At 48.1% G+C, this 227328-nt stretch overlaps 10 protein-coding genes and 1 non-coding gene across 63 annotated transcripts; 8 read left to right on the plus strand and 3 right to left on the minus strand.

The window, feature by feature from the left end:
- The first annotated feature begins 3054 nt into the window (after window positions 1-3054).
- Window positions 3055-11930, plus strand: TNFRSF6B (TNF receptor superfamily member 6b). Of its 9 annotated transcripts, none has more exons than XM_030010472.1 (5): window positions 3055-3073; window positions 4617-4693; window positions 5248-5626; window positions 7842-8039; window positions 11004-11930. In XM_030010472.1, the coding sequence occupies exons 2-5, from the start codon at window positions 4652-4654 to the stop codon at window positions 11279-11281; spliced, it is 897 nt and encodes a 298-aa protein (XP_029866332.1). In that variant the 5' UTR covers window positions 3055-3073; window positions 4617-4651; the 3' UTR covers window positions 11282-11930. The 9 variants fall into 9 exon arrangements, with proteins under 9 accessions (XP_029866332.1, XP_029866331.1, XP_029866328.1 ...); XM_030010471.2 differs by lacking the exon at window positions 3055-3073 and adding an exon at window positions 3388-3410; XM_030010468.2 differs by lacking the exon at window positions 3055-3073 and adding an exon at window positions 3814-3834 and having other exon boundaries at window positions 4516-4693.
- Window positions 11931-15050: 3120 nt separating this feature from the next.
- LOC115339455 lies at window positions 15051-22486 on the plus strand. The gene is made up of 4 exons (XM_041122120.1): window positions 15051-15179; window positions 15258-15815; window positions 16467-16568; window positions 22232-22486. The coding sequence occupies exons 1-4, from the start codon at window positions 15051-15053 to the stop codon at window positions 22298-22300; spliced, it is 858 nt and encodes a 285-aa protein (XP_040978054.1). The 3' UTR covers window positions 22301-22486.
- A 2363-nt stretch (window positions 22487-24849) lies between these two features.
- On the minus strand, window positions 24850-37731 carry ARFRP1 (ADP ribosylation factor related protein 1). 3 transcript variants are annotated; one of them, XM_030009775.2, is made up of 8 exons: window positions 37625-37731; window positions 36072-36171; window positions 35594-35681; window positions 35025-35107; window positions 34460-34541; window positions 33894-33964; window positions 27323-27423; window positions 24850-25750 (listed from the first exon to the last, which is right to left on the minus strand). In XM_030009775.2, the coding sequence occupies exons 2-8, from the start codon at window positions 36162-36164 to the stop codon at window positions 25663-25665; spliced, it is 606 nt and encodes a 201-aa protein (XP_029865635.1). In that variant the 5' UTR covers window positions 36165-36171; window positions 37625-37731; the 3' UTR covers window positions 24850-25662. The 3 variants fall into 3 exon arrangements, with proteins under 3 accessions (XP_029865635.1, XP_029865634.1, XP_040978496.1); XM_030009774.2 differs by having other exon boundaries at window positions 37559-37711; XM_041122562.1 differs by lacking the exon at window positions 36072-36171 and having other exon boundaries at window positions 37559-37712.
- A 169-nt stretch (window positions 37732-37900) lies between these two features.
- Window positions 37901-45949, plus strand: ZGPAT (zinc finger CCCH-type and G-patch domain containing). The gene is made up of 6 exons (XM_030009725.2): window positions 37901-38984; window positions 39752-39885; window positions 40666-40824; window positions 41886-42017; window positions 42832-43249; window positions 43712-45949. Exons 1-6 carry the CDS (start codon window positions 38341-38343, stop codon window positions 43848-43850), a joined length of 1626 nt encoding a protein of 541 aa, XP_029865585.1. The 5' UTR covers window positions 37901-38340; the 3' UTR covers window positions 43851-45949.
- Window positions 45950-46095: 146 nt separating this feature from the next.
- Window positions 46096-53428, plus strand: LIME1 (Lck interacting transmembrane adaptor 1). Its single transcript, XM_041122602.1, has 6 exons — window positions 46096-46426; window positions 50864-51016; window positions 51578-51629; window positions 51730-51817; window positions 52018-52445; window positions 52826-53428. The coding sequence occupies exons 2-6, from the start codon at window positions 50901-50903 to the stop codon at window positions 53228-53230; spliced, it is 1089 nt and encodes a 362-aa protein (XP_040978536.1). The 5' UTR covers window positions 46096-46426; window positions 50864-50900; the 3' UTR covers window positions 53231-53428.
- Window positions 53429-59018: 5590 nt separating this feature from the next.
- SLC2A4RG (SLC2A4 regulator) lies at window positions 59019-64277 on the plus strand. Its single transcript, XM_030008060.2, is given in 9 exon segments — window positions 59019-59194; window positions 61286-61467; window positions 62504-62613; window positions 62702-62946; window positions 63218-63318; window positions 63432-63651; window positions 63653-63697; window positions 63849-63928; window positions 64042-64277. Coding segments are annotated over 9 exon segments (1203 nt in total). The 5' UTR covers window positions 59019-59086; the 3' UTR covers window positions 64154-64277.
- A 1736-nt stretch (window positions 64278-66013) lies between these two features.
- Window positions 66014-126910, minus strand: ZBTB46 (zinc finger and BTB domain containing 46). Of its 11 annotated transcripts, none has more exons than XR_003922578.2 (12): window positions 126774-126908; window positions 126019-126199; window positions 119349-119476; window positions 117403-117542; window positions 108677-109646; window positions 90827-91108; window positions 84850-85022; window positions 83600-83651; window positions 83193-83504; window positions 76585-76760; window positions 70624-71293; window positions 66014-70272 (listed from the first exon to the last, which is right to left on the minus strand). XR_003922578.2 is itself a non-coding variant. In XM_030008053.2 (11 exons), exons 4-11 carry the CDS (start codon window positions 117454-117456, stop codon window positions 70907-70909), a joined length of 2406 nt encoding a protein of 801 aa, XP_029863913.1. In that variant the 5' UTR covers window positions 117457-117542; window positions 119349-119476; window positions 126019-126199; window positions 126774-126908; the 3' UTR covers window positions 66014-70906. The 11 variants fall into 11 exon arrangements, 8 of the variants coding, with proteins under 8 accessions (XP_029863913.1, XP_029863916.1, XP_029863915.1 ...); XR_003922577.2 differs by having other exon boundaries at window positions 66014-67334; window positions 70125-71293; XM_030008053.2 differs by having other exon boundaries at window positions 66014-71293.
- Window positions 126911-152260: 25350 nt separating this feature from the next.
- TPD52L2 (TPD52 like 2) lies at window positions 152261-168902 on the plus strand. Of its 27 annotated transcripts, none has more exons than XM_030010634.1 (11): window positions 152261-152383; window positions 152864-153009; window positions 154154-154302; window positions 155132-155191; window positions 156710-156769; window positions 160937-161038; window positions 162020-162058; window positions 165055-165081; window positions 165485-165526; window positions 166815-166863; window positions 167078-168902. In XM_030010634.1, exons 1-11 carry the CDS (start codon window positions 152365-152367, stop codon window positions 167171-167173), a joined length of 789 nt encoding a protein of 262 aa, XP_029866494.1. In that variant the 5' UTR covers window positions 152261-152364; the 3' UTR covers window positions 167174-168902. The 27 variants fall into 27 exon arrangements, with proteins under 27 accessions (XP_029866494.1, XP_040978006.1, XP_029866501.1 ...); XM_030010639.2 differs by having other exon boundaries at window positions 152263-152383; window positions 152891-153009; XM_030010633.2 differs by lacking the exon at window positions 152261-152383 and adding an exon at window positions 152615-152795 and having other exon boundaries at window positions 152891-153009.
- Window positions 168903-172852: 3950 nt separating this feature from the next.
- Window positions 172853-172924, plus strand: TRNAE-CUC. The gene has a single exon. It is a non-coding gene; the product is annotated as a tRNA-Glu (tRNA).
- A 204-nt stretch (window positions 172925-173128) lies between these two features.
- DNAJC5 (DnaJ heat shock protein family (Hsp40) member C5) lies at window positions 173129-210813 on the plus strand. 6 transcript variants are annotated; one of them, XM_030010661.1, is made up of 7 exons: window positions 173129-173341; window positions 185124-185198; window positions 191329-191396; window positions 197160-197296; window positions 200761-200974; window positions 202661-202832; window positions 203598-210813. In XM_030010661.1, exons 4-7 carry the CDS (start codon window positions 197190-197192, stop codon window positions 203699-203701), a joined length of 597 nt encoding a protein of 198 aa, XP_029866521.1. In that variant the 5' UTR covers window positions 173129-173341; window positions 185124-185198; window positions 191329-191396; window positions 197160-197189; the 3' UTR covers window positions 203702-210813. The 6 variants fall into 6 exon arrangements, with proteins under 6 accessions (XP_029866521.1, XP_029866526.1, XP_029866524.1 ...); XM_030010663.1 differs by lacking the exon at window positions 173129-173341 and adding an exon at window positions 175770-175788; XM_030010662.2 differs by lacking the exon at window positions 173129-173341 and adding an exon at window positions 183640-184033.
- Window positions 210814-214990: 4177 nt separating this feature from the next.
- Window positions 214991-222241, minus strand: LOC115339221 (corticoliberin-like). 2 transcript variants are annotated; one of them, XM_030008873.2, is made up of 4 exons: window positions 221959-222241; window positions 217036-217168; window positions 216177-216265; window positions 214991-215636 (listed from the first exon to the last, which is right to left on the minus strand). In XM_030008873.2, the coding sequence occupies exons 2-4, from the start codon at window positions 217115-217117 to the stop codon at window positions 215220-215222; spliced, it is 588 nt and encodes a 195-aa protein (XP_029864733.2). In that variant the 5' UTR covers window positions 217118-217168; window positions 221959-222241; the 3' UTR covers window positions 214991-215219. The 2 variants fall into 2 exon arrangements, with proteins under 2 accessions (XP_029864733.2, XP_040978251.1); XM_041122317.1 differs by lacking the exon at window positions 216177-216265 and having other exon boundaries at window positions 221959-222237.
- Between the last annotated feature and the right edge of the window lie 5087 nt (window positions 222242-227328).

Genomic DNA, 227328 nt, shown 5'->3' on the forward strand with positions numbered 1-227328 from the left:
TGATGTGGTATTTCACTCTCTGAATATCAATCTGACGATTTTTTGTCATTGTTTAATTCAGGACAAAATTAATTGATGATGCTACACTGCGGTATGGTGAGGAGCTGCATGCTTAGAGTTTCGTGGCATATTAGGTCCGTCCCAGCTCTTATTGTGACTAGGATACTGGACTGCCATGAGGTGCCATCCAGGAGATGCCACCTACGTTCGCTTCATACATCTTGTGGGTTCCTTCGTCAGGTGTTCTTAGCAGGCAGCACAGGAAAGGGTGTTAATGAGGTTTGGCGGTTTTCTTTCAATCAAAGCAGAATACCGAGGGAGACAGGGAAGAAATGAAGCTGTTCAGATTACTTTTGAGTAATCCTTTTACAAATGTCATGGTATTGACTGTTCATCACTTCAAACCGACTCCCAAGCTTGCAAAAGGCTGGATGACCTGATTTTTATTGCAACTTCTTGGAAAAGTCTAGATGTGTCAGCAAGAGGGCTGATAACAGGCTAAAGAACCATGTGAAAACCACGGTAGGAAAACTGAGATCAGCGTTCTGCCTACCAGAAAAGGAAACGTGCTGCTGTTGCACTAGGAGGGCTTCTCCAAAATGCCAGGCTGTTCTCGGCCGGGGTGAGCCTCGGGCAAAAGACATCTTGCTTAAACTTTCCGGCTGGGTAAGCTGCAGTGCAGGGCTTCGCGCTTGATTCAGACTAGGGGCGAGTTTCACCCAAAAGAAATACCCTCGAGAGGATGTGCCTCAGTCCCAGGGGAGTGCTGGAAGATTAACTGATACTTTTAATTACTGAGATGATGCATACTGATGAAGCAAAGCCCTAGCAGCCCTTGGCTCAGGGATTATGTCAAAAGGTGTTACAAATCATCAGGATTACTTTGGGGAGCTGCAAGTGACTGAGATAAACAGCAGTAGAATTAAAATCTATTTTAGAGTGGCCTGTGAGAATCAGCCCATCGCCTGTTCTGTGTAGAGCGCAAATACCTGTGGCCCTGGCTGTGCCCTCCGCTTACTCAGCAGCGCTCTCAGACCAAAACATTGAGCCCCTTCGATTCCAGCTAGAGTCAGAGTTTTTTCTTTAACCACGATGGGTAGAAACTGATCTTACTGGAAGGAGCTTTGGATTCCTTCTGACCATCGGGGTTTACTTCCAGGTAGCAGAAAACTGGGTTTGATTTTCTTTCTTTGTAAATCGTGTGTTTAGCTCTTGTAGGTTTGATCTTTAACAGTGTTAAGAATAAAGTCCAAGAGATTCACCATCCGCAGATCCACTGACTGACAGCTGGAGGGGAAAGGCTCATTCTGGTGTTGTGGAAGGCAAATGCTCAAATGTTAATTCTCTGTAACAATATGCAAAATAATTTGGCTGCTGGCTCTTGAGGAGAAAAACCTCCACGTCCTCTCACCTTCTCACTATGGCTCCTTCACGTTTCCAGAGACTTTGCATTTGCTTTTTTGAGTGCCTGATCTGGTTTTGACTATTCGTGAATGCCCGTCCAGACAGTCTCTTTGAGAATGAGATGCTGCCTCCTCCTCCTCGGGGGTTGCTGGAGGATGAGGGGAGGCTGTCGGGGACGAGCTCTCCGTTCCTCCTTCCCCACCCACAAGTGCCCACGCGTCTGCTCTAGGTACAGCACAGGTTGCTCTTCAGGACACCTTCTAGATAGTGTCTGGGTGTAAACAGGGTGTTCGTGCCTGGGCTGTATGCGTGGGATAATATTAACGTAAGAGATGTGACGATACACGGAGGAAACAAGTGTGAAAAGAGTATTTGGGAACACTGAGTGTTGAGACGTGAGGACATAAGGAGCCCAGTTCTCGCAGAAGAAAGATACTGCTCTGTAGGATTGCAGTTCAGACCCACAGCTTGGTCATACATGTAACAACTCTGAAAATGTAAAGAACACCACGGATTGGGGTGTTGGGACTCCCAACGCAGAACAGAGAACAAACTTTCCCAAACTAAATTTTTCTGCGATGCTGTATTTGGTGTTTGATACTTATAACTGCTCGCGTGATGGGGCAGAGGACATACATGGGAACGGGAGATACTTGAGAAAAATATAAATTGTGACAGCTGCCAGAGAAGCTTATTTAGAGGATGTTGGGCTGGCTTATAAAAACAGCCTATATTCCTTGTGGACAGCTGCATTCCCAAGTGGAATTCCTTTGTTGGCCCCCAAACAATGGTGGGAAATGTGTTCAGAGCCCCAGCGTGGGGCAGGCGAGGGTACCGAGTGCTGCTGTTTTCCGAGGCGGCGGTTGGTGTCCTCTTCGTCAGCGGTCTTCAGAGCAGACAGCAAAGCCTGACCTGAGAGCAGCGAGGCTATAAACAGCAGTTCCACAGAAAATGACTTGTGGGAGGATATTTTAGGCCCTTCAGTGTCTCCACATGGCGATGCTTGAGAAGTTGTGCATATTAAGCAAGTGTGTTTATGGATTAGCTACTGTTTTCAGACTGCTCTCTTACATGCTTTTCTTCTGCGCAAGCAAGGCTTCGCTGGGTGATCGTTGTTATCCCTATTTTATCCTGAGAGATGGTACTGGTGGTGGTGCTTTACTGGTATAAAACCTACCAACTGGGTTTTTTCCTAGTCATAAGCCTGTTCAACGTGCCAAGCCAGGGATGGCAGAGCCCTGCCGGAGGCAAGGGGGTGGCTGGGGGTCCTGTGAGCTGTGCCGGTGGGAGAGGGCACGAGGAGTTTGTGACCCAGGAACCGGCAGCGTTTATGTGACGGGCAGCGGCAGCAGCCCAGCGTGCAGATCACAGCACGCTCTCTTGCTCTTTTCACAGATGTGGATGGCAAGCCGTGACATTAACAGGGGTGTAGTACAAAAATTATCAGATTTCCCAGCTGAATGCTCTGTGCGTTAGGATGTGATTTGTATGTAGGTGTGTTTTCTTCTCTTCCATTGATTGGAGAGTTTAAAAACAAGAAAAAAGCTAAACTTTTTTCTCAGCTCGCTATTTGGAATTGGTTGCAGCTTTCCCATTCTTCTCTGCCTCATTGCACTGTTGCTGATAGGAGAGATGGTGTCGGGGAGGAAATGAAAAAGCAGGTTTTCAGGTACAGAAGACGCTGTGCTCTTCATGGGCTCGGTAAGGAGCTCTCCTGCTTTTACACCAAAGAGTAGGTAAATTCTGTGCTTTTTCTCCTTCCCCCTGTGACTGCGGTGGGGGAGGGACCAGAGCAGCTACAGCTGGAACGGAGGGACGGCGAGCTCTCCACCGTGTGCCTTTCTAGCACGTAAAGCACTTTGCAGAGGTGGCCGTGGATTTTTTTTACCTTCAGAGGGAACCTGGTGAGCCGGGGCAGGAGGACAAAATCTGATGTATTTAAGCAGGGGCAGTGCAGAGAGAGCAGACACCGGTAAACGCAATCCTGTGTGGCTCTGCTAAGCACTGTACATTTAAGGCTAAGTTCAGTTCCCCCTGAACTCCTTGGGGTCCAAGACTTACGGCAAAGTGTCACCTGTAAGATATTTAAATGCTGACCTCCTCAGCTGCTGGGTGCTGTTAGCCCATAAAGGTGTTTTAGTGTTACAGTTGGAGTTAGTGTCATCCTCACTGCTCCGCAAAGGAGAAGGTTGAAGCTCTGAGCCGGCTTCAGAAATGCATTACCCGACCACTAAAAACCTGCGCTGTTTTAGCAGGGTTAGTGCCCTCGCAGCGTGCGGGAGACTGGACGGGGGTTGGCACATCTCGGGGGGGGGGTCAACAGCGAGAGACAAGTGCTCTTGGGAAGTTATTTAGCATTTACAGCCAGGGAAGGGAAGCGCTCGCAGGGGCATTTCCCTGCCTTTCCCCCCCGCCTTTGCCTCCTCGCAGGTAAAAACTCTCTCTTGCCCCCCAGAGTTCCGCTGCTTTACGTGCAAAAAGCAGGAACGGGAGGGAGAAAGGAGGTCGGGGAGGAGCGAGCGCTGGGGCTCTGCGGGGCTGGACGGGAAAGCGGAGCCGGTGCCCGCCGCGGCGGCAGCCCGGGAGGAGGCGATGGGGGGGCCGGGCGCGCCGGGATGCCGCCGGCCGCTTGCGCAAAAGGGGTCTTTCCCAGGGGCTGGGGCTTATAAAGGTGCTGCCCGGCCAGGGGAGAGGCGCGGTGCGGTGCGGTAAGGGTCGGGGATGCGGGCAGGGTGGGGGGGAGCCGCTCCCGAGGGATGGGATGGGATGGGATGGGATGGGGAGGGAGGCCTCGGCTTCTGCTCCACCATCTCGCCCCCTTCTGCCCCCTCCTTGGCCGCAGCTGCTGCTGTGGGTCCCGCCCGGGCTGGGGGGTGATTTTCCTCCCCCACCCCCCCCCGAAAGCTTACTCATATCGGGGCGATGGGTGCGTCAGGAGCACGGTCGGTCGCAGCCTTCCACCGGTAAACCGGTGCTATAAGAGTCTGCTGCTGTCCCCGGGCTGGGGAGAACCGGCATCTCCCTTGGAGGAAGGACTGTCTGAAAAGCAAAGGGGAAAACTCAGCTTTTCCTAACAGTCCTTACCCGCTTCTCTCTCTCTCTGCTCTAAAGCCGGACAGCCGGATCGGCACTGCTGCTACAGAGGAACTCTAACCCAGCCGCTGTCCTCAGAGCCAGCGCCAGCCTCTGAGGAACTCTCTCTGTCTCCCCAGGTTTGTGATCGCAGCGCTCGGAAGCCCTCGGTGCTATGTTATCCTGCCACATGCCAAATTTAAGGCATCCATCCAAGGTAAGGTACCATCTGCTCTTAAGGTTGGGTACGTGTGCTTTTAAAGGAAAGATAAACAAGACTTGGGGATTCTCCAGTCCTATACTGAGGTTCTGGGTTTCCAAAACAGTTTAGAGTTCCTATGGAGCACGCTATGCATTTGCTAGTTTAGAGAACTTCCCTTCTGTTTCCTGATCTGCAAAGTTCTTACCCCAAATGGTGGGGAACTGACTGCAGTGAAAAGAAGAGGAGGATGTGCTGGACCTGCTTTCAGTACTGAAAGAGGGAAATAGGGTTGCGAAGGCACCACAAAGTGGGTTTGAGAAGCGTCGATTGGGAAGGATGCTTTGTCACCCTGGATGGCAAGCGGAGGGTGATGGGGAGGCACGTGGGGGGCAGCGCCTGGTCCCCGGTACCACCATTGCTTCACCCCTGGGGCTGGGGAGAGCATGAAGTGGGAAAATAATTTCTTGCATCTACAACAGTAACGAATTCTGTAACGCAGCAGCCCTGTTTGCTGCTTCTGCCTCTGCGAGAGGACGAGCTAAGGGCTCTTTGTGCTGTCCTTGCTGTAGTGGATGTTTGCCCCTCTCCTCCTTTTCCTGGCTGAGCTCGACTGCAGCGCCCAACCCACTTACCAATGGAAAGATGCTGTGACGAACGAGAAGCTCACCTGCCAGCAGTGCCCGCCGGGGACCTTCGTGGCACAGCACTGCACCAGGGACAGACAGACGGTGTGCGAACCCTGCCCGGATTTGCACTACACGCAGTACTGGAACTACCTGGAGAAGTGCCGGTACTGTAACGTCATCTGCGAGGAGAAGCAGGTGGAGGTGCAGCAGTGCAATTCCACTCACAACCGTGTCTGTCAGTGCCGGGAGGGCTACTACTCGGAGATGGAGTTCTGCATCAGGCACTCCAAGTGCCCACCAGGCTCCGGCGTAGAGAAACCAGGTAAGTACCCTAGCCAGGTGGCTGCGGCAGGGGTCTGCGTGCTCCTGAGGCTCTTGTCGCATCCCGAAATCTCCGCTGGAGCTAAAAATCACAGAGAAACACAGCGGCCAATGATTGCCCATAGCCTGACCTACTCCCTTTTTACTCACCAGCGCAGTGCCAGCCTTGCTGGTGTGTGAAACTGCTCCTGGCTTCTTTTCCAGGGAGTGGTTGGTCTGGTTTTTCCCCAGCTTTTGCTTTGAAAGCCTTTTAAATCCCCCAACACCATGCTTAGGTGGGACATGCCAGTCCTGGTTACCCGCTTCACCTGCCGCAACAGGCAGAACCTGTTGATTCACCCAGAGATTTACCCATTCCTGGCGCAGCAGCTCGCCCTGCCCGGGCTCTCGGCAGGTGGAAGGGTCTGAGGGGCTCCTGCTTCTCTGCCAGCTCCCTTCTCCTTGCAGTCAGGTAGCCAGAGCACTAATTATCTGGACTGAAACAGACTGCTAATGATGCAAGGACACATTCACCAGCATGAATGTGTGTAGCTCTGGGGCTGAGTTTTGTGGGTTTTATTGAGCAACTGGGAGAGGGTGTATTCAAAACATGAAATGGCTGCATGGACAGGTTCCAAAACTATTAAATCAGCCTTGTTTCGATTCATGAGTCCGAGACTTTGTCCCCTGGTGAGACGTAAGTCACGAAAGATTTTAGGGGCATTGTTTTTGCATTGTTTTCCCATTGTTTCCCCAGCGCAAATTCGCCTGGTCCCTTAGTTGCCCCCATTTGTACACGTGCATACTTTCTAAAAATACAAATTGCCTATGAGCTGGTTTCCCTCTCACTCTCCCTTGAATCACCAAGGACTGGGCTCTGTCTGGAAACCACAGCTGGGTATAATAAAACAGCGTGGGCAGCATCAGCAAAAACAGCATTATCTTGCTTCATGCTTTGAAGCGTGGAGGCTTTTGAAGTCCTTCCATGCACGGCACAGAAAAGCTCCAGGCTCACAGGCCAGAGGAGAAATACCTGTTGTCTTTAGCTGATGCTTATGGCTGAGGTTCGGGGTTTAATTTTTCTATAGGATGTGACTGTTAGAAAATGCGGTTAATGCACCAAAAGCTGAACTAGGTCTCTAAGCAATGCGGGGAAGCCCTTTGAAAGTAAACATCAAATTTGGCTGGAGAGCTGGCTGTAGGACTGAGGAGCCATGCGAGCAAGCTGGGACATTTGAGGAGAAGCTCATTTTTTGTTGTTATTATTTATTTTTTATAAATGGCTTCTTGTGCGGGGAATGATGGCACCCCAGAGACCTGAACCCCACAGCAAGGACCGAGCATCCAGCGTGGGTGGGCAGAGCCCCGGGGTTGTCAGCGCTTGTGGCTGGATGGGGACGATGTCCGCGGCTGCAGGGCTGGAGGCAGACCTCGCTGGCTTTCGGGTTGGATGGGTCCTTCGATCCGTGTGCGGAATCTCTGGGGATGCGGGCTTTTTTTGGCTTTCCCATTTGCAAATACTGACTCAGGTGTTGGGGTTATCGGCTGGGCTGGCTAGGACTTCTCCTGGTAAAGCCAAAGCTATGGCCTGAAGTGGGTTGCAACAAGGCAGAAACCTTGTTCTTAACTACATATATGAAGAGGAGATGAAAAGGGGTGTGAAATTTGCTGCCATCAGGGCCATTCCCTCTTCTCCCAAGGAACGTGCAAGACACCCTGGTGCAATCTTGCTCACGTGGCACCATCCCTGTGAAACGGCGGTGGGTCTGGCCCGGAGCCTGGGTGGGAAACTGCAGCGCTGCAGAAGCGAGCAGAGCTTTCACCTTCTCGGCAACTTTTACTTTCACTTGGCCAGGAGCCTCCTGACTCTGCTGTGAATCAAAGGGCTGGTTTGGCACTCAGCTTACCCATCGTCCCAGCTGGCGTCTGCCGCCCAGGACGGGGCCCTTTTCAGTAGCAGATGAGATCTCCTCTTGTGGCTGGAGGCTGGTGACAATTCATCAGCACGTGCCAAACGCTTCGGCCTGGGACATGACTGGGGAACTGCTGTTTGCCCTACAAGAGGACACGAGATGCCCAGGGGAGCTGCAAGCAATGATCATTTCCAAAACGTCACCCTGGTGCTCGAATGGTGTCTGGCACTCTTTGCTCTGCCGGCATCGTCCCCAGCTCCTGCCCCTGCTCCTTTGCCAGCTTATCACCCCAGGCTAAGGGTCCCCTTGCCTCCCCACGTGCAGGTACCCCCTTCGAGAACACCCAGTGCCGCGCCTGCCCTCGTGGCTTCTTCTCTTCCTCCAACTCCAGCACCAAACCGTGCCAGCCGCACCAAGACTGCGAGCAGCAGGGGAAGGTGACCAACGTGCAGGGCAACCAGTACCACGACACGCTCTGCACCTCCTGCACACTGGGGAGAAGCAACAGCACGCAGGGACCAGGTGAGCTGCCGTGGCTCTGCGGGCTGCGGGGGGGACGCCGGGACCACGATGCTGCCGGGGCGAGAGTGAACTTGCTGGTGACTTTTTCCTACTTAGATGGAAAATGAGGTGAAGCAGCTTGTAAATGTAGGAAGTGATCTGTAATTAATAGTAATTATGGATAAAATATAGACTGTCTGCCTTTCTTCCCCTCCAGGGTCGGTCCCATAGGGCAAAGGCAGGGTGCAGGGCTTAAGCAACAGCCTCTGCTCAGCCAGAGCCCGTGCAGGCTCCTTGCTCAGCGAGAACAAAGAGCTGGCAGTGAAATCCTGCCCGTTCTTACCGGGGACTGTGATAAGGGGTTGCTGGGACACGAGGACAGTTTTGGCAGCTGTTCGGCTGTACCTGATTGATAGCTCGCGGTGATAACTGGTGGCTGGCGGTCATGTAAACAGACGCGGTGTGAAGGGCTGTGCCACCCAGCTCGGGTCCTGGCGCGCCTCCTGCGCTCGCTTCTCCCGGGCTTTCAGCCTGTTTTCCAGGAAGCTTTTATTGTGGCCGCAACCTTGTCTCGTGCAGGTTAAACGGAGCAGAGTCCATGGTTCGTTGGAGCTGAGCGTAGGGTGGCTTTTGACCCGTTAGGTGAAAAAGTAGAGACGTGGTGTCAACTGTGTCACCGCGGTGGTGCAAACGTAGCGCTGAGCCTCAGTGGAGGCTGAAGGTTGGGCAGGAGCCACCAGCAGGCACGGATCATAGAATACCAGGTTGGAAGGGACCTCGAGGATCATCTGGTCCGACCTTTCTTGGCAAAAGCAGAGGGCAAAGGAGCGGAGGAGAGCAATGGGCTGGCTCTGGGGGTGCTTTGTAACGTGCACCCCATCAAGTTAGGGCATGAGAAAGGGACTGAAAACCATCTCAAGGGCCTGATGTCAGTCGAGGTGAGGCAGGCAGCCGTTTCAAACCACCCGCTCTGCCCTGAGCATCCAGCCAAGATACATGGGAGACAAATTCAACGTGACTGATCTGGGTGGTAGTAAACCTGCACCCTTAAACTTCCAAAAAAAAAAAAAAAAAAAAAATCAATCATAGAGCTATAGAACAGCCCAGGCTGGAAGGGACTTTGAAAGTTCTTCTGGTGCAACCTTTCATGGGAAAGGGAGCCTGGATAAGAATATCCAGCACCATGTCCAGCCACATCCTGAAAACCTCCAGCGATAGGGACTCCACCGCATCCCTGCAGAGGTTGTTCCAGTATAAAAAAAAGTCTTTCTTCCATCAAGATAAAGCTTGATAGAAGAGCTTCAAAGAAATCTTCTCCTCCGCGGTGACGGAGCAAGGAGACTGATCGCCCCAGCAGCACGTGAGAGAAGCTCTTGCCTTTCCATCCTCTCCTGGCACTGCCAACGCAGGGCATTTCTCCTTACGAAGCCTGACTCATGCCACAAGCTCCTTGCCAGGAGCGTGATCCCGCCGGAGAGAGGAGATGGAAAGCTCTGTCATCAGCGGGATGCGGTCCCAGGGATGGGGGGGGGGGGTGGTCAGGTGAGGGCTGCGTCAGCAGCACATGTGCTGCCGCTTGTTAGGCAACGGCACCCGCGGCCAGACCGGCCTTTCAGCTATTTATAGAGCTAGAGGATGCCCGTGAGCAATGGGAACCGAGGAGTATTTTTAACTCTGGTTCATCATGATTTCACTCTGGAGGCACACGGGCACCTGCCTTCCTCCCTGCTGCAACGGCAGTCGCAATTCAATATAAACCCTGAGTTTGCAGGAGAGGCAGAGTCTGGGCAAGGGAGCTCGACCCACCCCGCTATCACCAGCGAAACCGTTCTCAGTTTACAATGGCACAAAACTGGGCTAGTCTCTCCCTGATTGAGTAATCATTTGTCTTCGGTCTCTTGAAAGTTCGTTCTGATTTCGTTCCTTACACTGGACAAGCTCCAGTGGTGCTTTAGCCAGCTGGGACTGGGTCTGTCCCAAAGCCCCAATCTGGGCTGCACTTGGGGCTGGTCCTGTCCCAAGATGTAAAAAATCTGCATGGGAGAACAGAAACTTTCAGGAAAAATAACATGTGTAAATACTTACTGCAGTTACTTCAGATTCCTCTGGAGTTTCACTCTTTCCCTATTCCATGGCAGGGAGGAGCATGGAAAAGGTATATTTACTTTTTTCAAAATTACAGGAACTTTTACACATTGTTTTCTAACTGCCCTGTATATGATGGGCTGCTGCTGGGAAATCCAGCCTGTGGCGAGGGCCGGGCTCAGCCTTCCAGGACAATTAGCTAGCAGAGATGGGCCTTGGCCAGTTAATGATGCAGTATTTGGTGCTTTTCTCCTTCTTCCTTCTAACCTCATTTTTTCTACTTGCAAAATGCTTATTCTGACCCGCATGTTCCACCACCCGCGTGCCAGCAGCACGAGCCGGCTGCCCTCCCTCTTGCCCCTTTGATTTAGGCAAAGGATGAGCCTGCTGCAAGCCAGATGCTGCTGCATCCTCGGGCAGGGACCCGCGCCCTGCCTGGGCACCCGCGTGCGTGGGCAGAGGCGGGCAGGCGGTCCCCAGCTCGCGTTCATGGATGTACGTGGCCGTGTGAGCTAAAATACCCTCTCGAATCTGGAAGATGGGTTGTGAGACGCAGATGTCCTGGCAGGGCTCGCTGGGCTGGGACCCCTGGTCCGAGCCGCGGCTGGAGAGCGGAGCCCAGGTGAGGACAACGTCACAGAATCATAGAATGGTTTGGGTTGGAAGGGACCTTTCAAGGTCATCTAATCCAACCCCCCCCTGCCATGAGCAGGGACAGCTTCCACTAGATCAGGTTGCTCAGGGCCCCATCCAACCTGACCTGGAATGTTTCCAGGGTTGGGGCATCAACCATCTCTCTGGGCAGATGTCCCACCGAGAGGCTCGGTAGGGCTGTGACCTGCTCTCCCCGTGTCCCACAGTCCCCTTCCCTTTAACCTCCGGGTGTTTTTCTCCCACCAGCTCTAGGAGATGACGACTGCGAGCAAGCCATGATAGACTTTGTGGCGTACCAGAACATCCCCATCAGAAAGCTGAAGCGCCTGCAGCAAATCCTGGAGGGTTCGCCGAGGAAGCAGGCGCTGGGGACCAGGGCGGCCATGCAGGAGAAGTTCAGGGCTTTCCTCATCCACCTCAAAGAGGGGCACTACGAGGTCACCAAGGAGCTGCTGGACGCGCTGCGAGCTGCCAAGCTCCACTCCGTCGAGGAGAAGGTCCGCGAGCGCTTCCTCCTGTCCTGAGAACACGAACTGAACTTTACGGGTGGTTTTTGGTTTGATTTTTCTTCTGTGGCTTCGTTAATTTATTAATCTTCCCAAACCTAACTTGAAATGCAGCACTAGAGATGAGTGATGGGTCAGAGTTAAACCGTGCTGTGGCAGCTGCAGCGGGTCCCGCTCTGCGTGCGGCTGCAACGCTGCTTCCAGGATGGGATGCTGTGAGCGGCAACATCCCTGCGCCCGCAGCCGGTGCAGCTCCTGGGGGCTCCCTGGGTGCTGGCCCCTGATTTTTCCAGCACTCAGCAAGCGTCAATATTTTATCAGAAGAGAAACATGTGGCCAGGGTTGTTTTTTCTGGGGAAGAACCCAGCTCCCCCTCTTTAGAAAACTGGCTTTGTTTTAAACTGCGTGGTTTTGGTTTTGTTGGGGTGTTTTTTCAGTTATTTAACAGTATTCCCCACAGAGGATTCACTTGCATTTGTTTGTCATGCTTTGTTTTGGGAAAGGAGTTTAATGCTGAGACTGGTCTCAGTCTCAGTACCAGTAACTGCTGTCACTGGTACAGCCAGCTTTAAATTTATTTCTAAACTACCTGTTTTTATACTGTGTGTGGGATGTTTTCTAGAGAAAGAAACCGAAGAAGTTATTTTTATTATACAATTCTCTGTCACTAGAGTCCTTTCCTAGTCTTATTTGGAGGAGAGAGGTGGTGTTGCGAGTCCCAGACCATCCTCTTCTGACTCCGCTTACCCTTGCTCGCTTTTTGCCCGTGCTTCACCCCAAGATCACACGACATCAGCCATCCACACGACACAACAGCCCACCAAAACCAGCCTCCGTGAGCCACGGCAAGGCTGCACGGGGGATGTAGCCTGTCTGCATTGGGATTTGCCACCGGTGCGGCCAGGGCGAAGCTCACATCCCTTGGGTGAACCCAACCTTGTCACCTTGAGCCCCAGGTCTGTCCCCAGAGTCAACCAGACCCTGTGGCGTGCGAAGAGGCACTTAATCAGTCAAGAGCTGTGTCTTGGGGCATTTATGCTGACTGCAGGCGGGGTTTTTTTTTTAAGCTTTGCAGATGTCACTTAGGGAAGTCAACAAGGATGACCCTCTCAGGCATCTTTCAGCCTGTAGCAATGACGACACACAGCCTACATGTTCTGCCTTGAATGAGTTTGACTTTTTTATAGCTCTTTTTTAGCTGAGTTGTTGCCAGGAATAGTTTGTGGTTCAAAAGATGAATATTTTCCTGCAGCTAGGAGCTGTCAAAAGCCCTCTGAAACATGTGCTATGTGGAAGCGTCCCCACACTTCCCCCACGGGAGGAAGGCTGACATAACCGAGCACACGAGGGGATTTTAACCTCCCCTTGCTGCCCGCAGACACGTCCCGGGCTCTTCCTGCTGCAACAACAAGTTTTTCACCCATGGCAGGCTGGATGAACGGGGCTGGTGCTGGGGGCAGCGCTTGCTTTTTTGCGGCTCCTCGTAGCTCCGGAGTCCCTGGGTGTCTGCTCGCATCTGCCTGGTGCTGCAGACTGGCAACTGGGGACCCCAGACTGGCAACTGGGGATCCCAGACTGGCAACCAGCTCACCCTGGTTTTGGGCTCTGGGGATGAAGAAGTTCAGTGATCCTGACATTACCCTGGGTCAGTTCAGCCAGAGACAAAGAGAAGCAAACGGCTGAAACGCAGCAGAGGGGACCCCTCGCTCGCACCGCTGCATTGAGCCAGGACTGATCCTGGCAATCCCCTCGCAGCTTTGTCGAGCCTGGCCTTGAAATCCTACAAAAGAGGCTGTGCAAGGGACCGTAGCTCCCCTTTCCAATGCTCAGTTATCACCACGTCTAATCTCTGCCCCGCTGAGCTGCTTTATTCCAGTGGGCTGCAGCTCAGTCCCCAAGCGTGACTTACTCCGAGTCCCTCGGCTGTAGCGAAGTGCCGATGGCACGGTCCAAGAGCAGCTAGGGCAGGAGACGAGGAGGGTTTCCATCAGAGTCCCGTGAGAAATGAAGCGCTGCTGCAGCGCGGTGCTTTTCTCCGAGGCAGAGGGCAAGGCAGGACACCCGGCGCTGATGGGTTGAAGGCTGGAGCAGCCGGAGCCTCCGGTATTGGCCACGGCTCCTCGAGGGATTCCTGTCCTGCTGCATTGCAGTTAGTCCTGACTCAGCACTAAGGATTCAGCGTCCTTGGTCTAACAGAAAACAGGAGTTGGAGGGTGGTTAGTGTAGGAACTGCCTCCGGTTCTTTGCCCACACCACTCTGGCTTCTTCAAATATGTATTTACCATGAGAGATGGGGGGGGTGAGGGAAAGAAAATTAGAATATTATTGGTGAGAAGCTGGTAATCATTATCTTGGATGCTGGTTTAGTCGGGTGATTTTTCCAGAAAAAGAGGTGCCTTTTCTGCATACTTTTTAGGATACAAGACCTCAGTCCTGAGATGGAAGTGCCCATGGGGCACTGTGGCTGAGCTCGGTGTCTTGGGACACCTCGTGTTGTCCTTGGGGCTTGTTGCCCTTCTCACCAACAAGGCAAAATCCGGGGTGCGGGCTGGAGGCTTCCATCCGCTGCGCAGCGAGCCAGAAGGCAGCCAGCTCGGGTCCCCGGGCTCCCGGTTTAGGTCCCACCGCTGTGACTCCGAGGGGTCAAACACCCTTACGTGTAGGTGGTGCAGGAGAGAGGAGAGCCGCACGGCTTCTTCCCGTCCTCGTCTCCCGAGAAACGTTGCCTTGCTGAGCGCCCGTGGCCCTCCCAGCACTGAGCATGGGTCAACCTCAGCTTGCTGGAGCGGACCTCCAGCTTGCTGGAGCAGGAGAGGATGGTTGAATAACTGGGGATCGCCCAGCCCATGTCGGATGGGCTCTGCACCGCCAGGTTCCCTCGGCCATCGGTCGGCCAGCGCAACCAGGACCGAGGGTCCGGGGAAGGCAGGTGATGCCCCGCGCCATCCGGCAGCTCCCCAGCATGACTTCCATATCTTCCAAGATATCTCGTGAGCACCCACGCGTTGTTTTGCTCTGCCGAGGTGGTTTTGACCTGCCGGTGGCTCGCTCTGTGTTTGGGTGTTGGTGTCTTACAACCCAGCACAGGCAGGTTGGAGCGTCCCTTTGGGAGCTTTCCAGGCAGGCAACGGTTTGGGCACCGGTGCCGTTTGCAGGCGGTTTATCGGCAGCGCTAGACCCCTCCCCACTCTCCCGGCTGCTGTAGTCCGCAGTCTTCCCCGAGCCGGGTCCCCTCGTGCCAAGTTAGTTGGAATTTCTGCAGAGTGAAGTTTCTCCTCACACGGGCTCACGGATAACGTGACAGTGGGGAACTGGGGGATTGATGGTAAGTTTAATTAGTTGAAAAGGTGAAATAACTTAAGAGGATGAAAACCCCATTTGGTTTCCACTGAAGTTTCCAAAGCCCAGAGAGAGAAGAGGAACAGTTGGCAGCATGAGCTTTTTCCTGATCATTTAAATGACTGCTTTCCTTGTAAGCTGTGGCTAAGGACAAGCACATGGTAACATTTAAAGATGGATGTAGCTCCCTCCTAGGAATGACTCAGATATTTAGTCCACAGAAGACAATTTCCCCAAACACTATGAACACTACATAAAAACCCCAAGCCCACACTGTTCTCCGAGTCGGGCTTCCCTATCACCTGATGGCTGTTAAATACTTAAAACAAAAAAAACCCCACAAACCCAACAGTTTAAATAAATTGCTGAGGCACGGCCACGTGTTATGTCTGTGCCACGGGCTGACTCCGATGCCTCTCGCTGCGGCGAGGTGTGGCAATGACTCAGGATGGCAGCGGCTCCTCAAACCCACGAAACCGCCGTCGGCAGGAGCCGACTTGCTCGCCGCGAGAGCGGTTCGGACACGTTACGCTTTAACGCAACGAGGGCACCATGTGCGCTGGCCCAGCGCCGGAGGGTTTGAAAAGGGGTTAGGTAAATGATTAACGTTAGTTTAAGGAGTCAGTGGGAGTTTTTCTAGTGAGGTCATACGTAGCTGGCTCACGCCTCGACGTCGCAAGCGCGGAGAGCCGGGATTGCTAGAGGAAACCGAGGGGGAATTTTTCGAGGGGTGCAGAGGGGATGTGACCGGTGCAGACTTGTAATCCTGCTTGTCGAAACAGACTCCAGCCACCCTTGGCCCTGGGGTGGCAACCGAGTCACAAGACAGGTAAATTTACTCTTCTGCCTGCAGATTTCCCCATGGTTTTGTTTTGGTGGAGGCGATTCTTCGCTCTCTGCCCTCCTGTGTCGCTCAGCGGTTGATGGTGGACTGAGCCCTGCAGACCCTGTGGGAGAGGGCTCGGGAAGTGCTAACACAGACCGAACTCGTTTGAATTTGCCCATCGCTATTCCAAAGAGGTGCCGATTTGATCTTCTTTTGAAGCGTGCATCTTTTTTTCTTCTGATTGTAGGGTGCCCTGTGTTGCGCGCCCAGGCTTTCCCTGCTGAGACTCGTCCCTCGCTGCTGCACGTGCTATTCCTGCAGCGACCCGACGATGGGACCGAGCTCCTGCTGCGGGTGGAGAGTGCCGGCCGTGCCGGGGAAGCAGAGGTGAGACTGACAAAGTCAATCGTGTCCAAGAGCAGGAGCAGAGAGATAGCCGAAGCGTGCAGGGCAAACCAACCTGTGCTCAGCTCAGGGGTATCTATCTGAACTGGGGCGCCAGAGAATGCGACCTGAGGGGGGGGACCCCGACTCGGGCCGTGATGCTCGGGACAAAGCCATTGCCACCCGGTATCGCAGCACTGGTGGTGCTGCCGGGCCAGACGCAGACCTGCCGCGACGCAGCACCAGCTTTCGCTCACCCTGCTATTACTTTCCAGTCGTCCCTTGCTGCAGCTCTTCGTACGCATTTCTTTCTGCCTGAACCTCCCGTGGCTTTCAGGGGGTGAATTCTCAAAACAAGCAGGAGAAGCAGAAGAAGTTGCACCCCTGTTTTTTTGCAGAAAACGGTTACTGGGGTGCGCTGACCTGCTCCACGTCACCGGCGAGCACGCTGACTGCACCGGGGCGTTGAGCTCGGCCGCTCTGCCTGCAGCGGGTCTCCTCTCGCAGCACCGCGGCCGGGCTCCGGTACCACCAGCCTTGGCCACACGTGTGGGACCAGTGAGATGCTTTTCTCCCACGGGGTCTCGCTTCATTCCCCTGCCCTCGTTACTTCCCCTCCTCGGTTTATAATTTCTGTTCCCCTCTGTGTTCAAGGAGCTGCCTGAGAGTGGGATGTCTCAAAGAGCAAGCAAGAGGCGGCACAGCAGATGTGACCCGTTCCCAGCCTGGGCCGGTCGGACACAGGGGAACCGAGGGGTCAGGACCAGGCAGCCCCGCGGCGGGTCGGTGTTGGTTCGGCATGCCAGGTGAGGAGATGGACCGAGGGCTCTTGGGTGAGCGTGGCTCATAACCATTGATCTGCAGCTGGCCAGAGCTGGGTGAAACTCTGCCTCCTAATCTCTTCTCCTCATATTTCTTTTAATGACATGAGAATTTTTGCCTTGTGTCGACCAAAACCAGACTGACAAATCCTTTTAATGAAAATATGAAAACCTCAATGAAAAACAGTAATGAAAAGACAACAGTTTGGTTTCTCAGTATTATTCCTATTAAAGAAACTCAAACACTTTGGCAGCCCGACAACCCTATGAGCGTTGCCGAAGGGTCCCCGCTTCAGAGCCGCGTCCGATCTCGGGGTGCTGGAGGGTCGCTCCCCCCCACTCCTTCCCTCACTGCCCAGCTGCCTGCGTGGGTCCCCTAAGGGCCCTCCTCCCCCCTTGTAAAACATGATGAGCTTTCTAGGGTCCACATTTCAAAGGTGTTCGGAGGTCTTTGCGGTAAGCATGTGCCAATAAAGCAAACTATTGCTGCCTGCCGCTGAGTAAGGCGAGAACAGGGGCCAGTACGTTTCATCCACGATCTCCCTAAGTAGATTCAGTTATTTAGTACCCAGAAGACTTGTTCAGACAGTGCTGTAGCACTGAGTCAATAGTTAAAAAGGGAGCTAAAGAAATACTAGCGTGAAATTGTCTTTTTTAACAAAACCTTGTGGCGGTTACAGAGCACAACACTAGTTTTCACTTTTATTTCCAGTGTTTGCTTCCAAGCAAGTGTTGGGAGGAGAACAGTTATCCTTTATAGAAAAGCTTGCTTTTGCTCTGAGAGGCTTAAAAGGTCACTTACAGGAATTCATCCAGCAACCAGGGTCACAACTGAAGCAGATTTCTTCTATTTGTTCAGCCCTTGTTTGGCTCGCCCAAATTTGCTCTCCAGGTACTTAGCCTATAATGCTTAGGTCTGGGCACTGCCTCCTCTTAGCTTGAACAAAATTAGAATTTATTAATAAACCTTCTAATGCCCTTTTGCTTACATTAGTTTTCTGGGAAACATGGTCAGGAAGCTTGCAATGACTACAGCTATACTACCCTTACACAACACCCTCACTGTTGAGAACCGCAAGCACTTTATGTACTATTATCTGGGTCAGCATAAACCAGGAGTCTTCCCAAAGCAACTCTGCTTACCCTTTAAAAACAATGGCATTTTCCATCTTACACAATGTTTAGGGAGAAGGCTGGAACAGTCTGCTGTGCCTAAATGACTAAGCAGTATTGTAAATCAGAGACCTCCTATTGCTATATGTATGAGGGGGAGGATGGAGGCCGCGGTCGTTGCGTGTGCTGTCCCTTATTGCTGCTCACCCAGGGAAGAGCCTCAGGCAGCCGAAGCACGAGGTGCCAGCAGTGTCCCATGCTCGGTTTGGGGCTTTCCCAGCTGCTCTGAACATAGCAGAGCTCCAGCTGTGCCGTGACCTAGCTGTAACACAGGGGAGTGGAGCCGGCAGACTTGATCGTTTTTCTATGGAAGTGCAGGGAATGATGACGTTGCAGCTATCGCTATGAAGAAATGAGGTCAGCGAGGCTGTGCGTTGGGCAGTCTGGGTGCTGGTGCTGAGTCTCGGGCATGGGGACTTAGGGGCATTTTTGACTATGAAGCATAAGGGACTAGCTAAAGGTTTGGAGAGCTCAGATCGGCTTCGGGGATATGCTCTGATGTGCTTGTTCAGCCTCAGTCAGATTATAGAGTTTCCCTGATGCTGGTTTCTATTTCTGTCTCTGTACTTCCTTCTGTAATACTGGAGATTGGTGGGTGATTTTTTCTGGACTTCTCTCAGTCTTCCCAGAAGTTAAGACAAGGCCTATTTAGTTGGGAAACTTGGAAGATAAGAATAGGAGTGTACATTCCCCACTTCGTGACTCTGAACCTGAAAGAACAAATCAGCTCTGGCAAGATCAAACCCAAGTTCTTCTTTCACCCAGTTTCGTGTGTCGTGCACTGACATGACGTCACGCAGGAACAACCTAGCCTGTGATTCAGCAATTCTGCTTTACAGAGAGCCCCTGCCCTTTGATACAACAGTCGTACTCACGGGGAACCGTTTAATAGGTCTTTCACAGCCTGTGGCATAGACTATCCTGTGATCCTGCCGCTTCTCGTGGCATGGAGATGAGCTGTCAAAATTTCCACCACACTGAGGATGTGGGTGCAGACTTAGGAGAGCTTAATCCTTGCAGAGGACAGGGCTGGGTGGGATCAGCTGCTTCCCCCTTCCACAGGTGGCCAGCTGCCTTTTTGCTCCCACTGCTTTCATCTCCAGGGCAAAGAGCTTCTGCTAAAAGCGTGGTGTTCAATATACGTGGGTATTACGCATAGGGTCAAATGTAAAAATAAGCTTTGTTTGTGTCAGAGGAGCAAAGTCTTTCAAGAGGGCAGGATAACCCTCGGTATCTCACAGGTCATGTTGGTCCCCTGATAGAAAAGCACATCTGAATGAGCAGTGGGCTTCGGTCACAGAACGGGGGCACCCAGCAAAATCTCGGAGTGAAATACGGGGGCCGCCTGTGTATTCATTCTGTTCAAAGGGCTAGGCAGTGAGGAGGTGCTATTTGCAGTACCAGTTTCTGGGAACAATGAATTCCTTATTCCGCTTTATGACTGTCTTATAGAACCGTTTTTTCTTTTTCTGGGAGTGTGACTCAAAAAAAAAATTGCTAAAGGAAATCTACAGATGAGATGGTATGAGGCTATTTGACTTCTGAGAACTAGCAGAGGAGTTCCTGGCTATCAGCTGAACTGGAATACAAACAGAAACAACTCTGTAAGTGTCTGCTTCAGGAAAGCATTTAAGGATACACTTAATTTTACTCCAAATTTAGTTTCTCCTCAGAGCAGTGCTTATGGTTTATACTGGATACAGACATCTTAAGGCTGCACTGGATCAGAGGTCTGAATTAGCTCCTCCAAACATTCAGCGTGACATCCATTCAGCTGAAGGATGTACACTTCAAATGACGATGCTTTTACTAAATAATGCTGTGCTTGTTGTACGCCGGCAGCTGCTGGGCAATTCCCTAGCAGAGCAGCAGTGAGTGCAACAGCTGCGCGTAGCCGCTTGCTTGTGCTTCACGTCGCAGGCGCAGCTGGCAGCAGATGATTCTGTCTGTGAGGAACCAGGGTTTAAGCAGATGGGTTTAAGCGCCGGAGTCCTCCGTGGTGTGTGCTTGCTTCTGTCATGGCCACAATGGCAGGGAGCAGTTGAGAGAGGACTGGGTGACGGAAGTGTAAGCAGTGCATTTGTGGATCGTAGAAAGACAGTACCATCTATGGACATGCACAAAAAAACCATTATTACTCATGAGTTAATAGTGTTAGTAAAGATTCATCCAGCAAGGAATTTGTTTCAAGGAAAAGACACTTCATCCTGTGAGTTCCTAAGCGAATACATCTACTGCCTCATCTTCACAACTGCTTTTGATAGCATGTGACAACATGATTGCGGGAAAGGTGAGACTGCTGCAAAGACATCCTCAAAAAAGTATCCGGGGAATGTGGTATTCAAAGACACTGCTAACAACAGCGAACTTTGGAAATGTGTTTGGAATCAGCAGCTTTAAGGAAAGACAGTGCAATCGAGAAGGAATGAGGCAATTCCTGCCTCCAGAAAGTGTTTTTATGTGTTTAAAACTAAATGTCAGGCAGAATTCCACAACTGAGTTATTCACTGCAAATGTTCCTCCTCTTCTTGTTTCCACCTGACAAGCACGTAGTTTATGGAAGGAATTTAGGTAATTTTTTTTCCCAGTGATGTTGCATACCAGGCTGTCCAAGTCTCTGCCAGTCCTCAGTCATTTTCCTACCTGAGGTTCTGATTGCTTTTAGTACTGCTTTGTTTGTTTCTTTCAGCAGAAAATTTGATCAGCACTCCCTTCTGAGGTAATGGGTGTCATGGGTGAAGGCTTGTGATCAGACTGAAGTTGTGCAGATGAAGTTGTATGAGAGCAGGCGCTACTCATAGCTGGGACTATATTGTTGTGACATGGTTTTGGATATAAAAAAGCCTAAGCGTGCGTAGAGAAACTAACGGAAAGCCCCCAGGAGTTGTCATGGAAGCTGGTATCAGAGGAGCAGCAAAACAACTCTTTAAGGGATTTCAGAAGCACAAGAAACAAAACCAAAGGGCAATGTTTCAGGAAATGCCTGAGGTCCAGCAAACAAAATAGTGTTAGACACCAGGAATGTTTCATGTGGGATTTCCAACTTGTATAAAATTGCAGTGTGGAAAAAAAAAAAAAAAAAAGCAGCACCTGCTCTAGTTTCTCTGGCATCCTTTGTCCCAATGAGAGCTCGGGAGAGGGCAAAGGCTCTGCCCCCCTCTCCACTGCCTCTTATCTCCCTGGAGACAGGTTTGAGCCAAATTTTAATAGAAAACTGTGCCAAAAGGGATTTTTGAGAGGGCATCCAGCCGTGGCAGGGTCAGTTCAGCCTGTTTTTCTTGATTGCCCAAATTGCTTTTGGGAAATCTACAGACAAACACTTAGGAATAATTTCTTTCAGTCTCTGAAAATGGAACCAAGATGGAAGGCAAACTCAGTCTGCGGTGCTTTTTTTGGGAAACGCTGAGGACCATAAGCAGACCTGCAAGCAGCAGCAGAACCCACTTTCCTTTATGCATGGACACGGCTGTCTCTGGCTGCAGGTCAGTTACCATCAGATTTTTTTTTTTAATTCAAAGGGATAATGGTCAAGACCAGTGACAGTACCACTCTTTTTGCCTTTCTTAGCAGACACCTCTAGAAGTTCCCTCCTTGAACTAATACCACTTGCCAGCAGAGAAGTCCCGGGATACTGAAGGTTACCGTCAAGTACTTTAATCCAGGTTTTTAGCTGAGGGCTGTTGTAACCTTACATTTTCCAAACCCACAGTGGTACCTCATAGTTAGTTATTCACGACCACACACTTCTGGAAATCATGACTAACCCAACAGTCTCATGCCCTAAACATCATCATCAAGCTAAAATATCATAACTGAGGAGAAGCAAACTTCCAGGCTTGCAGTAAAGAAGTGCCCTTTTACTTGAGATTATCTGTAACATGTAAAGGCAGATCTTTACCTTAAATGAACTGATGGATATGCTGGATGCGTTGGTATAGAAATGATGTTATAGGATGCATCAGCAGTACAAAAGTAGGATCATAAGAAGAGACTAAAAATAGCTTGATTAGGAATAAAACAACCCTACAGTACTGGAAGGGATATTAAGTCCACTTCTTTTTATTATAGGCTGATTTCAGTTTAGCAGAGAGTAGGAAGGATGGCCGGGGGCATATATATATCCCACACCTGTCTTCTGCTTGCTTTTTCACCTTGCCCTAAAACAGATGGTACTGACCAGAGCTTTAAATAAGACGTTGGACTTAGCGCAAAGCTGTGTCTGATTTGTCCCGCTATTTCCCCTGGTTCTGTGGGACGGGATGTCATGGCGAGTGGGATAAGATCTGACATCAGCATCACTGAGAAGCAGACCATCAGGCCATTACAGCAAGGCTAACACATCACCGTTGCCTTACACTAGGATGGGATGGGATTAGGTAGTACCAGCATAAAGTGCTATAACTCAATTATTCTGTCTTTCTGTAGTTCCAAATGAAGATGAAATTGCCACCACATGGACAGCACTGTGATTCATACAGTATTCAAAAGCATTAGAAGGGAGTTTTGTTTTTTTAAGGAATGCTCTTGCCTCCCGCTGCTAGCAGCTAATAAATGTTTGTATAGCAGGGAAATTCCAGATGGGTGAGAGAAAGTTAATCTTCTGCCAATGTTCAAATAAGGTAAGCAGAATAACTACCATGATTATTAGACACTTAGCTTTATCTCAGTGTAAAGCATACTAAGGGAAAAAGCGATTACTGAGTGCAAACGATGAATCTGTTTCACCTTGGGAAGATAAAGTAGCTCTTCAGAGAAATAACTTGCTGTAAATAGGCATGGGCAAAACAGGTCCATCTCAAATGTATCAAAAATCTGAAAAACTGATTACATTTGAACTACTCAGAAACATCCTCACTTTGGTTGGATTTCTTGCAGTGGGGTCACTTGCAATGCAAAAGCATTTTAAATAAAAGTCTGTGCTTCCTGTAAGGACTTAAATAAAGCACAAGTCCAAAAAAATGGTAAGTTATTGATTAAATTACTCATCAAAATATAAAAAACTTATCAGCTACCAGCATATGATCTTAGACTATCCCAGTGCGATTTTTTTTTTAGCGGCACTTATGCATTGACTGCCATCCCTTTTCAGAATGCTATTCCATGTCAATTTGGTCGTATGCCATTGGTCTGTACTAAGGCATCATTAGCAGACTAGACCTGCTTATAGACTGAAGCTGCAATAAAACCAACTGAAGGAGGAAGTCATCAGTGTCCTTGTGTAGCCATTTATGACCATATAGAGCAGATGCAACCAAAAACCCCAGCTGACTTAGCAGCATTCCATCGTCTTTGTGCTTCATGTAAAGTAACTGCACATAGTACATGATCAGTGAGACCCAAGTCCAGGTTGTGCTTGCACAGCAAGATCTTTATCTTCCACCTGACAGCTGATCAAGCTGAATTCCTGCATTGCAGTCATGCTGCAGCATGGAGGACACACCAAAGCAATTCAACGGTTGGGTTGACTGTTTACCTGCTGGGCTTCCCCAGCACTCAGGAAATCTTTTGACAGTATCAGGTAAGTGCACTTTATCTGTAATGGTGGAAAACCCAGACTGCGAAGCTCGCTCTTAAAACAGACTTTAGGAGCCAAGCAGCTGCATCTGTGTGCCCCATCAAGTAACTCCTCTTACGACTCTAGAAGCTAACTCTGAATGATAACCAACTTTTCACTGCTGGTTTCAGAGAAATCCTCCCTGATTTTTTGTGGACATCAGAGCATGCTCATACTTACGTATCGCAGCTGATGCATCCTTCTGGGTGAAAGACTCTCCCACTCTTGAGAACTTGGAATTCTGAAGTCAAAATGTTTGCTTTAATTTGAGACCACCTGCTACTATTGTATCACAAAGCAGTCTTTGTGTCTAGAAACATGTGAGAACAGCTATGGCCTCAAGCTCAAACCTGTTTTTTCCTCCCTGGTCTCCTAGGGAATAGGGAGAGATCTGAGAAGAGTATGTGGAAAGTTTGGAAAACCCCTTGTGTCCCATTAAACAGACATTTCAAGTTACTTGACTAAAGTGTTTTGTCTCTCAGCAAGGCACTTCTGTCTACCAGTCACTGTTTCACATCTTCAGTTTAATTGTTAGCACCAATCCTGCCAATCAAAACAAGAACCAGGACCATAGAGATACCTTGAAAATACTCAGGCTTTCAGAGATGGCTAAGTGAGAGAGATTTCCCTTATAATCAATGGCCATTGGGTATCCAATACTTTTGTACACTTGAAACTCTCAGCCCTACATCACATGCAGCACCTAGAGAATGTGGAACTTCCTACAGGAGGTAAGTGATCTTCAAGGATCCTCTATATTCACAGGTCACTAGGTCTAAAGGAGCCTAATGAGATCTGTGGTATCTGAGTTAGATCTATTGCAGTTTAATTCTTCTGGGATATGGCCTTGACATTGGCACCATTCAAATTCAAAAACTTGGGTACTGTGTTATACAACCTTTTCTAACAAAAGCAAGTAATTGAAAGGGATCTCATATCTTATCTGACAGTTTTCCTAGCCTTATCCTATCCTAGTGTTACTGAGAAGTAAGATTCTGCTTTCCAGTATGCAATTATTTCAGCTGCCCTCACGCTTTGACCCAAATGTGAAGGAATGAATTATGTTCTCACATTAAAAAAAAAAAAAATCTGCAACGAGTTGCATACAGAAAATTTAGCAGAAAGTTCTTTGACAGATGCCAAATAACACATCTTTAAACAAATAGCACTGTGTAACTTGCTCAAATAGAGCTTGAATAATATCCCCTTAGTTGTGTGAGCAAACAGCACAGAATGGTCACCAGTGCCAGGAGCAACTAAAACGTGCAAAGAGCAACACCCACTGCCAAACCACTGTAAAATACATGTAAAAAAGAGATATTCAGAGAAATGTTAGCGATACATCAGCAGAATTACTAGCTGGGTAGGCTACATAAGAAGTGAGTGCTATTTGACTTTGCAAGCTGGCTTTCTGTTCTTTATTACATTTCAAAAAACTAGAGGGCTAAGTACCGTTTTTTCTGAACATCAGTTGTTTCAGCAAGAGAAGTTCAAAGAAGTAGGAAGCTTTATTGCATACTGATTTCTCCCTGCCTAGAGGTTCAGCTTTCGGCCTAGAAAGATCACAGAGAGGGCCTCAATTCATTCCAGTTACAGAAGATACCAATTATTCTTACAATTAAAGAGAATGCACAAAAAAGATTGGCAGTCAAAGCAAGGCAGTGCTTCTGGAGTTCATGTCCTATTAAGAATACCCATTTTAAACAGTATACCATTGTGCAGTTGCTGGCTTCCATATCTGCATTTACCACAGGTAAAAGTTACAAATCAACGTGCTGACTGAAAATTGAGTTATAATCAACGCTGTCTCTCCCCATTATACAAACAGCAGCATATCAGGGCCAGTAACACCACCTATAGTAACCATGGGGCTGGAGCAGCAAGGTATCTTCTCGGTTAGAAGGGACAGCCATTCCCCAGGCTCTCCCTCCCCTTTCATTTTCACCTACACGGTTCCTTCAGGAGTTCCTTCATGTCACTGGCCTCTAGCCTCTTAGACTAACAAATCAAGAATCACAAAGTAATACAGTAGAAAATTAAGTCCTTTGCATCTGCAACAATGTGTAGATTGCCACTCTGTCTATGCTCTCAGGCCAACAGCTTAATACTTAATGTAAGAGATTCCCACCCCCCACCCAGTTGGAATCCTTTGCTCAAGTTTTTTAGACACAGAAAGAGAATGTTTGTCTCCAAACTTAGGAAAGAATCAGGTGTAATAGGAATCCAGTGGACCACCTTCTTAAAAGGGAACACAAAACTGTGTGGAAAGAGACTGTCTGCTCCTTGGCTGGCTTGCAATTTCTTACGTGATGTCCTTCTTTCTTGGGGGCCGGTGAATATTCCTCACCACGCATTTCACCATCCATTCAATTCCCTCGTTCACTCCTTTGCTAAGGAAATAAGACAAGTAGACAAGATTAAAAAAAAAACAAAAAAAAACATCCAAGAACAAAACTATGGCTCACGTAGTCCCTAACTGAGCCCTTACAAGAGCAAGTGAAGAGTTCTGCCCTGCAGTTATTTATTGGCATTACCATGTTAGTTTCTCATACACACAAGCAACGGTGATCTGATTTCTTTTAACTCAGTATGTAAACTCCATCCTTTATTTTTCTGGTGTCTGTACTAGTCTACATCCAATTTAGTTAGTCATCAACTCTGTGGAAACCTTGGGATGAACAAGCATCAAACAAAAACCACCTGACAGCTGGTTTGAGGTTATTTTGCTACAAGCCTCAGGCTAGTTGTATCAGATCTTCCAATCCTGGCTCCAGCTTGCTGTAATCATCTGTGCTGGGGCTGCCAAGCAAGTCACCAACTCACTAGTCTGCACAGCTTCCCAGCCAGGACTTCCACAATTTATTTATTTTTTTTTTAGTGCAAACTCAAACTGAAATTTTGAAAGGAAATTCCACACAGATCAAAACTAGAAGTGTTTGTACAAAACCCACAACAATTGAAAAGGTTGCATTTCATAAGATTATTATCTAATACTTCTCTTCCAGTCAGTGCTTAACCATTGTTCTTGTTATTGTGGTCATTCATCTGCTTAATGGCATTTGATTCTTAGCAATGCAGACAAGAGATTTTTCTCATGGTTTAAGCAGCTTTTCTTATCCTTTGCAGGAGCTTGTATAAGACAGATTTCTTGCTAGATTAAAAGAAAAAAAAGAAGAAATCTCAAAGCTCTGGATTCAGCACAGGCAGTAATTCAGAGAGGAGTATTTCTAGCCATCTGGAACAGTACTTTTGACTTATGCCAAATAGCACTTTTTACCCAAAGAACTGAAAGCATAACCAAAGTATTGCAAGACTCAATGTGCAATAGTAATACTAAGATCCCAAGAATCTAGTGGGTTGGTCAAGGTCACGGCATGCAGCTCTGTGGCATGCAGCTGCATAGGTCTGAAGAAGAATCAGTCTCCCAAATTTTGGTCTGTTGTAGTCACAGTGTCTTAAACCACAGGCATCCCCAGTGTAATATAACAATCTCCAAGAGTGTTCTTATCTATATAACAAAACACGTCTGCATGCCAAAAAATATGAAAGCAAGAGCATAATTACTCCACCAACAATGGAACACCACTCATTTCTCTGGCAGTGTCATAAACAGCTATATTTTCAACTGACTTCTTACATAAAAGCCAGGAGCTGCAGCAAGCCAATGATGAAGATAATTGTGTATGGAGAAGGGATGATAAAGGACAAGAATCAACAGCTCTGTGTGACTTCAAGTCCTGTTGCTCTCAGCCAGTAGTACATTTTCATTGTGTTTCATCGGCAGGATTTACAGATGAAGTTACTGACCTGGCGCAAGTCCAAAGTTCACAAACAAGTATCTGTCACTGCTGGGAAGGAAGCAGCTCCCTTTTAGGGGTTACTAAATTCTATAGTACTGCTCTGCTTGTGTGACACCCTGCAGCAGTTCAGTTAACCAAAACGCCATCCATTCTCATACTTACCCAGTAAGAGCAGAGCAGGCTTGTGTCAGGCAGTCTCTCTTCCCAATTTTGTTAATGCAGTCACTAAATGCTGTCTTGATGTCAGGTATTGACAGACAAGTCTGCAAGGGAAACCAAAGAAGAGCTTGCTTTCTATGCTACAAGAGATGGTGACCTTCTTCCAAAATGAATCCTACCACATCCACAGTTCTGCTTCGGGCATGATGGCACAACGCTGTTAGGTTAAACCCCCTCACCCACTAACACAGCAAATTCATTTCTTTACATTCCAAAAAAAATTAACATATTCTTTTTTCACCAAAGAGAATGCTATTTTCAGACAGTATACACACACTGCCACACCTCCCTGATCCACAAGATGTACGCTTCTAAGCAAATAAAGTGATGAACATAAGTACAACCTGCACACCCTTGGGATACTCCTTCCAACCTGCCACAACCATCAAACACAGGTTCTGTCTACCAGAACACTACAAAAGCGCATCTATTTACAAAGCCTTTTGAAACTGTATACCTGCCAGAATCCCAGACAAGTCAGTTCCTGTAGCTGACTCTTTGCCAATGGCCTGGATGATGTCTCCCTGTATGCACACTCTCAGAAAATGGCTTGGAAGTGATTGTTCCTAAATTCTCAGCACATTCCTTGACGTTAAAGGCATGGCCAACCTGGACTTGTTGGTTTGCATTTTGCATGCAGGAGAAAATGCTGACAGCACTGAGTGCAGCATGTTTTCTGATGCCCAGTGTCACCTTGCTCTTGATCACCATCAGGTCTTGCACTTCTGTAAGGCTGCTAGGAGATTGCTGGGAAGTGGTTTTCAAATACACAAATGCATAAGCCCCCCAGTAAACCAGTGGATTACTTTCCTGACATAAATCACAGTGTTACCACAGAAATTTTCCTCTTAGAGTTACAAACACAACAAAAGCAAACCTGCCCTACTGAAGTCTAGACTTGCACCTTCCTCCCTGAACACAGGAAGCACGAACAAGAAGAATCACCAGCCTTTAAATCCTTTTCTGATCTCAGTGCTCACTTTTTCCTCAGAAAGCCTTGGACAAGCCATTTAAGCACCTTAGCTGGCCACAAGCCCAGCTTTCTTCCTCTCTCTGCAAAGACATTTTGAACCTTCAGTGAGGCTCAAGCACATGTTTTGGGCAAGTGTTTACTCAAATGCCAAATCAGACCCTTGTGAGTCTTGAGGATTAGTCCAAGCGTATGTACACTTTGAAAGAACAGACTACCTGCAAACAGGAATTCAGTCTTCTACAAGTCTGGGCCTTGACTTAGCAGAAAGATGGAAATTCTTGATACCAGCTATCCATTTTGCAAAATACTGGTTCTGGAGAAATTAAACATCGGAAACTACTGTGGGGATGACCATGAGACAAATAAGCAGTTTTCAGTCCTTATAAATAAGAAGGGTTCTTAAGAAATGGCTTGAAAGGAGTTTAATGACACCCGATTCACCCAGTGCCCTTGAATTCAGACTTGTGATTTTCCACTGTGAAGGGCCTAGAATCCATTAGTTGTGCAACTTTGATGACTGTACTTTCTTATGACCTAAGTTGCATTTCAAACTTGCAGTTTCAATCAATGAGCTGGAAACTGTATCCAGAAGTGTTACTAACTTCATTGCACCAAATTTCTGCCAAATAAAAACCCTGCAATTCATAAAGATGAGCTGTCATCCACAGGATAAACAGTTAAATAACTTTTAAAAAAATCAAGTACTAACTTTAGAGGGAGTCAGACTGGACTTGGGAGTTGGAAGTCATACCAGTAGGTCTGGAAGACAGGCAAGAGATTACCACCAAACAACCACTCTCTACAAGTTTGTAAAAGATGCTACTTTAGTTTTGGTATGACATTCACCACCAAATATGAAAGGCAGGTCCAACTTGCCTCTTGATTTAAGCCAAAGCTCTAGACAAGTCAAGTACCCAACAACTGGGAAGGACGAAGAGCTGCATGTCAGTAATCTGAGCTATTTTTCATGTCATTACTTTTTTTCAGTAAATGAGACTTGGCAGCAGGAAAGTTAAATCCCAAGGCAGCTGAAACTGAGCAAACGTTTCTTGAAATACACTTTCAGCTTACCACAGCTTAATATCATATTATAATAATTTCTCCTTTTCTGAATGATGATACATTTTTAAAACTTTTTAAAATAAAACTGAGAAAAAGTGTTCAAGGTAGGAAGTAACAGCGCAGACCACAGTCATGCTGTCCTTTATTTCTACTTGCACAGGCCTGTGCGAAGCAATCAGGCAATGGACTTCCCAAAAGCTGTCAGCAGATCAGGACACCTGCACATATCTAGTGGCACAGAGAATCCACCTCCTTCACCTTGCCCATCTTTGAGGCCTTTGAGAAACCCACTTTTCCCAGTGCAGTTTACAACTGCTGTAGTCATTTTTTCCCCCAGCTTAATCCATTATAATCACTTCCCTTTCTCACCCTGTGGTATAATCGTGGCCTGCCCTAACTTCCACAAAGCTGTCCAGCCATTGCTCTCCATAGAAATCTGCATCAGAAAGAGTTTTGCTTCTGAGGAGACTTTGCACCATTTACATTGTTTACAGTAGGACATCACTGCACCACAACACTACACTTATTTTGAGGAACATCTTTTCCCCCTTGGGATGAAGTACTGTAACACAGCAGAGGGGATAACACCACTGAACTATCAATTCAGAGAAGCCTTGTTTTAGTGTTCAAGGGGAAGCCGTGAACTGGAATCATGTCTTACAGTAGAGGATGAGGCAGATTACCCATCACTTCAACTAGGAGCATTTGAGCTTCTCGTGCTTGGAGAAAATGTCAGCTGCGGCTTCTGAGTTCCCCTCTTTTCCACCTCCCTATCTACATTACAAAATATTTGTTTACAGATGTGTTTTGTTTCTCAACTGAAACCACATAAACCAAGAGCAAACTAGGGAAGCTAGATTTGTGATCACATAAACAGTGTAACATTACAATAATAAAATCCACAGATGACCTTTCTGGAGTGATGTTATCTACCATACGTTTCAGAGGAAACTCACACAACTTGACGAATCATATTTCTATCTCAACTTCCCCAAAAGAATGCACTGTGAACCACCTTTTCATGAAGGCTTTTCACCGCATAGTCTAGCCAGGACTGACCTGCCTCCACAACCAAATTCCTTTTATGAACGGTTCAGAACGGCATTACCCAAATTAAGACTCAGGAACGGTACACCTAGAAATATATCAAGCAGCAAGGCTCCATTTCTGGAGCCACCTATAGAAAAGCATGAATGGCTGTTTTAGGCAAAAAAGAGTTGCATTGTAGAGTCTTTATCCATTCGCCAAATCCAATGCAGGAAAGACGATGCTGCTGCTTGGTCTCATATCAGGATAAAACCTGAAGTATAGGCTCTTCAGCCACCTCAGGAGTAATCAGTCAGCAGAATGGAACTATAATAGAAACACCAGAAAGGTGGATAGCCTAAGTAAAACTATTTAATAAAAAGTCTAACCAACCTGACCTATGTTCTGGGCTATCTTTTTTTTACAAGCTTATTTTAAATTAAAACTTAAGCTTGTTTAAATTAACACAAGCTTATTTAAATGAAAAATAATTTTACAGGGAAGCTGCGGTATTTCTTAAGTTGGAAATTAGAATGGCCATCATGCAGAAGGCCTATTTCCTAACAACTGTGTGGAAAACAGATAACACTGAGTCTTCAAATATATGCTGCTACTCACCATGACCCCTCTCATTTTCCAAAGACACTAGGAGGCTTTCCAACATTCTGGAGATTTCAAATTAGATTTCCAAAATTTATCTTAAGATTAGGAAGACAAAACTTCCTCCCAAAGACATCATACAATACCCAGTTATTTTCATATGCTATTTTTTCAGCTCAGTTTTTCTAGTATTTTTAATAGCATTCCAAAATGAGCCATTCTATTCTCAAGTTTCAACAGTTTGTTGTAAATCTTGGAAATATATACCTTTTATAAACCTTTAAACAGCTGCATTCACATCAAAACAGCAAATATAAATTCTTATTTTGCAGCTTTTTCTGCAGTAAACAGTAGGTAAGCCAAACTGCCTATATTTTCAAAAGTGGCATTCTGACTTGAAAGGGAGTCCACATGAATTATTATATATTAGACATTTATTTCCCCTACAAAGCAATAGTTCCTTTAAGAAACAAAACAAACTCCCTCCCACAACACACATTTGACCCAATCTTTTAATTAATTACAAAATGACCAGTTTTTGAAGCCCCTGCTAAACACAGAGCATTCTCCTGGTACAAAAAAAAATAAAAAAAAAAATCATATACAGTATTGTCACAATACTAGAATTGGTTTTGCAGTCTATGATTGTATTTCGTCTCCTGATATGGCCAAACACCACCCATGCTTGGCAGCGCTGAGCGGATGCAATTTACCCTAGAGTAGTGGTGCCTATTAACGGCGGAATTCTTTTCTACAAGTAATTTAGCATCAGGGCCAAAAATTCTTAGTTTATGCAATTTCAGGCATTTCAGGCATTGAGTCAGAACTTTTGTTAGCTTATTGTGAGGAATGTAAACTTTGGGGGAAAAAAAAAAAGAAGATCTGTGCCAGATGTACTACTTCTGATATCTTTCACCGCAAGCCTTCTGCTGGCCTTTAAAGATGTAATCATTATGAATTATCTCTCATCTGCAAACACCAGCAAGGTTAAGATACCACTTATCCTCCTTTACCATGATCCACATAAATGACAGAGGGATGCCAGTGAGAATTCCCCACTACAATTATATGTCTGGGGATCCAGAGTAGAAAAATCTCTACCAATGATAATCCTGTAATGTTCAATTTTCTTCCAGAAGTCTTCAAGTCTGCTAGATCAGTGGAAGAGAAACAGGCCTTGTAGTTTTCTAAACCTTGCTTAAATGAACCTGAATAATTACTGAAAAATAAGCTATAGTCCCTTTAATGTTTTGTTAATAGCATGATGTCTCTTTGCTCTGTGTCCATATCCAAGACCAAACTCTAGGACTAGACTTCCAAATATACAATTTAGGTATTTCTTAAAAACAGGTATACCTCCAGTCGGTATAGGTTTGCTAATCTCTTGTCACAGTTCTACAACTGCATAAAGGCATTAAATCTGTGGGCTGGTCTTGGACCCTCCAGAAGATGCAAGGAGTCAGTCATAGTTTTTATGTTTAAAGCCTGTTCCAAATACCTCTTTCTAGTCATATGAAGAAGTCCACTTGTTCAATCATTTTTCTTTAGCCTGGCTAGGGTGCCAGAAGAGCTGGCGTTTGCAGTATGCCCATAACAAAATATCCACAAGGAAAATCGGAACAGCTTTCCAGGTCACTGCATAAAGTTTATTTCTCAATAGCTAAAGGCAAGAGCACAGACTGCTCCCTGCTGTAAAGCTGTAGTGTTGCATGGAAACATGAAAGTTAATATTCTGGTTTCCACACAGAAAAGACAGTGAATTTCCCCACATACCAGAGATCACAGAAAAGTCAGGACCATAAATCAGGAGTTCTGTCTCAATCTCATGCTGCCTTTAACTACATTTCTTTTATTTCTATGACTAGATAATCTTATGGTCATCCAAAAATACCTGTTGTGTTGTACACATGAAATGTAACCAAATCCTCCTTTAAAGCCAAAGTGATTTCTGTGGAAGTCTCAAGTATTTCCCACAAGTACACTCACTGAGATAGGTGTAAAGTCCAGGGGAAGAAGCTGGGAAGTATTTGCATACTTTGAAACAGATACCCAACACAGCTGCCAGGGCTGGTACTGCAAATTCTACTGAAAGTCTCTGGCTCCATCTAGAGATTAATCACCCGAACTGCAGTACTGGAATTCCAGGTACAATGCATGGAAAGGAGGAAAACATGGAAAATACCACGACCGCCTTAGGCATTCTCTTCCCTTTTTTCCCTGCCGGGGGAGATGAGGACTGCCCTGGATGCATCACCTAAACAGTCACACCGTAGTGCCCACTAACTTGTCAAATACAAGAGTTTTGCAGTTCTAGATATGCTAGAAAGAATTCAAATTATACTATCAAGAAAAAGCATTCCTTGCAATTCACTGCTATCATTGATGGAATGCTCTAGGACAAACAGAATGTTTCATTGACTAGATCTTACCCAGTTATGGGAAAAGGATGATATTGCTTCACATATATCTGTTGTGCTATTCCCATGTAACAGTAAGGCAGTTTAAACAAAGTGCACTAAACATTTTTTTTTCTGAATAAACAGGAAAAAACAGTATCAAGATACCAAGTCACAGTACAAGAAAGACGCACCATAGCTATGTAGTCTGTTCTGTTTACATAAAAAGTTGAAAACAGCTGAGCTGGACGTGCCTGTAGTAAGCTCATTTATGCCACTGGAAAAGGGTTGGAGGAGAAAGGAAAAAAATTAAAAATAATTCAAAGCAATTATTTCCAGCAGTGGGAAAGCGTGATAGGATCAGTCCAAGAATGTGAAACAAATTTAACATGAACGCAGAGCTCACCTTTCCAGGGCTTATTTGCTCACTTAAGAAGTAAATCTGCAATAATCTTACCTCTACATCCTGCTTGTTAGCTAACACCAGAATGGGAACCCCTTCCAGAGCTTCGCTGGTAATCATCTTCTCTATAAAGCACAGAAACAAAACCAGAGGTTTAGCCAGTTCTGGAAGAAAAAGTTGTGCAAATGCCTGACACAGACTATCTGGACATAGGGGATGAAGCAAGAGGCTCCTTCTTGCATTACAGTTTCATTTGATACAACCTTTCAGGTCCATTTTCTTCACAGGACTTTTTTCCAGATCAAACTCCAAACTTCATTGTGATCAACAAGCACATTACTGAGAATTAATGAGGTGATAAATACAGAATAAGGAATAAAAATTTCAGTATCATCAGGATAAGCACAGAAAGAGATTCAAGGTCATTACAGGCAACAAAAGTGAGTCCTGTGCTACACACAAGACAGACTTCAACAAAAAAGTGCAAAAGCACTACAGATGTGTCATCAACAGGCCGCACAACTTACTTCAAGGACACAGGAACAGACATGACAGTAATGAGAGAACCATGCCACAATACATCATGAAATCACAGTACAGGTAAAACACAAGGTACTCACCAAAAGCTCTTTTAGATTCTGAGAGCCTCTCCTCATCAGTGGAGTCAATAACATAGATCACTCCATGAGATTCAGCATAATACTGCGAGGATAACACAGATATTAGTGTATCTACCCACTAGGACCATTTCTTCCTCTTCCTGATTTTTTTTTTTTTTTAAATTTGGTAAAATTTTGATATACTTGGAAAAGATCAACCAGTTAGAGCCAGCTGTTTCTACAGTATGTGGCTGGAGAGAAGAATGGTGGCACACAGAATGCGTTGCCTGTTCTGTTTGCAGGCTTACTGAATACAACAGGTGAAAAAGCTTATCTGTCCCCCCAAAAAGCTTATCTCTACTGGCATAACCCTCAGATAATTACCAGGGTCGGTAACTGCTGTCTGTAAACGATAATGCAAATCATTATCTTTGCTAATCTTGCACAGATATAGTTCAGTCTCTGGACAACTGCTGATGCTAAATACTAGGGTTACCAATAAGCCTGTATGATTACTAAATGATCATACTGCTTCAGTTCTAAAAGAGACAAAAGTATTTCCAAGAGAAAAAAAAAAGTCTCCAACCTTGTCCCAAAGAGACTGCAGTTCCTCCTGCCCACCAAGATCCCAGAACATTAGCCGAGTTTTGCCAACATCAATAGTACCAACTAGAAGGAAAGAAGAAAAGACAATCCAAAGAAAACTAAAGGTGTTCTCTAAAGCACAAACACCTGCACACCCCCCTAAGAAATCTGGGGTAGAACAGTCTTCTAGAGGAACAAATCACATGCAGTGGCTACTTTTAACAACAGAACAATATCTTTGCAAAGAGTGACCACTAATATCAGATAGAGTCATGTCAGTGCAAATAATACCAGAATCAGGCCAACGAATGAACTCCAGTGAAATTTAGTTTAAACTCTGAGCATAGCACTGAAATGGGATACTTGTTTTTTTAAGACTTCAGGGGTTTTGCCTCATAAGCTAAGAAAGCTTATTTTATTCTCTTACAAAAAGACATGGGGAGTTGGGAGATACGATCTCTACTTCCAGGAACTATTTTGCCCTTGTCAATTCTTAAATATTTCAAACAAGAACCAGTTGTTGTCTAACTGTGCAGGAAAGCTGAAAAAATTCCAAACATATTTACTTACTGTTTAAGCCTACAGTGGTTGTGATTTTGGACAAACTCATCCCTTTGTAGTTCTTGTTAAATCGAGTTTTGGTTTGTTCAAGGAAGGTCTGAAAAGGAACAAGAAAAAGTATTTACTCTCAAATATTTTACTGACTGGGGTAATCCTAACCCAAACCTGCCTTTTCATTTCTGCAGAATCCTGCTCCAACAGATACTGTCCTACCTAACCTTGGAACAAACCACTCTTCTTGTTCCCTATTTTAGCAAGGAAAGAAGGGATCTCAGGTGATTACGGGATTACCAAAGCCTCAGCTACATCCCTGAAAGCTTATGCTAAATTTAAGTAAGAGGGAAAAGTTGATTTTTTGGTGTGACATCACTAAAATAACTCACAATACAGCCGAAGAAAGACTGACCCGTCTGTTGGAACTTTTATCTTTGGAGGACGTTTAGAATTGCACGTGTCCTCCACGCAATTGGTAATAAACAGCACTTACGGTTTTACCAGCATTGTCCAAACCAAGGATCAAGACGCAGTACTCATCCCTCTGGAACATGTATTTATAGAGCCCAGACAGGAGAGTATACATCCTGCTCCTGCAACAAGTACCAGGAAATCATTAACAAACAGGTCATTTTCAAAAGTCTCATTCCACAACACAAGTTTTTCCCTAACACCAGATAAATGAATGACGTTATTCCTTTATGAGTAACTCACATTTAGGCAATCCCAGGACAAAGCACAGATCCCAGGGAGATCATGCAAATAGCTCAAGATCAAATTTTCAAATGCATACAAGTGGGGGATGATCTTCCAAAGAGCTTAACCTCTGTTTCTGCACGTAGTGCCCAGCATCCACTGCAAACTCAACCCTCATTTCAAAACTATCCTGTCTGTTTTGGGGCTTAAAGGAGAGCTAAAGAAGAGCTTGAACGTCTTCTGTGGTACATGTAAGACCCACAGAAAGTGAAGTCAACTTCATACAAATACAGAGAATAGGTATTTTAAGCAAGAATGTGGAGGCCAGTCCCCCCTTTCTTGTTCCTAATCCATGTTAACAGTATCATGGGATCTTTAATGGTTGAACTGGGTGCAGTGTATCTTAAAGGAGCACAAAAACCCCTACTTATCTTAATTTATGTCTTATCCACCAACAGTCTTCTGTTATGGTATCCACCATATAAGTATTTTGTCATCTTACAATGCCACGAAGACAAGACAAGTAAGTTAACTAGCCAAAAAGCACAAGACTAAGAATCAAAGTGACACCAACACTTGCAGAAGCCCGCATGTTTTTTGTTCTTGGATTTGCACAAGGCAGAGTAGATCTAAGATGCAGGAAGTATTGCTACCAACTGCTACAGCTGACTCACATAACATTGCAACCACTCTCCTGTTTAAACACAGACAAAGGGAACCGCAAGGCAAAGACTTTGAGAGGCAACTGCCTTTGAGCAAGCGTGCAGATAAATAATCACTTTGAAGTCAAACAACATTGCCTAAAGGGAAAAAAAAAAAAAGGAAAAAAACCAAGGTGTTCCAGACCAGAAGTAAGGCTGGGGTACTCAGAGTGACGACAGGGCACCTCAGGGTGCAGGGGCCTTATTTACCCCCCACATGTACCCGCCGAGCGAGGGGGGACACTTCATCTCCAGCTGTGCAAGAGGGGCAGGCTCACGCCGCCCCCCGGGAAGGCAGCGAGGCCGCAGGCTGGGGACAAACCCCCCCCTCTCCGGCCCGCTCCCCTTTCGGGCCAACAAACGACCCTAGGCGTGCCCAGCTACCGGCCCGCTCCCCCTAGATGCGGGAAATTGCGTCCCCCTCCTCCTTTCCCTGTCACAGCCTGACAGGGCAGAAGGGACAAACCGACCCTCACCGCCATTTCCCTCCTCACGGCCCGGGGCCGGGGCCAGGGCCAGGTCCCGGGCCGGCGGCCCTTCGCAGGCCCTCCTCCAAACCCAGCCGTGCCTTGCGAGCACCCACCGCTGCTCTTGCCGTCTCCCGAGCGCGGAAGGCGAAGGACAGTACCCAAAACCCGCGGCCCCTCACCGGGAACCGGAGATACCTCCCGCCACACAGCTGCTTTAACGCTTCCCATCGGCGCCGGCCGCCGGCGCCGTCCCTCGCTCGGCACTCTGGGAAACGTAGTTCTCGCGCCGCTGCGGGGGCCGTGCGGGAGCTGCTGTGCGGACTACAACTCCCAGAATGCTTAGCGCCGCGGACGGCCAGGAGGCGCCGAGTGCGCAAGCGCAGTGGGGGGAGGCGGGCTCGCTGCTGAGTGGCGTAAGGCGTAGGCTAAAGAAGCCGGAAGTGGGCGTGCTGGGGGAGCCGGAAGTTGGCGGGGTGTCATGGCGGCGGTACAGTAGGGGAAGGGGGAGCCGAGGGGTGAGTGGGGAGGCCGAGTCAGGGTCAGGTCGGGGAGTTGCTGCTAGCCCCGCGGCGGAGGGGTCGCGCCGCGATCGCCCGGGCTGCGGGCGGAGCGGTGCTGTGCCGTGCGTGGGCCCGGTGGGCTCGAGCGGGCGCCGTGGCGGGGGAGGGCAGGGACCGGCCTCTCCTCGGACTCTCTCATCGCCTTTCGCCGCCTGTTTGCTGCGGGAGCACCGGCCTGGTTACTTCCGAGGGAAGAAGCGGGACGGCGGGGTAGATGGTAGCTTCTGCGGACAAGGGCTTGTTATCCAAAAAGTTGCTCATCTTAAGTAAACTCTTCAAATATGTTCTGAGTTCCTGGAAAGGACGCTGTTAAACACACCTTTATTTTGCTGATAATGGATGAAGAGAGTCTGGAAGCAGCCATTCAGACCTATAATGCCCAGCTGCAGCAAGTGGAGCTGGCTTTAGGGGCAGGCCTGGACCCATCGCAGCAGTCGGACTTGATTCAGTTGCAGGAAGATTTAAAGCAGCTGATAGAGCTGACTGAATCCAGCCTGGTGTCAGTGAAAAAGAGCAAACTTCTGGCTACTTTAGATACAAATGCCTCCTCCTCCTCCTCCTCCCCGGTAGGTCTTCTGGAGCAGGACACCAACCCAGACAGTTCTGCCCAAGATGAGGAGTACGCTGCTTTTAAGGAAGCCATTGCTGAGCTCGGAACCGATGAGAAGCCTTCAGCTAATGACAATGGGATATCATCAAAGAGAGATGAAGAAACTGATGACAAAAGTGAATCAAAGTACAGTGAAGAGGAAGAGGAGTCTGACAGAGAGGAGGAGGAATTGAGTGGGATGAAGGTTAAAGCCCCCTACTACAGTTCTTGGGGCACCCTGGAGTACCATAATGCCATGATTGTGGGGACAGAGGACTTAGAAGACGGCAGTGCAGGAGTCAGAGTGCTGTACCTCTATCCAACTCACAAGTCTCTGAAGCCGTGCCCGTTCTTCTTGGATGACAAATGCAGATTTAAAGAGAACTGTCGGTAAAAACGAAAAAGGGGTGGGAGGGGGCTTTTGTCCTTCCTGTCGCTAACGGCCTTGTCGTTCAAAGGGGTAAACCTCCTCTGAAAGTACTGTGTTTGGCTTTTTTACCCAATGAAATTTTGCCTTTTTGTTTATGTTTTTAAAATGTGTTACAGTAAGCAGTGGCATCGGTTTGGCTGTTTTCTTTAGGTAATGCAGAGATGAAGTGGAAAATCCCATGGGAAGGCTGGAGAGATTTTACATAATCAGTCAACTGGCTAAATTAATAACCAATTAAGTATTGTAAAATAAAACACCAAAGCTTGTCTGTTGATAGTGCATACGTTCCAGTTGCACGGAGAGGTTGTAGAGTCTCTGTCTTTGCAGATCTTCAGAACTTAACTAGATAAAGTCTTGAGCAACCTGATCGGTCTTTGAAGTTGGTTGTGCTTTGAGCAGGAGGTTGGACTAGAGACCTGTGTGTCTGAGTGATCCTCTTTATCTCAAAGGACCCGTGAACTTTGTTACTGGATGTGTCACTAGCAAGGAGAGCTTAATTCTCTGGGGTGGGATGCGTTCTTTGTTACGTGACATAAATAATATGTTTAAGATGAAAAATGAATATCTTATGTAATTGAAATAATGCATGATAGAACTTCTGTAATTACTGGTAAAGATTCATCACCACTGACGACTCATTTGCATTTCCTTTAAGGAGGGAAGGAATTTTTATTTAAAGCCTGCTCAAATGAGGTAGAGATAATTCCTCTTCTGCCTTCCCTGGCAGGTTTTCGCACGGTCAGGTGGTCTCTGTGGAGGAGCTTCAGCCATTTCAGGAGCCCAATCTGAGCACGCTGGAGGTGGGCTCAGCCTGCCTGGCGAAACACAGCGATGGAATATGGTACACTGCAAAAATAACTGGTGAGTCGTGTTTCAGTGCACTGCCAGGATTCTGTGTGGAAGATGAAGGCTGATGCTTAAGTGAATGTAAAACTTGACTATTTTGGTTGATGATAGAAAAACATTAACTATGTAGCTGCAGCCCTAAACTGAAAATCTCGACATAGCTGAGAAAACGGTCTGAATTTTGTCAGGATTGGGAAGGGAATAGGCTAGGAAACAGGAGGGCATTATACAAAAAGAAGACATAAAGAGCAGGAATGTGGAAAGGAAATGACTACGTGGTCATTAACTGCACCAGAAGGGAAGAGGCAGGTATTGCAGGAATTGACATGCGTATTAGGTTAGAATTGCAATAATCTGCTCTTGTTTAAACAAAAGCTGGGGGAGCTGCCCCTGCCCATCAGCTGCTGATACAGGCTTCCCTATGTCCTGCGATGGGTGAGGGTTTAGTCTCTCTTTCCATCTTTCTTTGACAATTATTAGGTCAGAGGGGAGTAAGTCTAACTTCTCTTTAATTCCATTTCTCAGCAGCCCATCTTTCTTCATTCTTAGAAATAAACATTTAAGTATTCAACACAGGCATTGTGGAAATAGCTTTTCATTGCAGTGGGTGCTTCTCCCTCCCAGACAGAAAACTAAAGCACAAAGAAGAAACAGAATTTTTTAAAACATGTGTTCCTTGGGCCTTCCCCCTCTCCCATGTCGTTCCACTGGAGCTAACTCTGTTTTAGAAAGCCCTCTGCCAGTTGCATATTGGAGGCTTACTTGAACTCTTGTTCCTTGCTTTTCCTTCTGTAGACATCGACAGTGGTTACTACACTGTGAAGTTTGATTCCCTGCTGCTCAAGGAAGCTGTTGTGGAAGGAGATAGTGTCATTCCCCCACTGCGAAGTGAAGATGGTGCTGAATCTGCCGAGTCTGATGAAGACAGTGTTGATGATTCTGGTTATGCTAAAGGTGAGAAAGTGGGGACGGCGTGAGCAAAAGCAGTCTAGGTTTGCCTTTCTCCGGGACCTACTGAGTTACTCTCCTGGAGCTTTCATTCTAAGTGTCTCACCTCTGATGAAAGAGTAGCTAATCTCTTTATATGTTGCTGAAAGATAGAAAACAGTAATTAGCTATTATGTTACAATTGCAAACTAAAATCTTTGGTTTATGCAAATTACTGGGCTAATGAAGGTTGGAGGTTTCCATGGGAACTTCCAACACGTGAAAGAACAGGGTGTGATATTTTAGAGCTCCAAGCTCAGAGTTCCAAGCTCTGAGTCGATTTCTTATGTGGCTGGCTGAGTTGAGCTAATAAGTGAATCAGGAGACTTCCTCATCTCGGGGAACTCCATGTAGCTCCATGACACAAGAGTACGAGACTCCGGTAATTGTGTGGTTTTGGTCCTTCCAGTGCCTCGATGAGGTCGCAGGAAGAGCCATGCCCTGTTTTACTATTGAGAGCTGGCACAGAGAGAGCCCAAGTGACTTCTCTGAGATTACACGGACAGCGCTGTCCCTGTGCTGGTGCCACAGTTACGTCACAGGGACAAAGTTGTGGTCCTAGAGCTCTTTAGTTTAGCCTAATAGAGATTATTGGATCCTAATAACACAAAATTAGCATTGTAGCCTAGGGGGAGCCTCATACCAGAGACATGAGCTGGAGGCACAGAGTAAGTATTACATGCCACTGTGCCAAATTTTACTTTGATGGTGTATGTCAGTCTGTATGATCATCCTAGAAGGAAGGAAAGGAAGCACTTCTGGATGATTCTGCCTGGAACTATGAGGTGGTATGTGCATTACATGAAGTGAGATCTCTCATTCAGGTAACTCACTGTACAGCCTTCATAAAAGGTGACTGCTCAGTAGGAACCAAGTAAGGCTGGACGAACTGCTGAATGATTCTAGGGTGAGGGAAGTACATTGTACTGCTTTGTGAAGGCTTTTCATGCTGGGTGGATGCCCCAGATGAAGGTTTGCATAGCAGCTTTGCTTCTGTGTTTCGCTGATTCTTCTCTTCTGTGCCACAGTGATAGACTCAGGAGTTCCAGAGAATGGGGAATGGACTCCCGCATGCAGTTCCTCTTTTGGTGGCTGGGAAGCCCATACTCGTGGCATTGGCTCCAAACTGCTTGTTCAGATGGGATACGAGTTTGGAAAAGGTAAGAGGAGAAGGCGGTCCTGGTGCTGTGAGAGCATGACTGCCTTGATGGATCTTAAAGCTAGTGAAGAAAAACAAGATTTTGGATTAAGCTAAAACTTTTCTCTGCTGAAGGCCCTGTTAGATAAGGTTCAAGCTATGTGATGAATCACAGCTGTGTTCGAAGGCAAAAAGGGATAACTTACTTAATCGAAGTGCAGGCATATGTGTGCACCAGCCCCTGTGTGGTAATAGCAAAAATTGGAGGCATTTGGAACCATGGTCAAGTTCCTGATTAAAGCCGTGAGAACTGTTGTATGAGATGTTCAAAGGCTTTAGGTACAAGGGAACTGATCTACGAAGCTTCTGATGTCTGTGTTAAAGCATCTCCTGACTCTAGACACAGACTTCAAAGCCTGCTGAACTAGCTTCTCACTACACAAATTGTATTGAGCCTTGGGGGCTTTAGGAGGGCAGTCTGCTACTTGCATTTGTCTCTAGTTCTCCCAGAGGAACCAAACCAGTTTTAAGAAGAAGCTGGCTTGAGAAGCTGAGAATGTGAGGCTGAACCTAGTTTCACAGAAACCAGCCTCACGGGTGGCCTTGGCCTTTTTGTCACATATCTTGTGCTGCAGAAGGCTCCTGTCGTAGCATCTGCATCCATCATGCTGCGGCCTTTGCTGCTCCCCTTGACTTGGATGGTAGTTACGGCTTTTTGTACCTCAAAAGCCTGTTTACTTGTTCTAAGCTTGCAGTTGTCAGTGTGAGCTTGTGGTGGGAGGTGACTTGAGAGGGGATGTCCTCGCTCGCAGTAATCGCTTGGTGTCTCTCCTCAGGGTTAGGGAAGAATTCTGAGGGCCGAGTGGAGCCGGTGCAGGCTGTGGTACTTCCTCGAGGGAAGTCCCTCGACCAGTGTGCTGAGGTGCTTCAGAAGAAGAAACAGGGGAAGCTAGACCCAGGCAAATCGAGGAAATGCCGAGCAAAGGGAAACAGCTCTGGACAGTCCCCTGCGGGCAGCCGTAAGCCTCCCCGCAACGTGTTTGACTTTTTGAATGAGAAATTGCGAGGGAAGACCACTGCGGAGAAGGCTGGAGGGATGGCACTGCCAGAGAGGAACAGCAAAGAGATCTACCATGCTAGCAAGAGCACCAAGAAGGCCCTGAGTGTCCGCCTCTTCCAGACAATGGAGAAGATTGAACAAACGCAGCGGGATATCAGAGGAATCCAGCAGGCCCTGGCACGCAACATTGGACGGTAGGAAAACATTCTCTTTGGGACCGCAGGATGAACTGAGAATTCGTGGCACTTCTGGGATGGGGTGGGCTTGAAATGAGGTGTAGGAGGAACAAGTGAAACATACCTGGATGAGACCTAAGGGGAAGGGGAGGAGAGAGACCTTAGCGTGTGCTTCAGAGCTGCTTGGACACTGGCAGGTGTGTCTGGGGTCTTTTGGCTGGAATTCAGCTGTGACGAAGAGAGGAGCTCTCTGAGGAAAGGTACTGGAGTCCTTTCCTTCTCATGCCCATCTCTGCGGTGTTGTTGTTGAGCATCACAGGAGGACATTTTCTAGCCCCGATTGTGCTGAGCATCAGGTTCTTCCTGGCTTTCAGCAGGTCACTTGTGCTAATCCCGCAGGAAAGGGCAAACCCTCCTGGGATGATGACATGCCTTTGATGACATGCAGGATGACGTTGCCATAATGCTTTTTGCTTTCAGGCACAGCATTGCTACAGCTCAGCTGGAGGAGAAGCTGGCTAATGCACACAAACAGCTGGGGCAGCTGCAGGCCCAGGAAGCCAGTCTGCAGCGGGAGCAGAAGAAAGCAGACACGCATAAGAAAATGACTGAGTTCTAGTCTCTGAGAAAGGTGTTTGACTGCAGTGATTGTCCTTCTAGCCAGCCCCCTGGTGCTTGTGGCCTCAGAGCCTGGGTGAGCCATCCTGCTCCTCTGGGCTTCAGGCTGCCCAGCCTGAAAACTGGGCTGAAAAGCAGCAGTTTCTAAAACTAGATGCTTCTGAGCTCTGCTGGGAGGGGGAGGAGTACACATCCGTCCAGCCCTGAAAGCCTTCAGTAAGCCTGAGCCTTGTATAAGGACTAGCTACAAGAAATACGATTCTCTGCTCTCTTGCACACTTCTTTGCTCTGTTATCACTACGGTAGCTCCTCCATCCAGAGTCTGTAGCTACTCGGGGGATAACATTGCTGGCTACGAACCAGCTGAGGAGGGGCTTTGAAAGCCCCACATCCTGCCATCAACTGTGGCTTGTGTTTGCAGCCAACCGACGAACACAAGTGGAGGCAGGGTCCCGAGCACATTCCGGCGAAGCAGAAAAAGCTTGTGCTGGGTGAAAACAGCAAAGGCAAATTGCTTCAACTGCTCTCTACCTTCTGGTGTTTGCTATGGGATTTATCTGAGAACTGAGGTTTTTTGGGAGCAGTTCCTTGTAGCCCTAGTGTAATGAATAGACAGAAAGCTGGCAGCTTGGAGGTGGGTACTAGTGGCCTCAAGCATCAGATTTCATCACTTTGACTGTAAGAGTATCCCTAGGACGTGCTATAGCCTAACTCATTGACTTGGCATGGAAAGCTGCGTGGTTCCACAAGTAGAGTGCCAAAGCTGGGGGAATAAGACAGCAGAGTAACGGATTCTCAAACCACCTAGCTAGGAACAGCTCCGCAGGGAACCCTGTGATTTTTTGGCATCGTTACTTGAGTTTTTCTGTCCTAGGTGGCTCGCTGAACACGTGTCCTTTTATTAAAAAACCTCAGGACCCAGATCCAGGTTGGACTGGGCCCCAGATGAGCACAAAGATCAGGAGGTCTGTATGTGCCCAGCATGCAGCCCTGTCTGTGGGAGAGCTTCAGGCTATGCTGCAAGCAGGCCAAGCAAGCGAAGTGCCCTTCCCTGCAGCGTGGAGAGTCTTTGGACAGGAAGGTTGTCTTCTCCCCTAGGTTATATTCTGCGTTGGCGGCAGCCAGTCCTTGCCCAAGAGGAGATGGTGGTTTCACCAGATTCTGTTTCTGGTGGAACTTGTGCATTGTAACTGCTTTTTAAAAAAAAAAAATTGTTTGCAATTTCATGCCAGTATCTTAAGGGCACATTTTTTTCTTAATTTAAGAAATTGATTTCCTTTTATGCTGTGAGTCATTTTTCTAATGAAAAGTTTTGCTCCTTTAGTACCACCTTTTTTTATCTGTTCCTAAGAAACTTATAAAGCTGTCAGCCTGGTCAGGGCTGCACCTACTTGTAGGGTCAGGCTGCCAAACTAACCAGAAAATCTAAGGCTGAAGGAGATACGATCAGAGTTGTTCAAGTCATGTGGGATTTAGCGTTGCTGCAGACACACCTCAGAAAACACAGAGCAACAGCAAAAGTAAACAAGACGCACGTCTTCAGGAAACCTGTTAGAGTGACTCTTTTCTCTTGGAAAGCACTTGGATCCTGCTGTGATGGGCACCGTGTAGATGTGCAAGGTGGCGTGGGCTGCCTCGAGCACTTCAACATCCATCGGTTTCTAACTAAATTGGCCGTACTATCTTCATTGTTCTGAATTTGTGTTCTCCACGCACTGGGCTTAACTCGAGGGTTTAACAATGGTTGCTCAGTGCCCTTCCCTCACAAATGACTGTTTGTTCCCCACACTGAAATGTTGAGTGGTGACAAGGATTAATGTGCCCAGCTTAGCATGGGTGCTCGCTGAAGTGGCCCATGACTGGTGAGCCAAGCTGGGCAGAGAAATTTCTTGGGTTTGTTTTGTGCTCTGACACTATATAACATCATCGTCTCCTCTTTAAGAATTGGGTGTATTAGCCCTGTGTCTCAGCTAAGGTGTATTTTGACCCTTCCTTTGGATTTCCACAGCCTTACTTGTCAGACTCCTATTCGAATGGCTGCTCCCTCCCACCTAAGACAGTTCACGTCCCTGGTGAATAAAGTTGGTTTTTATTTTTTTTCCCCTCTGTCCTTGTAAGGCGTTGTTCATTTGCAAGGTAATGATGATCTGTGGCGACCCATTCTTTCCTTATATTCCCCTGCGGATAGAGAGCTGGCACCAAAACCAGCTCGGTGGGAAGTGGAGCGCGGCAGAGGGTGCTCTTATGTGCCGGGTGCCTGCAGAGCCCGTCTGCAGCGCTGCTCGCAGCCAAGGCGGGGAGAAACCCAGCCTACCATTGGGTGAAGCAACCACCTCTGCAGGCCAGGAAGCGAGCTGTGGTGTGTGCTGCATGGTATCTGCTCAGAGCTGTCTGCTCTAGAAGGAGCTAAAGAGAAGCAGGAGAGCTCAGATCGAGATGTTTGAAATGTTCGGAAACCCCTAACGAGGAGTAACTCTCTGGTATAAAAGGAACAAAATTCTCCAGGTTGGCTGGCAAGGAAGAGAGCATGATCGGATTCCCACTCTTCACACTCACCGGCTTTTGAGTTTCTGCTGAGTAAGTGGTGTTTGCTTTCTTGCCTGGCGAACTCGGGTATCCACAACTACACCAGGGGCTGAAAAATACTTAAAAAAACCCTGATCTATATAGAAATTCCAGCGTTGTCGGAGATGCCGTTGCAGCTAGCTAGACTGGACAGGCAGGATTCCTACTCGTAACACTGCAGTGGGGAAGCATCGGCTGGGTTAAACTTTCAGTCGGCTGCGAGCTTTGTGCCGCTTAATGCTTTGTGCTCTGCAAGCATCTGGGCTTACAAAGGAAGAAAAGGTGCTTGAGCTTGGCAATGCTGCTGGGGTCCCGTGGCTTGAATCTAGAGGTTGAGCAGGAACCGATTACTTTCTTGGGGAAGGAATTGTTGAGTTCAGAGGTGTGTGGCATTCTTCTTTTTTTCAACAGAAAAATTTCCAGTTGTCTTGTGGGGAGGGGGACTAGAGTTTTTGCTTGTGTGTGGAACAGCTCTTGGGGAACGGCTGAGCTCCTGGCTGCAGGTGAGAAGGCTTGAGAGAGTGTGATCGTTGAAATGCTGTCCTTTGTAAACCTGAAATTATGTAAAACTACTGAATTTGTGGCAAGAAAACCACTGTGGTAGGCAGGTGATTCTCGAGAAAACATGTTTCTCCTTAAGACGCCCATCCTGTATTTTGGAATCCGGCTTCCCGTAACTGCAGGACCGAGGTCTCCGCTGGTGTCTTGCTGTGGCTCAGCTCTGCAGAAAATCTCTCTAGCAGGTTCTCGACTTCTGCTTGAAAGTGCATTTCTCTGCCCAAGTGAGTGCATTTCCAGCAGTCACGGAAGGGCGGGAAGAGAGAAAAATGCTGAAATGATGTCAGCTTCGACCAAAGCCACACGGTGTGAGCAGGCAGGTCGCTTACCTTAAGGTGTAAGACTATATTGTCGCAAAAGCCACTCTGGCATATGAGTAACGATCAGGACTGTAATTAGAAGCATGCATCCAAGTTTTGTGACATTTGGGTCTGGCGTGTAGAAATATAGTTGGCCCTTTCTAAATGAAACGCCTCCACAGGAGTTTGACCGTGAAATCTCTCCCCCCCCACTGCAGAAATGCGAGTGAAGTGGGTGAGATCTCGTGCCTGCTCCATGTTTGAAATAGTCTTAAGATGTACTAATTGCATCCCATGGTCTAGGGCAGATTCAATGTTGTTGACTAATTGTTACGGGGCTTTCGCTCTTCATAATTGAAAAGAAAAAAAAGACCTACTTCTGCTTCTTGGGACTTTTTTTCAGTGCAACTCCCCAGGGTACCCAAGCTGTGTTTGCTGCAGCCGTGTTCGCAATCACTGATGGAAATCAGCTTGTAATGTTTGCCCTGGTTTCTTGCAAATACGCTTTTAGTAGTTTCATAGGCTTTCTTCTTGTCACCCTGTACCAAACACTGTGTGCGGTTTTATCTGGGTAGATGAATCAGAGGCCAAGCAAAATCAGCAGCAGCAGCAGCACTTAATTTTACAGTAAATTTAATCTTGTTTTCATGAAGCCCAGCTGAGAAACTTGTGCCTTTTGTAGGAGTCACAAGTAACAAACCAACTGCATTTATCGTGCCTGTGCTCAGGTATCACAAAAGGGAGTTATTCCCTCCTCGGTGGGCTGTGGGTGCGCATCGCACGTATGCAACGGCTGTGACTGCTCTCGTGTTCAAAGCCATCTTGGCTTGTGGAGCCAGCATGTTATGAAATGCTGTCTGCTGAGTCTCCTGCCCCGCAGAATAGCCCCAGGACTGGGAGATCAATAACTTTATTGGCAGGGAATTCAGGTGTACATTGCGGAAGGTCTGTTTGAGACTTTCTGCCTTGCAAACCTGCTTAGTCCTACCTGAGCGGCTTCGGTCAGGCACTGGGTTTTCCTCTCAAATTTGTACTTTTGGGAGAACCAGCGTGTTGTCCCAAGAAGTGGTTTCTTCCAGTGACTGCTGAGTGTGCACTGGGCATTTTTATAGGTCAGAAATCCAGGAGCAACCACCGACCTCCTGCACAACAGAAAGTAGGTCAGAAGAATTTCTCTGTGTTAATTTTGACTTAGGAAGCCTCTGCCTTCCCTCTTCAATCTTAAAAATTCAGGGATGGAAAATCCACCCGCTGTGGGATGAGTTGCCCTGTGTGTGCCTGCCTCAGCGTGGTAAAAGCTCGCACTTTGATTCCGACATAACACCAGCTCACAGCCGTCGTACCTCATTATAATTTTGTCTGCTAAACCTCAGAGCCTGCTCAGTTCTACCCTGAACGAAGTTGCTTCTGCAGCCTGCGATCCTGTCGCTCTAATGAGCTAAACAAGTTCAGCGAGGACTGTCTAAAGCAACTGCCCGTGTTGCAGGTAATCCGTCTAATTAATGTATGCTCAGACAGAAAAGTAGTGTTGTCTAATTAAAATGTCGTTGGAGAGGGAACAGCCTTCCCTTCCCAGCTCTGATCTAAGCCAGTCTGTCCAGCCCGGTTAGTCCCTAAAACCTCCGTGTCTCACTTTCTGCGTTGAAATAATTGCTCTCCAGGGGTTAAGGCTTCAGTCAGGGAACTTTCCAAAGGCGTGGGAAGTTGTCAGATAAAAAGGTGCTACAAGTGGGCAGAGACTTGCCGGTTATTGGGGTAAAGATGCAGCGGAGATGCTGCCGTGTGACGCGGGGCGCAGGGCAGAGGGGAGCGAGATCGGTCCCTCGATGGGCACAGACGTCCCCGCTCGCCGTGGGGCTGGGGCTGCTGTAGCACCCGAGATTCGCGCGAGGCAGGGCGGTTTCTCATCGGCGCTCATCTGATCTTTGTCATCCGGATTAAGATATGTAAGAGGGTGAGTAAGAGGCGCTCGGCGGGCCCCACGGGATCTCTGTGTCCCCAGCTGCGTCGGTGGAAGCTGTCCTGCTCCGCTGTGCCAGCCCTGTCCCGCCTGGGGACTCTGCTGCAGGCCAAGTCTGGATCAGTGACTGGCTTCTTCGAGCCATGCCTTACTCCGGTGCTGGGAACTGCCTCGGTCTCCCTTCGGACCAGGCATTTTCGGGATGCGGGCATGCGCTTCTCTAGTAGCACACCAGCCTTTTTGGGGAGCAGGGCGTGCACAGAGCTGGGCTTGGGCAGAGCTGGGGGCAGCAGCCGCCGTCTCGACATCGGCGCAGGTGAAGTGGTGTCAGCTTTTGCTTTGGGCTTTGCAGCGCGCTGACGGCCGAGCAGGGACAGGGACGATGGGACGGGGCGTCACCAAGAGCCCCCCTGGGAAAGGAGTGGGATCCCGACGGGCTGGGGAGCATCCGCAATTTGTGTCGGGCTCCCCGGCGCCTTCATGCCTCTGCACCGCTTGCTCTGGCCTTGCCGCTGCCGTGGTTTGCAGGGAAGGACCGTTTTTTCTTGAATAAGGCGCAGAGAAGAGGGCTGGGTTTGGGCAAGGCATGGCTTTTTCTTTAGGCAAAGGAAAGCGGTCAAAAGGTCAGGCATTTTCTGCTCTCGTGTCACAGCACAGAGCGGCTGCAGAACCGGGGTTGTGGTGGGGGGGTCCGTGTATGCCGCGCTGCCTGTGCCGAAGAGCCGACCTGGCTGGGATGGTGCTTGGTTGTGATCCCGCAGCTCCTGGCTGAAGCGCGGATCGTGCCGGGATGCTGCAGGGAGCGACTCGGGTTCCCACGAGAGCAGAAATATCGCTGTGGGGTTTGCAAGGCTGGGGCCGGGCTCGGCCGCCCGGGAACTCGCCGTGCACGGCGCTGCAAATGGGGAGATGCCGGCGATGCCGGCGGCACCGTCGCTCCCACCCAGGATTTTCTCCCCCGTAACTCCGCAGGTCGCATGGCACAGGTGGACGGGGCCAAATCCCACGGGGCTCAGAGGGGGAGAGGGCGAGACCCGCTGTGGAAGGAGGGTGTCCCGGTGCATGCCGGCATGCCCAGGGTGCGAGGAGGGAGAGGCGGCTGTGAGGATGAAGCTCACCCCGTTTCCGGGAAGCTGACTCATTTGTTTCCCCGTCCTGTCTGGGCCACCCCACGACCCGGGGCTGTGTCCCAGTGTCCCCAAAAAACACACTGGCACTTTTGGGATGTCTCCAGAGGGTTTTCAGGGCCCCCGGGCGTCTCCTTTTCAACATCCCGGTGGCAACTTGGGAGCTTGAATCCTGTTGGGTTTGTTGGGTTTGGGGTTTTTTAAAAGGAACCAAAACCTGAAGTTATTCCCTGGGGGTGGCAAAGCATCCGCTGCTGGGCGTCCGCACCAGGCTGGGCAGGGCGTTGGAGGCAGCGCGGCAGCCCTGGGGAGGGCAGGAGCCGGCCAGAAAATTGGGCTCTTGGTGCACGTCCCCCTCCAGAGCACCCGGAGAGACCCCCTTCCCCGGGGGGGGGCTGCGCTGCAGAGGCCGTGGCGAGCCCTGGGGGGCCACGGAACACCATCTTGTGCCATGGTGAGCCCAGCAGCGCCCGGCTGCACCCCGACTCGTGTTTTCTCTCCCCAGAGCTTGACCCCGCAGCGGTGTCGGAAGCGGCTCCCCCATGGCTGCAGCCGGCGGCGAGGGGCCGGCACGGACCCCGCTCCTGCCGGCCGGTGCTGTGCTGGCCCTGCTCGGCGTCCTGGTCTACCTGGGCGCCCTGTGCGCTGCCTGCAGACGGTACGTGCTGCCCCTCTGCTTTGCCTCCTGGTGCTGGGAACGGGGCTGGGGACCCTTCGGTGGCATTTGGTGGCTGAACGTGGAGACCCCACGTGTGCCTGTCCTGAGCTGGGACCGCTGGGATCTGCTGCTCTGTTCACCCTGAACCCCCAGCTGCAGCCCCAGTACAACTCTGCCTGGCCTAATCCTGCACCCCTGTGCCTCGCTGCCTTCCCCCCCCCCCGCCACCGCTGCACCCCCTGCACCCAAAAGCCTTGCAGGAGCAGCCTGGAGAGGGCTGAGCTGCAAGCGGGATGGGCGGGATGGGTGATGCCAGGGGTGATGCCAGCGGTGTCCGGCACGGCTCAGTGGGGTGCAGGATGCAATCGAGACCTCCCCAGCCGGCGCGGACCCTGCTGCGGGGCTGGCGAAGGAGCAGGGTTGGGGATTTGGGGGACTGCTGCTGCTCCGGCGAGGGGCACGTGGCGATGCCCACCGTGGCCACGTCGGCGTCCTGGGGCACCGGCTCCTTGCCCCCGGCTTGGCCGCCTGCCTCGGGCTCAGCTCCGCTTCTCCCCGCAGCAAGGGCAGGAAGAAGAAAGTCCCTCCGGATGGGGTGAAGCTGGTGGACGAGGTAAGGGCACGCTGGGGGGGGGCAGGATCCGCCGCGGGGGAGCTCTGGGCACCCCAAGTCCCAGCCAGGAGCCTGACGGTGTGCGTTCCCCCCGTTGCAGTCCCTGCTCAGACAGACGCAGCTGCGGTCGCTCAGCAAATCCGACACGAAGCTGCACGAGCTGTACCGGGTGAAGGCCAGGGACGACAGTGAGTGGCCATCGAGCCGGGGGAGCCGACGGGGGCCGGTGACCCTTGATGGGTGCCCGTAGTCCCCGCACCGTCCGCCGAGCGCATCGCGGCAATGCCACGGTGCCCGCGCGGTGCCGGCGCAGGGGTTGGTGCCGGCGCAGGGGTTGGTGCTTGCTGCGTTCCCGGTGTCCCCTCCATCTCCTCTCTTCTCCCCGCAGCCCAGCGGCCGGCCAGCCTGGATTTCCCCTGCCCCACGGCCCCCGCGGCCAGCGCCGATTCTCTGCACAGCCCCGGCATCAGCGTCCTCCTGCACCGTGAGCTGCCCCGGATCCCCGTCCCCGACCCCCCGGCTGCCTCCCCGTCCCCCGACCAGACCTACTCCAACCTGCTCTTCGCCCCGCTGCAGAAGCCGGTGCCGGACACGGTCTATGAGTGCCTGGCGGTGGGAGGGGAGGATGCCCTGGTGCCCTCCGTGCCCGCTGGCACCCAGTTGCCCCCTCCGCGTGCCGGGCACGGGGCGGCCGATTACGCCTGTGTCCGCAAAGTGAAGAAGACGGTGCCCGGGGTGGTGCAGGATGGGGCCGTGGCGGGGCCTCCCAGAGCATTGCAGTGCTGGGATGGCACGGGTGATGCTCCCCGGGCGAAGGTACGGCTCTGGGGGGGTGGCAGGGATGGGGCACGGGGCTGGTGTTGCGCTGGCTGGCTGGGGCAAGTGGGGGGCCATGTGATGCCCTGCGTCCTTGTAATGCCAATGTTTGGAGCAGGGTGTGAATTAGGCTATTGCATTTCCAGCGGAGCTTTGGGGGGGGGCAGGATGAAACCGAGACCCCGAGGGCAGACGATGCCCACGGTGCTGCTCTCTGTGCCTTGCAGAAGGCTCGCCGGGTTGTGCAAAAAGCAGGATCCCCCATGGTTAATCTGCTGCCAGGATCCTCCTGGGGGCTGTGGGAAGCCGGGGGGGCACGGGTGTGGGGATACCTTGCGGTGGGCAGGGATTGCCCCCGAACGCCCACCTTCCTTTTGCAGCTGGAAGAGATGTACTCGACAGTATGCAAAGCCACCAAGAAGAAAACCCAAGTCCCCGCATCGTCCCCGAGGGCCGAGAGGGAGGTGGGTGCTGGGTGGCCGCCCCCCCGCCGGGAGGAGGGTGCCCCGGCCGGGTGCTGGTCCTCGGCAGCCCAAGGCCCCCCCGACCCCTGCTACGAGTCCATCAACGACAGAGCCTGGACTGCTCAGGGCCGCAGCCCCGAGCCGGACTACGAGGCCGTGGACGTTAACTGGAAGAAGGCGGCAAAACGGGACAAACCGGGGAAGCCCTGTGGCCCCGAAAACCTGTATGAAAGCGTCGGCGACATTTGGGCGGCGGAGTCCCGGCGAGCATCCACCAGGACGGCGGCCAACGGGCTGGAGGTGTACATCACCAACCTATAGCATCCCCCCCCCCAGGGAGCGGGGTCCTCGCCGCAGGGTGGTCCCACCCCAGTCGGATGCTGTCGGGGAGGGGGGATCCCCTGGGACCGGCTTTCCACGGGGTTGAGCCTTGCAGGGGTGGGTGCCAGCTGGGGCGGCTGCATTCTGTATATATGTTATGTTACTTTTCTTTAAGCCTCCTTGTCCCGGCTCAACCCACCCGGTGCCAGCAGGTTGATGTTGGGATGCCCCGAGATGGGCAGTTTGTGGGTGCTGGGTGCCACGTGGGAGCCCGGTGGGACAGGGCTGGTGCTGCCACCAAGGTGGGAACCGGGTTGGGACCGGTTGTGTTTTGGGGTGGGTGGTGGCAGGGCTGTGGGCCAGTCCCGGGGCCCTGGGCTGCAGGATCAGGCCCCTCATCAGTGGGGTTATGCCATGAGCGAGGGTCTCCATCCTCCTCCCTCTGCCCGGGGGAGAGCAGGGCCCTGTCCAGCTCCCGGGATGCATGGAGCAGCTTCGCTCCCATCACTGAATGTCCCCGGTTATGGGGACCAGGGGCCAGCCCCATGCCTTGGTGCAAGGGAGAGCGAGGCGACCGCCCGTCCTCCATCACCCACTCCCACCCTTTGGACACGTGCAAGGGTGCCTCCACGAGCAGCCGTCTCCCAAACACCATTAAAAGGCTGAGAGGGGTTTATCCTTGTCAGGAGAAAACACTCTTAAACTGGATCTAAAACCCTGGTGCTGGTGCTCGGTGCTGCTGCTGCAGCAACACGGCGGTGCCGGCGCTGGGAGAGTGGCTTTGGGTGCAGCGTAACCGTGAGCGGACGCACCCGTGTTGCACGGATGGTTTTGCACCTCCGAGATGGGGATGCGCAGCCGCCGCCAAGAGCTGCTGAAATGAGGTGGGCCATCCCGGCGCAGGGATTCACCGTGGCTGTGCCTAAAACCGCGGCTCGGGGGCTCTGCGTGGGGTCAGGGTCCGAGCTGGCGAGTGTTTGCACAGCGTTTGCTGCCTGCTCGCCTCCGTGTCGCTCCCGCAGGTGCTGCAGCCTCAACGGGTGCCAAAAAAACGCTCAGGAGAGCTGGACGCGCACCCGGAGCCCTCGGACCCTGGGGCTCAAACTTTTCCTCCTCTCCTCCCCACGGGGAGTTTGGCATCCCTGCCCCACGGGATGCCCGGTGTCCCCCGGGAGATGCGCCTGGAGGATGAACTCTGAAGGTGCTGGGACAGGGGTCCTGCACCGATGGCGGCCCCGGTTTGACTGCAGCCCCTCTGGATGTAGCACAGCCGCTTCGCGTGGTCCGGCCGGAGGCTGCCCGACCTCACGGCACGCTGGCCCGGTGCTTGCTGGAGCCGGCGGGGACCCGCGGCAGCAGAGCCGCCGTGCCGTGCCGTGCCGTGCCGCGCGGCAGGCAGGAAGCCACGCGCCTTCCTTCGGCAGCTTTGCCCCTACATCACAGCAGGCGAAGAGATTAAAAACGAAAACAAGGCGCTCAGCAAAACCCGCTGCAGGCTGAAGACGTTAAAGCTGGGAGGCAGCTTCAGGCGCTCATGCCGCTTCGTCAGCCCCACGCTCGATGCCAAACCACAGCCGCTCGAGATAGAGGAGTCGGCCCCGGCAGCTGCTCCCATCCCCCTGCGAGATAAGGGCCCCGATAGAAAACGGCGTGGGGCGGCTGGCGCCGATGCTGCCGTGCTCTTCCTGCTGCCAGCCGCTCCGCGCCGGCATGTGGGCTGCCCCCGGCCGCATCCTTCCCCTGCTCCCTTTCTCCATCATCCCATCCCGCAGCTCTCCAGGGCTGGGTCCCTCCTGCACCACCCGAATCCCCTGGGAGCTGCGGTTGGGCTGCACCGGCCCCGCGCGGGAGCATCACCTCTTAGCATCGTTCCCGGAGCAAGATGGGCCCTGCGCTGCCCGCGGGGTCAGGATGGTGCTGGCGCTGCCCGCGGGGTCGGGATGTGGGTACCACTGTGCCGATTCCCCCGGGAAAGGCAGGCTCGGCTCGGCAGGGAGCTGCACCCAGGCCAGGGAAAGCTTCTGCTCGCGCTGAGCTGGGGGTGGCCAAAGCATCTCCCAAACCTGCAACAGCAGCAGCAGCAAAAGCCCCGTGTGCAGGACCAACCGCTTGCCCGTAATTCCCACGGGGCTCGGCAGAGCCGGATTCACATTTAAATACAAGAGCAACTGCCGAGTCCTTGGGGTGATGGAAAATGTGCCTGGAGCCCCAGCTGGAGGTTCAAAAACTGGGTGGCAAATGAAGGATCCATCCCAAAACATCGCTTGGAGTCTCGTGGTCTGGCCGGGAAGGTCGAGGTCAGCATCCGACCGAGGGGAGCAGGTAGGGCTGGGAGCACCCTCCTCATCCCTGAGGACAGCCGGGTGCGGGGGGCCCTGGGGGCTGCCCATCACGGTGCTGCACTCTGTAGGGGGTTGCACGGTGCTGCAGGAGGTATTGCACGCCGCATGGTGATACACACCGCATGGTGATAACACGCCGCATGGTGATACACGCCGCATGGTGATAACACGCCGCACGGTGCTGCACGCCGTAAGGATCTGCACCCTGCGTGGCTCCGCAGCCCGTGTGACGGCTCTGCGTGCTGTACGGCTGCACGCAGCGTATGGCTCTGCACCCAAACCAGCTTCACACCTCTAGAGCTCCGCACGCCGTACGGCTCCGGACCCCGTACAGCCCCGTACCCCACGCAGCTTCACACCCCAAATGGCCCCTGCGGCTCTGTACCCCACCAGCAGGCAGCTCAGGAGAGTACAGGCAGCGCGGGCAAGGCCCTGGCTCCCTCTGCAACCCCACCTGGGAGAGGGAATCCGGGTACCACGGGGGCATTTCCCAGGGATGCCAGTGCCGGAATGCCACCCCGCAGAGCCACCCTTCCCGGGGAAAGGTGTTCTGGCTGGCGGCACCGGAGCCCTTGTGCAACGGGCAGGCGATGCTCGCGGGAATTGCACAATACCGAAGCTGCCGGAGCCGCCAGCTCAGCGTTTCGGCCGGCGTTAACGATTAAACCAGAGCGGGGGGTGGCCGGTGGAACCACCACCCGGGTCCCGCTGCGGCAGAGCCCGGGCTGGTTATCATAATTCCGGGAGGAGAGGCGTCTTGTCTCCCGCCAGCGCTGCGGAGCTCCGTCATTAACTCCTCCGGGGCTGTGCTAACGAGGGCCGCGGGGCCAGAGCCCACCGGGGCCGGGACAGAGCTGCGGGATGGGGACGAAGGCTCCTCCAGCCGTGTTCCTCCTCCTGTGCTTCCCATCGTGGCTCCGCCGGGGATGCTCCCGATCCCCGCTGGCCCTGGCACCGCCGGGGCAGGTTTGGGGCCCCGCGGGCACCCCGGTTCCTGGGGGGGACGCTGCCCTTCGCCTGGCTGCTCCCCCCCCTTTCTGTGGCGTGCAAGGGGACCCCGCGGGTGGCCGTGCCGGGGTGACCCCCGGTCCCTTGGCCGCGGTACGTGGGGGCTTTCCCGGTTTGCCGGTTTTTTTCACGCCTACGGAAGCACCCGGGCACGGCGCAAGGCAGAGGTGACACCACCAGCCACCCCCGAGGGCGGGGGACGACGCGTGGCCACGCGTCCCGAGACCCCTGCCCCTTCGCCACGCTGGGGGCATCGCCCCCCCCCCAGGCAGGGGATCCCCGGGACCCCGGCCCCAGCACCCCCTGATGTGTGGGAAACACCGGCGTCGGCCAGCCCAGGGCTGCGGGGGGACGGCCGGGGTGGGATGGCCGGGGGGGGGGACAGGACAGGCAGGGGGGGACAGGCAGGGGCCACCGGCCAGGACAGCCGCTCGGACTCTGTCCTGGCCTTCAGGCTGCGGGTTGGTAAATCAAAGAGCAGCAGGGCCCGGGCGGCCCCACGCCGGCACCCGGCGCCCGCGGCACCGCAGGGTTTGGGGCAGGCGAGGAGCAGAGCGTGGGTGGGCGCCAGCCCCGGCTCCCCGAGCACCCCACGTACCCCATGCACCCGCGGCACCCTGTGGACCCCAGTACCCCATGCACCCCAGTACCCCACGCACCCTACAGCACCCCAGTACCCCATGCACCCCAGTACCCCACGCACCCTACAGCACCCCAGTACCCCATGCACCCTACAGCACCCCAGTACCCCATGCACCCCAGTACCCCATGCACCCGGGGCATCCTGTGGACCCCAGTACCCCATGCACCCCAGTACCCCATGCACCCTACAGCACCCCAGTACCCCCTGCACCCCACGTACCCCCTGCACCCCACACACCCTGAGCACGCCATGCACCCTATGAACCCCAGTACCCCACGCACCCTGGTACCCCATGCACCCGGGGCACCCTATGAACTCCAGTACCCCACGCACCCCACGTACCACATGCACCCTGCAGCACCCCAGTACCCCATGCACCCCACAGCACCCCAGTACCCCATGCACCCCACACAGCCTGAGCACCCCATGCACCCTATGAACCCCAGTACCCCATGCACCCTGGTACCCCACGCACCCTACAGCACCCCAGTACCTCATGCACCCCACGCACCCCAGTATCCCATGCACCCCGGTACCCCATGCACCCTACAGCACCCCAGTATCCCATGCACCCCGGTACCCCATGCACCCTACAGCACCCCAGTATCCCATGCACCCCGGTACCCCATGCACCCTACAGCACCCCAGTATCCCATGCACCCCATGCACCCTACAGCACCCCAGTACCTCATCCACCCCATGCACCCCAGTATCCCATGCACCCCATGCACCCTACAGCACCCCAGTACCCCATGCACCCCACGTACCCCACACCCAGCCCTGCCACTCCAGGTGGCTTTTGGCAGCGTTTCCTCGGGTGCGCAGGACTGACCCAACCCCTGCCGGTTTGGGGACCCCTTTCCTGCTGGGAATTGCCCTCCCATCCCAAAAATCCAGCCACACACCCCCCCCCCAAGCAGAAAGACACTGTAACTTTCGGGGGAGCCCTATAACTTCCAGTGGGTCTAAAACTTCGGGAGGAATTTGGGGGCGGGGACCCCTGTAGGTTTTGGGGAGTGTAACTTTGGGGGGAGCCCTGCAACTTTTGGAGAACCCCTAGAACTTACCGGAAGCCCTAGAATTTGGAGGGGGGGGTGGGTCATAACTTTTGGGGGAACCCCACAAGTTCCAAGGCTCTAAGTTTCCACCCTGTCGGTAGGAGCCGTAGGAGTTCGGGGGGGGGGGGGGGAGCGTCCTTCGAGCTGGCGGGACCCCCGCGCTTTGGGGGGAGAACCTTTAATTCCGCCTAATAATAATAAAATCGGAACTTTTGGGGGACGCGCTGCAACTTTCGGGGACCACCCCCTGACTTTGGGGGGGGGGGGGGGGGTGACTTTACCGGGGCCGCCCGTTACTGTGAGAGTCCCAAAATTAACGGGGGGGGGGGGGGAACACGAAATGCCGGTTTAAGGGGGGGGGGGGGGTTTTTTTTTTGGGGGGGGGGGTCCCGGGCAGCGCGCGGGGCGGCGGGAGGGCGGGGCGCGCGAAGATGGCCGCTGCCGGCGGGGGCGTGTCGCGGCGGGGCTTGGGAGGGGTGGTGGTGGTGGGGGGCGTGTCGCGTCGGGGAGGGGCGGGGCGGGGCGTGCCGCGGCGCGTCAAGTGACAGCCGGGATCAACCAATGACGAAACGGAGGAGAGCGGCGCTCGTCTTCCAACCCGGGTAAGCTGACCAATGGTGGTTGGGAGTGGAGGAGGTGGGAGGGGAGCGGGGTGGGAGGTTGGGAGGGGGGGGGGAAGTGGATGGGGGGGGGAAGGGGGTGTGGCCTGGCCGGCGCCGATACCGGGCCGCGCGCGCGGCGGAGCGCGCTCCCCCGCCGGGCCCGGCCGCGGCCGCCGCCGCCGCCGCCGTTGCCGTTTTCCCTCATGGACCCCCCTCGCCCGCCCACGGTTTTATTAGCAGCCGCCCGCCGCCGCCGCCGCGATCCTCCACCGCCTCCTCCTCCCGAACCCGGCGGCGGCGACGCCCCGAAGGTACCGGGGGTGGTGAACCGGGAGAAGAGAGTGGGGGGGGGAAGGAGGGAGGGAGGGAGGGAGGGAGGAGGGTTTGGGGGTGGAGTGGGGGGGGGGGGGGGGGGAAGAACCGGGGGAGGGGGGGGGGGCGGTGACAGCTGACAGCGGCCCGCCCGAAACTTTCCCCGCCGCTAAAATGGCGCCGCTCGGGGACAAACTTTGGGGGGGGGGGGGGGGGAGGCGGCGGGGCGCGGGGGGGGGGGGTACCCCCCCCCCCCGCGCCCCGCCGCCTCCCCCCCCCCCCCCCGGTGGGTTTTGTAGCGGGCTGGTTCTTCTCCCCCTAAAGGATCAGCGCCCGGATCCCGGTAAATCCCAGGGGAGGGGGATTCCCAAGCCTGGGGATGGGGGGGGTGGGGGGGGGAGTCTAGCTTGGGATCTATCCCCCCCCCCCGCGACCGACTCTGGTGGGTCAAGAGCTAAGGAGATCCTGGCTGGATTCCCCCCCCCCCCCAACCCCCAGCTGCAAGCCTGGCTTGGTTTTTTTTGGCTAAGGTGGTGGTGGTGGGGGGGATCCTGCTGGATCCTGGGGGGGGGGGGGATCCACTCACTGGGCTCGCCTTCCGTGGTCCCAGTTCCGTAAGGGTCCGTGGGGGGATCTGTCAGCAGCGAGGGATCTGCTCCGTCTTGGTGCTGGTGTGGATATTCCTCCCTTGGAGCGGCCCGCTCGGCTCCCTGGAGCGTGATCCCTGTTGGATTCCAGCCTTGGGGAAATCCACTGAGGAGCTGCCCGGAGAGGGATCCGCTCGGCCCACCCACGGGTGCTGCTGTGGGAGGGCAGCCCTGCCTTGGTCCCTGCTCGGCAGAGCTGGGGCGGCGGGGGGGGGATTCCTGTTGGATCCCGGCTCTGCTCCCGAGGATCCGCTCGGGATCTGCCTGGAAAGGGATCTGCCTTGTGCCGGTGCGTGGGCAGGCGGCACCGCTGTCCCGGAGCAACCCAGTCTGCTTCTGCAGAGCTCAGGGGGATCCCTGCGGGATCCCAGCCCGACTCCGGCGGGATCTGCTTGTGATCTGCCTGGAGAGGGATCTGCTCGGTGCTGCCGCACAGCCAGAGGACAGTGATCTCTTGGAGCTGACCTCGTCTGCTCCCCGCTCTGCAGCGGTCCAGGGGGATCCCAGCTGGATCCCGACCCTTTGGGATCTTCCAGGAATCTGCCCCGGAGGGATCCGCTTGGTGCTGACAGTGGGCCAATGGACGCGGCTGTCTTGAAGCAGCCCTGAGGCGCGCACCGAGTGGGCTCCTTCCTTTGCGAGGCTCGGGGTTGATCCCAGCTGGATCTGAGCCCGGGGTGATCCGCCCAGGCATGGCTCGTAGAGGGATCCACCTGGTGACCGAACTTGGCCGGCGAATGCCGCTGACCTGGGTCAGCCCCGCGGGAAGGGCTGCTCCCCGCTTCTTGGGGGATCCCCGCGGGGCCCCGGCCCCAGGGAGATCCCCTGGGATCCGCCTGGAGCGGGATCCACTTGGTGCCGGCGCTCAGTCCGTGGGTGCTGCTCTCTCCGAATGGGCTGGCAGGGCCAAGCCTGCTCCCTGCTCCGCAGAGCTCTGTGGGGATCCCCGCTGGATCCCGGGTGATCTGCTCGGAGAGGGATCCGCTTGGTGCTGGCACGTGGCACGTGGGTGCTGCCACCTTGGAGCCGCCCTGCAGGAGGGCGTCAGGTCTTCTCTCCTGGCTCTGCGGAGATCCCAGGTGGATCCCCACTGCGGCCCTGCGGATCCGCCCGGGGAGGGATCCACCAGCTACCGATGCTCAGCCAGCGGGTGACAGCGCTGGGAGCAACCTCGCAGGAGGATGCTGGCTGCTCTCGCCTCTGCGGAGCACCGGGGGGGGATCCCTGCTGGATCCCAGCCCCGACCTGGTGGGATCCACCTGGGATCTACCCCAGAGGGACCCACCGAGTGGCTGGCAGGGTCCTGCCGCAGCCCCGCCTGGAAGCGCCGCGCCGGCTCCCCTGGGCCGCCGAGCCCTCCCCGCCGAAGTCGGGGAGATCCCGGCGGGATCCGGTGCTCCGGGGAATCCCTTGCTGACGACCGACCCGCCGTCTCTCCCGCAGGCTCCTCTCCCCTGCGGCGGCCGGGGGCCGCCGGCGGGAGCCGAGGGCTGGCTGCCACATCTCGGGGAGCCGCTGCCGCGCCGGGAGCCGGCCAGCCGGGAAGCGATGCTGCGGGTGCTGGACGCCGGGCTGGAGCGATGCCTGGCGCTGCATTCGGCGTACATCCCCGTACCCCGGCACAGGTAGGACCACGACGGCGGCGGGGTGAGCAACGGTGACGGCCACCACCCTGCCAAAACCTCCTGCTGACACCGGCTTCACCGCGGGAAGCTGGGATTTTTTTTTTTTTTTTTTTTTTTTTTTTTTTTTCCCCGCTTGGCTGCAAGAGGAGGACTTTGGCCGCTCGGCCGCAGCGCCGGGGTCTCTGGCTGTGACCGGCTGTCCCGTGTACGGCGGCACCGAGGGCTCTGCCCGGCCGTGGCCCCGCCGGGTGATGAAGCAAGGTGCCATAGATGAGCCCTCGAGCGGTTGCGGTGCTCAGCGCCGGCGAGGCTTGCCTCGCCGGCGCTGAGCACCGCAACCGCTCGAGGGCTTAGAGAGCATTGCCACTCTCCAGCGCCGTATTTATCCATCCCCACGGCACGAGAGGTTTGCAAAATGGCTTCTGTTGCTCTTGACCTCTCGCTTTTTTTTTTTTTTAATTTAATTTTTTTTTTATAGGGTTGGTTTTTTTTGGTGTTTTTTTTTTTTTTTTTTTTTTTCCACTTCAGGAAGTTGTTTGGTCCCAGCTGAGCAAACCCCGTGTTTCTCGGCACTCGCGGCAGGATGCAGGTGCCGGTACCCTCCGGCGCGGCGCTGCCCGCGGACGTGTAGGGTTCCCCCCCCCCCCCCCGGAGTGGTAAACAGCGGCGTTTTGGCTAGCTGCCTGTACTGCTGCCTGCGCCGCTGCCTGCACTGCTGCCCAGCGGGGTTTCCAGTCTGGCTGCTGGGATGATGCCTGGGTTGGCCTGGCATCTCAGGGTGCTGCAGGGGACGGGGCACCCATGGGTGGTCTTTGCATGTGGTGATGCCCCCCAGCACGGTGTGGTCACCCTGTGCCACCCATGTGTGTTGTCCCCCCCGCCAAGCCACCCCTGGGGTGGGTGCAGACCCGACCGCGGTGGGTTGGGGGAGTCCCGGCACCTCAGTGGGTGACGGAGAGGGATGAAGGGTCCCGGGGAGGGGGGGGGGACTTCGTCCATCCTCACCACAGGCCCCCCACTTTGCTCTCGCTTGCAGGAAGCTCTCGGGCAAGGCGGGCATCGACGAGGTGATGGCGGCCACGGTGCTCACCAGCCTCTCCACCAGCCCACTGGTGCTCGGTCACCCGCCTGCCACCCCCGCCCCAGGTAAGAGCGTGCCCCCTGTCCCCCCCCCCCGTCCCCACCCCTGGACACGTGTCCCACGGCAGGACCTGACCTTCCTCCTCCTCGCCAGAGCCCGGCGGTGAGGTCTGGAAGGAGGCACCCGCCATGTCCTCCAGCTGCAGCAGCAGCAGCAACACCAGCGGGGACTGGAGCTGGGACCCCCCCAGCGACCGCTCCACCCCCTCCACCCCATCGCCCCCGCTCTCCAGCCACGTCCCCAGCACTTTCCTGCCCGCCCCGCTGCCGGACGAGGGCCCCGACGAGCCCGACGGCACCCACTTCGTCTTCGGAGAGCCCGTGCCGCGGAAGAGGAAGGTGGGATGAAGTTGGAGGTGGTGATGGGGACGAGGTTGGAGACGGTGGGGGCTAGTGAGGATGGGGATGAGGAGGAGGATGAGGTGAGGGATGGGGATGACGGTGGGGATGAGGTTGGGGATGGGGATGAGGTTGGGCATGACAATGGGGATGATGGTGGGGTTGGAGACGAAGATGGGGATGATGATGATGGAGATGGGGATGGGAACGATGCTGGGGATGACGCTGGGGACAGGGCTGGGGCTGCCAGCCTGACGTCTCCCTCCTGCAGAACTCCACCAAGGTGATGTTCAAGTGCTTGTGGAAGAGCTGCGGCAAAGTCCTCAGCAGCTCCTCAGGGATGCAGAAGCACATCCGAACTGTGCACCTTGGGTAAGCGCCCGGGGTCCCCCGGGACACCCCCAGACCTCTCCCCCGGCGCCCCCGGCGGGGTCCTGCCATGGAGGGGAGAGAGCCGCCCCAGCCGGACCCTGCTCTCCCCGCAGCCGGAAAGCCGACCTCGAGCAGAGCGACGGCGAGGAGGACTTCTACTACACGGAGCTGGACGTGGACGTGGACTCGCTGACGGACGGGCTCTCCAGCCTGACGCCCGTCTCCCCCACCTCCTCGGTGCCGCCCGCCTTCCCCGGCCCCGAGGCGCAGGGTCCGGTGCCGCCGGCGTTGCCTAGCCCCGACCTGGCGTTGGCCTCCCCCCGCAGCCCCCCGGCCCCCCCCGGGCCTCTGCCACGTCCACACCGACCACGCGTACCAGGTGAGGCGGGGGGGGACGGGTATGGATGATGGGGATGGAGGGGCTGCTGCCGCGCTCCCCTCCCCATCACCGTCACCCTCCGGCCCCACCAGCCGCTCGGCGCCGGCGTTGCAGCCAAGCTCTGACGCGGGGCCGTCTCCTCTCTTGACAGGGCTGCCCGGCCCCCCCGCGGCCACCGGTGCCCCCCACCGTGCCCGCCCCACCGCCACCCAAGCCCCCTGCCATCCCCAGGTGAGCCAGCACCATCCGTCCCCCTACCCCGTCCCCTCGTGTCCGTGCGTGTCGTGCGTGTCTGTCCCCCCCCCACCCCTGCACAGCCCGTGACGTGTCCCCTCTGCCCGCAGGAGGCCGCGGGGGGAGGCCAAGAAGTGCCGCAAGGTGTACGGCATGGAGAACCGGGAGATGTGGTGCACGGCGTGCCGCTGGAAGAAGGCCTGCCAACGCTTCCTCGACTGACGCCGGTGCCGCCGGTGCCGCGGCCCTCCCTCCTTCTTGCACATTTTGCACTCGAGGTGCCTTCGCGCCCCCCCCCCCCCCCCCCCGCCGCCGCCCCGGGGCCCCCCCGGACTCAGGGAACGGCCCCCCCAAAAGCTTTATGCACACAGCCCCCCCCCCCCCCCCCCCCCAAACCCCACCGCCACGGAGCTTGTCCTAACCTTCCCCCCCCCCCCCCCTTTTTTTCCCCTTTGAAAATAAGCTAAATCTATCCCCCCCCTCCCCATCCCTTGCCGGCACCGCGGCGGGGGCTGGCGGGGGGGGGGGTTTGGCTGCTCCTGGCCCCCCCCCCCCCCTCCCCATGCCAGGTTGGGGACCCCCCCTTCCCGGGGCTGGGGGCTGCCCATCGCTCAAATAAGCTGTGCCTGCGGCCGGTGGGGGCTTGGAAAAGGGGGGGGGTGTCCGTTCCTGCCCCCCACCTGCTCCCGGGGGGCACCCCCAGTGCCCAGGGCAGAGGTGGGCGCCTGCCCCCCCCCCCCCTTACCCCCCCCCCAGGGGGTTTTTACTCTTTGTATCGTCGTTTCTCTCTATTTTTCGTATCGGGGGAGCAGCCGCTCCCGCCGGGGCGATGCTCCGGGAAGTGCCTGCAGGAACGCGCCCATTTGCACTAAGCCAAACTGCACAAAGAGGTTTCTTTTTTTTTCTTTTTTTTTTCTTTTTTTTTTTTTTTTCCTTTGTGTGTTTTTATTTTTTAAATAAAATATATGAAAATTCGTATTTTTAAATACTCTCTCCCAGGGCCTGAGAGCACACCGGCCGCGGCACTGCGGCAGCGTGATGCCTCCGGCCCTGGGGGGTTTTTAAGGGGCTTTATTCCCTTCAAAACCCTTTTTTTTCCCCCCCAAACCCTTTCTCCCCTCTCATCCCCATCACTCACCTGCCTGGGCAGCGGCTCAGGACTCGGTTTTGGCCGGGCCACACCGCCCCTCTCCTCTCCCTGCACCCCTCCCCATGCAAGGATGGGTGGGATGGGGACAGGGATGGGTGCGTGGCACTGCCACCCTGCCCGGCCTCGCACCCGGGGCTGTGCCGGGGCAGGTCCCCCCCACCTTGCAGGAGGGTTCCCTTCGCATCAGGGACCCCCCCCCTTTGCAGGGTATCCCCCCCCATCGCAGGGGGTCAGACCGCTTCGGCCCCATGGGCTGGCGCGGTGCTGGGCCTCCCCCTTGTCCCCGACGCGGCGCCGACGGGGATTTGATGTGTCAGATCCAGAAGAAAAAAAAAAAAAAATAAATATTTGGATTCTTTTTTTTTTTTTTTTTAATTATCATTGTTCTTTACTTACTTTTAAGACGGGCTCTGCGCTGCAGGGTGGGCAGCCCCAGACCTGGTGCTGTCGTCCCCCCCACCTTGCGTCCCCCTTCCCCCGGGGACGGCATCCCCCCATGCATCCTCCTGGGTGTTGTGCAAAAGGGGTTATTTTAATTTCAAATAAAGCCCTAAAAATAAGGAAATTGCCACCAACACTTACACACCGGAGGGCTGGGGGCTGGGGGGAATGAGCCGCAGGCGCTCGTTTGGGATGGGCATGGGAAAGAGAAAGGAAAAGGCAAAGGCAGCATCGCCCCCAGCCCAGGGGCGAGCCGGGCTCCCCGTGGGGGTGAAGGGGAATTTTGGGGAGCGGGGACCCCCCAGCAGCCCCATCTCAGCACCCAGGAGCGTGGGGGGTGCACGGCCCTGCAGCATCGCAGGGCTGCAGCTGGGTGGTGCCCGTGGCCCCCGGACGGCACCGTCATCGCCCCATCTGTACGTGTCCAACGAGGAGAAAAAAAAATAATACATTTTAAAACAAAAAACAAACCCGAAAACCAAGACAAAATGTTAGCAGCAATTTCCCAATTTATTGAAACTGATTGATTTTTGCAAGTATGTCTAAGCTAAATCCCATCACAAAGTAATTATAATCAAGAGGCACGCCTCCGGCATGCCCAGGCAGACGAGAAACCGGGAGATCAACTAGAAAATAAGGTCATATTTACCTGAACTACATTTACAGAAAATCAGTACAACACAGCCATGTTCTCCCACTGACTTCTGGTTACTAAAATCTCCTCAACCTCCCCAAAATATTAAACACATCTTCAATACAAACACAGGTTTATAATAATTAATATAAAGTCAGTATAATATAGAATATTCCCAGCAAAAAAAATAATCAACAATCTTCAAACGCTGTCCTTTTTTTTTTTTTTTTTTTTTGTTTAGCTTTATTTTTGTAGACAGGTTTAAAGCACGTTGAAAAATAAATATATATGAAAGCATACACACAGCACTCTTACTATGCAGAACTAAAAAAAAAAAAAAAGGCAGAAATTCAAAACACAATATAGAATCTAAAAAATAAAAAGAACCATTAAGTATGGCTTTCTTAGGAGTTGCACATGTCACAGAATGAGCTAAAATAAGATTATTTTTCATAATATTGCAAAAAATTCCAGTTTTTGCATTATTTTCATGGAGTTTCTTTCCTAAAGGGCGATGTGCAAAATGGGAAGCGTCGAGGCGGGGGGTGCTCGGGGGGCTCAGCCCCAGTGGGAATCGGGACTCCGTCGGGGGCACGAACCGAGCCTCCATCCAAGTCATCGATCCCAAAACACACGCACCAAACCCCAAAGCAACGCGGCTTTCGCTTTGGAAAAGCGGAGTATTTAAAGGCATGAGTCGAGAGAAGAAATAAAACAGGACCTAACACTAGAGCGGGTTTCCTTTCGTACGAAAAATATTCCTTTTGTAGTCCAAACCACTGATTTTTAATTAAAAAAAAGAAAAAAAAAAAAGGAAAAGGACAGTCACTTCGCAAACCTTCATTAGACGCATCCCCCTCTCGCCTCCCCACAAAGTCACTCTGTAGCTGCGAGGCTTGAGGGTGACCTTAAAATATACAAAACTGGGTGATTTTTAAGTTTTAAATAAAATTTTTGAAAATGAATTGACAGAAGGCCATGCAAGAACCTCATTTGTCTTCACTGTTCAAGATATTCTCCAAATGCAATACCAGACCAAGGCCCACCTCGTGCGTGATTCGGTGTATTCCTCGGGGACTTTTTCGGGAGGGCAAGGGCAGGACGATGCTGTTTGCACCCTGTTCTGCGCGAGATGGTCGCAAAGCACGGCTTGAAATGCTCTTTGTACTCCTGGCACACTTTAATATTTAAAAAAAAAAAAAAAAGAGGATAATAAAGAAATTCAGGGAGGGACATCTACAAGTATGCCTGAATACTTAAAAAAATTAGTCGCAAGTTATTGAGACCAAGTGTATCAATTTTTTTACCTATAAGGGAGTTATTTTTTTGAAACTAAATCTGTATATATACACACACACACACACACATATATATATATATATTTAGAAAAAATTAAAAAAAGGGAACCTCAGTGAGGTATACAAAGCCCTGAAGGGAAATACAAAGATGAGATGCTAGAGGTTACTTGAGCTAGCGCTGGATAGAACAGGCAGAATTACTGGGGTTTTGTTTAAATCTCAAAGAGCAGAAGAAGTTTGCATAGGCAGTAGATCCAAGACGCACCCAGACAGGAGCCCGAGGGGTCCGGTTGCGTGGAGCGACTGATGAAGTTTTATAAAGTTTCGCCATTAAAAAAAGCCCAAATTCCTTTTTCGAACCCAAGCCTCACGAAGCGCCCGCTGGAGCATGGAAGTTTAAAGACTAATTCCTGCATTTCCAAATGTGCACACCTCCATCAAAACAAAGCACTTAAAATGTACATCAGGTGTTAGAATGATTTTATTTGGTATATATAGTGTATGTTAGTAATATAGAAGCATGTGCTAGATTATAATGGTAACATTGTAAAAGTTAGCTTTTATGTGGATTTTCTGTTTTTCTCTCCTTTTTTTTTTTTTTTTTTTTTGATTTATTTTCTGCATCCTCGGCTCAAAGAGCTTCAAAGTGGCACTACTAGGAAACACTTCTGAAAGCCACCTGGCTTACTGCCCACCCTTTAAAAAAAAAAAAAAAAAAAAAAAAAGGAAAGAAAAAGAAATATAAAATATTTCCAAAGGAATTGCAAAGTAAAGCTAAGCACCCCATAACTCCGATTACAAAAATCGAGTCACCCAAGGGTGAGGGCAGGGAGGAGCGAGGAAGAGGAGGACTCGGAGCAACATCTCCTGCTCCTCCTCGGAAGGTACAACAGCGGATGCACACACCAGCATCGGAGGAGATGGGTGAGACGGAATGTCACAGAAACCGAGGGGGTTTGAACGGTTTGGGTTTTAAAACTGTTTTAAATAAGATTTTTACATATAAAAAGCAAAGCTACAGATATCTTTTAAGTACTGTATGTATTTGTCTACATGTAACAGGTGAGGCTGCAAGTTCAGGACCTCAGACACCCCTTACCCCCCCTCCATATTTACAGGATAAATGACAATAAATACAGAGCCCGCACTCCGAGAGGCAAAAGTCAGGGTAACAAAACAGTGACCTCGCTCTGGGACCCCCCCCCCAACCTCTACAACTGCTGGAAAAAAAGTATACAGAGGTCCAATTGTAAAATACTGGGTTTGTTTACGTCTTTTTAAATACAGTAGGAGGGCTTTACAAGAAGCTAAAATGCAAAATCAGATTTTTACAGTTTAACAGAAATGTTTCTGCATGACCCTACCGCTCTATTCTTTAAGTATTTAAAGAGGGTTATCTATTCTCACTGGCTAAAAGCAACAAGTCCCACTTAACTCCTTCAACCCTAAGGATCAGCAGCAGCAGAGACGGTGCTTACGTGGCCTCACCAAACCAAACCAGAGGATTTTAGGAAAGACCCATGTTTCCCAATCACTGACGTGCACTAAAACTGATAGACCAGGAGCCTGGGAGCTGCTGGAGGCTCCCAGTGAAGGCAATCGTCAGCGTGAACCAGGATGATGCACGCAGAGAGAAGGCGGCAAACTTTTGCAAGGAACTGAGGAGCAGAGAAAGGAATTGAACGCCATAAACCCAGGATGCGACATAAATCGGGGAATGAATAAAGAACCAGCTACTGCAGGCGCCAGGATCGAGGCTCCCACTGCGCTCCACCAAATCCTGGCACCGAGTGGCTTAAATCCTTCAAGATTATTTGCTTTACAGGGGTTTATTGTACAATATACTTTTTATTTCCTTTGCTGGGTGGAACCACGCTTTTCGTTAAGGACCACCAGACCTGCAAGAACGCTCTCCACCCTGCAGGGATCGCCTGTCCCACCACAGGAGGAAAATAGCACCTTTAGTCATTTGGCTTTCTGGTAACGGGTTGTCTTTGTGGCAAGTTTCAAGATACCATCGTCACAGACATTGTATAAAATTGCTCCACGGCAAGGAAAGAGTGAGGTCTTCAGCTTTTTTTTTTTTTTAATTATTATTTAAAAAAGCACCAGAAGCAAAGAGGTGAAGGGTAAAACAAGCTGCTTCTTCAGGAACAAGACACTTCCAACGCACTTTGTTGCTGTTGTCATTTAGGTGGAGCTGGAAGAAGGCAACAGTGGCCGATATGAACAAGGAGAATCCAACTACCTGGAGCAGCCCCACAGAGTCTGTTAGGAGATGCTGGGAGAGAAACCTCGTTCTTATTTTAAAGAAGAAAAAGGTTTATTTGAAAACTTACATGGAACCAGCGCAGCTAAAGCTGAAGGTTTTTGTCATTAATTAAGTAGGTGTTATGCCTACCAGCGACAAATAAAAATTTTGAGATTGGCAAGGAAGAACAACGTACCCAGGTGAAATCCTGGCCCCACCAAAGTCTACGGGATGGGAGCAGCAAGATTTCCATCCAGTTGGGATCTCCTCACCTTGGCTTCTTGCATTTCCCAGTTCATCCTGCACTTTGCTAAATGCCTCATTTTTGCTACGGTTTGCATATATCTACGAAAAAGGCAGCTGAGCAAAGGGAGAAGAGTGAAGATATTTGCAGAGAAGAATGACAGGTAGAGAATTACCTGTGTCCTTCAGAGCAAAGGGTGCTTCTGGAAGCACCAGCACGCATTTCAGGGACCACGGATAACCAAGGCTGGAAGACGGGACGTGGGTAAGATGCCAGTAGGTCATAATCTTTCTCTGATGGTGATTCTTTTGGAAGCTAAGAAGCTAAGAAAAGAATTCGTAAGGCTGTAATCTGACTTGCCTGTTGATCTATTTGGCTCCGTAAAAAATAATAAAAACTCTTTAAATAACTTTGCAAAAGGCCTGTATCATCAAGGGAAGCCCTCCAACACACACATCGATTTGCTTTCACAACGTTAGCTTGTAATTCCACTGCTGCTGGGATTTTAGCACACAGACAAGGTGTTAAAAAAGAAACAAACAACCACCACCAAAAAAAACCCGCTTCAGACACAAAAATCTCCCCGGTGTTCGGTTCAGGGTGGGAAGGGCACGAGGACGCATGCTTCACCCAGCCTCCCCATCGCGCAGCGCTCACACCTGCAGAAACTCTACCTCACGTGCATGCAACCTGGCTGGCTCGGCCGGAGGGGCGGCCGCAGTCGGGGGTGTTCATGAAGGGAGAAGGGGGAAGGCGAAGTCAGTCGCGTCGCTGGAAGCGACATTGCTAAGACAGTATCTGAGTGGAACAGAGAAGGACTTGTTTAGAAAACACAAGAGTTATTTTGCACACATGGACGACAACAAGGCTACTTAGTTTTTCCAACATACTCCTTCCTCCCCCACCCTCCCTCCCCCTACAAACAACAGAGCGAAACAAAAACCAAAAAAAAAATCCCTAAGAAATCCAGGTAAAATCCTTGTCGTTCTCCCCAGAGTTGTCCTGCTCCTGCGGAGAGTCGACATCTTTGTCATCATCCAAAATCACGTCATCTTGTGACATTCCCACGTCATCCTTCCACTTGATGTCATCGTCATCTCCCATCTCCTCGTCTCCTTCCACTTTGATGTCATCTGGGTCTTCCATGTACTGGCCTTCCCCGGGGTAGCACTCGTCTGGAGACCCTTCTCCTCCGTTGTGGTCCAGGTGACCAGCTATGCCTCGACCAGAGCAATCGGCACAAACTCCGTGGCGGCGAGAGCCATGCTTAATCCCCACGCTGGCCGCAGACATGAACACTCGGTTGCACACTTTGCAGACGTATTTTTTATCTTTGCTGTGGACCTGGAAAAGGAGAACGACCAGAAAAGTTAATACCGAGGGAGACGGATCGAGAGCCGCAGGGAAGGACAGGCTCCCCTGTCCTTCTGCAAAGGCAAAACCACCGCAGCCCACGACTGCAACCTGAGGTCGTCACCGGCTTTCATCGTGAACTCAAACCCACCGCGATTAATTCAACCCTGTAATGGTGTCATGCAATGGAAAATCCTTTTGAGACTGCCTTTTCATCATCAAACTAGTAGTTCTGAGAGGAGCTTTTATCACTCCATTTTTTTCCTCCCCTTTTTGTTTTTCTGGGGTGCAATAGTTGCATTATACCACCACCACCACCAGGAAAATTTTAAAAAGGAAAAAAATCCCACCAGCCCCAAGCACTGGTTCTCCACAGACCAGAGCAGAGCAACCCATGATCAGATCATGTTAATTTAGTGGTTTCTCTCCTGATCCCACTACTGCCAAGAAGCGAAGAGTTGGAGCCCCGTTAATGCACCCTGTATCTCTAAAAAAATGCAGCCTAATGCACTTCTAACCTTATTTCTGACTACTTTGGTGGCTGAAAAATGGTTTGTCACAAATGTTTCTGTTCTGTAAATCATGCTGCATTTTATGTCTGAGAATAACAGGCATACAGAGCTATCACTCTTACAGAATAAGCGGTAAGTGGGAAAATGCTCTGCGGGATACCAGAAATCACTTCAAGATTCAAACTTCACTACACAATGAGCAAAATTACATACTTTGAGAAGCACAAACCCACCTAATCAAGGGTAAAATCTGTTGCTGGCTACTTTTGCCATGTGTGGAAGGCAAGGAGCTTGCTCAAAACGTTCACCTGCTCCTCTCCCAAAGGAAACGGCCAACCGGTGCAGTGAGAACTCCTGAATTCCGCCACGAGGAGCCTCATCAGGTACTTTCATTTACATATATATACAAAAAGATACATAAAATACATATATATACACACCTATATTTTCATTTTATTTATATATAGAATAGTTCAGTTGTAATGGACCTACAACAACCATCTAGTCCAACTGCCCGACTTCTTCAGGGCTGACCAGTGTATGTTATACCTACATATTTTTTCTTATATATTTTTTTTTCTTTATTTTTTTATATATTAACGCCACAGCAGGACAGGCCAGGAGCTCGCCTTGGCCAGTGCCCTGTCGCTGGCACTGATCAGCAGGAGACACTTTGGGAATCGGTGTAGAAGCAGAGGAGGCTCCACCATGTACTACACTGTTCAGTGGCTAGTGATTTGGGGTCATCCTGAGCAAGCCCAGATCATCAGCTACCAGAGCCTCTGGGCATGTATTGTCAGTGCCTAATCCTGGTTTTAGCTCATTTATTCTTTTCACACTCACAACAGCCTGTAGGAAAGGTTTTAAACATGCCTTACATTGAAAAGTCCTTCCTTTTATTTTCAATCAGTTGCCTGGCGAGGCCAGTTCCCCGCTCCTGCCCCAGCACAGGATCACCTGCTCTCACAACCGGATTGTCCATAACCCTGCGCTCATTGCTGATCTGGAATACCCAGCCGAGCTAAAGGTATTTGGGAAGAGGACAAATTGACCCATCTTACCCCCTCAGCCCCCGCTACCGCAGGACACTCGCTCAGGCTTTGTATTGCAGTGGTCCCGACTGCGTTCAAAGCCTGCGAGCTCTTCTGATCTGCTCTGGCTTCAGGCTTCCCTTGCTCTGAGCTAGTCCTCGCGGTGTATTCTTCAACTGCGTCAAGCAAAGTCATTGTATTTTTTTATTTTTTTTTTTAAACTACATGTAAGCTTTTTTAAAAGCAATTGGACAGGGCTGGTCAGAGTCGTCCAACAGGATCTATAGGCATCAGTCATTTGTAACTGTTAGAAGAATGATTTTCAGGCATCAAAAGATGAATAGGATTACAGAAGGTCGTCGAGGGTGCAGAATAAGGGCTAAAAGAGCCATACAAAAAAGAAATTATAAAACAGGTACTAAAACGATGCGTAATTGAAATATCTGTTAAAAAAAACTGATCACCTCTTTCCCTCTCTTCCAGTGCTGACAGTTTAGTCAGCATATTCAAATGAACCATATTACTGGATGGAGCTGAGCAGAAATTAATCCTATTTTCCTTATAGCGAAACTAGTAAGTATTAAACACAGAAACGCCGTTTGGCCCTCAGTATCTGAAAATGCCATTAGAAAGACCACGTTCTGACTAAATACCCATATTCCAAGGCAGAGAGGGGAAAACATTGTGCTGACAACACCCTAAATTTCTGAAAAAAAAATTTTAAAAAAGGGAAAGTTCTTAGAAACAAAATGATGGAGGCAACCAGCTGGCACGACAAGGTGTTCCCTGCTGCAAAACTAGTAACAGATCTTGAAATCTGCCTGCTTGCAGCAGGACTGAGCTCACTGCTTGGATCTGCCTCCGGAACACCAGAACCCCAACGACACCCCAAGGAAATAACGAAGGGACATCTCGGGGAGCAGGCAGTCCCCCGAGCAGATGGCTGGGCACTCATCCGAATGGACACACACGCACGAAAGGAAGCGGTAGTAGATGGTGGGGTTTTGAACACCATAGCAACTCATCACGCAAGCCCCTTGATCACCCCGGTGCAAGGGGCCGGGGCTAACCGCCTGCCCGGTACAAGCAGCACCGCCGTTCGGCAAGCTGTGCCGCACCGAAACGCCGGCATCTGCTGCGAGCGGACAACTGGCTTCCAGCTGAGTGGGCAGCAGCTCTTCCCAGGAAAAGGAACACGCTTTTGCAACAGCAGCAGGGACGGAGCAAGCTGCAGAGGCGGTGTAATGCCTGCAATAATAACCAAGTTCTCTACGGATTTAAAAAAATAATTAAAAAAAAAAACAAAAAACCAACTTTTTAAAAAAGCTACCGCAAGGAAGTAGAAGCTCTGTATGCAAACAAAGCTGCTCTTTCCCATCTAAATTTATCCTGCCAGTTTTAAGCAGTTTGCAGTCACTTGCGATGCTGCGACAGACCAGGTAAGAAAGTTCAGTATAAATAGAATCACAAGGAGACAAGTCACTTCAAACTAGAACCAAGAAACTTTTGGTTAAGTTTTTTTAAGCTGAAAACCTGGAGGGTATTACAGGGGTAGTGCTTCCTTCTGGACACAGCCTGTTCACTGCAACGGGGCGAGAAACCTTGGTTTATGGTCTGCCGCCACACAGAAGTATCACTTGAGATGCAAAGATTTTTTGGAAAGAAAATCTTGTTTGTACTTTAATGTTCCAATTCAAAGAAAACAAGCGTTTCTATTCTATTTGAATTTTATATAAAAGACTATAAAAATATGCTTTTTAATCTGAGTTAAACAAACTAAAATAGCCTCTTCTGTCTTTGGTTATCAGTTGAGAAACAGACAGAAACAAGGTTTTTGGTGTGTTAAATCTACTTCCTTTTCCTACATGTTATTTTTATAACGCACATTTTTATTTGATGCACACCAGCATTCATCTTTACAGATTTACCTGAGAGTTGACAATTAAGCCCCAAAACATCAGACGCACCGGAAATAAGATGACAAGACAAGCAAAGCGTATGAATCCAGCAGTTAACCTTGCCACAAGCACTTCAGACAGCCTGCTCTACCGCTTTTGTAAATGAAGATCACGGTGTCATTTGCATTTAAGAAAATATACCTTTTCATAGCTTCATTTCAAAAGAAACTTCAGAAAAATACTGAAACTGGAATTTTTCTGGGGCCTTACCACAGTACCAAAAAAACACCAAACCCCTGTCCTTTTTTCTTTAGTGCATCCATTCCAAGATACCTCGGAGTCATTTATGGCTCTTTGGAAATGAAAACAAATCGGTATTGTCAGGGTTGCACTTTTTTCAGGAACTGGCAATAAAAATTTGTAATCCAGCTGGTATTTTCAAAACTAGCTTCGTTCCTGACATAAAAGAAGTCAGAGAGAGATTCAGACAGACATACATCCTCTCCTGTATGTGTTCACAAATAGCTGATCTCACCTCCCTGGGTGTATAACAGAACTCGAACTTCAGACTCAACAGAATCAAGTCACTCACCTAGAATGATTCCAGCAGCAAAACAATGAGACCTAAAATTAATTTGCAGATCACCTCAGTTTCAGTCCTGGAGGGTATAGGATATATATATTTTTTCCTGCCTTCCCCATGGTATGTAAAAATATGCCGATTCTCATTAATATCAAAATTTACAGAGCAAGAAAAGGAATTGTAAATTCTGTTACACTTGAACCACGCTGCATTACTGCTATTAAATTGCCTTTGCAAGAAGGTATGCAAGGGGACGCACGTGCTTGCAGGACTAGGATGAAGGAATTAAAGTTCTTTGTGGCTTTTTGAGAATTATAACCAGGAAAACATTAATTCCTCTAAGCACACCTCCTCCAGTAAGATATTCTTTACATTCAAAATTTACTAGATAATAAAAATATGATATATAGAGATAATATAAATATGGAAAAAGTTATTTAAATGACCTCAACAAATCAATTCGTAGTCACTGAAACTGTCAACACTCTTGTGATTATTTTTTTTTATATCTCACTGTATTAGAACCTCACAGCTACCATCCCCAGTATTTTGAAAAAAAATTCAAATTTTCTCTACAAGCTTAATTAGAGGGGCACCAGAGCTTGCTGGCATGCAATAATTATGTAGAAACTATTTGCTCTTCCACAATATCACCTCTACACCAAGCTTTGAGAAACCACTTTAAGATAGCAAATTAATTCTCCCCTGCAAAAAAAGCAAAGTTTGGCTTAAAATTTTGTTTCTGAAGAAGTTGTGAAAAGCCAGACAATGGCACCAGCCATCCTCCTTGTCGGTTTTGAGCAGCCATCTTTAATAAAGCATAACATTATTTCTGATAAGTAATCGCTGCCAGACCCGAGTAGCTTTGCCTCGAATTCTTCTTGCTGAGCGACTTTTGTTTTAAAGCCTTCTGCACCGAGTCATTCAACCTATTAAAAAAAAATATTTCCTTTTCCATCCTGAAGACAGCATTAGCTATTCTACCTCCCGTCCTGAATGCTCAGGCTCTCCCTGGCAGTCAGGGTTGCATGGGAAGGAGAAGGCTGCGCTGGAGAGCAGGTGGACGTTAGCTCTGGAGGAACAGGCAATGAGACATGGGGCCTTTGAAAGGCGGGGAAAAAAAGGTACTGGAGAAGTCTTCAGAGGAGCCGCAGAGGGGAAAACAAAATACAGACCGAAATCAGATGAAGCTCCCGTTATCTTTAACCTGAACAAATGGGCTCTTTCCACCCAAGGCCCGCAGCAGCAGCACTCTTACCAAGGTGTGCCGCTTCATGTGCTCCCGGCGGGTGAACTTCTTCCCACAGATCTCACAGGGATAGGGTCTTTCTCCCGTGTGGGATCGCATGTGTCTCTTCAGGATGCACTGATGCATGGCTGAAAAACTGCAGTACGGGCACTTGAATTTCTTCCTGATGACTGTGAACTCGTTGACTGTAAGAGAGCAAGCAAAACACGCAGATTACTTTCAGAACGTCTCAAAAAGGTCAGTCTTCTCATTTACTATTTCACTATTAAATTAGTTCACTGTGAAATCACTCTCACCTCTTAACCGTCTACAATTTTTTTTTAATCCTTACACTATATTATTGCACTTGGATTATTAAAGCTAAGAACTGCAAGTACCTTCATCAGAGAAGCTTTTGAGCAAGCCACCACATGAACATTTAGCAACAGTCTGTAACACACATTGCCTAACGCTTGCTAAATGGCAAATAAAGAGGGCTGACAATCTGCTATGATTCTGATTTATTGTAACAAATCAGCCTAAATATCAAGATCTAAAATTCTAACACTATTATTTGGAAGAAGTAGCTAGCCGTGAACAGAAGACCGCAAATATAACACCCTGCCAGTGCCATGCGCTTTAGTTTTATTTATGGGGTGATGCAAGAACATCATCACACACTCCAGGAGTATTTCTGTGAAGGTGCAGAGACTAAGGATTACCCAGAAGAAAGAGGACAGTTAGAACAAACACACTCTACGTTATCCAACTCTCCACTAGTATTACCATTGCGACATGGATACAGAAATACAAAAGGATGCATAATGTTGAATTACAGCATAACCCTTGCAAGCCTCCTTACAACTGTATATAGCCCTTGATGGACCTTTTTTCTGTCCCTCCCAATTGTATTTTGCTGAACTAGAAAAGGGATGAATTCTTTGAAGCCGTTCTGACACTGTCGATTCTGTTCTTCTTGTCATCTCCTCAGAAGCGCACTGAAAGCGGACCCAGGGGACGCGTACAGTATCGACAGCCCAAGGGTCTAATTTGCCAGAAGAATGCACACAGCAGCAGCGTTGGTATTTCCTTCTCCAAACAAAGTGAAAGTGCAGCATGCAAAATACAGCAGGTGAAAACAGAGTATTTGTTACTCCCTGAGGACATCCACCCACTGTAAGTTTGGAAGTGACTGTCCACGTGGATATGATTTTAAATCTCCGCCTTCTAATAATTCTATTGCTTTCCATTAGTATGTTAATTTTCACCCACTTTGCTTCTAATTATTGTTATTTCTCAAAGCAATATATTGTTTACATAACAACGAGGGAAAGAAAGCAAGCAAGTTCTAGTTAATCACCTTAAGTACACTATCGCGTATGTAAATGGCTCTTGGTAAATGAAAACAGTCTACGTAGGAAGGCTAAGGGAATAAGGGAAATACCAGACCTACTATACGGCTGCTAACATACTGAGTACTTTGCAATATTTTTAGATGCTTATTGAAATGTTATCTCCTATGTGCCCTATGAGCTGAATATGCAGTGCATGCCTTTAGTATACCACCAATAATGCCCTGGGAGTTACACTGTACACCGGAAAACAGCTACTTAAAAATGGCCTTTTTTAAGAAAGTCAGTAGGCCAATGTACTCTGTGCCGTTTAAAGCCCAATTTGTGGGCTTTTTTTTTTTTCCTTCTGTTTTTAAAATTTACTTTGTCTTGTATTTCCAATACAGGTAAAAACAATGTGAAAAGTAACTACATTTGTCATTCATGTAAAAGTGCAAACTACATGACACTATTAAGAAGCATCTTTAAATAAGGTAACACCACTCTTCGTAATCAGTTCAACACAAGCTCATCTTAGAAGTAGTATTCTAAGAAGTTTTTTATTGTCCTAATGCAGACTAAAAGCATGGTTCAAGATCTTAAAAGCTGCCATGATACGAGTTTTGTCTTAGCATTTGTTTTGACTACTTGGAATTAAACAAATCCTCCACACAGGTAACTTTGAGGAAAAAACAACTCCTTTGATTAGCAGTTTGAATTGGATCTAATATTCTTACAGTATTGTCTTGTGCTCCTAACTTGCTGCTTTGGGCTGCTCAGCAACTGTGGTGGTCCATCCTACAGGTGCTTTTTTTTGGTGGTTTGGTGGGGTGTTTTTCAGCACATTTGTAAAGCTGTCAAGAGAATTTTCTAGCCCAAGGAGAAGGGAAAAAGAAAAAAAAAAAAAAAAGCCTACTCACCTGGGCCATGGCTGCAATACTGACGACAGGGAAAGTGAACACTAAAGAATATTTTATTCACCCGTCAGTAAAGATTACTCACTGAGATGAGGCAGCATTTTGAAGGGCTGGTTTCACGTGACTATGCACTTGCAGTGCTCTGGGAACCTCCCAGAGGAGATACTTTGATGTGGCCTGATGCCCAGCGCCTTGTGCAAGCTCTTGTTGATAACCTAACAACCCAGCCCTTCTCCTACTCCATACCCATCTTCTGATTTACAAGATACTTTTTTTTTTTTTTAACTATTAGAATATGAAAACTCTTTCTCTACTACAGGAAAAGTATTTTTTGCTTTATCTTCTTCTTTGGATTTGACACCCCCTTGTCTATATGATCAGAGGCAAGGAACCCACTTCCTTCTACAGCAAGTATCAATTTTATGACACAAAGCTATTTATGATAAATACGTTTCTGGTCTGATCTTGTAACTGCTCGATTATTAGCGATAGGCCACACAAACACTTATATTCCCCAGGATCACTGTAAACCTATTACTATGGAGTCTAGACAAGGTAAGCAAGCTATAAGCTGATCAAGGGAAGTCAAGAGGGGACACGTAACCCTCCTTCCTCCAGTCCAAGGCCATGTCCAGTACTACTCAACAACACAAACATGCTACATGTATAGACCACAGCTAGCAGGACAAGCTGCTCGGCAAGTCAGGTTTAACCACTCACTCTGGAAAAAATTGACATGGAGATCCTGACAGCAACCAGATCCCAAGATTATGAAGCAAAAGTGCTTTGGAGAAGAAAACACCACAAAATCCCTTATTTCCTATATTGCCAGATTGTACCTGATCCTGTCATTTCCTAAATGAGCAGATGCCTCCTCTCATTTACTGTCCGTACCTGTCCCTTCACTTTATGGCTGAGCTACTGTAGAAGCTGAAAAGGCAACTCCAAAAGTTAGGTGCACAACCTGCACCATTGGCACGCTACTTTCACACACAAATAGCCACGTTTCCAACACATGAATGTATTTCCAACAACATATTTGTAACACTTTCTGATTTCAAGATCCCTCATGTTTACTTTTGCCCGCACTCAGCTTAAGTCACTCGAGAATAACATTTTCAAGCTTCTAGTACGCTTATACTTAAAAATAGTCACAGAACACTTTTTGCAACTATAGTTTTATTGAAAACTATTTTTTCACCAAATAGCCATATATTTAGTTCTTGTATCTACAAAAGTAAACACCTGAAAAACAACAGCATTGTTAGAAAAATAACTGTATTGCGGAGTTAACATTTTCACAGTACTGTTAAATATATGCACCCACCAAGTACATATATTTAATGAACAACATACCAACTTTGGTATGAGTATAATCTTTTGTCTAAATGACAATATTTTATAGAGCTTACGTACAGCAGCACTGAGGTCCTAAGAAATAATCTTTAACAAGATCATCACGACCGTTAACAGCAGTGCCGTAGATAACTAGCTACTGGACACAACTACAGGAAGAACAGCACCAAGAACTGAAGAACGTAATACAAACAGTGCAATAGTAAAAATCTATGTCCTTAACTTCACTAAAGTATTTACAGAAGATGTGCATTTTTAAAACCAACACAATAATGGTTGGAAAAAAGCCTTTGGTATCGTCATCTCAAGTAACTTTACTTATTTCACTGAGGCTGCTAAATGAAATAGGCTCCTACATCCCTGACTTGAGAGAAGGAAAAGCACTAGTGATATACTGCCCGATAGAGCTGCTTTGTATTAACTCTGTAAACCCGTATGTAGTTAATCATCACTGAAATACTACACTCATTTGGCTATTACGAAGAATTCACAGACTTTAAGAGAATTCTTGTCCACTTAATCCTCATTGTGTTTAAGGTTATAAATAGCAAGGTGCAATTTAACTGTCAAGCTTATACTTCCCATCATCTTCCCATGCCACTTTCTAACACAAAAATCCTGCTTTTAAAAAGTTTTCTACACGAACTCCGTAAGCCTCTGCTATGTTATACCCTATGGTTAACATTTTAAAAAAACTACTCCTGATCCTGAAGGAAAACACTGGAAATTCTCAGTGTGAAGTCAGGGAAGTAGTCTGATGTACAGGCCAAGTAAAGTACTACTTAAACCTCTATTAGAGAGGATCAGTTGACCTGACTATAGAAAAAGAGAGTTCCATGTTGAATTAAATTCTCAAATATGAGAAAAAATGAACAACCATGAAACATCATTAACTGTTATCATGTCAACGAAGCCTTTTAGAATTTGCTGAAATTACTTTTGCTAGCATCTTACTTTTCCAATACAGACAAATCCTACCATGCTGCTCCCAAATTTCCAGATTAGACTCATTTTGGTCACAACTTCCTCTTCTGGCTCAGCCTTCTCCTTCCTCACTTGCTGGTTATTTAAGAGCAAAATAAATTATAAGGCAGTTAAACTGACATCTGTAACAAGGGAAGCTGACAGACTAAACTATACACATTCACAGACAACTGTGATCCACAATGCCAAAGATGTCAATGGGAACAAGAGCAAAAAAGACAGAGATGATTTTGCAAAAAAAAAAAAAAAAAAAATTTTTAAAAATGATTGAAATATGGTGTACTACACCGATTATATAGGACCATATTCTCAACTCTGACCGCACCTTTCCCAAACGAAGAGTAAGAACTCAGCCAAGCAGGGAAACTCCAGCTTCCTAACCCTCAGAAACCCAGCCCCAACGCGGCACAGAGCCGTCTCCCTGAAGCTCGGACTCACAGCAGGAATGGGCAGAGCAGTGCTGCACCAGAATATATCTGTTCCCTCTCTGCGAGGGCAAGGGCAGCAGGAACGGGATGATCTCTCTCATCTAGCTTTCCACAGGCAACAGCTTTGCAAGAAACTCTCGCCTGGAGACCTCCAGGCTGCTCAAGTCCACTTTGTGCACGACCAAACATTTCTCATTTTTGTCTCCCTGAGATACAACAGTATTATGAGAAAGAACTTTTCTGAAGAACTCTAAAGATCATTTGTAGAACTTGCTTTCATCTCCTCAGCAGTCTCTCTCGCACATTAAGGAAAGCAACCCTACAACCCTAAACCTCAAGCTGCTGACAAGCTGTGTTGTACGCAGAGCAGCTGGGAAGTGCTACGCTTAATTATGCTACTTCTATTTCACAGTTACTATGATCTGGTTTTGAATGTAAATATATAGCAAGAGACAGAAATATTTAATCTTTTAAAAAAATAAATGAATTTCATATAATAAAATAGGAATTACAGTAAGACTGCTATCCTCCAGTAACAACCATTACTGATTTTGTATGTGCACCCTAAGTTACAATTAAATCTTCTATGTAAAGCCTCCTCTCCTCCGTTTGAACAACATACATTCAGTCTGGCTAAGTTAAATACACCATATGAAACAAACGAGTCAGAAAAATTTACAGAATACCTGAAGACCACAGCCATACTCCAGTGTATTTTTTAAAAAGTCCTAAAAGTACTCAAACATAATACCAATAAAATATACAAGCCTTGCAACAACTTTCAGGCCCAAATAATATACCCTGTTGTACATATGAACAAGCAGCATGTTTTTCTCCTTTCAGTGACATAGAAAACCAGACTTTATAAACAGCTTACAGGGCTGAGCAACCCAGTGCTTTCACAGCTCCTAATCTCAAGCTGAAAAACCCTGAAATGCCTGAATTGTCTAATGGACAGAGCACTAGACCAGAACTCAGAAGACTGAATTCTATTATTAATTCTATTGCTAACACGCTCAACAAGCTGAGGTATGTTATTTTCCCAGAGAATACAAGGAAAACATCACCATTTCTTTTATAAAGCACTTTGAGATCTACTGATAAAAAAAAAGTTTAAGGTAGTATAAGCACACAGTATGATCACACCAATAAGATAGCCAAAGTGCCCATAACATGGACTGACAAAAATTATCTTTGCACAAAAATTGCACCGTGGCTGCAGTTACACAATATCTGGAACCAGCACATTATCAACCTGATCAGCTTTGGGGAAGTTACTCTATTACATTACACCTGCGATACGTTTATTTGCAGCACGAGAACAATGGAACAATTTGCTTTTCCTAGTTTAAAAGAAGTGTCTCATATTCGCAACAGTAGCTACGCATCCTCAAGATCCTCGTTTTGTCCTACACTGTCCAAAAGCTCCAACCCGCCCAGCTGGGCAGAGCCCAGGTAACACGCTTTCACGTGGTTAGTGAGGTTCTTCTGTGTACCAAAGCCCTTGCCACAGAAGAGACAGACAAAAGTACGCTCGTTCGAGTGCACAGACATAAGATGCCGGTTTAAGTCTGTCTTGTCTCGAAACAGCTTGGCACAGTTAGGACATCGCATCTTCTTACAGTTGAAGTGGATGGTCTTTTCGTGCCGATCCATGTTTGATTTCAGAGTGAAGCTCGCGGGGCATTTGGAGCACTGGAAGCGGGCGAGATGGCCAGGAGGCACGCTGTCAGCAAGGCCAGGCCGGGAGCAGTCAACCAAGTCGAACGGGAGAAGCACGGAGAAAGCGTGCTCATGGATGTGCTCCTTCAGCTCTTCAGCACGCTGGAAAACCCTCCTGCAGAAACCACAGGTCAGCCTCTTGGCTAGGGCTGAATCCAGGAACAGGCCATCAGTGGTTATGTCCATGTCTTCAGATCTCGAGAAACTTGTATCTAAAATAGAAATACACATACACACGTACAAATCAGTGTCTTCTAGTATAAAAGAATGATAGTTTAAAAAAATATATATTTTTCTCTCTACTTACCTGAATCAGAGTTATCAAACTGCCAAAGTGCTAAAAATCCATCATAAGTGGCCTGCAAATGAAAAGCAGACTTAAGTTAAGGCAAGCATTTACGAGAACACATCTTTGTAGTTAGTGCTCAGACTCCGATCTTAACATTGCTTTCACCCCTTCTTTAAGTGAGGCTCACTATTTGACTTGGCAACCCTATTTGCCTTTACAAAGCTTTCACTGTCAAAGCAGCTAAGTTAACTGGGCCATATTTTGCAAGATTGGGTGTTTTGAAGACAGTAATCAACATGCCTATTTAAGGTCCTGGGTAACTACTCAGTTTCCAGTCTCACTAAGCATCTGTAGCTCCCACTCAGGCCAATGGGAAACACTGGATAGAAAATTTCTAGCAGATACAACAGAACTGGAAAATTTTCCCTTAGCCCTACATAGCTACTTTTTTTTTTTCCACATAGAAAAGCCCATAGAAAACAAACACCTTCTGCGTATTTCCCTTTATGCAACGCGCTCTGGCACTGCTGATCCAAATTACAAATAAAAGCTGATTTTTTTTTTTTTTTTTTTTCATAAACCATTTGCAATATGCCAGCGTGCGGCAGATGGCAACCCTCTATGAGGCAGAGGCATGATGCAGCCTGGGCAGGTCTGCTGGAGACTGGGCAAGCGGCTACCAGCCGTTCTGAGCAGCTCACTTTGCTCTAAGGTGGCTGCAAAGGAAAATCTGTGTTTCCGCCCATTTGTTTAATGAAACTAATGTATCATTCAAAAATATTAAGAAATGCCACAGAAAGCTATGGATTTTATGTCAAACTCCTGTAATACAGAAAGCCAGCCTGCTTCTATCTGAATTTAGACAGTTACAAAGAAACCCAAATGCAAAATGCCAGAAATGGGCAATGGATAGCCGGGGTCTCAGCTACCTTTATGCCGTAATTATATTCTTGTATGTAATGTTTTGCAAACAAAGGGATTTACAATAAAAAGGGCATGTATACTTAAAAAAAAAAATAATAGTTTTTTGAATGCAAATGCTGTTGAGGTAAGGCAGAAAAGCTAAAATTAGGACACCACCAGCCCTGACCTCAACAGACTTCTAGTTTGAAAATAACCTGTATTTAAAAAAAAAAAAAAAAAAAAAAAAGCTAACAGAGCAAAGTATGAGGTATTACGGTCTTTCAAGGTACTCCTAACTGGGGAAAATTTCATTAAACAGATACCTTTGCATTTAAATTTCTTTGCATTTTTCCCCACGATCTTACCTGGGTTGAGGAAGGCACCTCTCCTTTTATCATGGTTTCTGGTGACATTTCACCAGAAGAGCAGATCTCAGGGGGGCTCTGAGTGGCAAGGTGTGATGAAGGCAGCGGGGGAGATGGTGCTTCCACTTTGCCATCACATTCGCCCCTTGAACGATTCAAGTTGGTGCCAGGCCCTGGGGAACACAGGAAACGAATCTCACCCACGTGAACTAGCACCAGCTGGTGGTTTTAAAAAAGGCCTTTGCAAAGGCAGCGCACCAGCACTCGCAGCTTATCTTCTGTCAGTGGGAGGGAATGCAGCAGGACAGTGATGCCAGGCTTTTTTTGTTTGTTTTTTTAAAACTAGCCTCCCCACCCAAAATGCCTCGTCTGCGCGTGATGTATGTAGTGGAGTTACATCGCATGGCACGGTCACTAAAGAGTCCGTCGGGAGAAAGAAGCACAGTGCAGCACAAATATCCAGAGCAATCACATTTCTGAGAGACACCTCTTGGAGAAGCACCATTTCAAACACGTACATTTCAATCTTCAAGTAACGTACACACAAACTTTATTCTAATACTAGCTTTCTTGAAAATTTACGTCAAAGCTTCAGATCTCCAGATTTGACCACGCTGTTTTATTTAATATAGTACTGTCAGTCCTTGATCTCAAAGTGCTTTACAAAAGATGGGAAAAAGTATTCTTTTAATTCTATAGTTAGCAAGCATAGAAGTTCAAATATTTGTACAAAACTATTCAATTATACCTAACAGTCGTTACATTCTAAAAATCTACCGTAAGTTCAAAAGGAGAACATTATTTGTCCGGCCAAAGCAGAACCGTACCCTCTTGACTACACTGTAGCAACAGCCAAATGGTAAACAATATTCCAGAAACTGCACTGATAATCAATGACAAATCTACGTACAAATAAAGACTGTGTAATCAAGATCAGCGTACATTACAAGTTGTTAAACGAACTGTAACAAACACCTTGACTGAATATTGGAATGACATATTGAACAGGTCATTATTTTTGAAAAGCAAGCAGGTGAAATCAGAAGCAAATAAGGCATAAAAGTAAACAAATTCATATTGAAAGCACTCTATGCCCTAAAGGCTTTTTTATTTCTAACACAAAAGAGTCTGATTGAAACCTTTACAGATATAAAACACACACTCTTTAATGCAGCTACAAATAACAAGTCAAAGTTTATACTATGTCCGAACACAATACACTGTGATCTGGGTCACAACAAAGCATTTGAGTGAAACCGCACAAAGGTTTCTAAATGCGAACAATCCCAAACTTAACTTTTTATCAGCTATCAAAGGAAATTCTGCTCTTGTGCCACAAGCTGGGTGTTTGATTTACCTTCCTCCGCTTTGATCGCAGACTAAAGTCTTTCACAACTTAGTTAACTCTATTCAAGTGTGATAACAATACTTCAAGTTTTCATTCTAGTGGTGCTCATCTATTGCTGTTACAATTTAAAGGCAGGACAACAAAATGCTAAAACCCCGTAAATTCAGGATAGGAAAAAATGGGGGAAAAAGCAAATTCATCAGTATTTCCCATTAGAAACTGTTACCAGGAATCCAGCTCTCCAGGTCCATAGCAGAATTCCTGCCTAGACATCCACACATTCCTTTTTTTCCCCTGAACATCCCAAACTGGTTCAAACTGCCCTGTTTCCATTGAAGCTACACACTGTGACCACGGACAACTTAGAGGCATCTCCGGGTTAAAGCAAAAGTTAAGGCTACTGAATGAGCAGTGAAATAGAGTAAGGAGAAACAATAAACTCAATCGTCCAACACGAGCCACAAAGATGTACAACACAACAAAGTACAAAGATGATTTTTAGAACAATAATTAATATTTATTTGGTTTCCACAACTGCAAGTAACACAAGACGACAAACCCACAGAAACAGCCCATACTTTGTACACGAGAACGTGAACAGCACCTCAATTTACGTTTTGTCCCACTCTGACTAGTACTGTGAGAAACCCTTTTCCTTCCTAAATTTGTATTGGAATGAATTTAATGAAAAGTATTTTAACTTCCAAATCAGAAATCAAAAGCACCTTCCTTCAGTCAGCTTTGCATATGAAAGATGATGCACTGGTTTAGCAGTATTTATATGAATATAGTATTCTCTGACAGCTGGACAGTAAACTATTGTGGAAAAGAGAAAGGCAAAGGTTATTATATCTCATTTAAAATTGCATCCATTCTCCCCTAGATCTTCGTTTACCATGTACAAAAATTCCACGCTAAACTGAATACCTTTAACTCCCTCTTGGGAAAGTCGACCACTATGTAAAATGTATTCCTTTAAAATCCAGTGCAAGTATAAATTATTGGCTCCAATGAACCACTAACTAAAAATAACGTATTAGCTGGTTTGCCCAAAAGAAAAGGGCTCTGTGTACCATGTAATCACTTGGACAGCAAGCTTCATAGGAATTGCTTCTATAAACAGTTTCAGTTGCAACAGGGTAAACAGGAAAAGCCAAACTTAGACATATAAAAAAGTATGCAATGTACTATTCTGAAAACATGGAATAGTCGCCCTTTAAGGCAGTCAGTCACCCCCAAATCTGAAAGTTTTCTGACTTTCTTTTTCTTTAATGAGAAAACAAGGATGTAAATTAACCAACTCATTTTCTAATGAATATTAAAATTCTCATTCTCTTGATTATACTTGGCAAAACCAGCTAAAAACAGTCAACTAAAGCCTCTGAGACTTTTGGAGATGTGGTGTAACCGTACGGAACTGCTACCAAAGTTCAGTATCGTAAATGAAATAAGACACGCATTATTAAACCAAGGAGCTCAGTAGAACAGCGCTGCCGAAACTGGAAATCAGTGAAGAATAACCTGCTTTTACAGACAAACCACGAAAACACGAAAAAGACGAGGAAAACTGAACCTCTTATAACGTTTTATCTGGAAGACATCCCCAACAACAAACTCTGCAGGTTCACTAACTAACGGATCCCAAGACAACCTCAGTGTTACCCATGAATAACTCACATGTACTTTTTTTCTGCAAAACCCACATGTTCTTTAGGTTTCTGACAAGCATATAACAATGTCAATCTTGATCATACACCATGAATGTCATAAATTCTCAGAGCCCTTCAGCTGCAGGTCATCTGGCAACTGTGTAACCCAAATGGCAAGGTATTTAAATTTTCCCTTCTGATTTTAAAGTAGTTTGAACTGGTTAACTTCAGAAATGCTGTACTTATGTTTGACTACATCATAGTGATACAACACCCCCCACACATCCCGGGCTTCATTTTCCATCAGCTCAATGTCAAGTAATTTCACACCTCGTACGATTGTTGCAATACACAATGAATTAGGAAAAAAGAACGCAGGGTAAAATGAACTATATGGAAGAAAAAATTAAACCTTGTAATGTATGCAGTAACTTGGAGAGTAATATTCCCTTTAGAAACAGCTTACCAGAATTTTAAGTATGTATAATATACTCTTTGGATCTGTCCACCTCCATTAAGTCTTTTCCTCCAGAAAAGAAAAATAAACGTGAACACTGCTCCTTGAGTCAGTTACTTACTGTAGTGCTTCATAAGAGAATACAAAGACAATCCAGTGATAGCAGTTATTAAAAACACACTTCGCATTTTTTAAACTTGAGAGACTGATCACTTAAAATTCTTGAAATTAGTGTGTTTCCTTTTCAAATCAGACAGATGAAAACTGCACTGGTTTTGGTTTAAAAAAAAATAATTAAAAAAAAAGTTTTTCACTGTGCTCCTGCCTACTCCCCCTGCCTTTATTTTTTTTTTTTTTTTTTTTTTAATATAACCCAGGACTTGAAATGACTCAACATCCTCAAATTGTGTTTGAAGAAAAATGTGAAAAACACCTACAAAGCTAGCACCAACCTAGATTGTGCTTTTAGATCTCCAGAATCGTCTTACCACTTGCTTTACTGTCCTTTTATACACTGAAAATTCTCATTAAACTTGATGTCCTATTGTATTCAGTAACGACCACTTAAAAGCAAGCGAGTCTTATATCAGAACATCTTTTTCAAGTGATTAAAATAAATCGTTACCTATGAATCTGAATAAGATGAAAGAAAAATACGTTCTTTAACTCCCTGCTTCTGTAAAAATCCTCTTACCAGGCCACAGCCACATCCACCTACTGGTGTGAGAGCTACAGACCAAGCGAGCAGTCTTCTTTTTGTCTTATGCAATTCACTTTGCTTCCATAAAGATGAGATAATTGAAGCTTAGCTGAATGAAATTCAAGTAATAGTGAGAGGACTGGAAAACAGGGACCTCAAATACAGGCTGGAAGGACCTCCTGAGTCATCCCAACCCTCAATGAGCTATCATTTCCCCCCTTTTCTAAATGTATCAATCTTTACTTTAAACCCAGTTGGTCTTCTGCCTACACCATGCCTGTTCCCGAACTCCACTTCTCAGCTGGGCAGGCAATCTCTAATTTCTAGCCCAAATTTCTCACTGCCTTATACTCATTTGTCTTTACACCAAGTGGTCCTTCAGCTTTTAAGTAAAATCTAAAATCCTCCAACCAAGAGAAGGATGATGGATAGAGGGCAGGCCCATCATTATTACAGTTTATCATGACAGAAGATGAAACTGCTGATTTCACCTGTCACGAGTCACAGATCCGAACACGCGGTGCATAAATCACCCTCGCAGCCGTGCATCGATCGACGCTCCCACCCGTCCCGGTGCCAGCTGAGGGCACTCTTCTCACTGCACGCAAGCCTGGCGATTGAACTGCCGCACAGGATCTTTGCTATTTCATTGCAACGAAGGGATTTGCAACCCAGGAGCCTAGTTTGAACCACCTAAATCTGATTTAATTGGAGATCATTCAGTAAGCTAACTACTGTGGAAGAAACAAGAATATTGCATTAGCAACTCCCCCAAACATTTAAGCTACAGAATAAGGTAAAAAAATTTTACTTTTTCTCTCTAAACTTTGAAAGATTTTTTTAAAGTAATTTTACTCTTCAGATATGAGAAGCGAAAAGAGATACTAAGACTGACATTATGTTGTGCAGTTACTTCCCTTTATCATACAACTGAAGTGACCATTAGAAGTTATCTATCTTTTGCCATTGAGGAAAGTAAAAATAAAATAAAATAATAGATATCTTAAGTGAACTTTTCGTTCCATTTAATTGGTAAATTTTCTCAGTATAGATTAAAATAAACCTTTTCTGCCGGAAACTAACACGTAGTACTCAGAAAGCCACTGCTTGCTCTATTTTATGTCACAAATTATATCCCTGTCTTCTGAGAGTATTATTAAAATACAGCATTAATAATTTTTCTTTCTTTGTGCACTACAGAATCAAACTATTTTACGATTGCAATGAAGAAAATACAAACGTATGCTGAAAAATAAGCTGTCCACACATAATGGTACCCATCAGCTGTCTCCAACAGATCATCAGTAGAAAAACATTCGTTTCCATGCACGAGTATAACAAAACAATCAAGAGCTGCTCATTACTTAGAGAGAGGTCTAAAAGTAAACAGCAAGAAATAAAGATCAAACGATCTACAAAATCACAACTGTTTCAACAGACACAGGAGCAACAGTCAAGCCTTTCAACATTAGTCAATTTCAGATTCAAAACCTTTGGAGCTACCTCTTTTACCACAAGGACTCAAACGCTTTGTATGTTGTCTGTAAGTACCATTTTGCAAACAAGCAAAACAGATATTTGAGGACAAGCACTACATACATATGCACTAAATACTTTCTTCCATGGCTTCAGCAGTTAACATTAAAGCTGGATCAGTACCAGACACAGGTTTCCAAATTTTATGGAAAGCGGGATTAAGCAGGACTTGAAACTGGATATAAACGTATCAGTAGTAATAAATGAGACAGTGACCTCTATTTTCTTCTCGCTAAAGATTTCACTTAAAGTGTCAGTAAACAAAAAATATAAAAACACAAACTTACGAGAGAGAGAATGCGTGCCTTTGGGTAAGTACTCAAACAGCAGAGAACTATCCTCTCCCAGCATGTCGGCTTTCAGAGACAGCAAACTGTTCTTACTCATGAGAGCTGCCCGCAGGTTGGCGACGGTGGCAGCCTGGAGCGCATCCTCCTTCTCCGGAGTCAGGGGCTGGGAGATGTAGCTGGCTTCCCCACCGACGAGGGCTTCGTCGACGTTTGCGTACGGGTCCGATCGCTCCACTCTGCTGTCAGAGCTGCTGGGCTCTGTTACTGTCACATCAGCACCTGCGTGACGAAAGAAGCCGTCAGAGACGCCAACAAATTCCTGAGATGTGGCACACTGACCACGCGTGCCTGTCTAACCATGGGTCCAAATAACGGAGAACCGGGAACTTATCACCACCTATTTTGGCCTTATTGGCACTTTTCACGTGAGGGTTGTTTCTCACCTCCCCTCTTCCAAAAGTCTGAAGATGAACTTGGCCATTCAGAGGCTTGATAGAAAGCGCACCCACCCCACAGCTGGGGGTTTCTGTTCTTCCAGCCTGCACCCATCTGCACCCTTCACTCCTGCCCCATCAACAGGTCTTATCTTCAGCACCACGCACTATGAAGGGAATGAGATGTGTACAACCTCCCCCACAACCAAGTAACTGGATAAAACCTCATTTATTTTTTTTATTTAAAACTAAGATTTCAGGATAGTCTGCTAGGACTGAAATTACATTCAAATGTTTAAGCACTGTTTTTTCCACAGTTTTACTCCGGTAGTCCAAATTTTAATTCTTTCATTTCTTCTCGATGATGAAGGTTTTGAAAAACTCCAATAATAAACAGCTTATAATAGTGGACTGCTAATTAGTATAAATCCCTTGGGATCACTTATCTGAAAAATACACATTTTTTTGTTAAAAACAAAAAACAAGGACACAGATTAGCCACTTGACAACAGGTAGCTACAAAGAAGCTGTATAAAAACATAACAGACTATTAACAAAAACATCAATTAGTGAACCCAAATAAAAATGAAAAAGCTATGATAAGGTTAATTCCTCCCTGCAAAAACACTGTTTATTTTTGTATTTTGGGAGAGGTCTAGTTAAAGATTCTCTCTTGTTTGAACTTTGACTCTTTTATAGTCTTAAATAATTTATGTATTTTTATGTAAAGGAAAGTGACTCTTATAGTCCTCTCTATTCTTCACACGAAACAAAAAATTAGCTACAAAAAGGGCTGTTACCCCATTTATAAAGTGCGTAAAACAAACTGCAATTACCTACTCCAGGATCTGCAGCAGCAGAACACAGCTGACATGCTCAAAACTTAGTCGAGTACCTGGCACAGGGCTAAAGCTTCCCAACAAATGGATGCCTTTGTAGCATTTGTACTATCAAGACATAGACAGAAAAAAATCCAAATCCAAAGAGAAGGCATTGATAATGAGCGATCAGATGGAAAAAAGCTGTTTTGCGGATCCTGAACCTTTTATTGCCTCCTAATTCAAAATATGTTTAAATCTACTTAATACAAGAGGCAACTATTACAGTACAAAATAGTGGTATGACATGTACAAAATTAACACTCAGCTGCTTTCACAAATTCATCTTGCACTTCTCAGGGCAAGGAATTCAGGTGTTGTCCATATACACCACAGCAATAAACTTATTCCCGTACAGAAGGTTTCACAGCAGCAGAGCTCACGAGAAGGGAAGAGGAAGAGTGTGGCACATTAACACTCAGTTGTAATGTTCAACAACTTCAAACCAGGGCAAGACATCAATCTGCATACCCTCATTAAAAAAATGCTAATGAGGACGCTGGTACACTGCCTACCTCCTGTAACCTGGAAAACAGCTAAAGGAAGATCATTATTTTTATCTCCCTTTTACAGGTGGTAACTGCCAGAGAAAGACATGGTGACTTGCTCAAGGTGTCCAGCCCGCAAAGCCAGGATCAATCAGTGAATTTCCCAGTCCCAGCCCAGGGCATGGCAGATTTCTTAACATGTTCAGATTCACTTTACCAAGCTGTACTGTACTACCAGTACCTCTTACTGTTAAGTTTTTCCACTTCCTTTAAAAAACAAAAAAGCCTCAAAACAAACAATAAGGAAAAAATTATCATTAGCAGAGTACTCCTACACCCCGGAGATGTAAGGAATACCCAAGGCCGGGGGCCACAAACACAGCAGCAGCAACTATGAACTATTAGAGATGCTCTCTCTCTTTAAAACAAACCATTCTCCCTCCCCCATCTGTGTTTTGCTTGTATAATCTCATATGATCAGTTTTATTAAATCTTAGCCAAGCAGAAGAATTCAATTGCTTTGAATTTTTACATATTTTATTATCCCTCTGTTACTGAGTGAGCAGGTAACAGGTATATGCATTTTTCTAGATGATAATGAAGTTTGTTTTAAAAACAAACATTTCTACAGGAAGGGAAATTACAAGAGTTTAAAAAACAGCAGCCGCTACAAAAGGTGGCGAAGAAAGTAAATTCTAGCCCATTAAACTGGTAATGTAACAGACAGCTTTATCAAATCAAAGCCATGGTAATACTGCTATTCCTCTGCTCTTCGCCATCTATGCAGCAAATCACAGCAAGTAACTTGGGCCAGAAAGGGTGTTTGTCAACAGAACGGTGTTGCCAAATAACCGGGCAGGCAGTAAATCACCTTGCGTTTTCTCCCATCCTTTTTCATAGCCAATTACAGATGCTGATTGACAGTTGCCAGAATCTGTTGCTGCCTGCTGCACATAAACACTAATTGCTAAAACACACGCAGATTAATTGTAACCACAACAAGACATTAAATGTTCCTCAAAAGCCAAGATTAGAGACAGACAGTGAAATAGAGGCTTTAGAGCTTCCAGTATTTATAGCTGATGTAACCTAATCAAATACGCATTACGGCAAAATAAATATCCACTTAGTCACATAAGTACTAAAGTACTCTCAGTACACCAAAACCCAAAAATGCATGAAGTTCCTCTTCACAGAGCCTCCAAAACCACTTCTCTCTTCTCTAGAATACAGTTTCTTTTAACAAGATTTAGCCAAAGAATTATATGAATCAAAAGTATCCGTCACTTCCCAGTAATCTAAACTGTTTACTACAGTGCTTCAACAGTACGTAAACCAAGCTTTAGTAAATGAGCTTCTATTTTGCAATTATTCAAGGCAGCAGGTCACGTGGCAGCCTGAGCTCTCCATCCAACTCGTCCACATCTCATTTTTCACACTGCTGAGACAGTCCCTGCAACTGCACGGATTCCAGGCACCGCTCACAGGAAATCCCGATCGGGGCAGCAAGCTAAACATGGGATTAATGCTGCTCTAAAAAACTGAGCTCATTAGTCTCTTTAGCAAATAATTATTTTGCAGTTATTCTATTACACCAGCCTACTTCCCAAAACACAGAAGCTTTAGAAAAGCTTTATTAGTTTGTTGACTTGGATTAATATTTTTTATTATTTTTTTTTAATTTTCAAATAAAACACAGGGCCCACCTTTTTACAATTTTGGCAACAGTATTTCCATGCATCTCTGAAACTGCGAAAGCAACATTTAACTGGTAAAGTTCTTACCTACACATGAAAGCCTAATGTCAAAGGAATATAGGAAGCCCAATTATGAGCACCTTCTCACAGAGATCACACATCCCAGCTGAGCACAGCACGGCAAAACACCCTTCATTTCCAACCACAGGCTTTAAGAGATCTATAAACAGGAATAACGCTCATGCCAGTACAACAGGAGCAGTACAACATCCCGAATGCACACAGGGTGGCTACTGCGCATACATTTATGCTTGGGCAAAACAAAACCGAATTGTATGCTTGCTCTGCAAGGGAAGTACAGCCACAGGAAACTCGATCGTTTTGCTACACCATCCGAAGCCCAAATCCAGATCAGAAATCCCATTTATCAGCAGGCATGCCACTACTACCTTGAAAAAAAAAAAAAAAAAAAAAAAGAGAGAGAGAGAGAGAAAAGAAAAAAAAGACTGGAAGTCATATAAACTGAGCTCCTGTCACAAACCCAGGTATGAGAAAACCAAGTTGTACTAGTCAGAAAATCAAGAAGTACTACACACATTAGCCCCTTGGGAAGGGCTATGGCAGAAATAAAGGTGATGCAACTTATAGAAGTATCTGAATGAAATGTTAATGTGATAAATTGTTTTCCAAGATCTAGGAGAAAATTGACAATAAAAAGCATTAAATCTAGGCAAACAACTGAAAAAAATACACGTGCCATTTCAGAAAGACCAAGGAAAAGCTTCTCCATTTTAAAGAATCCATTTGAATACAATCAATCAATGGCTTTAATACACAATTTTTTTTTTCTTCTCTCTGCTTCAGTCATTTTTCCTCATTACAGCTTAAACTCAGCTGTTACCAAACTACCTCCTCAGCGTCTGTTTCTCTCACACCACTTATTTCTTGTTTGTATTGTGTTTTTACCTTCTCATTAAACCCCCAGTGGTGTTTTCTGTTGTTTCCCAGACTCCCAATCCTATTATTCTCTTTCATAATTTGTTTTTTCAATCATTTTTCCCTCTTTCAACTTTTATTCCTGCTCTCTCATGTACGTAGTTGAATATCTTCTAGAAATCTGTAGCTAGAGGACTAAACCCCTGAGAAGAGAGAAAGGTGTGAATAAAAGCCATACAAGATTACATCTGCTGCCAGAAAATTGAAAGCAGAAACAAGCTCTTCCCCAAGAACTAAAGGCAACGTTTTGCCAGGTCGCTATTCCTCAATATTGCTCTTTTCATTACAGTCTCAAGGCAAGAGGAGATCCAAGAAGTCTGTCATCTGCTCTTCAAAGTCCCTTTCTGTTTGGCAGAAATACAAAGCAGTAATGCTTCTCCCTTGGTCTTCCGAGTTTCCAGGATGATGAGGTCGCATGACACGCATCATCAAGCGACTACCTACCTAATCAAAGTGACCCAACCGCCAGCAAGGTGGGGGAAGTCAGCCAGCAAATACGGCAGTCCTTGAAAGGAATGCAACAGTATTTAGCTTATCATTTACAGCCAAAGCTTTAAGCCAGTTTCTGTAAGTTCTATCACCCTGGCAAATTTCAGGAAGCTTTTAGGAGCCCTTCCAACCTCTCCTCAACTCCCCTCAAATTTAGCGCTTTGTCACACAGCACGAGCCATTGCTCCAAGCATGCCTTTTTGAACGGGAGGTTATCACTGCTCAGCACCTGGAGTAAACTCATCGGATCTGTACAAGTCCCCACAACCTCCAAAGACAACAGCAATTCAAGCCACCTCCTGTCACAGAAAGCGTCCTTACCCTTTCCGCACAGCTCACCCGACTGCACAGCTGCGGCACGTGTTTTGGCAGAACTTAAGCCTGTAGGTGCTTCAGCAGAACGAACGCCATCGTCCTGCCGGTTTCACCAGCATCCTTTTAACCCAACATCAGTAACACCGTCAACTAAACCCAACCAAAGTCGCTGGCTGCTTGCATTTTGTGGACACTTGCCAAAGCTAGGGGTGACAGCAAGATCCCACAACTATCTGGAGCTAATTAAAGAAACGCTGGATAATCTTATATCCTACTCTTATTTATAAAAACCACTTGACAGTCATAAACAGTAGAAGCCCAGCTAAGTCCACCAAATACCTTCCCTCCCATAGGCAAATGTGAAGCAGGGCTGGCAAGTCATACTGTTTATTTTCTTTTTAACACATGTAAGAACAAAGCACATAAAAACCCACAGCAAAGTTTATAGGGGGAGAGAATATCCTTTCTTTACATAAGCTAGGGTAGAAAGGTGAAGGGAAGGAAAGACAAACTTTCAGGCACATCAGTGCTGCTGTCAGGAACAGAAAGGCAAGCGTCAAGGAAAGTACAGTTTGAAAACAACAGCAACTGGAATTACATCTTAACAAGTGTCACCAACAAACAGCTAGCGCGTAGCTGTCCTGACTTGTGACAGCGTTACTGCTGTATTACCTGGATCCGTTTTTAAGAATCATAGAATAAATTAGATTGAAGTGACTTCAGGGCTACTTTTAGAGTTAGATCCTGTTGCTCAGGGCCTTGTACAGTCAAGTTCTGAATATCTGCGAGGAGAGAGATACCACAACTTCTCCGGGCCCTTCCCCCATCATCTGACCATTCTGTGAAGAATTTCCTCCTTTTACCCCATGAGAATTTCCCTTCCTGTAACTTGTGTCCATCACCTCTCATCCTTTCTCCATACACATCTGAGAAGAGTCTGGCTCTGGACAAACCCTCCACCTCCCTTCTCTTCTTCAAGGTTAAACCAAGCTGTCTCAGCCTCTCCTCATACACAACATCTTGATGGTCTCAGCTGGGCTTGCTCAAGCTTGTCAAAGTCCTTCTTGTCCTGGAGATCCCCAAACTGGATATTGTACTCCAAATGTGGTCTCGATTCCCTTGACATGCTAGGTACGCTCTTTGTAAGGCAACTGAGCACGCAGCCAGCCTTTGCTGCTGCGAGGGCACGCAGACCCCTCTTCAGCTCGTTACCCACCAGAACGCGTTTTCTGCAAAGCTGCTTTCTCACTCCTTGTCTGCCAACCCGTATTGGTGCATGGGGTTATTCTGTCCCACATGCAGGACTTCACATTTGTCTTTGCTGAATTCATGCTGCATCTGGCACCGCCGCCTTCCAGCAAATCATTCCGCCCAGTCTGGCGTCATCCAACAACTTGCTGAGGGTTCACTCCATCCACCACCCAAGCTGCTAACGAACAAACTAAATGGCATTGGCCCTGGAAGCTACCTGTGATGGATGCAGGCATTGTGCTTTCTGGGGTAGTTGTTTAGGATCTCCTGCACACAGCTGGATAATTTTTAGCATGGTGGCAAATGTTGTAAACAAAAAAAATATTACATGACAAGCAGAAAGGGCAGAGGGGGGCGAGGGAAGAGGTCCCAACATCAGCACTTCTCCCATCCCAAATGCTCATTCCTGCATCCTCCCCTGCTACTCCCTCAGTTGTACCAAGACTACATGTATAGTTGTGAGGTGAACTTGAGACAGGAACCAATATGTTAAAAATAAACTGGTTTATTAAAAAAAGTTATTTTTAAACCCCGATCAGTTCCCCAATCCGGTTCACTACACGGTTGTACAGACATTTTTACAGAACAACTGCAGCAGAGCGTAGGGGTGCAATTAAGTACTAAGGGAAAGTGGGAGCCACTTAAAACTCAGCTTTTCTTTCAAGGACACTGCCAAATTATGACCTGAGCCGAACTCTTCTGGAAAAAACTTAGGTGAAATCAAAGACTTAATTTTCTGAGGTTCTTCTACCTGTTTGTTTGTGTCAAGTATCTATAGAGATCTGCCTGACAGTAGATTTCATCTAAAATTTCAGGGATGGTGTTTCTTGTAGAAGTTTAGGAAGATTTGGCTTGGTCTCCTTCTGTGCAAAAGACATAATTCATTTTTAAGCTCACAGGGAAGTCAAAAAAAAAAAAAAAGCTTTCATTTCCTAGTGTTTTTTCTTGGGAATAAAAAAAAATAAAAAAAGGAGCACCTGGACTGGTAGAAAAATGACAATCTTTTACCAGCTGCTAAAAATATCCTTGAAGCTTGTACTGTATTTCAGATACCCCCCCTCCTTTCTAATAGAAATCCTTCAAAAGTGTTTCACAACTTCCCAGTTGTTAAGCAAAACCCAGCGTTCTCACATACTGTAATACATACATAGAGAAGTGATGCCATGAGCTATATTGGTTTTGATTAGCACTATTTTACAAACATAATAGTATACATATGGATATAATAAATGTGCACAGCATTCAAAATAAGCTCCAATTTCATAACAGAGGAAACCATCAGGCAAACATAGATATTTAACCACAACATATATGATCGTTAAAAACTACCTTTATATTAAAGACTCTAAGATATCTTAAGTGAATCCTTATGGAACGAAAAACATGGTCTCCCCCAGGCTGCGCTTTCCCACCCCTCTTCTTCCAGGTTTGAGTCCTACTACAGCTTCTCAACCATGATTTAAAGCAGGGTGACCTGGGACACTGTCCTGCACTGTTGGGATTTGAGTTGCTGAAAAACACCATCCTGCATAAAACTGCAAATTTCCAATGCTGTTCCTGTTTCTGGAGGGCTCCGAGGGAGCTCATGCCAACTGAAAGGCAGCATTCATCATATAGGCTTGAATACAGTTTTCAAGCCTACAGCCATAGGATGTTCAGCATGTATGTTTTACCAACAGACATATTCTCCTCAATACCTCTAGAATAGTATTTCTCAAATAAAACAGGCTTGTTCTACGCAAATACCACCTGGTTTTATATTGATATTTCTGCAGTGGAATTCTAAAAGCACAAGTATATCTCCATCTTTGCTCTCCTCAAAACAGTAATCAGTGTGCAAATATCAACTGGAAAATTCCCTCCACTCTTCCAGGTATCTGAAAATAAAATTATCAATTTTTATCTCTTTCCTGTAATATTTGTTTTCCTAACATTGAATCAAATTCTGGAGATATTCTCCTGTGGTCTGCGTCAGCAAAAGGAGCTCCTGGCCCCAAACCCAGCTGCTTGCTGCTGCTCTCCCACTGCCTGTTAGTGACCTCAACTCAACTGTTTGTAGGGCTACAGAGTAAACCTGGTCAGTGAACTGATCTTCACCAAAACAAGATACAACAAAACACCCAAATCCAAAGAAGAGAGAAATGGTTAAATTTGATGAGTTGATTGTTTTTGAAAATATTCTAAAATGGAATAAATAAAGTGGTCCTTGCAGGAGCAGGAATGACTGGGCAGTGCAGAAATACCTTAAGCCACACTCGTTTCCCCAAAATATGCAGAGAATTGTACAGTAACTTCAAACAGACTATCACTTTAGAAATACTAAGGTTGACTGTAAGCTTAACCTCTTTTTCTAAGTCTCATAACTCATGCAGTAAAAGGACTGATATTACTCTCTTCTGCTCCTCAGTACAGAGACAGTCTCTTGCTGCACATCTGCACATGAATAGACACAAACATGAAGGGATAGAAATATAACATTCAAGTACCACATTAAATATGAACACTAGTACTCATGATATGACAGGATGCTGAGTTACAACCTTTGAAAATCCTCAGAACAAATATTTACCTTTTGAAACAAGTGCCTGTAAGAAGTGTAAAAAACCCCCAAACAAACAAACAAAATCTGAGACCAATACAGCAAAGTTAGTTTTCGGTTTTGATTCCTAGACACTGCATCTGAAGAATGAATTCCTATTATGTTTTAATGCAAAAGCAGCACTTCAAATAGGAAAGTGCAAGTCCTGAACAGTGATGATTATAAAGTAGGATTAGATTTTTTTTATGTTAAAATTCTAAAACCTTCTTGATTTCTCACTTGTAATTTCAGTAAAGAAACAAAAAAGGGGAAAAAAGATTTTTTTTTAAAGGTTGAGATCTCTGTAAAGATGAGCCTAGCCTAACCTTGGTACAAGGAACAAATAAAATAGTGAGAAGGGCACTCAAGAGAGGGGAAGTGCCTCTGATCTCTGGAGTTAAAGCAGATTAACAGAATCAGGGCTGTTACCATAGGGAGGAGGAAGAGGAGGAGGAGGGCTTTGGAGCCTGGGGAAAATGGAATGCAGGGTGGGGAAAGGAAACAGACACTGAGCTTTGAGCTAAAGCTGGTTTAGGGTGGAACCATTTTAAAGCCAGGGTGTAGCCAGGGAATAAGTGTCTGGGTTTAAAGCAATGATTTTAGTTTCCAAACTTGAAAATAACCTGACCTAACCCTTTAATAACAGAAACTCAAAAAAGTTATTCCTGCAAAGACTGCATCCTAATAATTTTGTTAGCCTGTAACTGTGGTGATAAAGAGAACCTGAATTATTCACTAAGCCCTCTCTGCAATGTTTCTGCAAAATTCAGCATATGGACACAGAGGTGGGGGGGGTTGTTTGTTTGGGTTTTTTTTGGTTGGTTGGTTGGTTTTGCATTTTGCTAGCCACCAACTAGCAGCCACCTTCACACAGTAAACTGGATACTTCATGCACATGAAGAGAGTACCAAAGACGGTCTAGAAACCTGGGCAGCTCCGTAAGCCAGAGGAATGCAGAACATGGGCTAAGCTGATTTCGGTGCTAAGAAAGAATTCTGGGGGTGGCATTACAGCACAAATCTGTAACCCCTCCAGGTCTGGCTGCCAAAGAAAGCCTTGCATCGCCGACTACCACTGCTTAAGGCATCGAAATATCTCCCCGTTAAAAACATCATTCAAACCCCCTCAATTGTAGCAAAGGAAATTTTAATACCTTGCACCATAACTACAACTTCATGAAAAGCAGGTGGAAAAATGCAGTAATTAACTTAATTTTCCAAGTGGCAGGCAATTTGTAATTTACTATTACCTATCCTCAAAAATACTCCAGCACCTTTCCAATCAGCTGAATGTTTTGATCCAAAACATCTATCCTCCTTAAAAAGTGATCTTTCCAAAGTTGAGCATAAAAGAGTGATCTAAATAATGAACTAACAGTAGGAAACTATTAAAATTTAAGCCCGTGTTGTTTTAGGACATCAGATATTAATCTGACAATTGAAAATTTAACTAGCCTAGTTTTCATTCACAGCCGTAACAAATACCTAAACACCTGCCTTAAGTTTTTACATTGCAAGCAGAACTCAGACCATGGCAGATGGATTGGAGACTCGATCTTTTCAAAGCAAAATCCATTTGAAAGAAGAGTAAATGACTGTATTCTGTCCCAATGATTTCTTCGGCTGCCACACTACGTGGATCCTTTCAACACTGCACGCTTTCAACCCATCTACTAAGACTTCCCTTAGCATCACGTTCAATACATTTGTTTTCGACCCATAAAAATCTACAATTTACCAATATATCTTTATTTTAGATAAGATGAATAGTGAGTATCAAGTATGTGATAACACGTCTCACAAAAGATACACTTTTTGTACACTTTTTGAGGAGCAGGGAAAGAAGTTTTGGGCAGGCCAGAGTAGATGGATCAATGTGCCGCTAATGGGAGACAGGCAAGGCAGAACAGCATGCAGGAGCACTATTATTTACCATGCAGCTGCATTCCAAGCTGGAGCAAAAGGGTTTTTTTTTTTAATATTGGGCTGCAGAGGTTAAAAAGAAGAGTGAAGAATGACTGGACAAGAGAGAGTTAGTCGCAGTAAGGTTTATCCATCTCCAACAGGAATAGCTGGGTACAAAAGCCTAAAAATCAATTCATTCATTGTGCCTTAATGTTCAACAGGTATTCCCAGTACGGACACGTTCTGGTTTAACCTTGCTCCCTCATCTCTTCAGTCTGTCTCAGACACCACCTTTACTACACCAAATTCAGGCTCTTTGTTCTTAGAACTTGTTCTCAGTTCTCTTTTTCTTTTACCCTTCTTCCCGCTCCTTGTTCTGTTCTCTCCTGTACCATGCTACCTCTCCTTCCCTTTCTCTGTCTCCATTCCGTGCTGGCATAATCCTTCACACCAAATAGCCTCCGTCGCCGATTGCAACATCCCATTCTTTCTGAGCAAGTTCACACTGTGTTTTCTTTATTTCTTCATTAATATTAACCCTCAGTGCTAGCCTGCAGATCATCTTTTTTCCTCTCTTTTAAACACCAGCTCTTCAGGACAGGTAAATTGATTATTTATAAAGCATCATGTAAAGCCGAAAGTATTATACAGGTTTTGCAGAACAAAAAGCTTAAGAGTTCCTTAAACACCTGAATCCTGAATACAAACACCATGCTAATTTTTTTCCTCTTCTTATTATGCAAGACCTCTATTCCACTACCTGGACTAATATGCTTGCCAAATATCACAAGAGACACAAGAGAATTTTCACTGTTTTTTTTAAAAAATAGTAATAATTAAAAAAAAAAAAATCAAGGAAAGATTTGAAGATTTGCACTGAAAAGCTGAGAAGACTTACGGGAAGCCCGGTAGCTTGCTGACAAAAGGATTTTTTTGCAAGAATAAAATAATCTTATAATAAGACAATCTACACATTGACCTACCTGCACTCAGACAGGTCCAGAGACCTCACCAGCACAAAATTAGTTGAGAGTTCATCTAGACTGAGCTTTTTCTTGCCTCCCTCTGAAGCCTTCTGAAATGTAAGCTCACTATATGATCTAACTGTTAAGCATCTGTGCTTGCCAACAACTCCTGTAATCATAATTTGTTCTCTAGAAACCAAGACAGAAAAAGGGATAGGAAGAGGCTTACAACACCAGCTGCCTCCAATCTTCACAGAGAGCCAGTAGCACAAGTCCCCGCAGCAGGCACCAAAATCAGATTGTATCACTGAAAAATTATGAACTTGAACATCTCCTCACCACGAAGGAGGAAACTTGAGCATAATTAAAGATTTTGATGGGAAAATACTAAAGGAACTTGGAACTCTGCAAAGTCAGAAGGATATAGTGAAGTCCTGTTCATCCTTCCCATGAAGGTCACTACTCTGGGCTTACTTAAGTCCTGAAGCTCTTCTTACAGAATACAATTTCACTACACGTAACCAAAGTAAAGCAAAAAGTTCCCAAACCGTAGCATCTTTAAAAGCGACTGTTCTGTTTTGAAAATAATTAGCTTCATTTCACAGTCAATTGGCATACAAAAATTCACTTGCAGCTTTAGGGTGCAAACACTCAGAAGATGTGTGGGAGTATTTCCTTTGAAATAAATTCCTGAATCATAACTACTATGCTTGAACTAGCACATTAATAAAACCATCAATAAATTCTTCAGAAGTCACCCTTGAAGTGACAGAGTTTTCCATTATACGGACAGGCAAAACCAGCAAGCAACATTTTGTTCTTCTAGTGAAGGTAACTGTCCTCTTCAGCAAGAGCCTTTTAAATACCACCCGATCCTGTTGTCTACGTATTCACGACATGTAATCCTGTAAAAACTGTATCTAGCGGTAGTGGAGGAACAGCAACCTAAGGAAAATGAAGATGCTCAAGGCACGAGACTACTTCTGAATTTCGTAAGCATCTTTGATATTAAGACTAACAAATAGCAACATGTTTCTTTAGAAAACCTATGAAATTCAAGAAAAAAAGGTTAAAATAGAAGACAGACCTGTTATTTTGACAAGTCTGTGGAGGAAATTCTTCTTGGCTCAGTTATGAAGAAAGTTATTATTTATATAAGCCTATCCTTCAGTTTACTTTGGAGAATTGCTGTTCCAAGTTAACGCGGCTTGGTGAGGAAAACATATACATGAATGTTTCATACAAGGAATGACAGACTGACATCCTGAACAACCCAAACAGGATGAGAAAGAAAAAACCTAATATGTTTTATGCTAAACAGAGAATCCAAATTAATAAATTGAAACTAGCATGAAAAGATGGTCCTTATCAAGATTTGTGCTTGACTGACACTACCCTGTAGAAACTGAGAGCTTAATCACAGTCTCAATCTAGCATCTCAACTTAGTTTGCATTCTTTTGCAAATTCTATTTGATCATTTTTTCTTGGATGAAGAAGATACACTCTTCATGGCAGACAATAAGAATCTCTTGCTTCAGTTGCTATTTCCATGATGTTAGATTACCATTAATAAGATTACTCCAGACACTCCTTTTTATTTTAAGCCGTAGTGTGATCAAATTCAAAGACTCTCAGCAGCACCTCACCACCAGCATCTAGAAAAGAATCAACTGATTCTGAAAGAATTTTCTTATCCTTTCAATTAAAAAAAAAAAATAAAAAATTGTGTCTTTTTGAGGCCCCGTTGATTCATGTTAAAGTACAGTCTACTTAACCTATTTGGGACACTTTAGTACACCCTGCCTATATTGATAAAAACATGTCTCCCACTGAAAGAAGCACCACTATCAAGTGTAAAGGAGCTGTTAGTTGTTGCAAAAGCAAAGTTTCAGTGACTGCAATGTGCTTCTTTGTAACATAAGTAATTTATGTTATGTTACAATAACACATTGTAACTTAATACAGGAGTAGGATAATATTTTTAATCTGTGAAGTACACTGCCCCAAATAATCACGGATTTAAAAGGGTGATGCAACGGTTACTTGCAAGGTTCACCTTCCCAAATGTTGCTTGCATGTTGCTGAAATGCAATGCTGCTTGCAAGCAAGACCAAATTAATATCTTGCACAATTTCAGGAGGAAGACACTAACACCAAACTTTTAAGATGGACTCTCCTAAATCAGCTTTCACATTGCCAGAAGGTCTGTGTTAGTACTCCAGTATAGAGGCATTTGCAAATGGTACCCAAATTATCCCACAATGAGAGCTTTCAGACTTAACAAGCAACATCTTAAAATAACTGAATAGATCAGAGAAGTGAATGAGCCTCAAAGAACGAAGAGTTCTAGGTAACTTTTTTCTTCTTAGCTACTTATGAGAGAACATTCAACAACCATTTCCTCAGCAAACGAGTACTTTTTCATCCTAGCTATGAACAATACGGATAGGGACACTTCTAAATACATGAGGCAAAAAAAGAGCCTTAGACTATGAAGTCTGTTTTAAAGAACAAAGCCTGACACTACTAAATCAAAGACAACTTCAAGCCAGAATTTAACCACATCCCAAATACTCATTACACAGTGCAGACACTTGCCATTATCTGTTTTCACACAAGAGAATAACTTTTTCTTCATGCATAGGAGCTAAGTTTCCAACACCCCTAGATGACTACTGAATTCCAGCAGGAGAGGGAAGAACCTGGGGTACCAATAACCAAGCTAAGCAGAACCCTGGAGCTTGGCAACTTGGGAGATGGAGCAGTTTGCAAGAGGGTTGCTTCCACCTGCTGGAGATGGGAAATAGTAATGTGAGACCAAAAGACCCTATTGCTTGTAGGGACCAAGACGGTGATCGTCTGGGGGAGCAGGGATGCTTTCACTTCACGCTGAAAGAGAAGCAACCTCACCTGAGCGACCAACTCTAATCTCACCCAAACCACGCATCTACGCACACAAGAGGCTTGCTGCTGACAAGCTGCCCAAGTGTTAACTGAAACTGAACATGCACAGATCTCGAATCCTTTGAAATTGTACCAAAAAAATCCCCCAAAAGACAAGAAAATTTGACCTGAAATACACGCAGGGCTCCTCCTGCTTAGGGGAAGCACGCAGAGATACTCCCTGCCATTAAGCCCATATGCACCCATCCCACTATTTCAGGCCCCACAGGGCAGAGAAACGTCCCTTTTCAGCAGGGCAGAAAGTAGAATTTCATCTCTGCTCACCTCTCCAGACGGCTAACTTGGGGAAACCATGAGCAGCCCAGACCCCACACCCTGCCCTTGCTCCAAAGCATGGTTACTTTTACTTTGCACACATTGCTCTGAGAGCAGCAGCCAGACTGGCTGGCCACTGCCAACATACGTAGCCCCTGTGCCTGTCCAGTACTGGCTTTGCTCTTGTTTTGGACAGTGAGACAATGAGAAGTATTGCTATTCAGTTTTTCCTTTTGCTTTACCAGCACTAGTGGAATATTGAAACTATTCCCTCAACCACCACCATTCCGCTTCCCCTTTCCCATCATTAGAAACACCTCTTTTATTGGTGTCCTGGTTTCGGCTGAGATAGAGTTAATTTTCTTCTTAGTAGCTGGTACAGTGTGTTTTAGATTTAGTGTGAGAATACTGTTGATAACAGACTGATGTTTTACTTGTTGCTAAGTAGCGCTTATCCTAAGTTAAGGATTTTTCAGTTTCCCGTGCTCTGCCAGCAAGCAGGTGCACAAACAAAAAGCTGGGAGGGAGCATGGCCAGGACAGCTGACCCCAACTAGCCAAAGGGATATTCCATACCATAGCACATCATGCTCAGTATATAAACTGGGGGGAGTTGGCCAGGAGGGGCAGATCGCTGCTCGGACATCAGTCAGAGGGTGGTGAGCAACTGCATTGTGCATCACTTGTCTTTTCTTGGGTTTTATTAATTTTTTAAATTATTTTATTTTATTATATTCCTTTTCATTACAATTATTATTATATATTGTTATTATTATTGTATTACATTTTATTTTACTTTAGTTATTAAATCTTTCTTATCCCAACCCAGAAGTTTTCCTTTTTTTTTTTTCCCCAATTCTCCCCTGCATCCCACTGGGAGTGGGAGGAGTGAGTGAGCGGCTGCACAGTGCCTAGTTGCTGGCTGGGGTTAAACCACGACAACTGGAAACCACATTTAAGACAAAATTTGGAACAAATAATTTGATTGTGCCTGCTGATGCGCTGTCTCAGCACTGCACTGAATCAACACCCACAACCATCTTCCTCTCATCTGCAAACAGTTGTAAAGAAAAAGGCCACTTCTATTTAATTCCTTAACAATTAGGAATTCAATAATCTAAACTTCATTCAGCTTCCAGTAATACAATCTCTTATATTTTGCACTGTTTTCAGTAATTTAAAGACATTCAGTCTATAACCAGTTTGCTAAGAGGATCAGAGTTGCAGTTCTGTTTCTGTAGTCACTCCAGCATGGGTGGTTTACTTCATATACCTGTCCAAACCCCACACACCTTATAGACAGTACAAGTGATTGAGCTGTTTTTATGAGATGCCGTGAAAGTGAAAAATATTTGCGTGTGAATAGTACACCAGGCAATCCGTGCTGAATCTTCATTCAAAACAATTCTAAAATACATGCATTATAAAAACAAGATTCATCATAAATCACTGTTATCTTAAGTTATCTCTCATTTTTCTCCTAACTGACGTTGTTCAGATTTTATCATCAGCCAATTAGAATAATTACATGCAAGCTTGCTGCAGCAGATAACTGTAAAACATAATAAATCTAAAGACATTTGTAGAGCGTTACCCATTCAATGAAAACCGCATTTAAACTTCAGTATGTAAGCAACTTAAACATCCTTTTTCAGCCCATAAAGACTCTTCAGACTTTCAGTACTATTTATATTGCTTTTTTCATCCGCATTTGGCAACATAAGGGTATATAATCTCACACGCCCTTCTCCTGGCTGACTTGGATTCTGGTATGCAATGAAACGCAGGCTAACTCACAGCACAAAGTTCTTCAAGTCAGCTTGAGGGAGTTTAATACTACACTCCCTTAAAGTCCTTAGGAAAAAAACACCCAAACTCCTGTATCACTAGCATTCCTGGATCTACTAATTGCCAGTGATTAATGAATCAAATAGGAGTTACCTTGAGACAGAAAAATAACTACTGGAGATTCAAAAGAAGTCAAGAAAACATTTTTCTCCCTGTCTATACACTTCAAAAGCAGCCACTCATCTCAGACTATGAGTAGTCACACATCAAAAGATATTTTAAGCCTTAGTAGTACCTGAAAAAAACCACATTATTCTTAGGATTTACCAAACACTTATCTTGCCATTACCAGCAACAAGCTATGGTGGTTTTCTTACACATGAGAAAGTGACACCTGAATATCAGGAAGTACTGAAGATAGTATCGTTAAGACTAAATTACACCTGTGTGTGCTGTAATTACATCATCAATATACTGTGCAAGGAAAATTCTTCAACCTTGACATCAGTTTGCACACCTGCTAAAATAAATTCCAACCTTTTCTCTCCTTAATTCCAAGAATTATAATGGTGTTTTGGGGGTGATTTATGCCATTCTATGTTCAAGGCCAAAACAAAACTACCAACTTCTTTCACAGGAGAACCAGCCTACAATGCTGTGACACCGAGGTTCCTGACTGAACTGTACAGTACTTGGTTCTTTTGATTGTTGGCAACACAGGCTTCTACATTTTTCAGTTTCTGGCAAGCTAATAAATTTCAGAGACTGGTAAGATCATACCATAAACAGATCTAATTAACTCAACATTCTCTACTTCAACCACGAAAATCGGAAGAATGACTTACTTGGGTCGCGACTGCTGTACGGCCAGCCTGAGGCAGGTAAAAAAGATGGCATTGGAGAACTTGCCCTGCTGTCGTCCTCCACTTGCTGCGTAATATGCCGCACAGTTTCTTTATTTTTTCTGTTCTTCCTGCGCCCAGTGGGTTGCCAGCCATCCCCTACTCCTTGTTCTGAGAACGCATTCTGTATTGCACTATCCTTGGCAGAATGTAGTTCACTCCCTCCATAATGTGACGGTGAAACCTGTTCCTCTTTGATACGTAAAGACCCATAGCCCATGTCACTAGACCAAAGAGACTGGGATGAAATGTCTTCGTGGCTGTCTGTTTTTGGTTCTTGATCCTCTTTTCCATAACTACTCCCTCCTTCGTGGCAGCTGGCAATAGCTGAATCTCCAGAAGAGTTTGCTGGACTTGTTCGCCGAGCTAACCAGGGAGATATACTCCTGCCAGCCACAACTGCTGAAATCAAAGCATCCGTACTACTGCTGGAAGGGGCTCCAAGTTCATAATCAACGAGGTCATCCGAGGCATCAGACTTTATGCTTATGTCGAGAGCTGCTTTTATGAAATTGTGACAGGCTTGTACAATATCTGTCATTTGCAGATAGCTAGCAGCTGACATCACCTCAATGACGTTTCTGCTGGTCAGTGCTAGGTGTGCAGAATACATGAAGTCAATGATTGCTTTAAAGCCTTGTGCAGTTACAATGTCTAAATGGGTGACTGTGGCCTGGTCAGAGGTTTTCTGTACCTGGCAGTACAGTGTTTTGAAGTAGCGACTACTTCCAAGCAGAACGTTTTTGTGAGCCTTAAATATCTTCCCCTCCACTATAATGCAAACATCACAGAGTATGCCGTGTTGTCTCTGCTCGTTAAGCTCACGCAGCAGATGACGGTAGTGGGAAGCAATCTCCATATCTTCCTTTCGGTTATTCATTTGGAAATCTTTGTGTTTCCTCTTCCACAAGTCCTGCATGGGGAAGGAAATGACAGTATTACAAAATCCCATACAGGCTTACAGACGCATTCTTCAAAGACTGAGACAAACCCCAAGTTGTACCAAATTAAGTACCAGGTTCATCTTGAAAGAATGTCACAAAATACAACTGCTGCCTAGAAAGACTGCACAGTCATTACACGATGCAGCTTATTTTTACCAGACTTCAAAAAATTTACGTTAAAAGGGACTAGATTTGAAACTCAATCCTCCAGTGGCTCATAACATCCCAAAGAAACATTTCTTTAAATTACTACAGACTTGTAAGAAAACCTGTCTTAAGTTACTTGGGTAAAACAGCTGTCAGTTTTTACTGTTTGGGTTCAGTAAAGTTTGGTTTTGAAAGAGGTACTACACTTGAAACCATGCTGATGGAGACAAACTATTGAAGAGCACTCTGTAACACAATTTCCTCAAGGGAACAAGCATTACATGTAGCACACTGAATAGCTGAAATCCTCAAACAGCAAAAGCCAATTGAAACCAGCTATTTCCCTTGCTATATTGCCGTTGAGGGGCTATAAATACTGTTTTCAAGTCAGAAGAGCAATAAGCAAATCCAAGCCCACAGATCACAAAATTTTAAGTCCCCACCCAAACTAAACTGGCAAGATATCAGAACTATGAAGTTAATGCTATTTGAGGCTTAACTACTTAGAAGCACAAGATTTTTAACTTTGCAATAAAACATGTTATTTCCTTGGCTTTACATCTCCAGGTTTACCCCACAACCACCCTAAGATATTGGGTAGAGAAATTCTAATAATCACTTTAACATTCATGTTTAGAAAGGATGCTTATGACCAAAATAACAACGCTTCCATCAAGCTGAGAAGAATTCACAGGACTTTTGATCACCTTCCATAAAATTTGACAGTGTTATCCAAAAAAAGGCTAGTTAGTGCCAGCAGCATGGCAGAGACCGGTATCTTCTAAGTTATGCTCCAATTATCCTCTGCTTACACCCCAAAACAGAAAAAAAGGTCTTAAGTGTGGATATGTTGACAGTAATCAGTAGCACCAATATTTTCAGATTGAATTTTATCACACCTGCCAAGTACAAATATGAGAGAAGTAATACATCAACATGGATGAGTGCATACACAGATTTCTCGCAGCGTTCAGTAAGTCACTCCTACCACACAGCTTAATCTGTTGTCCATTCAACACCAACAGAAATGCCCTGCCCTTTGTCTCCCAAGGTAACGCTTCACTGCTATCAGGCATATCAACACATTCTGTGTCTCAAGCGAGATGACTTCAAGTTCACAACACTCAAGGTGTTAAGGATGGACGCTGGCAGCACCAGAACAGACCGATGAAGTACTCCCTGCAACACCATACCTCGGCAGTTACTACCTTTGCAACTCCATACTTGCCTTTGCTGCCACAGCTTTGCAAATTCCTTGGCGTTACTTTCTGCCATTTTATCTAGCTTATACCATTTATTCGGAACTTTCTATCAAGATTTATATGCCGTCTAACAGTGGTTTAATGGTTTGACCAATTAAGAGCGCCGAGCTGCCACACAACATGAAGGATATCTACTCCTTTCTCTCAAAAACTCAAATTTGTTCCAATATAGGATGTTCCAACTGTAAAATTAATATGTGGGTCCACATGTCAACACACAACATACTGACAAGACCAATTCTGAATGTAACTATGGGCAGGTGCACACATCAGAAGCCTGGATTTAGGCTACTGGTGGTTGCTGATAAAACCAAAATCACTGTACTTCTGAGGTCTTACAGTCTTAAAGCATACATGGTTAAATATAAGCACTGTCAGTAAGGAGGCTGACGTGAGCTTGAAGCAACTTTCTAACATACATCAAGTTCAAACACAAATTCAGTCCCATCTGTTCAGATAGGCTCACAGCAGTGGGCAGTCCTAGGACAGCCATGATTAAGCAAGTTTCCTGACACATGCAAGTGGGTTTCCTGTACTGTGGAACACAGATCCCCAAGACCTGTGCCCCCTTCCCCTAGTCTGTGCTATTATTGTCATCTACAGGAGCAAAATAGCTACAGTTTGGCCAACGCCATTGGCTAAAAAACCACCTCTCAGCCCACAGAACATACGTGACACAGGACCTTTCTTCTAGAGAGCCACCTGATGATTCAAAAGTTCAAGTTATGCAAGATTGCCTGCACAAGCTTCTCCAGTTCCGCAAGAATGGAGCTGTCTCTTCGGCAGTGTCAGAAATGCTAATTTGCAAGACCAGCTGGTCCCTGATCGTTGAGAAGCATTTACTTCCCTCAAGAGAGGAAGGACCATCTTCCTGCAACATAAACAGGCTGAACTGGTGTTCATCTATTTCAAATCCATACAGTTTTTCTACAGAATTAAGCACAGAACACACAAAGAAGCTAATCTTTTTTTTTTTTTATTTGAACTGGAAGAGGTTAATAATAGCATAGCTCTACATTATCTGAACAACACTACCTATTTACCATTGAAATCTGCCCAGAGACCTCAAATCAAATTCTCATACGGAAGCCATCTCCACCACAAATAAATGAAATAAATAAATTAAAAAAAAAATTAAAAAAAATCAAACCAAGAATCAGTGTCAGGGGAAAAAAAAAAAAAAAAAAAAAAAAAAGAAGGAATTGATTTTTCAGGTGTTTGGCCTGAAAAGGTTGTGATGGAACCAGCCAGCACAGGAGCTCTCTAACCCAGGCTCTGAAGGTGGCTGCCACCACTTCCCATGTCTTCGTGTTTGAGAGAACCACCTCTTAAAGCAGAATGACAGTTCAGTTTTGTCTTTATTCCAGAAACCACTACTGCATCTACTTTTAGGAGTTGAAGAGTCAGCTTAGTCCCCTCAGGAAATATGAATTGCCACATAGGATAAAGTGAGTTGTCCGTCACCAATCCTGTCTTCAACAGCTGCCATATCCACATGATTCAGAGGAAGACACAAGAAAACCTCACAGCATACAATTATGAAGCCATCAGAAGGTTTCAGATATGGCATTTCCGTCTGCTGTTCCTTCATGGGTATCAAAATCCATATTCCAAGATACCAACTCCCTGGAATCGGTGCAGGGGGGAGGGGGGCGGGAAATCTGCAAGGACGATTTTCCCTTCCTCAATTTAATACAGATTAGCATCAGGAGTATCTGTCAATGTCTTCACCTGGTTTTGTGAATTTATGCAACAAGAGCTTTTCTTCTTGAATGGTTTTCACCTGGAAATTATACTGATTCCTTGAGATTTTATTTCTTTACTATTTCATATATTTATTCAGCTTACTTCAGTGGGTTGGGTTCCCCCTCACTGTTGGTAACAGTCTATTTTAGATAAACCTTGTCCTTTGTTTAAGCTGCCTATGGCAGAAACCCAGATTAAAATATTTGTCTCTTGCTACCTTTGGTTTAGACTGGACCAGTTTGAGGTTCAGTTGAGGTTCTGACTCATCTGGTGCTTCTTATGGATGAAGCACATGATAGCCTCTTTAGGAAATAGCTTTTCTCTGACTTTATTTCCTATCAAGGGCTTTTTACTAAACACACACACAAAAAAATCTATGCAAGATTCCTTACTGGCCTCCCTCCCACCCACCAAGCTCTTGACAGAAGACACCCTCCAGGCAAGCCATGGATGAACAAAAGCGTGTCATTACAGTAAGATCATACAGTCCTTGTATCTTACTTGCCCACATTTCCAAGGACACTGGGGACAAGAGCAGAGAGAGGGTGGGAAGGTGCCTTTTGGACAAGAAAGCAAAAATACCTGACATTCTAAAATATGATGAATATAAGAACACAAGTAAAAATAATGACAATATACATTCCTCTACACAAAGGGAAGACAATTTGTCCTTGTTCCAAAGTACTTTAAGTATAAAGAGACAGAGAGATGAATGGGGAAGACGCCCACCAAAGAGCAGCATCCTTTCCACTGACAGGTGGGCACGTTATAGCACTTTCAAGTATGCAAGCAATGATGTGGATACTCCCATGTTCAGTCTAATCAATAAAATTTAACATCTTCCAAACCAGCAATTATTATTGTAGATGTCTTGATCTTCCTCTGTCTAAAGGTCTGCTACTTTATACACATTGTTCCACATTCAACATTTGTCACAGCATTGTACCTTTTAAATGAGAGGTCTTTGGGGGAGAAAATTAAATATGCCTCAAATTCAGAGGAATTAATTAGTTTTCTGTCTACCCATGTCAAACCAGAACATCCGTTTAATGTCAAGGATCACTAGGGAATTAATCCAAGTTAAATTTAAGGCAATTTGCTAGTAGTTAAAAATTCAGGAAGCTTCAAAACCCTGTGCTCTTGTGTTCCAATTTTACATGCTGTTTTGTGGCTTGTTGTTGGGGTGGTTTTTTTTTTTTTTTTCCCTTTTCCTGGTAACGATATTTATCTCCACTTAAAAGATGTTGTGGAAAGATTTCTTCGGAAAAGCAGTAGCCTTCAAACTTCTGTTGGAAGCATAGTAAAGATGGAATAAACCGTGGAGATTTTTTAGAATCAGACCTCGAAGATTAATGATGTATTTTTTGTTTTATCTCGGGTCTTTTTAGTACACTGAAGGATTTCAAAGTTGAGCACCTACTAAAATCCTTTAGGCCTGGGCCTGCGATGACAGCACATGGCCACAACACAGCTTTCCAAGAAGCCAATGAACCATGAAAGCTCATCTGTAGATTTTCCACAAAATAAATTGTAGCAGATCAGGCTTTCTTCATAAGTCAATTCACAGACACTACAGTAATTCAAGTCTATTACTTTTCCAAAAATAACTAAAAAAAAAAAATTGTCCCTAAACAAACAACACTTGCATGTAACAGCAAAAAGAACAAAACATGAGCAGATTTAATAATCTCTTTCATGCAAACTTCTGTCAAGATACAGGCCAGCTTTTTACTTTCCATGTTGTCAAAAACCTGGTCTTAAAGTAAGCATTAATAATTTATATAATCTTTAAACCTAGCTAGAATGAACCTAGTTCTACAAATATAGCATGTCTGAAAACTCTTTCTTTTGCACTATCAGTACAGTTATTTCAACATGAAAACATCACCTGGTGACATAATAAGAGTCTAAATAAACACAATCTTCACCTACTGTTGGAAAGGTTTTAAAAAGAGGAACCAGTAATACTTACAAAGCCAACCTCTCAGCATACGCACTCACAATAAGTCTGCTGACCAAAATCTTAACAACAGTAAAATTAAGGGGTACAAATTTGTTGCATCTAAAACTCAGTGCATTATATGAATTTTGACAAAAAGCCACAGACAAGAAATGGAGTACACACATGAAAACCTCTACAGTACAGTCCTCTGGGAAATAGTGGGGACAAAATTAAACTCCCTTTACTCAGAAGGAAAAGGGGCGGGGGGGGGCAGAAAAAGACTAGAGGGGGTTTTTGTTGTTGGTAGGGTTTTTTGTTTGTTTACTTTTTGGTCTCTCAGAATATAAGCAAACAAAAAATTTAAACTACATGTCATTTAGTCTGTTACAATTGTCTAAACATGTTTCTACGCTTAATACTAAGGACACAAGTTATAGAGTACCAAACTATTCACTAGTGCACTCCACCAGCCACTCTATGCTCCCTAGAGTAAACATGCCAATTGGAATTTAACCAAAAATGTGTTGTTTCCTCCCCCCTCTCCCTTCAGAGAAAAGTAAAAACAGATTAAGGAAGAACCCAAATTCACTCCAATGGTTTATTATACAAAAAAACCAACAAACACACCCCACTTCTCTGCTTCCCCTGTGTCCTGTCCATGTCTCCACTCCCAAGACATTCCAACATTTTTTAAATTCCTCTGCAAAGGAGCTCTGTAAGGTGAGATTGGGCTTGAAACGCCTCCTTGCACAACAAGACACAGTGTGTATACGAGTTTCACTTTCATCCAATTAAAGACAACAGAAATGCATAGGATTCCTCCTATCCATGTGCCCTGGGCTGAAAAGAATGAAGTACAAAAAACCCCAACGTAACCTTAGCAACTGAAAAGGATGGTACATATACTTATTCTCCTAAAGGGGAGAAAAAGCAGAAGACTCAGGATATTAATGGATGGTAACTCCCTGCAAAGACACTGCTCACGAGCTTTACAAGTACAAATCTCCAGAAGTACAGTGTTTTCTCCTAAGTGTGTTTGAAGAAGAGCACACAATTCCAGAAAAGTTTTAATTTTTTGATACTAGATACCCCAAAATTATATTCTTATGTTCAGCTTTGTTCAAAGTAGATGCAAGTAACAGCTTATGAAAATGAACAGTTGCCAAAAAAGAAACTCTTCTACCCTATTCTGATTCATGAAACCGATCATTCGTAGTTTAAGTTGGTCATTCCAACCACAACTCTGAATTCAAAGAGAAACAGGCAGATGTTTGTAAACAGACCAAACCAGACCCTTGGGCCAAAGAGGTTACTCACAGCTCACGGTTTCACGAGAAAAACACCGTACCACTTCTCCCTTATGACTGGGGATGAGAATGTTTAATTACAGCCCAACAGTGCATGTTCATCCTTATGGGTTAGGAGCCACAGGAAAAAAAAAAAAAAGTTTCACCATTCAGTTTGAGAAATCCTACAGAATTACAGAAAGGGCAAAAATCTGGGAGGCAAACAATTTTCAGTGAACTGAAGTAAAAATACTAGTTATATTTTTATTATCAAATTTGAGAGGTCCACCAAATTCTCTATGACTGTATGGCAACCCCCCCCCGCCCCAAGCCCCTACAAGTATTCAATTAACATCTGCCTGATGAGGATTGACTAAAATTTCTCCAATTTCAAGCCAACGCTATGCCATCATTGACAGCATTAAAACACCATCTCTGGTTAGCCTCTCTGTAGCAGTTACAATCCAGAAAGTCCATGAGCAAAGTTCAAACAGCAGCAGCAGGGCAAGCATTACACCTTCAGTAGCTGTAACACACCAGCAAAGAAATCACTTGCTCGAACCACTGGTTCTCAGGGCAGGCAGAGACGGTCCAGGTTAGATTTAGTCAGGAAATACAATCACATTTAAGACCATGTCATCAGTTTACAGTTGCTGCTACCATGAAAATAGATAGATCCAAATGCAATTAGGAATTAAAAGAAAGCCAATTTCAGCAAAAAGAATAACAACACGCAAAACACTGCATGCTTCCAGTCAGTCATATCATCAAAGCTTTGTTTCTGCAATCCAAACAGGAAACACAAGCAAAATCTAACTCCCATAAGCAATAAAATAACAGGGAGCTATCATTAAACATTTCACTCTCTACTCCAAAACTTTAAACCAGAGACTTGGCTTTGGCCTTTGACCTATCGAACCATCTACCTGAAGTTACGGGGCCAGCTATAGTGTGCAGAAGCTGGACACTACAAAAGTGCAACCAAAAGACAGGATTTCTGAAGGTATCTTAGAAAAATCCTTTTATTAACCTTCATTAGCTCTGACAGCGCATGAAGAATTTTGAGAGAAAACCAGGTCTGAAAATGAAAGCTAAGGGAAAACTGTTAGCCTCCACATTTTGAAAGGAGGGCAATTAGATATTAGAATTAGAAATTTAGAAACTGTAAAGTTAAAAATAGGAGGGGGGGAGGGGGGGGGAAGACCAGAGATGCACATTTTGCTACAGTGTTCTTCAAGTAATAAGCAGTGAAGACGTTTTTGCTGATTTTGTTAGAGAAAGCATGCAAACTTTAATATTAAAAAAAAATTTTAAAAAAAAATCCAAGACAATTACTTCTTACCAGTAACAAACTGGGTTCCAGGTCTAGCGTTTCTCCTACAATAGGTGAGGACATCAACAGCCCTAGGGCAGCACAGGTAGTGCACCGTTCTATGACCTTCCAATAGCACTGGTGTGAACTCTTGTAGGGGAAAGACAGAACTATGACAAAACACAAAACCAGAACAAGTTATTAGCATTAGACTACAAGGTTACTGATAACAGTGGTACATTTAAGTCCTTTCCCTCCAAACTCACAGTTGTAACACCCCTATTTATGACCTAACGAACCCCCCAAAAAAGTTAACTCAAAGCATATCAATACATTGCAGGTAATTAAAGCCTGTTTTTTGCAATCATAGAAGGAAGAATTACGCCTTAGAAGTATGGGAAAAAAAATTCTAATTTTAGATACTAAAACTTCAAACAGATCCTTGAAACAACAGTGTTTCCTGTTTGGTAACTTTTCAAAACATTCTCACTTTAATGACTTTTTAAAGGGACATTTGTGGCCTGAAGGGCACTAATTCACCTTATCTGACCTATCAAATACTGAGGTTAAAAAGCTACCACTACAACTCCTGAAAAAAAATCAAGTTTGCAATGGATTATTCAAGACAATTTCCTCTTGAAATGTTTAATGACCAGTTTCTACTGGCTGATGCCATTCAAGGTTAAGAGACTAAACAATCCCAAGATTTTGAATATTCTGTATAAAATACAGATGCTTAGGTAAGGCACATTCACAGACAGACTTCTGGGATAAAACATTAATGTTGACTATTACAACGTATAAAGAATAGGAATAGTTCATCTACACATAGTGTCCTCACAGATAAAAAAACCTTTAACTATTACTATCATCTTGTACACCTGTTTTTCTTACACAAAACAGACTTTTATTTTCTTCAGAATAGCATATTCACTACACTTACAACATCTAACTTCAACTAAAACTTCTGACTGTACTTTATTCAAAAATTTATACTGTTTATACACCATTAGCTGTTATAGCAAAGTAATTGCCATATATTTCTGATCTCTGTATTTCAGACATCTCTAATATACAGATTAGCTCTCTTAATGAAAATAAGCTATAAATCAATACCGTTGATTTCAAGACTGACCTTCTGTAGTAACAGATTGTGAAAGAAAACATCAGAAGATACAAATTAAGAAAGCTTTTCCAATACTAACTAATGTCATTATAAACGGTGAAATAACATATCTAATAAACAAATGAAGTAATAAGGAAAATCCAAGCATTCTTATGGCAACAAGCAGAACTGTGAAAATCTTGAAAACAAGTATGACCCAAGTGAAGAAATACCATTGACTTTGTTCTCAATTTCTATTTCAGACTGCCAAGTCTTGCCTTTTTCTAATTCTGATTGCTTCTCCATAGTAATTGTTTTGGCTAGCTCTTTTTAGTTCTGTTATTTAGACAGTTAAAAAAATAAAATGGGGGAGGGAGGGAGCCAGACCAACACAGACACATGGGAAATTACTTTGTTAGAAAAGCGTAAAAGTAATGTGTAGTTTCACTTAGACTTAGGACTGTTACTGTTAAGACTCTCATTTACACCTCTGTCCCAGCGTTACAAAATGAGCCAGAACAGCCTGGTAAGAATGGTAAAGCTGAGACCTATACCGTTTTGCAGAGCTCTTCATTTTTAATTCCTGCTTTGAGCTCTGCACCTGTTTTCCTCGTCCAATCGAACAGATGAGAACCAATTGACCATGATTAATGGAGGCAGCCCTACCACAAGGTAGGAGCAGGAGAATAGCCAGAGGTATTTCTTCAACTTTTGCAGTTGGGTAAGATTTCTAAACGAGCCTTTGTTATCAATGTTATGTCAAATTTTATAAATAACTGTAAGTCCTCATGACAATGTTGATATATATCCAGCTACTCTTTCTCTTTCCCTTGCCGCATTACAAAAATATCTTTAAATGCTGAGAACTTACCAATCTTTGAAAATGTTTCCTGTTAGCAAAAATAAACGTCACAATGTTTCACAGCTGGATAGTGCATGATTTAATGAATAGAGGAGAATGGTCTCTGGTAACAAGCTCCAAAAGGTTTGTCAGATGTCCTGTATTTGGGAGGGAAAGAATAGGAGGCAAAAATTAAAATCTAAACTTTAACTTAATACAAAAACCTTCAGTGTCACATAATTAGAAGCCACAGTTAAAATAACTGCATATTTACAAGACTCTTTGCCATTTCAAACAAGAAATATTCTGATATATAGGAAATATATTCCAATACGTTCTGACATATAGGAAAAATTCTTTAGCCCTTGTGTTAAGTTAAAGAAAGAGATTAACATACAAATTTTAAGACTATTAACAACTTCTGACTATGCTTCCAGACAGAAGTGCTTTGGAGAAGTCACTGTAAAAAACAGTACTTTATATGAGGATTTCAAACTATTTTAACAATAGTTTGCTCTAGTAAACCTCATAAAGTTTCAGTTAATGTTTCTGCAACACTTGCCATCCACACATTTTAAATGAGGTTAGTATTAATCTAACCTTATAGTTACAATGATTCCCCTCCAAACCAAAATATTTGCCTAAGGTTACAGAAAAATTATCTGTCTGCATTATACAAAAGTAAGATATTTGAGTTCTATTCCCACCCAACTCAACTGAGTCACAGCCTTCAAAAGCCAGAGTCATCCGCAAGTTAAAGAGCAGTGTACACAAATGTACTAACTAAAACAGTTTGCTCCTCTTACAAGAATTTAAAAATTTTGAAAAAAGAAAATCCACAAAGGTACAGAAAAAGATGCAAATACCTAACAGAAGGTAAAAGTTTTATCTTCCACGCCTGTAAAAGCTATGCAGCCCAAAATATAATATTCCAACTGGGAACAATTTGCTAATACAACAGGATGCACCTTTCCTTACAGGGCACTAGGTGTATTTCTAGTTCAAAATGCTTACTTGCAGTAACATTTCCACTGCACTTTGTATTTCCTCTCCATTTCACTTACTCATTTCCCCGCAACTTCCAACTCTGTCCATGCGCTTCTCTCTTCATCCTCTCTCTCCATCACAGAGAGCTCCATCATGGTACAGAAACAGTTGCTCACATCATTCCCCTATTTCTGATCTCTGTTCACTCTTTCACCTGGTTGCACCAAGAGATGATCCAACTCTACCCACGGCCACGGACCTTGCAGAACGCAGTAAGAATGCAGAAGAGCTAGCCAGCACTTAAATAGCAAGTACCTTACAGGGTAACAGGCTTGAGAACTCTGGTGATATCAAAAAATGTAAGAATTGAGCTACAGATATATCTGCCACACGAGCAGTGAAATTAAAAAAACACCTTGAAAAAATCCAAATGCCTGTGGCTAGTATTGACACTTACCTGTCCAAGTGCCATTAAATCCTACAAGATCTTAAGCTTACACTTAAAAGAAAAAAAAAAAAAAAGTCGCAAAAGTAATCTAACCAAGAAGACTTTGCCCTTGTGCATCTATTGGCCAAAAAAACAACATAAAAAGCATCTTAAAAAAAAAGGGGGGGGGGGGGGGGGAATTAAAGAACTGCAAGCCTATCACACCGGGAATTGCCCTGAAGAATGGTTCCCCCAAAACCTTCTCATTGGTTTTTGGCTTTTTAACTAGGGGATCTTTGCTAAAGTTCCCAAACTCAGTACATAAAAAGGGAGGGAGCCAAAGAAGGAGGAAGAATCATTAGGTAATTTTTAAAGAGAAGTATAGCAGTGGGAGGAACTGAGGGAAAGAGCACCTAAGAGACAGAAAAGACACGTAAGGAGTCAGGAATAATCTAAGAGTAAAAAATCAACCGGTGCAAAGCTAAAGATAACATATGAGGTGCTCTGTGAACAATCTAATTTCATTTGTGTAATTCGCGGCACAAGCACTTAGTGCCTTGGGTAAGTATCCCTTTTTACTTTTTAGTAGAAATCTCATAATCCAGATTTGATCAACTATTATTAAGGGGGAAAAAAAAAAAAAAAAAAGGTGGAGTGAAGCCAAGAAGGATACAGTGGTAATAAGAAGGAAGTCAATAAGCTAGCTTTATATTTAGCCACCACCTCATTCTCCAATACTACAGTGGCAGGACTTTTAGGAGTACTGCGTCCTGACTACTTCGTTCATCAGTACTTAAATTAGTTGGTTTCGGGTTTGGGTATTTTAAGCACCTAATGGCTAATACAGACCATCAATTCTTCTGTTTTGGAGCATGATTTGAGCACTAGTCAGAAAGGTATTTCCTCCAATGGTATATTAGTGCAGAAGGTGCAAATTTTGTTTAACCCTTTCCTCAAAGAGAGTGAGCTAACCGCCTGAAATATCAACTCTTTCTGCAGAGGAGTTCTTCACAAGGTGAGAAATACCAGGAAGCAAACTCGCTTGGACGGAATAAGCAGTTTGTTCAACACATGCCGAGGAAATAATTAGGAAAGATAACTACATATTTAAGTATACACAGGTATAAACATATTCCTTAATATGTAACACCCTACTCACTTTTCTATGTAGGGTTCTTAAGCAGCTAAGTTCCTGGCACACACTCTGACATTCTTGTTACTAAGTTTATTTTAATCCATACACAAGCTAGTAGCTGTGTTTGTAGAATATTTGTGACGTCTTGTTGCCTCCCTCCATTACCTCCATGACCCCAACTCAGTTTTACTGTAAAGCAAATGCTAGGCAACTTCCAACATTTGCAGAATGCTCTTCTTCCCGAGTGCATACACAAGCCAAGTGAGTAACAGGACAGAAGGGATCACCACTGCATGGGCTGGAATAAAAGCAAGCCACATCCCCAAAAAGCAAGGCAAAAAGGTGAGTTTCAGCTCCAACTCGGCATCTACCTGTTACATTTCAGCAAAGCTACTGTTCCTCTCCGCAGCTGCACCACCACTGGTTCCAATGCACACGTACATCCTTACCTACACGCAACAAAACACCGCAAAGTGGAACACATTTCCATCTAATTAGAATTACTGTCAAGGATCTCCTCCTGCCTGCGAAGCACTCGGAAGCTATTCAAAACCAACATTTCAACAGCAGTCTGATGTTTCTTAAATATATGGGTATGAAAGAAAGTTAAAGCAACTGTTCAGAAAATAACTGCACCACAGCTAACTTGGTAAGGGACAGAAAACCCCACCCACGAGCCTCTGAACTCCACCATATCTCATAGGAAATTCAGCAAGGACTTCACACCAGTTTGCATTTATGAAGAATAATTGTTTTTAGCACAACTATGATTTTTCATCAGTATAATAGAAAATGTTTTGGAAGAGCCAAGAGAACCCCGGCACCCCTGCTTCACAGAAGGGGAGGCTGATAAAAAGCAGTTACGATACCAGTACGTTCGATCAACAGCTACAGGATGGGAACGGAATCCCAAGCAGCTATCCCTCCAAATTGGACATCCTTGTGCATCCAAATACACCAAGGCAGCACAAACCAGAAAACTACTGAACCATTCAGGGAAGCTGGAGATTCTTTCCTCTTGCATCTCAAGTGAAAGAAGTCCCACAACAAGCGATACACGCTTTTATTTCTCATCCTGCCTGAAGGACTAAAGGTCTAGAGGGAATTGAGAAAACCAACTACTGAAGGTTGTATTTAAGGGGGCTGTAACACAAACGTATCGCCTAGTGAAACAAAAAGTCCTCAAGAAGGAATAAAGTAAAGTTTTGAAGCAACAAATTTTAACACTGGAGTCCTGACTGTCATTGTACTTGACCAAAATATCATAAAAACGCTCACGGGGATCCTTAGGCAAGGAGTAGCATCGCAGTACTTCACGCAGACCAAATACCTCCCTCTATCTCACAGCCGTGGTAGGTCCTTGTACTCTCGCCTAACATGACCCCTGCTATCTACAGACAACCCCACAGCATGCTTGCTTTCACTATTAATACATTTTAAGTTTCAAATATCACACACATAAAACACAGGTAAGCTACGCACTTAAAAACATTCAAGCAGGTCGTAAGCCAGAAGCAAAATACAAACACGGTATTAATCCTTTTGTGCAAAGTGTCAGAATTTTCTAGGGTAATGCTCGCAGCCAGGAACGGACACGAACCGCTGGCTCCTGGGAATTATAACGGACATGTGGGATAACCATTACAACTGCAGGTAGCTCTTCACAGACTTAAACTAAGCCCTCTCTTTGCCCTTTTGTTTGCCCATTAAACTAAACACACAGGAGCCAAGGAAAACCCCTGTGAATGCTTTTTACCATTTTAGGGGGAGTCTAGAGAGCATTACAGAGTGCTCTGGAGCAGCCAGGAAAACCAGCAAGAACATGAAGGGGAAAATGTCCTGGGAAAGGTTGAGCTGTTTATGAAATAATTCTGCTCTAAAAGCAAGCAGTAGCAGTTTGGATTGGGTGTTAGCCTGCTGCTGGGAGGACAGGAAACTTTACTTAGAAACTTCAAAAACACGTATCTAAAAAAAAAAAATCCACGCAAGTGGATAGCAGAGACAAAAAGAATATGCTCGACCTCACAGCAACACAACGCGTTACCAGAGGAAAAGCAGGCGTATTAACAGCAAATAACAGATCTTTCCAACAAGAGGCATTTTTCCTTTTGACGGAGTGCTGCTGGAGGGGGGCTGCTAAACTGGTTTTCCTCTAAGCACTTCCAGTTATTAAAAAAAAAAAAAAAAATCCTCTTCTGAAGAACATATCCACTGTTGTACAACTGTCCCAGAAAACAAAGACCACGGGGAGAAAGTGGCCCATTTTCTTCAGTCTCCAGGAACCCCATGTACAGGTCATGTTTTCAAAGGCTCAATCCTACACACTCTAGAACGAAGCAGCATTTAAAGTATATTAATAAACACCTAACATTAGGATTATTAGAATACCCCATTTTTTGGTATCACACTAAAATTGACTCAGTTATACCAAAGCTAACATACAGTCTATGAAAACAACTGCGAGAGAAGTTTAGCTGTGAGTGAGTTTCCCCCTCCTGGACAGGCTGCATCAAAAACAAAAGACTAGTTTTCTGTTTCAGTTACAGTTATCCCACTAGCGTATCAAACCACGCAATAATTTTCATGAACGTACATTTAGGAGCTCCCCTAAATACTGTTTTGCAGCTCTCCCTCCAGCCCATGGGACAGGCTCCTCTACCCATTTCTTGTCAGTTCCCAAAAAACACCTTAAACCGATAATTCCTCAACACATGTTGAAAATATTGTGACTAATAATACACTCCACCCATTTTTTCCATCACTAAGGATTTCAAAATATAAAACTTGACAAACAGCGAGAGAAGCTAGACAGAATTTAGAAGGGGAAAGTCAAATTTTACTTCCAATTAAAAGACGCTGTAAAAACATAAAATGTTCAAGCAAGGTATTGATAAAAGTGGAAGAGCTATCCAGTCACAGCAAGCCTCTTCCTCAAAATTATTTTTTTCTCACTCTTCTTGGATAAGGTAGCTTTTCCTTTTAATCCTCACAGGAGAAAAAAAAAAAAAAAACAAAAGAAAAAGAAAAAATATGCGCTCCCCTTTTTGAGAAAATACATTTAATGCATTAGTAGCAGGGCTGCTGTATGTACACAGAGAATCCACACTTGTAATAAATACTTGATCGAGTTCAAGAACTGAGACCTAGATCTATATTACAGTGACTAAATGCTAAAAATGATACCAGTGATGCAATTAAAATGCATGCAAGAACTTTGGTACAGGTGTCTACAATACCACTGTTTGCTAAACACATCTCCTAATTAGCATGGCTTTAAACAATGCTGATAATAATCCGGTCCTGTAAGGCTTGCCAAATGAATCATTGAGATTGCAAAATAAAAAGCATGAGGAATTCATTAAAGAGCTGTTAAACTCTCCTTTGTTTATCTTTCCCCCGTCAGGTGTAAAAATAAATAAATATCGGTTTCTATCTCCGGATTTCATCCGAACGCTCAGCTTCACAATAACGCACCGGCGAAGAACCTCCTCAGGAGGTACCAACATTTTTTTTCCCTCCGTTTCAAAAGAGAAATCCTCCCACTATTACAGTCCTGAAAATCTGCTCCATTCTCTATTTGTCATCTGGGATTGAGTTATCAGACACTACTTGTATTACTTTGGGAACTGACATGTCTATTTACAGAGACACAAAGGCAATCCAGCAGCACAACCCCTTCTTTTACCAGCACCTTTCACAGCACCTCTCCTTCTCCCCTCGGCCAAATTTTACAAACACTTTCTTCTGGGGAGGGGGGGAGGACACCTCACTAGTTTCCCAGCATGACAGAAAACATTTCCAGCCACTTTTGCACTTGTTACAGCCTTATGAAAAATCACCTCTATCCCCCCAAAGGAACAGCGTTATTTTTTCAAGGGTTTTTTTTGTTTGTTGGGGTATGTTTTTGGTTTTTTTTTTTTAAAAAAAGAGGGTCACTTCCCCCATTTCAGCCTGCAATTAAAATGGAGGCAAGGCCAGGCGATCTATGTCTGGCTTTAGGGGGAGACAATAACCCAAAACAGGCCTGGCTTTTTAAAAAAAAAAAAAAAAAAAAAAAAAAAAAAAAAGAAGAAGAAGAAGAGGAGAGGGAGAAAGAGAAAGAGAGACAGGCAGAAAGAGAGAAATACAACATGCTTCACCAGTATTATTACCTCATCCCTTTTTCCAAGCAGTTTTGAACCACACTCCTGACAAACTCTTGGTCCAACTTGCACGGATGCTGGTTTTTAGGGGGCGGAAAAGGTTTTAATGCTGGAGCCGGGATTGAGGCTGGCTATTCGCAAGTGGAGCTGCTGTTAAAATGCCCCCTTGTCTCTTCTCCTCTCCCTTGAGCTGGGTGTTGACGCAGCAGAAATTACCAGCTGGAAAATTCCCCTTTTGGAGGTTACGGGGAGGGGGGGGGGGGTGGTGGAGGGGGGGGGGGCGGGCGGAGGAGCGAGGGGAGGGGAGGGCCGGGGGAGGGGGGTTAAACCCTGCCACTTACCAAGTTAAGCCATCCACCCACACCAAAATAAGACATCGCGTCCCAAAGAAGGCACCGTGCCCCCCTCCGCGGGCAGGGGAGCGATCGGCCCCCCGCTCCCCCCCGCGACGGGCGGCGGGCTCTGCCCGCGGCGGAGGAGGAGGAGGAGGAGGAGGGGGGGGGGGGGTGCCGGGGGGGGGGGGGGGTGATAATAACGATGATAATAAATGAGACGGGCGGGGAAGGGGAAGGTGGGGGTGCTCCCCGCCGCCCCCGGAGCTCTGGCCGCCTCGCCTCGCCTCAGGGTCGGCGGGGATGGGGGCGGCCCGCCGCTGCCGCTGCCTCAGGGGGCGGGCGGCCATGGCGACCCCCCGCTCGCCTCAGGGAGAGGAGAGACGGGGGGGGGGGGGGGGGGGCGGGGCGGGGGGGGGGCGGCGCGCTTACCTGGGCCCCATGGAGGAGAGCGGGGTCTCGGAGCGGCCGGAGCTGTGGCTCCGTCGGTCACTCCGTGCCTCTCCTCCCGGGTGGGGAGGTGGAAGGGGAAGGGGGGAGGAGGGCGGAGGAGTCGGGGGGGGGGGTGTGGGGGGGGAGAAGCCAGCGGAGGGGGGGTGGTGGGGGGGGAGGCGGCGAGGGGGGAGTGGGGGGGGGGGCGCCCGGGCGCGCTCCCGCCGCTCCCTCGGGCGCGCGGGGCGCGATCCCGCGGCGGGCGGCGGGGCGGCGCCGCGCGGCGCGTGCCGGCGCTTTCCCCGCCCCTTCTCCCCCACCGGCAGCCGATGATTGGGCGGCGGCGGGCACGGGCCTCCGTAAGCACCGCCTATTTTTCCCCGCCCTCCCTCCCTCCCCTTTATCCCTTGCGCCGGGGGAGCGGGGGGCGCCGCCGGCGGCTCTGCCACTGCCGGACACCGGAAGTGAGGGAGGGAGGGAGGGGAGAGGAGGGCGGGCGGGGGCGCGCGCCCGGGCTCGCCCGCGCGGGGCACGCCGGGACGGCGCGGTGACAGGGCTGAGGCGGAGGGCGGGAGGGCGGACGGACGGAGCGGAGCGGACGGTTTTTTTCCCTCGGTCCCGTTCCTTCTCCGGACCTCCCGCCTCCCAGGGGCCGTCTGGGTCGTCTCCTGCTTCCCCTTGCCTTGGCGGCAGGTGCGCCTGGCCCGAGGAAGGGACGCGCCGCTGCGGCCGGTCGTCTTCCCCTCGTTGGGGATGAATCCATCCATCCGTCCCCTCAGGCTCACCGCGGCCTCCCCGGGAGCCACGCCCGGGTGAGGGCGAGGAGCAGGCGGGATGAAGGACGAAGAACCGTTTGCTGATCCCGGTGGGGCTGGGCCGCTGGCCAGGGCAGTGCTGCAGCCTCCTCGGCACCTTGCGGGGCGGGGGGGGGGGGGAGAAATCACTTTCTGCTCTCTTAAGAAATAAGCTGTATTTCACACAATCCCCTAGAGAAAAAAAAAAAAAGATCTGCAGCCCTGCAGACTTCAGAGCCCCCTTGACTTGACTGGGCAGCGGGGCACTGGCCCGGCTTAATGGCTGGAGGTCTGGAGAATGAGGTTCTGCTGCTGCGAAATGGAGATCATAGCTCCTCGTTGGCCGTCAGATCCGGGGATGAAAAACCTCTTGTTGCCACAAAGGGCAGGATTTTGCCCTTTTGACTGTCCCGCTGAGGGATCTGACAGAAACTGCCCTATATTTCAAAGGGCAGAGCTTAACAGCACAGGATAGGTCTGGAGCATGGAGGAAGTCAATGTTGATGGTACGATAGCTGTGGCGAGCAAGCCTTGAAATCTGTTCTTGAAATCTGTGCGGTTGTTGGGATTGTGAAAGCAGGAGCTGGTCCAGCAGATAAAACGTTTGCAAACTGTTCACAATTTGCATACTGTGATTGTGCCCCCAGTTGGGGTAATACGTGTGCAAGTAACTGGGGTTGGCCATTTGTTCGCATAGTTAACTGACTTAGGTGTGTCATCACAGTAATTGCCCGGATAATTGCGTGCCTAAGGTTTAAAAACTTCCTCCGTGGTTTCCTTTCCCTCATCCTAATATATTTTCTTCATCTCTGGCTTTCAAGTAGGCAGACCTACTGTTGAAACCTTGGAGCTGACTTTTAGGCTTACTCTTTATTCAAATCCGTTTCTACAAGGTGCTTTTAATCTGTAGGACGTCCCCTCACAAAAAGTGTATTTTCCACTTTTTAATCTGTAATTTAAATAAACAGATGTTCCATCATGTGTTTTCCTCCCCCCCATTTCCTCCTACATACCCTAAATACCTTTAATTTTGAAAAGACTATGAATAAACCTGATTAATGAAAATGAAAAGTCTTTTAACTCCAGCGTGTTTTTAATTACCTCTTTATTTTATATTGTGACAGAGTCCAAGCAGCACCTTCCTAGAAAGAGTTCCATTAAAATGCAAATGAAGACTTTGCAGAAGTTGTCTGTTAATGCAACGAAGGACACAATTTCTTAGACTTAAGCAACACGAAATCGTCGCCAGGCGGGGTTTCCCGCTGCCGCCTGCTCTTTCTGCATGCGCAATCCTGTGTGTTTGCCGCCTCGTACGCACATTTTCCAGTCTCTGTCACCTGTGGGTGAAGAACACCAGAACTAAACAGCCAAAATCCCTTTTCCACCCTAAATGCTCAAGCCGGTTTTCATGTGGAGCTATCCCCCCTGTGCCTGCAGGTGTTAAATCCTTCTGTGCTTTAAGTCTTTCTGGTGTTTTAGGCTCCACGCTGAATGGTGAAGGTTAGAGGGGCTGATTGAAAATGGAGCTATATCTTTATGCAAATATATCTATTTTGCATGAAATCTATATTATACCTGGTTGCAGCTGTAAGCTCTTCTGCCTTTCCTCACTCCTCCGTATTTGAGACCAAGCTCCCCCTGTTATCCCAAAGCTCCTTGGCTTCAGCACGTACGTTCCCTTCCTCTCCTCCTACCCAGGGTTTCTTCCTCAGGTCTTTGTTGGAAGAAAGTATTTATTTATGTAGTATTTATTTGTGTGTCAGGCTGGGCTGACTCCCCCAGAGCAGCAGCAGCTGCAGCCTGGGCACTGCCCTGGGGAACGCTCTCCGAGAGGGGGAGGGTGGCGGCAGGCCGAGTTTCCCAAAGCCGTTCCGCACAAAGGATTTCAGGAGACTTGAAAAGGTTTAATATTCTTTCGCCAGTCACCACCCCCCCTCCTTTAATTAGAAGTTTGTATTGTATTTGAGGTAACCGCTGCAATTGCTCAGCCTGTCCTTAGAAGAGAGGTGGTTTCTCCTCATAAAGAAGGAAAGAACGTGTGTGGAAAAAAGAAGAGAACAGGAAAAAAGACGAGCTGGAGGAAAAATCGGGGTAGTTCGTGTGATTTTTGGTGGGCAAAGTGCCATAAACAAGATGCGCAAAGGAGAGGTTAAAAGTGTAACGATGCACCTCTTTGGAGAAATGTCAGGGATTAAAGACTGTGTGTTTCCAGCCCGAGTCGACGTCCTTTGCGTGCCACCGTATCACAGATTTCATCAAGGCAGAGACCGCCAGAGGTGAGGACTTTAGTCGCACCACCGATAGTTTTTAGCCACTGGGAAAACAGGTAAAAGTCATATTCCTGTAGCACAAGAGCGCTTGGAATCGCTCCGACACGTTCCCTTTGCTTTCTTTACGAAGAGCGCACGAACGTACCCCCAGCCACCGGCACAGCCGAGCTGAAGCCATGTGCCAACACTTGGCTGGCTAATCGCCGTCGCTGGCTGCGCAAATTAAGCGCACGTGGACTTGTGCGCGTGTCGTTGAATTCTGCCGCCTGCTCGGCGTCCCTGCACCTCTGCGATCGCTCGCTAGACAATCTCGGAGACCTTATGGGTGCTAATAAGCCAGCCCTCGCGTGCACCATCCTCCCGCTGTCCCCTGTGCCGGGGTAAGGTGGGACCGGACCGGGGAAGAGTGAGAGAGGAAAGCTGCCTGGGTTGCTGCATTCGTACCGTGTCCCATTTGCAAAATCATCAGTAATGCTGAAGCACTCTCATTGCGGCTCCTCTCTCCAGCTCTGCTCTACCTTATATTCATCGCAGTTAGAGGAGATTTCACATCTGATAATTTAAAATGGTTTCTTCTGTGTCCTTGTGATGTGGTCAGTTTGGAAGGACGTTGAGAAAACCTAAATGGCCTAATTACTCAGGTTTTTTCCCCCTACAAAAGTTTTGTGCTCTGAAATAGAGGTGCAAAAAAAATCCTGAGTGGTCTCTGATCTGTAAACTCTGCTCGCAGTGATCCCCATTTTGTTTCCACATTCTGTACGCGGTAGGCATGGATCTCCATCACCAAAGCCTCTTCTTCCCTAACTACAGCAGGAAGAAAGCCGTTTCGCAGGGCTCTGCTCCTACCCCCCCACGGCAGCTCTGGATCCCTGAAAATCCTGGGACCATCAACTTTGTCAACCACATGGAGAGCAGCTCTCTGGCATCAGAGGAAAGGGTTAAAGGACCCACATTCCTGTCCCTATTGCTCCGATCAAAGGTCAGGCGGTTCTTTAGGTGAAGGAAGGGAGGGAGGTGGTGTGCAGCCCTGACCAGGTCATTTGAGGAGTAAACCACATCTGAAGTGAGCTAATGAAGCAGTGTTTGTCTCTCTCACAGGCACATACTCCCGGTCTGTGCCGGGCAAGTTAGAATTCCTTCTCTAGTGGGAGTGAAGATGTCGATTGTATTTTTTCCATGATGTGTATTGAGGCATTTGCTAGGTTGTGGGAGTAAACACTTGGGGGAATTCTCCATGAGCTAGCAAGGGCAAGTCACAAGCCTACTAAATATGGTGAATGAAGATTACAAAAAAACCCTGGAGAATAAAACTCCCTCTTTCCACCCCATCTCCCCCCCCACCACCACCCCCGCATATATTTTCTCATTATCGTGCACTGCTGTTTCACTGCTTGCCGGGTAAATCCATTGCCATTTGTGTGACTAAACACACTGCGCTGCTTTAGGTTTTATTTTCTGTACTGAAGGGCGGCACTGGGGTGGTCCTTCACATCTTCACCACTAACCGAGATGCACTGCACCATCCTGCTAGAGAAAGCAGAGACACCAAATATTCAACGGGGGGGAACAGCAGGAAATGCTCTCAGGTCTGTAAATACTTGAGGGGGTGAGAGATGATGTTCATGTACAAAATATTTGACCAGCCGCATCCCACTGACCTCCTTTGGTGCTGCTCTTGAAAGGGATTGGCCGGAGTCAGAAACAGTTGATCTTTAATGCTCCAAAAATACATTCCCTTTCAAACCCTCTCAAGTGGAGAAGCATCCAGGCTGCCAAATTTGGTCCCCACTCCCAACTCCTCATGGCCTGGCTGAGTTCAGCTCCGGGGTGTTCGTTTAGGTTCACCCAAGGCTGTAGATGACGGTAAGGACGAAAGGTGCTGGGGCCATGGCACAGGGGGGTGACGGAGCGTGTGTAGGGGTGACAGCAGCAAGCTCTGTCCCCAAACCTTCTCCTAGCTGCTCCGTCCCCACTGTCCCTGGCTTGCTGCCCCGGCTCCGTCTCATCTCTCGCCTGCTCTCTTCCCTGGGGTGGCCCAGCAGCAGCCAAACTCTGGTTCTGCAGACCCCGTCGGGAGCCTGGAGCCAACCTGGGGCACCTTCCATTCCCACCCAGAAGCCGCTGGTCACTTCGGTGCTGGTCCAAGCTCAAGCAGATCATTGTGCTACGCCAACATCGTCCTCCTTCAATAAAGGATCTGTTTCCTTTTTGTGAGCTTGAGCTCTTCTTGGGGTTGCTTTCTGCTGTATTTTACATCGTAGCGCTCTGGTACTTCATCCCTTTAGCAGGTTTCCTCCTTTCCCAGGTATGGATCCGGAGCAGCTCACCGGTCTGCGTTTTGGGTGGTACTCTTTAACCAGATCTTCTCCTTTTGCAGCTCTTGGCTGATGTTCGCCTCTGTACGTCTGGGAAGAGCCAGTGCCTGGGCCATGCTTTCTCCCGAGACCAACAGCACAACGTTGGCATGTTTAGAGCAAATTTTGATCCTTCCTCCTCCAGTATCACCGTCCTTCACGCCTGCAACCTTTCCTGGCTATTACCCAGGGCTCACACCAGCCCCTTTAGAAACAGGCAAACCCATTTTTCTTTTCAGTAAGACACAAATAGGGACATTCACACAGTGCTGGTCCTTCAAAGTCTGATTTGGCTCTCAGTTAAGCCCAAGCCTTTTTGCTACAGCACCTCAAACTACTCAGCATTTAAGAGAGATTTAGCTGAAATAAATCCCTCTGTTTGCAAAGGTTTTGTTTTCTTCAGAACCCAAAGAAATTGCAGGGCTGCACGCAAGTCCTTTGTTTCATGCAATCTGTATAAATAGTGCGTGCAATGGAGCTACGCTTGAAAAAGGCAGAAGCAACAGTGAAAATATATATAACTACTGAAGTCTGGGAAGTGTGGTTTGGGGTTTAGTCAGGCAATTGGTAGTTGTCTAACGATTCAGGCCACATTCGAGGTTTAGCTAGGTTAAATACGGTAAGTCAAGTTTTGCTCTCATTTATGCGGAGCTCGGACTGACACTCCAGCGGGCACAGTCTGGCCCTTTCTTTCTGGGTGAATTAACCCCACCTCTGTTCCCGTCCCCCTCAGCTCGGGAGGGATGGAGAGCTCGCCTGTGTTTTGCTCCTGCTCCGATGCTTCCTTTTGGTTTTACCTCCAATGTCCCAGATTTGCTCAAACAGCCCAAATTTTGGATTCCCATGCAGGGCAGCACCTGGAGCTGAGCTGCGGTGGGGGTAGCAGCAGATCCCTGCGATTGCTTCCCATTCTAAAATAATAACAAGGAAAATTAGGAGGACCCCGGCGAAACATTCACAAAATGCTCTTAAGTAAATAAGCATTTTGCACGATATTTGAATTTATATTAAATTGCTTGTCGTGAGGACTGATGAGGCTGTCAATAAATTAGTTTATATTAGAAGCTACTGGAAGGCAGTTAACAGCGTTTAGCACCACCAAGCCATTCCGTGAGCAGCAGTGCTGACAACGCCTGGTTCCTACAGACCTGCGAGCTGTTGGGGTCACGCCGGTGGCCGTGCATCGCGGTGGGCAGCATCTTCCTGCTGCGATGCCCACGGCTGCCCTCTCCTCCCACCCTGCCCGACGGGAAAGTGGCTCATTTAAGTGCAAAAAACCTCTTGTTGGTGTAAATGGCACATGTATAGGTGATGGGTGTCCACCGTGGGCATTTCACAGTGGTCTCCGCTCTCTCCTCCTGGGTTTCTCCCTGCTCACTCCTACTTTTCTCCTCTGCCCGGAGCAGCCTGGCTGGCTGACGCAACCTGTAGCCAAAATCCCGGCCCCAGGGAGAACTCGGCCGCGGTTCCCAGCCCTTCGGTTCCCGCAGGATTTCCTATCTGGGCAGAGCCGGGGTCGGCAGGGAGGGGTCCCGCCGGGCACCCCGCAGCCCCCGGCCCTCGCCCTGCCGCAGGAAGCGCTGCCGGCTGCGCAGGGTGGGGAAAGAAGGGGAGAGGAGGAAAATGGGGAGTCACGGGGGGAGCCGCCAGATATGGCTGGGATGGAAACGTCAGGCGGATGCAGCTCCGGGCCGGGGCTCGGACCTGCGCCCTGGTCACTTCCCTCGTGTCGCCCGGCCGGAGTGGTTATGGGAACCCAGGGATGAAATTACAGCCAGGGAGATCCAGCACCTGAGCAGGGGCCGGGCTGGCTCCGGCAGCACGCGGCAAACGGGCGGCGGAAAATCCTTCCCGCAGCCAGCCGCCCTCGGGAAGATGTTTCCTCTTCTCTGGGCAGGCAGGGCAGAGCCCAGCATCGCCCCGGAGCCGTGGCCAGGAGGATATCGGGTCCGGAGGGGTGCGGGGGTCCGGGGGAAGACGGGCTCTGTGTCCCCCAGAGCCTGACTCTGTTACCAGGACACCAGCAGTGATGAATCCAGCCTCCTCTCCGCTTGCCTTCGTCCCTCGCCTGTGCTCAGCCCCATGCGGGAGGCTTCTCGCCCAGCCATCGTGTCTGACCCCATTTCAACCATTGGATGGGAAAATAGTCACTGTCTGGATGAGCCCTGAAGCCCGTCCTGGCCGGAGCTGTGCCAGCGGCACCGGCACCTGCACCCAGGTTTGGGGATGCTCCCAAGCAGAAGCAGAACCATTTTCTTTCCCCCTGGATTTAGTAGTTCCAAACCCCTCCAAAAATGTCCGTGCTCTCTTCTCAGCTCTTTCCTAAACTCAACCCACTCGCTTTTACTACTCCTCCGGGAGTTTGTTCCCTGTAATGCATTACCTGCTCCCTGCATTGCCACACCAACCCTGAGCTTCAACTCCTGCCCTCAATTGCTGGAGCCGGCACCAGTTCAAGCAGCCCCGTAGTGCCTGCCCTCTGCACCCCTCGGTCAGATCCCGCTCCATCCTTGCTTTTCCCGGAGCTGCCGGCACAAACTCCCCCAGCGCCTGCGGCCGCCGCCTTGCACCGTGTTCCTTCATCCCCAGCCTCCGAGGGTTTTTTGGGGTGCAGGGAGCGGAGCTGCCCCGGCAGACGTGAGCTCCCGGCCCCTGTGGGGTCATGCCAACCTCCCAGGTAGGGTGGGAACACCCTGGCTCCGAGCCCCCCCCCGGGCATCCCATGGGCACGGGCAGGGCTGAGACCTGCAGGGAGCTGGGGAGGTCCTGCCGCTGCCGGACCGGGACCCTTGGAGGGGCTGCAAGTAACCCCCAAACCCTGCTCTGTTTTTCCCTGCCCAGGCTTGGGTTAGTGAGCAGCAGACGCTGTGTGGTTTTGGTTTAATCTGCAGGGAAATCTTCACACCTTCCTTTGCTCTTTTCCTTGCCAGCCCCTCCGCCTGCCAGCACGTCACCTTCGCGGGGGCAGCTGCCCATCTGGCGGCAGTTGCGGCTTTTTTTAAACGTTTCCCTCCCTCCCTCTTCCTCCTCCACCCATGCAGCCCCCTCTGCTCCTCCTCTGCTCACCCTCATGGGCACCTTTGCTTTCTCTGTGCATTTATTGCTGGTGCAGCACAGATACAGCTCAGTGGGACAAGGGAGGATGGAGAGATGCTGTGCCCGTGCCGGTGCCGGCTTGGATTTCAGCCTCCCAACCTCCAGCAAGGACAGTTACATCAGGAGAGATGCTCCCAGCCTTGCACACACGCGAGCAAACCCTGCTTCTCTGCCTGGGGCTGGAGGTGTCTCTCCTAAGGACAGGGTTAAGGCAGCAGACACGTTGCCTCCTCTTTCTGCGAGGGGTTAGAAGGGGTATAGCCTGCATCCGTGCAGATGCGAGCTTGTTTATTCTTACCAGATAGTTTGATGGCTTTATCTGATCACAGGTTTTCCTGAGGAAGGAAGGGTGAGTCTGAGTCACTTGAAAATGGGGGCCCTTCATCTCTGGGTATGACTGGTGGGGCCATGGATATTCACAGAGCCCCGGGGTGAGATGTGCTCCCGGCGCTGGCAGCTCTCCAGCTTTCGCTCCGCCGCGCTGGGTGGGCATTGCCACGGTCATTAATAAATGCGAATCCAACGTGAAGCGCTGGTGGGGAGGGGAAGGGGATGCTGCGGTGTGGGTGTTGGAGGAAGCGCCCAGGACCCGATGCCGCGGAGGGAAGCGCAAGATCATTTACTGTGTCCATACTGTGCAAGGAGGGGAGCTGCTGACATGATGCCCCCGGTGCAGAAAACACCATCACAAGCAAATTGAAAACAAGAGATAAAATCTAGCAGCAATTGATAAATTCAGCTGAGAGACAGGTTCATGTCCTCCTAGGAGAAAACCCAGATAATTAAACTCCCTCGTTCTGCTAATGCCTTCGGTGAGGGGCTGGAGGAACCAGCCGCTGTGAGCTCATCTGCTCCTGGAGCGCCGGAGGGCAGAGGGGTGCTGGGGGGGGGCACCGGCACCCGGCTCACCGGGAGATGGGGAAGGGCAGCGGGTGGAAACAGCTCCTGCTCCTTAAAACCAGGGAGCTGGGCTGGGGGCTGCAGCGAGCCGGGGCCGTCCTCTGCTCCCCAGCCCCACCTGCACACCAGCATCCTTCCCGGCTGCCTCTGTGTCTCAGAAAACAAATGAATTTTCCATACGGTGCCCTCAAAGCACTCGCACTCTGTATTTTGTAGAAACCGGGGGCTTTCGAACCTTTCTGAGCCCAGCCAGGCTCCAGAGAGGGGAGCGGAGCAGGCGATGCCGAGCTGCTGAATGCACACAGAGCCGGGCCCCTGGGGTCCAGAATTAATAGGACAGAGCAGGGGCTGTTCCCTGCATGTTTTATTTATGGGAATCAGGCCAGTGAAGTTCCCTCAGCTCACCGAAATAGTCACATCGCCTCTGCTTTGTGCTGCCCACAGCCGTGACCTTGATAAATGGGTCAGTGCCCGGTCCCTCCGCCCCGCACGCCCGGGAGGATGCTCGTCCCACGGGGGCTGGCCGGACTCCCTCCCCGCCACCCCCAAAACTTGGCCTTGACGTGCCCAAGCACTTCTCACGAGCACTGGTGCTCCTGCCATCGGCAGCCTGCCTCCGCTGCCTGCAGCTGCCGGCTCTGCCCTCAGCAGGAGTGACCCGTGAGAAAGGACCTACGGGAACTCCACCAAAAATCCCCCAAACACCGAGTAGACACCCCCCGCTCCCCCTTTCCGAGAACGGCACACACCAGGAGCCGTAAGCCCGGCACCGAGGTGACATCTGCCTCTCGCACCAAACCAAACCCCTGGGGCACTGGCTGGCAGTGAGGCTGGAGACCCCAAAACAGGAACCAAAAGTGGAGCTGTGCTTGGTTTCTTTCTTTATTTTTTTTTTTAACCTGCATTTTTTAGCCATTTCCTGATGCCAGATTACAGGCATGGCCTCACCACGCTCACCGCCGCGACGGTATCTCCGCCGGTCCCGCTCGGCAGCCCCGGGGCCACCAAAGCATCCCCACGGTGGTACCCAGAGGGGAGAGATGCTGAGCTGAGGGTCAGATCCTGCCAGGGGGAAATCCGAGCATGCTCCCCTGATTTATCCCAAGGAATTGCGGGTTTGCATCCCAAGAATAGGGCGGCAGGAGGGGTGCTTCACCGGGCAGCACCTTTGGGTGCTTTCAGCGCAAAGGCGGGCAGCGCCGGTGCTGTGCCGCAGGAACGAGCAGGGGTAACCGGGGAGGAAGCGGCAGCCCAGTGGCACCCATCCTCTCCCCGCTCGCACCCCGGCTCCACGCAGAGCCCTGCTGCAGGCAGCTCAGCACCCTGCCCGTGGCTGGGGGTCTCATCCTGACCCCCTGCCTCCGCCGCTCTCCTCCTCATCTCAGACCCGCTGGGGAAATTGCAGAGTAAAGCCACGGAGCCCAGTGGAAATGCATTAGACTTGCATCAGCGCCGCTCAGGATACGGCCGGGCTGGATGGTTCCCGTTAGCAGGGGCTGGGGAGGCCCTGGCTGCCCTTAGGCAGCCGCCTCGTTTCCTCCGCCCAAGAACATCAATAAGGTAGAAAATGGTATAAACCACATGATGCTTTTTGGGCAGGCGAGGACGGGCTTCACACCGCGCGTGCAGCACCTCCCTGCTCCCGCACCGTCCCGGATTTAACCGGCAGAGATCTGAGGTTCGGCACAAGCGCGGCGATCGCTCCGGGCAATCCGTGTGATTGCTGAAAGCGCGTTATCGAAGTCTGTGTTTGGTAATTACGGAGCAAGGTGGCTTTCCCAGTGCCGCCGATGAGTCAGTGGCAGAGCCGGGAGCAGCACGGTTGTTCCTCTCCCCACCCTCCGGCCTCGGCACAGCATCTCCCTCCCCACTTCCTTCCCTCGCCGATAATTAGCCGGGGTTGATTCTCCCGCAGCCTTCGGCTTCGTGGTTCCTGGTGATTTCTCCCGGCACAGCGTTTCCCCGGCCAAGTGCTGGGAGGGAGACATGAGACCCGCACCCACAGCAGCTCCCACCGTGGGAAATGACCACGGGTGGCCCCTGGAGCGGAGAACCGGGGAGGCGTTTCCCAAAAATCCCATGGCCGGGAGCAGTCCGGGCCAAGGGGCAGCGGTGCCCTTTGCCAGCACAGGAAATCCTCCCTGAAATCCTGAAGCCCAGGGCGTCCGTGGAGCATCTCAGCGGCTCCAGGCTCTGCCCTCCCTGGGTTCGTCAGCCCAGGGCAGCGATGGTGGGTGCAGGCAGGGGGTCCCACGCCGCCGTCCCGCTCCGGTGGGGGACCAGCAGCCGGGAGAGGCTGCAGACCCCCCTGATGTTTGCTTGCTCTGAAACAAGGGCAGCTCCCAGCTCGGCCGGTCCCCAGGGAGGGTGAGTGGGGACGGAGCCCTGCGGAGCCCGTCAAGGACTTTCGCGTGGCTGCCGCCGGCCGAGGCCGACAAAAGGCTCCGGCCGCCCTTCCTGCGGCTCCCGGCGGAGGGGCCGCTTCCAAATTCACAGCCCCACCCTGACCCCGACCTCGGCCGCTCCGGGTCCTTCACGGCTCCGGGTCCTGTGCAGTGCCAGGACCCCCAGGGCTCGGCTTGCCGGGGCGGCTGAGGCTGGGGCAGGGTGGTGGGATGCCATCGGGCCACTTTGGGATCCCAGGCGCTGGCGGGGTCTGCTCTGCCCCGCGCTTTCCCACAGCCCGGATCCGCACCTGGGCTCATCCCGCTGTGTGCACGGTGCTCCGGGATGGGCAGAGCCCCTCGGCATCCCATCCCACCCAGGAGACACGTGGATGTGACCTTGGCTCTGCCACCTCCCTGAAGATCCCTTCCCGCAGCCCTGTGCCCACGGTAGGATGAGGATGCCGAAGCCCTGCCACAGCCTCTCTCCATCCCCTCCAGGCTGCCTCCATCCCCCAAAATCTCTCCAACGTGGCACATCCAGGGCCAGGCACCGCTGCTGCCTGCGGCTCTGCTGGGCCTGGGGACGCACGGAGGGTTTGTCTCCAGCCCCATCAATCCCTCTGCTTTGCTGGTGCCGAATTTCCTTGAAAAACAATCAGCAAAGTGTCCTGTAAAATAAAGGGCTGTGGGGGCCAGAAAGGTCTCAGTCGCTGGCAGGGAGAGGGGTGAACCACACGACAGAGCATTTATGTTCTCCGTCCCTGCATCCGCCGGTTCAGGCAGGGTGGGATGACCAGGGCAGAGCTCGGCACCGGCTGGGGACAGGGGATGTTTCCACCTCGTCCCTCCACAGCCTCGCTCCCCCCGGCTCCCTTCGGGTCCAAGTCCATCTCGGTTTCACCGCACAGGTGGAATATCCCCATTTGGCACCATCTCCTATGGATGCCCAGTGTGTGGTACACGGCACGAGGCTGTTTACCTTTTCCTAAGGAAAAGAAGCATCTGAAGTCTTAAAAAAAAGGCTAAGAATAAATTAATTCAATTAATAAAAGGAGCCCTGTTAGATTATGGAAATTATTTACTGAAAGGGGGAATGTGCCAAGTACAATAAACCTGGAGCAATTTTCTCCCATCTTCACTTCATGGTGCATGGTGTAATTAGCCGTTCGTTATCTTCAGCGACGACATTTTTGTTTGTTAGTAGCTGGGCAGGACTCAGATCACTTCCCCAGGCCCCTGATGTGGGGTTTTGCCATATAACAGCTTCTTCATCACAAGGAGACGTTTGCCATCCTACAAGCTGCATGTGGGGGATTTGCTCTTGGAAGGGTACAGACCTGGAAGCATTGCGGAGATGTGTGTCTACACAGAAGGGATTTCTCCTTCTCTGCTCCAAGCCAGGGTTACATCCTTCCCTGCTGCCTCCCCAAGGACTCGAGAGGCTGTACCTGGAGGTACGTGCCCTCCGGCAGCGTCTCAGGGGCTGGGCAGTCAAATCAATAACAAAAATGATGCTCAGCTCCTATACGGAGCTTTACATCTTCAAAGCTCTTTACTGGCATAAACTCATTAACGGGGAGGAATCAAATTCCTAGTCACACAGGTCCCAAGGATGCAGATCTTGGGGGCAATGGACCGGAACATATTGTAATAAGAAATAGCTGCTGTCGGTGGCCCCGCGTGCAGGAGGGCCCCGAGGAGCCGGCGAGAGCAGATGGAGAAGGGAGGGCTGCGATGGAAACGGTGCCCAGGGTGGGCTGGCACCATCCTGGCAGCAGAGCCGCTTCCCCTCCTTGTGGCAGCCGGTGGGCTAGGGTCGGGGAGCCGGGCTCCCGTGCTCCCCACGGCTCCCCTGGGTCTCCCAATGCAGCGGAGAAGAGTCCGGCATCATCTCCTCCGCGGCTCCGCTTCCCTTTGGGAGCATCCCACCCCTGCCGAGCCCCTCCGCGCCATCCCCGCTGGAGCATCCCGGTCTGCTCCAGCCCCGGCTGCCCACCCTGAAAGATTTGTTTAACCCAAGCCAGAGCGAATGGAAAATTGGGGGTGTTCAACCTGGATTGACAGCGCGGGCAGGGATGGGGTGGGCAGGGGGGTGCGAGCAGAGGCGGGGAAGGTGGGGAGGTGAGTGGAGGGCTGCAGCCCTCCATCCGCACGGCATTGCCATACCCGGCACGGACCGTGGCGGGGGGGGGGGGGGGGAAGGCACCAGGGTGACCCCCTGGGTATTTATTACAACCCGCTATTTCTGAGGTGTTGGGTAGCCCGGGCAGGCTCACGGCTCGGCTGGGTCCCCTCCGCAGCACGTCCCAGCGCTGCGGCGTGGGCAGCACCCATGGGTCTCTCGCCCCGTCCCCCATCTCCCTGAGGTGGGACCCCCCCGGGACCCCTGGCACCCCCAAGCACTGCCCGCTCGGCCCATCCCACCCGCACAAGGGATGCTCGGGGATGGACGTCAGCCAGGGTGTCCCCTCGGGACTCGGGGCGCGCTCCCACCCGTGGCCCTGGCCTCGTGCCCACGGTTGGGTGGGGAACCACAGCTCCTATTTCTGGTTTTCTCCCTGGGATGGAGGACAGGAACACCCTGACCTGGTCCCCGAGGTCCCCGAGCTCCCGTCTTTGGGATGGGTCGAAAACACCCGTGCCCAGGGGACGGCTGTGCTGGGAACAGGGAGGGGAGGGATGTCCTTCACCCCTCCGCTTCCCCATCCCTCCTCCCTGCGGTCAGGACCCTCCCTGTCCCCATCCCTGTCCCAGTCCCCAGCTCGAGCCGTCGCTGCTCCCACCAAGCCCGTGCAGCAGTGAGACCCCGGGGAAGATCCTCGGCGTGCGGGGGCACGGAGGGATGCGGGGGCACGGAGGGATGCGGGGGCACGGAAGGATGCGGGGGCACGGAGGGATGCGGAGGCCGGGCTCATCCAGGGTTACCTTGGAAACGGCGCCCGAGCCACACATCCCTGTCACCACCGAGGAGCCGAGCCACGGCGATGGCGAGGCCAAACCTTGCTCGCCGGGTCGGGGTGACAGCAGGGGTGTCAGGAAGCGCGTGTCCCCCATCCTGCTCGACGACCGGTGCCGGGCAAGGGGACAAGTGGCCGCAAAGGGGGCTACATCCTCCCCCCGGGTAGGGGGGCATCGCCCAGCCCCGGGTGGAGGGAGAAAAGCCCCCGCAAGGGCAGCCGGCGGCTCTCCCCGGCAGCCGGATCCCTCCCTGCAGGACAGGCGCTCCCCGCAAAGATGGAGCTTTAAATAAATAACGAGCTGCTGACATCTCCCCGCTCTGCTGGCAGCGCCACGCTGGGAGCCCTCCCCAGCGGCCCCCGCGCTCCGAAACGTGCTGGGAATGGGGACGGCGGCTGCTGGGAGCTCAGCCCGGGGTGGGGGCGGTGGTGGGGGGAGACGGGGGAAGGGGGCTGGGGGGGTCCTGGGGGGGCCGGTGGGACCCTGGCAGGGTCAGCGCTGGCTGACGGCTTCTGCCAACCCTCTCCTCAAAGCCTCCTGCGATGGAGCATCACAACCTCGCATTGAAAATGTGATTTAAATGCTGAAGGTCGGCCGAGGGAGAAGCCCTCCGTGTCTCCTCCAGGGACGCTGGGATGGATGCGGGGATGCGGGCAGGATGTGGGGATGCAGGCAGGGTGCGGGCAGGGCAGGGGGATGTGACCCATCGTTTTTTCCCTGATGGAAGATGCTTCACTGCAAACCGGTTTGCACGGTGGAGCGCTCCAGAAGTCAATGCAGGCAGGGGCGCAGGCAGCCAGAGCCTGCAGGCAGGGTTCAGGCAGAGGCCAGGCGACCCAAGCGAGCAGCGCAGGCAGGGAGGAGAGGCACCGGCCAGCGAGCCAAGGAGCCTGAAAGGGCAGCCACAGGCTTCAATTAGCCAACGAGCAACGGCAGGATCCGGCCTTAAATAGAGCCTCCGCGCCTGGCCGGCGGGCAGGCAGGGAACCGTGCCCGCAGGCAGCACTGCCTGGCACCCCACGGCTGCCCGTACCCGGCACCCGGCATCGCTCGCCTGGCCACGCTCCGGGGTGTCGAGGGGATGCTGGGGATGGAGGGGCCGGGGGGATGCGGGTGGGCAGGGGGCTGGCGTGGCAGGGGTGGGGGCTGCCGGTGGGGGAGCGGGGCCGGCCTCTGCTCCGAAAGCAGCTGAGAGGAAGGAAGAAGCAGCTAAAATAAGCAGGTGGGTGGACAGGGAGGAAATAATAGTGAGGCTGATAACGAATTGGCTGGGGAAGGGGGAAAAGAACTAAAATGTCCCCAGGAAATAGGAACCGGCTCCCGGGAAGCAGTGGGAGGTCGTGGGGGGTAGCGGCACAGAGAAGGCATCCCGAGGGAGGAGGGATCGGGGGGGGAACCGGGTCCTGTGCTCCCACGGGGGGTGGGTATGTGGGCAGGGAAAGGGCAGGATGCTCTGCCCGGCAGCGTGGGAAACGCCGGCCAGGAGCGGGATCAGCCCCGGTCCCCCCCTCCCTGCTTTAGGCAGGGGGACAGCGGGAGGTGGGTGCAGGCAGAAGCATCGTGAGCATCCTCAGAGGGTGGGTGGGAGCCCGTGGGTGAGCCCCCCAGGAGTGAAATGCCAGGAAGAGGCAGGCAACCCAGAGCTCCGGGTGGTTTATGTGCAGGCAGCTGCCAGCTCCGCTCCAGGAATGGCCCTGCTCGGACATGGCGGGGGGACAGGGACCGAAACCAACTGCCCAGCACTCAAGAAGCAATTTGGGCTGGCCCCAAGGGAGATGGGGCAGGGGGTGGCGGGATGCGAAATACTCTCTCAGGCAGGGTCCTTCATCCCCAGCATCCCGGGGTCTCCCGCAGCATCCCACCTCTCCTCTGCGTAACAAAGAGGGGGGGGGGGAACGGGTCCCAGCGAGGGTGTGGGGCCGTGGGACTGGGGTCAGGGCAAACCCAGGTGCTTGTGCGGAGGGGTCGGGGTGCTGGGGGCGATCTGGGGGGGCCGGAGCCCTGCCACGGGGAGCCGGAGGAGGCAGCTTGGCCGGAGAGCAGGATGCGCAGGGCCGGCTGTCGCTGCTGCCCTGGGAGTTTCCACATTAACCGCACAGTGTTTGCATCTGAGCATTTTCCCCTCGCCAGGGCCGCTGCTGCCGGGGGTTATTTCCTGCCCTTTGCGCTCTCCCCCCACCGCCCCGGCCTGCCCGAGCCCGGCTGCTTCCTCTCGTCCGCCCCGGGGGCTTTCCATGCTGCCAGAAAATAAATCTCATGCTATTTTTAACAGAGGGGAAAACGCCAAGGTCTCCTCCAGCCTGGGCTGCTGTGGTGCTGAGTGCGGACGGGCACCCCCGGAGAGATGAAGGAGGGAGAGGAATGTGTGGGGAAGGATGTGGGCAGGCAGGGCAGGCAGGGCAGCGTGAGCCCCGCTTTCATCTCCCTGCCTTCGGGCAGGATTTGGGGGAAGGCAGAGAGGAGGGCGCTGGGAGGGGGGCACCAGCTGGGTGCTGGGGGACCACCTTGCCCTCCGCCACGGCCCTTTGCAGCAGACGGTAGCCCCTGCCATGGTCCCCCAGCCCAGCACCCTTTATTAGCGTCACCCATCACCCCCCCCCACCCCGCAGGCAGGCAGGGAGGAGGCAATGGGGGGGGGGGGTCACCCCACATCTGCCCCCACCGCCCCAGCTGGGAGGGGATGGGGTGACCAGGAGATAACACCCATGACCCTCCTGGAATGGGATGGTGGGGGACGATGACACCCACGCAGGGGGGTGGCCAGGGTGTCCACCCTGCACCAGGGCAGCGCCAGCACCCCGAGGGAGCTGGGGACATCAGAGGGTCCCCTGGGGTCAGGGCTGGGACAGTTGCTGTTTTTAACCCCTGTAAGTGCCTTAGGGAGGCTGTGAGCGGGATCAGCTGGCTAATGCCCGGCAGGGGCAGAGGGGGGCTGGGAAGCGGATGGAGCTGATGATAACGGGGGGGGGGGCACGGAAAGGCTCCCCCCACCTTGCCGGTCCCCGAGGGTGGCTGTTCCCACTCGAGACTGGGATGCCACCGTCCCCTGCCAGCCGTCCCCACGGCTGTAGCAACGAGAGCCGGGAGAATTGCACTTTCCCATGACTCCAGGAGCTGAGGATTTATTCTTTGCAAGGCTCCTGCTCAAATCTTTTCGCCTGCGGGACCTCCGCCTGCCCCCACACCCCCCAGCCCTCCCGTCTGAGCAGGAGGAGGTCCCCGCTCTCCTTCTCCCACCGGGAGACGTTGTGCAAAGCCCACGACCAGCGGAAATGCGGGAAGAAAAGCAGGGAGAGAAAGAGGAGCTGTTTCCAAGCACCGGGTGGGAGGAGAGCAGAAAACAGGAGGTGGAGGTGAAAATGTCAAATCCAGCTCCCATTCCCCCTCCCGGGGCTGGCTGTGCCAGGGACACGGCGCTCGCCGGTGGCTTTTGGTCCTCGCCCCTCGTCACCGAGACCACCTTTGCCTCCGGTCCCCAATGTGGCGGTGATGCCCGTGGCCACCTCCCCACCAGTGCCGGTGGCTTCGGCTCAGTGCACGCCATGGTGTGGCCATCACCGCTGGCACCCGGGGCTCAGCCCGTGCCGGAGCTTTCTGGGAAAACCTGAGCTCCACGTTCACAGCCCGGGGGCCACCAGCCAGCTTTGATGCCGCTTTCCTACGTTGTGGGGATGAGCAGCGTGGTGCAGCCGGGGTAGCCGGTGGGAAGGGCGCCCGTCGGTTCTCTGTGCCGGGAGGAAGGGGGACACGTCCCACCAGTGTCCCCCCAGTCCCGTGGGCATCCCCGGGGTGGCTGGCAGATGCTATGGGGTCGAAGCCCTATGCGGCTGCTGGCTGGGCGCTGCCCGGGGGTCTCCTGCCCGAGCAGAGGGAAGGGGGAATCGTTTTGCTCCGGTTCAGCCCGAGCTGTCAGGGACAAGCAGCCTTGCCCGAGCTCCTGGGAGAGGGATGGGAGTTTGCAGGGTGTAACACAGGGCAGAAACCCCCGGGGCTAGCCAGGATGGGGAGGGGGCCGGCTGTGTCCCAGCATCGCCCCAGGCTGGGGGTTTCCAGTGCCGGGAGCGGGGCAGCCCCCGTGCCATGGGACACCCACAAAGCTCCAGGCTGGGCTTCACCTGCGCCTGCCCCCGGGCCGGGCCTGATCCTGCCCACGGGGAAAACCCTGCTCTGTGCCCTGGGACTGCCCAGAGCACCCCTGGGGACTTGCCCCGGGAAGGGGGATAACCAGGGTTTGGGGACCATCCCCACCGTGGGGCTCACTGGGATCACGTAGAGTGGGCCTGATCCTGCAGCGGGGACGGTGCTGAGGGGCTCTGCCCATGGCCAGATGGCTCCGAGGAGCCCTAAGCTCCCCATAATGCCCCTAATTGTCCCACGGCACGGGAGCTGGTGGCCCGGTCCAGCTGGTGCCTGCATCCCCCTGCAGCAACGGCTTTGGGACCTCTGGCTATTTTTAATCCCAGGAAGCTATTTTTGAGGAGAGGCTATTTTCCCTGCCCGCGGCTAATCCTGTCTTGCTTTTCAACCTTACCCAGCTATTTGCCAGGGCTGGGCGATGGGCAGCTCCCTTCCCCGGGGCAATCTGTATCCAGAAGGATCCAGGGCAGGAGGAATTGGGTGGGAAATGCCGGCCGGGATGGGGTGGTCCTGCACCCTCTGCCCCGCTCTGCCGGGTCCCAGCGTGGGGCTGGAGCTACTGGGTGCCTGGCACGGCACTGGGCAACGGCACCACGGTGCCGCGGAGGGGAACGCGCCCCATTTGGGCACACAAGCTGACGGTCCCCCCCGCCAGCCCTCCCCACGAGAGCCGGGAAGGCCATCAAAGGATGGGGATGCCAGAGGTGACGGGGCCGCGTGTCCCTCGGGCGTTGCGGGGACCACGGGGTCCTGGGAGCGCCGGCGAACTGGGACTGAACTGGAAGCAGGTGTCGGGCACGTCCCGGAGGAAAGGAGCCGGCGGGGAGGAAGGGTGGGGGGTGCAGGGGGCCGGAGGGGGGGTACAGGCCATGGCGGGGGGGGGAAGCGGGGTGCACATCTGGCGGCGGAGGGGTGGCGGGAAGCGTCGCGCTGGCTCGGCCCCCCCCGCCCCGTGCTCGGCCGCCTCGGGGTCCCGGGGGGCTGTGCCGCTGCCAGATGTTGTGCAGCTGTCTCCGGCGTTTCCTCTCCCCCCCCCCCCCCCGTGCCCCACATCCTCCGGGAAGCTCTCCCCTGCGCTTCCTCGGCGGGGAGAGCAGGGGGGAGACACCCCCCCCCGGCCCCCCGCTCCTCTGGCCCCGGTTTCCTGAGCCGCAGGGTCTGTCTGCTCCCGCATTCGGCTCTTTTGCCGCCGGTTCATTCCCCCCATCTCCTCTCCCACCTCTCCCCAGCCTCTCGCTCCCTTTTTTCTCCTGCCAGCTGCCCCCCTGCTCTCCCAGCCCTGGGGGTTCTCTCCCCTCTGCTGCCTCCTGATCCTGGGCCGCATCCTGCTCTCCAGCCTTCTGCCCTGGCTGCAGAGCTCGCTCCGCTCCCTGGGGCAGAGAGGAGGGCAGGGAGGCGGAAGCGTCGGGCATCATTTATTGATTTTCTTCCCTCTTGTCTCCAAGTATTTTGCATCTTCCCGCAGCGCAGGGGCTGGGCTGGCCGGATCCTGTCCAGCACCTAACCAACCCCGGCACCACGGGCAGGGAAAAGCCGGGAGAGCCGCAGCGAGCGTGGCCGTGGGCTGCCGGGGAGCGTGGGCTGCGGGAGCCGGGGGAGATGCTCGTCGCTGGCGGCTCACGCCGACTGCGGGACACAGATAGGATTTGGGGATTAAAGCAGCTTAGGGAGCAGGGTTTTTCCAAGCGGCAGATGGTGCTGGATGGATCCCAGGGCGAGGTTAGCAGGGTGGGAAGCAGGTCCCCGAGCAGCCCTGGGCAGGGCAGGGAAAAATCAGGCAGAAGCGGGGAGGAGGAGGATTTTTGCCCAGCCTGTTTCCTGACAGGAGCGCGAGGGAGGGCTGGAGGGCCGGATCCTTCCCCCAGCTCCCAGGCATGCTGGCTACCAGCGAGGACATCCCACGCTGATGCCCAGAGCCGCTCACAGCCACGGTGGCAGCTCTTGCACCCCGTGTCCCCCCCCGGGAAGCATCCCTTGTGCCCCAGCCAGGCTGGGAAGCTCAAGGTCCCGGGGACGGGACGTGACTCTGTCACCCATTTGGTCCTTCGGCTGCACGTGTCCCCTGTCCCCACGACTGCACGTGTCCCCGTCAGTGTGTGCACGCTCCCAGGTCACTCTGTGAGTGCCTGGGAAGTCCCGGGACCAGAGGCTTCCCCACAGGAACCCCCACATTCCCCTGGGGGGGGGGGGGGGTTTGGCCATGGGGATGGGGCTCGTGGGCAGGAGGGTGCTGGCGTGGCGCTGGAGCGGGGCGATCCCTCCTGCCCCACGGCGCTGGTGGTTCCCAGGGCTCTGCTGCAACTGCGGAGGTGAGCAACTTCAGCCCAAACGCTGCCGGGGGAATTCCCGGTGACGAGGGTGGAAACGAGAGGCATAAGTTTGGTTCAAGAGGAGATGAGGTGAGGACCGGAGAGAAACCCCACGGCCGGGGAGGCAGCGCTGGCGGCTGGCACGGTGTGCTCAGGCAGCCCCAGGAGCTGCTTCGGAGCTGAGAGCACCCAAACAAGGCAGGGTAACGAAGCAGAAATTAAGGGACACATTTCCAGGCGGAGGAGTGCAATGACGGTGCTCCGAGTCTGTCCCCAAAGGAAGCGGGAGGAGGCCAGTCGGACACGGAGAGGAGTCCGACCTTCCCTGGCCGGGATCTGTCCCACGGCTCATGAGGGCATTTGGGGGGGAGCAGGGGAAGCCCAGCTGACGGCAAGGAAGTCACCGGCACTTTCTGGGGAAGAGCGGGACCCAGGCGGGAACCCCTCGGGCAGCCCATGGGTACGCGGGGCTTTCTGCTCGGGGCGGGGAGGTGGGTTTGGAGACCCCCCAGGGGATGGCAGGACCCCAACCCACCCCAGGCTGCTCCACGGGACGGAGCCACACGGTCCATGTCTCCGCGCCGAGCGATCCGCACCGGCGGGGAGGTGGCAATGTGGGGGATGTTGGGTTGGTCCAGGCAATGAGCCGGGCATCCCGCAGAGGATGCTCCGGATCCGACCCACGGGCCCCACACCTGACGTCTGTCCTCCGGCCCCAGCCGCTGCGCCCACGTCCCCTCGGTTCAGCCCTGCTTGAGAGTCCCCATCCTTTCCCCAGCGGCTCAGAAAGAGGAAGCATCGCCCCCGGCATCCCCCCACCGCAACCCGGGGGCTATTTTGGGTTTGGAGAAAAGCGGAAGGCAGCACCGGGCGGGCGGCTGCTGCGGCAGCGGGCGGGCGATACCCCACAGCACGCAGGGGACAGCGGTGGACGGGGAAAGAGGATCTGTCTCACCTGAAACGTAAAAGGGTTTTTCTGGGCGGCACGCAAGGGGGGCTCGGGCATCCCCCGGGGTGATGCCTGGGGAGTGATGCTCGTGGGGGACCCCCTGATGTTCCCAGTTCCCAAGTGCCGCCTTTGTGCTGTGAGACCGCAAGGAGCAAAGGAGTAGCCGGAGAGCGGGGGGGGCTGGTGCACACGCCATTTTTTAATGCTGTTTTTTGCTCTTAAGTGTGTGTTTGGTCACCAGTGCCCAGGTAAACGCCATCCCGTGCAGCCGCCCGGTGTGGGTGACGGTGAGCGGGTGACAGCTCTCCAAGGAAGGGTTGGATCTGTAACCGCGAGTGGGGTCTGGCTCTGCTGGGGAGCCATGGATGGTTGGATGGATGGATGGACAGACGGATGGACGGATGGACAAATGGATGGGCAGATGGACACAGGGATGGACAGACACACGGATGCACAAACAGATGGATGGACAGACAGACAGATGGACAAAATGATGGATGGACAGACAGGCAGCACGGTCACACTGCACCCACACTGCGCCGGAGGCCGCCCAGCCGTGCCCCCCCCACCTGCTGCACCCCCCGGGCGATACTGTGCCCCCCGTGTCAGCCCAGGCACGGACGCCCTGCCGGGGCCGAGGGGTGGGATACGCCGGGAGCTCGGCGGGGACGGGGGTCACTGCCGTGGGGGGAGCAGGCAGCGCCGAGGGCTGGCCGTAGGCCATCACCGCTGCGTCTGGGCGCCCGTCTGCAGAGCAGAGATAGCCCCACCGGCCGCCCCTCCTGCACGGGGGGGGGGATGCTCCGTTAGAGCCTCGCACCTGGGAATCGCGCTCGGCCGGGCAAAACGCGATAGGGCTCTCTATCAGCCAGTGCAGGCTGGCTCCCGACGGGGCTAATAGCCACTGGCTTAACGAGCAGGAGCCAGGACTGCTCTGCTGGGCCCTTTCCAGCCGCAGGGAGGGGCGACGGGGAGAGCAGAGCCCAGCCGGCTTTGCAGCGGGCAGGGAAATCTAGGTCAGGGCTTGCTTTAAAAGGGGGCACGGAGCCCAGATCGCGTTGGCTTCCAAGCGAAGCCACAGAGCAGCGGCGCCTGCCCGAGCCCGGCGCGGACGCGGGGAACCGGCGGCCGGGAAACGTCGGTGCTCACCCGGAGCATCCCCGTCTTGGGAGCTGCGGTGGCCGAGGACGCCCACGGGTGCCGCTTCCCGCCCGCGTGGCCGTTCACGCAATTCCTTGTTTTGCTGGAAAACAGCCGTGATTCGTAACTCGGTCTCTGCCAGGGCTGGAAAACAACATGCTGCCCGGGGACGTGCGTTTTCCAGAGACACGGAACGATGCCCAGGCGCGGGGAGATGCCGCTCGCCTCCCAAACGAGACGTCCCCCCCCTCGTCAAAGCTGGCCCTTTCCCTCCCCTCCGCCTCCGCACGGCTGGAAGGGGATCAGCGAAGGGAACCGGCCCCAGGCCTGACATTTCAGCGTTCGCCAGCAAATGGCAAAAAAAAAAAAAGCCCCAACCGAGCGAAAAGCCCAGCGGCAGCAAAAGGGGAACTCAGGGGAGCGTGGAGGGTGCAAAGCGGTGGCTGCCAGGGCGAGCGAATGCCTCTGCAGACAGTGCAGACATTTTGCTCCCAAATTACTGCCCAGCCCCAGCAGAGCCGCAGCGGTTTCGAACGAAAGCAATGAACCTCCACAAAGAGAATTTTTTATTATTTTTTTTTTCCCCCGCCCCAAATGCAGGATTGCTCTCCGCTTCCCAACACCCTACAAGGGCTTGGGATGGGGAATAATTAAGTTGGCAGCATGACGCATTTAATTAAAAGCCAGCACTTGAAGGTAAGAGTGAAATTAGCTGTTGGAGCAGTGGATCTTCGGAGGGCGATCCTCCGCGTCCCCACGAGGCACAGCCTGATCCCTGGCTGTGCGGCGAGGCTGGATTTGGCAGCGGGCTTTCGTGCCTGGCAGAGCTGGCAGAGGCCACCGCAGCTCCCTGCGAGCCGCAGCCCTCCCGGCTCCTCCTGCTGCAGCCACCTCTCGGGGCCAGATTTTCAGGAATCCGGGCTCTGGGAAGCCTGGAAAAATCCAGATTTTTCACATGGGCTCAGCGTTCGGCCACTCCCTGGGTTTCCACTGAGCTCAGCTTTGAAATGGGACCTGTGATGCGGCTCCAAACTTCACAATAACCACCCCCCACCAAAAAAACACAAACCCCAAAATAAAAAGCTGAGCTGTTGAAATGCTCCCTGTCCTTTCCAGGACAATCAGACATGCAGCGTGGATGGCGGTGATGGGCCGTGACGCAGAAAGGTCATTTCCAGGAGCGCTGGCGAGTGTGAACTGCAAACCCTCTGCTCCGGGCGGCCGAGGCGCGCTGTTGGAAAGGGCTCTGAAAAATTCATGCCCGTTTCCCCATTTATATTCGCTTCCCTTTTCACGCTCGTCCTGGGCAAGGCGAAGTGACCCGACTGAAAAAGGCTCTGGAAATGAAAGTAGCTGGAAACGAGACTCCAACCCAGCGGGGTTTTCAGCGAAGTGGGTTGTAAAATTGATGGAAGCGGAGCAGCCCAGGGCTTCCCCGCGCCCTGACGCGCTTCGCAAAACCAAGGCAGAGACGGAGCCGGCACTGCCGGGGGAGTTTCGGCTCCCGCTTCGCTTCCAGCCCCTCCGAAACGAAGGGCAGGTTTGTCACCGAGGGCCGAGCTCTGCCTGCCCGCAGCGGGTAAGGGCGAAACCTCCTTCTCCTGCTATCGCTTCCCCCTTTTCGGTGCCGCCGCCAGCTGCGGGCTGAAAATCTGATTTTTGAGGCACATCTGGAAGCGGGCGATGACCCCCGTCCCCGTGGCAGGGCAACCGGGGTTGGCCTGGGGGTGCCGGGGAAAGCCCCGGGCACCCGCAGCCGCCTTCCGACCGAGGCGGGAGCCCCGAAACCAGCCGAGGCCGACGGGCGAGGAGGGCGGAAAGGCCGCGCGGTTCACGATCACGGTGAATTATCGGCGTTAATTAACGAGCTCGGCGGGAGAAGGCCGCCAGCTCCCGCCCGGCCCGGGGTTACCGGACCCCTCAGCCGGGGCTGGCCGGTGGAACCGGTCCGGGCCCGGGAGGCCCGTGCTGGTGCTGCCCCCTTCCCTCCGCTCGGGCGAACGGCACCGCCGACCCCCGGTATGTGCGTGAGGGCTCCCGCCCCCATGACGTCACTCCCGCCTTGCCGCCCTTTCCGGGAAGCGGCAGCGGCGGCGGCGGCGGGAGGAGGAGGAGGAGGAGGAGGAAGAAGAAGAAGAAAAAACATGGCTCCGTCGCCATGGCGACGCGGCGGGTGACGCGCTCTCCCCGCGACCCTCCCCGGAAGCGGGTTGGGCTGGGCGGCGCGGCGCTGATTGCGTCACGGGAGGGGGGCGGGGAGAAGGGTAACGGCGGCTGGACGGGCCTGAGGTGCCGCCATGGAGAGCGCGAACCAGGGTAGGGGCGAGTCTTCGCTCCGCACCCCGGGGACGGGTCGTCGGGCTCCGGTCGCCTTGTGGCCGGGGGACCCCGGGGACGGGGGGGGGTGGTGGTGGTGGGAGGCGGCCCGGGGTGCTGCCGTGCGGGGTGGGCCCAGCTGGGGGCTGCGGTTCTAGGGCCCCGCGGAGGGAGCTGGAGGCCCGGTGTCCTTCCCCCCACACCCCCCCCACCCCCCAGCCCGGGGTTTGTGGCTCGCCTGGGCCCTTGTGGGTATCGATCAGGCGGTGCTGGGCCGAGGAGGGGTTTTGGAGGGGCAGAGCTCGGTGCTTCTGTGGCTTGTGATAGATGTTCACGGAGGAAACTCCGCTGGAGGTTTCTCTTCCTCTTTCCGTGAAGCCCCTCGCCTCACCTTTCCCGTCAGACTGCCCAGGTTTGCATAACGCGCTTCGCTTGCTGGCTGCTTATGCTGTCTGCCCTTCTGCTCCTTGTCTGTGACAGATATCAACCTTAACTCTCCCAACAAAGGTCTGCTGTCGGATGCCATGACAGATGTTCCCGTGGATAGCGCGGCTGCGGCCAGGACCTCTGCGCCCGAAGGGCTGACTCTTGCTGAAGAGGAGGAGTTGAGATCTGAGCTCGCCAAGGTAACGGGGCACCCCAGGTTTTGTCAGCGGGGGCCGTGTGTCGCCGTAGCTGCGTTCTGCTGGGAAGGAACAAACAGGAGCAGGACTCGGGGTTGTGGTTTGTTGTTTTTTTGGTTTTTTTTTTTTTTTAATTTTGCAGTGGCGTTACCTTTGGACCTCTCAGCCAATTGTTAAAACGCACAAAGCTGGCAGGTACTTCAAACACTGCGGTATGTTTCGTGCTCTTTCCCAGAACGACTTAATTTAGAGCTCTAAGGAAATAAGTGGCTTTTGATGCTGTGAGCTTAATCTAGGCTTTTAGCCCCGTTTGAAGCGAGAAAATGCTTTAGGCAAGTGGTGTGTGAAAGAAACTCGGTTTTGCTTAGAAAGCTGAAATAATGAGCGCTTAATGTGCTTTCTTTTTCTACCTTTTTCTCTTAAATATTTATGACACTTTATAGGCGACTGTTTTTGGTGCCTATATGCTTTTGAAGAGCTGAGAGTTTGTAATGTAATATCCTAAATTTTGGGCACCTTTGGGGCTTTAAAGGTCAGTTTATCATTTCTATCTGAAACGTAGCTGAAGGTAATTGCAGCTGTTCTTCTGTAGTCCTTTCTTTCATTTGAGAGTCTCGTGGTGGTTCTTTGACTTGCAAGTTTTAGCAAGGGAGGACTTTGCTGCTCTGGGTGGTCACGAAGATCTTGGTGAGCTGCAGTTAAAGCAGAAATGAACCCTCTGTGCCTGGAAAGAACTCCTGAGTACTTTGAAAATGTTGTAAGAAAGATCTCTGAGGGAAAAACTCTTTGCTTTAATGACATCAGAAGAAAAGAATCATAAACTAGAAACCTTAGTAAATAAGAGTTAGCAACTGATTTTTATCTGCTGTTGAAATTACAACGCTAGAAATGAGTTCTGTTAATCTTGGTGCCATTAAGTCACCAGTATGCTGACTTGTATGGATGTTTTCCCAATTGAAGTCTGAGCTGTAGGCCTGCCGTTCCAGCAACATTCGTGTTGAGTTGAATTGTTCTGCACGCACCTGAAGTTCCTACCTATTCTTTATGTTAACGAAATCTTGCTAGTTTTGAGGAAGGTAGAAAGTTGGCTTAATTTTCGGAATTTTACTAAACTGGCATTTAAGACAAACCTCTGCCTCTCTCTAAGGTTGAAGAAGAAATTGGTACTCTCAGGCAAGTTCTGGCTGCTAAAGAGAGGCACTGTGGAGAGCTGAAGAGGAAGCTAGGTTTGACTCCCTTGGATGGGTTAAAGCAAAACCTGTCTAAAAGCTGGCACGATGTCCAAGTCTCCAATGCGTAAGTGTTGCTTGTGATGCACGTTTATTTAAATATGAGTCTGTAGTAATTATTTCCCAGCAGCATGTTCCAGGGCGCTTCCAAGTGGCTGGAGGCTTTTGCTCTGATGGGTATAAAGAGTAAAAGGTGCTTGAAAAAAAATTAAAAAAAAAAAAAAAAAAAATCATTGCTCTTATATGTTAGTGTACACAGAACTTTCCTATCTGTGATCCGAATAGATTGTTGCTGGATGCTTTTTCCCGTGATGTTAGAGCTCTAGATTGCCACTTAACTGTTCAGTTTGCCCATTTCTGCCCGTTCTTTGAGATGTAAGCTCCTGCTACCTCGTTCTGAACTCAGGCTCAGAGAAGTGCAAAAGGCTTAAAGAGAAGTGCCTGCACTTCCTAGGAAAATGTTCTGTAATATTAGCGTGCATTACGCATAGTCATCTCTGCCTAAAGAAGATCTGAAATTAGACTGTCTGTTCCTGAACAGGCATTAAGGGTATGGTCACTGCAGTGCTTAACAGTGCCAAAAGGAAAGTCAAGGAGGTAAGTCTGACCCTGCAGTTGTGCCCGGATGTAAAGGGCTCTCGGTGCCCATAGAGATAGAGATACCGTTCAGTCTAAAAAGTCTTGGGTAACTTAACTGGAATTTGGAATTACTGACAGTGCTACTGCAGAGCAGATCGTTGAGCTGTTCATCTCACTGTTTATTCTTTCCCTTTTCCTCATCTTCCCTCCTGCATCGCTGCCCGATTTCTGTTATTCCTTTGTAACTGAAATCTGTGTCATTGTCTTCTAAAAAATGAATATTAAAGGTTATATTCATTAACACTTTCTGTTTCTAGTTATGTGAAAACATCTGAGAAACTTGGAGAGTGGAATGACAAAGTGACACAGTCTGACTTGTGAGTGCCTCGGGCTCCTCAGCAACACCTCCTTGCTCCTTGCTGCGTTCCCCGATTTGTGCTGCTACTTGTTCTCACAGGCATTAGGGGTTGATTGGGAGCTGGAGGCATGGGGAAGCAGGGCTGTTATTAGCAGCATGCCTGGCTTCTTCCAGCTATAAGCATCCCTCAGTTGCAGAGGAGATGAGTAAACATTACTGCTTTCGTCTCTCTCATGGTCTTGTTATTGCAGAAGAAAAATTCCAATCAGTTACCAGACCACATTTTATTTAAAAAAAAAAAAAAAAAAAAAAAAAGGGCAAAAAATCAACCACAGTTTCCCTTTAGCTGGTCATTGGTAGGTTACTCTGTTGTTATCGAATGTCTTATTAGTGAACCTCTGTCTTTACTGTGAAACTATTTCTCTTCTCATCATCGGATGTGGTAGGAATCAGTTTGATTATTGCCTTTCTGTACCGGGAGAGAAGGTGCCTGAAGGCATTTACCTGTAGCAGGAAGTAGGGGCTGTGCAAATGCAAATACATACATCAGCTTTTGAAAGCTGCCTGGCTCTTTTCCGTTAACGTATATGAACCTTTTTGCTGATGTCAGCGCTAGAATGCCATGACTTTTAGTCTTTGCAGTATATATGAGCAGGTGACAAATGCAGACAAAGAACATCTGGCTGCTTTTGTCTCTAGAATATATTCTTTAATTATATTTGACCTCCATTCATATTAGACATGAGTCATTTTGATTTCCTGCTGCATAGCTGAATGTAAGGGAGCCCTTGAATGTGTTCTGCACTGAAGATTGTCTCCCTTCTGTCTTCTGTGGAAGGAGGTGATTATTCAGCTAAGAGGAAAATGTGGATTGGGAGCATCCCATCATTAGGCAAGATGGCACCGATCTAACTGGGGACAGTTACACTTCTGGGTGACGTGAACTGCCTGTGATCTGTCACCTCCTCTGAGCACTTCTGCGTGTTGTCTGAGCTGGTAGCAGACACTTCCTGTAGTATTTGTTCTGTACTTCCAGTGTTAATTCTCACAACCCCTAAGGTACTGTTTTGTATGTAGAGAAACATGATTTCTAAAGATTAGAAAATGAAACTAAGTTTAACAGTTTGTTCGCATCATGCTATATTGGTAAAATACAGCTTTGGGTGTGGCAGTCAGATTTTTTTGGCCTTGCTCAGTTCACTGCTCTGTGCTTTTAATACATAGGTGCCACGCAGCATGTAGGAAGGGAGCGGAAAGTCTTTCAATTCCTGACACCTTCTAAACTGCAGACTTTGTTTCTTCATGCTCAGTGTTTGAATGTGCTTAAATAAGAAAGAAACTGGGGCTTAGGTGTCTCCCCGCCTCTCAAACAACAGCTCTTTTCCTTCTGGCTGTGACAGAGAAGGGGGGAAGCTATTGTCAGAAAAATAAACCTATGATACTCTAAGTGTAAAGAGACACTAATAATGTGGAAAGTGTCAAAAGAAACATCTGTCATGAATCTTGGCACCGTATCTAACCTCCATTGTGTTTGTAGATATCTTTCAGCCAGCAGCACACTGGAGGACTGGAATGAAAAATTAACTCAATCAGAAGCGTGAGTGTCTTAACCTTCGGTGTTAACAAATGCTTTCATGACAGTCTTCTGCCACTAATGTCCTGTGCCCCTGCTCACAGTCCTCTGCTTTGACTAGATCTATTTAAACATTTATCTTTTCTAGCTTTCACTCTTTTAACCCAATAAATGCCTCTTCTGGGAGAGGAAGCTTTTCCTCAGGTCAGTATTTGATTTTGTTGTGGTCCAAGTGATACTCTTCAAATGCCTGCCTGCTCTCAGAGGAGAGCTGACTGAAACCACTGGGTAGCCGAGACCTATGTGCCACGCATTGTAGCTTCAGCTGACAAGCTGTGGAATAGCCAGACTGACCTCCTCTTGTTACCCTCAACGTGCTCTGCAGGGAGCAGGAGCTTTTCTTTCTGCTGTGGTACCTGATGAGAACAAATAGAGCTATAGTGTCCAAGGCAGTTGTTCTGTCATGTTGGGACCCCAAATGGACTTGAACAGCTTAAACCTCACAATTGTACTCCAGTTGTCGGCTGTGAAGGTCTCTTAGCCATGTTTTTATTAAATGCCTGAAATGAAATTCTCATCTGGACTAAATTAAGGAAGCATATTGTGGAAGTTGGCCTTTGTCCTTCTCACTGCATCTTTCCCACAGTATATAGGGGAATCCTTTACAGTGATGCAGCAGGAGCAGGTAGGTAGTGTCGTTGTTTTCTGAACTGATTTAAACCATGGTAAGGTAGGTCTTAGGTAAGCCAGCTTTTCCTGTTCTCTGGAGTGGATATGAAATTCAGTCCTTTCAGCTGGCTTGTTATTGGCAGTGTTTGTGAATAGAAGGTTTTCTTCATAAGACAGGTGAAAGATGAGCAGAGATAAAAAGTAGGAGTATTGGAAAAAACTTCCAAGTATGCAGGTCTACTTTCAGTGTTCCATATATGTTTGCTAGATTAAGATAATATAAATTGTCATTATTTCACTTGCTAAATAGAATGACCATGGTGTTTATGCTTGCTGACAGTATGACTGACTCCAGCAGCGTTTAATCAGAGTTCCTCCCTGGGTGTGCCTGCTAGAATAGAAAACTTCTCGTTATATCTGTTTCCTTGTACTTAATAAGCGCCAGAAATGTGGCGGAAGCGTGCTTTTGTATAGCACTTGAGACCTGAGTAGCTGTGGCATGCTAGTTTTCCTGCTTGCTTTGGCATCAGACAGTGATAATTCATGTTAGCAAGGTAGATGCTGATTAAAATGGAGGGGCGAGGGGAACTGAAAGGTAAGATTCCAGCAATGTTTCAGAAAACAAACAGAATTTCTGCTTCCTTTGCGTAACACTCAGTAAGTGCAAAGAGTCAAGTTGAAGAAATCCAAGGATGAGGTTTTATTCATATGTTTTGGGTTTTTTATGCAAATGCATCCTCTTTCCTGTTTCAGAGCTTCTCTGCATTATAACTAACAAGCATCCTGACTGAACTGGGAATGGGCCTAACTTGTGACCTTATGGTGCTTCTGTGCACTGCTGAATTTCCTGGTAATTGCCATTCCTGACAACAAACTTGCCCTCTGCAAGCAGTACATAGACAGGACAGAAATCAGCCCAATCTGTCTCTAGCTCTGGTTTCATTGTAACCAGGATGCAAGATGACTTAGATGGTTTGTGTACTTGGCCAGACAGCACAAACAGTGATTGCTAGATAAAGGCAAGTGAGACGAAGCTGGTATTAATGGATAAAGGAGAATTTGAGGGTGCAGCTCTGGCTCCTCCCTGTCAGGGTTTATAGGAGAGGGTGCAATGAAATGTTTGAATGCTACAGGATGAACACCACAGGGCAGAGATAATTTCTGCAGCTTCTGCTGCAGCCAGTTGCCTGTTAGTAGAGCAAGGTATTAATCAGAGCTCATATTTATTATTCCCAGATTTTGATTATGCTGTTGTGCTTTGTACTGGTGCTAAGGGAAGAAGGTGAGTGAGTGTCAATTTATAGCCGTGGTAAACCTGGCCGTGTCACTTGCAGGAGAGTAGTTGTGACTTCTAGGTCAGGGCTGGGCATAGTTAAGTTGCATTAAAGTCTTGTATAACCTGATCCGTGGTTGTCACAGATGCAGTTCCACATGTGTGTCTGATGGCAGTTCTGGGTTAAAGAGCTTCTCGTCTCAGCTGCACTTTCCTGGCTCTGCCTCCTGCGTTGCAGCGGTGGAGCTGTGTACGTGTGTGGGGGAGCTGTGGATGCAGGACTAGACTGGCGATCTGATCTGGCTGCTGCTGTCTTTTTTGTTCTTCCAAGTTTATATTTTAGCCAGATCGTTTCCTTGATCTAGATTACTGTGTCAGCACAAACAGTTGTTCTGGCATCATGGAGGAGCACACTCAGGCAGAAGGAGCAGCACTTGAGAGCTAGATCTCTGGTTATCTTAAGAATACTGCTGTCAAGTGTGAAAAATACAGTTGGAAAATCTCTGGCCTTTATCTGCTGAAGCTAGACATAATACCTGGGAGTCTGCAGTGTGCATGGCGTGATGGTGTCCTCTGAGTCTGTAAACCATTCCTCTCATTGCTGCTGTGGTGCTCAGTGCTGATCTCTGAGAGTTGAGTGCCAAGCAGACGTAGAGTCAGCACAACATACTTCGGTAAGCATGGGATCTTCGATATTTCTGTTAGGCAGCTGTAAATCAAATCCCATGACAGGACTCAGTCAGCCAAGGAGGAGCCTGACTGCTGAAGGCAGGGATTGAGATCCTTCTCATCCAAAGCAGCTTTGTCCCTAGGGTTCAAACACAGTTACTGCGATAGGAAGGCATGTGTGTGAGCAAGCAGCACTGATGCTGGCCAATTCACTCCTAAATTGTCCTGAGGTGACTGCTGCTTGCAAAAGATTGTGCTGTGGAGAAACAGTATTGAGGCCTTGCTGTTGGGGCACACTCGGGTTCCTTTGGAGTCACTAAATTCTAGAGGAATTGGTCTGAAAAATGTGTAGGTTATAGGAATTTTCTTTGTGGGATGAGGGAAGGTAAAGCTGATGTGGTTTTGCCCTGTTCTGCATAAGTCTTGTGTACACTCTTGATTCAGAAATACTTGGCTGTGGTCTTAAATTAAAAAAAAAACCAACAAACCAACACGTAATTCAGATGCTGTGGTGCTGTCTCACGCATTTCTGTCTGTAGAGAGTGAGATGTAATTAAGTCGGCTGTCATCGTGGTGCTTCTAGCCTTGGGATCTCAGGCACGAGAGAGAACATTAGGCTGTTTATAATGCCCTTCTCCTGAATATCCTAGTCAGGCAAAAAAATAATCTCAAGCTGAAATATTTGGAATAAGAAAACTTGGCTTAAATTGTTGAACTTGTTTTCCAGCCTGAGTCTTTTTTTTTTTTTTTTTTTTTTTTTTTTTTGTAATTTGAAGAATGCCATAAATCTAGATGTTAACCACCAACTGTGGAATAGCTTAGAGAGGATGAGTTAATGAAAGTGGCTCAGAGAATCATTGTTCCTGAGATCAGTCTCATCTGAAGGAAACAAAGGTTCTCAAGTGTCTGTCTTCTCCGGCTCTGGTATAAACTCAAATGTAATCAGCTGACAAAATACAGGCTGTCAGACTTCTTATGTATTGTGGTTAATGGTAACTGATAGGAAACTTCTCTACCAATTTATTTCTAAACCGCAGTTGTAGAGATAATGCTGATTCCCGCTTTTCTTTTCAGTAGAGTGGTGTTAGTCTTGCCTCTTTCCTCCATAACCTAACGCTACAATAAACGCTATATCTTCTTCAAGGCTGCAAGCATGTTATGGAATAGGTTCCTAGGCTTACTTTCTCAAGGAGACCAAAAGATAGTTGTAGAGCAGACAGGATACAATGCTATGGTATTAAGAGTTTCCACATGGAAAATTGGGTGGTTTGGGGTTTGTTTTGGTGTTTTGGTTTGTTTTTTTTTTTTTTTTGCAAATGTTTGTCAGATTTAAGATCGCGTGGTCAAAATGGTAAAGTGAGTGTATGGAAAGGTTAATCTTACACTTGCTGTTTTTTGAAAACTTCCAGTCTTTGAATATATGCAAGACTGGAAGAGGCTCTTTCAGTGAAGTCAGGGCAGCTCACTAACCTAGCTTCTTTCCTTTAATATGGGTTCCTTTTTCAAAATGGGGGGGGGGGGGTGCTTCTTGCTTTCAGATCTGACTTGTTAGTTCAATTTATGATTTTTTTTCTATTTAGTTATAAGAAGACCCAGGAAACCCTTTCCCAGGCAGGACAGAAGACTTCAGCAGCGCTTTCCAATGTAGGTTCTGTTATCAGCAGGAAACTTGGTGACATGAGGTAAGATTTCTGTTTTGCTCTCTGGTGCTTTGATCTTGGTTTCAAACAGTAATGAGACTTTAGACAATAACTAGGCTCTTTTCCATTTTTCTGCTTAGTCGGCAGCACAATGCTGTTGATAGGCTACCCTCTTCTGTGTGGCCCTGTACACTGTAGTTTAGGACAGATTAAACACTTATTAGAGACTTGTTGATGGGATAAAACCTGTTCTAAGGCATTTAAGTTTGATTTGGCTTAGGGGAACTGGCAGAACATTTTTAGCAGCCTTCCCCCTTTTACAGTCATATGGTTTCACTGCAGCTTTTACATCATAAGTAAGAAACTAGTATTAAAGTTTACCTTCTCCGTTCATTACTGGATTATAAAGGTGTGTCTTCTCAGTGTTACTGCTAAGGATTAGAAAGGGGTCATCACTCCTGTGCTCTGTTATGCTTTAAAATGGGGTAAAGTCTGGATGCTGCATTTCGTGCAGTTTCAAGCCCTGTGTGTCGACTTTCTGTAGAGAAGGGCAGTATGCCTTCCAGGCACAGTTATGTTGCGTTGATTGGAAGATATGAATTGATTCAGAAGATCATGACAACATTAAAAATTCCTTCTTGTTGTTGTTGGTTATCTAGATTCCTGAAGCAGATGACTGCTGAAGTAATTGCAAATTTAAACCTCTCTGAATTGGAAAGTGGAGGGCTCGTTCCCTTGGTTGCTGGCTGAGGTTCTTGCTCTGTGAGTTTCTCAGCTGTACAAAATTCAAGGCTAGAATTGGTGATTTACTCGCTCTTCAGAAATTTAAGCTAAAGATTACTTCCCCATTAATGGTGACATCCACGTTTTTCATGCAGAATTCCTTGACCATGTTTTTCTTGGAATTGAGAGCTAATTCTGAATATACAACCTGTCTAGGCTACTAAGGAAGTATTCTTAGAGCTTGTATTTAACATGATTTATCAGACCTTGGACTGAATGGGTAGCTGTCATTCTTTGTAGGGAATTTCCTATTCCACTGTGGCTGGGAGTATCCAAGTGGTAAGAACTTGTTGGCCTCTGATCACATAGTACTGATTTATTCTAGTTCTATCCTCAGTGAGTTATTTACTGTGTTCCTGGAGGGTAATTTTTGGTGTTTTCAGTAGCTCACTTCTCTGAATTTGGCAGAGGACTAGCTGGCTTCCTACCCTTTCCAGTATTCAAGTTTTAACTTTTCTTTGCTGGAAACTACCTAGTCTGCTGGAAGAAGAGATTTACATGTAATCACAGCAGATTACAGATACTGGCGCAACATGTGGTGGTAACACATTTTGCTAAACCGATAAGTAAATTTGGTGCCTAACTTTGGCATTCTGGCCAGGCTGTTGTGGCAAAGGGATGGGAACTGTGGTTTTTGGACCAAATGGGGAACTCCTGAACCAATGTTGCCACCAGAAGAAGCTGGTTTGGCAGGCTTGGTCCTGCCTGTTGTCTTTTGGTTGGGAGAATCCAGTTCACCATGCAGCTGCAGAAATGTTTGTGCCATCCCAGGAACAGATGATGGAGGGAGGGGATGTATGGCCGAGTGAAGAGTGCACCTGTTACTCCTGGTGACAGAGCTGGCCTGACATAGTCGTAGTGAAAATGGGCTGTGTAGTCTGCTGGCCTGCAAACAAGTCAGACCTTTGCAGCAATGGTGTTGCTCAGCATTAATCACCAACTTAAACACCTGCATTCCTTTTTATAGCCAATACCTTGGGTGATGTATTATGAAATACAGGCAGCTTCTGTCTTGTCACCTGGGAATCCCGGCCAAAGTTATTTCAGCAGGATTTGCTTTGTATATGTGGCCCTGTGGGGGAACACAGTAATGATTTTTTTAAGACTTTCAGTTTTTCTATGTGTATATAAACAGACTTTTGTCTCCTGTGCTGCATTCACGTCTTGATATTTCTGATTCTGAATAAGGTTTAACTCTGAGCATAAGTTTCTGCAGGAACTGTCCCACTTTCCACCCTTGCCAGGTGAAACTGTGAATGGTGATCTCTGATATGTGATCAGAGCTGACGAGGAGTGAAGTCTGTTGTAGTGTTGTGATCACTTCTCTGAATGAGTGGGGATGATCTCTGTTCCCAGAGAACCTCTGTTACAGGCCTTATAGCCTACACTGCAACCTCCATTACCCTACTTTCTTTTTTTTCCTTTTACACTACAAATTCACTTGTAAAGCAGGTTTATTTTCCATCACTGGAAGTGTTGAGATAACAGAAGGGATTTCCGTGTTTAGTCAGCCTTCACCGGTTGATAAATGCAAGGAAGGCATGATGAATGGGACAAACGCCTCCGATAGACGGAGGGCGTAGTCGTAATTCCATTAAAAATACTTGGACCAAAATGCTATGAAATACAAGTAATGTGTCCCTGGGTTAAATCTTTAGGGTTGCTGTATTCTGATCAAAATAATTTTAAATGTTATAGCTGTGGATTGTAAGGAGACATTGTGAAGTTAACGTGGTAACTGTGTGCTAACTGTATTAATGCTGTTGCTCTATTAGCTTGCCTTGAGGGGAGAAAATGTAGCTTAATTAGTGGGTGGGATTTTTTCAAATCTTGGCCAATTCAGCTTTTTCTGTTATCTCCACTTACAGTTAAAAAGTAAATTGGCTTTTAGACGTTCTGTTCCTGCATTTTACTGACTCCAGTAAACTGCAAAATTGAAAGTGTTTTCTTTTTGTTGATAACAGCTTGCTTTGTGGTTTTGTGTCCCCCAATGCACTTCATGTTGTCTGATGAAGGTTGCTGCTGTACATAATACTACAAGCAAATTCATTATGAAATGTTAGCCCGAGCCCCAAAGGTGCCTGCAAATTCCTGAATTTATGTAAACTTTAAATCCTTATGAGAGGAGGGAAAGAGTTACTGCTAGGTCCAGGCCAAGATACTGAACAAATGAACCAGTGCTTGTGGTATTGCATACAGAGTAGCATGGTGCATGGACATGTGTTATCTGCGTTCTTCTCCTTTAAGCAAGAGTAAGTAGAAAGTTAATTTATTTCACATGCAAAGACAGCATTTCAAGGAGTCTGCCCTGCCAAAGAGCTGACTTGGATGCATGGGGAAATGAAACCACAAAGCCTAATGTCTTCGCTCTGGCTGTAAGGAAAAGCCCTTGTACTCCTTGCCAAGTACTTCAGATCCTACTTGCTGTGACTGTTTCCTGCTGCAGAGACAAAAATTATACTGAAGTGGAATAGAACACTGCTTCTGGTCAGAGAAGTTCCTTTAGAGCATCCTGGTAATCTTACTAGTAGAAGTAGGAAACCTTGGTCTGTTATTTCAGACTACTGAGATGCTACTGCATTGCAAAATCACACGTGGAAATCTGGTAACCTGGTGGGGGATAGTTTGCCTTGAAACCTAAAAATCGGCAACCAGGTTGTAGAGTAAACATGATACCTTTTATCCAGATACTCTTATCTTTATTATGCTGAGATGTTTTGTTCTCTGAGCTGTAACTTTGAGATCTGCAGGCTTGGCAAGATAGTGTGCAGGTATCCATTGCATGTTCCTGTTACAGAAGTTTTCAGCCAGAAGTCCGAGCAATGCTGTCTTTGTATGAGAGCTTGTAGGGGGAAATGGGGGAAGGAAGTGTCTTTACCAAATTAGCTAGTGCTTGGTAAAACCCTCAGTTTAGGAAAACATACTCTAGAAAAACAAAATCACATGAAAGCAATGGATAGGGGTAGGTAAAATGATTTAGTTTGTTGTTGCACACCCACTCCTTTCCCGCCCCAGCACCCCAGTTCTACGTTGCTGTAGGTGCTGTTATTGTTCTCTGAAAAACGTCTTAGCTTGGCTCGAGTTAATGAAAAGCGATTGGTTTTTGCTTGCTTCTGTAAGTTATTTTGAGAGGCTTCCTCCTGGGTAGTTGACTTTGCTGTCCCATGATCCTATGACCATGTGTCTGCTTCGCTGCCCTGCATTTAGTGTTTAGATCTGCACAAGTATCTGACCATTGCTTCTCTTTTCTCTCTGCTGTCCATGGCTTTTTCCAGGGCTCACCCCTTCTCGCATTCCTTTAGGTAAGACACTCTTCAAGGCTGCTAAGAGAGCATTTGTTTCTAGGCCAGCCCTTGCAGATGTTAAAGGGGAAGCTGATTATTTAAGCCTTGCCTACCCTTTTGACACAGATTGAGAAACCTTCCACAAACCAATGCCCTGTAATTGACTTTTGTATCACAGTTGCGTTTTGCAGTTAATAGCAGTTAAATACTCGTGCTTACAGTCCTGTGTCTGGAAAACTAGTTCTGGGCTGCAGCTGTTAAATAAGGGAAGAGAGGGCTGGCTCTTACCGCTTTGGTTGTCCCCAGCAGCCTGTGTGTGGACTGTAAGTGCTTAAGAACCAGGGGTATGCTGCTTTTGCATGGTATCAGTATAAAATTGTCATTTAACTTTTTCCTTCTTATTCTGAATGCTTCCGAGTAGCAGCTACTCCATTCGCCACTCGATAAGTATGCCAGCAATGAGGTAATGTAGCAAATACCCATGTCTCCTGAGTGGTGTCGGTGGGAGAGTACAGCTGACTCTGTCATTACTGGTTTTTTTTGTTCCGATTTGTACAACTGGTTCCCTTCTTAAGCAGACCCTATGCAGAGTATGGGGTAACCATGTCCTGCAGTTTGAGTAATTCAGGGTGGTTTTTTTACCCAATCTCTTTTTATGGTTATTAGCACCTGTGTTGTTCTTGGACTAAGTGCAGTGTTGCAACTGTACCAAAGTCTAATTGAAATTCGCAGCTTTCAGAGGTCCCTGAAGGGCAGAGATTACAGTCCTCCTCTCGCAATGTACAGCATGGCCATTGCTAATACCGAGATGAATCCTAACTTGAACCCTCTGTCTCCAGCCTGGAAGCTCAGCGCCCTGCCCAGCGTGCCCTCGTGGTGCATTAGGTGGTGATCCCCTTGCAGGAGAAACAACTGCCAGGGCTGGATGAGGCCCACAGAAGCCCCCTCTCTGTTCATCCTCGTTCCAGATTGACGGAGGTTATTTTATGGGCGCAAATATGAAGCGATTCTTTGGAACAAAAATAACTGAGATGAGACTAGTCATCTCCCAGCTCCCAGTGCTCCCACAGCCTAGCCCGGGGAGAGCAGCTCTGTATGACTAATTGCCTGGTCTGCATGCTTGGTACAGAGCACTCCCCTGGAATCGTTCGCCAACAAAGCAGCTTGTCAGGTTATCAAACAATTGATGTGGTTTTCTTGCTAGAAATATGAAATCCTCTGATGAATTTATTGCACTGTGTTTATGAGCATTTCCTGATGCAGATGATCACTCCTGTAGCAGTAAAGCTGCCCATAGGTACAGGCACGTGGCCCTTTCCCTTCCAGCCTGCGGGATGTGATATGGAAAACTGAAGCCTTTGTTTTAAACCCTTTTCAGCTTTTCCTTTCCATTATTTAAGACAGCGTGCTTTTAGTTGGAAGCCTTGTAAAACTAAGAGCTAGTTTCTTCTCTACTTACCACGCATTGATTCCCTAGTGAACTAGGACTTGTTTCCCTCAACATTTTAGCTTGAGCAATTGAGTGGATTGTACATGGTATAAATGTTTTCCTTCAGAGTTTGTATGTAATGTTCTTGTCTGGCGTGCCTGAGAGATTTGTGCCAAAGGCTGTGAGGAGCTGGAAGTGTTCTGGGTGCTGCTGTCACTGCATGGGAATAGCCAGAGAGCCCAGTCACGCTGTACGATTTGCTTTAGTTAAGAACTAACTTGTCTTAATTTGTTCTTTGTTTTTTTCCTCTCCTTTCTTCAAGGAATTCTGCAACCTTCAAGTCATTTGAAGATAGAGTTGGGACCATAAAGGTAACAGTATGCTTTGTCTTGTAAACATATAGTGTGAAGCCTTATGCAGAAACTTTAATTTCTGCAATGTTTTTCTTGTAGACTAGTATTCGGGCAAATGGCCTCTCAGATATGTGAAGTCTTTGCTACAGTAGGTGACCTTGACCAAGGGGGAATTGACTTGGTATTCTCAGTGCTGCTTTCTTGTTATCCTAACTCTCTTTTCTCCTTTCAGTCCAGAGTGGTGGGCAGCAGGGAAAATAGCACTGAAGGCCTCCACTCCCCCTCGGGAGCTGGAGACAAGCCTCCACAAGACAACGCTCCTTTCTAGACCTGCGATGTGGCTTTGCACGGCTGTGCACAACTGTAAGAGCGAGCCCCCTCCCTCCCAAATCTTCACAACAGCAACAACATGCGAATCCAAGAAGGGGCTGAGAGCCAGTCTGGAGAGATCCATCATTCATTCATAGACACTGCTGCTGGATCCAAGTCAAATAAAGAGAATGCAAAGTTTTGTACACAAATAATATTTTACACTAAAGTTTGTAGATTAAATGTATCACTGCTGTCCTTTTGGGAGAGCATGTAAGATGGAGTTTCCTTAAAGCAGCTCAGAAATGCCACTGTTGCAGATGAAAACAGTTTTCCCTTGTCTGACATAACTTGGAACAGATACGTTGCCCTGAGCAGTGTGAGGAGGGCAGCTACTGGAGAAGCCAAGTGCATGGGCTTCTTAGCTTCAGCTTCTGGCTATGTTCTCTGTTCAGGGCATGCCATGCAGCTACTCGGTGAGCTCCCAGGCTTCTCCCGTTACTGTTTTCTCTGGCTCTCATTGGAGCAGTCTTGTAAATGGGGTAAACAGTTGGGTTTTTTTCTGGGCTCCCAAAAGGAAAACTTCACTTAGCAGCTGCCTCGTTGTTACACTAATGCTCTAGCTTTAACAAAACTAAAAATCTTTATTTTTAAATGCAATGAACTTTAAAGAAATAAAGCTTAAAAAAAAAAAAAAAAAAGGAAGCTTCGGCATCATATTAGGGAAATGCTCCCTTGGACTCTGAAACTGAATTGCAAGCCTTACATCACCTTATGCTTTACTTGTTTATGATTTTTTTTTTTCCTATAGAGAAGACTGTAAGGGTTATAAAGCTGGATGTTGAGCACTGGAGTTTTGCATCATACAGTAGTAGCAGCATGCTTATAAGCCAGTTCTTGTGTTAAATTCAGTGGTGCACTCCATTTCCTGAGTGTATGAAACTTGCTTCTCCCTTCTCAGTTTATGCCTTCGTTCTTGGAGGAAGAATTTCTGAAGGCTGCTAGCAACAGGGCCAGGTTAAAAAGGCCAAAGCTGTCTCTAGCAATACGGACACTATGTTGGAGGGACTCTGCTCCGCTCTCTGTGGGCTCCTCCGTCTGGTACATCTGACTGTGAATGGATGGGTTTTTCAATTGAAAGCCCCAGCTCTAATCTTGGTTTACAAAACTGGCAGAGAATCACGGAGCTCAACCAGTTCCCCCAGGGGCTGGATGTTTTACTCTTTTGATGTCCAACTTCATTGCTCAGGAGCTGAAAAATTCCAAGTTTTCTTCTAGATGCCTGATCTTATTCTAGGCAAGGTGCCTCCACATAGAAATACCTAGAGTGAGCAGTTCTGTGCCTTGGAGGCGAAGTGGCACTTACTCAGGTCTTTAGGCTTGCTTATGTACATATCTGGGTAGTTTTAGTGGTTTATCACCCTGGAGGGACTGATCCGTCTCTGACCCTTCTTTAGAGAAGCAAGTTTTGACACTTACCTGCTGATTAATCTCTGTTTCCCCCACCCCTGCTCCCCTCCCTCTGCAGACCTGGGGACGCGGGATGAAATACTAGAAGGCAGATGTACTAGGCAGTAGGTGGAGTGTAGAGTGTCATTTACTGGCACTCCTTGTTTGACTGAAACTGGCCTCCCTGCGAGGAACAGAGCCAGTGAAACGGGGACTGCTGGAGCTTGGGTATTGAACTGTTTCTCTATATGGATAAATAGTGAGGAAACTTGTCAATAAAGCGTTCCTTTGGGAGAAAATGGGGTGAATGTTTTTGTCTTGTTCTGTCTAACAGTACTGGAGTCTGCTCTTGGGTGCATGTTCTGAACTTGTCAGGCAAATACCAACTGCCTGCAGCAGCTTGAGGCGAGAAGCAACTCAAATATTCTGTTCTATCCTATCCCTCTGGCTTGTTTGTCCATTGGCTCTCCAGATGCTTTCTTGTGAAGGGATGTACTAAGTAATATTTACAGTCTGATGTTTCCCTTACAAGATGCTGAACACCAACTGGTTCCCCAGACATACCTGTGCTCAACCAAGGGCTGGGGAGTCGCAAGCCCACGTTTATCCTCCGAGTACCATCACGTTGCTCCCTTCCCAGCCGGCACTGCAGGTGAACCAGACGCGCCTCGAGCTTCCTCACGCCGTTTTCCTGAGCTCGGAGCGTGGGACCACAGTCACAGCGGTAACCTTGGCAGTGGGGGCTGAGGCTGGAGAAACTTCTAATGTGGAAAAGCAGCAGCTGTGGTGCTGGCTCGGATTTATGGTGTGATACCTCAGGGAATTGGTTTCTTGGAAGCTCTGGCCGTCGCTACTGATTTAAACAACACGGTGCAGGGGGATCAGCGACTGTATGGCTGGAGCTAGGAGCTGCTCTCTTAAATTTAAAAGGGCAGCGGAGGGCAGGCAAATAGGTTGTGAGAGAGGCCAGCAGAGCTCTGTAGCTGCGTGGTGTGCTGTGCTTTCAGAGGAAGGATGCCTGGCTAGGTTTGAAGCATCTGCTTGGTGGTGAGGGTTTGGCTTTGGTTTTGTGGGGTTTCAGGGTTGGTTTGTTTTGAAGGTTGGGGTTTTTTTTGCTACTCCACTTCTGTAGGTAAAACTACATCTCTGCAACTGGTCTGAGAGCAAAGGGGTTGGTATGATACCTGATCCTGGAGGAGAGATGCTGCAGGGAACCCCCCAGGCTGCGGAGCTGGGGCTGCAAGCTCCCCTGCAAGAGCCCCAGGGGCAGGGGGGGGATGCTTTTCCATCTCCCTAGTCCCTTCCAGTGAGGGATCTCGGGTTTTTTGAAGGAAGGTTAATTAAGCCTTCCCTTCCTGGTTACAGGCCTGACAGTGGTTTTGTTAGTTCCCAGTTTCTAAGTGTGCTCATGGCAGCTCTCACGGGTGCAAACCCCCGGTTTCCTTCGGGGCTGGCTGTGGACTGCAGTGTCCCGTGCAAAGGATGGGGGAACACAGCTTCCTTCCCTGCAAAAACCTGGGACCAGGAGCATACGAAGCCCCAGCAGCCTTGTGAGCACCCGCCTGCTCTGTTGTAACTGGGGGAGACGGCTTTGACAGCAATATTCCTTTTCTGTTCATCCCCTGCCAACAGCCTCGGAGGGCCAGAGCTGCTCAGAGGGGCTCAGGGGCAGCCGGTGTCCCTGGGTGGCTTTCCTGCTGCCTTGGAGCCTGGAGAGGGTTTGTCCTGGAGCTTTCCCAGAGTCACTTCTCTCTCCTCCCTCTTTCTCCTGTTGCTTCCCTTAAATTAAACATCCCGCTATTAAATCTACGCTAACGAGGCCAGCACACGAGACCCATCAGAGTTGGGATCTTCGCAGGCAGTGACAGAGGCAGCAACCAAAACAGCGTCTCCTCTTTCCTGCTCCTCTGGTTTTACCGCATGATTTTCCTTTTCTTTCCTCATCACTGAGGACTTGCTGGGCCTCCTCTGACTGCTGCCATGTGTCGGGGGGAGATCTGTGCTGAGCAGACATTATCAACTGGGGACAGGGTAGCTGACGAGAGGCTTTTCCCACAGTGGTGCCTCCAGTGCTGCTGCCTCCCCAGGAGGATGCTCATCTCTCCCCAAACCTCCCGCTGCTGCGCTTTGTCTCTCCCGGCTCCGTGGTGTAAAGCACAGGGCCAGGTGAAGCAGACAGCCCGTTTCCAAGCCGGGTGCTCATGCAGCAGCATCTATGCATGGCCAGATCCTGCTGCCGGCCTCGGCTGCCGTGGCAGTGGGCAGGGCTGGATGGGTCGGGGGGATAATTTAGGTCCATAATTGGGTGAGTACCCAGCAAACAGGAGGGAGCTGAGATTCACCAGGGAAGGGAGAGCAGCAGGCGCTCCTGAGGAAGCCAGAAGCCACATTTTGGGGTGTGGAGACACATGAAAGAGACTCAGCAGTCATCATTGTCCTCCACCAGCAAGCACCCAGGGAGAGGCTCACCCTCTTGGCTTGAAATGAAAACTTCCCAGGGGATTTGGGATGTTGCCTCCTGCCCACGAGGGAGAGGATGGGAGCCCTCGTCCCAGCAAAGCACCAACCCCTTGCTCCTGCATCACTGGGAGTTTCCTAAACCCCAAAGTGTAAGGTGACGTGCGGTGGCTGGGCAGCGTGGCGTCCTGTACCCTTGCTCTCAGTTTGCATGCCGTAATCGCCTAGCTTGGAAAGGAGAGTTTGGGAAAGTCCAGCGCGGGGCACTGGAATACCTGAGCCAGCAAAAGGAAAACTGCATCACTTTAAAGGAGAGGGTGAGCACCTACACTTGAAGACGAGACGGCTCAGGCAGAGGTGCGCAAGGTGCAGAGGCTTCATCGGGAGCGTTGAAGGTGGCGGGAAGTCGGATCGCTCCATCCCACAAAGTGGGAACAAGCAGATAAAGAGCAGAATCAAAAAGCAACTGGCTGCAAAAAGTTATAGGGAACGATTTTTCCATGCTGGCACCATGTCCCGACTCTCAGCCGAAACCATGGCAAGCATTTTTTAAGGAATTTGACATTTATGCTCGTTAGAGGGGTTGCACAACTGCTCCGGCGGCCAGGAGCCTGCGCTTATCCCTGGCTGAGTGGGCAGTGTCCGGAGCCAAGCTCTAGCCCAGGGCTCCCAGCCTGGGACCACTGGCTGTGCCCCGGTGGGTCCAAGCAGCCGGGACTGGCCCTGCGTGGGTGCTGGGGTGGCTTCAGCATCTCTTCTTGGGTGCAGACTCTGTGCAAGGCCGGTGCTGGGGACCCCCACATGTAGCCGGTGTTTTGGAGGGGGAGAGGTACCGGCTGTCCTCTGGAGCATCGGTGCCAGAGCAGGGCAGGGGATGAGGACTCGGCAGCCACCGATGGAAGCCAGGGCTTGATTAACGCGCGGGTGCGTTGATTAACGGCGATGACTCCGTTGGCAAACGGGATTCATCGTCGGTCATTTCTTTGAATGTGAGTCAGAGGCAGCAGACGGGAAAGGCCGTTAGAGCAGCGCGGGGAGGTCACAGGCCAGCGGCGCCGTGCCGGGGCGGTGGGAGGGATGGCTGGGATCAGCGGCGGTGCCTGGGCAGCGTTCCCACACCGGCACTGGGGTCACCCACCCCGGGATGCTCTAGACGAGGGGGAAATTGGCTTTTCACCCACCGGTGGGAAACAGCAGCGTTCCCCAGGGAGCACCCAGGAAACTTGAGCAACTGGGAAAAACACTCAGGCTCTTTAGCTTAAAAAAACCTGTTTTCCTCTAATTGTAAGTGCTTGTTTGTTCATTAAAAGGAACTGGCTCAGCACCGTGCTCCCGGGGCACGCAAGAGCCGGCAACCCGCCTGGGGTTGTGCAGGTGGCAGGCTGGGCGCAGCACCCCAAGAAAAAGCCCGGGTGATGAAGGTGCTGCAGGAACCCGATTTAAAACCGATGTGCGTGAGCGCTGGAGCCCGACCACCCCGCACACAACCCGGAAAGCCAGCAAACTCCCAAGTCTGCAGCCCAAAGATGATGTCCTGGTCCTGTCCCCTGCCCTGCTCCAGCCCCCTCGGCCCCGCTCCAGCCCCCTCGGCCCCCTCAGCCCCACTTCAGCCCCCTCGGCCCCGCTCCAGCCCCCTCGGCCCCGCTCCAGCCCCCTCGGCCCCGCTTCAGCCCCGCTTCAGCCCCCTCAGCCCCCTCAGCCCCACTTCAGCCCCCTCAGCCCCGCTCCAGCCCCCTCAGCCCCCTCAGCCTCAGCGCGGGAACTGCAGCAGCCTGGAACCTTCCCTCATCACTCCCTGGTGGTCTAGTGGTTAGGATTCGGCGCTCTCACCGCCGCGGCCCGGGTTCGATTCCCGGTCAGGGAAGCTCTATTTTTTTTTTTTTTTTTTTTTTTTGTTCTGCCCGCTTTTCGCCGCCCAGCGCCCCCGAGGGCCGCCCCCCCCCCTCCCCTTTCCTCTCCTCTCCCTCCTCCCTCCGCCCACGTTGCGCGCTCCACGCGCACCGCGCTGCGGCCGCATGCCCGCGCCCCGCGGGGGTGGGAGAGCTGCGCGCAGGCGCGGTGCGCTGGCCCCTCCCTCACCCGCCGTCGGCGTCGCCGGGTCCCGCTCGGTGTCTGGCGGCGGCGGCGGCGGTCGGCGGCGGTGGAAGCAGCAGCAGCGGCTGAGGTAACGCCGCCGCGACCGGCGGCCTCTCGACGCCGGGAGGAGCCGCCCCGCATCGTGGGGCCGCCCCCGCCCCGGGGCTGACCGGCCATCCCCCGCCACCCCACCCGTGGGGCGCAGGTGAGTGAGGCGGCGGGGCCGGGCCTCGGCGGGCCCGGCCCGCGGGTGGAGGCCAAGATGGAGCTGGTGCTGCCGGCGGGGGCGGCGGGGAACGGGGGGCGGCTGTGAGGGGAACGGGGGGCGGGAGGAGGAGGAGGTCGGGGGTGTCCCCCCCCCCCCCCCCCCCCCCGGGAACCTCCAGCCCGGGGCGGGGGGTGCGTGTGTGGAAATCCCGGCTCCCCTCCTTCCACCCACATGCGCATTCCTCCGTGGTGGTTGAGGGGCTGCGTCCTCTGCCTCCGAGCTGTAAAGATTGAGAGGGGAAAAAAAAAACCCTACAAAAAAAACCCAAACCCAAACAAAAGGCCTGGAAAGGTGAATTCTAAATGAAAGTCATTCGTCTTATGTGTGAGCCGTGATTCACGATGACTGTTTTGTTTTTTTTTTTTTTTTTTTTTTTTTTGCTGGAGGGAGCTGGGATGATTTTTGCTTCCCCTTCCTTACGTTGTTGTGCTTAATTTAAAAAAAAAAAAGATGATTTGTAACTGCTCAGATTCTGATGTGCTTAATGAATGACGTATTAGCAACGGGAAGTAAATCCAGCCTTTATGATGAGAAACTTGCAAAGGCAGCATAATTCTATTTATTTGTGCAGTGTCTTCTGGTTCTCAAATTAAGAATTCCGGTCAGGTAATTGTGGTGATACGGAATGCAACTGGATGAAACGGAGACAGCAAATTCACAGATAACGCCTCACTCTTGCTTTTATGCTTTATCAATATCTTGCTGTTATACACATAGTGACACAAAACCGTTGACTTTATTACTGGAGTATATTACACTGATGGAGCCGTTTCTCCCTTGAAGAGCAAGGTGAAAGCCATCTGTGTGACATAGAGAGGAAAGCTAAACGTTTTTATCTTTTTTAGATTTGTTTTTATTGGGGTGTTAATTTTCCTGTGCTGTGAGATGTTGCTGTAGAGCTATGTATGCTTAATATTCTCTCCTGCGGTAAAGCTTGAAAAAAGGCATAGATTTGGTACATCATCTTACACCGGTATGAAATAATATAATTCTCCTAGCCGATGTCTGACTAATGTCCTCATGCTAGCTTATCTTAAGGGCACGGAAATGTTACATGTGTGTTTAAATACTGTATTAGTTTGCTGCTATTGAAGCAAAAACTTGTAGGCCGCATTCACCCAGTGGCTGACCGGTGGTGTTTCACCCATTTCATTGGGTAAATCAAGCTATCAAAAGTATGCAAATCTGAAAGGATTTCCTTTTGAAATGCGTCAGGATTGTACCTATTTAAATTCTTGAATAGTAGCATCCACTTTTAAGTGGAATTTATTCTTTTGACCACAATTTCAGTAGAGGCGTTTTCAAGTTCTAAGGCATCTGTTGGTTTCAGGCTGCTTAGGATCCTGAATTAGTGTTTGCATTTTTAGTGTTTAGTGTTTGCATTTTTGTTTGCTTTTGATAGAAAATGAGAGAGTCCTAATCTGACTAAGAGATCCCGAGAAATAGATGCCAAATTAATTTGCATTAATGAACTAGGTCTAATAATTCAAGTACGCTCTGCTCTGGGAGGGAGGAAAGAGGGGAAGCAAAGGCTGGAGTCGAAGAGAAATTCACTTTAATATATAGAGTGTAGGATGAAAAGAAGTTTATTTTTATTGAGCAGCTTCCTGTGGTTTTCTTGCGGTGCTCTAAGGACTTTGGAGAAACTTGTTATGATGCTGGCCGTGCAGAATCTGCTTTGCAGATAACCCCGAGTTTGGAGATGAGATTTTTCAGTCAAACAGCTTTTTATAAGCATAAATAAATGCTTCTTTCCCTCCCTCCTTTATTTCATCTTAGTGATTGTTCACAGCATTTAAATGAAAGGGGAGATGCTGCAATGTGTGATTTTCCTCCTAAATTTTTGATGTATTGTATTGATAAGGCTGTAGGTTCAAAGCGTTGGTGAAACCAAAGTAGAGATTTCCCAACTTCACAGGGTAGCCGTGTGCTATATTTAACTGTCTTTTATCAGTGAGTGTCTGCAGAAAGTAATGTCTTGGTAGTATGTTTTGTCTCATAGCGTAGACCTTATATCCATGTTGCTTATTCCCGAGAAGTATAAACACCCTTTCAGTCTTTCCTAAATGCCAAGCAACCTGCCTCCTGGTCGGTTGGTGGTGTGCCTTGTTTTACAGCTGGGTTGCAGTAAGTCGATGTGGTTTGTGGCTGAGGTGGCACAGGCACTGACCTGACCAGTTATGAAGTTATCCAAGATGGTTGGAGCTGGCCAGAGACTTGTTTTGCAGCGGACGATCAGAGCAGGGGTCAAAATACAGCTGTGATACGGACAAGCTTTTCTTACTGTGTCATATGAAGGCATCTGTCAAGTCAGCGGTGGTGTTTGGATCTTCATACTTTGGAAAAAATTGAGCAGTACCAGCATATGACTTAGGAACCTAACAGTAGGAATGCTGATTTTGAGACTTTTGGCCTGATTTGCAGGTTATGCTGTTAGGGAGGTGGTAGATGTCAGCAATGATGCTGTTAATCATCCTATTTCTGCTCTTTGTGAGCTTCAAGAAGGATTTTGTCTCTGGTTAAGCATTTTGATAGTGAATACTAATGGAAGCCTAACTGGATTACTTAAGAAGTCATGTTTTAGGTTAAATGTAAAAGTTGCCGATATGACTTTTTTTTTTCTTCTTTTTTTTTGAATTCATGAATTCAGTTGTGAGAATATCCTCTCTGGGAAAGTGGGCACAATTCAAGACTGGGAGGTGGTTCTGCAAATCCTGTCTGTCCATTGAATGACTTGACTTGTAATAACAATGCTGTAACTGGCCTATGATAATTGCCGTATTTCCCTCTTTTGATTGGTTTGCCAGTGTTTTCTCCTTATTAAGTACCATTGATGTTAATAACCAGGTCAAAAATATTTTTTTGGTGTGTTTGGGAAGGGGAAGGGTTGGCAGAACTTTTTCTGCAAAGCTTATACGTAGGACTGAGTGCTCCAGTATCCTCTCCAGAGTGTGAAAAATGGCATCTGCCAGCATTTTCACTGCTTTCCCGTCAAACACACAAGCATGGGGATTAATTTAAGGTAATTTTAATACCCTAACTGATTTCCTTCACAGTTTGACCTCGAGCTGTGCAAGTCCTCTTTGTTTGGCTTTGCTGCTTGCAGTTCTAGCTCAGGGCTCTGCCGCAGCTCCGCTCACGGCCTCTCTTCTTCTCCAGGTTTACCTGCCTGGGTAGAAAACGAAGCAGCGCTAGAGAGTGATTGCCTCTGCCTGGGAAGACGTGGCTCTTCGGTTGCTCTCCAGTAGCCTGAGGAAAAGATGTTTTCAAGGAGCGGGTGTGTGCAGTTTGGCGAGTCGCTTGGTTTCTGTGAGGTGACCCTCAACTTGTAAGCAGATGGCACAGAGGGCTGCAGTGGGCCAGTCTGCGGTCTCAGGAAATAGTTGTGTGGCCACCTGTGCTGTCAGACAGATGGGTCATGGCAAAATGCAGAGGGATGAGGAACATGGATAACGCTGAGGATCAAAGTGAAGTGTAGCACTTTTTTTTTTTTTTTTTTAACATGAAAAATCCTTGTGCTCCAGTAATGGAAGTACTTTGAATTAAGCAATATTGGTTTAGAAGTGTCCATGTAATATTTTTTGCATATTTAACTCTCTAGCTACCTGTCCTGGCCATCAAAGCTCTTCCACACATTCAGGATGTTTTGGTGACTGACTGGACATTTGCAAAAGGAAAGACCTGGATGATGGAAAGGAAGTTGAGGAGTGATCTTGGTGCACCTGGTCAGTGTATGCTGTCAGCGGGTTGCCAACACTTATAATCTCTCCAGCCATTTGTGAATTCTCAGCATTATTTTAATGTATTTTTTATTCTTATAGTTTTGTTACTATGTCAGCTACTATGTGTTGATGCTGGTTGGTTACCCAGTGACTGCTTTTAATCTTGAAAGACAGGAGTTTGAATGGTGCTATATCTTAAGATTTACTTAGAAGTTCAGTTAAAGTATTTTCTTAATCAATAAAAATGTACAAAGCACAATTGTTAGAAAGTACGTGTTTTAGCTTTGGAGGCACTTTGTTTTCTATTTCAGGCAGTGTAAACTGATACAAAAGAACTGCATTCCAGAGCAAACATTCCTTGAAACATTGTTTAAGTATTTTTAATGAAGTGATAGTAGCTACCAAAAAAGTAACAATTTTTTGTGTGTGCATAGAATAGCTAGAAAATAGTAATGATTGGTGTTAAATTGTGGGTTTTTTAGGGTATTGTTGATGTGTAGGTTTTTCTTGGGAAAACGTGAATAAGATTGCTTTAGCATATGTTGAAATTTCTTATGTCCTGGCAACTTCTCCTAATTGCACTTACCTTGTATCTGCATTGCACTAAAATGTGCCTTTTTAAAGTCCTTTTCTGCCTTCTTCAGTAATGCTGAAACGCTTTCAGTGCCAGCACATTTTAGGGCCAACTAAAATTTCAGTACGTTTTTCTTCCGGGTGCAAGTTTTTCATCCTCTCATGCACGCATTGGTAGAAAACTGCAGGCATGTGGTGCGCAGCGGTATGGTAGCTCCCACGCAAACAGAACGAGTCTTCTAGGCCCAAGTTAACTTAAATTAGCAGCTGTTATCTCCTCTTTCATAATCTGCTCAAGGATTTTGTAACGAGAATAGAGTTTTTCGATGAAAGATTGTTGTGTTCGGGTTGTTTTTTTTTTTTTCCAATATACTTCAGTACCGTGATCTAAACTTTGTTGGGTGAATGGTTGAGCAAACAAAAACCTAGGGGCATTTAGTTACCTCTTATCAAAGCACTGCTAATGAACTTTTTTTTTTTTGTGTGACATGAGATAAGTGTGCTTTCATTAACTGGTATTTTTGCGATGGTCTGATGGCTTCTGACAGATGAATGATACAAGTAAATAGTTCTGTAGATTTGATTGCAATGATGGGCAGTATCTAATACCAGCGGGGAGAAGTTGATAGAGGAGCACAAACCAGAGATCGAGCCAGCACCTCCAGCTTCTCCCTGCCTGCCTTCTGAGTTTCCTCTTCCCTCCAAGAATATATATTTATCTATCTGTCAAGAATCGTATTTTAACTGCTTGCTCTAGGAACACTGACGTACACCATCCTGCTTTTGCTTTTGTCACATGGGACTTCCCAATCCTTACTTGGTTTCATCTGTGTCTTACTAAAGTTGTGTTAGGTGGCAGCGATAGGGATTCTGGAGTGTTTGCGGCTTTTACAGGACAATCTGTAGATAAAGTGAATGTATAGGACCTATACGTTGATAGTATTTTGCAGTGCAGATAGGAAGAGTCCAAAGTTTACTGATGTCATTACAGTAGCCAAATATGCAGTTACATAAAGCAGAAACTTGCACAAGTTTTCTGTTTGCTTCTCCCCTTTTATGTCTCTAAATTTTTGGCTGTATTTCAAATGAAAATGTTCTTTTCCCTTCCATCTGTCACTACGTATTTTATGTCTTAACAGGATTTTCTGTTACTGTGATGGTAATATCTTAGCAATTTTATTTGTGCTCAGAAATAGTTTGTAATTTTGTCACAGTTCCAGTGCATGGTGTGTAATGCGGGCCTTTGCCTAGCCTGGGTCAGTCATTGAAGAATTTTCCTTACGAATCTGCTTCTTGTGGCAGGAGGATTTAGGGACGCTCACTGTAAAAACATAATTAGGTTTAAAGCTGTTTGTAGAGAGGAGGGGGACTTGGGGGCCTAACTCCAAACGTTTTCATGGGCAGTTACTAGTGACAATGTCTGCAGTAATCTAGAACATGCCAGGTGCAGGAAATTTATTCTACCAAGACTAGGTTGCACTAAGTGAGAGACTTATAATTTCAGGTTGCATCTAGCGTTACTTGATGGTATGCAGTTAAGGGATTTTTTTTTTTAATAAAAAATATCTCAAGAAACGTCTTAATTTTTCTTTACTTCTCTGTAGTTACAAGGTCAGCATGAAAGTTGGCAGTCCTGCTTCTGATATTTAGAAGTACGAGAAGGGGGATCAGTGGACAAAATGGGACGTGTTAAGATCCTTGTTCAGATACTGGAGCATGGCAGTGTGTCTTTGGGAGACACGTGACGTTGTGATAACAGTGGATAGAAGGGGAATAAAATTAATGAGTGTTCATATGCTTTTACAAAGGGCATACGGGATCCCTGTGAGATCACCTAGTATCTGCACAGAGAATTGAAGCAGTGCTTTCTTTTTTAAGTTCTGCTCTAGTTCAGGTCCATCAGGGACTGCCGTTATTCTGATACAGTTCCAGGTCAGACTGATAACCGCTTTGATCTGAAACAGTTGGACTGATCTGATAACGCCTCAACTGACTACATGACGTTTCGGGCAGGGGACCTTGCCACATAGTGCGAGCTCTGGAAGGGTGAGGTGGTTCAGCGTGCTTGGTGGGACCTCGGTGGGAGCAGGTGCCTGTTTCTTTTCCTTTTTGCCTGCATGGTTTAGCTTTTGCTGCTCCTAGATCCTCTGCTCTTACCAGCACTCCGCTGGCATCTCCTCGCCTGCTGCTTCTTGAGGAGGAGCGAAGGGACCACGAAATTGTTCGGTGCCTCCATTGAAATCTGAGGTGAGCTGTTTCTTGGAAGCTATAACCAGACATATTTCCTGTTCTAAATTGAGTTAAAAAAATGGATTCAGTTCAGAGCAGCGAATTGATTTAAGTTCCGGGTTAGGAATATTTTCCATCTGCTAACTAACAAGCTCTGTCGCACAGGGATGCTGCTTCTCTGCATGTGTACGATTCTGTTGTGTGTCTCGAGGAGTTATTCTGGTCTGAATGGTGAAAGAAAAATAGGGTATGAACCATGTCTTTTCCTTAGAAAATTTATTTTATCATCGTTGTGGTTTGGTTTGACAAAACACTAGTAAGTCTGTCATTCTTTTGAAGGCCCTAACATTAATGTTGGGAAATAACGTTCTTGCTCTGAGTAGACCATTTTTATCACAGAGTGAAGTAAATGCCTATTGAACAGAAACATTTTGCCTGTATGGTAATTAGTGAAAATATTTATCTTCCTTAATAACTGTCTCTTTCTTTCTTTTCCTACAACGTTCCCAATTTCCACACTTGCTTACTTCATTCTTGTTGCACTTTTAAAAATTGCTTTAGCATACCATTTGCTATTCACAATTAATTTAGGAAAAGCAGGCAAACAGAGTTAATCAAAAGGTGTTTGGAAGGTGCATAGTTATAATTTCCCAAGTGTACCTTACTATTTCACTGAGTGGTTTGGATAACAGGGCCAACAATCAACATGACTTTATTTTTCACTGCTGGTCCTGAAAAGAAATATGTATTGGGTAATGAAAACCCAGCATCTTCTGTAGTTGTCCTATAATGTGTGACTCCTTGCCCCGGTTTCCTGCATCTTATCTTAAAACCACGTTTCTTCCCATGACTCATTCTCTTGACATCTTCCATATAAAGTCCAGTTAGTCCCTCTTGCATGTTAAAAGTTATATTTCTATGATGACTTTTAATTTGTCTTTCCTTGCTGTTTTGAGGCTGTTTAAATATGTAGTTGTATAAATATTGTTTAAAAATAACCCTAAATGAGGAAAGGTGCTGTTTTGCAACTAATTCTGTTCCTCTTAAGGATCTTCAGGAAGGCATACTCTTGGTTTGGGGAGTATGTGTAAGAGTAACACTGGCTTAACACTGCATTGGTGGCATCATGTCACGTATACAGGCCATGTATACAGGCAGACTGAAGAGATGTGTGTCATGCTCCGGTGTTAATTAAGATCAGAGGGAGGAATAAAAGCATCACAGTCACAAAAACTATACGGTTTTCTGGCTTTGTTCTCAGTTACTACTTTAGGTGGAAAAAAGACCAAATGTGGTAATTCTATACTTTACACTAAAACTAAAAGACATGTGTGTTGGGAATGGCAGTGATTAAATTATGCAACAGTATAATAGTGGCCTTTTTGTTGTAAGTCCTCTGAAGTGTAATTCCAGTCTGAAAACTTAGTTTTTAAAATCTATATGCATTTGATATTCTATTTCTTATCCCAATTATAATGTTAGAAAACTCAGTTACAATTAAAGTCTAGAACATATTTTTTCCTTAAGTGCCAGGTTTGCAAACTAAGTCTACGGTCTGAAATTCAAGCTGTGTCTTTTCTTGTTAATCACTAGTGAGTTAGTGGGAAAATCAGTAGGACAAATACCATTCTCAGTTGCCTTATTATTTCTAAATTATGGGCTGGCTTTTTTTTTTTTTTTTTTTTTTAAGCAGCCACAAAATACTGTTGCCAGACTGAATGGTGGAACTGAGGACATACTTCATCACACAGATTGCAGAAAGTATGCAGAGAGAACAGTGGAAATAAACATCAGTATGGTTTCTGTAGGAGTAGTATAAAATAAATCTTTTTGTTGGTGAAACCACAGTGTATAGTTAGAAAATACTGAAGAGTTTATCTCCTGTAAGAAAATGTCGGTTTAAATTAAAAGCACTTTTAATCCAACCCTGTGATTTGTTTGGATATTTCTAGCCAAATGACCTGGGTGGAGACAATGTACAAGGTCTTAGTTCTGAGCACCATACAAACCAGACTGACTCAAACATATGAGTTGTATACTGGTTAATATATTCCGGGCGTATTATAAGAATATAGTTAAATCAGTGGTGTGTTCATAGTGACTTTCTTCAGTGCTGTGAAAACTTTTGGATCGCTAGGGAATAAATGGTGCCTTCTGCTGTGTTTTACTCTGTGTTTTCCTCTGGATATGGGCTCTGTTTTAATTGACCTAAGAATAAAACAAAAATACTTGCATTGAAGGCATGCCCCTCCAGCATTGCCCAGCCTTCAAAAGAAAAGGCATTTTGTTGCATTTTCCTGCCAAAACAACAAGTTAGAGTGATACAAGCTGTGCTGGTCAGTTCAGATTTTATTGTGAAAATCCCAAGTCTTAACTGCTCTTATGCTTCTAAATGTCCATGTGCTGGGGATCTGAATGGGGCGGGTATGGAACTCATCTCTTCATGCCTTTTAAACCGTCTTCTGTAACGTCTGACACTATCCAGTGAGGAGGAAAGTGTCGTATGAAGATGACTGAAGTGTCTTGCATGTCCAAAATATATATACATTTTTTTTGTTGTTTGTATCAATTAGTTCAGCAAATCTGTATTTATGACTTGCCATTTCACCTGCAGTTTTGTCATGTCTGTTCTACCGCTCTGTGTTTGTGCAAGGATAGTTCTGAGTTGCAGAATGGTAGGGTACGCTTTGAGGTCTTGCAATTGCTGTGGGAGTGTCGTCCTTACCTCAGATGAGGCTGGCTGTGGAAAAAGCAATTTGTGGTTTCTCTGGCAGTTGACAAGTTTTGTTTGGGGCAGAGGTTTAACTGGGGGCCTGGAGATGGTCTGCTTGGGGTGCTTGGTCTGCTTGGGTTTGTGCTCACCCCCTCACAGTGATCAGAGGGTTTTTATCCTATAGCCTGTGCCCCGTTTGTCATCAGGGGACCGTTATTCCTGGTGATGTCTTGGTTTGGGTTTTTTCAAAGCTTAACTGGATGGTGCAGTTTGGTGGCAGGTAGTACTCATGTCAGTATTGCAGCTTGTTCCCAGCACTTCGGTTCATGCAGAGAGTCCTGTGATCCTAGGGTGGAAAAGAGCATGCAATTTAAAAACTGTTATTGGTGTGATTCTAATTTTAATCTGTAGTTTCTTGAAAGCAGTGGTTTTGGGGGTGTTTTTGAAAGTTGTCAAAAATGTTATTTTCAACCTTAAAACATCTTTTACAACACCGATTGCTCTGTCCTGGCATATTTTTCTCAGCTGCAGGACTGCAGGAGCGACTTCCTATTGTGTTTGTGATGTTTGACTAACAGGGAATGGTGACAATCGGTGCATTTACACCAAGGACCTGTCACTCGAAGTTGCTGTAGCTCTGCTGACCTGGATTCCTGAGTTGTTGTCATGGCTTGGAGCGCCTTAACGTGAAGCTATACCAGCAAATTGCTCGATTGCCAGATCTGCATCAGAAGGTTATGTCAGCGAGTACCTCTTCAGTAGAACAGGATGTTATTAAAACTTGTATTTATTGGCATATGGATGTCCTTACTAGGCACGAGCGCTTAGCACAGTGGTTGATCACCAATACAGCTCTTCTTATCTTTGACTGCTGTGCTGGCTTTTCTGGCTGAAGCTTGTGGTGTTGGATGCAGCCTTGTGATTAGGAAAGGAAAATGAGTGGTGGTTTGTTTTTGTTTTTGTTTTTTGGGTTTTTGTTTTGTTTTGTTTTTAACATTTCTTATTAGTATTCAATCTCATCTGAAAAGAGACGAATCTGTTGTGCTGGTTTTGCCTTTTTTTCTTTATGATCTAATAAAGAAGTCTTTGAATGTATGTTAGAAGCCCATGTTCTCTGTTTTTTATGGGAGGAAATTAAAATGTTCTTTTCTTTGGCAGTTTCTGTGAGGAAGTGAAATAGTGAAGTCTCCTCCCCATGCCCCACAAAACCTGGGGAAATACAGTTAAGCAATTAAGAGAAGAAAGGATTTTTAGATATGCTTAATTTTTAAACTTTGCAAAAGACAAAAGTCTTTGGAACTAAAGCCTTCACAGCTTAACTGAGTGGATGCAAGTGTTGCTTGAATAATTATGCATCTTTTTCGGCTGGGAGGACCTGATCAGATACATGAGGTAAAAGTAAATTGGGGAAAAAAGTTTATTTTCTGCCTGTATTATTAAATAAATAAGATTAATTTTTAGATTGTAGATTACTAAAATAATAATCTTGTAATTTGGTAGATTACTAAAAACTAATTACGCTGTCAAGTAGAAAGAAAGGCTCTGATGTTACAGAGACAATTACGTTGGATTCCCAGCGGTCGTATAAAGGCATTTTAGCTTTTCTTTTCCTGAGCTAGGTGGCTTGGTGGGTGGTTGTTTCTGGAAACTTGGCTTTATAAATTCTGCTGTTCAGTTCTGCTTATTTTGCTTCTTTATTCATAACTTTTTAAAAGAAAGATTTGTGTGCTTGGTGGAGGAAGAGATAACTATTAAAGAAACAAATGGCAGAGATTAATAACCTGAAAACAGGTAAAGTTTCTCAAAGGGAAACACCAGACCTGATCATTTTAGATCAGGTTGAAGATACGTGAATTACCTTCTGCTGTTGGTACAGCCTGGTCTTCATTTTTGCTTTTTTATCCATTAAAATAAACTATTGATTTCAAAGTCATTAACAAAAACTGTTCATGATTGAAACTGCCAAGAGTGTTTATTTGACAACAAAGCAATTCCAATAATAAATTAGTTGCAAAATGTAGACCAAAATTATTTCACAATTTGTAAAACCATACTTTTACATTATTTAAATTTTGAGGAAGGGGAAGATCCTTATTTACCTTTTCATCTGCCTCCACAATTGATGGCAAAAGAAGATAGGAACTTTTTTTTCCCTCCATCTCCTGCTATTGCAGATGAGTACAGAGGGTAATCTTCCCCTGCCCTTCCAGATTAATTTCTGATAAATCTCTTTTTCTTTCCCTTTGCTGACCAACTTGTAATTTGAAAGATGTGTTCATGTCTGGGAAGGTCATTGCATCATTTCTTTTGCCTCTTGGACTGCTTATATGGCTTTTCTAGATGTACTCTGTAACCTCACTTTGCCTGGTCAAAAAGAGGGAACAAAAACTGCCTGTGCTGTAAAAAGCTGCTGCTTAGACCAGCATTGTCTCCTTAACCTGTTGCTAAAGTTGTTTTGCTTTCCTGTATGTTTATTGTACAGTTACTGCTTCATGCAACAGAAGACTCATCCTAACCTACTGAAAGTGGCGAAGCATTTGGAGCAGGCTGTCGAGAGGTCGGTGATCACATTTTGACAATTGATCTAGTTTGCTGAACCTTTGTCACATGAGACAATAGGCATTTTTTCTTTTATTGCTGTTTAAAAGCCTTTAGTTGTCTTACCTACGGGTGTGACATAATAGTATAAATCCCATTTTTCTGTGAGTAAACCCATTTGTTTGTTCCAAGACTTTTTCTGTATTTTTAAAGGTTTAATGCTTTGACTATATTGGTGTCCTGGTTTTGGCTGGGATAGAGTTAATTTTTTTTCTAGTAGCTGGTACAGTGTTATGTTTTGGGTTCAGTATGAGAATAATGTTGATAACACACTGATGTTTTCAGTTGTTGCTAAGTAGTGTTTAGTCTAAAGTCAAGGATTTTGCAGCTTCTCATACCCAGCCAGCAAGAAGGCTGGAGGGGCACAAGAAGTTGGGAGGGGACACAGCCAGGGCAGCTGTCCCAAACTGGCCAACAGGGTATTCCATACCATGTGATGTCATGCCCAGTATATAAACTGGGGGGAGTTGGCTGGGAGGAGCAGGGGAACTGGCTGGGCATCGGTTGGCAAGTGGTGAGCAATTGCATTGTGCATCACTTGCTTTGTATATTCCAATCCTTTTATTATTATTGTTGTTGTTGTTGTTTTTTCTTCTTCCTTTCTGTCCTAATAAATTGTCTTTATCTGAACCCACGAGTTTTACTTTTTTCCTAGTTCTCTCCCCCATCCCACTGGGTTGGGGGGGAGTGAGCAAGCAGCTGCGTGGTGCTTAGTTGCTGGCTGGGGTTAAACCATGACAATTGGTATAGTCATTAGCAATATGATTTTATTTTTATTGATACAGTTTATCAATTATAGCCCACCCATTTGGGCTCCCATCCAAATAGAGCTGTACCTCTGCATTGATGCTTTAGAAGAAGTTTAAAATATTTCTTCTCTAGAAGAAATGAGTGACATCAGTATCACTCTACCCACAGTAGTGAATGTTGTGGGTTTTCTGATTTGTTTAGTGAGTTTGCATGCTATGAGTAGTTACAGCGATTCAAACACTGCATAGATTTATGTAGAGAAAAAATTAAGAGTAATAATGAGGCAAGCAAACAGAACTACTGTTTTTTCATAAATTTTTAAATAGCTGAGTAGGCAGATGTAGGGGGGTTTTATAGCCATATGCAGTTTGTAACACATGCATTCTGCCATACAAACTACTGTAATGCCATAAACAATAATTTAATTTTGCTGAAGAATTAAATAGGAGCAATGAAATCCTAAGTAGAGAATCCACTAAAAACCCCAGGGTTTTAGAGAGTAATTCTTCTAGTTGAGGAGAGAGGATAGAAAATGTGACTCTAATACTTTACATTTCTCCCCCCCCTGCCCCCAATATGGAAAACCTTTGCTAGGTTTGAATCTTACTCTTGTATAGGGTACAAGGTCACAAGTCTTTATAACAGGTTGGTGAATCAGACTTAAATGGCTAAATTTTAATCTGCTAAGCTTATTAGAGAAACAACACTTGTACCACTGTAGTTAAGTTTGTCACAAGTTTCAGTGTAACCTCTGTTTCAGTCTTAATGATGCATGTTAGATCAATTTAGACTTGAATTTAGCAGAGGAGTTGTGTGGTCCCAGATTTCATTTATGTAAAAGCTCTGTGTTTCTATTTTTTTAAAAAACTCAAGAGAATTTAATGAAGACTTTAGCATTGCAGTCTTCCACTGTTAGAGACCTATCTTCTGTTCCCAAGGCAAATGAATTTGGCCATAGTAAGGTTCTTTTTTTCTGGGAGAAAGATGTATAGAGTTGAATTAATTCCCTGCATACTAGATTACCTTTCCATCAGGGTTTATGTGTTAAAACAGAATGGTTTTATGGATATGAAATTTCTCATGTGACCTTTAGCAAAAAGCTACAAACCGAATAGCAAAACTTAGCTAAAAGGCTTTTGTGCTATGATAGAAAAAATATAAGCAACACCAAAACACTCACTCTTGGATGCTTTAATGAAATAGTAAATGTTAGTGCTTCAATTAATAGGTTAAAAATTAGTATTTCAAGACAGCTAGGGGAATGCTGATGAAGAGTACTTTAAAATAGTAATAGTCTTCTGAGTGTACTTACTAGCCAGTTTGCTTTACCTTCAGCCTTTTCACATCGTTTTTCCAATACTGATTCATTTTGCAAGTGATGTGAGCAAGTAAGGCTGTGAAAATAAAGACTTGGGAGTTTCTGTTTTGTCTATTGATTTTTTTTTTTTAATTTTATTTTATACACCTTAATTGCAGCATTATTTCTTTAAATATTTCGCAACTATGATATAGTTCATGTACATGATGGGGATGGATTATGAAGCAAGGTATCCTAAAGATACTTATCCCTTTTTGTTAACAGCATACGGAGCAGGATGATGACAATTCTGTTAATAGAACTGTTAAATAAAAATGGTTCTCCTGCACCTGTCAGAAGACGTTAGGGTAGACAGAAGAAACAGATGTGCTTTTTATCAAAAAAAGAATAGATCTGAGAACATGGCTGATTTCTGTAAGGAAAAGGTAGTATATATCTCTTGGTTAGAGGAAGAAAAGGTGCTGAGCACTATTTATGGTCACAGTATATGGGGAAAATACAATATTAGATAAATCGGATCCAAATTTGTAGGGCAACTGAGGCTAAAAGAGCTGTTTTTGGTATGCGCAAAATGGTTGGAAGAACGGCCAAACTTCCTAAGTGTATTTCTTCATTCGTGTTACAAAACTTATCACAATTTTAATGTGTTGCTGAATTTAGTTTGCATTCATGTAGCTTTGCTTGCTTTTGTTATCTTCATCATTCTTTAATCTTGTCTTCTGATTTTCATACTTACATATGGATTCTCTGCCTCTCAAACAATTGCTTATTCCCTTCCCCAGACTTTTTTTTCTTTGAGTTTTTGTGGTTTTTGAAACCGGGTAACATCCATTAATCTTGATTTTTAAATGCTTCCTTTTGTTTTCTGGCATCTGTCCTTTCATTTTCTCTCCTTTTGTTTGTATTGTGAATATCATGTAATAAGGAGGGGAGATATTTACAAGTAATTACAAGCAGGGTATTATGTAGAGCTCTGGGTCAGTGGATCTGGCCTGTTGAATAATGAGATTGGATGGGTAGATCAAAACATTCCTGAGTCACTAAATTAGAATTGCCAGTTGCAACAGAAACCAAGCAAGCAAAACTCCAGAAAGGCGTGCTGCGGATGGCTACTGTGCTGGCAGGGAGCACGCACGGGAGAATGCGGTGAGGAAGGGGGTTGATGCGGAATAGCTGGCGCAGGTTTCTCATGTACTTTGATTTTTATAAGAAGTAGTTTTCTTTGGAATTTATTTTGGTCGTTTGGTTATTTCCAGCTGTAAATCAGGGTTTCTGCTGTTAATGAAACTTTGTAGTGGCATAGCTGAGAGACTAAAGAAAATATTGCTGCTTGCATCCATATTAAGATAAAAATACTTTTCTATATATTCTGAGTTATATACGTGGCTAGGTATTATATATGTATGGTGTAAAAAAATAAAGACTTTTCTTCTGATGGAATTTTGACAAGGCCTGGGCTGGAATCTTGTATTTGAACTATTTGAAGCTTCTGTCTGCACATCCTTGTATTTTCATTTACTTCATTATATGCCAAATGCTGACTTTAGCAGGATAGCTCTTTTTCTCAAAGGCAAGCAAGTATAATCAAATCTCCGAAGTACATTTGGACTTGCTTTCTTCTCCTGTTTCACTCTCAAATTTCCAGCTGTGTACATCCATAAATTGAGCATACTGTGGCTGTTTTTCAGTTTGACTGTCAACATTTCTGAAGCTTAGGTTGCTGTCTGAAACAGAATTAGTGGTAAATTTAAAGATGGTCTTCATTTAGGTATGAAGGGAGAGCTGATTTAGCAAAAAAAAAATTACTGTGCATCTGAGATTGAAAGATTTACAGTGACCACAGGCAAAACTGGTGGACTTGTCCATCTGAATATGTCTGTTTTAGTCCCTGATGTCCTAAGAGCCTGGGCCTTAATTCTGGTTGCTAACCCCGTTAACGATCCGCAGCTTTCTAAAGATTGCTTTAAAAGTGTTCCGTTGTTGATTACTTTGTAATGAAGGAAGCGGTGGGCAGGGAACCTGGAAGGTTTTATAGCTTCACGAAATAGGACATTTTGCATCCGAGAGGTAGTCTAGCCTTTAATATTGCACACACTCTGTCTGAGTGGGAAAGTTTAAATTCTGGCTGTAGCTTGTGCACTCCCTGCCTTTCATTTTTCAGGAAAAGTCTTTTGGTGGTATCTATTGAATGAACTAAATACATCCATCAACAGTAGGCTGATTATTGTCTTGGTGGTTGATTCATTCTTACTCATTTATGGATATGCTGCTAAGATCAAGCAGCTTCTTACAGATTGCATAAAACAAATTCTGTGGTCAGTAACACCAACAGCTTACTGGGTGTATTCCCAACATCTCTCTTTGCCACACCAAAACCTTCAAGTTTGTGAAAGCCATACTTTTTAATTGAATGGGGAGTTTATTTCTCAAGTGCAGAGCTTGTTCTTTGGAAACCGTTGAAAGGGTTTGGATGATGATTAAGCGATGACTTGCCGGGTAAAAGTTACTCCAAAGTTCCACTCATGAAGTTTATTGTTCGGTAATCTAACGCATAAGTGACTTTGTGATTAAGGACATGGGTTTCATGTATCCTATACCTGCTTAATCGGAAAGATATTTTAATCTGTTGCAGTGATTTTTCCCAAAATTTTTCGATAGCATCATCTAGCATTTCCTAGGCTCCTCTTGCCCATTCATTCTCTTACTTTCATGGGATCGGTGATCCACAGCAATCTGTCTAACTTTGCCTTGACCTCTGAAAGAAGAGATTTGTGTTGCTGCATCATCTCAGGTTCTCTTCCTCCTTGTACACTGAAGGGAGACTTGTTTCTTCTTTGGGTAGTCTGCTTCAGGATGAGGGAATGTGCATAGGATAAAACAGTGGGTTTCTTGATGGAAATCTGTCCTGGCAAAATGAGCTGGTATTGCTCTATAGTTTAGGCACAGGAACCAATGTTGGTGCCAGGTAGAGTGGCATTAGAAATGGCATAGAAATCAGCTACTCCATGTGCTTGCACTTCTTCATCTTACTGGCAGTGCTGTTAATAACTTGTGAAGAAAAGTGCTGTACAGACAATACTGTTTTTCTATTGAAATTTTTAATAAATGTACGTTTATTTGTCATGAAGGCGTCTGGCATCTGAATGCCACTAAACATCTCTGGGCTGTTGTGGAGTCTTGCTCTGCTGTGGTTCACCTTGCCCCGTGCCTGTGCTCGGCTGCAGGCTTGCAGGGTGGTAGAACAGGCTGCGCGCCTGCTGCTCGTGTGCTGGAGCTTGTGGTCCGCTGAATTAGCTAAGCTTCTTTAGCAGTTTCTCTCTAACAACATTACAGATTATCAAGACATGAAAAGCACACTTCTCTTGTTTTAAGTACAGATATTTCACAAATGCCTAAGCTGAAAAAGTCCAAAGTCTTAAATAGATAATGGTTATTAGAGTTTCTGTACGACTGGTATCTTTATTTTAGGTAAGTGTGTGCCTTTCACATGGTAAAAGGTTTGGGAAAAGAGGCTGAAGCTACAGATAAAAGCACAGAGCCCTTGACTCTATACTTTAAAATATTTGTTAACTCACTTTGACAGCTAATCAGTTCTAAAGATAAGTATTTACATTGTGGCAACTTACTCTAGTATAAAATATTTTGGACAGTAAAACCACTTCTGTTTATTCTGGACTTTCACATCAAGGCAGTGTTTGAGAGAAAGCATAATGAAAACACTTAAATGCAGCCTTTAAAATGTATTCTCTGATGCTAGCTGACTGTGTTGTAGGAAAGTGTGTGCCTATTAAACACATCCAGACTGCAGCATGCCTCCCCATTCCTGGTGGCTTCAGTACTTACCTGCTTTAAGTGAAAATTCTCTGTAAGTATAGAAAGTTACATTTCTGTTATTTCACTTCCATCTTGCCTTAGCATATTATGAAGGATTGTCACAATAAAATAATGGGATTACAACTTTGCAATGAGCCCTCAACATATGAGTTAGTGAACAACTGATTTGCTTTTGCTTTGTCTTTAGGAGATTCAGTTTTAGAGGTGTGTGGAGGCTGTTACCACTTACCTTAGAATATTCAAACTAGATACCAGGTAAGTACTGTATTTTTTGATTTCTTGTAGTGAAAAAAAAAAAAAAATCCACTCATTTAAATGCAAAATAATGCTGAGGAAACAAAGTTCAAAGTTTCTTATAGAAATCTCTAATACCTCACGAAGCCAAGCTTAAAACACCTCATATTTTTCCTGATAATACATTCTTGTTGTCCTGGTTTCAGCTGGGATAGAGTTGATTGTCTTCCTAGTAGCTGGTACAGTGCTATGTTTTGAGTTCAGCATGAGAAGAATGTTGATAACACTGATGTTTTCAGTTGTTGCTAAGTAATGTTTAGTCTAAAGTCAAGGATTTTGCAGCTTCTGATGCCCAGCCAGCAAGAAGGCTGGAGGGGCACAAGAAGGTGGCACAGGACACAGCCAGGGCAGCTGACCCAAAGTGGCCAACGGGGTATTCCATACCATGGGACGTCACATCTGGTATATAAACTGGGGGAAGTGGTGATGGGGAGGATCGCCGCTCGGGGACTAACTGGGTGTCGATCGGTGGGCGGTGAGCATTTGCACTGTGCATCATTTGTACATTCCAATCCTTTTATTATTACTGTTATCATTTTACTAGTGTTATCATATCATTATTAGTTTCTTCTTTCCTGTTCTATTAAACCGTTCTTATCTCAACCCATGAGTTTTACTTCTTTTCCCGATTTTCTCCGCCATCCCACTTGGAGGGGGGGAGCGGGCAGTGAGTGAGTGGCTGTGTGGTGCTTAGTTGCTGGCTGGGGTTAAACCACGACACTTGTATATATTTCGCTCCTCTCCCCTTTAAAAATGATTTTTGTCACCCTAGAAAAATACCAGATTGTGAGAACAACTCTAAATTAATCTGGGACAGATGGACAGGATGCAGAGGCCGGTGGTACTATTCTGTTTTTGTGATAAATCAGTATTTACTAAGGTGTTTTCTGGCTTGGTGTTTTTATTTAGACTTACTAGTAAACACTGGTTGAGATAGAATAATCTAGTTTAAGATTAACACCTGTAGTTAACTTTCTGCACTGGAAATCTTTGAAAAGCTAGTAGTCTTAAATTTAACTGACATGAAGTTTTACCATGTAGTCAGTAACCAGAAATGCTTTGTGGAATACAAATCTTTCCTAAAATACTCTAGTGCTTCCTAAAGTTGTACAATAAAGCATCAACTAGACATAATTTTTGTAAGAGCTGGCAAAACATCGTTTCCAAGCTAGGCTCTTTAGTCATCTGCTAATATGCTCTTAAAACTGTCATTGCAGAGGGCTTGACAATGTTACAGATAGTTTGTATTAAAGACAGTTGCCGGGTTGGTACCTCGGAGGTGTTGGGCTGTGCTAGGAGAGCAGCCTACCTCTTTTCCTGTCCAGCACTTCCAGCACACCTTTGAGCTTGTCTTTCTCATTCCTCTTGTTTCCTATTTGTCCCTTTTGGGGATTTCTCTATTCTCTGTGTTACTGGCGACATATGGAAAGACTGGGAAGCTGTTTTGTTCTTCTGATTTCAACCAAACTCGTTGCAATTTGGATAGAGAGTATCAATTAAGGTTAATGACCTTCCATTATCCTTGGTCTAGTGGGTAGGTATCATTTACCATGTCAGGAGGTGGTGGATTTTGCCTGTTACAGTGGGATTTCACTTTTTGGAACAACTGTTGACAGTCAGATTCCCTACATCGAAGATAGACACTTCACTAAAGTTGTTGTGAACAGCATGTATTTAAAGGTCTGTGCACTGGCAGATGCGTTCAGGATGTGATTTTTTTTTAAAACTTTTTTTTTCTTTTTTGGTAACTTAAAGTTAGGACTATGCAGATATTAAGAAAATTAAAATTCTGGTGAATATTGTACCCCAATGTTCTGCTGCAGTAGTGTTTTTAAAGTTAACATCGTTTGGTTTCCTTTGCCCCTTCTGATTTTTATCAGTGGAGCTGAACAGCCACAACTCCTTTCAAAAGCAGTCTTTTCTACAGTGAGGAAATCCAAGTGAGCAGCTGTGCCTTTGTGACTTACATGGGAAAATGTACAGAATTAATTGGAACTGTGAAAAGTGATATTTTAGGCAACTTGGTACTTTACAGTTTCCAGAGGTTTGTTCATGAATAAATACTTAATGCTTCAGCCTTGAAGTGAAATGAAAAGTACTGCTGTTAGCCTGCTTCCGGATGCTAATGACACTGAAATATTTTTGATACTGTCTATCGAATTAGCTGTCCATCCCTTTACTGGTGCAAGGCGGTTCTTTCTAGCAGGGATCTGACTCCTGCGATTCTGTGTTGTTACAAGCATCTGCTCCTTGTGCAAGCAGTGTCAGTAACCTCCACCCTCCATCCTGCCCCACAGCTAAGCACGTTTTCTTGGAAGAGTTGATCCCCCCTCGCTGCCCCTTTCCAGTTAAATTCTTTGCAGCATCTTGTAGTGGGGTCAGATGAAATTTTAGTCCTCCCTCACCGCTTCTGGCCACCTGATCTGTTGTCACCCTTTTTGGTGCTGGCATTCATTGGGATGCTCTGTGAGTATTTAATTCCCTAAACTGGCAGAGAACTATTCATTTTTCTTGGCTGTAATAATAGTTTGCCATTTTAATGAGTTAAATACAATTTAGGAAAGGGTCAACAGACCTGGCAGAAACTTGAGGTCCCACCAGTTCCATGAAACTTGATAGGATTCTTTTGGGAAGCTAAAAAGAAAATCAGTCTTTCTAAGGTTCAGTTTACTGTTGGTATATTTAAAATGTTAAGGCTGGCTTCCATATAACCTTTCAGATTTAATCTAAGTCTTTTGAGCAAGGTGGTACCAATTATACTTACCTGATCATGCTGAAAAGAGTTGTGTTTTCTGGTAAAGCTGACTAATGCAGGATGTTCTGGTACACAGATGGTTAAAAACTGTGCTGTTTAATCCAGGGGATTACCTTTCTTCAGAGCCTTCTGACAGAAACCTCTTCAGGGCATCCTGCTTGGTTAGAATATGTAGCAGATGGCTTGTTGCTGCTGAATACAACACTTTAAAAATACAGAGCAGCTTTCACTATGGCGAATTAGAGCCACTTGTAAAAACAGTGGGATAGATAATATCCTGGTTTATGAAGTACTCTGAACTTAAATAACTTGCACCTTTATTGTCTGTTTCATATTTGAAAAGCCAAAGGTTGCGTTCCTAGTAATAATACTCTTCTGTTCTCTTAAATAACAAGCTTCCCAGATGAATTCCCATTACCACATTGTCCTCCACTCTTCTGCCAAGGCCAGCGTGTCCATTTCATACCCGTTTTGCAAAACAGACACCCCATTACACCAAACTCCAGATACCCTGAACTGTTCAGATTGAAGTGATTAAAGATTGTAGCAGTGTGGAATTTTACTCCTATGCCTGTCATTATTCTTGACAGGCAGCCTGCAGACTGATAGACCTCGCCTGGATCAAATTAAATTCATTTTTATTAAACAAATTGGCCCTAATTTAACAGTGGAGATTTTATTAAGCAGAACGTAGCATATACCTGTGATCTGCAGCATCTGTGCACCAAGGGCACGTTGGATTGATATTAGAGGAAGCATGTTACGCCTAAATAGAGCTACAGACTTTAAACAACACATGTTCATAATGCCCTCAAAGCTCCAGTTTAAAGCAATACCTTTGGAAGAGCTAAATTAACATGTACAATCTCAACTAGGATGCTTTTTTTTTTTCCCCGCCCCAACTTCAGATTAATCCCACAGGTCCCTGGCAAAAAGCAATAGCGATAGACACACTCCCCTTAGCTGGATGCTGCTAATGAGTGACTGACGTGATAGAGCTGCAGGAGGGTTTCCTGGGAGGGCTGCGGGGAAGCGGTGGTGGTCGTGGTCGGAGAGCAGGAGAAGCTGCACAGGGGAGCCAGGGCAGCGGTTGGAGCAGGCCTGTGTGATAAGCTAGATTACCAGATAGACGTCAGGATCATCAGTCTTTGACCTCAGTGCTGGGACCGCTTGGGTGGAGGGGGCTGGGAGGCTGCAGCCAGGTTGACCCATAGCTGCGGATGGGAAGAGGCTGTCCCAGAGGGTTGTGCCTGGTGTATTCCTGCATGTGGGATTTCTTGCCTGAAATGTTTTGGGTTTTTTTTCCTGTCACTGAATCAGATTGTGCCCAAATAAATGAGTTGTTTGTATTGTGTCTTGCAGCACTCAATAATTTTCCTCTCACACAGAAAGCTTTTGGTAGCTGAACAGTATCATTTAAAAAAAAAAAAAATTTCTCTCCCTACCCACATACTCACCTTCCAGATTTGGGATGTATTTTGAATTCTTAGCCAAAGCATTAGAATTTAGACCTATTATTACTATTAATAATAATTTATAGCTTACTTATTAGGTAGCTTAATTAAACTTACCAGAGCTGCTAAAGACTTCTTGAAGGAAATTAGATGAGAGTTTGCTAGTTTAGCCAGTGTATTCCAATCGAAGAAACTGGACATAGTGCCCAGTGTTAAACTAATCTAAAGTTGCAGAGGCCAAATGCGGAAGAGTAGTTAACAATAGGCTCCGAGATGAACAAGAAAGTTGTAATGCCTCTATCCGCATCCTTGCCATCTAGTCACACTTGTACAGGCATGACGATACCCATGTGTTGGTACAAACAGAACTGTGTTTTTTGTGAAGCGTATCAACAGTATGAGGTCATATCAAGAACCAGGCAGTGCAAGATGCGATGTCTGAGAGTATTTTTTTCAGGTAGCCTTTTAAAAGCTGAAGTTACTAACTTTGTTATATAAGGCAAAGGGTTAAATTAGAAAAGTCTGGTGCTTTAAATATCTTTTTCAGACTACATAATCTGGTGTAGGCTAACTGTAATGACATAATCCAAAAATAGCCAATAGTCTTCTCCTCAATGCTCATCCTTGCTGCAGTTCTGCAGCTAAAGAATGGCAAATGCTAATCTCCTCAGGATGTTAGAGGACATAACCGTATCTGTCCGTGACATGGCACAGGAGAGACCTCTAGGGTCTTTCACGTTTGAATTTGGAGCAGGAGGTTAATCCACATTCAAGTACCATGATTTTAACTAGAATACATGTTAAATGTTTGAACCACGACTTTAAATTACGAGAGGGGAGATGTCCTCCTCTCTAAGCAGGCAGGCATTCCCTCTTTTGTAGTAGGATGCACAGGCCTAGTCAAACTGGATTTTGTCTAAAGGATTCTGCTTGACCTGGTGTCAGTGATGAGATGGGAGGCTGGGGTTTTGGGAGGTATGTGGAGGTTTGGTTTGTTGGGTTTTTTTGTTTGTTTGTTTGTTTGTTTTTTAATGTAACAGAATGTCTGCAATTGAAAATGCAAATGAAATCACTTACCCCTATGCAAGTGTGGTGCAAAAAGGCAGCCTTAATGTAATAGCAACCTCTCTGTTGTCAAGTTGTTTTTATAGGTAGTATCACTAATAAATAAGACTAAGAAAGAAGATGAAGTAGCTTTAGGAATGCGTTACGTAGTACACAGCTATGCCTCAGCTGTTAATTTTGGTTTTTTGGAAAGAAGAGTTGAGTATATACAGTAGTGATTCTAGGGTACCTGGTGTTTTGCTGAAAATGTAATACTTGTTTTTCACTGATAATTCACTGAGTTTTGTAACTTTTTAACTTCCACATATGTTAAGAGCCTTTTCTTTTCAAAGCACATTTAATCCTTATAAAAGATTAATTTTCACACACAAACTCTGGTTTTAAGGATGATTTGATTAATGAGGTCTGTGTTCTTCTTTGTTTAAGTGTTTCTTAATCTCTTTTTGTCAGGGGCCAGTTTTCTCTTCAGGTTAGTTCAAGATGGCAGACCAGAGGCAACGTTCGCTCTCTACCTCTGGAGAATCGTTATACCACGTGCTGGGGTTGGACAAGAACGCCACTTCAGATGACATCAAAAAGTCATACAGGTAAAGGTTCACGTTTTACACCTGTTGCCCAATAGCACAAATAGCTTTAAGTGTTCAGCAGATGGCCTATTTATGTATAGGCTTGAGTTGATTTAAATAAATCTTTTTCAAGAAAAACTAGTAAGAAAACCAGTGAAAACATGGTTGCTTCTTGCAAAAATTGGTGTGAAAACATGCCTAGGCTTCAATTCTCAGATGTGCAGTATCATTCTGAAAGGTCTTTATCTAAAGTTGATGTATTGGGTTTGTGTGGCAAGGTTTTGGTAGTGGGGGCGTTACAGGGGTGGCTTCTGTAAGAAGCTGCTGGAAGCTTCCCGTGTCCGACAGAGCCAATACCAGCCGGCTCTAAGATGGACCCACCGCTGGCCAAGGCCGAGCCAATCAGCGATAGTGGTAACGCCTCTGTGATAACATTAAGAAGGAAAATAAAGTTGCGGGACAGACAGAATCGGCAACCGGAGAGAGGAGTGAGAACATGTAAGAGAAACAACCCTGCAGGCACCAAGGTCAGTGAAGAAGGAGGGGGAGGAGATGCTCCAGATGCTGGAGCAGAGATTCCCCTGCAGCCCATGGGGAAGACCATGGTGAGGCAGGCTGTCCCCCTGCAGTCCATGGAGGTCCACGGTGGAGCAGATCTCCACCTGCAGCCTGTAGAGGACCCCACGCCGGAGCAGGTGGGTGCCCGAAGGAGGCTGTGACCCCGTGGGAAGCCCGCGCTGGAGCAGGCTCCTGGCAGGACCTGCGGATCTGTGGAGAGAGGAGCCCACGGAGCAGGTTTTCTGGCAGGACTTGTGACCCCATGGGGAACCGATGCTGGAGCAGTGTGCTCCTGAAGGACTCCATGCTGTGGAAGGGACCCATGCTGGAGCAGTTCATGAAGAACTGCAGCCCATGGGAAGGACCCACGTTGGAGAAGTTCGTGGAGGACTGTCTCCCGTGGGAGGGACCCCATGCTGGAGCAGGGGAAGAGCGTGATGAGTCCTGCCCCTGAGGAGGATGAAGCGGCAGAAATAACGTGTGATGAACTGACCGTAAACCCCATTCCCCGTTGCCCTGCGCTGCTGGGGGAATAAGTGGAGAATCCAGGAGTGAAGTTGTGCCTGGGAAGAAGGGAGGGGTAGAGGGAAGGTGTTCTGAGATTTGGTTTTATTTCTCATTACCCTACTCTGGTTGATTGGTAATAAATTGAGTTCATTTTCCCCAAGTTGAGTTTGTTTTGCCTGTGATGGTAATTGGTGAGCGATCTCTCCTGTCCTTATCTCAACCCACAAGCCCTTTGTTATATTTTCTCTCCCCTGTCCAGCTGAGGAGGGGGGAGTGATAGAACGGCTTTGGTGGGCACCTGGCATTCAGCCAGGGTCAACCCGCCACAGTTGAACAGAGTTTTAAGACAGTGTGATCAGATTTAAATTCTTCATGTCACGTAGCCTTGTGTCTGGCTTACAGGGATCACAGATGTGCAGTACTGCCCTTTTGTCCATAGTTTCCAATTCTGGCACAGTGGGGTATAGATTGAAGATGCAAATAAGGATGAAGACTGAGTATCAACAATGACTTTTTTCTAAAAATCCATTCAAAATTTCTTATTCCTTGTGGAGTTACTATTTTAAAAGAGGATTTTTTTTCTTTATTTCTTTTGTTAAAGAGTCAGACGCATGAAGTGACTTCATATTGACCAAATAAAAACAAAAAAAATGTCCTGTAACATCTTCCCTTTCCACATTCCCCCAAAATCTGCTTAAAAGCTATTGCTGCTTCACCTTAAGCATGAGCTGCAGTCTTGCAGACTATTTGACAAGTGGCAATGTACTTAACATTACACTAGGGGTCAGTAGTAATCTTTACATGGGGATACTCTTTTTTGAAGTTGTTTTCTTTTAGTCTTTAAAACTTTACCAGAACTTTTTCCCTTTCAAAGTTACATCTTAATACTGATGGCAACTATATGGTGAAGTCGATGAATAAACTGGGTCCACAGATTCTCAAAAATAAGCTGTATCTTCCTAAAACCTTTAAGTGGAAGTTTGAATCTGTAATCTTCAAGCCTTAGCAACTGGAAAATAATTTTACCTTCTTGGGGAAAAAACTGCAACAGTTTTTCCTTTGGAGGAATGACCCAACTAGATCCTAGGGTGAAATGTTGCTGCTTCGTACTTACCTGAACCTTTATCTAATCTTGTTTCCTCTGCTGCACCTTTACAAAAGGAGGACTGACCACCTCTTGTTTTCATTCCATTTGAACATTCTTTGCTGGCCCGTGGGCTATGGGGTTTGTGTACATGTAGGAAATGGGAAATGAAAAATATTTATTTATTGCAGCCTAATAGTAGCTAAGCCCTTCCCTCTAATTATAAAAACTGTAATTTTCAGTCCTTACTGAGGCTACAGCATTAGTGGCAGCTGTGGACGTTATTTACTCGAGCAGCATCATTCACAGTTTGAGTGTTTCAAGTGCTCACTCAATTCATTGTTTGAATGTTGTGATATATTTACATGCGCTTCCACATGTGTGCTTGCATAAATCTTTATTTTATGTTTGTCTAAACATTTCCCCACTGCAAAGTTGACACGTGTAAACATCTGCAGGCTTCTAGTGTATTTCTCAAATATGGGACTTTGTGGTAATTTTCTGTGGGAGGACAAGTACCTTTTTTGGTGTGGCATACAATTCTGTATCATTTTTCTACTTGGGAGCACATTTTTTCTGTTTATAAGGAGGTGTTCACCAGTTATTTCTACTGATTTCTATAAATAGCCTGGGCCATGTCAGAACTAGCAAATTTATCAATGTTTAATCTGATTTTTTTTGTGCTATGCTCAAAGACCTCTGGGGACTGTAAACTGCTGTCATTTAGTTGTAAGAGATGTAGCATGATTAGGGGAGGTACGTTGTGATTTCCTGGTATCTCGAAACTCTGAAGTGTTTTCTATTCTAGCAGGCCATGAACTGAAAAGTACTTTGTTCCTGCACAGGAATTGGTGAATTAACCACAAGTGATTGTCTGTTCTATTTTTGTGTTTAGATGCTGCGGATTAGCTGTGGTAGCTTGCTTTTATTTAGTGTTCGGTACGACATCTTAGGCTTGTGCTGTGTCTTTTTTCTGTTAGCTTGGCCGTTGCTTTAGCAGGAGCAAAACTTACTGGTGGAAATTGCTGGAGCCGAGGGGTAAAAAAAGGCTACTACTTTTCTTCAATGTCTCTCTTTTTTTTTCATTGGATTTCTGAGGGCCAAATCTAACAGTCTGAAGTCAGTCCTGTGAATTAAGTTAGACACTGCTGTAGCCTTTTGTTATCATCTAAGGAAGAATCATCAGTGAAGTTGAATCACAGATGAAGGAAACCAACTGGGACTTGAAAGTCTCTCTTGAGTGACAGGCTATGGAATGGAAAAAAAAAACAAACCAAAAACCAGGAACCCAAATCGCAGTTTTTAATCTATAACAATCTCTTTTCTCTTTCTGCAGGAAACTGGCATTGAAATACCATCCTGATAAAAACCCTGATAATCCAGAGGCAGCAGAAAAATTTAAAGAGATCAATAATGCACATGCAATATTGACCGATGCCACAAAGCGAAACATTTATGATAAGTATGGTTCTCTGGGTCTGTATGTAGCAGAGCAGTTTGGTGAAGAAAATGTGAACACATACTTCGTGCTATCCAGCTGGTGGGCAAAGGTAAATAAAAGTACAAAGAGAAGTTATCCTGGATTGGCATTTAAAACTCTTGAAGAGCTTCATTTGATAATTGTGTTTGTTTCTACTTTTGGAAATTGCTGAATTTCTGACACCTGGTAATTAACCTCTTACTGGTGTTGCCATCTCTAGTTCAGAAGTATTTTTCTGTTACCTTTCAGTGATTCAGGCCTAATAAGCAACACTTATATTACTAAGAGAAGCTTGGACCCTTCTAGTGGATTTAAAAGTGAGGAGGATCTGGGGGGTATTCTTTCTGGTAGTATCTGCTAAATGATTTTGCAGAACAAGTCCTGACAGTGAACTTGAGCTAACACAGGAGATCCTCTTTAGAAGTATGCTTACAAAATTACTCAGAGGCTTCCCTGAACAAATATCACTTCTTCAGCTCTTCTCTGATGTGAGAGACTGCAGGTTATTTGTTCACTTGCCTATCCTTGTTTCTCGTGCAGCAGAAAGAGCATCACCAGTATACCAAAATTACACTGCAAGCTCATGTTTCCTCACAAATGCATGCAAAAAGCTGTTCGAAAGTATTGCATGCATGCAGTAGATGTAACAATTATTGTATAGATGCCTTCTAGAAGTCTTCTCTCGGTACCAAGGAATTACTGTATTTTACTGGACTTGAACTATTTTTAAGCAGAATATGCTTCTGTCTTTTTAAGTAACACATTTTAAAATCGCCACATTTACTCAAAAGTGCAGAAACCCTATATGTTGCACATTTACACATTTCTCATACTGTAATTGTCCAGGCTTTTGCATTTCGGGGTTCATGTGATTGCAGTCTGCTTGCACAGAAAGTAGTAAGTAAAAGACAGTGTGGCTATGAAACTGAAGTATGAAATCATAACTGTACCAGCTTACTTATTTAGTGACATGATGTTCACAGTGCTTTATGGGTGATTAAAACCTTTTCCTAGTCTCGGCATTTCATTTCATGGGTTCATTTTTCTACCCTTTGCCAGCATTATCTCCACCTCTTGATTCCCCTGCAGTAAGAGAATAGTTTTATCAGTGTGCTTGTTTGCTATTTTTCAAATTATTTTTTCAAACAATTGTGCAGTGACCTATATGAAAATTTTAATTTTGCCCATTGTCACTGTGATAAGCACCTGGCAGGCTTGACTAGCTTTGAGTTGCCTTGCTCACGTATTGGTAGCATCTAACCTCAGCACCCCAAACTTCGGTATGGTGAGCTTTGCAGCCATGCCTACAGCCCTGAGTAGGTCAAAGTCCCTGTTGTAGGTACATCGTGACCTGTGCATCAACTAGCTAGCGTAAATCTTTTCCAGGGTTATTTATGCATGCTACAATCTGTCCTAAACTATTGTACCTCTGGATTTTAATACAGATACACTTCTTACCTCTGGAAGAAGATACAGGTCTAGCAGAATAGTCCACTTTAAACCTAAATTGTAGGAATTCTTCAAGTAAACCAGGTTGGCAGTATTCACCTGAGTATAAAATGTTGGGAGCTGCAGCCAGTTTTGCACATATTTTTAAATATATCTTGGTGGTGAAGTATAAAACTAGCTAGTAAGTTCTGTGTCTACATTGCTGTATTTTTGGTCTCTGGTTTCTGTATCTGAGTCTCACAAACTCGGTGATCACGGCGTGGTAGGCACAGGTTATGAATATTTCTTTGTCTTCTGTCCTCTGCAGGCCTTGTTTGTGTTCTGTGGGCTCATCACAGGCTGCTATTGCTGTTGCTGTCTGTGCTGCTGCTGTAATTGTTGCTGTGGAAAGTGTAAACCTAAACCTCCTGAGGGTGAAGAGCAGGAATACTACGTCTCTCCAGAGGACTTGGAGGCACAGTTGCAGTCAGATGAAAGGGGTAGGTAAAAACCCTGTGAGATTTCTGGAATAACCGTCAGTCTCTGACAGAGTGCTTGGTGTGCTGGTTGAGGAGCAGCCCTTGCTTTGTAGAGATCAACACAGGTCTTGGATTGTAGATGGTGGTGAGGGAATACTTGTGACACAAGAGTTACGTGGGTGACGCCAACACCGGAGATACAGTTGCTGAAAACTCCTGGAGGGTCTTTGTTGAACTTGGTGGGGTCAGCTTCAGAGCAGTAGGTGATGACCATCATTTAGCTTCTTTCCCACGTCGCTGGAGTAACATACCAGCCAGACACGTGTGATTGTAGAAAGGGATTCTCTTACCCCAAAGGATGGGGGGTGTCAAGGGAGCTTTGTTAACTGTGTCAGATGTAAAGGAAATGGGACTGCTACCCTAGCAGCTATATCTAGTACTGTTAATGAAGGTATAATGCTATTCCTGTAGAATTAAACCAATCGTTTAAAAAATTGTAGAGCCTTGTGTATGCTCTGATCATGTTTTTAACAGGCATTGCTGAATGGTGGGCAAGGATCAGCTGCTTTTACGTGAAGAAGGAAATATAATAAATGTTCCACATGTAGATTTGAGTCGAATGGTATTGTGTGTGGACTGAAAAACAGTAAATTAACATCATGCTCTTAGTGGAGTGTAAAATTGTGTTATCAAAGTGTTGTAGGGAGATGTAACTTATGCTTACCAAAACATACAATGCTGGTTTTTTTTCCTTAGTGTGCTAAGCCTTTTGTCTTCGCTTTTCAGAGGCCTCAGATGCACCTATTGTGATACAGCCAGCATCAGCCACAGAGACAACCCAGCTCACAGCTGACTCTCACCCCAGCTACCACACTGATGGATTTAATTAAGTTAAGGAAACACTGTAATTAGAATGGATTAAAAAAATACATGGCCAACTCAACACTAGATTCATGAACATTAGAAGTAGAGAATGGGGAGGGGGAATAATTCTGCCACAGTAAGAAGGCAGCTTTCCAACCTGCCGAAAATATTTTGTAATCCCTTCAGCCTTTTGTCACCTTTCAGTGTCGTATCTTGATGATACGTGAAGTGCTGTAGCATGCAGTATTTAAAGCAGTTTAGCTACGGTCTTATTTGTTTCCTTTCTCTTTTTTTTTTTTGTTTTCCCTGTTGTTTTTTTTTTATAGCATGTATGGAGTTATGTTAAATGTCTGTGATGTAATGTATTGAGTTGTCACAATATAAGTGTGATGGAGACATTCTGCATTTTAAGCAGTGGTACTGGCCTAAAAATGAGATTTAAGGTGTTTCACAGAAGCCACCATTCTTCCGTACAGCTGAGCTGTCAAAGACCTTTAAAAGTCCATGATTTTCATCTGAGTGCAACAAACCAATTATTTTATTCCTCATTCTATTCCTGTGTTGTTACCTAAGCAAGTTTACAAAGCCAAGAACCAAAAAATGCCAGTCCTACAGAGCTGGAGTTCTCTCTAATGCTGGTTTTCAGCTTAAATAAATCTACCTTGAAAAATAAAAAGGGAGAGTTTCCAATCTTTGAACAGTAAATTGATGAACAGGTCTTTACGTGTAAGGCTATTTTCGGTGACAATATAACCGCAAACTGTAGTTTGCCACAAAACCAACTGTGAATGGGCTTATTTGGTAGTGGCAGTGGGATTTTAACTTCAAGCACAATTCTGTTTTCGTTTGAGTTCAGTCGTTTTCCTGAAATGCTAAAGACCAAATCGTGCAGCTTTTTTTTTCTTTTTTTTGAACATATGAGAATCTTAAAGTGAAATTTGTTAATTGGTTTTCACTGAGCAAGTGAGTAAAATGCAGACAGTAGGCAACAGCATAAGCGTTTTAAAAAAAATTGTTTTTTAAAAATTTGTTCTAATAATTTGAGATTTTAATAGACAAATGGGGTATTACGTGTCTTTTTTTAAAGCTTTTATAATACACTAGCCCTTTAATTTTCTCATGAACATCTTTGAGGAGTACTTAAATGGATTTTTAAGAACAAAACACCTTTCTTTGTGTTTATATTGTATAATTTGCACATTGTCTTGCATTTAGACTTGTTTACACCAGTGTTTTTCTTTTCCTCAGAACAACTATGGGGAAACCATTGAAAGGTTTCCTGTACTATTGTGAAACCAAATCATGTTTGAATACTGCTCTGGAAACTGTGGTTTATTGAGGTTTAACTGTTAAAAAAAGCATTTTAGGCAGCTACTGAATTGCTGGTATATTTTGTTGTTAATAATCCTGCTTTAGATGATACAAAGTCAGGATCTAGAACAGCTACCAGAGAACCTACACTTGGCACTTTTAGCAGTTAATTACAGCCTCTTTAATTTTGATCTTTATGGTTTTGTATCACAATGCCTCTACTGTCCTTTGTATCCCCTGTCTCCCCTTTTCATTTTTCACCTATTTCTGTTGAGAGGCTATTTACAGCCTTCCACCCTGTGTTTGCTGCTCTCTTACAAGATCCAGGTGTTACTTTTGAATGGGGTAAAGCACTGTTGGTCTGTAAGAAAACCACCAGAAAAGGAAGGCGACTCTCCTGCCAGAGAATCATTCTGAATATATTTTCACACTATCTTTGCATGAGCCAAAAAAGATGGAGCACGTAAGATCTGACGTGAAACCGCGTTAAACATACTGGGTAGAAGAAAATGTTCTTAACACGGTCTCAATGCTAAGTGAGGGATGTTTGCAAAATCAGACTTTCCTGTAGCTGTAGGTACAAGCACATGTTTGTTGCCTGCATGTGAGCTTGTTGCAAATAAGCATGCTTGTGATACCACATCAGGTCCCAAAAATTCAAGAAGAAATGTTACTTTTAATTAACTGGCTAGATTTCAGTAGCACACTTAAGTCATTTCTTCCTCGTTGATAGTCCTTTTAGACCTGGAACTTGGTGGTTTACTGGAAGATACTTTTAACTTTTTCTGTCTGGAAAACTCTCTTGGGTGGCCTTGAGGACAGTTGTGTATGATTTGGCTTGAGGTCCTTATTTAATTAAAGTCTGTTTGACCCCTTGGAATGAAAAGCAATTTTTTAGGCTTAAAAAAATAATGTCACATTGGCTGTCCTTGTAGATTTTGCCTGAAGCCTGTTCTTGATGTTGAATTGCACGCTGGAGTATGCTTGAATATCCGCAGGCTTTCTCCCCTAAAAACTCACTGGTTAAAATTGTGCTTATCTGTGCAAATTATGTTCTTGGTAAAAAAGAAATAGTGTTAGGGGGTTTTGGGGGCTTTGTAAATAAGCAGAGTTGATCAGAGTGACTTGGTAGAAGGAGGGAAAGGCTGTTTCCATTGTTTGTCGTACTCTGTGTCCCCGTGTTCATCTAGATGGGTAACACAAAGCCAGTTGTTTCGATTGTTGCTCCTCTGAGGAGCAGCTGTGACCCCCGAGGCTGGGGGCTGGTTGTCGGTGTTAAGTTGGAATAACACTCTCTTATTTCTTAACCCCTCTGGGCTACTTCCACTGAACTAGAAAGGCTGGCAGGAGGTTGTGGCTCCAGGGGGGGCTGTAATGCACCTGGAGTCGCTCCGCACGCTCCTGACATCAGAACCGAAATATGGGCAGCAAATCAGGGTTATAGGCGATACTGTTACCCGTTGTTTCGCACTGCTTGGGAAAAGATTACATCCAGGATAAATTGGCTGGTTTAGTTCTTCGCTTAGCAAGGCATGAGTTTGAAAGAGACTGCTTTCCTTTCAGCTGCATCTGTGGGTGGTGTGTGAATAGTAAATTAGTCTGTATGCTGTTATACGCCAGAATGATATTAGATGCTCCAAGGGAAACTACTCTAAGATCCCAGTTACAAGGAATGACAGGAAAACACATTTTTAGATGAATATTCATGGGTTTTGAAACTGTTTTAAGTTTGCCCATGTTACTCTATAATCTCTGAATTTAAGATTATTGTGTATTAATGTAGTTCTTCTTGAACTATATAAGAAAGCTATTTAAACATTGCTTCTTTAAAACAAAACTTGTGTAATTGGAAGATAAGTAGGTTAAAGTCCACATTTTTTCTGCTCTTGTAGGTGAGGTACAAGAGTAACCCAGGCTCTAACATAAGTTGCACTTCAAAATGGCCAAGCTGAATCCTAGTAAATGCAAAGTTGTATTGGAAATAATGGTTAAAAATCTGGCGCAGAAAATCACTCAGCAGTTCTGAGCTTGGGCAGATGGAGCTGCGGTGTCCCCACCAGAACTGCAATAGCACAGCATTGCAGGCACTGCAGCCCCTTACCTGGCTTACATGCAGAATGTTTCCTTCCAAAATTAAACCTGAGCACTGTTGATCTCTGTTCAGCGTGTTGCCAGAATTAAAACTTGAGCTTTGACTTTTTTTTTGTTTGTTTTGTTTCTTAAAAGTTGTATCATTTTTTACAAGTTGCCTGAGACCTCTGTTTCCGTAGTTCAGCCACCTCCATCTAGCTCATCGAACCTCTTCAGCACCAATTTTCTTAGCACTTGTAGCTCCTCCTGACGAGGAGGAGTATCGGGGAGAATCTGATCTGGAGAGCTTCTGCTGGCTGGTGTTTAGGACCACTGACTTTATTCCCGATCTGTGTTGCGTGGAGAGCCATTCGTAGCTTAGGGTGAGTAGGGAAAGCTACTGCCTCGCTGCAGAGAGTGCTCAGGTACCATCCCTCCTGGCTGCGGCCAAGCTGCTGGAGAAGGAGGTGGTGCTGGACCTGCAGTGCCCCGTCCTCCATGGGGATGGGGAAATCCCCAACGCACTGTAGTACAACCAATTGTATGCTTCACTTGAAGTGAATGAAGGGGCATTGCACCCATTAAATGCCAGTTTCATTTTGTTAGTGATGTTTGTAGGAAATTCTTAAATATTTATCTGTATATAAATTTGTTTATGTAAACCTCAGTGGCGTCGATAGGGTGTAGATTTCTGCTGATTCCATGCAGTGATGTTTTAGAGCCATGTTACCTTTTTAGTCTTATTTTTAGATTTGTAATATTTTTAAACTGCTTTAGATATTAGTGCTCATAGTGTTCTTAAAATGTGATGCTCTTTGAGATTTGGGTGAGCACAGCCTGCAGTCTGAACAGAAACGCCCGTTGAGGAGGAAGGCTTGAGCACGGTACTGAGAAAGACCGAGAACTGCAGTGGATCTGTGGTCAGGGGAGTACAGTCTTCAAACCCTTCGTGTCAGCCTATAAACACTACAGGTGTAACCAGGGCAGGAGCCCGACTGGAAAGATATTCCTGTCCCATCTGTAAAGCGGTTGTGTTGTGTGGTGTAGAGGGACACCAGTGTGCTTTCGGGGGGGTTACATCAGAGCGTTTGTATCGTATACGCTCCTTGAGAGAGGTACCTGCTTTTCTCAACTAGTTTGTGCCCTTCGTCTGTCTGGTGCCCTTCGGTGTTCTTGACATTTCCAGATAATTTAGGAAATGTGTTTGTGCTGCAGGTTTTTCCTACCCGATGCAACTGGGTATTGGCATCATTTTTAACAGGAGATTCTTGCAAAGTGGTCAGGGAGGCTTTTGCAGCCCCCGCCTCATGTTAATAATTCTGGATGCTGTTTAAATACGCATTAATCTTAGAGCACTGAAACGTAACCCCCCCCCAGTACAAGTGTTTATAGTGTAAGGTTGGTATAAACTTAACATGCTTAATCATTTGATGCCGCTTCTCTGTATTATAGTGGAAATCATCTAGTTTGTAGTGTATCATTACACCAACAACTGCTTAAAGTATCTTGAAAGAAATGTAACTGATAGCTAACAAGGTGGCAGGAAATTTGTCAGTGTTCAAGTCCTGCAAGAACCATGGGCTGCTGGGAGGCTTACGTGCTATCTGGGACTCGGCAAGACTGAAATTCCCATTTCCTTCCGAGAAGATGCTTTCTTTACTGTGAGAAGAAACTGTGTGAGGGAAGCTGTCTGTCTTTGACGTTTGCACAAGCCAAATGCCGTAAATCTGGAAGACAAACCTTCATTTGGAAATCAAATGCCAATGTTACACGCGCAGTTATTTTTTTTGTTAAAAGGATAGACGCTGGGAATTTCTGGTGGTTATATATATATATATATATGTATATGTATAGAGGAAGCTCTTATATAAAATGGCCATTCATTCTCAAGTGCTGTTGTCTTCTCTGCTCCCTTTCCTCCACAGCCAGCCATGTGAGTGTACTCTTGCAGTCTGTGAGCGGTTGCTTGTCATACCCTTCCAAAAATTTTAACGATCTACTTGAATTCCATGAGGTGCCCTTTGTCCCCGGCCCCTCCGGCTGGAGCTGGGCTTTGCCTGCTCCGGCTTTTCTTCGGAGGAAGGAAGGGAAACCTGATGGTAACGAGGAGGGCAAGGGGCCATCTCTGGAATGACTTGGGCTTGTGCAGGCTGGTATGTGGGGTGTTTTAAATGTGGTCGATGCGCTCATCGCTAGAGGTGTGATAGAACACATTGATTTGGGTTTTTTTCCTTATACTCGTTTTCACCACATTGTACTCTCCAAAGTGGGACTCGGTGAGCTCACAGAGCAAGGTCCAAACCCGCGCTGTAGCTTTGGATTGCAACATCATGTGTGTGTATGTATGTATATATGCACATATGTATATATTTATACAACAGGTGTGCACCTAGTACTTGCTGCTGTTTTTTCTTTGGTGGTAAAAACGTGAAATTTGGCTCGAAGTACTGCTATGAACTCTCAGCCAGACAAGCGGAATGTGTGAGTTTTGTGTGTCCAGAATTGTGCTTTTTCCTTTTAGCTGCAGGAAAAAAACCTGAACAAGATCAGTCAGGTTAAATGACTGGTGAAGGAAACGGTGGAAGGATCCTGTTGTATAAATAAACGGGTAGTACAAGTGGGAGAGCTGTGCTGTTTGAAAAGGAAAAGCAATCTTCTGCTCCCAAGGTCTTCCCTCCTTGCTCGAGTGAGTTTACACTTGAACAATGTGGCGTGTTTGCGCGGCCTGCTCTGGTTACTCCCTTTATAGTGCTTGCAGGTGGGATTCATAAGGACTTGGAGTTATTGCAAGTCATAAAACTGAAGTTAGGCAGTGATCTGTGTAAAGGCACAATGGTTGTGGCCTACGTATGTGTGAGTACCACCAAATCACTTCCAGTCATAGCGGGTCGAGCCCGCAGCTGACCCTCCTCGGGCCTTTCGTTCCAGGGGCTGTTGCCTGACGTACAAAACACCAGGGCGGGGGGTCTGCTTCATGGCAGAAATAGGGGAATATTTGGGAGGGGATTCCTTTATCGCTTACACATTTGAAGTTCTGTTTGTGTCCGTCACGGTAGATGAACTCTGAGGTTTGCCAAGTTCCAAACACTTGATGTTTCCTCGCCTGGATGCGTGCCGCCTGAGCCCATCACTGTCATTCCTTCCTTCCACTCGTCCCCGCCTTCGCCCGCTTTTCTGGGGCTGGGCGTGGATGGTTTGGTTTGTGTTATCGCAGACATCCGAGGCGGTTTATATTCATTTTGCATGTGAGCAAGGCCCTGAACTAAGTAATTCATCATGGGGTTTGGTTGTATTGGCCTCTTGATGAAGCCTGAGGGAGCTGAGGACGCTGGGAGAGAATGCGTTCTGCATTTGCACTGTACTTCAACTCGGGTGGGGTGGGGTGGGGGGAGTCCATCTTTAAAAAAAGAAAAAAAAAATTGTAGAAAAAAAAAAAAACAAACCAAAACCAAACCACAATCGAAGTATAAATGCATCTGAAAAGCAATTATAATATAGACATATATATATTTTGTTATGTTACTAAAGGACCATACTTTGAACTGTATGTAAGTAGATGTGGCTGTTTGAACTTTGTGGATTGTAACACTCGATACTACTGAGCTCCTGTACATACACGCAGTTACGGCAGAAGGAATTATTTTATGTTTTAGCATGGTAATTTGTGTATCGTATGTCTGAATATAAACTAAAATAAAGATTGCTAAGTTATCTGAAACCACTGTTGTAAAATAAATGTTTTCAATGCAGAAATGCACATCGGCTTTTTCTTTCCTTATCTTAACTCATCACAAGAGGAAGGGTCTGCACGGCCCGAGGGGGATGTGTGTGGAGTTGGGTGGGACGTGGGAGAGGTCTCCCGTCTCCTGCTGTCCCCTGGGTGGGCACGTCGTGGTGCCCGGCAGCTCCTCGGCTCTGGGTGTGCGGATGGATGCAGGGTCCCTGGGGCAGGGACTGCAACTGCTCCCTCCTGCCACCTCTTGCACCCGCCGTGGGCTCCCCAGCATTTTTTGAGCATTAAAGGCCAAAGCCCGTTAACGTGATGCTGGACCGTGGCAGGTATTTGGGGTGTAAATACAAGTTATAGTTGCTGGGTGGTGCGAGAAATGATTGCAGGGTGCTGGGGAAGGGGCCGGCTGCTCCGGCCTCGGTGGAGGTCTGTCTTTTTGCAGTAAAAATATGCTTTTCTGAAGAAGCTGACATTGTCGGAGATGGGTTTTGCTTCCTGGTGTTACTGGTGGAGAGAGAGAAGCAGAGAGGAGTGAAAGACGTGCCGAAGGCTGCTACAAGACTTGTTTCCAAGCCAAGGTGGGGACTGAGGCAGCGTAAACCTGAGTCCTGCCCCAGCACCAGTGGCTTCCATTACCCATACGGCTTCCCTGGGATCACTCGTTTTGAAGAGTTTAATTCTGCTTTAGATGGAAATCTGCCAGAAGGAGGTAAGCACAAAATTATGACGTTTCAACTCCACGCGTGCTCCCCGGCAGGACTCACGGTGGGTATGGCCTCGGCGTAGCTGGGGGGGGGGGGCTGTGCCCGGTCCCGCTCCAACCCCTCGCCTTGCAGGATGGTTCACGGGGGGGGGGGGGGCAGCTGCCTCCGACCGCCCTCCCCTTGTGCCAAAGCCAAGCCATGTCCTGGAGCCACGGCAGCAGGGCACGTCGGTGGCTTTGGGCAGCTGTGCCGAGAACCGAGGAAGGGCTCCCATCACACCATGCCCTGGTGAGGGTTACTCGTGGCTAGGGGTGCCTGGCAGGAGTGCAGGCAGGGCACAGCGAGCAAAACGCTCCTGCTGGCAGCCTGAGGGTGGAGACATCCATGCCCAGCAGGGACAGTTTCGGATGCCTTTTGCTGGGAAAATGCATCCTGTCATCAGGCACCTTCTGGCCGTGCTGCCCTTGGGGCACTGGGCAACTGAGCTGGGGGCTGGCTCTTTAGATAAAATGACATTTTGTGTTGGAGACTTCTGGTTATTTTTTTCATTGTTCCCTCCCCGTAACAAATTAAACCCCTTTACGTGTCACTTTGAGGTTTGTATCATGGGCTACTTGGGTGTAAGAATTTCATCCTCGCCCCAACTGAGGATGAAACCTAGTACCCACATACGGCCCTTCATCGTGGGCAGGCTCCGGGCTCCCACCCCGCAGCCAGGCTGTTTGCTGCCGTGGCTGAGGCCCGCTGCTGCCTGCGCACCTTTGATTTCCCATCGCTTTGAAATGCTAAATACAAACAGCGGCCGCTGTGCTGACGGCCAAAGGATGCTCTGCCTGTGTGCCGACAGCTGAAGGATGCTCTGCCTCTCTGCCTGCCAGCAGCGTGTCCTGGGCTCATCCCGGCCGGCACAAGCTGGAAATTGCGCTCTTGGGGACCGTGGGAGTGAAGTTTGGCACCACGTACACCAGACCGGAGGGGCCAAGGAAGCGCAGGATGCAGAGGGTCACCGATGAGCGGGAGGAGATCCAGAGCCTCTGGTCCCTCTCTGGTCCCCTAGGGACCACCCCGAGCCATCCTCCGAGCTGAGGCCACGGCACCGCGGAGGAAGGGGCTTCAGGGTGGTTGGGCAGGGGAGAGGTTGCGGTGACATGGAGCCGGGGCTGGAGCGATCCCTCGCTGAAGCCCGGTGTTTGGCTCATCGACCGTGAACTGCTGCGGCCTCACTTGGAAAAGGCGCTGAGGGGCAGAGGAAAAAAGCTGCTGGGGCAGAGAAGACCTTAGGGAAAGCCGCCAGGCTGGGGGGTGCAGGGTCAGGGTCAGTCTGTCCCCTCTCTGATGTCCCTGGGGTGTCAGAGGTCCTGTCTGTCCCTGTGCCCACCCCTGGTCGGTCACCCAGGGCTGGGATGGCTGAGCCGGCTGTGGGGACGTGAGGCCGAGGACCCTGTGGTTTGCAGAGGGCCCCCAGGACGCTTTTTCTCCTTCCCCCAGGAGATGCAACAGGGCAAACCCTCCCACCACGATGGTCTGTGCTTGGGAGCCTTCCCCAAACTCAGTTCAGCTCCGTCTTGCCCCAGTGCTGCTTCGCAGCCCCATGCCAGCAGCACAGGCAAGGGCTGGCAGGCAGCGGTCCCTGCACAGCCTGCGATGGCAACGGCCGCTCCGAGCACGGGGCTGTGTTTTTGGGAGGGGGATTGAGGTGATGGGGGGCGTCCGTGCCTCAGTGCAGGACACAGAGTGAGGAGGGAGGGGGCCAGGACCCCCTGGGAGGGCTGTGATGCTCTTGCTGCTGATGCACAGTCAGGAAAGCTCTTACACGGATGCTCGTCTTCCTCCGAGAGCCACCAAGCTCAGGTTTCATTAAGCCTTGTCCCAAACCACCAGCTGTGACGCTAAAAGGTGCAAACTTGCTGCGAGGCCAGGAAGCGGTGGCTTTCGGAACCATTTGCAGCGATACTGGAGGAGGAAAAGCCCCGGCTGGGTCTCGGGGCGCAGCTCCCAGCCTGGGCTCGGATCAAACCCTGTTTGTAAAAGCCGTGTCTGCCCCGGGAGGGCTCTGTGGCCGGAGGACACGGGGCTGCTGCGGCTGGAACTCGCTGGCACCCACGGACGGTACCGCGTCCCTGACGGGGCAGGAGGAGCCACCAGTGCCTGCTAAGCCACCGTCCCCAGTGCAGCCCCCCGTGGACGGACCCCCACACCCAGCTGTCCCCCACTCGTGTCCCAGGCCACCCCCTGAGCGCTTGACTTGCCTTAGGCTGCTGCCGGCACCCGGCCAGCAGCAGAAATTCTCCTCCTCCTCCTGCCAGGTCTGGGGGCCTCAGCTCAGCCGGTCCCAGACCCCCCCCATCCTGCCCCAGCGAGGCCCCAGCTTTCCAGAGAGGGTTAAAAGTGCTTCTGAGCTGCTCCGGCTGCCTCAGGCTGTGTGTAATTGCCTCTGGTTTAACAAACTGTTCCTCCCTTTCCTTGCAGTAATTACTGCTTTTATATATTCCTTGCCTTTTTTTCATAATGGGAGAAAATGTACCTTTACAGAAGAAAAAAAAAACCGAGCCCACAAAGTGATCACAGTGCATTAGTAGTGCGAGGAGAAGCTTTGTCCCATGTAACCACCAGCTTCAGAGAAGATCAAACTTGGTTTGAGAGAACCAGGAGTGCTCTCCAGGATATTTTTGGTTGCCGGCTCGAGAGCTGCTGCTAGCACAGCCCTGGAAGGAGGATGAGGGACCTTCGAATTCCTGTGGGATGCTGGTGTCTGGCTGCATGGGTGATGGTGATGGGCTCGTGGGTGACAGGCACATGGGTGATGCTGATCACTCATGGGTGATGCCGATGGGCTCACAGGTGATGGTAATGGGCTCATGGCGATCACTCGTGGGTGATGCTGATCCCTCACAGGCTGCTGATGGGCTGTGGTGGGACACAATCCCCAATACCACATCCCAACCAACTCAAGACCCTCTTGCAGGACTGACCGTGAACCCCTCTGCAGCACACGCTGCCCCATCCTGATGCCGGGAGCTGTTTGTGCAACCTCACTTCTTATTGTGCAGCTGATGGTGGTTTTTCACATGCACGCACGTGTGTGTGTGTCCACGTGCTCCCACGACTTCTGAGTGGTGCAGCTCCCGCCTCTCCCGCCCGAGGAACGAAGTTCCTCGGGCGGGAGAGGCGGGAGCTGCACCACTCAGAGCGCTTTATGCTGGCGCCTTTCACCCAGGGATGAATCTAGGATTGCTCCGGTGTTTTTGGGGAGACCTGGTTTGGGTCTATGGGTGGTGGTAGGGACTGAGCAGCTCGAGGAGGGGAGAGGATGCTCGCTACCCACAGTTGCTGCAACAGCGGTATGTCAAAGCATTCCCAAACCCTGTGTCTGGAAAGGGGATGGATCCGGAGGGCTCAAAATCAGGGATAACCCCCCCAGGGGGGGAAGCAGAGGAAAGGGTCACCTTTGCCAGCCCTGTGTAGGGTGGGGGGGGGAAGCGCAAGAGGATGGCAGGAGGGCAAGTGCGAGGGCAACTTTAATGCACAATAGCGAGAGCAACACGCGGGATGCAGCGACGGGGACCCCACCGGGCAAGGGGGGGGGGCTCCCTGGGCACGGCTCCAGCCCCTGGCTGGGCAGCGGCACCCACCCCCCCCACCCCCCCATTCTCCGCTCTGCCATGGCCGCTCGCTATAGGGTCGGTCTTCTTCATTCCCCCCCCCTTCCCCACCCCCCCCGACCCTCCTTCATTTTCCTATACTCTGCAGCAAGAGCTTATTGCTGAGCGCTTTCTGGGCCAGTCTCTCCTCCCGGGACATCTCCAGGAACTCACGCAGGAGGTGGAAGGTGAGATCCAGCGAGTTGGGTTTGCCATCTCGCCTCTTGCCGGTTTGCAGCGCCCGTGGGGTGCGGGGGGCCAGGGTGGGCTCTGCCCCGTGGGGCTGACACAGTCTTTGTGGCAAGGGGCCGGTATCCGGGACCGGGGATCGCTGGGCTCCTGGCCAGGGCTCCCAGGTGGGTTGGGGGGCCAGGGTCAGCCTGCGGGATGGGCTCCGGGGCCACTGCAGGGGCGAGCAGGTCTCCGAGGGCAGGAAGAGCAGGACGAGGACGGAGGCAGCCGAAATCATCCTGACCCGCATGGCAGCCGCTCCGGGGCCAGACGCCTGCAAGACAGCCCCCCCCCACCCCGGACCCCCACATCCCCCCCGCTGCTGTCAGGGGGCACCCGAGGGGCTTCACACCATGGGGGGTGAGGATGAGACCCCCTGGGGATAGACCCCCCCCCGGGACGGGACCCCTGAGGATGGGACCCCCACCCCTGCAGATGGGACCTCCCCTCCCCTGTCCCTGGGACAGAAACCTCCTGGGGACAAGCTGGAACCCCCCACCCGGGGCTGGGACACCCCTGCTCCCGGGAAGGGACCCCCCCCCCCGGGGCTGGGTGTCCCCCCGGGCACGGGACACCCTTGGCCTCTAGGACAGGACCCCCCCCCAGGATCTAGAACCCTCCTCCTCCTGCCACGGGACGCCCCCCCCGGGGGGATGCGATACCCCCCAGCCCGGCCATGGGACCCTCACACCCCCAGGACCGGACCCCCCCCCCCCCCCCCGGGGGGCTTGGAACCCCCTTCCCCGAACCGGGACCGGCTGGGGCTCGGGGGGGGGTGGAGGGGTAGGGGGGTGCCCTCCCCGGCTGCGCTCACCGCTCTCCGCTCCGCCCGGCAGGACAGACAGGACAGGACAGGACAGACGGACAGACCGCACCGCACCGCGCCGGCCGCCCGCCACCGCGCTATATAGGGGCGGCGGCGGGACCCACGTGACCGCGCTATAGCCGGGCGCGGAGCGGGGGCCGGGGCGGCGGGAGCTGTCCGCGGTGCTGAACGGGCGGGGCGGGGGGGGGGGGGCGGGAATTTTGGGGGTACACGGGGGTACGTGGGGGGTGAGGGGGGGTGAGGGTTTTAGGGGATATATGAGGGGGGTCCTGGGGGTGTGTGTGGGGGGGCAAAGAGGGTGTGAGGGGTGTTCCTGGGTCTGTAAAAGGGGTGGGGGGTCTTTGGGAGATTTGGGGAGGCGGGGGGGGGGGGGGGGGGGTGTACGTGCACATCACGGACCGTCCACGTGTGACAGAGGCAACTGGGGGTGCAGCAGCACCAACCGGCCGAGACCCCCACTCCCGCGTCGCACCGGGACAAGAATCCAGGCTCAATCCCTTGGAAAACCCCACGGAGGGTGGTGGTCCCCGCGGGGCCGTGGGTGCCCGTGGCAGAGGGGCACGCCGGGGCGCACACGCGTGTGCGGGGTCAGCCCTGAGCTCTGCACCTCTTCATTTCCCAGGGAAAGTTTTCCCCGTCGGTGCTGGCGGCTCCTTCGGAAGTTGCCTGGCGAAGGCAGCCCCGGCACCCTCCCCAGCTCCTCTGAACGACCCATCTCTTAGTATCACATAGATGAAAACTTGACTTCAGAAGCATAAATGCACTTCTGGAATGCGATTTTCCCCCTTTGGTGGAGTACCAAAGGCACGTTCCTTCCCTGGCCCGGTCGCCCAGCACAGACACACACCTCTGGATGCCAGTCGGGCCCGAGGGATTCCTGCGTGTGATTCATTTGCCTTTTCCTCCCTCCCTGCTGGAGCTTCCATCATTCGGCACTTGGAGCTCGGCAATCACTTCATCTTGCAAAAGTGCTGCTGTCTCTAAAATTAAAATTCCCTCATGAGGAATAAACATTTCAAGAGAAGGGGAAAAAAAACCCCAAAACAACCCACATTAAATAGAACTTGAATGAATGGCAAGAACCACCCCCATCCTCCTCCAGGACAGGAGCCACCCAAAAAACGAGGGCTCAGCTGCTTTCTGGAGGGTCACTGAAAAGGGCTAAAGGGATTTGGGGGGGCAGCGAGCTGGGGGCTCCCCTGCACCCCCTCAACTGCAAAATAACTCCTAGCAGAAGCAAAGCAGCTGTCGGGCAGGCTGGAGCGGGGGGAGCGTTTGCCTCCCACTTGCTTTGTGCGCGGTGCATTTTCTAAGTCCTTTTCTTTACTGAATCATCAAGAACCGCTGCAATTTCCAGTGCTCCACCTGAGCCTGCTTCTCCCGCTGTCCCCCGAAGCCTGACCCCGTGCTGCAGCTGTGCCGGGTGCTGAGCCTGTCCCCGTGCCACGGCTGTGCCGGGTGCTGAGCCTGTCCCCCCGGTGCTGGCAGGAGCCCTTGGCTAGGGGCTGCCACTGCCCTGCTTGCAGCTCCCAGGGCATCTCCCAGACCTGCTGGGTGCTAAGGGCAAATGTGACCCCCCCCCCAAATCCCAGAAGGAGAAGGAAGCGGCTCCACCAGCCCTGGCTCCGGGGACCCCCAGCATGGGGGAACATAGCTGCGTCCCCCGTGCTGCCCGGCTGCTTGGGGGGGGTCCCGGCATGGTTTTATGTCTCCTTAAAGTCGGGTTGGGACTCAGCGGGTGCTGGTGCTCCCCTGCCTACCCAGCTGCTCTCTGCCACTTGCTGCAATGCATGCAAGTGATTCTGGGGCTTATTTTTACACAGGCCAAGCATGGGGACAGGTGACCCCAGATGACTCGGGGCCACGGGAGCTGAGGCGGCAGAGCCAGGCACTGACAGCCAGGGAGCCCTTGCTGTGGAGGCAGCCCACGTTTTGGGGCTGCTCTACCCTCCGGCTGCAGTGGCTGTGCCTGGGGGTCCCAACAGCAATGATTTTGGCTGCTCCTCTGCACGTGGGGCTGGGCTCTCTCTGCAAAACTCTTTTTGCCCCATCTCCTGGGGCTGCTCTGCAGAAGTAGCGCTTGGGAAGGCGAGGGGCTGTAGGCGGGGGGAGAGCTGCAACAAGAGGGGCTGACACCCAGAGCATCACCCGTGGGGCTTTGGGGGCCACCCTGGCTCAGGAGGAGCGAGCCAGTGGCTCTGCGCAGGGAGAGCTGCTCCGGCACTGACACCCTCACGGCCAGGAGCAGACGCAGGGAGATGCAGCTCGGTTCATCTGTTACCCCCATGGCCAGCAATGGGGATGGGAATGCTTTAGATGGTTTTTCTTTCAGTCTGTGTGCTTTAGGATTAGTCATTTAATTGTAGGAAAGACAGTGAATCCAACAAGTGCATCTTGTACTCGTGTTTTATTTAGGAAGCTCAACTTGGAAAATTAAAAATATTTTTTTTCTGCTCCCTTCATAAATTACTGACACATTCAGCACTGAGGGGCCCCGCATGCTGTCTGGGGATTCATTATCGTCACTTTCAGGGATGTCACTGTCTCTTCCTCTAGTCAGGAGTGCGAGGAATGATGTGTTAATGATGCTTTCAGGAATGCCAAATTCACCCCTCAGCTGCGCTCATTGGCTCGCAGAGGCATGGATCCGGCGGCCTCGCAGCTGGTAGGAGTCAGAGAGGCTCCTAATTAGGCACTTTTAGCACTCCAGCAAGTTGCACGCGGCAGCCGCTGCTTTGCCAACCGTGACAGCTTCGGCGCTGAAGTGTGGCCAAGCTTCCAGCAGCTTCTCCCAAGGAACGGGTGGGATTTGCCGGCCACTTTCCTCCCTTTTCTCCTTGGGGACTGGCACCTGCCCTGGTCCTTCCCCATCGTCACAAGCAGCCGTGCCAGGGTTCACACGTGTATCGGTGAAAGGCTGCAGACAAAGCTCCGGTGCCCGTCTGCTCCCCACCGTGCATCCCCTGTGTGCTGGGTGGAGGGGGCGGCCGTGGTGCCGGTGGGGGCCGGCGCTGCCCATCCTGCTCTGGAGAAGGCATCTCACGGGCTGACGAACCTGAGATTGACCCTTATGTTTCACCATTCTCAGGTTAGACAGTCCTCGAGGTGCCCCTCGCTTGGGCAGCCGCCGAACCCCATGCCGCCCCGTCCCCCACACCCCGTGCCCCACGCCATGTGCTCGCCCAGACCCCCCAACCTTTGAGGAATTTGGAAGAGAAAGCAGAGAAGCAGCCCCTTGGCTCTGCCTTCCCACAGCGGCACTTCTCCTCTCCGTCCCGGCTCAACCCCTGCGCTCTGCATGGAACAGCCCCTTCCCAAAGAGATGCTGCTGGGAGGCTGTTTTCCCCTAAGGATGCCTTGATGCACGGAGCCAAGGCTGTTGGAGAGGGAATGAGATGTCTGGCAGGGCTGAACCCCTGCCTGAATGCCGCCTGCGCCAGGCTGGCAGCTCGCCCTCCATCCTTTCCCCGTCCTTTTCGTTCCCACCGTTGCACACTGCCGGGGTGGCTCACGGCAGCACCCGGGACTGTCTCTGGGCTCAGCATCCCGAAGCGGGTGCTGAGAGGGGCAGGAGGAGGGATGTGTCCCCGGGCTGGGGACGTGCAGCCGTGGGCCAGCTGAATGGCTGTGTCCATGGGTTAAACAGCCAGTGGCGGATATTTTTGTCCGTGTTATCAGATGGCACTGGGACTCTGGTTTTACGGTGGGGTTGCCTGTGGGACCTGCCTGATCCTCCTAACGTCCCTAGCCACCCGGCCCTGCACGCTCCCATGTGGGCTTTGAGTCACTTGATTGAAATTCCTGCTCAAGCCAAACTGTTGCAGAACATGGGCATCTCCTGATTGCAACTGGACCAGCCAAAGGGCTTTGCTCCTCTAAGGAACTGGTTGTGGCCCTGCAGGTTTTGCAGCTGTGAAGTGCAGGCAGGAGAAAGGTTCATGCCACGGGTACAAGATTTGTCCCTCTCCAGCCACCGAGGTGAATGGCAGGAGGTGCCCAGGGCCTCTGAGAGCACGAGCTGCATCAGACAGACCAAGAGAGAGTGGTCGGTACAATCTCCAGTTGAGCCATATGCATGGATTAGGAAGGAGAAGCAGGGATGGTCATGGCCACCAGACATGCCTGCCCCGTGCCATGTTTCTGAGCAGCCTGGGCTGCGCGTGGTCCTGGGTTCGGTGGTGGAGAAAAACTTCTCCCTTTACCTTGATGGGAGCAGGGAGGAGGGTAACCACATGAGCGCAGGCCCTTTGAAATCCTGACCCTAGTTCTCGGTGGATATTTTTTTGTTTTTAAAAGAAAGGAGGTGCATGCCTGGGCATGCTACAGCCTCTTGGTAAGGACAGGGGCTGTCCGGAGCAGGAAGGCTGCGCGCCTGCTCGAAGAGGCTTCGGCTGCATTTCAACACATGTAATGAGCGCGGGACAGTCTCGGAGAGGGAGCACGAGGTGCAGCCCAGCTCCCCTGGTGCAGAGGTCTGCGTTTGGCTGTGTGGGGCAGAGCACTGGGCTCCACGAGCCCAGAGGGGCTGAAATCACCCAGTGCCGCTGTTAAACAGGGACACTGGGGCTCAGGGCTGCAGTGCCCCGGGCCAGGAGCGTGCAGAACCACATATATGGGGCTGCAGGGGACCAAAAGGGCTGGGCTTGGCATGGGCTGCAGGGTTAACTCTGCCTTAACCATTTTTGAGACCTGCCTGTTCCTGTAAACACCACTAATGGAGAGTCTGCCTGCACCCCAGGAAATCCTCTAGCACCTCATTATCTTCAAATTGTCCTCAAGTCTAATGCATTTCCCTTGCTGCGATTCCTTGGGCCATCAGCATCGGAGGCAGGGAAGAGCAGATCTCCTTCCCCTCCGCAGCAGCCGCTCCCGTGGTTGCAGATGGCAGCACCTGTGTGAGAGGCAGAGCATGTTTCTGCGGGGGCTGCCCTGGATTTTGAAATCTGGTAACACAAAAATCTTCTGTCCATCTCTGCAGGTAAGGGGGGGTGTTTCCCGATTCAGCTTCCTATTGCTATGGGATGCTGAAAATCGCTTCTCTGGGGAAGGAGATCTCTGGCTGCCCTTTCTGGCAGTCTCATGGCAGAGAGATTTGCCGTAAGAGTGGAAAAATAAATGTTAAAAGCTCATGAATTAAAGTGAGTGAACTAACTACAAAATCAAAGGGAAGGATTTTTCAAGTTTGGCACTGACAAGCTCCATGCAAGAGGTGAGTGGGCCTAGAAAAGCTGTCAGAAAAAGGCACAGAGGAATCTGTGATCCATTTTCAGCCCCTTTCTGGATTTCTTGCTTCGCTTGGGTCCTAACAGGTTCCCACGTGTATGGTATGGACTTAGCCAGGTGCATCTCTAGGTACCCCACATGCAGCGAAGGCAATGTGTTTCAATGGAGTGACTCTAGATTTGCCCGGGAGCAAAGGAAAGAAAAATCTTTCAGGCAGGAGCTAAGGGGATTGCAGAGCCACAGCACAGCTTTTTCTTATCGAATACATCTATTGCAAATCTGTGATCAACTTTGGAGGGGTTTTAAGCTTTGCATTACAGGCTTACAAAGACCAAAAAAAAGAAAAAGCCAAATAGAATTAGTTTCTATGAGCACGGTAAAGTTTTAGTAAGTTTGGGACAGAGCAATGAAGTAGCGGCAGACTCCTCCCGACCTCCTCCGCTGTGAGAAGGAGCCAAGCAGAAATGCAGTAAGGACTTCCAAGAATAATTAGAAATCACTGCTGCAGAAGGGAGAAAAAGAAGGTGCAGGGCAGTGCCTGCCTTACCTGCGAACCTGCGTTTTCCCCGGGGAGGCGAGGCAGAGGTCGGATCCCCTGCACTGGCTGCCCAGCCCTGGCCCCTCTCGCCTGCTCTCCTCTACCCTGCCACCCCCACGCCAGCTTTTATGGCCTTTCTTGTCACTCGACTGAGTTGAGCCGGGCTACAGCGAATTGCCACACTTTCTGCTGGCTTCCTGTTTGTTCATCGTGAGCGTCTGTGGTAAAATTTCCATTACACGCTGGACAGACAGGGCGGCAAAGAGAAGTGAAGCAAAAAAAAAAAAACCAAACCACCCAAAGACCCGATTCTGTGTTTTAGTGGCTCTCTCGACTCATTTGAAAATGAGAAAGTGCCTGGCTGGCTGTTAGAGAGAGGGAAGTGAGGAGGGATGCCCTGGCTGCGGGAGCTGCAGAGCATCCTCCAGTGCCTGGGTCCAGCCTGGGCACGAAGCTGCTCTGGGTTCCCCCCTCCCTGGCCCTGGGGGGATGGAGGGGTCCTGTTCCTCGGTTCAACAAGCAGAAGACCCTCATTTTCACCCCACCCACCAAAAAAGCATGTTTCCTAAATGCTGCCTTTCTGAATGGAGCCAGAGCATAAGGCAAAGCTCGGTCCTGCCCTGACCAAGGGCTGTGGCATTGTCTGCATCCCCCTCCACCCTAAAGCCACTCCAGCTCAGCCAGCAGATCCTCCAACAAGGCTAAACTCGGAGTGGAGAACAGCTCCTGTGTCTCACGGCTTTACGAGAGCAGATCTGGAGAGGAGTGATTTATTCTGATCATTCATTCATCCTTGGCAGAAGAGCCATTTTGGCTGTAGAACCGAGGAAAGCAAAGGAAAAGGTGGAAAACCTCCTGCCATGAAAATACGGATGCTACCAAAGGACCCAGGCTCATCTGAAGCAGTGTCCCTTGGTCCGGAGGAGCACAACACATTTCTGCGGGGCTGGAGCAGCGTGTATACGTGGCAGGACACACAGCCATGGGGCAAGCTGTGGTCCTCACCGCCTCTGCAAAGGGTGATTTCCATCGGCTGTTGCAGAGTCTCTGACAGCTCCTGGGCTGCTCCAGCCGTTGTTTCTCCCTTGGCCCCACCAGTGCCCTGGGCTGCCCCTGTCTCATCCTGCTCTGTGCTGGGCCCTGCTTTTGAGGGTGTAAAACACCCCGTGTGCTGCTTTCCGAGCTGAAATGGGGCTGCGCGGGTGAGCAGTGGTAATAGTGGAGTGAGGCAGTCTGGCGGCTCAAGGACCTGTGGTTGGTTTGCTGCCTTCTTCAGCACCCCTTTCCAGGAGAACCTGCACGACAGCAGAGGTGTTGTGGAGCTGCAGCCCAGATTTCCCAAGCTCTGCGTGTAAAGGCTGTGTTACCCCTGGGCAAAGCTCTAACACCGGGAGTTTGTTGCAGCCTTGGTATTTGTATCTGCATCCTTGGCTGCAGCACACTGCATACACGTCCCTCTGCACCAGCAAAAGCAACGAAGAGTGCGGGAAATGCCACAGTACCAGCACCACTGGTCGGTGCCAGCCATTTGAAGGGTATATTTAGCCAACCGAGTCACATCACTTCCCTCAAACACGGCTCAGAGTGCAGGTCATGGTGTCGGCGCGGCTCCCAGGTGCAGTGGGCTCAGGGTCCTGCCATAGCGAGTGGAGATCTGCATCTTGCCCCCCAGCTCGGGCTCGCCTGCAGTCCCTGGGGGACGGACGCCCGCAGGGAGGCTGGTGAGCCCATCTCCGCTGCACGTTCTGCCCTTGCAGTCTCACCTCTCGGGGCTGTTTTTTCCTCCCTGTTCATGTCAGATGAGGGAGTTACCCCAGCCCGGGCTGCTCAGGGACGAAGCGGTACCTGTAATGAACTTGTTAGCGTGGCTCAGCAAGCCGCTTGCAAAGGCTGCGCTGCTCAAATCCTCCTTTTCTTTTATCACAGCTATTGTTCGCATGAGAAAGGAAGGGAGCAGGGCACTTGCATGTTCTTTGTTTTTTCTTTCAGTTTATTAAAAGCAGAGAAGGAATACTGGGGATCCAAGATTTCTTCCTCTGCTCTGACTGCGTGTGTTTTAACGCCCGTGCTTTTCCCAGAGTACAGCTATCTCCCTCAGAGGTGCCCTGACGGCAGCGGTGGGATGCACGGCAGATCCTGGCACGGCAGCGACCTGTGCCCTTGGCGTGAGCCAACCTGCTACTACCCCATGGGGAACCCCACGTCTGCAGCCTTCACCCATGGGTGCTCCACACTAAACCTACCCTTCCCCAGCACAGCTTGTGGTGCTACAGAGAAAAAAATGACAGTCAGTTAAATGATGTGACTCTCTCAATATCTATCCGTCTTCCCAGCTATGGTGTGCAAGCATGCTGCTGCTTTTGTACCTAAGGCTCTGCAATTTATCAGTAATACGAAGATATTATTTCCCATTAATTAATATTAAAACAATTGTGGCACCAGGGAAGATAGATGAAACAGCACAATTTTGCAATCATATTTGCTGGGCACTGGGAAATGAAACAGCATCTGAAAAAGTCCTGAAGCCCTCGCTGTCGCTTTTCAGGGATGTTGTACTGAGTTTCAAGGCGCATTATAATTTTACTGGCTAACGAACCGTGTAAAACACTAGGGATAAGGCTTAGAAAAGAAAGCCAGATGAGCTTAGACTGGCTGCTAAAAGCTACCAAATGCGTGTGTGCAAAACTGTGACTGCCGGTAACCAAACTACTGCACCCTCCAGCCTGCTGCGACGGACCCCCCCAGACACGCGACACGTGGAGAGAGCAGCCCTGCGCCGGCAGCTGGTACGGATCCGCCGTGGTGGCTTGGCCACGGCTGAAATTTGGCACTGAGCATTTCAGTGACGAGATACTGCTCTCCACCTGCACAAGGCCAGCGATAACAGCAAGGCAATTGCACAGCCCTGCTCTGAACGTGGCTGAGGCATCTGTATCCGTGGAGCTCGTGAAGGACTCCCAAAACAAGGAGAAGTGTCCCAAAATAGGGAGAAGCTTCCCAAAGTCTGCACCGTAAAATCCCAAACGCTGGAAGCTTGAGACACGGACAGAACAGCGGACCCCAGGTTTTTTTCTGTGCTTTGAATCTTTTTATTGAACTCTTTCCCATCCTTTTCTCTTCTTGTTGCGGTTATTTAGTCTACGGGTTAATGGCGTCAAATGAAGCTTCAGCATACATTTGTTGAGGTTGAATAAAGTCTTTCAAATGTCTTTGATTTTTATAAATGTCTCTGTGGTGAGTGAGCTTGACCAAGGTTGCTTTCAGTGAAAGACAGTGCGAATTTCACTTAAAGTGTTGGTGAAAATGTTTCCAGTGGCACCAGGTAAACAAGTTAGTGCATAACATGTCAGATGTATTGTCTGATCACTGTCTCCAATACTCCTCATACAACAGCTTAAAACCACCCCATTTTCCATTGCTGTTTTGATACCGACTTCTGAAAAACCGCCTCTGTTAGCAGAGCAGTGTTTTTAATGCAAGCCCCGCCAGCAGTTATTTGCAACATATTTCCTCATTTATAATACATAGAAATTAAGCATTTTTTTTTACAGTTGGCCAAGATTGTACCCTGCAGAGCTGTGGGATGGAGGGTCCAGAGACCCACGGCACCTGCTCTGCCCAGACCCAGGCATCGGGAGGTAGCAGCATGCTTGTCAGCGCAGCCCACTCCTGCAATGAATTGCCAAGTCCTCAGATGAGTGGTGGGGCAAGCACGCAGGTTTCAGTCCACAAGTTCTGCCTCTTTCTGTACAAATAAGAAACAGGTGGGTAGCAAGCTCGAAAGGAAAATGAGTCGTTTATTCTGACCTGATTGCTCACTGGCTTGCTTTCCAGCTCCACCAAGCCTACGAACAGGGCAGCCACCAGCCCTGGAGATGCCTCTAACAGTTATCTCAGGCTGGCAGCAATGAGATATTTCATCTGTTTCAAAAAAAACCAAGCCCATCTGCTGCAGAAAGAGAAAATACAACCCGAAAGTTCTCCTCTCAGGTGCTCCTGCCTCGAAATGAGTGTGTTTTCTCTTTGATGGTCAAGCAGATATTATTCTCTTTTTTTTTTTTTAAACCGCTCTGATCTATTTTTAGCAATGAGGGGATGGTGTTCAAGAGTCTTCGCTGCTGGTCAGATCAGCTGTGGTTTGGGTCGCTCCGGACTCTGGGCAGGAAGTCAAGCAAAGCCGGTCCTGGCGCTGCACGGGTGCTGCCGAGAGCAGGGGTCCTGTGGTGATGGAGTGGGACCCCGACCACGGCAGGAGGTGCTGCAGCCGAGCCTGCAGGCACCTTGCGATAGCAGTAAATCAAATGCCTTTGGGAGTTTTTTTTGGCTACTTCAATGGGAGAGCTGGAAGTGTGGCGTTGCTCGGGTGTGTAACGAGAAAAAAGGGATTCCCCCACGCGCTTTCTCCAGTATCCCCGTGTTTTGGGAAGAGGCTGTGAGGAGAGCAGCTGTGGCTGCCCCAGGTGTGGCTGTCCCGCGCGGTGTCCCTGTGTGCTCCACGGTCTTGGCCGGGCTGGTCAACAGAGGCAGCAAGCTGGAGCTGGAGCGGTGCGCAAGGGAGGGCGGCTGCCGCCTCTCCCGCTCAGGGTCTGGGGAGCACTGCGCTCGGCCGTGGCAGCCGGGCACCGTGCCACGGCTCGACAAACCACCACACTTGCTTTTTTTTTTTTTTTCCACTTTAAAAAAAATGGCATGACCCCCGTGGGGCTTTTTGGACTGGTGAGGAGAGCGATGCTGCCAAGGGCTGCAGGAGCCGTGTCGGCAGCACCGGCTGCCCAGCTGTGATGCAGCCCCACGGCCAGGGCTGCCTGAGAAAGCCTTAGATCGATATCTTGGCAAAAAAGAGTGGTGTTTTTTTTTTTTTTTTTTTGTTCTCACTCACACTGCCCCAGCCCGCGAGCGGCCAGCATGGCCGGCGCTGGGGAGCGCGCGTGCCTCCTGGCCAGGAGGGCAGAGAGGCAGAGGCGGGGAGGGGAGCCGCCCGCCTCCCACACAGTGTTTCCGAAGTGGTGTGTTAGCCGCCGGCAAGTTTGTCACGAACAAAAGACAGTCAATCTTGTAGTGCTGGTAATGGCGGGGTGGGGGAGAGGGGCCTGGTGGACCCTCCGGACTGCGGCCATGGGAGGCCAAGGGGATCCAAGATGGCGCCGTGGCCCAGGGACGAGGGCAGCGGTGGCGGGGACGGGGTTGCCCAGCATCGAGGCTGCCCGGCGCGGTCTTCGCTGCGAAATTTGCCATCGCCACCTCAAGCAGGGCGCAGAGAAGGAAGGGAGGGGAGGGGAAGGCGCCATGTTTTCAAGTGGCAGGAGCAGCCCGCCCTGGGGGGAAGGTTTGGCGTGGGTGCACTGGTTTGCTGAGGTAAAATAAGTCTGTGCGGAGGCA

The sequence above is a fragment of the Aquila chrysaetos genome, chromosome 3 (assembly GCF_900496995.4).
Source record: "Aquila chrysaetos chrysaetos chromosome 3, bAquChr1.4, whole genome shotgun sequence".
Classification (NCBI taxonomy): domain Eukaryota; kingdom Metazoa; phylum Chordata; class Aves; order Accipitriformes; family Accipitridae; genus Aquila; species Aquila chrysaetos.

Bases quoted from the DNA above. Each gene is read 5' to 3' on its own strand.
- TNFRSF6B (XM_030010472.1), top strand. From the start codon at position 4,652: ATGTTATCCTGCCACATGCCAAATTTAAGGCATCCATCCAAG. The intron at 4,694-5,247 runs GTAAGGTACCAT...TCCTTGCTGTAG, and splicing joins ATTTAAGGCATCCATCCAAG to TGGATGTTTGCCCCTCTCCT. The intron at 8,040-11,003 runs GTGAGCTGCCGT...TTCTCCCACCAG, and splicing joins CAACAGCACGCAGGGACCAG to CTCTAGGAGATGACGACTGC.
- LOC115339455 (XM_041122120.1), top strand. From the start codon at position 15,051: ATGGCAGCGGCTCCTCAAACCCACGAAACCGCCGTCGGCAGGAGCCGA. The intron at 15,180-15,257 runs GTTTGAAAAGGG...GGTCATACGTAG, and splicing joins CGCTGGCCCAGCGCCGGAGG to CTGGCTCACGCCTCGACGTC. The intron at 16,569-22,231 runs GTCAGGACCAGG...GTCTTTCTGTAG, and splicing joins GGACACAGGGGAACCGAGGG to TTCCAAATGAAGATGAAATT.
- ARFRP1 (XM_030009775.2), bottom strand. From the start codon at position 36,164: ATGTATACTCTCCTGTCTGGGCTCTATAAATACATGTTCCAGAGGGAT. The intron at 35,682-36,071 runs GTAAGTGCTGTT...GTTCCTTTTCAG, and splicing joins TGGACAATGCTGGTAAAACC to ACCTTCCTTGAACAAACCAA. The intron at 25,751-27,322 runs GTAAGTATGAGA...TTATTTCCTTAG, and splicing joins GCCTGCTCTGCTCTTACTGG to CAAAGGAGTGAACGAGGGAA.
- ZGPAT (XM_030009725.2), top strand. From the start codon at position 38,341: ATGGATGAAGAGAGTCTGGAAGCAGCCATTCAGACCTATAATGCCCAG. The intron at 38,985-39,751 runs GTAAAAACGAAA...CTTCCCTGGCAG, and splicing joins AGATTTAAAGAGAACTGTCG to GTTTTCGCACGGTCAGGTGG. The intron at 40,825-41,885 runs GTGAGAAAGTGG...TCTGTGCCACAG, and splicing joins TGATTCTGGTTATGCTAAAG to TGATAGACTCAGGAGTTCCA.
- LIME1 (XM_041122602.1), top strand. From the start codon at position 50,901: ATGGCTGCAGCCGGCGGCGAGGGGCCGGCACGGACCCCGCTCCTGCCG. The intron at 51,818-52,017 runs GTGAGTGGCCAT...TTCTCCCCGCAG, and splicing joins GGTGAAGGCCAGGGACGACA to CCCAGCGGCCGGCCAGCCTG. The intron at 52,446-52,825 runs GTACGGCTCTGG...TTCCTTTTGCAG, and splicing joins GTGATGCTCCCCGGGCGAAG to CTGGAAGAGATGTACTCGAC.
- ZBTB46 (XM_030008057.2), bottom strand. From the start codon at position 117,456: ATGTCCTCACCTATTGTAGGAGAAACGCTAGACCTGGAACCCAGTTTG. The intron at 85,023-90,826 runs GTAAGTTTGTGT...TGTGTTCCCCAG, and splicing joins AGGCACGCATTCTCTCTCTC to GGCCTGGCACCAACTTGAAT. The intron at 71,294-76,584 runs GTAAGAGTGCTG...CTCCTTTTCCAG, and splicing joins ACATGAAGCGGCACACCTTG to GTCCACAGCAAAGATAAAAA.
- TPD52L2 (XM_030010633.2), top strand. From the start codon at position 152,711: ATGTTCACGGAGGAAACTCCGCTGGAGGTTTCTCTTCCTCTTTCCGTG. The intron at 153,010-154,153 runs GTAACGGGGCAC...CCTCTCTCTAAG, and splicing joins TGAGATCTGAGCTCGCCAAG to GTTGAAGAAGAAATTGGTAC. The intron at 154,303-155,131 runs GTAAGTGTTGCT...TTCTGTTTCTAG, and splicing joins GATGTCCAAGTCTCCAATGC to TTATGTGAAAACATCTGAGA.
- DNAJC5 (XM_030010661.1), top strand. From the start codon at position 197,190: ATGGCAGACCAGAGGCAACGTTCGCTCTCTACCTCTGGAGAATCGTTA. The intron at 200,975-202,660 runs GTAAATAAAAGT...TGTCCTCTGCAG, and splicing joins TATCCAGCTGGTGGGCAAAG to GCCTTGTTTGTGTTCTGTGG. The intron at 202,833-203,597 runs GTAGGTAAAAAC...TTCGCTTTTCAG, and splicing joins GTTGCAGTCAGATGAAAGGG to AGGCCTCAGATGCACCTATT.
- LOC115339221 (XM_030008873.2), bottom strand. From the start codon at position 217,117: ATGATGGAAGCTCCAGCAGGGAGGGAGGAAAAGGCAAATGAATCACAC. The intron at 216,266-217,035 runs GTGTGTGTCTGT...GCCCCTATATAG, and splicing joins GGCCCGACTGGCATCCAGAG to CGCGGTGGCGGGCGGCCGGC. The intron at 215,637-216,176 runs GTGAGCGCAGCC...GCTGTCTTGCAG, and splicing joins GCCGGGCGGAGCGGAGAGCG to GCGTCTGGCCCCGGAGCGGC.